The sequence below is a fragment of the Balaenoptera physalus genome (assembly GCF_965194825.1).
Source record: "Balaenoptera physalus genome assembly, chromosome: 8".
NCBI classification, from domain to species: Eukaryota; Metazoa; Chordata; class Mammalia; order Artiodactyla; family Balaenopteridae; genus Balaenoptera; species Balaenoptera physalus.
Window position 1 is genome coordinate 9,454,451 of NC_138887.1, and position 204,954 is coordinate 9,659,404.

Sequence of the window (204,954 nt, forward strand, 5' to 3'; positions counted from 1 at the left end):
CTCGGGCCAGGCCTTCCACCACCTCTGTCCTGGTTCCTCCTGGGAGGGATCCTAGGCTTTTTGGCCAGCGCTGGATGGGGCATTAGGGACATTTTGGTTCAAACCCCCACTGTGCAGTGGTCACAGAGGAAGTGTCACCCCCGAGGCGTGAGCTGGGCCCCCGCTCCTGGCCCCATTCCCAGCGTCACCCCGGAGATGGCCTGGCCCTGGCTGATGCTCTGCAGGTGGATGATGGAAGGAGGGGGGAAGGCCCCCAGCATTCGCCTGCTGAAACCCTATCAGCCCAGACATGGCAGAGGAGGACCCTGAGGGCCGGCTAACTCTGGACAGGGCCACCGGAGGTCACGGTGAAGCAATGGCGCAGCAGGGGTTTGGGGGAGGTCCCTCCTGCAGGGATGGGGAGCCTGCTCCTTGAGGGGCTGGGTAATCGGTAAGCTGCCCAGGTTATGACCTTGCAGGGACCGGGGTCAGGAGCGTTGTGTTACGGTTAGGGTTAGGGCAGTGTCCCCTGGTGGGCCTGGACTTGGGAAGACCGCCGAGCTGCAGCACGGGAAGTCTGAGGCCCCAAAGATGGTGTGCCTGGCCCACACAGCGTCTCACAGAGGGTTTGGGGTTAACAAGAGGCCAGGGAAGGGCTGCAGAGCGGAGACTTCAGGTGGGGAAGCTGCCAGCAGCCTCAATGACCACCTGTCAGGGCTGGGCCGGTGCGGAGGGCGCAGGGGCAGGAGACCACGGGCCAGGGTGCAGGGTGCTGGCAGAGGGCGAAGGATAGCAAAGGGAAGTGGAAGCAGGGGCAGGAAGGAGGGGAGAGGACGTGCCCTGCTGGGCCCTGTACATCCTGTGTGTCCTCAAGGTGAACAGCCCCATCCGTGTCTGGGAGCGCAGAGCACCAACACGGGCCACCCCTAGTCTCCCAGGTGCAAGGTTTGTGCCAACTCCTCGGGGAGCCCTTAACCCTTGGTCAAGGGGGAGGCAGGCGGTGTTTCTGGAGCATTCCACTGCAGTGTGTTGGACTGGACAGCATCAGCACATCCTGGGTACCCCCTCGGACTCTGTGGATCAGCACCTCCCGGCGCCAGTCCCAGGACGGCGCACCCGGTGTTTACGAGGGATGTAGACAGCGTGGCCTCTGGAACCCCCAACTTCCTGGCTTAGTGACCCATATAAAGCACAGAGATCTGGGGCGGGCAGGCCTGAGGAGGGACTCGGCAGGCCAGGTGGAGCCCACAGCACGCCCGCATACCCCAGGGCCTGGGGCCAGGGATGGGGGAGTGAGCGTCCAGTGAGTCCAGGTCTTGAAGGCCAGGGTCATGCCTTGGATTTCACCCCAAATTCCTGAGGATTCGAGCAGGGAGAAGCTTCTGATGTGTGCTGAAGAGGAGCAGGCTTGGGGAAGGGGAGTGGGTTAGGGGTGGGTGGCGGCCAGGCCCCTTAGAGCCCTCATCAGCTTCTGCATCTTACCTGCCTCCCTTCCTCCCTCCTTTACTACCCACCCCCACCCCCCAATCCTCCCTCCTTACTTCCCCGCCTGACCCACCTGGTCCCAGCTCACTTCACATGGTCCCAGGATCCTGGCCCATGGCCTGCTCCACCAGGAAACTTGAAACCCTGTGCTGGCGGAAGGTGCAGGCCTGGGCCCAGGTGTGCAGGGTGACAGGTCCTGAAAAGGCACCTGTTGACCCCTCCAGGGGCATCATAACCCCATGGATCCCCCTAGCTTGCCCCCCTCTCACCATCCCCTCCATGCCTGGAGGTGCACCTGCGGGTCTCCCCAAACTTGCCCCAGGCTGGAGGCCACCACTGGGAGGTGGAGGGTGCCTGGCTCCTTGTGCCTCAGCTTCCTCAGCTGCAGAATGACCCATGCTTGCGAAGGGCCTTTGGTGCCTGCAGCCCCTCTGGGATACCACCCCATGGGGGGTCAGCAGTGGGGCAGGGGAGGAGTACCGCCTGCCACCCCTGGCCTCCTGGAGCCAAGCCTCCTGCCCACCCTGCACCTGCAGATCCCCCCACTTCTCCTGGCCTTGGCTGGCCCCTCACGATTGCCTTCAGAGACCCTGACAAAGGTCACCACCCTGCCCTCCTTCAAGGAGCCCCAGCCCTGGGAGGACAGTCCCTGGCCAGGCCCCCTCTGCTCCCCTCTTAACTCTGTTCCATTTCTCTCCCCACCCCTCCCCCCTCTGCTCCTCTCCCCCCCTTCCTCCGTCCCACTCCCCCACCTCCAATTTTCTCTCCTCTCTCCCCTCTGCTTTCATCTCCCCTGTTCCCATCCCTCTTTCCCTCCTCCCTCTTTTCTCCTCCCCACTTCCTCAGGCCTCCCTCCCTCTCCTGACCTCAAGGTGGGAAGGTGACCTGGTAGCCAGGGCAGTCAGGAGGTCCACATCCTTTAACATGTTTATTGTGGTAAAATATGCATAACACAAAATTTACCATCTTAACGATTTTGAAGTGGCATTAAGTGCATTCACCTTGGTGTGCAACCATCACCACCGTCCATGTCCAGAACTTTTTCATCTTCCCAAAGTGAAACTTCATACCCATTAAAATATTTTTAAAGGACTTCCCTGGTGTTCTAGTGGTTAAGACTCCGCGCTTCCACTGCAGGGGGCGCGGGTTCGATCCCTGGTCGGGGAACTAAGATCCCCGATGCTGCATGGCGTGGCCAAAAAAAAAAATTTTTTTTTTTAAAGTTCATTGCCGGTATTGGAAATGAGAGAAGTCTCAGTTTCCTGGCTCTCCTGAAAGCTTGGGAGCCCAGGCAGATGGGATCCAGGCAATGGCTGTAGCAGGTGGGCAGTCAGATACTGCAACCCCAGCACTCTGCACTGCCCACCACGGGCTCCCTCTGCATCCAGGCATTGGAAGTGGGGGGCAGAAGAGTTTGTGTCAGAGTGCTGTAATGATGGAAGGACGTGACTAGCAGTTGCAGGTGGAGGGGACCGTGGGCCAAGGAATGCAGGTGGGGTCTACAAGCTGGAAAAGGCAAGGAAGAGGATTCTCTCCCAGAGCCTCCACAAGGACACAGTCTCGCCCCACGAGACCCATCTGGGGCTTCTGACTCCCAGGACTCTGAGAAAGTAACTGTGTTTTTTTAAGCTACTAAATTTGTGGTAATTTGTTAAAGCAGCAGTAGGAAATTAATACAGGCACTGTCAATATTTTGTACTTTAACCAGTTTAATAGGTGGGTGCTGGTATCTTATCGTGATTTAATTTGCATTTTTCCACTGGCTAACTATGGTAGACATCTTTTCATGTGCCTTTTGCCATCTATATATCTTTGGTGAAATGTCTGTCAAGTGTGTTTCTCATTTCCTAATTGGATTGATTGTTTTAACATTAAGATTTAAATTTCTAAAATATATTCTAGGTAAAAGTCCTTTGCTGGATATGTGATTTGCAAATATTTTCTCCCAGTCTGTGATTAATCTTTTTATCCTTTTACCATAGTCTTCCTCAGAGCAAAAGTTTTTAATGTTGATGAGGTTTAATTTATTAAAAATGTTTTTATGAATCATGCTTTTGGTATCAAGTCTAAAAAATCTTAATGTAGTCCTAGATCTCAAGGATTTTCTATTTTTTTTCTAGAAGTTTTATAATTTATGTTTTACATTTAAGTCCATGATCCATTTTGAGTTAGTTTTTGTATGAAGTGTGAGGTATAGGCTGAGGTTCTTATTTTTACCCCCTGGTGGCTCCAGCACCATTTATTGAAAGGGCTATCATTCCTCCATTGAATTGCTTCTGCTCCTTCATCAAAAATTAATTGGACGTATTTCAGTGGATCTATTCTGGGTTCTCAGTTCTATTCCATTGAGTTATGTGTCTACCCCTCCATCAATACCACACTGTCTTGAGTGCTGTAGCTATATGGTCACCTTTGACATTGTGAATCTTTTTCTCTTTTATACTTGTTTTGGTTATTCTAGGATCTTTCCCTTTTCATATAAATTTTAGAATAAGCCTGTCTAGACTACAAAAAATCTCATTGGGATTTTGGTAAGAATTGCACTAAACCTGTAAATCAATTTAAGAAGAATTGACATCTTTCCTATGTTGAATCTTCCAATCCATGAATGTGGTATGTCTTTCCAAGTATTTACATCGTTGATCTCTTCATCAGCATTTTGTAATTTTCTTCATATAGATTCTGCATGTGTTTTATTAGATTTGTACCTAAGTATTTTTTTTAACATCTTTATTGTAGAGTATAATTGCTTAACAGTGGTGTGTTAGTTTCTGCTGTATAACAAAGTGAATCAGCTATATGTATACATATATCCCCATATCCCCTCCCTCTTGCGTCTCCCTCCCACCCTCCCTATCCCACCCCTCTAGGTGGTCACAAAGCACCGAGCTGATCTCCCTGTGCTATGCACCTGCTTCTCACTAGCTATCTATTTTACATTTGGTAGTGTATATATGTCAATGACATATGTACTTAAGCACTTTGTATTCTTTAGGTCAGTTGTAAATGGTATTGCATCTTTTATTTTCCTCTCCTCTTGTTCGTTTTCAGTATATAGAAATGAAATTGGCTTTTTTTTTTAACATCTTTACTGGTGTATAATTGCTTTACAATGTTGTATTAGTTTCTGCTGTATAGCAAAGTGAATCAGCTATACGTATACATATATCCCCATATCCCCTCCCTCTTGTGTCTCCCTCCCACCCTCCCTATCCCACCCCTCTAGGTGGTCACAAAGCACTGAGCTGATCTCCCTGTGCTATGCAGCTGCTTCCCACTAGCTATTTATTTTACATTTGGTAGTGTATATATGTCCATGCCACTCTCTCACTTCATCCCAGCTTACTCTTCCCCATCCCTGTGTCCTCAAGTCCATTCTCTATGTCTGCGTCTTTATTCCTGTCCTGCTCCAGGGTTCTTCAGAACCATTTTTATTTTTAGATTCCATATATATGTGTTAGCATACGGTATTTGTCTTTCTCTACAACTCAATTTCTTTAATGGTTATGGGACTATTCAGGTTATTATTTCATCTTGTCTGAGTTTTGGTAGTTTGTAATTTTTGAGAAATTGGTCCATTTCTTCTAAGTTGTCAAATTTATGTGTATAAAAGTGTTCATAGCATCCTCTCATGATCCTTTTAATGGTTGTAGGATCTGTTATGATATCCCCTGTTTCATTTTCGATATTGGTAATGTGTGTCTTTTCTCTTTTTATCTTGTCAATCTTAGAGTTTTATTAATTTTATTGATTTTTTTTTTAAGAATCAGCTTTTTATTTCATTTATTTTCTCTGTAGTCTTTGTGTTTTTTATTTTGTTTATTTCTGCTCTTATCCTTTGTATTTTCTTCCCCTTCCTTTGGGTTTATTTTTCTCTTCTTTTTACTGGTTTCTTGAGGTAGGAGCTTAGGTAATTAATTTGCAGTTTTTCCTCTTTCCTCATGTACGCATAATGCTATAAATTTCCCTCTCAGCACTACTTTAGCTGCTTCCAACAACTTTTTTTTAAATTCAGTTTTCTATGTCTTACTTTTCTTTGAGACTTTCTCTTTCAGATATGTTGTTAAATTTCCAAGCAAGTGTTTGTAGAGTTTCCTACAAACTCTTGTCTTTCTACTGATTTCTACTTTAAATCCATTATTGTCAGAGGGCATACTCTGTGTGATTCAATTCCTTTAAATTTGTTAAAGTTTGTTTTATGACCCAGGATATGGTCTGTCTTGGTGGGTGTCAGTGGGCACTTGAAAAGAATGTGTATTCTGCTGTTGTTGGGTGTAAAGTGTGTTCTATAAGTATTAATTCCTGTTGGTTGATGGTGTTGTTCACTTCTTATATCCTTGTCCATTTGGTAGTTTTATCAATTGCTGAGAGTCCTCAACTTTATTTTTTTTTTTTTTCAGCTGTGCCATGTGGCTTGTGGGATCCTAGTTCCCCAACCAGGAATTGAATGTGTGCCCTTGGCAGTGAAAGTGTAGAGTCCTAACCACTGGACGGCCAGGGAATTCCCTGAGAGTCCCCAACTTTAATTCTGGATTTGTCAATTTCTCCTTTCAGCTCTACCAGTTTTGCTTCATGCATTTTGAAGCTCTGTTGTTTGATACATACACATTTAAGATTGCTATACCTATTTGGTAGATCTTTTTATCATTAGGTAAAGTCCATCTCTGTCCCTAGTAATTTTCTATGCTCTGAAGACTGCTTTATCTCAACTTAATATAGCCACGCCTGCTATATTAATATAAATAATAAAAATAATAAAAAGTATATGTTTTGATTAATGTTTACATGGTATACTTTTCCCATCCATTTATTTTCATTATATTTTGAACTGAGTTCCTTGTAGACAGTATGTAGTTGGGGGCATGTTTTTTTAATCCATTCTACCAATCTCTGTCTTTTAATTGGTGTATTTAGACCATATATAGTCAATTATTGGTATGTTAGGCTTTTATTTGTTATTTAAATTTTATGTTTTTTCCCTTTGTTTCTCATTCCTCTGTTTCTTTTTCCTTGGCTTTCTTTGGATTTCTTGAACCTCTTTTAATAATTCCACTCTGATTTATTTGTAACATTTTTTAGTATATTGCCTTGTATACTTTTATTTAGTGATTGCACTAGGTATTTCCATATACGTATATAACTGGTCACAGTCCATTGGTGTTGACATTTTATCACTTTGAGTGAGTGTAGACACTTTTGTTAATGGCTCTTTATCCTTCCAAATTTTAAAACACAACTGTCTTCAGTACTTCCTCTACGTTGAGGAACCACATTAGATGGTATTAGGATTTTTGCTTTAGCCATAAAATGTGATTAAAGAAATTCATGAAGTGAAGTAGTCTATTGTGTTCATCTTTATTTACTTTTTGGCCACACCACGTGGCTTGTAGGATCTTAGTTCCCTGACCAGGGATCTAACCTGGCCTCCGGCAGTGGAAGCACAGAGTCCTAACCACTGGACCACCAGGGAATTCCCTGTTTATATTTGTCCTTTCCATTGTTCTTTTCTTGAAGAAGTTTCCAGCCTTCTTTTGTTATTATTTTCTATTTGGAGAGCTTCCTTTAGCCATTCTTTAAAGATAGGTCTGATAGCAACAAATTCTCTTAGTTTTTCTTCATCTAGGAATATCTTTATTTCCCCTGCATTCCTGAAGGATAATTTCACTGGATTTTGCAATTGACTATTCCTTTCTTTGTGCACTTGAAAAATATTGTGCCACTCACCTCTGACCACCAGGGTTTCCAGTGAGAAATCTGCTATCATTTGAATGGTATTCCTCTATTATAAATATATCGTTTCTGTCTGGCTATTTTTAAGATTTTCTTCTTTGCTTTTAGCTTTCAGAAGTTTAATCATGATGTATCTTGGTGTGGGTCTCTTTAGGTTTTTCCTATTTAGGGTTTTCTCAGCTTCTTGAATCTGTACATTTATGTCTTTTGTAGGAATTGGGATTTTTTTGAAGACCTTATTTAATTACTTTTTCAGCCCCTCATTCTTTCTCCCTGCCTTCTGAGATGATATGAATGATATGATGTGAATGTTGGATCTTGTGTCATTGTCCCATAAATCTGTGAGGCTCTGTTCATTTTATTTTTCAGTCTGTTTTCCTCCTGTTGTTCAGAATGAGTAAATTCTATTGATCTTTCTTCAAGTTTACTGATTCTATATCCTCTGTCATCTCCAGTCTACTAGAGAGTTCATCCAGCAAAGTTTTTAATTTGGTTAGTATATTTTTCAGTTCTATAATTTTTTTGTTTTTTTTAAAATAAATTTATTTATTTTATTTGTTTATTTTTGCTGTGTTGGGTCTTCGTTGCCACGTGTGGGCTTTCTCTAGCTGCGGTGAATGGGGGCTACTCTTCGTTGCAGTGCGTGGGCTTCTCATTGTGGTGGCTTCTCTTGCTGCAGAGCATGGGCTCTAGGTGCGCGGGCTTCAGTAGTTTTGGCGCCTGGGCTCAGTAGTTGTGGCACGTGGGCCCTAGAGTGCAGACTCAGTAGTTGTGGCTCACGGGCTTAGTTGCTCCACGACATGTGGGATCTTCCTGGACCAGGGCTTGAACCCATGTCCCCTGCACTGGCAGGCGGATTCTTAACCACTGCGCCACCAGGGAAGTCCCCTATACTTTTTACTTTATAGAAAATATTTATTTTTTAAAAATTTATTTTATTTAAATTAAAAAAAAATTTCTCCAACCCCTAACCCCACCTCTGGCAACCACCAATCTGTTCTCTGTATCTATGAGCTTTTTTTTTTTTTTAAAGGTTCCACTTATAAGAGACATTATATGGTATTTGTCTTCCTCTGTCTGACTTATTTCACTTAGCATAATGCCCTTGAGGTCCATCCATGTTGTCACAAATGGCAAGATGTCATTCTTTTTTATGGCTGAATAATATTCCATTGTATGTGTATACCACAATTTCTTTATCCATTCATCCAGCAGTGGGCATTTAGGTTGTTTCCATGTCTTGGCTACTGTAAATAATGCTGCAATGAACATGAGGGAATATATATCTTTTTGTGTTAATGTTTTCATTTTCTTTGGATGAATACCTAGAAGTGGAATTGCTGGATCGTATGGTACTTCTATTTTTAATTTTTTGAGAAGTTTTCATACTGTTTTCAATAGTAGCTGTACCAATTTACATTCCTACCAACAGTGCACAAGAGTTCCCCTTTCTCCACATTCTTGCCAACACTTGTGTTTCTCCTCTTTTTGATAGTAGCCTTTCTAACAGGTGTGAGGTGATAGCTCATTATGGTTTTGACATACATTTCCCTGCTGATTAGTGATGTTGAGCACCTTTTCACATACCTATTGGCCATCTGTATGTCTCCTTTGAAAAATGTCTATTCAGATCTTCTGCCCATTTTTAAATCGAACTTTTAAATTTTTATTATTTATTTTTTTTTATTGCTATTGAGTTGTATGAGTTCTATATATATTTTGGATATTAACCCCTTATCAGACGTTTGACTTGCAGATATTTTCTGCCATTCAGTAGGTTGCCTTTTCATTTTGTTGATGGCTTCCTTTGCTTTGCAGAAGCTTTTTAGTTTGATGTAGTCCTGGTTCCAGTAAAAGACTGTGACTTAGGAAGATCCTAAACACCCCTCCTCCCACAGAAACACTGACTCTACAACTATATATGGAACAATTTCCCCTTAGAAAAACCTAAGGGCTGGCTGAGTGATAACTGTACTCAGCAAATGAGAAGAAAACCACATCGAAGTGCGTAGGAGTGGCTGGGAAGGAACTCAAAACCTGGAGCTTCTCTCTGATGAGAGGTGCCCACATCAGGCACTCCAGCTTTTAAGACATGCACTTGAAAGACGAGCCCCTAAAACATTTAACTTTGAAGACCAATGGGGCTCACATCCCTAGACCCACAAGACTGTAACAATATGAGTGGCGACTCTTATAAAGGGCTTGTGCACTTGGACCCACACACTCTAGGGCCCAGCTCACAGGCAACTGATCACACCTAGACTTCAAGTGAAGAAGGCTCATCTGCTTATATTAAAGCATTGGCCTGAGAGGCAGGCATCTAATTTAACACACACATCTTAAGAGCCTGCTAGAACACTTTCTGGGGATGGAGACTGGTGGCACTCTGTGCTTTCCCTTTGCCACTCTCCAGAGCACCAGTATGTCCTGGAAGGGAACTTCTACACACATCTGATTTTTGTGGCTGCTGCCGAGGGGATGCCTCTTGATCACCTGGCTCTGGAGGTCAGAAGAGCTTGTGTTCCTCGTCCCACAGGACTGTAGTAACTGGCGTCACCCAGAAAGGAGCTCATACCCTTGTCTGGTGCCCTGATTTTTGTGACTGCTTCCAGGAGACACATCTATTGATACATTGCCTGGCTTTGGCGGCCAGTGGGGCGTACACTCGTGGGTCTCACAGGACTGTAAGCAATGGAGAAGGAGTTCTTAAACAGCCATCCTCAGACATAGCAAGAAGTAACAGACCCAGGAGCTTTGTCTTTCTATGAAGAAGGCCTATTGGCTAATCATCATGACTGAGGCCTGAGGGGCAGGCTTCTAATTAGGTATGCATCTAGGGGCTAATTATAATCTTTTCTAGAGACCTCAGAGGGTGGATGTTATCTTTCTGCTTATCCTCTGCCATGCTACAGAGTGCCATGTCTTCTGGAGGGGATCTTTACCTGCATTGGTGCCCTGGTTTTTTGGTGTGGTGCCCATTTTTCGGCGGCTGCCACCCAGGAAACACCCCTTGATCACCTGGTTCTGAGGACCAGGAGGGCTTGCATTCCTGAGTCCCACAGGACTGTGGCAACTGGAGACACGGTTCTTGGCAGGCTGCCACCCCCGGGGCACAGTGGACTGAGGCATACCCTCCAGTCTTTCTGTGAAGAAGCTTTCTTCGCTTATCTTAGAGCATCAGCTTGAGGGGCAGACTTCAGGTTTGGCACACAGTTAGTGGCTTATAGAGCCACTCTCAAGGAGTGTAAGCTGTTGACACCATCTTGGCGCTCTCCATCTGCCTTGCTCCAGCTCACCGGTATCACCAAGAAAAGAGCTATGCTCATCAGGAGCCCTGATTTTTGTAACTGTGGCCCAGGGGGTAACTCCAGATCACCTGGCTCTGGTGGCTAGCAGGGCTTACACTTACAGTTCCACAGGACTGTGTATATTTGCATACTTTAAAAGCTGCTGCCTAAAGGTCTGACTTCCAGTCAGCATGAGCATGAATCTAGGTACTGAGATCCTCTTCTTTGGGACATTGACAGGTCTTGGCACATTCTTAACTACTGGGAGCTATTAAAAATAGAATAGGCTGTTTGGACAAGTACAATATTTGAGGGAAAATCAAGAGTTGGGGCAGGGTTGAACAAGTTTTATCTTCTAGACAAGGTTACTCCTTCAAGCCTGGGAGAGGTGGTGGTTTCATCTACTGGATAGAAACCTACACAAAGAGTCAAGCAAAATTAAGAAACAGAGGAATAGTTTCCAAATGAAAGAACAAAATAAAAACCCCAGAAAACTTTAATGAAATAGTTAAATGATACTTAATTATTTACCTGATAAATAATTATCCTGGTAAAGAGTTCAAAGTAATTGTCATAAAGATGCTCACTGAACTGGGGAGAAGAATGGATAGACACAGTGAGAATTTCAGCAGAGATGGAAAGTATAAGGAAGTACCAAGTAGAAGTAATGGAGCTGAAGAATACAATAACTGAACTGAAAAATACACCAGAGGGTTCAACAGCAGACTAGATGAAGCAGAAAAAACAATCAGTCAACTTGAGGACAGGGCAGTGGAACTCACCCAATTAGAGCAGGAAAAAGAAAAAAGAATGAAAAGAGTGAAGGTAGCTTGAGGGAATTATGGGACAACACCAGATGGACTAACATTCGTGTTATAGGAGTCCCAGAAGGTGAAGAGAGAGAGAAAGGGGCAGAAATCTTATTGAAAGAAATAATGACTGAAAAGTTCCCTAACTTGGGGAAGGAAACAAACATCTGGAGCCAGGAAGCCCAAAGACTACCAAAAGAGAGGAATCCAAAGAGACCCACACCAAGCACACTATAATTAAAGTGTCAAAAGTTAGAGAATTTTAAAAGCAGCAAGAGAAAAACAACTTGTCACATACAAGGGAACCCCCATAAAACCATCATTAGATTTTTTTTTTTTTTTTAGCATACACTTTGCAGGCCAGAAGGGAGTGGCATGATATATTCAAAGTGATGAAAGAACAAAAAAAACTTCCAACCAGGAATACTGTACCCAGCAAAGTTACCATTCAGAATTGAAGGAGAGATAAAAGAGTTTTATGGACAAGCAAAGCTAAAGGAATTCATCACCATTAAACTACCCTTATAAGAAATGTTAAAGAACCTTCTTTAAGCTGAAAGAAAGGCTGCTAAGTAGTAACAAGGACACATATGAAAGTATAAATCTCATTGGTAAAGGTAAATATACAGTAAAGGTAGTGGTTTGATTACTTATAAAGCTAGTATGATGATTAAAAGACAAAAGTAGTAATAATGAGTATAGTAATTAGCTAAGGGATACATGAGATTAAAATATGTAAAATGTGACATCAAAAACATTAAGCAGGGGGTGGAGAGGAGTAGAAATGTTGAGTTTTAGAATGGGCTCAAACATAAGTTATCAACTTAAAATAGACTGTTACAAGTTGTTATATGTAAGCCTCATATAACCAGAAAGCAGAAATCTACAGTAAATACACAAAAGATAAAGAGAGAGGAATATAAGCATACCACAAAAGAAATCAAGTCACAAAGGAAGAGGAAGAAGAAGAAGAAGGAAAAGAAGAGGAAAAAGAAGAAGGAAGGAAGAGACAGGAACTGTAAAAATAACCAGAAAACAATTAACAAAATGGCAATAAGCATATACCTATCAATAATTACCCTATATGTAAGTAGGCTAAATTCTCCAATCAAAAGATTTAGAGGGCTTCCCTGGTGGCGCAGTGGTTGAGAATCTGCCTGCCAATGCAGGGGACATGGGTTCGAGCCCTGGTCTGGGAAGATCCCACATGCCATGGAGCAACTGGGCCCGTGAGCCACAACTACTGAGCCTGCGCGTCTGGAGCCTGTGCTCCGCAACAAGAGAGGCTGCGATAGTGAGAGGCCCGCGCACCGCGATGAAGAGTGGCCCCCGCTTGCCACAACTAGAGAAAGCCCTCGCACAGAAACAAAGACCCAACACAGCCATAAATAAATAAATTTAAAAAAAAAAAAAAAAAAAAGATTTAGAGTGGCTTAATGGATTAAAAAAAACAAGACCCATCTATAGGCTACCTACAAGAGACTCACTTTAAATGTAAGGACACATCAGGCTGAAAGTGAAGAGATGAAAAAAGATATCCCATGCAAATGGAAACCAAAGGAAAGCTGGAATAGCTATACTTGTATCAGACAAAACAGAGAATAAAAGTCTGTAATGAGAGATAAAGAAGGGTGTTACATAATGAAAAAGGGGCCAATCCAACAAGGGGCTATAACATTTACATATGCACTGAATGTGGAAGCACCTAAATATGTAAAGTAAATATTAACAGGCCTAAAGGGGGGAATAGACAGCAACACAATAGTAGTAGGGGACTTTAATACCCAACTTACATCCAGACAAAATCAATAAAGAAACATTGGTCTCAAACAACATGTTAGAGCAGATGGACTTAACATATTTATAGAACAATCCATCCAAAAGCAACAGAATACACATTCTTCTTAGGTGCACATGGAACATTTTACAAGATAGCTTGTATGTTAGACTGCAAAACAAGACTTAATAAATTTAAGAAAATTGAAATCATATAAGCATCTTTTCTGACCACAATGGTATGAAACTAGAAATTAATTACATGAAGAAAACTGGAAAATTCATAAATATGTGGAGACTAAACAACATGCTACTGAACAACCAATGGGTTGAAGAAGAAATCAAAAAATACCTTGAGACAAATGAAAACAAAAATGTAACATACCAAAATTGATGGGATGCTGTAAAAACAGTTCTAAGAGGGAAGTGTTTTTTTAAAAAAATACGTTCAATTAAACAAATATTTATTAAGCACCTACTTTGTGCTAGGCACTGTGTTAGGCACCCTCACTGCATGCTGTCCACACAGCATGGTAATCTCAGAAATTAAAACCAAGAAAAGGAAAGTTGTCACAACCCTACAAACTGGGGGTGGGTGGAAGCAGGCGGAGTGCATATAGGCAATTCCCGTGCCAGAAAACACACCCACCAGAAACTTGTTTTCTTTCTCGGGACAAGTCTCTGCTAAGTGGTTGTTTTAAAGCATCTCTGTATATACTGAGAGGGAAGTTGCTGTCACCACACCCCCATACACTGAGGCCTGATGGACATTCAAATACTATGAATGCTACTCAAAAAAAGGAGGTGGAAAGGGTATTTATATTTGGATTAGAAAATACTCTTTCAGTTCATATGGTTGCAACAGCCCTTAAGAAAGATATAAACATCCCTGCCCTGACTGCATAAACGTTTAAGGTAGACCTAGTTCTGCATTCCTGAGTCAGAATTGTCCAGTTGTCTGCAAACTTGCAAGGCCAGAGAAGCGAGGGGAGATTGCTATTCTGGAGAGGAGAGAGTGGACGGCATCCCTGGTTTGGAAACACAACAACCTGCACCTGCATTTACAGAAGCAACGCGAATGGGAGGACATCCTAGTGCTACTCTGTCTCACGCACACACTGGGGACTCAGGAATGGCCCTAGTTGTTGGTGCCCAGCATGGAGAGGCCCCTGCGGAAGTCGTGCAGGTCGTCAGTCTTCCCATCCAGCACCTCCAAGAAGCTCTTCAGCTCCACCTTCAGGTGGCGCTATCAGTACTTACTCTTCTCAGTGTCTGTCTTCAGAGAACACACGTTGTCTTCTAGGTTCTGACTGTCTGCTGCCTCTAATTTCTCAGCGATGTATTCACACTCTGACCTGAGTTGTGGAATGATTTCACTTTGTTTTTGGAGGTCTTTCAACTTAGTCTCCTTTTCTCAGAGTTCTGATTCCAGCTCCTCAACTCTTCTCTTCAACTGGATAGTCTTCTCCTTCTCTCTGTTTATCTCACTGCATTGCTCTTCCAGCTCATCAAATCTTGTTCCAGAGCTGGTCGTTCTCATTGTGGCAGAGGGAGAACTGCCTCTTCCACTGCTCCACTCTGGCCGCTGGGTCCTGTAGTGCCGTGGTCAGCTGGGCGTTGCTAGGAGGGAAGTTTAGAGCAGTAAATGTCTATCTCAAGAAACAAAAAAAAGTCTCAAACAACCTAACTTTATACCTCAAGGAACAAGGAAAAGAAGAACAAAGACCAAAGTTTGTAGAAGGAAGGAAATAACAAAGAGTAGAAATAAGTGAAACAGAGACTAAAGAGACAACAGAAAAAAGATCGATGAAACTAAGATCTGGTTCTTTGAAAAGATAAAATTGATAAATCTTTAGCTAGACTTACCAAGATAAACGGAGAGAATACATAAAATAAATAAATAAAATCGGAAATGAAAGAGGAATGAACAATTATACACCAAAAAATTGGACAACCTAGAAAAAAGTGGATAAATTCCTGGCAACATACAACCTACCAAGACTTAATCATGATGAAATAGAAAATCTTAACAGACTGATTACTAGTAAGGAGATTGAATCCATAATCAAAAATGTCCTAACAAACAAAAGTCCAGAACCAGATGGCTTCACTGGTGAATTCTACCAAACATTCAAAGAAGAAATGATACCAATCCTCTTCAAACTCTTCCAAAAAACAGAAGAGCAGCGAACTCTTCCAAACTCATCTTATGAGGCTAGCAATATCCTGATACCAGAACCAGCTAGGGATGCCACAAGAAAAGAAAATTCCAGGCCAATATCCTTGATGAACATAGATGCAAAAATTCTTAACAAAATATTAACAAACTGAATTCAACAATCCATTAAAATGATCATACACCATGGTCAAGTGGGGTTTATTCCAGGGATGCAAAGATGGTTCCACATCTGCAAATCAGTCAATGTAACACATTAACAAAAGGAAGGATAAAAACCATGTGATCATCTCAATAGATTCAGAAAAAGCATTTAACAAGATTCAACATCCATTTATGATAAAAACTCAACAATTGTAGGTACAGTTTTTACCTTGTAGAAAATATTTTTCTTTATAGAGAAAATTTTTATAAAAAAACATAAAACTTCTTTGCTGAGACTTTCCATTTCTTCATTTTTTTCAAGACAGTTTGTAATTTCTTATTGAAGCATTTTTATGATGGCTGCTCCAAAATTCTTGCCCCATACTTCCAACTGCCAGTTGAGCTTGTCATTGCCCTCAGTTGGTTGTCTTTTCTCATTCAAATTGTGGTTTTCCTTGTTCTTGGTATGACAAGGATTTTCAACTGTATCCTGGATATTTTGGTTATTATGTTATGAGTCTTAATCTTATTTAACTCCTCTATTTTTGCAGGAAGTCACCCTTTTCAGGTTTAATGTATACTTTCAGGCCTCCTTTTATGGGTTAGGGTTCCAAGGTTTAGTTTTTGGAGTTCTTGCATGGTAGCGTGGCCTGTGAGACCAGCGTGCTTCCACTGGGCCTGGGGCTCTGCATGGCACTGGCTGGAGATGGGGAGACGCAGGGCTCCATGACGCTTTCTCCCTTAGGTGTTTGGTGGGGGAGCCCACAGCACCAGCTCTGTTGGGCCTCCCCTCTCCCATCCTTTGGTCCAAGGGCAGCCTTTCCTGTTGTCTGCCTGTTTTGTCGATGCCTAGTGGCGATTCAGATTGCAGGCCCCTGCGCCAGCCCTGGGTATGTGGGAGATAAAAAGCAACGCTGGGACATACAACATATTTTTCTCAAGTCCCATGGCCCCAGCCTGCCTGCCTTCTTTCCGGCTTTCAGGATCCTTTAATGGGTGTCTGCTGGATTATGTCCAGGGAGGAGGAGCTGGAAAAGGGAGTCCACGCCGTCCATCCTGTTCTGGAACTGGAAGTCCAGTTCCGGGGCGTTTTACCATCACAATATTTTCTCTCTAAAACGAGGAGCCATGATGGCTGCTAGATGACAGCCTGGCAGATGGCAACCCACGCAAATGGCACTGGGGCTTGAGGCTGCCGGAAGGTTCCCATCATTGTGAGGGGCGGAGAGAAGGCAGGCAGAGAGGAGCTGGGAGAGGGGTGCGAGGAGGTGGTCCAGAGCATCCTGCAGCTACCCAGCCTGCTGTGACCCCGGCCCCACAGACCCCCGTCTGATGGGGCACGAGGCACAACACAGTGTGGAAAGTGCAAATGATCTGGGATGCGGGGACAGAGGGATGAGGAAAAGGAAAAGGGAGACGGTGAGTGAGGACAGGAGGACAGGCTGCTTCGGGAGCCTCAGCATCCACCCAGCGTCTCCTCACGGACCTGGGGGCTGACATTCCTCGCGGGAGGCTCTCACGATCCCCATCCCCACCCCCAGGGCTCAGGGACCCCCGCAAGCAAGAAGGGAAGGCAGAGCCGGGCCTGGGGCCAGGAGGAGCGTCTGGGGATGCGGGGTCCCCAGGTGGTGCAGGAGGAGGGCACTTTTCTCAGCCGTTCCAGTCCCAGAGATAAAAATACCAGTTTGCAAAATCAGCTGCTAATCTTGTTGCTAGGTAGAGTTCAACCCCAGAATTGCCATTTTGTGCTAAGTTTGGCTGAACAGCTTTTCTTGGGAATTAGACTCAGACACAGGCCCAGGTCTTAGAGGGGGCACAAGGAGACAGGCGCTTTGCTCATAGCCTTGCGAGGGGACAGACCAACAGACAGGGTGTGTGTCACACCCAAACTGTGGAGGGACAGTGGCCCCGTGGAGGAGTCCCCACTCCACGGGGAGTCTGTGTGGAGGCAGCACACGGGGCTGGGGGCTCCCAGCGGGGAGGGGCTGGGGGCAGGGGATACTGCAGTGGGCACCCTTGGGCAGAGGTCCCAAGGCCAGAGGGACCAGGCAGACAGGTGACCTGGACACCGCTGAGGGAACCTTTTGTGGGAAAGGGCTTCTGCCAGTCACCATGGCCTCTGCGCAGGGCCTGACTCCCGAGCTGGTCAGGGTGGAGGGAAGGGGGCGGGGTGGGTGAGGTGCGGCCTAGAACCCAGCCCCTCCAGCTGAGGACGTGGGACCCGGGGACCAGAAGCCCTAGGGGACTGTGAGTCCTGGAGGGGCAGGGGAGAGGGTTAGGAGCCAGGAGAGGGGATGAGGCGGAGGTGCTCTGCACAGAAAGGCCTGGAACTGCCGACATGGCCACAGCAAAAGCAGGCATCTTAATGACTGTAATTAAAATGCCAAGGTGGGTCTGTAGCGGCCAGGTGGTTGCTGAATCCTGCTGAAGAGCTGCAAGTGCCTGACACCAGGGGCCGCGGGCCAGCCAGGCCTCTCAGGCCTCTGGGCCAGGAGGGGGAGGGCCATGCCCTCCTGGGAGCTTACACTCTGGTCCTTCTCCTTCCTGGCTTCATGGACCTCACGGGGACACTTGTAGGACCTTCTCAGGCTGCTTTGTTTGTCTGTTGGTTTGCTGGTTTTGGCCGCATTGCATGGCCTGGCCCCCAGCAGGGAAAGCACTGAATCCTAACCACTGGACCACCAGGGAGCTGCCTTCCCCCGCCTGCATTCGCACCCAGCTGCATTCTGCTTCCTGTGGGCCCCTGCTCTGCTGGGAGGCACGAAGTCAGAGAGGGCTCAGGGCCCCTGGGGCCTGGTGGGGAACCCGAGCTTCCCGGGCAGAGGCCCACTGGGGGCTACCCAGCGGTGGCACCAACCAGACTGGCTCCCGCCCTCTGCTCCCAGCCTAGAGCCTGGGTCATACGGAGGGGGCCGGGGGTGGCCCAGGGACCCATACATGGTCTGTCAGGCACAGTCCTCACCCTGTGTCTGCCGCCTTCTCCTTTCTGGCCCCGGTTGTCAACAGCCTCTGCCTAGGAAGGCCACTAAGGTTGCCTCTCCAGGGCCCCTGGGAGGATGCTGACACCCTGCCCCTCCAAGTGCAGGAAGGGCTCCCTAAAATGTGACACTGCAGAGGAGAAAGCATCCTGGGCCTGGGCAACGTGTTTGATTTAGAACACAGCCCTGGCAGTGCAAGAGTCTGGCCGGCAGCCACTGGAGGCCACAGGAGGGCAGCATGTTTGCTCTCCTAGAAGCAGGAGGCGTGGCTGCCAGGCCTGTCCCCCTCCTACGGGCCACCAGCTGTTCTTTTTGTTTGTTTGTTTTAACAACAGCTTTATTGAGGTATAATTCACATAGCATAAAATTCACCCTTTTAAAGTGTACAATTCAGTGGTTGTTAATGTATTCACAGAGTTAGGCAACAATCACCACTATCTAAATGTAGACTATTTTCATCACCCCAGAGGGAAACCTCATACCCATTAGCAGTCACTCCTAATCCCAACCCCCCCATCCCCAGGCCTAATCACCCACTAATCTGTATGAATTTGCCTGTTTCATAGGATGAAGTTGGACCCCTACCTCACACCATACACAAAAATTAACTCAAAATGGATTAACAACCCAAATATAAGAGCTAAAAGCATAATACTCTTAGAAGAAAACATAAATCTTCAGAACTTTGGATTTTATATTGGCTTCTTAAATATTACACCAAAAGCACCACCAACAAAAGAGAACTAGATAAAGTGGACTTTATTAAAATTAAAGATTTTTGTGCATCAAAAGACATTATCAAGAAAGTGAAAATATAACATACAGAGTAGAAGAAAATAAGGTTTTAATATCCAGACTGTAGAAAGAACTCCTACAATTCAACAACAAAAAGACAAATCAACTAAAATATGGGCAAAGGACTTCAATAGACATTTCTTCAAAATAAATATACAAATAATCAATAAGCAGATGAAAAGATCCTCCATGTCAATACTCAATAGGGAAGTGCAAAAACCACAATGAGATACACTTCACCCATACTAGGATGGTTATAATTTTTTTTAGAAAGGCAAATAATAAGTGTTGGTGAGCATGTGGAGAAATTAGAACACTTGCATATTCCTGGTGGGAATGTAAAATGGTGCAGGTTCTGTAGAAAACAATTTGGTGGTTCCTTCGAAACTTAAACATAGGATTACCATATGACCAAGCAATTCCACTCCTAGATATATGCCCAAATGAATTGAAAACAGGAACTCAAACAGATACTTGTGCACCATTGTTCACTGCAGCATACTCACAATAGCCAAAAGGTGGAAAGAACAGAAATGTCCATCCACTGATGACTGGATAAACAAAATGTAGTATATCCAAACAACGAAATAAAAATGAATGAATTTCTGATATAGCAGTTCGCCCTTATCCATGGTTTCACTTTCCAAGGTTTCAGTTACCCATGGTCAACTGTGATCCAAAAATATTAAATGGAAAAATTTTAGACAATTCATAAGTCTTAAATTTCTGCTATTCTGTGTAGTGTGATGAAATCTTATGCCATTCTGCCCGAGATCCCCAATCATTGACATTGTCTGCTCCTGACATTCAACCACTGACATCATCATGGCTTGCTGTTCCAGGATCACTCTAGTCAGATGATCCTCCATCTCACATATGGTCAGAAGGTCAATAGTAGCCTGATGCTACATCACAGTGCCTACTTCATTCACCTCATTTCATCTCATCATGTAGGCATTTTCTCATTTCACATCATCACAAGAAGAAGAGTTACTACAGTATGATAAAATATTTTGAGAGACCACAGTCACATAATTTTTATTACAGTATATTGTTATAATTATTTTATTATTGTTGTCAATCTCTTATTGTGCCTAATTTATAAATTAAACTTGATCATGGGTATGTCTGTATAGGAAAAAACACAATATACATAGTGTTCAGTACTATCTACAGTTTCGGGCATCCACTGGGGGGCTTGGAATGTTTCCCCTGTGGATAAGGAGGGACTACTGTACATGCTACACCACGAATGAAACTTGAAAACGCTATGCTATGGGAAATAAGCCAGATGAAAAAAATGACAAATTGTGTATGATTCCATTTATCTGAAATATCTAGAATAGGCAAATTCATAGAGATGGAAAGTAGATTACAGGTTACCAGCAGCTGGATGGTGGTGGGATGGGGAGTTACTGCTTAATGGCTACAGAGTTTCTGTTTGGAGTGATGAAAAAGTTTGGAAAGCGATAGTAGTGATGGTTGCACAACATTGTGAATGTACTTAAATATCACTGAACTGTACACTTAAAAATGGTTGAAACGGTAACTTTTATATTACAATAAAAACAACTTAAACTTTTTTCTATGTATTTCGGTTCCAGGGGATAGACAGATTGCCTGGACAAGTTAGTTTGCCTCTCTAAGCCTCAGTTTCCTCATCTGTAAAACGGGACCGGATGTAACACCTATCCTGTGAGGTTGCTGTAAAAATCAAATGACATGACACATGTAAGTACATAGCACCAAGTTTGGCACATGATAAGGGCTTCTTAGGGGGGAGCGGTCATCATTAGTTACCGTGTGTGTGTGTACACGAGAGAGAGACAGAGAGAGAGAGAGACAGAAAAACCTGTTCAGTTTCCAGTTTGATGCCATCCCTTCCTCGAGTTACTACTTCCAGCTATGGTGAAGGACTTGGCTGGACCACTGCCCTCGCTGAGAACAAGTAGAAAATCCAGATGAAAAAATTGGTTTGACAGCATCAGACAGCTGCAGACAACCATGAATTGAGGAACCAAGTTTCCAAAGAAAAGAGAATTGGAGAGATGTGAGCTCATATTCTGCACACCACTTACATCTCCAGGTGTGAACCAGTTCTTGGCTTAGAGTGGCTAGGAATCTTAGCATAGGGCTACTACTGCTGAGAGGCAAGGAAGCCGGCAGAGTTCTCAGCAAGTTCATGGAGAAACAGAGAAAATTTTAATTATAGTGCTGACAAAATAGCCAGCACTCAAGAGGCTGGAAGCCCCAAACTCAGATGTTGCCCCTGAAGCATTTGCCTATGTATTTAATACACATGATGAGAGACTAAGAAGCTAAGAGTGGAATTTTCAACAATCTAACGGTTATGAAGAAACAAAAATTGGAATTTAGGATCTGGGTTGGGGCCTGGGGAGGGCTCCACCCTAGGAATGGACATGAACCAAAGATAGAAGGAGGCATAAGGACTGAAATCCTACCTCCTGTTACTTTGGATTAAGATAGTCTGCCCACACTCTAGCTGCCTCCAGAGGATAAGATGAACACTATGGAGAAAGGTAAAAGAATCCAGAACCTCAATAAATTGTCATGGACTGTGTCCAACATTCAATTATAAATTATAGACACACCAAGAAAACCTCAGATGACTCAGATCTTGGAGTTATCAGACAGACTTTAAAATAACTTTTTAATATTTTAAAGAAAATAGATGATTAGATGAAGAATTTCACTAGAGGAAAACAAAACAAAAAAATATATATACATTTTAGAGCTGAAAACACAATAATTGATATTTACAATACAATCAGTGTGTTTATGATAGGACATGAGAGAATAGAGAATTAATGAAAGTTGACTGATAGGATTAGTAGAAGATAGGACAGTAGAAAATATCCAGGCTGATGCACAAAGATGTAAAAAAGATGGAAAATACAGAAAATGCTGCAAGAGATGTATGGAACCTGTTGAAAAGTTCTAAAATGTGTACACTGGGGTCTACCAGCATCATCAGCACTTACTGCAAAACTACAGTAATTACCCAGGGTGGCCTTAGTCAAAGATAGACAAATAGACCAATGGAACTGAACTGAGTCCAGAAACAGGCCCACACATGTATGACAACATTAACACTTGCTTATAAATTGGGGGAAGAAGAGTCTTTTCCAAAATTACTGCTGGGTGAATTGAATACACGTATGGAAGAAAATCTTGATGCTTACTTTATATTACACACACACAGAGACACACACAGACAGACACACATGTGCACATGCACATACACACTCTTAATTCATAAGGATTGTAGAACTAATTCAGAGGGAGAAACGGTAAAGTTGTAGAAAAAAGACATAGGAGAATATCTTTATGAACTTGGGGGTAGGCAATAACTTCTTAAATAGGATATAAAAAGCATAATGCCACGGAGGAAAAAATTGATACATTTAATCACATTGAAATTAAGAACTTATATTTATCAAAAGATACTATTAATAATGTGCGAGAAGGTGAAAAGCCAAGCCACAGAGTGGCAAAAGATACTTCCAATGCATATATCTGACAAAGGATTCTGATCCAGAATATTCAAGAATTTCTACAAATCACATGGTATTGAGGGGAAAAACCTGGACACAAATGAGAAAATGCTTCACAACTCCCAATTGTTGAAACCCCACAAACAGTCCATACTAATCTGTGTTGGCAAAGGTCGCCATAGCGGCTGCCACAGTGGGAGGGGGGGTCGTAACTGGGAGAGGATAGGAAGCATACAGCCATTGTTTTGTTTCCTAACCTGGGTGCTGGGTGAAGGTGGAAGTTTTTTGTGTGTACATACTTGTGATTTGTGCACTTTTCTGTATATATGTGATACCTCAATGAAAATAATTATTTAAAATAATTATCTTTCTTGAACTTTGACCCATTCTGTTGCCCTCTCTTCCTCCTTTTTACCCCAACGAAGATGCTTCTTATTTAAATGTTTTTTTAAAAAATAATCTCGAATTTACAGAAAAGTTGCAAAATAGTACAAAGAGCACCTATATGCTCTTCAACCAAATTCCCCAGTTGTTAACACTTCGCTACATTTGCCTTATAAATCTGTTTCTCTATGTATTTTTTCTGACTCACGTGATAATAAACCATAGACATGATTCTTCATTATCCCTCCATGCCCCTGTGCAAAACAAGAGTCCTCTCCTACATCAACCCAGTACAACTGTTGAAATCAGGAAATTATTCTTGCTCCAATATCACCATCTAATCCCATGCAAATGTTGCCTGTGGTCTTAATAATGTCCTTTATAGGCTCAGCGTTCAGCCCAGGACCCCATGTTGCATTTAGCTGTTGTGTGTGTTCAGTTTCTTTCTGCCTAGAGCAGTTCTCCAGTCTTTCCTTCCTTTTGGGCCTTGAAATTTTTGAAGAGTTCAGGTCTGCTGCTTTGTAGAATGTCTCGTTTGTTTTACTTCCCCTGTGTTCCTCATAAATGATGCAGAGGTAATGCTGCAATGTCAATTTGTCCCACTCTGGTGATGCTCACTTCTGTTGTGTGGGTAAGATTGTGTCTGCCAGGTTTCTCCACCTGTGCTCTTCATTCCTTCCTGCAGATCTGAGTTTCCATCTTGTGTCATTTACCTTAACTGTAGTGTGGGTCTTCTGTCAATGGACTCTCTTAGTTTTGTTTATGTGAATTTATTTCAACCTTTTTTTTTTAAAGGACATTTTTACTGGATAAGAATTTTGGGGGGTTGATAGCTTTCTTCTTACAGCACTTTGATGATGTCATTTCATTGTTGTCTGGCTTCCATTGTTTCTGGTGAGAAGTCTGTTATAATTCTTATAATCGTTCCCATGTAAGCAACGTGTCTTTTTTTCTCTGGCTGCTTTCAGAATTCTCTTTGGTTTTCAGAACTTTGTCTGTCTGAGTGTGGTTCTTATTATATTTATCCTGATTGGGGTTTGTTGAGATTATTGGGTATGTAAATTGATGTTTTTCATCAAATTTGGGAAGTTTTTGACCATTGCGTTTTCATTCATTCTGCCTCAATTTCACACTCTTTCCTTTGAGACTCCAATTATACATGTGTGAGATCATTTTATATTGTTCCACAAGTCTCTGAGGCACTATTCATTTTCCTTCAGCCTTTTTACTCTCTAATCCTCAGATCAGATCATTTCCATTGATCTATCTTTATACACATTTTACGTTTGGGGACTGAAATTTCCAATCCATTCACTGATCAAGACCATATCTTTCTTTAATTCTTTGAACACTGTTATAATAGCTGCCTTAAAGTCTCTAAGTTCAACATCTGGGTCATTTTGTGTTCAGTTTTTCAGTTTTTATAGATTGCTTTTTTCTTTCCTGGGGATCATATTTCCTGTTCCTTTGTATACACAGTGATTATTTTTTTAATTGACTATTGGACATTATGACTAATATGTTGTAAAACTCAACATTCTGTTAATTTGCTCTGAAGAATTTTGACTCCTGCTTTGTAGGCAGTTCAATCACTGGGTGATGACCTTGGTTTTGTGCTTTGTTGTTGCAGATCCTGGAAAATCCAAGGTGTTTCCCAAGGCCCTCTAATTTAGCATGACCCGATCCTGCCCAGCCTATATGCACAGGCTGGCTCTTGGCCAAGGACTTGCAGGTCCCCATGTAGAGTTCTGGGGACCCGCACACAGCTCCCTCTTCTCCGGCATCCTGTCCCACATACTCCCACTGCTTCTCTGCCCGATCTGGTCTTTACCTCAGCAGGTCCATGTGACCTCTGTGCTCCAGTGCTCTGTGCCACAGAGCTGAGTGATTGTAAGTTGTCCTTCTCTCAGGGATTCAAGTCTGGCCTGTCTGTCACCTATGGCCTGAAAACAGTTGTCTCATACATTTCATCCAGTTTTATGGTTATCTCTGGTGGAAATGTTAGTCTGGTCCCAGCTCATCCATAATGTCTAGACATGGAAGTCAGTCATGGATGTGCAGTTTCCACAGTGTGGACCCTAGCAGCTTCTCTTGGGAGTTGAGAGAAAGGGGAAGGTGAGGAAGGTTCAGGAGACCCTGGGTCCTAGGGTAGGACCAGGATCAACATGGCCCCCCTGCAGAACCCTGGGCAGAAAGCCCTGGGCACCAGCCACTTTGATAGAGACTCAGCCAGGTAGGAACAAGGGAGCTGCGGTGGTGTGAGGGGCAGCCTGCCTGGGGACCGACCGCAGTCGGGGATGCTTTGGAGCCTGTGCACACTGACTGCTACGAGGGTCCAGGCCCACCGGCCAGTCTGCCGAGACCCCAGCTGAGGTCCTGCCCTCCAGCTGTATGGAGAGGGTTTCTGTAGTCACCTTCCTGAGGGAGAAAGAGCCTCCTCCTCTTGTGACTGTCCTATATCAGAACCCTCAAACCCTAGTGGCCTGCCAGGCTTGGGGGGATACCGTGCAGGAGGGCCAGGGACCGGGGAAAGGGGCAGGAGGGCTGTAAGCTTCTGATCCACCAGGAAGGCCAGATGCAGGCAGCAGCTGGCAGAGGCCAAGGCACCCTGGGCTGGGGCCTGGGCAGGAGTGAGGCCACTACACTCTGCCGGCCTCCTGGCAGAGTCCACCCGCCCCCTCTTCCACCCACTGTCCTCAGGACCCCTGGGTGGAGGGAGCCCAGAAACCTGGGAGACCCCCATGTGATGACTGCCAGAGCAGGAGACCCTGCACACGGGGGTGGGGGGCACCTCAGAAGAGGGCCGGGGGGAGTCCTGGCAGGATGAGGGAACGTGGCCCTCCGGGGAGAGTTTAAAGCGTTACCTCCCCTCTGCTACCCGAGACCCACGTTTCCGGGGTGTGCGAGGAGGCAGCACGCTCAGAGGTAGGCGTTGCTTCCCTGGGGCTAAGCCCTGTGATCTTAAAGCTCTGTTTCCATCATTTGGACCCTTTTCGGGTGGCGCGGCACGACCGGCTGGGTCACCTGCCCCTACGCCTTGGGAGGGCTGGGCTGCCTGCCACCCTTACCGCTGCCGGCCCTACAGCTCAGAGCCCAGTGTCCTCATTCGCAAAGAGGTGACCACGTGCCCGCACACAGAGGGCCACGGCTACGCTAGCACTTGAGTTACTCTGGCTGTTGGCCGCCTGGCCGTGGCCTGACACCTCTGAGGGAGCGCATGCCTGCAGTGCCCCATAATTACGGTGGCTGTGTGCAAACTGCATTATATTTGGCTCCCCCCACGCACGAGGCTCTTGTCTCCACGGAGCTCTCCCTCCCCACGTGTCACGTGGCCCGGCATCTCCATCCCCTCCTCCGCGTATCTGCCAGGCCAGTCCCAGCAGGGGGTGATTTGGGTTGCTTCCAGTTTTCTGGGTTATAAATAGCACTGCTATGCATGTCTTTATTACAAATCCTTCTTTCCTCCGAAACCCTGAATAACCGGTGCCCAGCGAGAGCATCCATCCAAACCCTCCTTGCTTCCCGGCGCGTCCCACCTGCGCCGTGTAGACCCTCTCTATGGACGGTCGCCTGGCAAGTGGACAAAAGGGCACCAGGGGCAGGAATTCAGCCTCTTCCAGGTTCATGGGCATAAACAAACCAAACAAAAACTAAAGGAAGGAGCACCCAGTATTTCCTGATGTTTTAGTCCTTTAAATTTAGAATGAGCTCCTCGTGCACCTGGGCAGAGGCTGTCAGGTGCCCTGGGCCCTGGTCATTTCCTGGTCAGGGCTGTTGGCTTTGTTTGCTTACCTTTTTTTTTTTTTTTTCATATTCTCATTGACTTAAAAATAGTACAAATATAATAAGTGAAAACATTCTTATTGTGCAAAGTTCACCATAGTTTTTGCATTTCTTCTATGGTAGTTTACTTTTTTTTTGAGTCTCTATGAGTCATTTGTATTTGCCTAGAAAAGTTTCCATTTCAACTATGTTTTTCCATTTATTGGTGAAATTCTGTGCATAGTGTTCTTTCGTAATCTTTATCTCTTTATTTCATTTTTGTCCCCCATTTTTACCTTTTGGACTTGTTATTGACCAGACATCAAAAATTTGTCTATTTTATTATGAAAAATTTTTTCAAAGATCCAGCTTTGGGTATTACTGGTTAGTTTTACTCTTGGTTGTTTTTTATTTCATTAATTTCTGTTTGGCTTTATCAAACTCCTCCCTTTACCTTTCTTGAGGTTGTTATTCTTTTCCAGTGTCTTCGGCTGTAAATCTTAGTCTATTCTCAATCTCGCTTGTTTTCTAGTAAGTCAAGCTGGCTTATCTCCTCTGAACACTGCTTGGCTGCATCTCACAGCGTGTGAGGCATGGTGGTCACTTGTGTCCGTTTATAAGTTTCATTTTTGTAGTTTCTGTAGTTTACAATTTAAATTTCCTGCTGAGTGGATGTAATTGGCTTCCTGTAGTTATTTATTTTTAATGCTATTGCACTGTTGTCACTGATTCCTGCTTTTGTAGAATTTTTTGAGACCCTCCTTTGTCTGCTGATACTTGGCCAATCGCTGAGACTGCTCCATGTGACTAGAAGAACATGGATTCTCCACACGTGATACCAACATTTTGTGTAATGTTATGGTTACCAAAGAGGAAAGGGGGGAGAGATAAATTAGGAATTTGGGATTAACATAAACACACTATTGTATATATAACAGATAACCAACAAGGACCTATACTGTATAGCACAGAGAACTATGCTCAAGATTTTGTGATAAGCTATAAGGGAAAAAAATCTGAAAAATACATACATACACATACATATACATATATACATAATATATATCTGTGTGTATATATATATATATATATATATATATATATATATATATAAAACTGAATCACTTTGCTGTACACCTGAAACTAACACAATATTGTAAATCAACTATACTTCAATAAAAATAATCAATACTATTATAAAGCTAAAAAAAATTTAGGGGTAATTTACATACATAATGACATGTCACACATGTAAATTGCATTCACATAAAAATGCACTGATTTTAAGTGTACAGTTTGCTACTTTTTTGACAAATGTATACACTTGTCTAATCACAGAGAAATACAGACCATTTCTACCACCCCAGGAACTTCCCTCGGGCTGCTGGGAGTCAATCCCCACATTGCCTGAGCAGTGCAGCCGCTTTTCTGATTTTTATAACCATGAGTTAGTTCTAGAATTTTGTAGAAATCGTATCCTGCAGTATGTGTTCTCTGTGTCTGGCTTCTTTTGTTCAACTTTAGTTCCAAGAGATTCACCCATGTTGTCAAGGGTATCAGTAGTTCTTCTTATTTACATACACTGATTTGTTTACCTGCCCTCCTGTGTATGGACATTTATGTTGCTTCCAGTTTCAGCTACTATGAATAGAGCTGCTATGAACATTGCTGTACAAATTTCTGTTTTTTTCTTTTGACATACATTTTTTTTCTTTTGCGTAAATACCTACAAGCGGGATTAGTGGGTCATAGGGAAGGTATTTGTTTAGCTTTGTAAGAAACTGCCAAAGAGTTCTCCAAAGTGGCTGTCTCTAATTTCTGCACATTTTCTTTTATAGTGCTTTGCATCTGTTAACAATAGTAAATCCTAACAGCTATTAGGTATTAGCTCCTGTCACAAAGCAGAGACTCCCAATTGGGATCAGAATTAGATCCCCGAGCTGGTGTGTACTCAGGCCCCTGCTCTTTCTGTAGCAGTGGGCTCTGCAGACATTGGCTCCTTAGGACTGACACCTGGAGAATTGGTGGGCTATGCTCACGGGTAAGGTGGCAGAGACCACCGCTTGTCCCCCCTCTAAGATGCATTCTCCCCTCTTCTTCAGTGATGGAGCCCCACAGTTTAGCTGGGTCAAGACCTTTTCCCCAGCATCCTTTGCAGCTAAGTGAAGTCATGTGATAGATTCTGGCCAACGGGTCATCATGGGGAGGGTCATGTGGCCAAAGCTGACAAGGGCACTCTGTCCATCCTCCCTTTTGTTATGTGGCCACTAGGAACACGGATTTGATGGTTGGGTCTACATGTTGGGGTCCCAGGAAGAGGGCCTGCCCCTAGTGGTGGAGCAGAGCTGTAGGCAGCTGGGTCCCTGAAGGCTGCATGGAGCCGAGCAGCCATGACCGTGACCACCAGGGGTGCCACCTCTGGGTGCCTGGGGAGAAGGGAACAAACGTCTGTTTCAAGTCAGCCCCTAGCTGATGCACACAGGTCCTCTGCATTGGTGCTGGGGATCCCAGGCCTGTAGCCACTTCAGCATACCCTTCAAGCATGTGGGTGGAGGGCAAGCAGGTGAGCACAGGAGGGACCTGAGTGCAGGGTCTCCTGACTCATGCCAGGAGGCAGTTTCCATATGACAAGTCCCTGGTGTCCATGGCGAGGGAAACGAGCTGGGCATGGCTCCCAGGCCCCTCCTGGCCATTTGGGACCCTGGTGTCATGCTGCCTGCCCCTGCTGGCCTGAGCAGCCCTGGTTGATGGAGACACCTGTGTGAGCATGTGGGAGGGAACACCGGCCAGCCTGAGGCCTGGGAGTGGGCTCAGAAGGGGTCCCTGCACCCTGAGAGTGTGAATCTCCCAGACAGACCGTGCTGTCCACCTTGTGCGTGGATGCCTGGTGAGAAAGAAGGAGGTCTGGAGGGTTTGTGCCCTCATGTCCGTGGGCTGAGCCCTTGGACAGGCCAGGGGACGCTGCCCATGTCCTACTGGTTAGCTTTATTACTCTGCTTGTTAGTCATTCAGGTGGCTCAGACTCCCTTGGAGGACTCAGGTACCCAGCAGAATGTGCAGATGAAAAAATGGCAGATGTGGTGGTGCCTTTGCAGCCACTGTCTCCTCTGTCTTTTTCATTCCTTAAACACACCAGCTGGTTCTGGCCACAGGGCCGTTGCACGGCTGCTTTTTCCGCCTGAGATGCCCTTTCCCCCTATCCTAGTGTCTCTCTGCCATTCAGATCTCAGCTTAAATGATGTCATCTCCTCAGAGAGGACTTTCCTGGGCACCCACTCTGAAGTTGTCACCCTGTCACCCTCTTTGCTTTAAATCTGTGTAGAGCAAATATCACTACCCAATGTTTTCTTGTTTGTTTCTTGTTGGTATTGGGTGTAAGCCCTGTGAAGGTGGCAACCTTGCCCATCTTGTTCCCTGGTGTGACACAGTGCCTGGGCAGAGCTGGACACAGTTGGCACACACTAACTGCATGCACAAGGCCAGTAGTCACCCTTGAGCAGAGTGTAGTGATTAAAGGCACCGAGTATAAAGTCAGGCGACTTTGGAAACCAGTACTGATTTTTGCCATAGACTAGCTGTGTGATCTGAGCCCAATTACAGATCTGTGCCTTGGTTTCCTCGTTTGTAAAAGGAGGCTAATTGTAGTCCCTATCTTGCAAGGTTGTTATGAAGTTTATATGAAGTGGTGGGAGTTGGACCTTTAGAAGAGTTTCCATAGTGTAGTGGGTACATTGTAACTTGTAGCTATGGCCTTCATCATCATCATCACCACCACCATCACCACCATAATTAACCACTATCACCACCACCATCACCATCACCACCATCATCACCATCATCACTATCATTACCACCACCATCACCATCACCACCATCATCACCATCACCACCATCATTACCACCATCACCACCACCATCACCATCACTACCATCATTACCACTATCACCACCACCATCACCATCACCACCATCATCACCATCATCACTATCATTACCACCACCATCACCATCATTAACCACCACAATTACCACCATCACCACCATCATTACCACCATCACCACCATCACCACCATCACCATCATCACTATCATTACCACCACCATCACCACCATTACCACCATCACCATCATTACCACCACAATTACCACCATCACCACCACCATCACCATCATTACCATCATTACCACCATCACTACCATCATTACCACCATCATTCATCATCACCACTATCACCTCCATCACCATCACCACAATCACCACCATCATCACCTCATTATTATCACCATCACCGACATCACCACCATCACCACCACCACCATCACCACCATCATTCATCATCACTACTATTGCCTCCATCACGATCACCACCATCATCACCATCACTATCACCATCACCAACATCACCACCATCATTGTCACCATCGCCACCATCACTGCTACCATCACCATCCCCACCACTATCATCATTATCATCACCATCACCATCATCACCATCCCCACCACTACTACCATCATCTCCCCACATGCCTGCCATAGTGTCCTGCATGGGCTGCCATGTCAGGGCCAGGTGATTGGAGATTGATGAACTAGGGTCTTCCTGCTCTGGGGTACGGCACCCTGCTCTTCCAGGCAGATGGCTGGGACTGGGAGAGGTGGTGGCAGTGACATCCCTCCCATGACAGCAACCCCTGGAGGCAAGGGGGACAGGGGAGGCCGTGGCTTTCCTGGGAGAATGAGCCCCATGTGCAGCACTTTTGGCTGTGCAGATGTGATGTTTGCTGCCATGGTGACCGTCCTAACAATAACCTCCCAGAACTGATATTCCCCACACCCACCCCAGCTGCCACCTGGGAGAGAGAGCCCTCCTCACTGATGAAAACCAGCTAGAAAGGATAAGGTGGGAGGTGGAGATGATGTGGAGGTGCGGGTAGAAGAGGGCCCTTCCTGCAGGAGGGGTGAGAGGCCAAAGCCAGATGAGAGGGCTTCTGGGGTCTGGAACTCCAGAAAGCATCATAGCTGGTAGCCCTTCTCCCTTCCAGCTTTTCCACTCTTCTGGGAGGAACCCTCTGGGTCTGGAGGTGGGGAGTGGGTTGTCCTGTGAGTGGAGTTGAGGGACTGGGCTGTTTAGGCAGGGGCCCTCTGGGTCCCTTTGGTAGCTCAGTCATTCCTCACTGTGGTGCCCTGATCACCCTGCCCTCCCTCCTCTCCTCAGGGTCACACGGTGTCATGCCTTTAATGTTCCAGCCCAGAGGAGGGGCTGCCCTGTTGACCTCAGGAGCTAACAGGAGTAGAACGGCGGCCTCAGATCACACCCTTTCAGTGACCCTGACTTCTCATGTAAACTTGATCCTGGGCAGCCCCCCCACCCGGGGGAAGGGACCTCAAAACAGACACCCAGAGTGCTGCTGTGTCCCTGCCCAGGCCTGTAGGACGCCGTGCATGTGTGTGAGTGTGCAGTGAGTGTATATGTGTGTGTGTGTGTGTGAGTGTGCGAGTGTATGTTTGAGTGTGTGTGCATGTGTACGGTATATGAGTGTGGGTTGTGTATATGTGTGTATTGTGTGAGTGTGTATGTGTATGTGTGTGAGCGTGTATTTGTGTTTGTATGTGTGTGGTGTGAAAATAAAAGAGAAAAGAGGCTTAATGGGGCAGTAAGGTTTGAGTCCCAGCCACTTCTTGGCTGTGTGACATTGGGCAAGTTGCTTCACCTCTCTGTCTCTCTGCTGTCCCCCCTACTAACGTGGGGATCATAACAGTATATGTCTCCTAGGACTGCTTGAGAATTAAATGAGATAATACATGTAGAATGCATATAAGCAAGTCAGTGTCTGCTGTCACCGTGATTTTAATGCCACTGTGTCGTTGCGCGGACTCAACGCTGGAAGGAGCGTGTGTGACCCTGTCAGCGCACAGGGTCTGCTTGTAGCCTCGACAGAGCCTGGTTTACTGAGGGCTGCAATTTCGTTTTGTTTGTTTGCCAATTGTATTCTACTGTGTGGGACTGCCTCCTTCTCTTTCTGCTGCAGATGGCCCAGCATGTGTGGGGAGAGGCTCCTGTGGGGCAGAACACAACCGCAAGAGCAAGCCTCTTTTGGTCGGTGAGGGGCCTCCAGTCCTCCCCTGGCTGCCCCAGGAGAGGTGGGCGCCTGCCCATGAGGAGGCACCTGGGGTGCTCTGGTTCCAGCACTGAGCCCTGAAGGTGGTCTCCCCGTCTGCCCTGCCCTGCAGAGATCAAGGCCACATCCTCCACAGGGCCCCCTCTGCCCCCAGTCCGGGTCCGGCCTTTACCCCGAGTGTTCCTTGGCCTCCAGCTGTCTCTTGGGTGCAAGCTGGGTCTGCAGAACCACGCAGGACTGGGGACTGGTCACCACTGGTCTGCTCACCTGCCTGACAGCCATGTGTCAAAGGCATCCTGGTCGGGGGGGCCCTGGGTCCATCCCTACCGCCCACTCCTGTCTTGGAATCTCTGCATTAGATCTTTTCTCCAGGAAATATTTATTGTGGCTTCTGGGGCCAGCCCTGGGCTGGCCACCAAGGTGAGAGAGATGAGCAGGACGGGCCCAGACCCTCTGCCTGGGGAGCCCGTGGTACAGCAAGTGGCTCCTGTCAGGGCTGCCTGAACCACCCAAATCCGGAGCTGGCTGCTGGAAACTTCATTTCCTCAGGGCCTCCCCAGGACGGACCCCGGCCCCTTCCTCTCTGAGGAGCATGGGGGTGCTGAGCCCAGTGGGTTGTCTTCACTGGATTTGAAGTCCGGGTTCTAGATGGCAGCCTAGGTGTGGCCCTGGGAGAGGCTCTTCTGTGGGAAACGGGGTCGGCCCAGCCTCTCCTGCCCCTCCCCCCCGCTCGCTCCTCCTCCTCCTCTCCTGGGCCACTTTCAAGATGGACCCGCTTCTTCCAGGCCCGGGCTGGGAGCAGGCAGGTGGACTAGGCCTGGGAGAGGGAAAATGTGTGCCCCTACCTGGGCAGGGGGGCTGAGAGCTCTCAGGACCCCAAGATGCAGACGGAGCAGCCACTGTTTCCCTGATTCAAGGGCACGCTGCCCGAACTGGCAATGTCTGTTCCTGGGACCTCTGTTCCAGACACCCCAGTGTCGAGCGCTAGGAGGCGGGAGGGAGGGAGTGAGGGGCTAGGACCATGGGGGAGGGGGTAGCCTTCACCCTTTCATCTCCCACTCCCAGTGTCCCCAGTGTGCAGGCCTGGTCTGGGAGGCCCCTGGGCAGCTCTGCCAGGGGGCTGCACTGTGCGGTGTGTGGAGTGGTGGAGACCCGGGCAGGAGGGGTCCTGTAGCCTCTCCTCCTGGGGGTGTGAGGAATGAGTCTGTGGAGGGAGGGCTCCCCCCTCCCCCATGTGCACCTGAGGCCCCTCCTGAGGTCCAGGTCAAGGCTGGCCTTCAGGGGAGAGAGGGGGCTGGGTTCACTGTGTGCAGTCTCGTGTGTGTGTGTGTGTGTGTGTGTGTGTGTGTGGCGTGCAGGGAGTCGCCAGAAGGCATCGGAGAAGCAGGCTCAGGGAGCCAGCGGTTCCCTGTGTGCTTGGCCCCAGGCGCATGGCCGCGGGTGCTGGTGCCAGCGCAGCATGTGCAGGGCCAGGGCGCGGGTGCGAATGCTGGGAGCAGGAGCGGGTGCGAGAGCGTGTGCAGGGCGCGGGCGCCGCTGTAGGTGCAGGACTCAGGTGCGTGTGCGGGTGCGAGTGCAGAGCGAGATTGCGGGCGCGGGGAGCGTGCAGGGGGCGGCGGGCGGGGCGGGCGCGGCGGCGGCGCTGACAGCGTCGCCCGCGCTCCCCGCGCGTAGGTGTGCGGCGCGCTCCTGGCGGGCACGGAGCGCGCAGATCTCGCGTGCGCTCGCCGCCCGGCGCAGCCCAGCCCGGCCCCCGCTCGGCGCCGCGAGCCGAGGTGTCGCCCGCGCCCGCTCCCGTGTCGCCGCCGTGCCCGCGAGCGGGAGCCGGAGTCGCCGCCGCCCGAGCGCAGCAGAGCGCACGCCAAGCCCGTCCGTCGCCGCCATGGCCACCACGGTGACTTGCACCCGCTTCACCGACGAGTACCAGCTCTACGAGGATATTGGCAAGTAAGAGCCGCGGCGCGTGCGGGCCGGGCCGGGGACCCCGGAGGGCGCCGCGCTCCGAGGGTCGGGACCCTGGAGACACAGATCCTCTGCGCCGCCGGCTCCGGGTGCACTGCGGCCCCGCGCGACCCCGGCTCCTCCCGGCTCCGAGCCCGGAGCGCACGGCCCCGCGCGGCCCCGACCCCCGGGCCCCCGGGGCCCAGCCGCCGGACCTCGGCGCGCGCGGCCCTGCCGGGCCCTGTCCAGCGCGACCGCCCGGCCGGAGGCCCCGGCTCGAGGCGCGGGGCTCGGCGCAGCGGGGGCGGCAGCAGGTGTCCCCGGAGCGCCCGGCAGACGTGACGCATTTGGCGGCCGGAGGTCGGAGAGGAGCGGCGCGCGGGGGCGGCCGCGGGGCCTGGAGCGCGGGGGAGGGGGCGGACCTAGCCGGGAGGGTCGTCCCCGGCGCGAGCCGTGCTGTCCCCACCCCCAACAAGCGGCTGGGCGCGGGGGCGGCAGGACTTGCTCTGCGCCTGCTTCTCCGCGTGGCTCCATCCGCGCGGGGGGTGCCAGCTGCGCTCCGTGCCGCGTGGGAACAGCCTCTGCTGTGGGTGCCCAGGGGAATCGGGGTTCTGGAGGATTTTCCCCCAGATCCTTCTGGAAAGAGGAGTCTGGAGAGCTGGGGGCTGAGGTCAGGGAGCTTGGATCAGGTCACTGGGGTGAAGATGAGGGCGTGAGGTGGGAGCCTGTTGGGCTTCAGGGTCATGGAGGCAGGTGGGGGCTGGATTCTGGAGAGTTGTTTGCGGGGAGGTGATGGGAGGGACTTTGAAAGCTCGTTTCAGGTAGGGCCTCACCGGGGAACAGGTGGCTCCTGGGCTTTGCTCGCCAGCAGGAGCCGTGTAGGGCCCTAGACCTGCCTCTGCCGCCGGGCTCTACCCCGAAGCGGGTCGGCGGCTCCTCTCTGGCCTGCGGGTCTCCACTCTGTGCATCAGGGTGGCTGCACCTGGCATCTCCACGTCCGGCTCCAGAACTCCTGAAGCCCTGGCTCCAGCCCGGCGCGGCCAGAGCCCCGTTTTCGTCCATCCTCCTCCAGCCCACCCTCGTGGAAGGGGCGCTGGCGAGGTTTCCTCTTACTCATCCAGCGGCAGATCTTTTTTTTCCTTTTATTAAGAAACGTCTGTGGTGATACCTTGTGTTGGCGAGGGATGCTGATCACTGATAATTGTGGGCGCGAGCTGGGAGGAGTGCAGGGGGGGGTGTGAATTCCCCAGCTCTCCCTGCACGTGGGGGACGATGCCAGTTAGGCCTGGGGGGTGCTGAGGGAGTGGGGTGGAGTGGAGAAAGCCCATGGCAGGGTGCGGGCAAGGCTGGGCCCTGGGGACCCCAAAATTCCCTTCCCTCAGGTAGGGGCTGGTTGAGTGCCTGTCCCCAAGGCAGGGGGACCTGGAGAGCCGAGAAGGGGTCCAGCACACAAACTGTGTGCATCCCGGAGGCCCTGAGGAAGCTTCCGGGGTATGTCTGGGAGCAGGCCTGTGAGGACAGGCGACGGGCTGGTGGTCCTCAGGTGGGAGCAGGTGGTTGTCCGAGGCAGAGGGCAGCAGTGGGGGGAAGGTTACCCCGTTCTAGGGGACCTTCTTGTCGTTTCTCTGCTTGTGCCCAGGCCCTCCCACCAGGCGCCCTCTGGCCCTTTGGCAGAAATGCCTCTTCCTGTTCACCCCGTCTCCTCAACCTGAAGCTGGCTCTGCTGACATCTCCTTCGCTTTTCTGTGACTCTCCCTGGGCCAGCGGCCCTGTAGGGTGGTCAGACCAACCTCGGGCCTCCGGTTCCAGCAGCAGCAGCGACTGGTTATTCTTGTCGCTGCCGTCCACACCCACACTGGGGGATGGAGGTCCTTGGGGCTGCCCTCGGGGAGGCCGGGAGGGGTGGCGGACCCTGCAGTGGAGGCCAGGCTCCTCTCCAGTCGGCAGGAACGTGAGCAGCCGCGGGAAGGGAGCTGGGGGCCTGGAGGGGGAGTGGGTGAGGAAGCCTAGCTGTCGGGGGTCCCAGGGGCCTGGGAGAGGAGGGGAAGACACCCCACCAGCTGGGCCAGCCCAGCACCCCTTGGCGGGGCCCCCAGGCACCAGGCCCAGTGTGGGATGCCCAGGGGCCTGTCACAGCCCTGCTGGGGCGTCCCGGGGCGGGGGAGGAGGCTGGGCCAGTGCAGGGTGAGCTGCAGCGGGGCAGGTGGTCAGGAGGGAGGGTTAGGCACTCAGGCCAGCGTCTCTGCCCGGGGCTGAGGTCTGCAGTGGCCATGTCGGTGGTTGTTGACAGTGCCTGGCCGGCCTGAGGCACAGTTGGTGTTGCTTCCCGGCCCAGGTGGATGCGTCCAAGTTTATTTAAAGCTGCAGCCCCTGGCACCAGTCAGGCAACACTAAACTCCCTGCCCGGGAAGGGCCGGGCCACAGGCCCACAGCTGCTCTCATGACGTGGTCACCGGCCTGTCCCTTCCCTGCCCTGTCCCCTTCTCCACCTGTCCCACCCTCGCCACTGCTGCCTCTGTGTGGGATCGTTCCCTGGGGACCTGGGCATCGGGTCCGAGGGCCAGGAGGAGCTCTTTTCTGGGGCTCTGCCCTTCCTTGCCCGGCCAGGGCAGGGCTCCCCGACACCAGCCTGGAGGCCTAAGTCCTGGGTCAAGAGTCACCTTGAGCCCCAGACAGTCACAGGTCAGGGCGGTGAAGCCCTCGGCCCAACACGGACCGGCTAGCAACATGGTTTAAAATGTTTCCATATTGGATAGATTTTTTTTAATGGAAAAAAACTTCCAGGAGTAGTAAAACAAACACTTGTGTCTCTTCTACCGGGACTTGGAAACTGTTCCTCTTTTGTCATTTTGGCTTTAAGTCCTTTATTTTAAATTGTAAGAAAGTGTTACAAAGAAATGTTAAGGAACCATTGTCCTCCAAACCGACTGTCATGCATTTGGAATTTATCCTGCCAGACTCTTTTTGCCTCGTTTACGCACAGATAGAAGGATCGCCAACTAATACATAGGATTCTTTGGTGTGTTTTCTTTAAACTTTACATAAAAATTTGGGAACTTGCTTTTTCACCTAGCTTAGTCTTCTGGGCATCTGTGCATGGGGACACATTCTGACCTTTCGCTGCTGCTGGTGTGTAGTGACCGTAGTATCTGTAGTACGTCGTGCTCCCTTCCTCACGGCAGTCTCGGTGTTTCCAGCGTTTCTCTCTTCCACTCCTGCAGCGGGTTTGCTGGCGCGCAGGTGTGAGGGTTTCTCTAGGGTTTGTCCCTCCTGCTGGGGGTGCCAGCGGGGGTCCGGGTGTTCTCTGCGGCTCCCCTGGGCCCACTCCCTCCGGGCCCCCTCCCCGGGCTCGGTGCCAGCCTGATTTGTCTGGCTGTTTGTTGGGTAGGAAGCAGTCTTGCATTTTGTGTTCAGGCTCCCAAAGCTTCCACTCTGGGGAGTCATCCCCTTTAAAATATGAGTGGTTCCCCCTGGGGAGAAAGCAGCTCCCACACGGCTTTGGATATAATTCAGGGGTTCATGGACCTCCCTCCCCTTGGCGGAAGGTTGTAACAACCTCTGAGGGGCGCATCACTTCGAACATTTGATTTTATTTGATTCGAGTTGCCGGGGAATCCCCTCTCCCCTCTCCCCCCATTTTATAGGTATAGAACTGCAGCTCAGGAAGGGTGGGCAACTTGCCCTGGCAGCCGGGAAGGCCCCCACCTCCAGCCCAGGGCACCCCTGTCCCTCCCAGCTTCCCCCGAACCTCAGCTAGGCCCCGAGCTGACCTTGGCATGTCCTTGGCTCCATCCAGCGTGCCCCAGTCGGGGGAGAGCAGGTCCTGTCCCGGAGGGTGACCCCTCGCCGGGAGGATCGCCATTGGCCTTCCGTGCTTTCTCGGCGTCCTCTCAACTAGTGAGCGGCCTGCTAAGTAGTTAATAGATAAACTCAGGAAATTCAGAGCAAATCGACTGTGAGCCTCCTGAGCTCCGAAGCCTGGTTGCCAGGGAAGACAGGACTCAGGTGGGGGAGGAATCGCCGTGTTTGCTTTCTCCGCCCTCGGGCACATTGGGTGCTTCCTGCCCCAGGGCCTTTGCCAGTGCTGTTCCCTCCTCCTCTGATGGCCACACAGGTCATCCCCCTGGCTGCTCAGCGAGGTCCCCCTGCCCCCTTCCCGCCTCCTGCCCCACTCAACCTCTCCCCACTTCTGTCTTCCCCTGTCACTTGGCACCATCTGACACCAAGGTGGGGGGCAGGTCCTGCCCACAGTGGGGTCTCCTGCACGTGTGAGGAAGGGGTGAGTGAACCCGGTGGTCTCTGTCTGCTAGGCTGGCCCCCAGCGCTGGAGTCTGGATGCCTAATGTAGGGTATTTAGAGAAGAAGTCGCACATGTTGAGGCTGCTGTGAGATGCACATGAAGGTGAGGCTAGTTTAGTTACTATTGAACGGTATTTTTATACCATAACCTACTTTGCTGAGAGCTAAGAATATATCTTGCGCTTGCGACTTGCACTCTTTCTCTGCTGGTAACAGTTAAATGGTGCTTATTACATTAAGGTGCTTGATCTGTGAAATAGGTACCGTGATCACTCCCAGTTTGCAGAAGAGGTGCCTGAAGCTCAGAGAAGCTCCACACGGGGCCAGGGTTTGAATCCAGGCAGTTGACAGGTGGAATCCACCTTCTGCTTCTCTCAGAAGCTCATGACCCTACTCCATTCTGTGTTTTTAAAATGCTGTTATTCCACTGGCTGACTCATGGCCCGCTTGTGGTCTCCTCTGACCCTGGGCTCCTCAGGGCCTCACCTGTCCTTAGCAGGCTGCTCACCAAGCCTTCTTTGTGCTTTTCCAGCACAAAGGCACTACCCTACGGTTCCTTTTTGTAAAAACGTCATTTCCTTTGGTCATCCCTCTGTGACAACCAACACTGTCCCCATTTGAGGCCGGCAAGGCTTGAAATTTTATTTTATTGATTAAACAGACAACAAGGAGAGTATCTTATAAAGAAAAACCAATACATAAGTTTGTGCAGTAAATGTGACTTCTACCCTCAAGTTTCCTCATCCCCCAGAGGAACCTGGACTGTCTATTTTTTGTTTTTAATTTTATTTATTTTTGGCTATGTTGGGTCTTCGTTTCTGTGCGAGGGCTTTCTCTAGTTGCGGCAAGCGGGGGCCACTCTTCATCGCGGTGTGCGGGCTTCTCACTATCGCGGCCTCTCTTGTTGTGGAGCACAGGCTCCAGACGCGCAGGCTCAGTAATTGTGGCTCACGGGCCTAGTCGCTCCGCGGCATGTGGGATCTTCCCAGACCAGGGCTCGAACCCGTGTCCCCTGCATTGGCAGGCAGATTCTCAACCACTGCGCCACCAGGGAAGCCCCCTGGACTGTCAATTTTAATGTCAGTATAAGGATATATGTGTGTGTATATAGACGCAGGTATGTATACTGACACTTATACACGTCACATGTATGGTTTTAAAAACACGGATGCAGTCGCCATATTTGTGATTCTGCAGTTCGTTTGCCTCTAACACTTTTTCATGATGATCCCTCCATGTCAGAGGGACTTTCCTTACAGCTAAGGGCCTGCCAGTTCTCTTAGAAGCAGAGATGGGTGTATAGGTGGTGCCATATTTTTAAAAACAAACGTGGGGCCCCATGACAAGCACGGCAGAGGGAAGAGAGGATGCTGTGTTTGAAATTGGGGCTCCCAGGGTTATCAGGAACGCATGATCGTAGTGGATGAAGGGACACTTTTGTTCTTGGTGGGGCACAGGGGTCTTGTTCAAAAAGAAGCCAAGACCGTATTCCCCTCCTTTTTTTTTTTTTTAATTTGGGGGATCCCCCAAGAGCCTAGGGGAGAGAGATGCCATGTCGGATTTTCTTTCTTCTACTTAAAACGAAATTCTAGCAGAGCTGGTTCCCTTAGAGAGCCCATACTGAGCTGCCTGGAATTTACCAAGTGCTTTAATAAGAAAGACCAAGGGGGGGAAAAAAAAAGGGAAAAAAAAGAAAAAGAAAGACCAAGGGGAGGTGACATGAACGGCGTCTGCTCCTTGGAAACATCTTGTTCCTCCCACTGCTCTCTGTGGCCACCTGGTCCACGGCAAGAGACGTGGCCTTTCTGGAGATGTCAAATATATTTTCAAAATGTTTAATTCCCTCTCTCTCCCTCCCCTCAAAATGGAATCTGATTTGGTTATTTTTAAAGCATCTTTCACAGCTGCAAGTCACTTTGTTAGTGTAGAAACGTAAAAATGCATTATGTATAACTTGGTTTTCCAAAAATTATCATACTGGCATGTTACATAGAAATGTATATTTTATTCATATAAGGATCTGAATCTATTTAAAATCTATTTAAAATGAAGACATCCTAGTGGTGCTCCTAGGTGCCTAACTTTCTGGTGGCCTTTGTCTCCTACGTTAGAGGGTCACCAGCTCGTTCAGTGGCCGCAACTCCTGGTGGACATAGTTCTTTTAGCATTGACATAATGATCCTAAAATAACTGAAGTTATGATTCTTTGTTAAGCCAGATACAAGCATTTGTTGAATTCTGGAACAGATTGGCAATAGCCGGGCATAGATTTAGGAACATTTTTTTGGAGGACGCATAACCCACGCTGTTCTACGGGCCTAATTTGAGAACTACCACCTTTCCCCGCTTTATGAGCAGCCAGTGGGCACTGGGGGGAAGAGATGCTGTGACCGTTACCACGAAATGGGAAGCGTGTCCTGTCCTTGGATGTAACGCCCACCATGGCGTCGGGCACATCCAAGTCGGTGCCCGTTTTCAGCGAGGAGCCGAGGGGCAGCCCCTGCCTTCCTGTCACTCAGCCCACGCTGAATTTCAGGGCTTAGAAGCATGCCCAGTGCACAGTAGGCGCCCAACAGAGTGGCTTCGTGTCACCCTCTAAAAGATGGGAGCCTTGTAGGTGGCTGGGGGCAGAAGGTGCTGGTGGTCTTGGAGGTCCTCAGATGCGCGGCCTGAGTGGCCATCTGTCTTGTCACCTGACGAAGGGTGGCATGACTTAGGTGCTGGCCACGGAGCTTGATGCCAAGGGGTCTGCAGCGTTCTGCCCGTCTCTTAATAAAGTTCTTCACGTGGCTTTTGTTCTTGTACATTGAGGTGCAGCCTGATTTTCGAAGCCGTTGTTTCTATCCAGGCCGTCTGTTAAGGGCTTTCTGGGTGAAGAAGTCCGGTCTAGTTAGGAGCTGCACCTGCTGAAGAAGGCGATCAGGGCAGTGGGTCCCAGCCCCCGGCTGCACCTGGCAGGCCCCACCTCAGACCAGCTGTATCAGACACGAGGAGGACGGTGGTGATCCAGTGGGCAGCGCAGACACAGATCCTGCAGGGGCCTCTGCACCCCAGGCCAGGCCCCCATGCCTGCTCCCTCTCTGGGCTCTGTGAGAGCCTCACCTGACCACGCGTTTGGAATTTGCCTTCCTTTTTCTGAACACTCAACGAAATTACCCCCTGACCCTATCCAAGTCACCTGGAGCAGGCCTGTCCAGAAGAAACAAAACTTAAGCCACAAAGGTCAGGCACAAGTGCAATTCAAACTTTTCTAGTACTTACAAAAAACTAAACAAAGAAACGGGTGAAAAGAACTTTAATAGTATATGTATTTAAGTCAGTTTATCCAAAATATTATTTCAACATGTAATCAGTACAAAAATTATTGTTCAGCTATTTTATATTTTAAAAAGTGTTATGTTTTTGAAATCTGTTGTGTGTTTTACACATACGGCACATCTCAGTGTGGACCAGCCACGTTTCAAGTTCTTAGGGCTGCGTGTAGGCAGTGGTCACTGTATTGGACAGCGCACAACTAGAGTTTCAAGGTCATTTCTATCATTATTATTACTATTTGCAACTTTTCTGGTTTCTTTTGCTCTTCGCACATTCAGCAAGTCTGCCTGCACACTGATCATTTGCCAGGCATTTTCTGGGTGCTTAGGAAACAGTTAGTGAACAAAATCGAGGGTGCCTGCCCTCATGGAGCTTATACTGGTGGCAGAGGCAGGTAATAAACATTAAACAAATTATATGATCAGGTTCTTAGGTGATTAATACTTCTGCTCTGGGAATAGTTAAGGAAACTCAGGAGTGCCAGTTAGGAAGGTTGTAGTTATAAAAAAGGTGGTCAGGCCAAGGAAAAGGAGAGAAGCCTCAAATTGCTAAAATCAGGAATGAAAGAGGGGACATTACAACTAATCTTATAGAAATAAAAGACGATAAGGGAATTCTATGAACAATTGTGTGCCAAGTTAGAGATGACCTAGATGAAACAGACCAATTCTTAGAAAGACACAAACGACTGAAATTGACTCAAGAAGAAATAGAAAATCTGAATAGACTTATAACAACTAAAGAGATTAATTAATAAATTAAAAGTTTTAAAATGTCCTACAAAGAAAAGTCCCTCAGGCCCAGATAACTTCACTGGTAAAGTCTATCAAACATTTAAAGAAGAATTAATACCATTCCTTCAAAAACTTTTCCAAAAAATAGAAGAGGAGGGAATTCTTCCCAACTCATTCTGTGAAGCCAAGAACTACCCTGATACCAAAACCAGACAAGGACATCTTAAGAAAACTACAGACCAATATTCCTTATGAATATAGATGCAACATCCTCAACAAAATGCTAGCAAAACAAAACTAGCAGCATATAAAAAGGGTTCATTATGAGCGCGTAAGATTTATCCCAGGAATAAAAAGTTGTTTCAAGACACAAAATTCAATCAACGTGATATGCCATACTAACAGAATAAACAAAGAAACTATATGATCATTTCAATAGATGCAGACAAAGCATTTGACAAAATCTAATACTCTTTGCTGCTAGAAACACTCAACAGACTAGGATTAGAAAGGAACTTCCTCAACTTGATAAAGTGCCTCTATGAAAACCCCACAGCTAACATATTTAATGGTGAAAAACTGAATGCTTTCTCCCTAAGACCAGGAACAATCAAGTATGTCAGCTCTCTCCACTTCTATTCAACATTGTACAGGAGGTTCTAGCCAGGACACTTAGGCAAAAAAAAAGAAAGAAAAGGCACCCAGATAAGAGAGGAATAGGTAAAACTACCTCTATTTACAGATATCATGATCTTGTATAGAGAATATCCCAAGGAATCCCTGAAAAAACTACTAGAACTAAAAAATGAATTTAGCAAAATTGCAAGATACAAGATCAAGATACAGAAATCCATTATATTTCATTACAGTAGCAATGTTCAATCCCAAAATAAAGTTAGGAAAAGCAATTTCGTACAATAGTCTAAAAGAATAAAATACATAGTAAGAAATTAACAAAAGGTAATACAAGAGCTGAATGTTGAAAACTACAAACTACTGTTGAAAAAAATTAAAGAAGATCTAGATAAATGGAAAGACATTTTATGTTCATGGATCTGAAGACTTAATATTGTTAAAATGGCAGTACACTCCAAGTTGATCTACAAGTTCAGTGTAATACCTATCAAAATTTCAGCTGCCTTTATTTATTTATTTATTTAGGCTGCACTGGGTCTTAGTTGTGGCATGCGGGATCTTTTAGTTGCAGCATGTGGACTTCTTAGTTGCCACATGCGGGCATCTAGTTCCTTGACCAGGGATCGAACCCGGGCCCCCTGCATTGGGAGTGTGGAGTCTTACGGACTGGACTACCAGGGAAGTCCCTCAGCTGCCTTTAAAAAAAATAAGTAAAAATAAAATTCATATGGAACTGCAAGGGACCCAGAAGAGCCAGATGATCTTGAAAAAGAACAAAGTTGGAGGACTCACACTTCCCAATTTCAAAACTAACTATACAGGTACAGCAGTCAAGACAGAGTGGGTATTGTCTGGTATAAAGGTGGACATAGTGTGGCAAGAGGAGAAACACATAGATCAGTGGAATAGGATTGAGAGTCTAGAATAAACCCATACATCAATAGTCTGTGTTGATTTTTTGAAAAGGATGGCAAGACAATTCAATGGGGAAAGAATAAGGGTCCGTTCAACCAATGGACAATTGCATATCTGCATGCAAAAGAATGAAGTTGGAACCCTACCTAACACCAGATACAGAAGTAGATGTACTAGTGGACAGTAAGCACACAAGATGCTCAACATCATTATCTCAAAATGGCTCATAGACCTAATTATAGGAGCTAAAACCATAAAATTCTTAGAAGAAAACTTAGGAAGCTATCTTTGTGACCTTGGGTTTGGCAACGGTTTCTTAGGTACAACACCATAAAGCACAAGCAACAAAAGAAAAGTAAATAAATTGGACTTAATTAACATTAAAAACTTTTGTGTTTTAATGGACACCATCAGGAAGGTGAAAAGACAACCCACGGAATGGGAGAAAATATTTGCAAAGCATATATCTGATAAGGCACTTATATTTAGAATATTTTAAGAACTCACTGCCTAACAGTAAAAAGACAAATGGCCCAATTCAAAAATGGGCAAAGGACCTGAATAGACATTTCTCCAATAAAGATATACGAATGGACGATAAGTACACGAAAAGATGCTCAACATCTTTGGAAAATGCAAATCAAAATCGCAATGACATCCCACCTCACTTCCACTAGAATGGGTAGAATCAAAAAGACAGAAAATGCCAAGGATCGGTGAGGATGTGGAGTTGGAACCCTCATGCACTGCTGGTGGGAATGTAAAATGGTGCAGCTGTTACGGAAAACAAGTTGACAGTTCCTCAAAATGTTCCCTTCCTAGGTATGTACCCAAGAGATATGAAAACAAATATCCAAAGAAGACATACAGATGGCCAATAGGCACATGAAAAGATGCTCAACATCGCTAATTATTAGAGAAACGCAAACCAAAACTACAATGAGGTATCACCTCACACCGGTCAGAATGGCCATCATCAAAAAGTCTATAAACAATAAATGCTGGAGGGGGTGTAGAGAAAAGGGAACCCTCCTACACTGTTGGTGGGAATGTAAATGGATACAGCCACTGTAGAGAACAGTATGGAGGTTCCTTAAAAAACTAAAAATAGAGCTACCATATGATCCAGCAATCCCACTCCAGGGCATATACCCGGAAAAGATGAAAACTCTAATTTGAAAAGATACATGCACCCCAGTGTTCATAGCAGCATTTACAATAGCCAAGACATGGAAACAACCTAAATGTCCATCAACAGATGAATGGATAAAGAAGATGTGGCACATATATATACAATGGAATACTGCTCAGCCATAAGAAAGAATGAAATAATGCCATTTGCAGCAACATGGATGGACCTAGAGATTGTCATACTGAGTGAAGTCAGTCAGACAGAGAAAGACAAATATCATATGGTATTACGTATGTGGAATATGTGGAATCTTAAAAAATGATACAAATGAACTTATTTATAAAACAGAAGGAAAATTAACAGACACAGAAAACAAACTTATGGTTACCTAAGGAGAAAGGAGTGGGGGAGGGATAAGTTAGGAGTTTGGGATTGACAGATACACACTACTATATATAAGATAGGTAAACAACAAGGACCTACTGTATAGCACAGGGAACTATATTCAATACCTTGTGGAAAAAAACCCTCATATATCCACACAGAAACTTGTTCATAGCAGCATTATCCACAATAGCCAAAAGGTAGAAACAACCGAAATGTCCATCAACTGATGAACGGATAAAGAAAATGTGTTATATCCACACACTGGAGTATTATTCGTGCATAAAAAGAAATGGAGTACATTATGGCTTGTGGTGCCTGAGGGCAGGGTCCAAAGCGCCGAGGCCAAGCCGCAGTGAGCCATCCCCCGTGTTCCTTAGCCCCAGCCTTCGCTCCGTCTCACACTGGGGCACCTGTCACTGTGCCCAGAAGCCGCTGAGAGCCGCCTGGGAGCCGGAGGCTGGAGACTGGCGTGGGACAGACAGCAGGGGGTGAGAGGCCGGGAGGGGACACCCGCAAACCTCTCCTCTTACTCCCCCAAGTCCTGGTGTTTCATTTACCATGGTCTGGACTGGCTTTGGGTCCAGAGTGGTCTCAGAGTGGACACAAGGCCATGGCAGGACACAAGAGGCCGCATCCCCAGCCTGCCCCCAGCCCAGATCGTGCGCCTGGACACAGTTCCGGAAGGCACCATCCTCGCGCCCCTCTCCTGGCCCTGACTGGGGGAGGGGTTTGTGCCAGGATGGGTGCTGGAGGGTGAGGCCCCTCTGGGAGCAGGAGTGGTGGGTCCCAGCGGGTGTGGTGACGGGCGTGCGTGGCAGAAGGGGACAGGCTATCAGCGCGATTGGCAGTGACGGGAAGGGCTGGAGTGTGGGTGGAGACCAAACCCCGAACCCCGGGCTCCGTGATTCTGGGACGTCTGGTCTCCTCCTTCCCGGGCCCGCACACCTCCGTCACCGCCTCGGCTGGGTGTTCGCCCTTCTTTCTCCCTTCCTCCCCGCACCTCTCCTTACCTCCTCTTCTCCTTAGGCCCCTTCCCCAGGCTCCCGTGTCTCCCACTCTTTCTGTCCCCTGGGGCACCCTCTGGGCTGGGCTGTGACCCCCGCTGGCCTCGTCCCCAGCTCCCTGGCCGAGGCAGATCCAGGAACCCGTGAGCCCCTAGGAGCAGGGCCTGGCCAGGAACCCAGCAGACAAGTGCCACACGGGGTGAGGGCCCTCCAGCCCCTTGTGAAGACCGGTGTTGGGGAGGACACCACCTCAATGCAAGCTTAATGCCTCAAGCTCGGGGTCCCACTTCTAGGGACCAGTAGGTGCCTTGGCTTCCGAGCTCTGCCCCTGGCGTTGCCCCACATGCCAGGGCTCCACTTGCTTCTGTCCTCAGTGACCCCCTCGGGACTGTCCCATCCAAGACTCCTGGGCCGGAGCCTGGGCGCTGAAGCCAGGGCTCCGGTGTCCCCGTCGTTCCAGCGTGGGCTGGGCCCTGGCGTCTCCTCGTCTGTGCTCTTTCCTTCCTCAAGGGTCTGTGGCCCCTCAAGTCTGGGGGGGGTGCCTCAGAGCAGCAGTGAGACTTCTGGGGCGCAGAGCGTGGTCCCTGAAAGGCGGTGCTTTTCACGATTCAGGCCTGAGAGTGGGCGCGTTCGTATCCCTCCATTTTTATTTTCTGATCCGTGAACAAATGCTCGTCTTGACCGCTTGCCTGCGGGGCAGGCTGCCGAGGATGGCCTGTCCTGGGGGAGTTTAACCTCTCTTTTCCACTTCAAGCTTAGACTTTTCTTTCCTTCCTCCTTCAGCTGTGCCCAGGCTCTTCCTGGTGTGGTGACCGACGGGCCTTCCCCCCATTTGGCTGGCGGGACCCCGTGGAGCAGAGGCTGGGGGGCTGGCTTGGTCCCTCCGTTCCCCTTCTCCTCTCCTTTCTCCCCTCACTTAAAGGATGCTTCGGGGTCTCTCCTGATGCTGTCTTGGGGACGCCTTCTCCTACCTCCCCATCCTCAGGCTCCTCCGCGCTGAAATGCAGGTGATTCCTCCCTCTGGATCGAGCTGTCGTCTGAGCTCCGCTCCCCTCTGCTTTCCCACGACCTGTGTCCCTCTGCCCCGAGGGACGGTTGGCGCTGGCACTGGGTGGGGGGCCAGGGCTCGGCTTTGCTGGGGACTTCTGTGCTCTCACCTCTCAGGGTGCGTGGGGTCTTCAGCCTCGGTCCCCACTGGGGCGCAGTCTGCGTGGACCCCCCTGCACCCGCTGCACCCAAATCAGCCTGGGGCTCCTGGACGAGTGGACACTGAGGCCTGGGCTCTGTGCGGCAGAGGCAGCAAGGTGGGTCCTTCCCAGCAGGAGGGGACAGTCGAGAGTGTGCCGAGACGGGGAGGCTGGGTCGGTGCTGCACCCCTGGGCAGGGTCTAGGGAGGGTCACCTCTTAGAGCCTCAGTCTCCTCATCTGTGAAAGGGGTGTGTCATCATGAGGTTAGTCACGCACGCAGTGCAGGGAGCCGGCCACGTGGCCACCCTTCCCAGGGCAGGGCAGGGAGGGCAGAGCCCGTGCACTGCTGCCCTGCGTCCCACCCCAGGGCCAGAGGCCTCTGACACTTCAGCTTTCCCTGCACTGTCTCTGGGGCCTGGGGCTGGGAGGTGGGGGGAGGAGGGGCCAGGGTGACCATTAAGGAGGACACAGCTCAGAACCGAAGAGGGGGCCCTCCAGGACGCCCAGTGCAGTGTGGTTGGCACTGTGGTCCGGCCACTTTTCTGTGCCCAAACCAAGGAGGGCGGGGTGGGGTGAGGAGGGCACCCATGGGTGAGGCAGTCGTCTCCTGTGGGTGGTCTCTGCCGCGGCCTGACCCGCAGAGCAGTGACCCTGCCTGTGCCTGGGCCCTGACTGGGCCCGTCACAGCTGCTCGTCCCTTTCAGCTCATGGCGTTCTGTCTGGGATTGTTATGCTTTTTTTTCTCTAAATTTTTCTTGTTTGTCAGCAGAGGTTAAGGTTTGATTTGTCATGTGGTTCCAAAGGCGCTCTTTTTAAAAACCTGATTTTAATTTTAATTTTTTAATTAATTAATTTATTTTGGCTGTGTTGGGTCTTCGTTTCTGTGCGAGGGCTTTCTCCAGCTGCGGCGAGCGGGGGCCACTCTTCATCGCGGTGCGCGGGCCTCTTACTATTGCGGCCTCTCTTGTTGCGGAGCACAGGCTCCAGACGGGCAGGCTCAGTAGTTGTGGCTCATGGGCCCAGTTGCTCCGCGGCATGTGGGATCTTCCCAGACCAGGACTCGAACCCGTGTCCCCTGCATTGGCAGGCGGATTCTCAACCACTGCACCACCAGGGAAGCCTAAAAACCTGATTTTAAAGTCAGCATGACAAGTTACCAATTTCTTCCATTTTTTTCTTAATGATTTCTTAGAGATACGGCTGCATATCCTACCAGGAGATTTTTGTTTTTTGTGGTAAAATATATATAACATGAAACTTACCATCTTAACCATTTTAAAGTGCGCAGTTCAGTGGCATTAAGTACATTCACGTTGTTGTGTTATTATCACCACCATCCATCTCCAGAATGTTTTCATCCTGCAAAACTGAAACTCTGTCCCCATTAAACACTGACTCCCCATCCCCTCCCCCCAGCCCCTGGCACCTGCCATCCTACCTTCTGTCTCTGAAGTTGGCTACTCTGAGTACCTCATGTAAGTGGAAGCATACAGCGGTTGTCCCTTTGTGTCCGGCTTATTTCACTGAGCATAATGTCCTGAAGTTTTATCCATATTGTAGCATGTGTCAGAATTTCCTTCTTTTTTAAGGCTGAATAATATTTCATTGTGTGGGTGGACCACATTTTGCTTATCCCATTCACCTGTCAATGGACTTTGGCTCTTGTGGTTATTTTCTTTATTTTAAAAATTTTATTTATTGTTTTGTTAAAGACTTTTTTTTTTAAATTTATTTATTTATTCATTTATTTAATTTTTGGCTGCATTGGGTCTTCGCTGCTGCACGCGGGCTTTCTCTAGCTGCAGTGAGCGGGGGCCACTCTTTGTTTCGGGGCTCAGGCTTCTCATTGTGGTGGCTTCTCCCGTTGCAGAGCACAGGCTCTAGGCACGCGGGCTTCAGTAGTTGTGGCACATGGGCTTCAGTGGTTGTGGCTCGCGGGCTCTAGAGCGCAGGCTCAGTAGCTGTGGCGCACGGGCCCAGTCGCTCCGCGGCATGTGGGATCCTCCTGGACCAGGGCTCGAACCCGTGTCCCCTGCATTGGCAGGCGGACTCTCAACCACTGCGCCACCAGGGAAGCCCCTAAAGACTTTTTTGATGTCGACGATTTTTAAAGTCTTTATTGAATTTGTTACCATATTGCTTCTGTTTTACGTTTTGGTTTTTTGGCCGTGAGGCATGTAGGATCTTAGCTTCCCAACCAGGGATCGAACCCGCACCCCCTGCATTGGAAGGCAAAGTCTTAACCACTGGACCGCCAGGGCAGTCCCTCTTGTGGCTGTTTTAAAGAACGGAATACATGGTCTCCTCCCACTGGCCACAGCTTCTCAACACTGGGCTGTGTGGCCTTGGGCCACCATGTAACCTCTCTGGTTTCAGTTTCCCCCTCTATAAACCAGGAGGGTTGGTCAAATGACTTTGTGGGGTCCCTCATGTCTCCACAAATTGGCTCTGTGGAAACCCCACTTCCTTCCTCTGAGACTTGCCACAAAGCTCACCTGTCAGACGCTTGGGGGTCCATAGGCCCATCACACAGGTATCTGCATTCCCGGAGAATAAAACTTAAGGGGGATGGAGTCGAATTGACCTGAAACGCAAAACAAAAACAAACCCCTAGAGCTTTAATGGATACACACCTTGCAGGAAAAAAGAATCAAATGGCCACGAAGCCCATTGTCCTAAGCTCCAGATGCCCTCGGGTCTGGGCCACTGCGGGTGGCGCGTCGCGGTCTCTGTTTGGAGCACCTGTCCCGGCAGGCGGTGCTGCTGTCACGCCGCCCACATGCCCTGCCTCCTGCCAGGGCCGCCGAACTTTCCGGTCGGTGTCCCTCCTCCCCCGTCTGTCCTCCGTGAGCTGCGCGACCTCAGCAGTGATGTCAGGCCCCCGGGGGGTTGACTCAGTGCTGTCCCTGTCGGTGACCGCCTGGCACCGTGACGAGGGGGATGGATGCGGCTTTGGAGAGCTGCCTCTGAAGGTGGCTCCGCGGGCCCCTCGCTCACAGACCCGGGCTGGGAGGACCGTCCCCGGCCGCTGCGGCTGGGTGTGCATCAGCTGTCCTGTGACCCGAATCGGCCCTCGGGTCCATCCACGGTCGCACTGGGAGGGCAGCCACTGGGCTGCTTTCCGGGGCGCACTGGCCCTTCCAGCTGTGCTGGGTGCATCCCAGATGTGGAGACTGGAGCTGGGCTCCGTCCCCATCCAGGGTGGCCCCTGAGTGTGAAGGTGGCAGATGGGGGTACAGCTGGGGCGGGCCCTGGGCTCAGGTTCTGGGGGGCCATGTTAAGAGCACGGTGACCTGGAAGCGATGTCAGCGTCCCCAGATCAGGACAGTCACCCTGAGCCCGAGGTTGGGCGAATGGGCTGACCTGGACCCCAGCATCCGGCCCCAGCTCAGCAAGTGCGAGCTGCTCCTTGTCGGAACCTCCTGTACCAGCTCCTTCGGTGCCTCTGCTGGGCCCTCCTGGGCCCTCCTGGCCTGGCCGTCAGTGGCGGGCAGCTGACCATGGACAGATTCCCGGGGGGGGGGCATGTGTCCTTGGCCTCTGGCCTTGGGGGGTTCTCTCTGACATTCCCAACTGCAGTTTTCCTTTTGGAACAGAAATCTCAGGGTTCACATGCACGACTTCTCAACATCCCCCAGCACCCCTGTGGAGAGGCGTGAGGTCTCTGCATCTCTGGGGTGAGGTGGGCGGGCAGGCAGCTCCCAGAGTCCCCCAGCTGAGCACCTCCATCACCACACTGTTCTGTCATCTTTATAATCGAGGTGAATTCGCTTCCTTCCCATAACATGTTCATGCTTGTGAAAATATCAAAGTGTTTGCAGTCATTTGCTGGTGAAATGGCTTGGTGCTCTCTGTCCAAGTGTCAGTAGAAGGGAGGCCCATGATGTGACACCCCGCCTTTGTCCAGAGCACCCCAGATGGCTGGAGCAAGGATGGTTGTGGGTATCCAGGACGGTCCAGGGCCCTCTCTCTGAGCTGGCTCTTCACGATGGAAAACAGAGGAAAAGTCAATAACGGTTCTGGCAACCTCTGTGGTCCCTGGTCTCTGATAATTCAGGGTGAGTTGATTTTTGCCTGGTGGGCACTCGAGGGGGACGTGCAGGCACCCCAGGCGGGGCACGGGGCCAGGGGTGAGGAGAGGAGGGCAAGAGATCCAGGACGAGGGCCCCGAGTGGGGTGCCACCTGCACACAGGGTAGTGGGAACCCCGGGCCCCTCCAGGCCTGGTGAGACCTTCCTGTCCATCCCAACGTCGTCCCCGGCCCCCAGATCATTGCCAGCTTCCCTTGACAAGCTGGAATCCCGTGCTGTCAGGATTCTGGGGGCAAACAGGAGCAGACACAAGCGCTGCTCTTGAAGGCTCCAAGTTTATCTTAGGGGCCAAACAAAAACATGCCTTGCTCCCTCTCTCCTGAGCATGTAACACACAGGGCCACAGGGGCTGCAGGTGGTGAAAGGGTGGGGGTTGCCTTCACATATAAAGAGCTCCTACAGGTCAATAAGAAAAGAGCCAAAATTCCAAGTGAAATACGGATGGAGGGTGTAAGCAGGCAGTTCACAGAAAACGAAATGGAAGTTCTTTCACCCCGTGAAAACATGAAGAATAGAAATTAAACCAGAGCCAGTGCTCGCTTGTTCCTGAGTTCACCTCAGGCTTCAGACATGAGACGGTTCTTCCAGGTGGCCCATGGGCTGATGAGGCTACCTCGATCAGTCTCCGGGCTCAGCTGTCCTGAAGCTGATGAACAGAGGCCCTGGGTGTGGGTGGGCCGGGGAAGGGCTGAGGCCCCACAGCGTAGGCAGGAGAGGAATTCCAGAGATGCGGGCGCCTCATCCCCCAGCCCAGGCTGAGCTGTCCAGCTGCGGGAGGCCCTGCTCACCCCCCTCCTCCTGCTCCTTCTCCGGTTGTCCTCCCAGCAAGTGCCCCGCCCCAGGGGCCAAGCGGGGCCATAGCGCCCCTGTTAGCTGCCCCCCAGCCTCTGCAGAGGCCACCGCAGGCCGCACCGCCGGGTCTGACCCGCAGGCCGTGCCCTGGCCTGGTGGGAGGGAGGGGCACCGGGCACCGAGGGGTCCAGGGTGGTGCTGGGGCTTTCCTGCCCTCCTGTCCCACCTCTGTCCTTATTTTGGCCTTTGCTTAATGCAAACCCAGTACTCGGGTCATCTCCGTGACTTCTGGGGGGGCAGGGCCCAGTGTCGTTGCTACTGAAGAGTGTACTGGAGAGAAGGGTGGCGAAGGAGAGAGACAGACACCCACACGGCACGGGGGAGGGAGGGGTGGGCGAGAGTGAGGAGCACACAGACGTGAGCCTGGTCCCACGGGAGGCCCAGGAATGGCGTGTGCCCACGGAGGCTGCACGCGGCAGGCTGGATTTGAGGCGAGTGCTCAGCGGAGACCAGCTCTTGCCCAGGGGCCCTCTCTCTCTTGTCCCCTGGGACAGCCTGGACCACCCGCCCCCAGCAAGCCTCTGGCCTGGCCAGGATCTCATCCACCCCACCCCTCCTCCACACTGCACCCCATCCACAGAGCGGGGGGGAGTGGTGGCGTTCCCCGTCGTGGTCCCCTTTCTAGAGGCGCCTGATAAACATTAACAACTGGGCTGGTGGGCTGGGGGGACCCTGACCCATAGTGCTTGCCCATCCCTGTGGTGTAAATACCCCCGTCATGTCGAACGTCAAGCTACCAGCATGACGTCAACCACAACGTTTGGTTTTCTGTAGCCAGTAAGAGCCAGCCTGCGAGCCAGACCCGGAAGGAGCCCTGGCAGCTGAGCCCCTGCTCAGACCGCAAGCCCCCAGCCCCTCCTTTCCATGCTGGGGTGGCACTGCTAGACTTCTGCTTGGCTCAGCTTCTCAGACTCAGCTGCTCCTGCTCCGCCCCCACTGGAATATTCCATCTATTCCCGCTCAACCCCCTATTCTTTCTGAGCCAACAGAGGGCACCTGATAGGCGAATGTGCAGGAAGGGTGCAGAGGGGTGTCTGCGTTTAGGTCTTGGCTCTGCCACCCACAGTGCCGTGAGCTCAGCAAGGCATTTGGTGCCCTCACCCTTCCTATCTACCACAGGGGTCCTGAGAGCCCAGGGGCAGACACTTTGGAAGCTGTAGAGGGTGGTCCCCGGTGCTATCAGATCTGGAGAGTCTGTGACACCCCCAGCATCCTCCTCACCCTGTGCACATCCTTGGTCGCGCTGGGGTGTCAAGGTTTCAATGTGACTCAGATATACCGGAATTTTCCTTATGCTTTTCTTTCTTTCTTTTTTTTTTTTTTTTTTTGGCTGCGTTGGGTCTTAGTTGCGGCATGCGGGATCTTTTGTTGTTGCGGGCTTCTCTCTAGTTGTGGCTCGCGGGCTCTAGAGTGCGTGGGCTCAGTAGTTGTGGCGCGCGGGCTTAGTTGCCCCGCAGCATGTGGGATCTTAGTGCCCCTGACCACCCGCGTCCCCTGCATTGGAAGGCGGATTCTTAACCACTGGACCACCAGAGAAGTCCCTCCTTATGCTTTTCTGCATGTGGTTAAAAAATCCCCCAACTCCCACCCCTGTCTTAAAAAGATGCTTTGTTTTCTCTTTATACTTAAAAAAAAACCTAATGGACTTTATTTTTTAGAGCAGTTTTATGTTTACAGAAATATTGGATGGAAAGTAGAGAGTTTCCATATTTACCTCACAGCCAGGCCCCAGTTCCCTTTCCTGTAACCATCTCACTTGCATTCAGACGTGATACACTTGTTACAATTGATGACCAACATTCCTACATTAATATTAACTGAAGCCCATAGTTTCCATAGGGTTCACTCTGTGTTGCACAGTTCTACATGATTGACAAAGGTATAATGTCATGCATCCATCATTACAGTATTTCAGATCCTCTGTGCGCCTCTATTCATCCCCTCCCATCCTCCAGAGCCCCAGACAACCACTTTTTACTGTTTCTATAATTTTGCCTTTTCCCGAATGTCATGTAGTTGTGAATCATACAGTGTGTAGCCTTTTCAGATTGGCTTCTTTCACTTAGTACCATGCATTTAAGTTCCCTTCATGTCTTTTTGTGACTTGATAGCTCATTTCTTTTTAGTGCTGAATAATATTCCCTTGTCTGGAGTTTGCACAGCTTATTTATCCATTCAGTCTACTGAAGGATGTCTTGGTTGCTTTTAAGTTCTGGCGATTATGAATACACCTACTCTAACCATTTGTGTGCAAGCTTTTGTATGGACATAAGTTTTCAACTCCGTTGGGTAAATACCAGGGAGCATGATGGCTGGATCATATGGTAAGAGTATGTTTAGTTTTGTTAGAAACTGCCAAACTGTCTCCCAAAGCAGCTGCACCATGTTGCATTCCCACCAGCAGTGAGTGAGAGTTCCCGTTGCTCCACATCCTCACCAGCACGTGGTGGTGTCTGTGTTCTGGATTTTGTCCATTCTAATAGGTTTGCGGTGGTATCTCGTTGTTTTAATTTGGATTTGATGACATATGATAAGGAGCATCTTGTCATATGATTATTTGCCATCTGTATACCTTCCGTGGTGAGGTGTCTGTTAAGGTCTTTGGCCTATTTTTAATCAGGTTGTTTGGTTGTGCTTTTTATTATTGTTGCATTTTAAGAGTTCTTTGTATATTTTGGATACAAGTCCTTAATCAGATATGTGTTTTGCAAATATTTTCTCCCATCTGTGGCCTGTCTTCTCATTTGCTTACCCCATCTTTCACAGAGCAGAAGTTTTTTATTATAATGAAGCCCAGCTTATCGATTCTTTCTTTCATGGATCATGCTTTTGGTGTTGTATCTGAAAAAGTCATTGCCAAACCCAAGGTCACCTAAATTTTCTCCTGTGATACCTTCTAGGACTTTTATAGTTTTGCATCTTACATTTAGGTCTATGATCCATTCTGAGTTAATTTTTGTGAAAGGTGTAAGGTCTGTGTCTAGATTCATTTTTTGGCATCTGCATGTCCAGTAGTTCCAGTACTGTCTTAGACTGTTCAGGCTGCTATAGCCAAAATACCATAAACTGGGTGGCTTATAAACAACAAATATTTATTTCTCACAGTTCTAGGAACTTCAAGTCCAAGATCATGGCTCTGGCAGATTCAGGGTCTGGTGAAGCCTGCTTCCTAGATGGTCATCTTTCCCCTGTGTCCTCACATGGCAGAAGGGATGGAAAGATTTATCTGGGGTCTTTTTTATAAAGCATTAGTCTTGTTAATGAGGGCTCTGCTCTCATGACCTAATCACCTCCCAAAGCCCTCACCTCTTAATACTGTCCAATTGGGGTTAGGATTTCAACATATGAATTTGGTGGTGGGGGGCCGGGGGTGGGCATGGACACAAACGTTCAGTCCATAGCAAGCACCATTTTTTGAAAAGACAATCTTTTCTTCCTTGAATTGCCTTTACTCCTTTGTCAAAAATTGGTTGACTATTTGTGTGGGCCTATTTCTGGGCTGTCTATTCTGTTCCATTGATCTATTGTCTATTCTTTTACCAAACCACACCGTCTTGATTACCGTAGCTTTACAGTCTTGAAGTCGGGTCGTGTCAATCCTCTAACTCTGTTCTTCTCAACAATATTGTGTTGGCCATTATGGGTCTTTTGCCTCTCTGTCTGCTACACTTGATCTTAGCCAAAAGGCCGAGAAGCAATTTTTGCCTCTCCGTATAAACTTTAGAATCAGTTTGTCGATAGCCGTAAAATATCTTGTTGGGATTCTGATTTGGATTACATTGAATGTATAGATCAACTTGGAAAGAACAGATATTGTGACAATATCGAGTCTTCCTATTCATGCGTGGGATATCTCTCCATTTATTTAGTTCTTCTTTGATTTAATTCATCAGTATAGACCTTGTACATATTTTGTTGATTTATACCTAAGTATTTCATTTTTTGGCGCTAATGTAAATAGTATTTTCAAATTCCTTCAAATACTTTCAAATTCCACTCGCTCATTGCTGATATATAGAAAAGAAATTGACTTTTGTGTATTAATCTTGTATCCTTCAACCTTGCTATAATCATTTATTAGTTCCAGGAGTTCTTTGGTCAATTCTTTGGGGATTTTCTACATAGATAATCATATCATCTGGGAAGAAAGACAGTTTTATATTTTCCTTTCCAGTCTGTATACCTTTTATTTCCTTTTCTTGTCTTACTGCATTAGCTGAGACTTCCAGTATGATGTTGAAAAAGAATGGTGAGAAGGGACATTCTTGCCTTGTTTCTGAACTTAGAGGAAAAGCACCTACTTTCTCACCAAAAATATGATGTTAGTTGTAGGTTTTTGGGAAATGCTTGCTGCGGACTGAATTGTGTGCCCCCCCAAATTCATAGGTTGAAGCCCTACCCCCCCCATGTGACTGTATTTAGAGATTGGTTATTTAGGAGGTAATTAAGGTTAAAAGAGGACATAACAGTGGGGCTCTGATCTGATAGGATTAGTGTCCTTATAGGAAGAGACACCAGACACTTTGCTCTTTCTCCATACGTACGCACTGAGGAAAAGCCAGGTTAGCGCACAGCAAGATGGTGGCCACCTACAAGTCAAGAGAAGAGAGCTCACATAAGAAACCAAACCCTGCCGGACCTTGATCTTGGACTTCCAACCTCCAGAACTATGAGAAAATAAATAAATTTCTCTTGTTTAAGCCACCCGGTCTATAATATTTTGTTATCAGCCTGAGTTGACTAATACAATGCTCTTTATCAAGTTGAGAAAGTTCCCCTCTGTTCCTAGTTTGCTGAGAGTTTTTATTATGAATGGGTGTTGGATTTTGTCAAATGCTTTTTCTGCATCTATTAATATGATCATGTGATTTTCTTTTTAAGTCAGTTGATGTGATACATTACATTAATTGGTTTTCAAATGTTGAACCAGCCAGGCTTGCACAACTGGGATAAATCCTACTTGGTCATGGCGTATAATTCTATTTATACATTGGTGGATTCAATTTGCTAATATTTTGTTGAGGGTTTTTGCATCTATGTTCGTGAGAAATATTGATCTGTAATTTTCTTGTAATGTTATTATTGATTCAACTTCTTTAATAGGTATAGGTCTATTCAAATTGTCTATTTCTTTTATTTTTTTTTTTACTTTTTAAAATTGAGGTACAGTTAATTTCCAATATTATATTAGTTCTAGGTGTATAATATAGTGATTCAGAATTTTTACAGATTATACTCCATTTAAAGTTCTTATAAAATATTGGCTGTATTCCCTGTGCTGTACAATATATCCTTGTAACTTATCCATTTTATAAACAGTAGTTTGTTATCCCCTACCCTTATCTTGCCCCTCCCCCTTCCTTCTCCCCACTGGTAACCACTAGCTTGTTCTCTATATCTGTGAATCTGTGTTTTGTTATATTCATTTGTTTGTTTTATTTTTTAGATTCCACACATAAATGATATAATACAGTATTTGTTGTTCTGGTCTATTTCTTCTTGTGAGAGTTTTGGCAAATTGTGTCTTTCAAGGAATTGGTCCATTTCATCTAGGTTTCATCAAGTTTGTGGACATAGAGTTGTTCATAGTATTTCTTAATTATCCTTTTAATTTCCAAGGGATCAGTAGTGATGGCCCCTCTTTCATTTCTGATGTTTGTGTCCTCTCTCTTGGTATCTTAGCCTGGCTAAAGGCTTGTCAACTTTATGGATCTTTTCAAAGAACAGCTTTTGGTTTCATTGATTTTTCTCTGTTGATTTCCTGTTTTCAATGTCATTTATTTCTGCTCTAACTTTTATTATGTCTTTTCTTCTAGTTACTTTGAACTTAATTTGCTCTTCTTATTTCTAGTCGCCTAAGGTGGAAACTTAGATTATTGATTTTAAAATCTTCTTTCCTAATATATGCATTCAATGGTATAATTTTTTTCTAAGCACTTTTTTTTACTGCATTCCACAATTTTGATAAGCTTTATTTTCGTTTTCATTTTGTTAAAATGTTTAAAATTTTCTTTTGAGGTTTCTTCTTCTTTTTTATTTTACTGTGTAATTTATTCCATAGTTTTTATTTTTAAATGTTTGTAAATTGTAAAATATTACACGTAGAAGATTTTCCATTTAAAAAATAATGTGAAACACCCCTGCACCTAAAAACCCAGGACAAGAAGGTAAACTTGACCCACTGACCTTTTCCCTGATTCATATCCCTCTATCATTAACCTCCTTACCCAAGAGGTGATGCTGTTGAGATTTCTTCTTTGACTCTTGCGTTATTTGGAAGTATGTTGTTTAATCCCCATGTATTTTGGGGTTTTCCAGCTATCTGTTCGTTTTCCATTTCCAATTTAATTCCATTGTGATCTGAGAGCATACTTTGTATTATTTCTTTTCTTATAAATTTGTTAAGGGTGTTTTATGGCCCAGAATGTGCTCTATCTTAGTGAAAGTTCACGTGAGCTTGAGAAGAATGTGTGTTCTGCTGTTGTTGGATGAAGTCATCTCTAGATGTTAATTACATCCAGTTGATAGATGGTGCTTTTCAGTTCTACTGTGTCCTTCCCAAATTTCTGCCTGCTGGGTCTGTGCATTTCTGATAGAGGTGTGCTGGAGTTTCCAAGCGTACTAGTGGATTCACCTACTTTTCCTTACAGGTCTTTCAGTTTTGCCTCATGTAGTTTGTCATTCTGCTGCTGGGGGTATACATGCTAAGGATTGTTATGTCTTAGAGAAATGACCCCCTTATCATGATGTGAAATCCCTCTTTGTCCCTGGTAACTTTCCTTGCTCAAGTCTGCTCTGTCTGAGATCAATATGGTATATCTTTCTCCATCCTTTGACTTTTTTTTCATTGTGGTAAAATATACATAACATAAAATTTACCATTTTAACCATTGTTAAATGTAGAGTTTAGTGCCATCAAGTATATTCACAGTGTTGTGTAACTGTCACCACTCCCCATTTTCAGAACTTTTTCATCACCCCAAACAATAACTCTGTACCCACTCAGTAATCCCAGTGAGTCCCACTTCCTTCACATCCCACTGTGTCCCCTGGGCTGGTGCCCACCCTCTTGTTCCTGTTGGCTTTGCTGCCTTGAGCCCTCCAGGAAGCTTCTCAAGGATGTCTGTACCCGGTGGAACGGGGACTCAGGCGACCCCGCTATGGCGGGGAGGGGTGGTGGATCTGGGCGGTACTGAGGGTGACCGTGTGGGGTGTGAGGCCCGAGAGGTTTAAGAGCAACACGGTGTCATGGACAAGCGTCAGAGTCGGGCTATTCTCATCTGTGTAGGACGCACAAACTTGACGTGACTGTATAAAGTAACAATGATGACGTGAACGCATGAGAAATGTGAAAGGATTACCCTTTGTGGTCGTTGATATCTAAATCTCATTAGGATGTAGGGTGCCTTTTGTCATAAGCCTTACGTGGTCAGGACACGGCTCCCCACTCTGCTCACGGAGCGTTCCACCTGCTCCCAGCATTGTCAGAAATGGAAGAAAACGTGCTCTCTGAGCTGACGTTCTTGGCTCTTCCAGATGAAGCCCTGCTCCCCAGGGTGTCTGGGAGGAGGGCAGTGGGGGGACCTTGATGCCCGCGTGGTTGGGGAGGGGGCTTCCGATGGGAGGAGCGGCCGCCATGGCCTGGGTGCCCTGTTCCAAGGGGCAGGCAGGGAGAAGAGGGGGCCACGCTGGGGTTTCCTCCGTCTGAGATGCACCCACAGACTCCGTGGGCAGCGCTGCTGTTCTTGTGTTTGGGGGGGTGTCCTCAGGTGGCATTTCCGTCCCACGTTGGCCATTTGTTTCTTTGTTGGTGGATGCACTCGGAGTTGAGCCCTTAGACTAGAAGCCCTCCCTGCCCCCGGCTCTTGGCCCAGTTGAGACTTGTTTGGGTAAAGATTTCTCTGGTCTTGAGGGCACGGGGAGGGGGAAGGGTAAGCTGGGACAAAGTGAGAGAGTGGCATGGACATATAGGCACTACCAAATGTAAAATAGGTAGCTAGTGGGAAGCAGCTGCATAGCACAGGGAGATCAGCTCGGTGCTTTGTGACCACCTAGAGGGGTGGGATAGGGAGGGTGGAAGGGAGATGCAAGAGGGAGGAGATATGGGGATGTATGTATATGTATAGCTGATTCACTTTGTTATACAGCAGAAACTAACACACCACTGTAAAGCAATTATACTCCAATAGAGATGTTAAAAAAAATAAAAGTAAAACAATGAAGACCAAAAAAAAAAAAAAAAGAGATTTCTCTGGTCAAAGAAGTCAGGGAAAGCCTGTACCTCATACTCACTGGTTGGAAATTCACAGTACAGATGACCATGTTAAAGGCCCTGGGAAGTCCTGCAGTAAAAAAGGAAGGAAAGAAGGAGGGAAGGAAGGAAGGAAGGAAAACATTTTAACTTACTGGTTTCTAAACTTTTTTGCCCACAGAACCCCCTTTGTACCTAACATCTGTGAACATCCTGTGGAGCTAATATTTGATGATGGTCATTTGGGAAATGTTTGGTCCACACAGTGGCAAACTCCATAAGGCAGAGTTGGGGGTCAGCATGTGCTATGGGTTGAATTGTGTCTCCTCAAAATTCAGATGTTGACTCCTAACCCCCATACCTCAGAATGCGACCTCATCTGGAAATAAGGTTGCGTAGATGTAATTAGTTAAGGTGGAGGGTGGGCCCTCATCCAGTTAAGACTGTGTCCTTATGAAAAGGGGAAATTTGGGCAGAGACACACAGGGAGAATGCCATGTGAACATGAAGGCAGATCTGGGGGTGATGCTTCTACAAGCCAAGGAGCCCCAGGGATCACCAGCAAAACCCCAGAAGCTGGAGAGAGGCCTGGGACAGTGTCTCCCTCACAGCCTCAGAAGGAACCGACCCTGCCAGCACGTTGGTCTTGGACTTCTGGCCTCCAGAACTGTGGGACGATCTCTGTTGTTTCAGCTGCTCAGCCCATGTACTGTGTTGTGGTGGCCCCAGTACCCTAGCACAGCATGGATGACTTATGACTTGAATTTATGGCCCAGGCTCAGAGGTCGGGGCCGGGGAGCTGCCAGGATTCCAAGGAAGGACCTTGGAAAGGCCAGGGTCGGACTTTGGGGAAGTGGCAAGAGCTGGCGTTTTCATCGCTGGTGTGGTTGTAAATCACCCAGCGATTGTGCCTTTGGAAATAAACTCTACAGAAATAACCGAGATGTTTACGGCAGGCATTTACAAGCAGGGAAATTGGAAATACCCCAAATGCCTGCCAATCAAGGAAGCACTCGGCTACCCATGGAAGGAACGTTCTCTACAGTGAAGATGACAAGTATGCGATCTAGGTCAGAGAGTGGGAATTGCGTGTGAAGTGATGTTAAATATAAGAGGCCAAACACAAAGCAGGAACTCACGCACTGATAAAAGGCATGCCAGGATGCTGCAGAGACCACAGGGATTAAATGTTGTCCAGTGTCGGTCTCTAGTCTGTCTACTTCAGGCCCTGTTCTGGAACCCAGGACGTTCTGGGTCCTGGGCAGGAGTGGGACGCGGTCCCCTGAGCTCTGTGTGCCGTCCTGTTGGTGGATGCTGGGCATCCCTCATGGGCCTGCGCTCTGGACATCGCTCTTGTACTGGGACCTCATGCTCCTGCCCAGCGTGGCACGTGCTTGCCCAGATCCCCAGCACACTCCCCTCACCGGCTCTAACCCCGAGGCCGGGGAGCCTGGGGAGGGTCCCATGCCCTCCTGGTGTCCCCGGACGGCGTCCACCAGTGAAGCAGTATGTAGCTGCCAGATCGTGCCGTGGAAGAGTCGTTCACAGGGTGGGAAAGTAGTGAGAGGGAAAAGCAGAATGGAAACGGCAAGAGGCTCCTGAGTGTTGAAGAGGAAAGCCTTCCTGTGGTGTAGACCTCACTGGAGACACATCAGAACATCGTGGGACGCCAGCAACGGGTTACAGAGATGGAGGCGGTTTCTACTCGCTCTATTGAAACCACTTGTTTACTCCATTTTCTGCTGCGAGCAGGGATTCTGTTTTTAAAATTGTTATTATAAGCAAGAAAAAAAAACCCCACAACAACCTCATGTAGAAGTTCCTATTTTCTACCAAATTGCTTAGGTCCAGATTAAAAATATAAAGGCACCTCCCCCATCATTTTAATCGAAGGTAGAAAAAAAATTTTTGCTAACACACAAATAAGCAGCAGCTTGATTTAGTTTAAATCCACAAATCCAAGCAAGCGAAGGGCCTGGTGTGGTGAGCGAGCGTGTCTGCTGGGCTGTCCTCCCCGCTACCCCGCTACCCGCCCCCGAGCGCTGGCCCAGACCCTCCTCAGCCGAGCCCACTTGGGGCGGCCCAGGCTGGGCAGAATGGAGGTACACGGCCTCAGGCTGGTTCAGAACATCCATGTGTTAATTAACGCGGTAAATAAAACTGTCGGACCAGCCAAGTGCCTCTGCTGCCTGCTCCGCCAGTTCCAGAAAGATCTTCTTGTGTGGATCTGCCTGGGGAGTCGGGGGCCAGGAGGGCTGTTTTCACTGAGCGGGCACCCCTGCGCTCAACCTGTGTGGGAGCCTTTACAAAACAGATGAACGAGGCTTTGGTCCTTTTCTTTCCCTCAGGACTCCTGGCTGCTTTTGGCTCTAAAGGTTAAGAAGGCCGTGGACGGGTCTGAGCCGCGGGCCCTTGGCTCTGGGGCCGTGGACGGGTCTGAGCCGCGGGCCCTTGGCTCTGGCTGGCTGTCAGGAATTCCCGCTCCCGAGCATCTGAGTTAGCAGAGTGTGGACGGGATCTCCCGGGTTGTTTGGCCACCGGGTGTGTCTGCCGCTGGGCTGTGCAAACAGCTCGCAGCCCTGGTGGCAGGCAGGCAGGTGCCTGCGAGGCCGGGACTGGGAGGAGAGAGCCCGAGTCGGGTGCAGGGCTGGAGCCAGGGATGGGGGCGGTGGAGAGGAGCTGCCACGTCCCTGGAATGTCTACTGGGAGGGATGCACTGCAAGCGCGGAGCGGCCGCTGAGAAGCAGAGGTAGGGGCTCCCCGGGTTACACGATTCTGACGCCCGCTCCGTGCCAGGACCTCTGCACGTGCTGCGTGTGACGCTCATGCGGAAGCCCTGCAGCCCCAGGACCAGGATGCAGGGTCCCGAGAACAGCATCCACGGTCAGCGCTTCCGTGTTCTATTCTGCAGTCCCCACCACGGGGACAGGGCGAGACCGGAACCTCCCGCCCCATCAGCCTCTCCCACCAACGCCAGCTCGGCTCAGCGGGCAGCGGGCAGAGGGCAGGCTGGGCAGCTGGGCTCGGCCAACAGAGCAGGGAGGGGACAGGTCCCCAAAGCAGGCGTAGTGGGGGCCTCCGTGCGGGCTGCAGGTAATCAATGTCAGGGGCAAGTTCCAGGTGGCAGCGGGTGGGCGGGTGGGTGGGCACGGGGGCAGCTCAGAGGCATGGCCCCAGGTTGGACGGGGAGCAAAGAGAGAGTAAAGGGGACGGGGAGCCACTGGCTGGCTCACTGCGTCTGCCCGGTGTGCAGGGGCCAGTCACCCCTTTCGCTGGCGAGAGACTGACCCTCGAGTGCCACCGTGGGTCCACGCGGCCACAGCAGTGCTGGGCGCCCACCTGCAGCAGACCAGACCCCAGGCAGCTCTGGAGTTAACTTCCCCCTCTCTCTGGCCGGCCTCTCTGGTGTTGTGGTCCCACAGTAGACAGGAGAGAGCTTTCTGATCCGCCAGCCAGCAAGGACTGAAAGAGTATTTTCTTCCTTTCATTAGCTTTACCTGATTTTTAAAAGCCCCATGACATGCTTGGTGCCCGGGAGCCTCCTCCTCTGAACACGTTATTCAGACCACTCTAAACTCGAGTGCAGCAGGATGTGCCACACCGGGCATCGTGCGGCGACCTCGAGGTTCAGGGGGTCCCCCCACCAGGCCCACCCTCTTCCCCACTCTCCTCCCTGACCTTCACCCGCACCCAGACCCCCACTTCCTGGCCTCTCCCCCGCCAGCTGCGCTGGGTGGCCTTGCTCCAGGTGGCCTTCCTGACCCTGCAGCCGGCCACCACCCGCCACGCCGTTCGTGGACGGTCGGAGTGCCGGGCAGCGCAGGCAGGGCCCACCTGGATGCAGTCCACTGTCGGCCCTGTCTGTGCTTCTGCATCTTCATCGCAGCCTATCTGTGGGTACGGTGGGGAGCCTCCTGCTTTGATCGGGGGCCCCATGGCCTCCGCTCCATAGGAGACATCCCCCCACCTACAGACGCTCCCACCCTTCCACAGATGTCCCCCACTCATCCAGGGAAGCCTCGGGAGGTGACCCTCTCCTGCTGGCCTGCGGTCCACAGTCTGCCCCATCCCGGGCTCTCCCTGTCCTTCCAGAAGGCTGCCCCTTCTTGTCCCGCTGGCCTGACACGTGCTGAGGTCCAGCATCTCCACTCTCCACAGTTGACTGGTGGTGCTTGTAGGTCAGTCCTTACTCTCTTATCACAGTCTGGACACTGTGCCTGACCCCAGCATCCCTGATTGCATGTGGCGAGCCACAGCGTAGGGCCAGAAACGGACAGATGAATAATTATAATAAAGTGGGCAAAGTGAGCCGAGACACGTGCAGCGTCTGGCGTCCAGAGGAGACCAAGCTGACTTCCTGTGGGAGCTGGGAAAGATTTCTGAGAGGAGGTATTGAATTGAGTCTTGAAGGATGCGAAGGAGTTTGCCTGGTGGCCGTGGGGATGCGCTTAGGATACAGACCTGGGCCCTTTGTCTGTGTTGTTGTCTCAGTGACTGTAAGTTTCCGGGGGGCAGATGCTGTGAGTTCTGAGGGAAGGTGGTCACAGTGGCCTCACTGTTGTCTGTGATGTTCAAGGTGTCGGGGGCCCCCAGCCCATGGCCCGCACGGCACGTGCTTTTCGGCACGCTGGCACTTCTGGGGGGCTTCCCTGTGATCGGCCTCGACTATCTAGCAGAGTGGCCAGGAAGGGGGCGGATGCCGGGGGTGGGGGTGGGAGGAGACTGGGGGATGGTAGTGACCGAGAGGCTGGCTTCAAGGATGGAAGAGGGGAGCCGAGGGGCTGCCCGAGGGGCAGTGGTCATCGGGGGCCGAGCCTCTTCCCTGCACTCTCCCTCCGGGTAGTTAAGTCACGGAGAGCCCTCTAACTCGTGAGCTTCCCCAGGCGCCTGGCCAAGCTTTCCTGGCGACTTCCACGTGTCTGCAGCTGGGAGACTGAGCTCTGAGGGCTCCCCAGGGGCCCGGCTGCTCCTGCCTGCTTCCGGCCCAGCCTCACCCCAGGCCGGCCCAGGTTCCCCCTCATAGCTGACGGGCATTGGAGTGCAGGTGCCCCGTGGCAGACCAGGGTGGGCTGGCCGGGCCCGGGGGTCGGGCAGCTCTTTCTAGAACTTCTCTTCAGGCCGGGCAGCAGGGGCAGGAGAAGCCCTACCCCAGAGGGACTTCCAGAGGTGCCCTCCCCCGCACCCGGCAGGCAGGACTCCGGGAGAGGAAGGCCTGCGTCCAAGAGCAGGCCCTGTGCCAGCCTGAGTGCTACCTACGAGCGCCATTGTTGAGCGCTTGCTGGACGCCGGGGGCTGTGCCTGCCGCCTTGCTGGTTTCCTCCAGCGTCTGGCTCCTGCCCGCTTGGCGCTGCCCTCATCACCAACCCAGAGCCTTCTGCGGAGGAGAGAGCAGGGTCGGAACTGCAAGATGTGGGGCAGTGGGGCAGCCTGTCCAGGGTCGTCCATCTGGCTGTCGGCTCTCGTTCACTTTATTTACGCGCATCCTGCCGTGCGCCAGGGAGGATTCCCGGCTCCCTGTCGCTTAGGCCTGTACTTACCCTGGCGGGACAGCAGCCGGTGGACAGGCTGTGTGGGTCCCTTCCCCCCTCCAGGGACGAGCTCACCTTAGGGCCCCTTGGTGCCTCGCCTGGCGCCCACCATGCTGGAAGCAGCCCTCTGGCTGTTTGGAACTTCCAGCATCGTGGGGTCGGATTCTGGCATAGGAAGCTCTATCCCAAGGAGGCTTGTGAGCCAGAGCTTGGTTGTCCGTGCCCTTTGGGGGCCAGAGCTCGAAGGGTGGCGGCTCAGCCCTGTACGTGTGATACCCTCCGCCCTCCTGGGCAGGAAGCGGATTCGAAGACCAGGGGTGGGCTGGGCTGGGCTGGTGAGGATGAGGCCAGTGCAGCCTCGGGCGGACAGCCACGTGGGAGCCTTGCTGAGCCCTCGCAGTGGCTCTGAGAGCCTTTCCTGCTCCTTAGATGGATGGGGAAACTGAGGCTCATAGGGTGCAACCCGGTGCGGAGCAGGATTTGAACCCAGACCTGCTCGAAGCCTGTGGCCTTTCCCCCTCACCACACTCTCTCCCAAGCTAGTCTCACCGGTCCAAAAAAAAAAAAAAAAAAAAAAAAAAAAGTCATCCTTTCTTTACTTTTTTTTCTTAAAATAAAAAAATAATAATATTTTGAGAACGTAACCCATGCACATAGTGAGAAAATCACACAGGACAGAGGATGTAGAGTGAATTGTGTGCCCCCCGCCTGACCCCTGGCTCCCCGTCCCGCAGAGGCAGCCGCTGCCCAGTTCCCTGGCTGATTTTGGAAAAGCAAAGATATAGCTCTGAGCACAGCTAGGGATCATAAAGACCTGGGTTGTTAAGAAAATGTTCAAATAGATTTAGTGTAATTTTTATTTTTTTCCAAGGAAGTGAATAGTCTGTCTTAATGAAGTTTTAATCTCAAACAGGATTAGAGCAAAAAAGCGTTCTTTGTTTAAGACGCTGCTTTCCTGTGGCCCAGAGTCCGGGTTCGGGCAGCTGGTGGGCTTCTCAGGCTGCGTGGGAGGCAGGGCTCTGGGGTGGCGGTATGAAGGGGGTCGGGGGGAGGCTGTGCCTGCAGGGCCTCTGGGGAGGGAAGGCGGGGGAGGGGCGTGCGGTCGGGGTGTCCCCAGCCCCCCTGGCCCCATGCGCTCAGCCTCCTGTGGCCTTTGTGCCCACCTCTCCCTGGCGGCCTCCGGTCTGGACCCTTCCCAAGACATTTCCCGTTCCGGCTGTGTCTCATACGTGCTGTGTCTAATGTTCTTCGAAGATGATCTCAAATCAAATTAAACCGACGGTGGTGACAAGTTGAATACCGTGGAGGACCTTCTGATGGGCCCCAGGCTCCCTCCGGCCTGTGCCCCATGCCTGCCCTGGACTCACATGGGCCTGTTCTCTGGGCTCTGGCTTGCCGTGCTGCCTCCTACAAACCTTCCTCCTCTCAAGGGTCACTGTTTCGGGGCCACATGCAGGATGTCTCGATGGCCTTGGCGGTGGTCACCCACTCTCCTGGGTTCCCTTCTCTTGGCTCTCCAGGCTGGTCCCCTCTCCTCTCAGAAGCACTAATGCTGTGGGCGTGTAAATGTCTCCTCTGCTATGGGACTCTGCAACCTCTGCTGTAACTTGGGGCAGTGTTGGTGGAGGATCTGGGGGAGGGGGCCTTTGCCTCCAGCTTTGCAGCTTAATTATGCGATGCTTCTCCCTCCCTCCAGAACCTTCACCGAGTCCCCGCAGGCTGCACCAACCTATTCCGCTGTCTGGAGCCGGGCCAGGGTTCACTGCTCTGGGGGGACTCGCTGGGTCTCATAGGCCTGGGCATAGAGCGAGGGAGGACGCTTGCCCAGAGGCCCTCGGTCCAGCTGGCGCATGAGGATGCCCAGGCGGGGGGTCTCGCAGGAGCTGGGTGTGCCGGTCGGCTGGGCTCTGCCAGCTGCCGGGAAAGGGGCCCCTGCCGGGCTGGCACTGGACGGGGTGGGCTGGGAGTCGTTTGGGGGAGGGGCGCCCCTTCCTCGCACAGAGGCTGGGCCTCATGACCGGGTGCTGGGTGTTCACCGGGGGATTAATGGGCTCCCTGCCTCTGTTTCCCATTTCTCCCCCAGGGGGGCTTTCTCTGTGGTCCGACGCTGTGTCAAGCTCTGCACCGGCCATGAGTATGCAGCCAAGATCATCAACACCAAGAAGCTATCCGCCAGAGGTAGGGAATGGCTGTGCTGGCTGGCGTGGGCCGGGGGCCGGGGCTGGAGCCCATGCTGAGGGATAGGGCTCGGCCTGTGGCTCACAGCGGGGCACAGATGGAGCGGGATTCGTGGCCGCAGTGGGACGTGAACGGTGCCCGTGGCCGAATGGGGCCGGGAGGGAGAGGCACCCGCACACCCTCACATCTGGAATTGCACAGTCGCTCTGGTTTGGGGGCTCGCGGAGCCCCTGCCTCACCTCCCCAGGGCTGGACGGGGAGAGGTGTGCGGCCAGGTGGCTGAAGTGATCAGGTAAGGTCGTCTGCCCAAGAACTGTGGGCCAGAGGGGGACTCGGTGACCTGAAGACTTTGGGTGACAGGGCAATGCTTGAGGGGCGGCATGAACGGCACGTTTCCTAACTCAGCCCCCGCCGGTCTTCCGGACTCAGGGATGCACGTGGGGGCTCATCTGCCTAGGCTGGGGAGGGCTCGGGGGTCTGCAGGGGTGGGCGTGGTGCTGGCCCCGGGGCATGTGGCCTCACCCCATCCCGCACCGTCCAGAGCCCTTGCTGGGGGACAGCCCGTTCTGGGCAGACGGACAGACCCCTGCCCTCGTGGGATCCAGTGGAGTTCCACGTGGTGGGGATGAGGCGGGACATCGGGGCAGGGGATGACATGGGGCGACAAGGCCAAGGTGGAGGGTGCCGCTCTGAGCAGGTGATGTCAGAGCACAGAACCGAGGGGACAGGGGGCCGGGGGCCAGGCAGGGGGTCTGGTGGGGCCTCCAGCGTGGGTGTGGAGGCGTGGGCCGTCCCAGTGAGGTAGCAGCACCACTGCCGCCCCCTGTGCTGGGGGGAGCCCACGGATCTCCAGCCCCCAGCTCAGAAACGAGGGGCTGGGTGACCCCCTTGGCAGAGGGAGCTAAGCTAAGCCCCTGGCCTGATGGTCTCCCACCTCCAGGCACACCCATGACCCCACTTAGCATCCAGACACAAATGTGAGCCAACAGAGAGGCTCTTTCTCTGCAAAGAGGCCCTGACCGTAGGCAGTCCTGGCCCGAATCCCTCCCCGAGGCTGGTGCTGAGAACGCCTCCGTCTGTAGGGTCTGCAGTTTCCAGCCCGGCGGCCTGTGTGGGCAGGCGGCTGAGCCCGCTGTGCGGTTCGCTGAGCTGCGTGTAGGTGTTGTTTGGGCGCCTGCTGTGTACCAGGCCTTCGGGGCTGAGTGTTTCCAGGGGCGGGCGCTGCTGTCCCAGCCTAGCCGAGGGGCTGGTTGTGCTCGGGTGATGAGGATGACACAGGGCCCCACAGAGACAAGAGTCTGCGAGCCAGACAGCCCTGGGGCGTGTGTGTTGGGAAAGCTCAGATCCCGCAGCTAAACTGTGATCATAATAATAATGCACAAGCTAATATTTACCGAGCGTTTGCTGTACGCATGGTGCCGCCAGATGCAGGACAGCTTCTGTGTTCCCTGACACTGGATGGGCGGCACTGGTGAGCCACCAGTGTCATGTTTTCGGGGGGATGTGTCCGCATATGTGGAGTTTCTAAAGCAGGAGGAACATTCCGCTTCATTCCATAGGCTGGTGCCAGGCCACAGGAGGAGAGAGAGCCCACCTTCAGAGGTCCCGTGGACTAATGAGGGACACCCTCACTCACCCACCAGCTTTACCTAGCCTCTCCCAGTCAGTGCCCAGCACTGAGGACGGGGTGATGAGCGAACACACCCAAACAAGCCACTACAGCCCCATTCGAGGGGTGGGAGCACAGGGGACAGAACAGGGAGGTTGGATGGGTCTTGAAGGATGAATAGGAGTTTGTGAAACTCAGGCAGAAAACCACCTGGGTATGTTTCCATGAAATCACGCAGCTCCTTTCAAGGAACCTCACGCTCCCCTGTTTCTACCCTCAAAGTGTTCTATAAATCGGGAGGATCAAGGGCAGTGGAAGTCTGAAATGCCCTGCGTGCTCCACAATTACCACCTGCTCTTTCTTCCGCCGCTGCAGTAGCAGGCCTGCTGCCCACTTCCTGAGAGCCAGCCTGCTTTCTGCCATTGAGTCCCGGAGGCTGGGCCCCCGGAGACCCCTGCTAAGGGCGCCTCCGCGGAGCTGTGCAGACCTGAGGCTCCGTCAGCCCTGCGCCTGGCCTCCGTCTCCTTCCTGGCTGGGCGCAGCCTGGGTGGGATGGTGGCAGGCGGCGCCGCCAGCCAGGACTGGTCTGGAATCGAAGCAGCCAGCCCTTGTCTGTTGTCACCTTCCCTTGGGACCACTTTCCGGGCCAGGGAAGCCAGGACACCCCCTGCTTTGCCTCTACTCTTGGGCCCCTGCATTGCCCAGGTCTGTGGACGTCTTGGGCATCTTTTCCCCCTGTTTACCTCATTATTATGGAAAATTTCAAACATCCCCAAATATAGAAAAAATGATAGAAGGAGCCCCCAGCTTCGACACAACAGTTTTCATCTCCCAGGCAATTTTGTTTTCAACTGTAACCCTCTGCATCTCCCACCCCTGCCCATATATCTTGCAGCAGATCCCAGACCGGCCGCCATTTCACCCATAGTGTTCAGCATGTTTCTGTAACGGAAAAGGATTCGGAAAACAACTGGCCACCTCCCTATACAGGGACCCAGGGATCTTCTGATCCTCTCCAGCCCCTTTTGGGGCTTTCCGAGCTGAGTGGGCAGCGGAAGGGGTGAGGGGAGAGGGTCTTGGGCCCCCGACGCTCATCTTTACGCTGAGTGTGGGCCAGCAATGGGGCAACCAGGCTGCTGGGTTTGGTCTCGTCGCCACACGGCCCTGACCACCTCGCTGTATGACCCTGGCCGTGTTACTTAGCCACCCTGTACCTTAGTTTCCCCAGCCGTAAAATTGGGATAAATCTGCTACCTCCCTCAGAGGGGCATTGTGAGGGTGAGAGAAGAACTAAGGTGCTTGGAAGGAGCAGGCTGAGTGTGGTGCTGCCAGGGCACCCGCTGCCTTCTTCCCCATTTCTTGCCAGACTATCCTGCCCAGCCTGCAGGCTCCAGGACTCCTCCTCCAGGAAGCCTCCCTGGGTCCTCCCATACAGCTTGGAAACCCCCAGGTCCCGAAGCAGTCACCTTAGGCATTTCGTCATTGATCACTTGCTCCTTGAGGGCAAATGCAGTGGGTTCATCTCGGCGCCTTCCCAGCTCCCAGCCCAGAGCCTGGGAAAACACACGTAGGAACATCCCACCCTCTCCTTACCACCCTTTGGGGGCTGGCTCCATAAAACCCAAAGTTCTTATCTGGCCTGACACTCAGCCTTCGGCCCTGTCTTCTCCTTCCCTCCCAGCAGCTCTGCTCAGGCACTTGGTCTTTTCTGGTTCTGTACACCCCAGGGCCTTTGCACCTGCCTTCTCTCTGGAAATGCTTAACTCCTGTTGATGACACTTCCTCAGAGGGGTTTCCCCTGAGCCTCCAGTGGGAATCTGGGACCTAAGCACCCTGTTTTTATTTTATGGCTGTCTCTCCCACGAGACTGCCAGGACTTCATCTGTTTCATTCACCACTGTGTCTTCCACACCCTGCTCAGGCCCTGACAGGTGGTGAGCTCTCCATGTTTTTGAATGAATGAATGAATGTTTTGAGTGAATGGATTTTGAATGAGCAGATGGGTAGTCTGTGCTGGAGTGAGGTTAGTCTCCCAGGTGTGAAGTTGGGATAGGGACTGGGTCGAGTGAGGTCTAGAAGAGGGTTTGCTGCAGGGTCGGGTTTGCAGGGGAGGCCCCTGGTCACTGAGCACCTGAGCATTTGGGAGGTCCAAGTTCAGGAGAAGTTCCGTGGTGAAGCCTGAGGGTGGTCGGGAAGCAGGGAGGGGAGGCCTGGAGCCCACCGCTCCTCCCTGAATCCTGGTGATCACCGTGCAGCCTGCACCTGTGTTCTGCAGGGTCAGACATGCTCCCAGCAGAGAGTCCTGATGCCAGACCGGTTCCCTTCCCGGAAAGGCCATTTCAGAGATGCTTGCCCCACCTGTTGTGCTGGAAGGTGCGGGTGGAGGGGAGCGGCCCATGGCTGGGGAGGAGGATGCCAGGCAAGTGCCCTAGAAAGAGGGAGAGTGAGGAAGTGGAGACTGGACCCAGAGGCCAGAGGGGAGGCCCCACTTGTGCCGGCTTCATATTCAGTGCAGTGTGGAGTGGGCTCGCTCAGCCCTGCGGGGAGGGTGTCCACTCCTGGGCTGAGGAGACAGGCTTAGTCCTTCAAGGCCTCCAATGGTAGAGCAGCAGGAGGAGGATGCTGGTGCTGGACGCAGAAAAACTGTCCCACCCGGTAACTGGCAGTTCCTGGGGCCACGAGGACACTGCAGATTATACCCAGCTTGTGCCAATGGCAGTAAGAGTTAGATTTTTTAAGTTTAATACTTAATTAAATAGAGGATTGTGAGGCATTCAGAGTCTGTGAATGTACTGAATAATGAGAAATTATTAAACTACTGTTAACAAAATCAGTTAGAGGAAAATTAATTGACGGGGTGGGGGGATAAGGAGACCATCAGGCGTATGAGTCTTAAAAAGATTTCCTGTTGTTCCTGCGTCCCCCTCCCCCTCCCCTCGCTCACTGTCCGCACTAAGTGGCTGTTTTTGGGGCTGGTTCGTTGGCCGTTCTTGGGGCTGGTTCGTTGGCCTTTGGAGGGAGCCCCATGCACTGAGCTCCATTAGCACTTACTGGCCCCCAGCGTCCAGGGAGCAGGTGTTCCAGAAATGACCCCGGTCTGCGGCTGAACTCGGGGGAAGGACCCTGCACAGGAACGAGGGCTTCGGCATTTATGGTGTCCTGACCCTCAGCAGCAGTTTTCACGAGGTCGGTGGTGGGTGCCCCATTCCACAGACGAGGAAACCAAATCCCACAGAAGCAGAGACTTGCTCAGGATCCCACAGCCGTAATGAGCAGAGCCTGGGACACAGGCGGCTCTAGATTTCACCCAGCTGCGGAGGACCCAGGGTGGATCAGGTGTGGGGCTGACCTCACAGGTAGAGCTGACCTCACAGGTGTGGGGCTGACCTCACAGGTAGAGCTGACCTCACAGGTGGGGGGCTGACCTCACAGGTAGGGGCCTGATCTCACAGGTGGGGGTCTGATTTCAAAGGTGGGGGGCTGACCTCACAGGTATGGGGCTGATCTCACAGGTAGGGGGCTGATCTCAAAGGTGGGGGGCTGACCTCACAGGTGGGAGGCTGACCTCACAGGTATGGGGCTGACCTCACAGGTAGGGGGCTGATCTCAAAGGTGGGGGGCTGACCTCACAGGTGGGAGGCTGACCTAACAGGTGGGGCTGACCTCATAGGTGAGAGGCTGACCTCAGGTAGGGGCCTGATCTCACAGGTGGGGGTCTGATTTCAAAGGTGGGGGGCTGACCTCACAGGTAGGGGCCTGATCTCACAGGTGGGGGTCTGATTTCAAAGGCAGGGGGCTGACCTCACAGGTGGGGGGGCTGACCTCACAGGTGGGAGGCTGATTTCATAGGTGGGGCTCACGGCACGGGTGAGGGGCTCAGCGCACAGGTGAGGAGACAGGCCACCGACGATGAGATCTGGGGCTCACTTCTGAGCCTCCTCCCGCCCCCAGGCTGATGCCCAGTTTACCCCCAGCTACCTTCGCCTGGGGCCACCCCCTCCGCAGGGCCTGTGTGGCCCCTTCTGCCTTGGGAGGCACCCCTGCCGGAGCTGGGACAGGGAGGAGCTGTCTGGCCTCTAGGGGCCCTGGGGCTGAGCCTGCACCCCGGCCAAACCCGCCCGGAACCCTTCGCCCAGCAGGAACCGGGGGCTCTCCTGCTGCAGCCGGCGCTGCCGCTTTCCTGTCGGCCCCCCGCGACCCACAAACGCGAAGACGACCGAGTCAGAGGATAACGGGCGCCGGGGAATCCGCGGAACCGGGTTACCGGAGGACGCGGCGCCGCATTGCAGGGTCGGCTGAGCATGCGCCTCGGGCGCTGGGCTCCCCTCCCCTATCCCCCCTCGGGCACCCCTCCCCAACCTGGGCACCCCTCCCGCCTATTCTGCGGCCCCGCCCCTGCCCCTCCCTGGCAGCTCCCAGCGCCCCAGGGGCGGAGTCAGGGCCTCGCTGTATAATGTCCCAATTTTAGATAAACAATATTTTTTTTAGAATAAGTATGTCCCAAACCCCCAGCCAGCTTTTGGTCGACGCTGCTCTCGAATCGGGGCTCCAGGGGACCCTGGGCAGTGGGAGGGGTCTTCCTAGGGACCCAGAGGGTGGGTGGAGTAGGAGAGTCCCTTCCTTTGCCCCGGGATCAGTCTTTAACTGGACACACCCATCCCTCCCGGGTTCTGTTGCCAGGACTTGGGTTTTTGCGGAGTTGGGGGCACCACCTGTAGGTGGGGAGGGAGTAAGAAGAAAAGTTGGGGGCTCTTGTGGGCGAGGGGGACCCCCCCCCCAGTCCCATGCCAGGGGGAGGATGGGGGAGCAATGAGGGAACCGGCTGCGGTGGCCAGATTTAGAAGTAATTTGAATTTCAGATAGGCCGTGACAAATATTTGAAAACAAATATGTCCCAAACTGCATGGGACATACTTGTATTAGAAAATTATTTGTTTATCTGAATTTGGGACATACTTACATTAAAAAAAACTTGTTGCTTACCTGAAATTCAGATTTAACTGGTCATTTTGTGTTTTATCAGGCAATGCCAAACAGAGTCGTTGAGAGAAGAGGTCTTTGTCATTAATTCATTAATCAAATAGGCTAAGTCAAAACTTCCCCAAACTGGGGTGAAGGCAGGAGAGGAGAAGAAAAGGGGTGGAGGCCAGGCTGTGTGGGCAGGGGTCCTGGTGGACACCCCCGCCGTGTGCTTGGTGGCCTCACCTGTGAGGAGGAGAGTGTGGCAGCTCCGTGGCCCTGTTCACTGGTGCTGGGGTGTGTCTGTTTCTGGGGCACGGCTGCCTCTGTGAACCCTGAGTCCCACGGGCTTGGGGGGCCTGAGACCGGTGCTCCGTGAACTCAGGCCACAGCAGTGCCCACCCCATTGAGCTGTAGAGGGTCAAGAGGGGGTGGGGAGGTGGCAGCGCCTAAAAGGTGGACTGGTCCAGGGTTACTGGGAGGAAATCTCCACGAACTCCTGGGCCCTCGTGGGGTTGTTTTATCAGCCATTCCTGTCATTCCCCAGATCTGGAGGGGTCCTTACCGGCAGCCCTGTGCACCCCACATGCACCAAGGGCCCCCCTGGAGGTGAGCGTAGGGTCAGAGGGGCAGCCGCAGGTTTGAGGACCGCAGCCTCCTGGCCCCCGCCCTCTTGCTCAGCACGGCAGCCCCCGGCTCCCAGCAGGCTGGCTCTCTGTCTCCGCACAGCCTGTCTCCCAGCTCCGGGGTGGGTGGGGCGGGGCGGGGTGCAGGGGCCTCTTGGTCTCCCTCCCTTGCGAACAGTAGGTCCCTAATGAACATGATGAAGGGGTGGGGGGAGCAGAGCGCTTTCAACTCAAGAACTGAGCTGGAGGAGGGGACCGTTGGGAGGCAGTGGTCTGGGCCACCAGTAACTGCAGATGGCAGGAGGAGGCTGGTGGGAGGGAGGCGTCCCAGAGGCCTTGCTGAGTCTGAGTAGGACCCTGACAGAATAAGCCCTGCACCCTCTGGGGGCCATGCCCTAGCCTGGAAAGCACGCCGCACTGTGGCAGTGTCACGGGTGCTATCTTGGGGTGGGCTGTGATGAGACCCTACCCCCGGCGTAGGACCTATTGCACTGGGGCTGGGGAAGGAAGCAGGAAAGGAGGAGGCCACTGGTGGGCTCCTGCTGTCACCATGCCCTACTGCACTGGAGGGTGATGCTGTCCCATTTTACAGTTGACGAAACTGAAGACTCGAGAGGATAGTCATTTTTATTCACATCACCTCCTTTTTGCCTATTAGTCAGTGTGGGAGCCCGCCCTAGGGTCGTGGGCATGACCAAACACAGGATGGGGACCCCGGACAGCTGAGATGGACAGCAGTCTGTATCACACAGGCTCAGAGCCCGGGGAGGGCACTGCACGTCACGCAGGCCACTTCGGGTGCCCTCGGGGCAAAGTGAGCAGCGGACTGAGGGAGGCAGGCTTCGTGGTGACCAGAGAGTGGAGTGCCCCTGGCTCCCCCGGCGGGATGTGGTTGCTTGTTTGAATAATTCCTTGCTGGCAGGGGACCGAGGCCACCACTTGGGGATAGGTCTGCTCTGCTCCTGGTCTGCCTGGGAGGAGGGCCACTTGGCTGGGTGAGCGGGCTGGGGAGCCTACAGCTAGGCCATTCGGGCCCTCCCGGTTTCACCGGACATCAGGGCAGCACATCACACGGGGCCTCAGTTTCAGGCCTTACATCATGAAATGCCACATCTGTTTCGAAGCTGAGCTGTGCCCCGTGTTGGGTGATGATGGCTCTGAGCCTGAAAAGGACGACTCTTCCCATGGAGGAGCAGCTGAAAGGCCACAGGGACCGCAGAGTGAGGGCTCTGGGGACCACGTGGCCAGCTGGCAGCCCAGAGGCCTCAGCGCTGTGGTGTGGGGAGCGGCAGGTCGCTGGCCCAGCTCCCATGCACCTGGCGGCTTGTCGTGCCCCTCGAGAGCCCTTTCTTTGTCCCACCGAGGCAGTGGCAGCTGCAGGACCCACACAGGTGCCCTCCCTGGGCTGTGTGGCCGCCGGGTGACGTTGGTGTGATCATTGCTGGTTGCGTGCCGCCTTTTAAAAAACAAAACACATACAAGAAGCTACCATGGGAGCCGCTCTTTTCATAGTCATGGCTTTGCCAGTGCCCTCCAGGGGCTGAAGCGTGACTAGAGCTTCCTGGGGACCCCAGTGCTGGATGCAGAGCAGGATGGGATGCCCCCAGGGCCCTAGATGCTCCCTGGGTGAGCAGGCTGGGGTCAAGCATGTTAGCCCGTTGAAGGCTTGAGAAGCCCCAGGAGAGAGACCGTAGGATGGCTGAGGCCTCCACGCCAGCCCCCCTGGCTGGTGGCCCAGCTCCGATGCCCTACCCCACGGCCTTCCTGTGCCCCGTCCTCCATCTGGAAGTTGGAGGCGATGTTAATAACAGCCCTACTTTGCGGGGAGCCCTGGGCAGGTTCTGGGGCCTGTGAAGAGCCCAAGAGCAAGCAGCAGAGGCTAATCCGAGGCGACCCGCAGACGCTCTCGTGCTGTGGAGCAGGGGAACGACCAGCATCTCAGGGCAACGCTCCCCCGTGACCTTCCTCCAGCTCCTGAACCGGCTTGCACCCCTTGACAGTGACCGGATGGTCAGGCCCTGCTGCAGGACCCTGCACTGCCCCTGGGGTGTCGCTCCCACATGTGCCAGCCCCGTGAGCCCTGTCAGGAGGCGAGAGCCACCGAGACCCCGGCTTGGTGACATCCTTCCCGTAAGTCCTGTCTTCCCCTGCAGTCTGTCCGTTCTGCACCCAGAAAGGGGATGAAGCTGAGGTCGGAGCCTCCAGGGTCAGCAGGTGCTGGTGCTTACACTTGAACTGGCCTCTGTCTGCCCTGGTCCACCCACCCCCAGTCCTGCTCACCCCCTTCCTGGGACCCTGAGGGCAGGACTGTAGGCGGTAGGGCGAGGTGCGCAGGCTGGAGGGTGCCGTGGGTTCTGTTGTGGACTCCGCTGGGTGCTGTGAATGTCCAGGATGTTCTATCAGAGTCTGACTCGGCAGCTTGGAACCACAAGAGCCTCCGGCCCGTGTTCCCGTGCTCTGTTCCTCTGGACTCTGAAAACTTTGGGACACGTTGAGTTAAGGAGTTGATGCTGGACGGTGAATAGCATGAGCCCACATGAAGTGGGATGTGGATATCCGTGAGCCTCCGAAGATTCTAGAAAGCTCTCTGTGCCATCCGATGGCGTAGGCGGTGGAGACGGGTGGGAAGGAGAGGAGGGAACCCCGAATGACGCATCCCGGGGCCCAGTGGCGTGGGTCACCTGGGGACAACGGGTCCTTGCCCTGGTCCAACGCAGCCGCGGACCCCCACCTCCCTTTGGAAGAATAGAAGCCCCTGGAGAGGAGACAACTGCTGGGGTCCTGAGTGTCGTGTTGGACGGAGGCTGGAGGAGGGAAGCAAGAAAAGCAGCAAGGATGACAGGCCAGGTGCCCAGCTCTGTGGGCAGGCAGCGGGGAGGGGCCGGCAGCTGGGGTTTCCTCTCTTCCGTGGCCTCTCCCTGGGAACACCCCCCAACCCTTTTCACACACGGGAAACAGACTCAGAGAACAAGGCTTGGTCCCGTTCAGGGCCCTGTGTCCAGTGTCCCTGTGGCCACCGAGCCCGGCCTATGGGCGAGCCTGCCACGCCCCAGCTTGACGATGTTGGTTTGGGTTCACTGCTGGTTCAGCCTGGATGGAACGGGAGCCTGGGCAGCCCCCCACCCTGTGGAGGCAACAGCTGGACAACCAGATGGGACGTGGGAGCTGCCCCCGGCCCTGCAGGCTACGTCTGTCCTCGGACCTCCTGAGGTGGGCAGCGTGGGCATCTGATTGCCCCCCCCCGGGGGAGGGGCGGCACTGTCTCTGCTGGTGCAGGACCCCTGGCTTTGGTCACACCCACCCGGGTGAGGACAGGCGAGGCAGCCAAGGGCAGGGGCTGCTGCCTGAACTCCCCGCGGCCGCCGTCCTCCAGCCGCACCCGCACCCGCACGCTGCATGTTCAGGCAGGTGATTCTGTAGACATGTCACCCTCGGGGGCCTGGCCACACGCACACTCCCACACCCCACAGTCTGAGGGCCGGCCGGCCCTGTCCACCCCTTCCCTGTGGGCATCCTTCTCCCCTGGGGCCTTGGCCACAAGGGAATGGATGGTGACCCCGCGGCGGGGGCCTGACCCCAACCTGACGCTCAGATCCCTGCTGACTCGGTGTCCAGGAGCTGCTGAGTTTGGCGGAGTGTCCTGGGCAGCAGCCACGGTGGCCCACGATCTCCAGCCGGTTCCCTGACATGTCCCAGCCTCCCATGTCCCAGGCCAGGACCCCAGCAGAGCCCTCTGCCATCCCCTCGTCCCCAGCTCTCCCTGGCCAGGTCGTCCTCCAGCCAATGTGGGCAGGGGGGGAACTGCAGAAGCCCGCGGAGACCCTTGTGCAGGTGGGGTCTCCCCAGTGAACACAGCCCGCCCGGCCCCAGGGGCTAGGGGGGTCCAGTAGGCATCGGGGAGGAGAGAGTGTCCCTGAACCCCTCCACGTGCCAGGCGGTGTGGGCTTTCCACGCGGGGTTTCATGTTTGGTCCAGCCTGAACTGTCCTTACTGCTGACTTCCCGGGACGTGGCCGCACTTGTCCTAGGCCGAGCCCCGGGGAGAGGGAGGCAGCCCCTCCTCACGGCCGGGCCTCCTGTCTTCCCCCCGCCGCCCCGTCCTTCCTGTTGCCCGTGCCCGGCGCCTCGCGGGTGTCCTTCTGCCGGTGACAGCACTGCTGCTGCTCCTGGCAGCGGGCGAGGGGCCAGGCGCCCACCCACGTCCCTCCTGTTGCCCTTCTGCTGGCTCCTCTCACCCCCCAACCGCCCCGCTCTGCTGTGAGTCACCCACAGCCGGGCAGCAGGTGGCGGCTGGGAAGGCGGCCGTCACTGGGGGGCTGTGAGGGAGGCCACCAGCCTCGGGTCCAGTCCTGGCCTCAGGACTCTGAGCTCCTCTGGGTGCCTGTTTCTCGACCGTGTGCCCCACCCTGCAGGGTGCAGCAGGGCCCGCGATCGTCCTCTCCCACCTCCAAGGGCTGCATCTCCCCCCCTGCCCTCAGCAGCTACCTCTTCATTCTTGACTCAGCTCGGGCTGCCCCCACCTGGGGGTCCCTGCCTGGGGGACCCTGCCTGGGAGGACCCGCCCTGTTGATGAGTTAGTTCGGGGCGGGGAAGAGCTGGTTTGAGTCTCTCTGTGCCGTTCCACAGGGAGTTATTGAAGTCAAAGTTAATGCTTACAGTGAGTGGACAGCGCCCCCCTGTGGTCACGTTTGGCAGCACCTGTCTCTTCCTGCCCCTTGGGGTCCCCTGACCCATTCCCTTCGCGGTGGTGGGTGCCAGCCACGGCACAGTGACAGCCCCAAGAGGGCCCCTCCCCGCCTCCTAGGGGTTCCTGGGGGCCCCTGGGGTCTGGGAACTGCCATCCTGTGTGGGGTGTGCACCCAGCGTGAGGCGTGCAGGGCTGCACGGGGTCACCTCCCTTCCCGGGTCACCCGGCGCCACCCCTCGGGGACCCCCAGAGTGCAGGGTAGGCCTGCACAGAGATCAAGGCAGAATCAACCAGAAGCTTCCAGGTCCCGCGTTGCTGGGGCACGGGCTACAGAGCTGAGGGTATGGAGCCTCAGGGGCTGTGACAGGAGCTCAGGCAGGTGACAGCTGGTGATGGCAGGTCCAGTGTAGCTGGTGTCTTTGAGTAAAGTGCTTTTTGTTTTGTTTGATAAGCGCTTTTATAGAGTATAAGTGAATGCTGTGTTTTATCGGTGGGGTGTTTCTCTGCTAGGAGAAATAAATAGCTTGTTTCTGCCTCTGCCGACCCCTTCGCGGGAGCAGGTGTAAGTGTCGCGTGCACGTCAGGTTGCCCCAGACGCAACAAGACAGTCACTTTTTGGCTACAGGCCCGCAGGCACTTAGGCTGGTCTCCATGTGGGGTGCGGATCCGTAAGGCCCCCGAGCATTTAAGAGATGGCTGAACTCAGGAGTTCCCTAGAGCTTCACATCAGAGGGGGTGTGAGAACCGAGTCTGTGCCCCCATGAATGGCAAGCTCCTCCAAAACCCCACTCCGGTGTCCCCCGTTGAGTCTCCTTCAGGCAGCACCATCCCCCGCACCCCGCGTCTGCTGTCCTCAGGGCTCATGGCACTGCTGCACCTGCTCCTTGGGACCCAGGACCGGTGTCCCCTGGGTCCCCAGGACACGGTCAGTGCTGGCCTTGGGTCCGTGGCGGGGAGGAGGGCGGAGAGGTCTCGCCGTGACAGGGTGGGGTTCTGGAGGCTGGCGGGGAGTTTAGCTTGTGCCCTCATTCCCTGGCTCCCCGTTTTTCCATGTCCTATTTCAGAGGTCACCCTCAGACCCCAGAGGCAGGGCACGTGAGGGGTGATGCAGGGACCGACCCTGGAAAGGGGGCCCAACGCCCTCTGGGGACAGGATGTGTGGCGGTGTCAGTGGGGTGGATTCTCGGGGCTCACTTGTCCTTGCTTTCAAACCTGCACAGGCATGGCACACATTCCGAGACACGTACCAATGCTCCATAACAAAACGCCAGCCGACGTGGTAGCAGGGCCACGAGCAGCAGGTGCCTGGGCCTCAGGGCAACTCCGGGCACCCGGACCCTCAGGGCACCAGGCCACAGCCCTGGGAGGGCCCTTTCGAGCCTCTTGGCTGGGCTCAAGGCACCGTGGCCTCCACAGCCCTGGCAGGTGCCTGGTTGGCCCCTCCTGGGGTCACCCGCTGCCTGCGCATCACTGCAGTGGGCACGGCAGGGTCTGGCTGCTCAGGAAGACTCTTGGGACCTCCCTCAGGAGGGGGTACCGGGCTGGGGTGCCCGGGGTACTGATGGGTCCTGGGTGGGATGGGCAGCCTTTTGACTGCGTTCTCTCCACGGGCCTGCTTGGTGGTCACTGCCGTGGTCTTCCGAGTCCAGGCAGGTCCCTGGGGCCAGGGCCCCGGGAAGGAGGGAGACTGGCAGGGATGAGCGGGTGCGGCAGTTCTGAGAGGTCACAGAGCTTGCTCAGGGCTGCTGGCCGGTCCCACGTGCTGCTGCCCGCCGGGGGACGCGGTGGGGTGGAGGTGTCCTCCCAGGTTCCCACTGGTGGTGTAGAGCCAAGACACACTTCTTGCCAACCGGACTGGGTTAAATTAAACCCACCATGTCTATGGTGGGTTTTATGATGTTCCTTTGGACATTCAGAGATGATGCCTCAACTTTGTAGAAAGAAAATCATAGGATGCGGGCAGAGTTAGGATGCTGGGTTCTTCCTCACATGGCCACGTGCCGGGCCCGAGATGGGCCTCCTGGGCCGGAGAAGGGCAGCCTCCTCCTCCAGCCCCTTCTTGTGGCTTCTGGTTCCCACCTGAGGTCATGGAATATCAGCTTAGATTTTTAATTCCAGGGCAAATGTTACCATAGCGGGTTTTATGACACACCCTCATCATATTTACCCAGTGGCTTTGTGCTCTCTGGAGACAGGAACAAACTTCTAAAAAAAAAACCAATATTTTTCCTTATGATAAAAGTAACACAAGATTGTTGTCCAAGTTGGGGAAAAAATATAAAGAATAAAAGTTACCCGTAATTCTGCCACCCAGAGTGAAGCAATTACTATCTTGATGTGATGTACACACTTGGACTCTTACCAGCTTGGACCACGTGTTGTGATGCAGAGTTTCAGAGCTGCTCTCTGGCTGAGTACTGCTGGGCCCAATACGGAAAGGGGACAGCCGGGAGCGTCAGTGACCTGCGTGGCCACGGGGTGGACACCAGCACCTGGGCTGGGCAGCCTGGTGTCTCTTCTTTTTTTTTTTTTTAACATCTTTATTGGGGTGTAATTGCTTTGCAATGTTGTGTTAGTTTCTGGTGTATAACAAAGTGAATCAGCTATACATATATCCCCATATCTCTTCCATCTTGAGTCTCCCTCCCTCCCACCCTCCCTATCCCACCCCTCTAGGTGGTCACAAAGCACCGAGCTGATCTCCCTGTGCTATGCGGCTGCTTCCCACTAGCTATCTATTTTACATTTGGTAATGTATATATGTCAATGCTGCTCTCTCAATTCATCCCAGCTTACCCTTCCCCCTCCCCGTGTCCTCAAGTCCATTCTCTACGTCTGCGTCTTTATTCCTGTCCTGCCCCTAGGTTCTTCAGAACCATTTTTATTTTTAGATTCCATATATATGTGTTAGCATACAGTATTTGTTTTTCTCTTTCTGACTTACTTCACTCTGTATGACAGACTCTAGGTCCATCCACCTCACTACAAATAGTTCAATTTCATTTTTTTTATGGCTGAGTAATGGTGTCTCTTCTTGACCCCAAACAAATAATTTATCCCCCCAAACATGCCTCGGAGTAGGTCCAGATTTTTTGGATGAGGCTCTCTGTCCTTGGTGACAAGATTCAGTAAAAAGATATAGTTGTTTGTTATCTGCTTCCCAAAGATGGAGTCCCACATGGATTTTTCTCCTGGTTTTTATTTATGACTGCAATCAGGCAGTTTTTCCAGAGAAAACTACCCCTGCTTCCACCGCCTTATAGCCTCCTGTCTCTCTCTGACCTCAGCCTTGCTCTGGCCCCATCCACATGAGGGTAAGCTGCTCAGGTACCATCCACATCAGGAGGAATCCTCTCTGACATTATGGGGACAGGAACAAAATTGGAATGTAGACTGTGGGTTAGATTGAGTATCGTATCTGCACTGGATTTAGTGAGTGGGGTAACTGCCCCGAGATTATGTAAGAGAACGTCCTTGTGCTTACGAAACACACCGAGTGTTACCTGGTAAAAGGACACTAAATGCGGGGCTTACTTTCACATGCTTCAGAGGAGGTAAGTGTATGTATAGGAAGGACAGAGATTATACAGAAGTGCGGTCCAATAGTACTTTGTACTATTCTTGCAACTTTAAGTTTGAAAAATGTTCAGAATAATAAATGTAAAAAAAAAAAACACTATGAAAGAACAAAACAACCCACGAACCCACCACCGTGCCCATCCAGCCCTCCTAATTCCACCCTGCGAGCGAGCTGCGGTCCTGGATGTTGCGAGAACCGTTCCCCTGCTTTCCTCTAGAGTGGGCCTCACGTATATGGAAAACCATCCGCCCCCCACCTGGTTATGCTTAGTGTGGCCTGTTTTTGAGCTTCATGCAGACGGAAAAGTGAAAGCCACCCCGCTTGTGTTCTTTCGCGGCCACTTTCCACTTATCCCTCCTAATGGTGACTCTTGGGCTGCATCTCGCCTGCTGATGCTGTAGCTGCCCCGCCCACCCTTCCCTCCCCACCCCCCACCCCCGGCAGGATGGGCCACAAGAGTGCTTGCTGCGTTGGGTGTGGAGGTGAAGGTGCGAGGGTCTGTCCCGAACGCCCAGCCCCTGCCCTGCGGTTCTGCCAGAGCCCTCCCAGGGCCAAGGGGCCTGGCGAGACAGATGGGAGCCGGGTGGGCAGCTCAGGAAGGCGTTAGTATCTCCGGGAGGCTTGAGTGCCCATCCTGAGAGGAGGGAGAGCCAGCTGGTGTTCCCAGAGAGATTCCTGTCTACAGGCATGACTTTCCCGTTCAGGAGAGGCACACGTGTGTTTACAGGTATGTCCGTGTTCAGGACTGTCCTGATTCTCCCAGCCTCTGTCACATGGCCCAGGGAGAGCTGACCACACGCTAGCCAGCGGGCTCCCTTCCTGCAGGAGGACCTGTCGGTGGCTGGGTCCTTTTCCCCCAGGCAGAGGCAGGGATGGGCTGGCAGGTCTGGGGAGGCCTACCGAGTGGCTTTACTGCTTCTGAGGACATTTTGTAATTAGCACATTAATTGTGTCCCGCTAGTCAGGGCTGTCAGGAGTTCCCTGGTGAATCAGGCGGTCCTGTGGTCTTGTCTGGTGTATTAATGTCCTCCCCAGGCCCCTGCAGTGAAGGGCTCAGTGCAAGCAGGGGCGGGGGGTGGTCCCAGGCCCCGGGCACCCCCTCCCCAGCCACTTCCCGCCCTGGAGCAGCTGCCATCCTGAATCCCCACCTTTCTTCACCGTCCGGCCACCCGTGTGCCCAGCGCCGTGCGTGTTGGCCTCCATGTGAAGGAAGCGCGGTTTGGGTCTTCCTCTGTGAGCGGCTTTTTCCACGCGGCCTCACGTTGGGAGGTTGGGGTGATGTGCACACGTTGATGGGTGTATTCTTTTGTGTGATTTATTTCTGCCTTCTCCGCTCAGTGGAAATGTGTTTTTTTCAGTTTTTTACTGTGACAATCTCCATCAGCTTTTAAAATCCTCCTGGCACCTCTGTTTGAAAGATAAAATTTCTGGCTGATAAGTCGCTCGGTCCTTGGGGGGGGCTGGCCTCTGGAACTGAGGTCCTGTGCCTCTTGGGGCTGGGAGGAGGGACACAGGGCTGGAGGGAGGAAGGGCAGTTTCGGGATACCTGGGGTGACTTCTCTCTGAGGCTTTGACTCTTCTTCCTGCTGACGTTGCAATAAACACCAGAGCCCGGCAAAATTCAGGCGTGTGTTTTGTAGGTTTGTGCGTAGGGGTAGGGGTCAGGTCGAGCATCCTTTGCTGGGCTGTCCAGCCAGAGGCCGGCCCAGGCCCATGCTGACCCGCACGCTGGTTGGACGCCCCCAGCGGGCCGACAGCACTGCTCTGCCAGCCCCTCAACCGCCTCTGAAGAACAAATTAGGCCTCAGCAGAAAGCTCTGCAGAGTCTGGAATTAGGCCAAATTAGTGAAGGATTAAATTGGTGCTGTCCGTTCTGTTGCTGATAGATGGCATCTTCTCTTCCTGAATCACCTGGGGAAACTTTGGGCCCCGAGTGAGCCCCACTCCCGTCTCCCGTGGACCTCTCATTCCAGGCACTGGGCAGCCTCTTCCAGCCCAATGCTGCCAGCCAGGGGTCGGGATGGGGGTGGGGGGCACAACGTGACGTGTCCCCTGGGCAGGCAGAGGTCACCTGGGTGGACACTGAGGGAGGTGGTGGGCAAGTCCTCCTGGCCGTGAGTCTCGTGGTTGGCAGTCTGTCCAGCATGCAGTCGAGGGGCACGGGGTGTCACTGGCTGCAGGGCCACGAGGTGATGCCGTGTCCCTTTTTGTCCCCAGATCACCAGAAGCTGGAGAGAGAGGCTCGAATCTGCCGTCTTCTGAAGCATTCCAACATCGGTGAGTAGCCCTCGGGGTAGGGGTCCCAGCTCTCCCGTACAGCCAGCAGGGGGACCCCAAAGGCGTCCCTTTCCTTCTCCATTGAAGTATCCCACCCTCAGGCCCCTGGAAACATCTCCTCCTCCTGACCCGGAGGGATTCCTGCAGGGACTTTGGGGCAACCCTCTGGGGGAGGTCAAGGCCGGGCTCCTCCTGGACGGGTCCCTGCCCACCACTCTATAAGTCTGATCCATGATTCTGGTGAAAGCACACAGGGGCCTCACGTTCCGTGGCTTCAGAAAAGCCACAAGATGGCCTGATTACAGAGAAAAAAGTTTGGAAACCGAAGACCACACCAGGCACAGCCCCAGGCCTGAGGTCTGAGGTCTGATTCTGGAGAACCTCTGCCGTCCCCCCAGCCCGGGGCCCCTGGAACTGCCATCTGGGTCGGGGATCAGCTGCCCCTTGGGGGCACGTGGAGCCCCAGGAGCCCGGGTTTTGGCCTCAGGGAGTGTGGGTGCCCTGCCCACGGTAGGTCGCTTCCTTCTGAAACCCCAGACTGAGTAGAGATTCAGTCCAGACGCAATCGTAGGAGCTGCTGGGACCCCAGACCCCGGAAGCTGGTGCAGATCTCCCGGGGCCTGTCAGCCTCCGCCTGCCCCGCTCAGCCGTGAGCGGCCCCTGTCCGCGCAGCACAGCTGCCTGTCTTTTCCACCTCTGGTCCCTTTAGGGACCCCTGAGGAGCCCAGGACCCAGCCCTTGACCACACCGGGAAGCAGCCGGGTGGCACGGGGGGAGAGTGGGCCCGCGTTCTCAGAGGCCCCCAGGGAGCTCGTCAGGGTGGATTCCCGGGCCCTCTTGCCCGCGTTCTGACTCAGTTGTGCCGGGATGACGCCCAGGACTCTGTCTAAAAGGGACGCCAGGCTGTGCTCAGGAGCCCCGTCCGTGCCGCTCCCCGACCAGGGCCTCGGCCGCGGGACCAGGAGGGCCGCAGGGGAGCTCGGGGTCCTCGGAGCTGGTTGTGGGAGCTGCTGCCTCCGTGGCTGTGGCCCCTCCAGGCCGCTGGCTCTTGTGCAGCTGGCCCAGCCTGGGCGCGAGGTGCAGGGGAAGGCAGATCTCCCGTTCCTAGGCGGGCCCCTCGGTGTCGGCCCCAGGGCTGCTGCCGCCCTCGTGCCTGGGCCCATACTCTTTCTAATCACGGACTCTCAAGGCTGAGACTGGTGGAATCACGGCGTGCAGATTCCTGACCTGCCCCCGGGAAAGCCTGGCTCGGAGGCCCAGAGCGGGCCCAGGAATCGGAATCTGAGCCAGCCTGGTGGGTGATTCTGAGGTGGGTGTCCACAGGGACCCCAGCCCCCTCTTCACTGGGCTGGGGCACGTTTGGCAAAAGGCGGGCTCCAGTCCGACCTCACCCCTGGGCTGTTGCCCCTCTGCCCGTCCAGGTCCAGACGCCCGAGGACCCTCTCTCCTGGTGCTCCTGGCTGATGCCACCTCACCGCCAGCTGTACCCACACCCCTTCCCATGCCAGCTCCCTCCCCTGTGTCCGCTGAGCGCCGATCAAGTGTGGGTCCCCCATTTTGAGTGATTTTCAGGGATCCCCTTATTAGGGAGAAGACCCAGGTGTTCTTGGGTTGGTGTTTGGGGACAATTCTTCAACAAGAAGCCTCCCTGCCCTACCTGCATACCCCGTGTGGTTCTGGGTGGGTTCTGAGTGGTCCCTGAAATCCGCGTAGGGGGTTTATTCTAGAACACAGGGGAGGCAAAGCTGAGACTGTGGGGTTCAGCTGAACATTCTCTGTAGACTCAGGAGGGGCTCTCTGAGGAGTGAGTAGAGGGGGAGACTTTTGGGGGAGGTGAGGGGAGCCCCTTGCTCCGTGGCCTGTGTCTACCCAGCCCCATCTCTGAACAGAAGTGCTCCCAGCCCCGCACCCCCGGGAGAGGAAGCAGGACCACGTTCAGATAGAGGCGGGGGAGGGGCTCTGGGAGGGGCTCCCCTTCCTGTCCTGGCTCACTCGGGAAGCAGTTGTGCTCAGGACGTGGGCAGGGGACGAGCCCCAGTTTGCCCGTCTGGAAGGTGGAGATGCTGCCGCCTTCCTCACAGGGACCCCCCTGCGAAGAGCCGAGAGGGTTCCCCTGGGGAGCCGGGCGGGAGCTGTGAAAGCCCCCCTTTCCGAGGCAGTGTGCTGAGGTTCAGAGCTCAGAGACCTGGATTCGGGCCCCGCCTCTCCCCTCAAAAGCCACAGCAGCCACTGAACTTCCCTGAGGCACAGTCTCCTTGTTTGTGGACTAGGCGTGCTTCACAAGTGTGTCAGTCGTCCAGGCTTGGCAACTAATTACCCCAAAACTCAACCAACAAGCGTTGATTTTCTCTGTTTCTGTGGGTTCAAGAGCAGTTCAGCTGGGTGAATGGGGGGGGGGCTGCCACATAATTTGTGGGATCGGTGCACAATGAAAATGTGGGGACTTTTCTCAAAAATTATTATGAATTTCAAAACAGCAACAGCAGGGCAGGGCCCTCTGGAGCCTGGGGCCTGGGGCAGCTACACAGGTGGCCTGGCCATGAGCTGGCCCTGCCCAGGGCTCCAGAGACAGAGAGAGACAGAGACAGACCGAAAGAAAAAGAGAGACAGAGAGAGGCAGAGACAGAGACAGACAGACAGAGACAGAGAGACAGACAGAGATGGAGAGGGAAGGAGAACAAGGAACACAGTGCTTTTTCTTCCCCAAATTGTGGTAAAATATACATAACAATATTTATCAGTTTAACTATTTTTAAGTGTACAGTTCAGTGACATTAAGTACATTCACAATGTTATGTAACCATCGCCCTCACCTGTACTCAAAACTTTTTCATCACCCCCAGGGGAAACTCTGCATCCATTAAACACTAACCACTCCCCCCCCCCGCCCCCAGCGCCTGACACCCACCATTCTACTTTCTGTCTCTATGAATTTGACACCCTGGGAACCTCATTGATATCGGGACCATACAGTATTTGTCTTTTGGGAACGGGCTTATTTCACTGAGCCTAATGTCCTCAAGGTTCATCCGTGTTGTAGCAGGTGTCAGAATTTCCTTCCTTTTTAAGGCTGAATAATATTCCACTGTGTGTATATTCCACATTGTGTGTATCTCTTCATCCATCAGTGGAACTTGGCCTGTTAGCTATCGTGACTAATGCCGCCATGAACATGGGTGTCCAAGTCTCTGCTTTCAGTCCTTTGGGGGTATACCTCGCAGTGGATTCTTGGACCATATGGTGGTTCTCTGTTTAATTTTTGAAGTTATGATCCAGTCCAGGAGGGGTCACGCTGTCACCCTGCCTTATTCTGTTTGTTTGAAGGCCACACACGAGAGTGAAGGAGCCAAGCTCCCCTCTTAAAGGGGGCCCATCAGAGGGTGTGAATGTTTCTCACGATTAGCACGATGGCACATGCTGGCTGCTGGCTGCCGGCTGGGCTGTAGCATTAGGAGCTGGTGCCCGGAGTCAGGCCCCCGGGGGGAAGCTCCCCTCCCAGGGGCTTTAGTTTCTGTTCAGAGACCAGGGGGCACCTGGGCAGAGGAGACAGGTGTGGGCCGGCCTTGGCAGTGCCCTGTGTGGTCCCGTCCCGGGAAGCAGGCCCGGGCGTCTGGGGACGGGCATGACCTGCAAGGGCCCTGCTGTGGGCCATGCCCTCCCCACACACGTCTGTGCTGTACTCGACTGTCCATGAGGTTGGCTCCCTCCACCTGGGGTCTCAGGAATCCCCTCGTCAGCGCATACTTACGGACACCTACCCCGTGCCAGCGGGAGACTCGGCTGAGGGCAAGGTTACCTCCACCCTCACCTCACTGGTGGGCTGTAGCCGCCTCAAGAGGTTGCTGCTCAGCACGTGAGGGTGTCCCAAACTTCCCACACTGCCCCCAGGGACTGTGGGTGACAGAGATTGAGCAGAGCCCGTGGCAGGCAGAATCTTCCACAGCCTTGTTAGAATGGGCCCCATCGGGCGGTGAGCAGAGCCCATCGGCCTTGACTCAGCAGGCAGCCCTCAGCCTTCCTCCAGCCTCCTCTCTTCCTCCCTCCGGCCTTCCCTCAGCCTCCCATCACCCCTCAGCCTCCCCCAGCCTCCCTCCAGCCTTCCCTCAGCCTCCCTCAGCCTCTCTCCAGCCTCCCCTCAGCCTCTCTCCAGCCTCCCTCAGCCTCCTTCCAGCCTCCCCTCAGCCTCTCTCCAGCCTCCCTTTAGCCTCCCCTCAGCCTCCCTCAGCCTCCCTCCAGCCTCCCCTCAGCCTCTCTCCAGCCTCCCTTTAGCCTCCCCTCAGCCTCCCTCAGCCTCCTTCCAGCCTCCCCTCAGCCTCTCTCCAGCCTCCCCTCAGCCTCTCTCCAGCCTCCCTTTAGCCTCCCCTCAGCCTCCCTTTAGCCTCTCTCCAGCTTCCCCCCAGCTTCCCCTCAGCCCCCCATCAGCCTCCTCTCTGCACGCTGACCCTCTCTCTCCTGGGCCTGGCTCATTGATGGCAAATTCCCACCTCCTGGTTTCTGGGGCTGGAACTGCCTTCCCTTGCAGGATGGTCCACCCAGGAGCTGGGCAGGTGGGCACCATGGGGGACAATGGCCCTGTAGGGATTTCCTGCCGAGATGAGGAGGTCAGTGCAGGAGGGGAAGGTGAAAGGTTTCCAGTCTCCAAACGCTCAGGGCCCATGCTGTCATTCCCCAGCTCTCCCTTCCCAAAGCCCATCATATGATGGGTCACAGGGCCCTGCCCTCCCTCACAGCACAAGGGTCCAGGGAGGGGTTCAGGCGCAGCTTTGGAGGGGCAGAAGGACCCCCACCGAGAGCCCCCTGGCCTGGGACTCGGGGTCCTGTCCCTGGAGGAGCTGTGGCCCCAGCAGCAGGAGGCGCGTCCCTGGGCTCCCCCCACCCCCTTGTCCCCCTAACCCAGTGCTCCCAGGCCAGACTCTTTCAGGTATTACTGGGACTTTATCTGCCGCCTCTGTATGCCACCCACAGTGTTATTTACTTACTGTTTTTACTTAAAAAGATTCTATGACAATTCCTTTCTTGACTTAGTCCTGCCTGTGAAATCACGGGTCTGATGTGCTAGGTAGGTTTTCTTCCAAACCATTAAAGTAATACATAACTATTTTTTAAATGTTAAAACTATTTAACTAAAAAGAGTGTCTACGCCTACGTGGCCTTGACTCCCATGCAGAACCCCCAGTGTCTTCCAGGGCGAGGCCGAGGGCCCTGCCAGCAGGACCTGGGAGCCTGAGCCCCTCTCACCTGCTCGGGGGGCGAGGCCTGCGGGCAGCGTGGCCTCTGCCAGGAGGAAGGCCCAGCAGCACCCCAGACTTATGGACCCCTGAGGCTCCCCTGGGGAAGGGGGCTCCCCTGCATGGGAGGAGAGAAAGGCCCCCCGGGGGGGTCCCTCTGGGGCGCTGTCTGCAGGGCTGGCGGGGTGGTGGAGGGTGGACCCCTCCCCTCCGTGCCGCCCCTCCACCCCGGGCCTTTCTTTGCTTGGAGTTCCAGGGGAGGCTGCTCGGAGGGGCCGATGTGCTGGGCCCCCCGCAGAAAGGAGTCAGCAGGGGGAGAGCTTTTGGTCCCTCAGGGATTTTGCAGGAGGGGCCTCGAGGAGGTCGCAGTGAGCCGGGGGTCTGCTGTGTGTTAGGGAGATGCAGACCCGCCCGGGTGGAGTCGGGGTCCGGGCGGACCTGGGTGGGGTGAGGCTGGACGCCAGGCCCGTGAGCAGAGATCACAGCGAGCAATGGGAGGGGGAGATGGTGAGAGAAGCAGACGTGTGAGACGAGGCGCCCCCGGAGCCACCCATGCCGCTTCTCCTTGGCGACCAGATGCCCTGACTGCTTGCGGCAGGGGCCTGCCCCCCGGGCGCCAGGCCGTGGCCCGAGGTCAGGGGCCATTGCAGCCAGATTGGGGTTCCTGGTGTGAGGACAGTGCTGGCCGGGCCCTTGGGAAGCCCGGAGCTGGGAGAGGGAGGATGCTGGCAGCCAAGCTGGGAGCTAGGGCAGCTTCGAGGGCGTGAGGAAGGGGCTGTGGGCCCCGGGAGAAGCTCTGCTCTTCACCCCTTTGGTGCTGGTGGCCCCATCCCTCGTGGTGGGGGGGAGTGAGGCCTAAGGAGCAGAGGGGCAGAGCGGGCCAAGGCTGGTGGAGCAGCAGCTCTGTGGGGGCTCCGAGCCCCCGTCCACACTGCTGCTTTGGCCTTGTGCGAGCTGTGTGACCCTCAGCCAGTAACTTACCCTCTCTGTGCACCAGCTTCCGCACCTGTAACCTCTCGGGATGAGCACACTGCGGGCTCCTGACACAGAAGGCAGGATCCGTCACGTGGGGGGCAGTGTCCAAATGAGCCGTTACTAGAAATACCTGCTGTTTAGTGCCGGGCGCGTCTCCACCTCAAGGAAAAGGAGGCACTGGGCTTGTGTTCTTTGTGCTCACATCCACTTCACTGTTCACTCATTCATTCATTCCCTCATTCATTCGTTCATCAACTCCTAATCAGCACGACCCTGGCCGGGCCCTTGTTCCAGGCTCAGGGAGATGAAGAAAACGGACTAAAGCAGAGAGGGCGTGTGTGGCGTGGCGCCATCCTACCGACCATGCCGGTTCTGGAATGGGAGCTCAGGGTCTGACCTTTGGAAGTGATGCCGCACTGGGCCCTGGGCAGGTGGTCCTCTGCCCGGGGGTCCCTGCCCCCTCAGCCTGGCCCGAGAGGTTGGCGATGGCGCCCTCCGCACTCCTCTCCCATGAAGTCCCTGGACGGCTCCTTTCCAGACCTGGTGGTGTGGGCCTTCGTCCCTGCACCCCTAGCCCCACCCCTGCTGCGTTTGGGAGCAGGGGACCCGGCGGGGGCTGAGAGGGGTCAGGGTCTCCCTCGGGCAGAGGAAAGGAAAGGAAAGGCCACACCCCTGAGGCCCTTGGATGCTGGCCTGGGGCGGGCCGGCCTGCAGGGCCCACGGCTCACCCCTCGGGCTCTGCCTGCAGCACCCACCCGGGCCCTCCCCAGCCTGTGCTGTGGGAAGCCCCAGGCCCTTGGGGGGGGCCCTCCTTGGGGCGCTTGTGCTACTGGCCATGGGACTGGACTGGTCGGAGGTGGGCTGGGCGGCGTGGGTAGGCCCCGGGCTGCTGCCCACGCTCACGGCCTCTCCCGTCCCCACAGTGCGTCTCCACGACAGCATCTCCGAGGAAGGCTTCCACTACCTGGTCTTCGATCTGTAAGTGCCGGAGCCCAGGGACTTGTGCTCTCATCTGCTCCCAGCGTTGGGCCGGGCTGGGACCCTTGGTCTCCCCAGCCCCTGCGGGCAGTCCTCCGACTCCCGGTAGCCTCGCCCCCAGCCGCGTGGGCCAGCCTCCCTCGGCTCTGCTCTTAGCTGGTTGGCTTTGCGCTGGCGCACAGCACGGAGTCCCAGGGGGATGGGACTGCCCAGCTGGTCCCCTCCCCCCCACAGAACACCTGCTGGAGGCTGGGGCGGAGGGGAGGGAGGGAGGGGAGGAGCCCCGGAGGAACGGGCCCTCGGTGTTCCTTCCCCTTCCTTCCCCTGGCTGGGGCCCACCGGCTGGCGTGAGCATTCGCGTGTGTGCATGTGTGTGTAAGAGTGCCTCTGGGTTTATGATTGCGTGGATGCGTTTATGTTATGTTGATGAATGGGCATGTGTGTGTGTGATTTGTGGGGGCGTGTACGTGTGTACACACGTGCACGTGATTTGTGGAAGGGTGTGCACAAGACTGCCTGTGTGTTATGAGTGCGTGTGTGTGTTTATGAGCGTGCATGTGTGGGTTTCAGTGTGTGCACGTATGTGAGCGTGATTGTATGAACACGTGTATGTGTGTGGTTTGTGTGCATGGGTGTATGTGTGGTGTGTGTATGTGTGTGAACATGTGTATGAGTTGGGGGTGTGGACATGTACGTGTGTGTGCATGTCCATGAGTGCATGTGTGCACACACATGTGGCTTGTGGGTGTGCATGTGCACCCATATGTGCGTGTCTGTGTACACGTGCACATGATTTATGAGGTGTACGCATGCATGTGTGTACACATGTACATATGAGACTTGGAGTGGATACACGTGGGCATGTGTGTGCATGTGTGTGCACACATGCATGCGGGTGTGGTGCTAAGTGAGAGTGTCTGGGGCCTCTGCTGCCTCTCACTTCCTGCTGGATTTAGAAGCGGTGATCTCATCCCCTCACTTCCCGACAGCTCCGGCTGAGTGGTGCTATATTTAGCTGTCCGTGAGTCAGCACAGCTCGGGACCCTGGGGTGGGCAGGGGTTGTAGCTTCGGGGTGGCTCTGTGTGCCCTCCATGAAGCCCAGCCTGGGGGCTGTGGCCATGGGGGCAGGACGTGTCTCCATGGGAAGCTCCTCCCTCAAACGACAAAAGCCTCGGCCTCTATGGCCAGGAGAGGCCTGCAGGGGCTGGGCCACCTCTTGGTCCCGGGTGTCCCACAAGACGCCACTTCAAGTCACCAGCCAGGTGACCAGGGCTGACCTGTGACACAGCTACCGCTGCTGGGCTGAGGCTGTGCCCTGAAACGTCTGGCCCCTGGCCCCTGTGGAGGTGTCAGGCTTGCTGTCACCCCCGTGGGCCCCCAGACCCACCCAGTTCCACCAGCCTCTTTTCCAGGAAATATAGAGGCCCCTGGGCTGGAGGGTGGTCATGTCCAGGCCCCTGGTGGCCGACAGGTGGGTGGGTATGTGTGATTCAGGAGTGGACAAGGTGGGAGAGAATGGTGTGCGCGCGTGTGTGTGTACGTGTGTGCACACTTGTGCATGTAAGTGCATGCACGTGTGTGAGAGGGTCTTGAATCCGCTGCCCCCCACAACAGGCAGGTGTGGGGAGAGGCTCTGCGCGGGGCTGGCGAGAGGAAACTGGCTGGGGTTTTTGGAGAGGGTGGCGAGGAGGGAGGACCTGGGCCTTGCACATCCTCCCCCCAAACCTCTGTGGCCCCCAGGCCTGTTGAAACTCCCGCTCTGCAGCATGCAGGACAGCCCTAGGCCTCAGGCAGCTGTTTGCAGGGGGCAGGGAAGGCCTGCGCAGGGGGCTGCTGAGGGAGGGGGAGGAGTGGAGGCGTGGAGAGGCCCCCACCCTGCGCACAGCCCTCCTGTGCCACTCTGCATCCCCTCTGCGGCTCTGTAGCCCCAGAATTGGGGAGACGTTTCTGGCCTCGGTTGGCATCACCTTCAGGAAGCCCCAGGCCCTTTGGCAGTTTGGGGGCTCTGTGGATTTGGAGATTGCCAGGTTTCCCCACTCCCCATGCCTCAGAATGTCACGTGGCCTTGGGGACCAGGCCTGGGAACAGAGGAGAGGGCTCTCCCAGGGGCTGTGGCTGCAGCCCAGAACTAGCCATGCTGTCTGGCCGGAGCCTGAGGAAAGGGAGGACATTGGCCTCCAGACCAGGCCCTTCCCGGCCAGCTCGAGACGCCAGCCCCCTGCAACCAACTCCCTGACCTACAGCTCTGGACCACAAGGCCCCAGATGCACAGACTGGAGCCTCCTGTGGATGCAAGGACCCAGAGGGCCTGTCCCCGGCCCCAGGTGGAGCCTCCTGGGGGGCTCCCTGTGCCCCTGCTACAGCCCCGAGCAATACCTGTGCCCTTTCCCCCTCTGCCGTATGCTTGGACGCAGGGTCTGCAGAGCCTGACCTGTGAGCTGTGTGTGCAGAGGGAGGAACAGTGAGTCCTGCTCGCTTGGGCTGGACGTAGAGCCCCATCCTGCTCCACACACACACGTGTGCACGCGGACACATGAGGCTCTGCTCCCTCGGGCGGTCACCTGCTCTAGCCTGAGCCGCCTCAGGTGGCAGAGTGGGACCCTAAAAGCTCTCCCAAGTCCCAGGCTTGTTGGGAGTCTGACAGGATCTGAGGGCCAGCATCTAGCCTTGAGTGGGAGCATGCCAACACCCAACGCATCCTCGTTTTTGTGTTTCTCTAACACTAAGAGAGAGCCCGCCCACGCCAGGGCCACTGTTCAGCAGGGCCCATGCCCGTGGTCGCTGAGTGCTGGGCACAAAATGAAGCCAACCCAAGCCCCAACTCCGAGAGCTAATGGGAACTGAGATGCAAACGGAGAGATCATAGTGCATGAGGCCAGCGCAGCTGCAGGTGGAAGGAGGGTGTGGCTGCGGAGGGAGTGTCCCTCGGTGTCCCCACAGGACACAGGAGGGAGACTCTGGACCACACAGGGGTACAGAAGCCCTAGATGGAGACTTCCGGTGGACTCAGAGCTTGCCGGGTGGAGTGAAGGGCTTGGGTGGACCCAGGGATGTCTCCTCCCTGCTCCCCGTGCATCCATCCCTCACCCCTGCTTTTCACCTTGTTGTCCACGCCCACGTTTCCCAGCCCAGGGGATCTAGTCATTTTGGCAAGCGACACGTGGCAAGAGGGTGTGTGGACAGAGGTCCCACTCTCCTTCTGGAAATGGGGCTTTGAACACCTCGTGACCTTGCCCACCAGGGAGGCCAGATCCAGGCGCCGTCTCTTCTGGCCCCTCTGCTCTGTGTGTGGGCCGCATCTCTGGCCTTGCGGGGTTTGACAAGGGAAAACCAGATTTTCTCAGGCCTGGAATTAGTCGCAGGGCCTGGGTAACAGTGAAGAGGCCTGACTCAAATTCCTGGGCTGCCTGAGCCCAAACTCTGGGAAAGTCCCTGAGATCATCGAAACTCAGTTTTCTGAGTTTAAGAGTACCAGTGTCATGGAGGGGGCGTGAAGGCTAAAATGCGAAGTACCGCCCTATGTGAGTAAGCACTCGGTAAGCTGTCAGTCCCGGGTGATGCTGGAGACGGGGCGGAGGTGGTGGTGGTGATGGTGAGGATGGTGGTATTGATGGCTGTGGAGGTGAAGACGGTGGTGCTGGCGGCGGTGATGACGAGCAGGAGGTGGTGGAGACGGTGACGGTGGAGGTGGTGATGGCGGTGACAGGGCGACCTCTGTGTGCTTTTCCCACAGGGTCACTGGTGGGGAGCTCTTTGAGGACATCGTGGCGAGAGAGTACTACAGTGAGGCCGACGCCAGGTGGGTGCAGAGCCCTCACACCGTCCTGGCCCCTCTTCTCCTGCCTGGCCTCCCCTCTCTAAGCCTGGCTCCTGCCCCTCTGGCCCACATCTGCTCTCATGCACGTTGTCCCTGACGTGGCCCGGGCCGATGGTCAGCTGGGCAGAAGTGTCAGGCTGCCCGCCTGGCGGACGCCCTGGCCAGCCCTGCTGGGAGCCCTCTGGGCAGGTCCAAGGAGCGGGGCGGGCGGCTCGTGTGTCCTGAGTCGGGGAGGGCCCAGGCCTGCCCCGTCTCCCCCGGGATGGGTGGGAACTGGCCACAGAGGGGCCCCCCTTGGGGTGGCCGGTGGGGGGAGAGCAGACAGCGTGGTGGTGGGCGTCCTCCTGCCCTTCCCTTGGACTTGGTCAGCCCTCATGGTGGTCGAAGGGGACCGACCTTCTCAGAGATACCGTCTGCAGTGCGTCTGCTGGGAGATAGCAGGGCCCTTCCCCCAAGAAGGGTAGGCCCCCCGTGACCTGCTCTGGCCCGTGCTGTTGGCCAGATGCCACCCCGACCCGTGACAGGGATGTCACTACTGACAGTGCGTCTCAGCTTGGAGATGGCTGCGGGCCACCAATCCCGGCCCACCCAGCCTGGCCCGCCCGGCTCCCAAGGAGACACGCGTTTAAAAGAAAAAGAAAAAAGGCCGACAGTGGCCCTCTCTAGGCGGTGGAGTTACGGATGCTTTTTAATTTTTTAATCTTCTTCGTCTATTTTAAAATTTTTCTTTAATGAATATGTATTCCTTTTCTAATCAAGAAAATGAACGTTATTTTAAAAAGTAGCTTTTTGTGACTTGCTTCTGCACCCCCAGGCAACCTTGCCTGTCGGTGACAGCCTGGGTCCCCATGAGAATATGTGAGTGGGTCCCTGGTGTCACCCGGGCGCCCACAGAGCTGGGCAGCAGGAGGCTGGGGGCCTGGCGGGCGCTGGGGTGGGGCGTTGGAGCCGGGGTGAGCTGGGGCGTCACCCGAGGGTGCACAGGCACTGGCTGCTTTTCTGAGGCTCCTTGAGGAAGGGCTTTCATTTTGCACAGCAGCCTGGGAACGACCTGTTCCCTTCGAGAGCAGGAAGACTCCGTTTTTATTTCCTACTTACAAGAAAAGTAGAAAGTAGAGCAGAGGCACCTCCTCCTGCTCTGAGATGCTCGGGCGAGAATGTCCCAAGTATGCATGCCTGCCTGCTGGGTGGAGCCAGAGCCCCAGACCCGGGCCATCCTGACATCTGTCAGGGCAGGACAGGAGAGGAGGTCCCCAGCGGCTGCCCCCAGGTCGGGCCCCAGGGCCCGCAGCCAGGGCAGCGCCGGGACCAGGAGGGCTGCCTTCCAGCGGTACCGGGGCGCCACGGGGGGGGCGCGCTTGCCTTCACTGTCCTCTTCCCAACCCCCCCACCCCCCCACCCCACCTGGAGCATCCTGCCAGGGCTCCTTGGTTCTCAGCACCCACCGCTGGGCACGGCCCAGGGCCTGGCAGCCTCCTGTGCTCTGTGGTTGGTGGTCTCGCTGGAGGGGGACGTGGCCCACAGCAGAGCCCCGCTCTTGGCTGGGAGCCCCCAGTGCCTGCCCCTTCCCCATGTGCCCGACGGCCACACTCCCTCCCCTGCCACGTCCCCCACGCATGCCCCGGCCCCCCAACACCTGTGTCCTCGGAGCTCCTCTCTTGCCCACTCTCACCTCCTACCTGCCTCCAACCTCGTCTTCTCCGATGCCCACGTCTGCCCCCGCCCCCCCTCCCAATTCTGTGGCTCCCTCCTGCCTGCCCGGATGGCCGGCATCCTGACCTTGCTGCCTGGGCCTCCCTTGGGGAGGCTCTCCTGGCGTTTGGGGCCCCACCCACAAATGCCTAGTTTCCTCTCATAGACTCCACCTTGCTCATAGCCAGACTGCCACGGGAGCGAGAGGGAACGAGGGACACTCTCGGGGATCCCTTCCAGCTGGCCTCACTCATTAAACCCGCACCTCAGGCTGCCCTTTTTCCCGGGAGTCCTGGACCCTGGAAGCGTGCTTTTGACCTTTGTGTTGGTGCTTAGCCTTCGGGCAGGAGGGCGTTGTGGACGCCCACGTGGGTGGGTCTCCCACGGGCATCGTCAGGAGCTGTGGCAGATGGGGTGAAGGCTTTCTCCCGCCCTGGGAGGGTGTGCCCCCAGGACCCCCAGTGAAAGGGGCCTGGGCTCTGCTGAGGCTGGAGCCCTAGACGCCCGGCTGTGGTGTTGGGCACCTTCCTGGCCAGGGTGTAGGCCCGGCCCCCGCCAAGTGCGTCAGCCACCCTTCCAGCGGCCTGCCCCGGGGCCGTGCTGCTCAAAGCGGAGCGAGTGATGAATTTCCAACGTGTCACATCTCTAGAGGAAGAGGAAGCAAGGCAGGAGTTGCTTTTCTGAACCTTTTTCTAACCAAGAAGGCTGGAGATTGCTCTGAGGAAGAAGTGGGATCTTTATTTTGGAGTTCGTGGGGAAAAGGAGGGGTCTTTTTCAAACCTGGGAAAGCAAAGTTCAGAATATTTAGAGCCCATTTTTAAAAACCCTGAAAAGCAATATGGCTCATGAGGGATGCTTATGGGGGCCCATGAGAAGGCTGGCTGTCCCAGGGAGGGGGGAGGGGGAGGGGAGGGGGAGGAGGGGGGAGGGGAGGGGGAGGGGGAGGAGGGGGGAGGGGAGGGGGAGGGGGAGGAGGGGGAGGAGCACATCTGAGGTGACAGCCGAGCCCAGAACCCTGAGAATAACGTCCAGGACCCGGCCAGCGTCTGGAATGCCGCTTGGGAACAATTCTGACCACAAAAGTGACTTTCTAAGTTGTTCAGAATATGAAAAAAGGCCCCACGAGGAAGATGGTATGATGTAAATGGCAGGCAGAAGGGAGGCAGGACCTCATGACTGGCCAGGCAGCCTCACGTCCTCCAAGGCCGTGGTCTCAGCCGGGAGACCAGGGCGAGAGCGGGGTGAGGAGGGCCCCGGGAGCGGTCCCCAGAGGTCCCTGGAGGGTGGGCTAGCTGGAATGGGCCGCTCTCCAGGCAGGTGCGTGTCCCGTCCACCTGCAGGCCGCAGAGGCCACACCTCTCCATCAGGGCGGCCACGAAGCGCCCTGAGCAGGGCCTGCGGGATGGGCGGACAGGGGCTGCATCGAAGCTGTAGGGCTGGACTTCAGCCAACGGGCTGAGTTCTGTGACGCTCGGGGAGAGACGCTGGCTCAGCAGGAGCAGTCACCCCATCTCTGGCGCTGGTTTGGGGCCCTGCATCCCCAAGAGGAGGCGCGGGGGAGGGCAGAGGGCACAGCCCACCCCCATCTGAGCCGACGTATCAATCGGTGCTGCGGCCGATGGATCCCTGGGTCCAAGAGACGTTTGGGGAACACGTTCCTACAAGGCTGGGCCTGAGGACACAATCGAGAGGAAAGAACCGACATGGCCCTGTGGTCATGGAGGCCACAGTCCGGAGCAGAGACGGACGCTGCCCAGACGCCCACACAGAGCGCAGGGCCGCCGCGTGACTGCAGTGGGGACGACGTGGGTGCCTCACGCTCGCTCAACACGGAGGAGAGTCCAGAGAGCGTCCTGGGGTTGAGAGCGGAGGCAAGCTCACAAGGGTGGAGGAAGAAGAGGGGCTCGACCCAAAGCTCAAGACTTGCAGGGGTCTCAGCAGGCCTGAGCTTGGAGCCAGATCATTCCAGGGCTTTCGGGGAGTGGCCAATGGCCCAGGAGATGCCAGCCTGTGGGCTGTGAGGGCTGCTGATGCGCTGGAGGGAGGGCCGGGGTACCACGGGGATGGCAGGGCACACGGCACATGGCTGGGACGCGTGTCCCCCAGGACAGAACCAGGGTCTGGCTGCAGCGGCACAGGCGGGGGCTGGTCTGCCCCAGGGTGTCCGAGCGCCTGTATGGGGTCAGGTGCTGCGGCGTGCGGGTGGTCCAGGGGCTCGAGGCTGAGCTCCATGCGGATGCAGTGATGCCCCCAGCATGCCTCCCCAGGGCTCTGGGTTTGCCAGGGAGCCGCAGATTCCCGGAGACTGGGAAAGCCAGCGTACCCTGCCCCGGGCCCTGGCTCAGTGGCCTCAGCTACAAGTGCTGGGCCTTTATCTGGCCTCTGTCTCCACCCAGCGGCCTGTCCTGACCTTAGAAGAGCTTCCCTGACCTCACGGCTGAGCTCTGCCCACAAGGAGGGAAGCCCCTGTGTGGGTCAGCCTGGGCGGCGGGAGGGGTGCTGAGCCCGTGTCTGCAGTCACGGGAGGGCTGGTGGTGGCTGGGTGTGGAGCTGGGGATGCAAGGATGAGGGTGAGGACCACAAAGGATTGTTCCTGGCAGATGAGGACGTTGTGGGAGGGGCAGGAGTGGGGAGGGAGGCACTGGGAGCAGGTCAGGCAGGAGAGCTCAGGGCGTGGGGTGGGGGTGGGCTTTCCAGCCCCTAGAGGCACCTAAGGGCAGGGGGTGCTGGGGGACTGTCACCCACAGGTTTGGGCCCGGCCTCTCTTGACCGCTGCAAGCTTCAGGAATCCATCATCAGGATTCTGAGGTCTAGGTTTCTGCAGGGAGGAAACTCAGGTTTACTTTTCTATGCAGCAGGTGGTCTCCAGATGTGGCCAGAGGTATTTGAGGAAGAGGCCTGGTCCCCTATCCCTTCTCTGAGTTTGCTGTTAGGAAAACGAAGCCCACCCCTCCAGCTGACCTTCAGTCACCCCACAGGGTCCAGCCATGGCAGGAAGGGTCCTGAGGGAATCTGCCTGTGCATCCCTCGTCCCCACCCAGAGGGGCTGTGGCTGAGACCCCAGGGGGTGAGCTCTAGGGAGCCTGTGGCCCTCCTGTCTCCCGTGGTTGGTAACGCTGCAGGGCTGCTGTGGGAGCCCAGGGTCTGTGCCTGGCTTTGGGGGCAGCTGGAAACTTTCCAGTCCCCTGGGGCCACCTGGGGGAGGCAGGCTCAGGCCACAGGGGCTGGGGGCATCTAGGTCTGATGTTCAGGGCACGTTGCTGAAGCACAGGTGTTGGAGGCGCCTGAGGAGAGCTGGGTCTCTCCCTCCAGCCAGTAATACCCTGGAGGGCTTGGGACTTCTCCCGGATCTGGAAGGAAGCCCCTGGCTTGGGGCCCTGGGCTGTGCCAGGCTGCCTCTTCGCCAGGAGCGCATCCGGGACCCCAGGGCTGCTATGTAGCTGAGCTGTCTAGCACGGCAGCCAGCAGCCAGTGTGGAGGTTCAAGTTTATTCAAGTGAAATGACTCCTGCTCTAGCACATGAATGACTGGAGGCTGCAGCATTAGCGCTGCGCCAGAACAGAGGGGGGCCCTAGTGGCCAGGGCGTCACCCCACACTGTGGCACTGGCCTGCCCTCTCACCTCTGCCCTTTCCTTGCCTGGGTTCCCCCATCTCCAGCCTGCCTTGCAGGGTGTGGGCTCAGGCCGGGCCTCCCTCCTGCAGGGCGCCCAGCTCAGGTCCAGGCTTGGCCAGCATGAGCCTGGGGAAGAGTGCCCTGGGGCCAGGCATGTCTCCTCTGAGCAGCACTTCCAAGGGCCTGGCCAGAGGGGAAGGCAGGGTGGGGGGCGCAGGGGGCCTGGCTGCACCTTGGTTCCCTGCTTCCCGTGGCCCCCTGCCAGGCTGGGGACCCCACCCCAGTGCCACACAGCACCCTGCTCCTGCACCCCCGCCTACTCTTCGGGGGCCACCCGCACTAATGCGCCTGCTGTTTGCTGCAGTCACTGCATCCAGCAGATCCTGGAGGCGGTTCTGCATTGCCACCAAATGGGGGTTGTCCACAGGGACCTCAAGGTGAGTCCCCCACCGCGCTCTGTGCCAGGTGTTTGTTGTCTGTAACTGCATGTTGTGTTTAACAGGAGGCTCTGGGCTGGGGCAGTGCAAGCGCCAGGAGACACTGTGTGCGTGGGACGTGTGCACGTGCGTGTGCATGTGTGTCTGCGTGTGAAGGTGCATGCATGTGAGTGTGTGTGCGTGTGCACCAGCACGTGTATGAGCACGTGTGTGTGCATGTGTGTTTGTGTGTGAAGGTGCGTGCATGTGAGAATGTGGGTCTGTGTGCACATGTGTATGTGTGTGTGCCTGTGTGGGCACAGGTGTATGTGTGCTCACATGCACATGTGTGTATATGTGTGTGGGAGCATTGTGTGCGCATGCATGTGCGTTCATGCATGTGTGAGAGAATATGTGTATGTGTGCACATGTGTGTGCGTGGTGTTTGTGTGTGTGCATGCATGTATTTGCACACGTCCCTCCCAGCACCTCTAGGCTCCAGGGCTGAGAGGGGACAGTTGTAAAAAATCAGCCTATTAACACATGTCCACGTGGGGTCTCGCTTTCTGGGCTCCGGTTGAGATTCGGACCTGGCAGGTGGGACACAGGTGATGCCCGTGTAGGTGGGGCTGATGCCTCGGGAAAAGGGGGTGAGGGACCAGCCTGGGTGGTCTCTGCAAACTTCCAGCCCTTTCTTCTGGTCTCTGTGGCCCTTGGCTCAGCTCTGGGCAAAGTGACCATAGAGCATTTAAAACAAGGTTTGTCACCCACAGGGCTCAGTGCGGTGGGAGGGTCTTCAGGAGGAGCTACACCCCATCCTCCTCCCTCCCTCCTTCTCCCCCTCCCTCCTTTCCCCCTCCCTCCCCCTCCGCCCTCCTCCTCCTCTCAATTTCTCCTCCTTTCTTTGCTTTTAGCTTCTTCAAGTCTGGGTTTGGGTCAGTTTCTTCTGTTGGGGGGTGGGGGGACCCCTGGGCCTGTCATCCCTGCTAAGAGACCTGCTGGTGGCGTTTGAGACCAGCCTTCCCATGGGTGCTCAGGCTGAATGGGGTCACGCCCTTTCCTGGGCCACCGAGGGGTGTGTGTCTGTGAGCTGATCTTTGTGGGGCTGCTTTTGGAATGTTGTCCTGCCAGGAGCAGGCCCAGGACCCTCTCCTGTGCCCTTCCTGTGTTCCCGCTCCCTCTCTGCATGTGCCGTGTGGTCCCCTGTCCTTTCACATGCCCACCCAGGCCCGCCGTGTCTGCCTGTCCTGTGGGTCCCCCTCTGTCGCTGTGTCTTGTCTGAATTGGCCTCATTTGGGGGCCTCTGGGAGGAGGGGCCACAGGGGAGTGGACGCGCATACCCCCTTGACTATGGGCCTCGTGATGCATAAGTAACTTTGAGGCCAAAGCACGCAAGTGGAGATGAATGCCCCCCCCAGCCCAGGTGTGCCCTGGGGGCAAACAGAATCCTTGCTGAAAAGAAGAAGAGGGGGCAGGAGTCTGCCAGGTGTCGGGGGAGCAGAGTGTCCCTCCTCCTCTAGAGAGGCCCCCACCGTCTTGACTGAGACAGCCCCCCAGAAGCGGTGCTGTGGTGGGTGTCCTCTCAGCCCAGACGTGGAGGGCGGAGAGAGCAGAGGGGGTTGGTGCCATCTCAGGGTGCTGCGAGGGAGCCAGGGAGGAGCCCGGGGGCAGGGCATCACTACTCGGGCCCCGCTGGGTCCCCTGCCTCTCCCCACCGCCCAGCCCTGGGCCTTCTCGTCCAGTTCTTCCCAGGGACCAAGTTCACTTAGCTCCTTCTTCCTGGGGAGGAGTGCTGGTTTGTTTCCTCGGGGTGGGAGTATCTGACCTGTAGAAGTCAGGTCAAGCCCACAGCTGCAGTCCCTGACCCCTACGATTTCAGACTTCTTTTTTTCATTTAATATTTTAAAAATTGAAATATAGTTGATTTACAATGTTGTGTTTATTTCAGACTTCTTGATGTGGGGTGTGTGGAGAGGTTGGGGTCCCCTTGCCCCACGCACATTTGCAAAATCAAGGTGTTCAGAGGTGGGCTTTCCTGGTGGTCCAGTGGTTAAGACTCCGTGCTTCTAATGCAGGGGGCACGGGTTCGATCCCTGGTTGGGGAAGTTCCACATGGCGTGTGCTGTGGCCAAAAAAGTTGATGGGACGTGCATTAAGAAATAAACTTTAAAAAAGAAAGAAAAGGGGAGTATTTAAAAAAAAAAGACCAATAATCAAAAAATAAAATGTTCAGAGGCCTCCAGGCCGTGCTGGGCAGACAGGGCTGAGTGTCCCCAGCACGCATCACCTGGAGGGACAGCGCCTCGTCCAGCCAGCTGTGTGGGCCTGGAGGAACTGGTTTCTGCCGTGTGGGGCTGGCGTACTTCATCTCTTCCACGTGTTTCGTCCTAACACCCCAGGTGTACAAGCGGTGTTAACTCAGTTCGGTTGGTGGTGTTTGTCTTTCTTGGTGGCAGCAAAGTGGCAGTGTGGTCTCAGCGGGCCTTCCCGTCGGGAGGGTGGCCTGGCGAGGGGGGCCGAGGGCCCAGAGAGGCCCCTGGCAGTCAGGGATGAGGAAGTCCAGCGGCTTTGAGCTCTGAGCGCTGACTGCTGGGAGGTGGTGAGGCTGGTGGGATAGGCTGGGATGGGAGGGGCCCAGCGCGCAGGACACAGTGGACAGGGACCCCCTCGGGCCTTCGGGGCCAAGTGTCCCCAGTCACGGGGCAGCAGCCTTGGCGCTCCAGTGGGACAGGGATGAATGTCCTTCCAGCTTGAGCAAGGGCGCTGCTCCCCGACTCAGGGAGGTCTGCATGGGACCTTTTCCACCTGTGGGCACTGGATGGGCAGCGGTCAAGGCAGGCCCCCTCTGCCCAGCATGGGGCCGGTGGGACTTGGTGGGCAGATGTCCTGCACTGCCCGGCTCTCGGGGGCCCTCGGTTGTTCCTTCTTGCCCTTTGAGGGTTGCCGTCCTGCAGGAAGTGCCTGAGCACTCCAGCAGGCATGTTGTCTGTGCAGCCAGTTGTGGTGAAGGGAGGGAAGCCCCTCTGCCGGTGGAGGTCCCGGGCCCCTGCACAGCCTGCCAGGGCCTGTAGGGTGTGCTCAGTTTTGGTCCCAGCGCCCTGAGTTCACAAGCTTGCGCTTTGAGAGCCAGCTTCCCTCAGCTCTGGGGCGCCTGTCCCTGCCCCCGGGGAGTGGGGGGGCAGGGACAGACTGTGGGGTGCAGGCCCGGGGGGCCCAGAGCTCTGGGATACGCCCAAGCCAAGGGTGTCAGCTGTGCTGGGGGGACACCCACGTGGTGGCGGGTCAGACCTGTGCGCCCCTGTCTGCAAAGCACTATTTTGTCCCCCCTCCCTCCCGTGACACCCCTGGGTGTAAACCACACGCTCTCGGGCCGGTCACCTTCCCCGCAGCCCGAGAACCTGCTCCTGGCCAGCAAGTGCAAAGGGGCCGCAGTGAAGCTGGCAGACTTCGGCCTGGCTATCGAGGTGCAGGGGGACCAGCAGGCGTGGTTTGGTGAGTAGCCGGCTGGCCGGCCGGGGGCCAGGCTGGGGGCGTCAGCTGCCCCCGCGGCCGCTCACATGGCCCTTTCCCCTCCCGCTAGGGTTCGCTGGCACGCCAGGCTACCTGTCCCCAGAGGTGCTGCGCAAGGAGGCGTACGGCAAGCCGGTGGACATCTGGGCGTGCGGTGAGGCTGGTGTGCAGGGCGGGGTAGGGCCGCAGGGCCACCGTGAGGGACCCGCCGCTGGGCTGGCTCACGGGGCTACCCCCCGCTAGGAGCGCCCTCTCCACCCAGACTGGAGTCGCTAATGCGATCCTGGCTGTTGCTGAGAAGCCCACCACCCCAGCGCCTGCCCTGCGCTCCGCAGAGCGGTCTGGAGAAGGAGCGACAGGTGCCCGGGTGGTGGATGGATGCAGGAGGTCTGGGGGCCGTGCACACCACCCTGGCGGGGCCCGTCCTCTGCGCAGCGGAGGGGGCCGGCCTCGGGCCTCTCCTGTGACGTAGGGTGAGGGTAGAGCAGAGGTGAAAGAGATGTTCATGCCATTCCGCCGTCAGGGTCTCCAAACAGTGACACTTGCTGACACTGGCTGTGGGGACTGGGGGGTGTCCCACTGGACCTTGAGGGTCCTGGTATCCTCATGGGGCTTGCTGGCTTCGGGCAGTGACCCCCACCCTAGCTGATGCTGGGAAACTGGCTGAGGGTCCCCTAGCTGTCAGGCGGCAGAGCCGGGCATCTGACCCCCATGCCGGGGGTCACACAGCTGACCCCACGCAGCAGCGCCCCACTGGCTCGTGGCCGCGCTGTGGGCTCCGTGGGCCGGGGCTGAGCCGCCGGGCGCAGGCGGCGCGGGCGGCAGTGCGAGGCCCTGCGCTTGCGGTTCTCCGCAGGGGTGATCCTGTACATCTTGCTCGTGGGCTACCCACCCTTCTGGGACGAGGACCAGCACAAGCTGTACCAGCAGATCAAGGCCGGGGCCTACGACGTGAGTGCCGGGACCCCCCCCCGACCCCTCCCCGTCTGGGGGAGGCAGGCTGGCAGAGGCAGGGAGCAGGGTGATGCCGCCTGTTTCCAGATGAGGGCCCCCCGGAGAATCCTGTCTTCTGCCTGGGAAGGGGGCTTTAGTCTCCCTTGTGCGTGGCTTCCTTTCCTAGTTCCCGTCCCCGGAGTGGGACACGGTCACTCCTGAAGCCAAGAACCTCATCAACCAGATGCTGACCATCAACCCTGCCAAGCGCATCGCGGCGCACGAGGCGCTGAAGCACCCGTGGGTCTGCGTAAGTCGCCCCAGCCTCGGACCGCCCCCCGGCGCGTCGACCCTGGCGCGCGCTCCTCGCATCCAGTGGGTCCCCTGGTTTCCCGGGGGCTGCGTGGCCTGTGGCTTTAAGGCTGGCGGGTTTAAAGACCTTAGTCCCTGGGAGACTAAGGAGCTCCGTGGGAAGAGGAGGCCCAGTCCAGGGCGTGAGGGGATAGAGTAGCGCGGCGGGTGAGGGACAGGTGGGGGGGCGGACGGGCCATGAGGGGTGACGGGCTGGGGGGTTAGGCAGGCAGCGGGGACAGGTGGCCTCCGGCTGCAGTGGGCGGCTGGCAGCTCCTGGCACAAGGGCCCTGGGGGTGCTGCTGCCCTGAGCCCTTGCCCCGAGCCCCCTCTTTTGAGCCCCGCCTTGGGGACAGAGCTGATGCCCCTCGGGGCTCCTTGCAGCGTGTGACCCCCTCCTCCTGCCCCCCTCCCCACAGCAACGCTCCACTGTGGCCTCCATGATGCACAGGCAGGAGACCGTGGAGTGCCTGAAAAAGTTCAATGCCCGGCGGAAGCTCAAGGTGAGACGCCGACCCCAGCGAGCGGCCAGGGTGCCACGCCAGGCACGCATGCTCACCCACCCAGAGGAGCCGAGGGCCCTGCCCTGGGAGCAGCTGGAGGGGCTCGGGCAGGCCTGTGGGGGTCCCAGTCACCTAGGACGGGCTGCTCATCAGCGCCGTCCCAGACTAGCCCCCCCGTGGCAACAACACCAGAGGTGCCCAGACGTGGGCCTGGCCCCCAGGTGCACAGCTGGTCCCTCCTCAGCCGCCCGCGCCGCCCATGAGGCATTCCTGGGGCTCCCTGGGGGGAAAGGCGCCCTGTGGTTGGTCATGCTCTCTGAGCGGGAGCCGGCTGAGAAGCTTCTGACCTGGGGCAAGTTTGCTCAGGAGATCAGCCGAGCTCTGCTGCTTGGGTGGGCAGGAGGAGGTCGGGAGGGAGGGAGGGGGGCGCCCTCCCTACAGGCTGCTCTGTATTGGGAGTGAGTGTCCAGGCCTGGCGGCTGGCGTGCACGTGCCTGTCAGGGAGAGGAGGCGCCGTGGGGAGAGGCAGGCCCCCAGCTGCAGCCCCGGGGGGTCTTGAAGCCTTTAGGAGCTGGGCTCAGTGGGCAGTTTAGGGCCTGGGGTGCGTCCCTGTTTTAATGCTGGACGTGGGTGGCATGTCTGGGTGCAGCTGCCTCTCTGCGAGGCCGTGACTCGAGGTCCGGGCGGGGGTCTCCGCCTGGCCTCAGCTGTGTATCTCTCCCCAGGGCGCGATCCTCACCACCATGCTGGCCACGCGGAATTTCTCAGGTGAGTACAGCCTTCTCCAGGAGGAGCAGGCCTACGGCGGGAAGGCTGGGGAACGACTCGCCACCAGCTGCCTGCCGTGTCCTCACCCCACTGTCCCCTCCTCTGCTGCTGGCCCGGCCCGACCTTCCTCCCTCTGAGACCCTCGGGCCACAGAGGAGGCCTGGGCTCCGGCCGGGCCCCGCGAGGGCACGTCCCTGCGTGTTGGGTCTGTGTCTGAGCCGCCCGCCGGCCGGGCCGCAGCTCCGTGTGTCTGTCCAGGCGTTGGTCGGCACCTCTGTGGCCTCGTTGTTGTCCTGAATCCTCGGAGCACCTGTTCTGTGTGTGGCTTAGGGGGCGGCTAGAGGAGGCTCCGCATACTCGGGCTGGCGGCCGCCCACCCGGGCACCGAGGGTGGGCAGGGCTGGGGGCGTGCGGCCGCTCCGGGGGGCTGTCGGCGACCCTGAGGCCATGGGCCCAGGCGGGCCCAGCGGGGACGGCGTCACCCGAGCGGGGCGGCTGCCCCCTGGCGCTCCTGTGGCTTGTCTGTGGCCTGCGATGCTGGTGCGGGAGCGTCTGTGGTCCGTCCTCGTTGTCCGTCTACATCAGCACGCGCCCCATCCTGTTACTTCTGCTGTGATGCTGTGCTGCCGGGCCGGGGGGGCATGCTGTCACACCAATACTAACAGGACGTGTTCTGTCCGCACGCCCAGCCAGGCGCCCGGAAGGCCCCGCTGGGGTTTTCCAAGGAGAAAGGAGGCAAATGCTTTTCCAGTGTCAATCGGTCTCCATCTTGTTTTCACGCTCTTGTGAAAGGGATTCTGGAACCATCCGTCACCTAAACTTTGACTCTAATCTTCTTCTGCTTCCTTTGTCTCTTCTCTTCCCTCACCTCGCCCACCCCTCGTCTGTGTCCGCCCCTCCCCTCGTCTCTAACCCGGCGCTAACAGTGGGCAGACAGACCACCGCTCCAGCCACAATGTCCACCGCGGCCTCCGGCACCACCATGGGGCTGGTGGAACAAGGTAGATGTCCCGCCTGTCGGCATGCAGGTCCCCTCGCTGCACGCAGCCGCCGGCTGGGCCTTGAGAGCCTCCCCAGAGGCCCCGGGAGCCCCTGCTCCCGCCCTGGACACACCCACAGAGCCCCCGTGGGCAGGGAGGCAGTCCCAACTGTCCCAGCGGCCTCAGACCCCACCTGTTTCAGGAGGGGCCAGGCTGGCTGACCCCCGAGCCGAGTTGCCCTCCATGCCTTTGACTGAATTCCCCAGTCCTGGTCCCTGAGTCTGGGGGTCAGGAGACCCCTCTGGTCAGAGCCCTTTGCTGTCTCAGGCTCACTCCCCACTTGTCCATCGTGACCCCCGCTCAGAATGACCTTGACACCAACCCCAGGAAGCCTCGGGGCTGCTGCTGGGAGTTTGAATCCCGAGTGGGGGCCCTGGGGAGAAGGGCGTGGGCAGAGACCCTGCCCCGTGAGAGCCCACTTGCCACCCCGTCCACCCCCGACCTGGCCCGCACACGCTCCCAGGGCCCTGCCCTGCGCTCCCAGCCGCTCGCACGGAGCCGGTGGTCTGTGTTGAGTCCCAAACACGCACGTCTGCCCCGTGAGCCCCAAGACGGGGCCCTCGGCCACCCAGAGAATGACTCTGAAGGCCTCCTCTTGGTTTCTTTCTACGAGGCCCCCATTACCTCATCCCCAACCTGTGAGGGGAGAGGCTCATTCTGCTAACCTGTGCCCCAGTCTTTGAGGGGCAGACCTCCCAGGAGGCCCAGGCCAGCTTCCCGCTCATCCAGCCGTGACCTTGGCCGGACCACATGAGGCTAGTGGACCCCAAGACTTCCTAGTGGGCCCATGGCCCCAGCCCGAGCTGAGGATGGCACAGGTGCAGGGCGGGCAGAGCCAGCTGCAGCTGAGGGGCCTAGAAGAAGCCCAGCATTTCCTGCCGGTGCCTCGAATGTCGGCCGGGACAGGGCAGACGCCCAGCCCCTCCCAAGCCCGGGCCCTTTCTTTACTGCACATCCAGCCCAGCTCTTACCCCATGACCCCGCAGGGTGCGCAGGCCCGCCTGCCCACCCAGAGGACCCCGGCCGCTGCCTCCTGGGGCTTTCAGGGCAGGGCTGTCCTCAGCAGGAGGGCCTGTGCTCCTCCCGTGAGCCCGGTGACAGGTCCAGCAGGCAGGCCCCCGGGGGTCGTCCTGAGTCAGCTTCATTTTCTGGGCCTTTCCGGAGCACCTGAGAGGGAGGGAGGGGCAGAGGGACACAGGACAGTGAGACTAGGGGCTCCTGGTGAAGCCGGGGGCAGGGGGGCGGTGAGCGAGGCAGGCGCCCACCTGCAATGCCCGCTGCCTGCAAGGGGATGTGGAGCGTCCGTGCATGAGGCCGCGAGCATGTGCGGATCTGCCCCCGGCGCCCAGGGCCACTCTGTCCTGGGGGTGGTCCGTGCATGTGGACGGAGCCCAGCATGGCTGTCCCTGAGTGACGAGCTAGGGGACGAGGTAGAGGCTGGGCCCTGTGGCCTGAGCCCCCCATCCCTGCTAGGTCAGCCCATCTCAGCCAGTGCGTTGGACCCAGCAGACACGGCAGGCAGGGGGCTCAGTCCCAAGGCCGTCGCTTCTCTGTGGATGACGGCCTCTGGGGTGACATAGTGCCCTCGGCCAGCGAAAGACCGGGTGGCTTTGTAGATCTCTTGCAGTTCATCAAGGCGGCCTGGTCAGTCCCACTTGGCCTTCACCAAGAGGAGACTCAGGCAAACTTCTGGGGTGGCAGTGATGGCCTGGCCCCAAGGACCCGGGCCGGGGTGGGACAGAGGGTCTCTGCTTGTCTCCGGGGGTCTAGGGCGCCTGGTTGGTCCACCTTGGCTCCTGCTGTGTAGTAATGAATTCGATTTGAATTCGACTTGAGAAAACACAAAGGAAACTCCCTATGCCTTTGACCGCTAGTGTAGACGGGAGTCAACAGGATTCTGGAGTTATTCTCAGACAGAGATGTGAATTTCCAGGAAACACGGCGGCCAGGAGCTGCACTCAGGAAGACGGCAGCTGTGTGTCCAGACACGCTGCACCCAGACACGCAGGTGTAGGTTACAGGGGTTCCCAAGGAGGAGTGTTTGGGAATCGATTACAAGGACAGGTGTCTGCTGCAGGGCATCCTGGAGCCTGGGCCGTGGTGGCCGACTGAGTCCCCGGAGGGGTGGCTTGTTAGGGAGCGGAATTGGTACCGTCCCGTGTAGCACGGTCTGGAATGTGGGTTTTGATAGAATCAGGGACTGAAGGGAACCCTCTTGAGACCCAGGACTGTCCCAGGGTCTGACCCAGGGGCCCCCCATTTCCTGCCCAAGGGGGAGACCAGGCAGAGCTGACTCTGCCCCCGCCAGGGCACTGGGCTGGCCCGGGCCGGACTTCTCAGACCAGCACTGGCGTGCACTGGCTCTAACTCAGCCGGCCGGGAATGCCGCTGGCCAAGGCTGTGTGGCACTGGGAGGTGACTCTCCCCAAACTGCCCACCTTAAATTGGGGGCTGGGGGTCAGCTTCCTCGCCTGCTCAGCTCTCGCGACGAGTGCCTTCAAGACGGGCTGGACCCCACTTTCCTCCAGCTGTGTCCGGCCAGCTGGTCGGCCAGCATAGACAGGGTCCCTGGGCTCTGTGGGCACAGCACGACCCCCACTTCGGGGTCAGCAGGGAGGCTAGGGCCATGCTGGTCAGGAGTGAGGCTGCAGGCCCTGGAGGCCCGGGAGTTCCCATGTCTGCAGGGCTGGATTTTTCCTCTGTGGTGAGTTACAGGGAGGCGGACGTAGCTGCCACCAGGGAGCTTTTCACAGTCCCCGCAGTGGGAAGTGTGTTGTGGCCCTGAGCAGGCGGCATTTCTGGTCCTGGATGCCCGCGGAGCAGGGCTGCCAGGGCATCAGGGTGTGATCCTGAGTCCGGCCTCGCCAGGTGAGGCCTCGCCCTTGGGAGGATGAACTGGGGGACGAGGAAAGGGATGACCTGTGGTCCCTTCACTCGCTGGGGTACTGTGATGCTTCTCACGGGGTGAAGCCCACCGGGCGACAGGGTTGGGCCAGGAGTCAGGCTTCTCGTTAAACTTTGGCCCATGGATCCTGGGAGGGAAACTTGAGGGAATTGACGGGTCCGCTGGGGAGGAAGGCTGGGAACGGAAGCTGCGCCCAGTGTAGCAGGTCTCCGATGACCCCACGGGGCCCTCTGGCTGGGGGCAGCCACCTGTGTGCCAAAGCAAAGCCCGGAGGTCGGCGGTGGCCACCTGAACAGGGAAAGGCAATCAGCAGGGGGTGGCCCAGCGACCTGGGACTGGCCTGGTCACTGCACTGGGGACCTTGATCAGTGGTTCTCGAACTGAAGCAGCGTCAGGATCCCCCAGAGCAGATGAACAGTTAAACTGTTGCTGAGCCCACCCCCGAGTTTCTGCCTCGGGAGGTCTGGGGCGGCCCAGGCGATGCGATGCGATGCGGATGTTGCTGGTGGGGGTGGGGGTGGGGTCCAGGGGGACCGCACTTTGAGAATCGCTGCAGCTCTCTGGGTCTTTCTGATGTGCCCGCCGAGTCAACGGTCTCCAGGGATGTTCCCAGCAGGAAAGGTCCCCGCGCAGGCCTGCTGGGGGCCACCCTCCTCCTCCCTCTGGGCAGGCGGCCTCCCCTTCAGTGCTGGCCAGCCAGAGCTTTTGGAGCCGGCGGTGGGGACTGTGCCACCTTCCTTCCAGGGCAAGGGACCCCACCCTCAGGCATCCGACCCCAGGGCTGCTTCTCTAACCCGCACCGGCTGTCCTGGGGCACCGCTTGGCGTGAGCGTGGGCAGGGAGGGTGAGGCAGGAGCTGCTGAGTCCCGGGCTGCAGACTTGCACTCCCTGCCTGAACGTCCACAAATCTTGTTTTCTCTTTCTCTTCCTTTCTTCCTCACTCCCTCTCCTCCCCTCCTCACCTTTCCTTTTCCGTAAGGTAAGCTGACTTCCTTTTTTCTCTTTTTTTTTTTTTCAAGTTCTGTAATTAAAACTAACCACTGCAGAGGGTGCAGGTGCTGGGGGGCTAAGGGCCTGTGGGCTGTGGCAGGTCAGGGCCTCTGAAGCTGGCGCACAGAGAGGCAGAAGCAGAGCCGGGCCGCCCCCGACCTCCTCCCCGGGGGCGCGGGGAAGGCTGGGGTGAGATGGGCCATCTGCTGGGCCAGAGCGTCTGAGGGGTGGTGGGAACGTGGGATGCAGGCGGCTCTTTGGACCCTCACCCAGGTGTGTCATCCTGTTGATGTCACTCAGAGCTTAAGGTCCTTGGTAGGTGGGCACAGAGGCCCTAGTTGGCCCAGTCAGCGCTGCCAGAGCAAGGCCGAGCAGTGGCCCCAAGGCTCGGGCTGCGGGGTGGTTTAAGAGGGAGAGTGAGGCTGCCCCTCGGGGGCTCTGAGCTGAGAGGTGTGGCCTGAGGCCTGGCCGTGGGAGCAGAGCTCCGCGTCCGGTCTGCCAAGGGAGGGGGGCCAGGAGGCTGAGAGCAGGCACCTGGGGTTGGGACGAGCCCCTCCCTTTGTGGGTGGCCAGCTGCAGCCCACCCACCCCTGCCTGAGAACATGGGGGTGCCTACCGCTCCAATCTGCTGTCCTGCCCTGTGTTCCCATCTCGGGTGAGGGGCAGCGCCCTGCCTTCCTTTTCGGGGAACTCGCATGCTGCCCTCCCGGAAGCTGCTGGTCACAGGTGGGAGGAGAAACCTTGGTGTCCTCCAAGGTCATGGCAGATGGCCGGGGGAAGGCCCTGTCCCGGGGACGAGGGTCCTCGGGCAGCGCTGGCCAGGCCTTCCCCAGGGCGGCCCTGCTCGGCATAGGACACGGGCCCACTCTGTCCCCAGCTGGGCGCAGAAGCTACCTCTGCCTTGGGACCTTGGGTCCTGGGGAGCCCAGGCTCCTCGCAGGTCCCCGAGGCTGCCTCACGCCGAAGGGGTGGGCTGCAGTGGGACCCGGGCCCCTCACTCATCATGTCTGTTTCCTCCAATGCAGCAGCCAAGAGTTTACTCAACAAGAAAGCAGACGGAGTCAAGGTGAGGCGCTGCCTTGGCCCTTGGGGGTCTGGGTCCCCCCCTCCCCCGTCTCAAGCCTACAGCTTTGCCCAATCCCCGAAGCTCCCTCTGGGCCTCCTCCCCTCCCAAGGAAGGGGTGTGACCCCCTCATTCTCTCCCTAATGGCTTCTCTTCCTCTCTCTGCAGCCCCAGACGAACAGCACCAAAAACAGTGCAGCTGCCACCAGCCCCAAGGGGACGCTTCCTCCAGCTGCCCTGGTACTGAACCCCTCAGCCCCCCGCTTCTCGGCCCTCCTGTACCCCGGCTGTGTGGTGGCCACCTGTCGGGAGGCCTGGAGTAAAGCTGGGGTCTGGCTGCCAGCCTGTCTCTGACAGACGACACTTAGCCCTTCCGGCCCCACTGCCGCTCGGGTGTGGGAGTGAGGGTGGACCCCAGTTCAGGCCGTGCCGGAGAGCCCCTCTGGGGGCAGCGGACAGGCCCCTGCTGACTTGTGGGTCAGCAGTGAGAGCCCGTCAGGGAGCCGGTGAGGCTGAGAGCCAGGATCCAGGGCAGCGACCTTGCTCGGCTCCTCTGCTCGCAACAGGCTGACCCAGAGATCGGCCCGGGCAGGCTCTGCAGGGGGAGTGGCCCGGGGGTCGGGGGTGAGGACAGGCTAGGCGGTGGGGACTCCCCGCCAACCCCTCTCCCGGGTGCTGCAGGGGTGCGCTGTCTGGGAGGTGGGGGCCTTTGGTTTCTCCCCAGGAAGAATGGGTGGGCCTGACCTTAGCTTCAGAGCCTGGTGATCTGGAGGGAGACAGAGACCCCTTGGTGGTTTCCCTGGTGACGGCCCAGCAGCAGCTGTCGGGTCTAGGGCAGCAGCAGCCGTGGCGTTTCCCATCGGAGTCTGTGTCCTGCAGGCCCCGAGGCAGGTGGGGGGAGATACACTTCTATGGCTGTGCTGGCCTGTGGCTGCCCGGAGGGTTCAGGGGTTCCTGCTGGGGAGGGCTGGGCGGACGTGAGGTCAGAGGGACCCGCCAGCGCCAGCCCTCACCTGGAGGGTCCTGTCCAGGGGATGGAGCTGGTGGTTCAGGGTTGTGGCCAGCGGGTACCGGCCCTCCTGCCCAGTATGCTGTGCGCCTGTGGTGTCTCGTACAGAGCAGGCCATCCCGAGGGGCTGGGGTTTGCTGGTCCACAGGTTCTGAGTTTGCTGAAAGCACACTTGGTGTCCCCGCAGGCCCCAGGCCGCGCTTCTGGGAGTGAGCCCTGGAGCGCCCGTGGGGAGGCTGGGTTTGCTGAATGGCCATCCAGCGAGTGGGAGGGCGGCCTTGGCCCAGGAGGGGAGGGTCCCACGTGCCGGCCTCGCAGCCAGCCCCGTCTCGGACCCCATCCATCCCATGTGCCACCACACCCCCATGACATCTTCAAATCTGTGCCCCGCCCATGCCGAGGCAGAGGGTCTGGCGGCAAAGAGAGAGGCAGGGCGCCTGAGGCAGGGCACCCAGCGTGTGGCTTCTCGCCACGGCCCTCAGGCGCACGCTCTCCATCGCCCTCCCTCCCGTCGCAGGCGTCCGCGAGGTCTGGGCAGGTCTGCTTGTTCCATCCACATCGTCCCAGGTTTCTCTCCAGCTGCTCTGCTCCCCGCTGGCCATCTGCCGCCGTCCTGCTGCGCTGCCACCCTCTCCTCTCCTCTCCTCTGGGGGGCCTCCGCTCTCCTCCTCTTCTCACTTCCCTCTTTCCTTCCTCTGTGCTTCCTTCTTCTGTAGGAACCTCAAAGCACCGTCATTCATAACCCAGTGGACGGGATCAAGGTACTGCGCGTTCCTCACCGCCCTCTTGGGAGCGTCTGCTCAGGCAGTAGGCAGACCCCCTGGCCCTGGGGAAGCTCTGGGATGTTGACCCCGGGGAAGCATTTGTGCCAAGACAACTGTGCAAGGGACCCCTCCCAAGGCAGGACAGAGCCCCCCCAAGTCCGCGGGCTGCTCCCTTTTGGGGAAAGGCCCCAGGTGCTGCCCTTTTTGGAGGCATGGTTGTACCAAGTCCACGGTGGACACAGGAGCCTGGGCCTCCTCATGTCCTGAGCAGGGTCCACTTCTCAGACCCTCTCCCTCCTGCCTTGGCGATGGCCAGGCCCAGCCTAGCCAGGAGCAGCCGAATGCAGGGCCCATTTCAGAGGCTCAGGGTGCCAGGAAGAGCCTGGGTGCCCTCCGTGATGCGTGGCCAGGGCTGCGTGCTCCAGGGGAGAAGGGCTGGCGTGAGCTGCCCGGCGTGCCCCCGAGTGTGGGGCAGGGAGGAGGGAGCATAGACTCCCCCCGACCTCACCCGTTGCTCCTCACCTCTGCCCGCTGCGCCCGGTGCTTCCCACTGAGCTGACCCCTCCTCCCGCTCCTCCTCTCTGCTCTGGCATCAGCTCCCATCCCATCGGCATCTTCACCCCGGGGCCAGGGAAGGGGCTGGCTCTCTGGGGTGGGGGGAGGGATGGGTGGGCGGCCACGCTATTTCCAGAACCAGACTTCTACCCGGGCCTGGGATCCTCAAAGGGTCCCCACACACCCCAGCCATGGGCCAGGACCAGGGGGCCTTGGGCAATTGGCTCTGGGCCGACCCCCAGGCTCAAGGTGCTAGGAAGAGCCTGGGTGTCCTCTGTGACTCGGGGCCAGGGATGGGTATTCCTAGGACGCTGTGTCTGGAGTGAGGCTTCTGGGGCTGTGGTGTGAGCCCTGATCCTACAACCTGTAGACACCCCCATTCCTGGCCCAGGGCCCAAAGCAGTGTGTCCTGTGAGGGGGCTGGAGGGGGCGGGGGGTCCCTTGGGGACCCTGTTAAGATGTTCCTTCTGAGGAGCAAGCAGGCCTTCTGGGGACTCGGTGACAGGTGGCTGGCACCTGGTTTTGTATCTGAAGGGGGCAGTAAGCCAAGAGTGAGGTAGGAGGTGCTGGGGCCACCTCTCTGCCCTTAAGGCCACCTGAGCGGTAAGGCCAGGCCTGGCTGGATGGTCCAGGCCTGGGGAGGAGGTGTGGTTACTGCTGCAGTCTGTCACAGGTGGGAGGCCAGGCTTCCTGAGCACCTACTGGAAGCTTCCGCCCTGTCTGCCAAAACGCACGGGCTGTGGATGATTTTGTGCTTCGCCCGGAGTCTTGGAACTCCAAAAAGCTTGTTTTTCTCTCCTGTTAATGATCATCTGAGCACACGGACTCTTTCCACTGGGTGTGCCTTGTGGGGAGAAGGGGAAGTTGGGGTCCTCAGCTGTTGGGGACATGGCGACCCAGCCTGGGGACAGGTGACCCCTGGGGCTGGTGTGAAGCTCCAGCGCTGCCTGTGGGTTTCTGGGGTTCAGGCCACGTCCTGACCCGTTGTCTCCCCGTGTCTCCCCAGGAGTCATCTGACAGCACCCACACCACCATAGAGGACGAAGACACAAAAGGTACCCCAGCTCCCCGCCTGCGGGGGCAGCGGGGCGGGCCACTGGTGGGTGGGGAGCTGGGATGGAGAAAGGCCGAGGCCTGTGATGCGGGCGTGTCCCCCAGGGCTGACCCTGCTCAGGGCTGCAGTCCCACCGGAGCCTGGGGACAGACCGGCGCCGGGCAGTCTCCGGCATAGCATCCAAGCAGAGCCTGACGGGCCCGGGCGCCCTGAGCAGCGAGGAAGCCGCTGCCCTGGGTGGGCCGGTTCTCTGCACGGGCCCCCAGATTGCTCTGGGGGCTGTGCACCCAGTTCCCACGGTTGAATTTGCTGTTTCTTCTCTCAAAGGTCCTTAAACCTGTGCCTGCCCGGCTGGCAGTTGATTCGTGGACGGGCAGCAAGGGGCGTTTCCTGGGCTCGTTGTGGGATTGGGGGGTGGGCTGCAGAGACTCGAGCTCCAACCCACTCTCAGGGCTCCCAGGCCGAGCTGGGCCATGCTCTGTCTGTGCCCCACAAGGGCCCCAGGGTGCCGGGCGCCATGTGCTCACCCAGGGCCCCCTCTTCCACCCTCGGCTTTCTCAGCTGCCCCCAGGGAGGGGATCTGGTCCCCACTCCACTCAGGCCAGGCCGCCCGTCCCCACGTGGAGGGCCCGCCTGACCCTCTCGGCCACACGCTTGTGTAGATGAGCGCTGGGTGCCCTCAGGGCTGCCCCTGGGCTGGGCAGTGGCCACTCTGCCAGTTTAGGGGGATGCAGTGACCCTGTCCTGAGCATCCTCCCTGCCCCAGAGTGGAAGCGAGCATAAGGCTTTGGCCTCTGGACGCAGGGAGGGTGGACGTTCATGTGTTTTCTCCAGACTACAGGCCCCGAACCATCAGCGTGGGGCATGGAGGTCATCCAGACCTCTCCCAGGCCCTGTCCTTGCGGTTCTGTCCCTGCCTCAGCAGGCTGGGGGCCTGAGGCGGCCCGAGCCTGCGGGAGCATAGGGGAGAGGGCCAGCCCGGCCAGCCTCGTCCCAACCCTTTGTCTGGCTGGGAGAGGGTGGGCAGATGCCTGAGGGGCCTCGTGGGGCAGGGCAGGGCAGGGACAGGGGCCCCGGGGGCCTCTCACCTCAGCTGTGTCATCCGTCAGATGCGGAGAAGCCTCAGTGGGCCCAGGTCTGGCCTCTGCTAGCCTTGGCACACAACCTTCCCACCTGGAGCCCGGCCTTCGAAGGCCCCATGTCCAGCCCTGCACGTGGTCCTGTGTCTGCCTCACATACCTGCTGTGATCGCACAGCCCTGGGCACGCGGGGGTGATGGCGCTCCAGGAGCCCTGGACCCCACCGCGTGGCTCTCCAGCTTAGCCCCTCTGGTCCTTCTCCTGCACTCCCCCTCCTCTCCTGCGTGTCCTCACCTGCGTGTTCACGTCTCGTCTGTCTGCTCAGCCCCCAGGGTCCCTGACATCTTGAGCTCCGTGAGGAGGGGCTCGGGGACCCCAGAAGGCGAGGGCCCCCCGCCCTGCCCGCCTCCGGCTCCCATAAGCCCCCTGCCCACCCCATGTAAGTAGCCGGGCCCCTGCTGCTGCGGGGGTCTCCCTGAAGGGCCTGCAGCTCCTCTGAAGGGGCGCTCGAGAGCCAAGGGCCGGCCGAGCTTGGGCACCAGCCTGCCCCCGACAGCCCCCCTCTGAGGCTCCCCAGGGTCTCTGCCCCTCAAGCCCCGCTCCGTGAGGGCCTTCCCCACTGGCCTGGGGGGCCGCCCGGTCCACCATCCTGCTTGGGTGTCAGGGCCAGGGCTCCTTGATGCTGAGACAGGCCCCAGTGCGGGAGAGAGCAGAGGCCCTGCCTCCCCTCCCCCAGCCTCGCCCGGCAACCTCCTCATATGTCTGCCTCCTGTCCCCCCAGCCCCCAGAATCTGTGACATCCTGAGCTCCGTGAGGAGGGGCTCGGGGACCCCGGAAGCCGAGGGCCCCCTGCCCACCCCATGTAAGTAGTGCCCCAGGCCTGCTGCTTCTGCTGCCCAGCGGCTCCTGTGTCCTGCCGTGCACGGCCTCAGCTGCTCCCAGGCCGGGCTGCAGAGGCCTGGCTAACTGGCTGGCCGTCGGGGGGCACACGCGCTAACTCCCCCCCACCCCGCTTCCTCGACCCTCACCTCCCACACTGCTCCCCGCACTGCTGTCCGGGGCCCCAGGCCTCTCCCCCAGAGGGTCTCCCAGGCCCCTCCCCCAGAGGGTCTCCCAGGCCCAGGGCAGACGGCAGGGCGCCTCTGAGGCCGCCCACCCACGTGCCCTGCCCCTCGGGCCCTGGGCCATGCCCTTGCCAGTCACACGGACTCCGTGTGGGCCCCGGGGAGCCCAGGCACAAGGAGCTGTTATAGAAATCCTCTCAAGCACAGGCCTGGGGTTTAAGGGGAGAAGAAAGGGCCCGGCCTCCCTGCAGAACTGGGTTCTCCGCAGAGGGCCGGACGTCCTGCTCATCCTCCACTCGCTCGTCCCTTCCTCACCTGTCGGGCGCCGGCTGAGGGCCTGTCCTGCACTGGGCTGCCTCCTCTGTCCCCTCCTGGGCCAGGCTGCCCTTCAATGAGGGCACCCTCCGCCCGCAGCAGCTTTCCACGCGCCCCCACCGACCTGGTCAGGCAGGTGCAGCTGCCTGAACGTTCCTGAAGCTTTCCCCTGTGCCCCACACCCTTCTCTGTCCCCTTCCATCCCCCCATGTCCCCCCGTGTCCCCCTCCATCCCCCATGTCCCCTCGTGTCCCCCTCCATCCCCCATGTCCCCCCATGTCCCCTCGTGACCCCCCCGTCCCCCCCACTCTCTCTGGCTTTGGCTCATCCGCTCATAGGTTTTGTCTTCTGTGTGTTCCCCGCCTGCCTCGTGTTTCTCGTGTTCACTTCTCGTCTGCCCCAGCCCTCAGGATCTCTGACATCCTGAACACGGTGAGGAGGGGTTCGGGGACCCCAGAAGCCCAGGGCCCCCCACCCTGCCCGCCTCCGGCTCTCCCAGGCTCCCCACCCACCCTGTGTAAGTAGCACCTTGAGTGGCCCTGCTGGCTGCTCCTGGGGGCTCACAGGGGTGTGGAGACCCCTGGCTGCGGTGCGCCGCCCCCTGGCTCTGGGAAGGGGCCGGCTCGCGGGTAGGGGGACGTGGGGTGCAGGGAATTCCACATGGAGCTGCCGTTTGGCTAAAGACATGCACGTGTGGGGAGAACCAGGAAGCAGGTTCCCATGATCTACAGCCACACGCTCCCAGGGTCTGCAGTCTGTGGGTTTCTTCCGCAGCGAGGATGGGACGGTGCCGGCCGGGGTGGTGCCTGGGGTTACGCCCCCGCTGGTGATGCTAGGGGCGGGGGCCGGCCGGGCAGGCGCTGGGCTGGGCCACCTCCCCAGGCAGGGAGGAGCCGCCGCAGCCCGTCTGCCGCCTGCCCGCCCGCCCGCCAGTATCGCTTACAGGGATGGGTGACACCCCAGGGCGGCAGCCATCCCCACCTCCGGGGAGACACCGGGCTCTCAGGAGAGGCCGCGGGGCCGGGGGCCGGGCATGGCGGGGGAGAGGCTGGGTGAGTGCCGGGCCGGAAGGGTGCTGACCCCCGCCCACCTGCTGCAGGCCAGCCCCAGGGGCTGGGCCGAGAGGAGGGAGAGAGGGAGGGAGGCCCTGCGAGCAGTCGGGGAGGCTCGGAGGCCTGAATACTGTGGCCTAAATCCGGGCTTGGCTGAGGGGAGTGGAGGCGAGTGTCCTAGGTGAGGGAGCAGGGTCTTGCGGGTGGGCGCACAGCGGAGCCCGTGGGAGTGGGCAGATCCCCTTCCCCATTTGTGCGGCGTCTTATCCGAGTTCAGAGGCCTCCACCTCCCCATCTCTGGGATCCTTGCGGCCCCTCCTTTCACAGATGAGAACGCTGAGGGGAGGAGATGCGGAGGGTTGTGCCCAAGGGGGCCACGTGCAGCGTGACCTCGGCCCGGGGCTGTGACCCACCCTAGGAATGTGCGCAGGCCAGGTGGGGACCTCTGAGGACAGGGCATGCCACGGGTGCTGTCCTGAGCTTGACTCCAGGAGGTGCGGCCACAGAAGCTGCTGTGACCAGCACTGAATGGAGGGGGCCTAGGGGCCTGGACTCGGCAGGTGTGGCCGGGCCTGCAGGGTGCAAGGGAGGGGCAGACGCAAAGCCCTGGGGGGCACCGAGGGCAGGGGGGCCCCCCATCAGTCTCCCTCAGGGAGAGGGGTCCTCGTGCCTGGATGGGCACCCTCGTCTCACCCGGAGTTCCCAGCATCCCAGCTCCATAGGCCTGTGTGAGGGTCCTCGGGTGAAGGAACGTGGGTCGGGCCGGCCCGGAGAAGGGACTTCTGAGGGGCCGTTGCGGGGTGATATCTGGCGTTCAGTGGGCTGAGTGGGTGAGTGCCAGAGCCGGGGTGCCCCCGCTCCAGCTCTGGGACCGGGGATCGGCCCCTCCCAGCACCGAGGCCCGGGCTGCAGAGGGCCATCCCTGGGCTGGGTCGTGAGTAGCCTCCTTTCCCGGGAACGTCCCCGCCAGCTGTCTCAGCGTGTAAATGGGGTCGGTGCCCACCGGCCGGGGCCGTGTTCTCCATGATCGGGGATTACGCACAATCCAGGCTGATCCTGTGCAGCTGCCTCCCTGGGGTGGCTGGGGGCATCCTGGTGCCCCTGCAGCTGCTGAGGGACAGGGCTTGGGGTCAACCTGGGGTCACTGGGGTCCGCCTGGACCTTTGCCGGTGGCCGGGCCTCCCTGGCCTGTTAGCTCACCCCAGGAGAGCTGGATGGGACATGGGGGCTGCACTTCAAGCCAGACCTCAGCTCCGTCGCCAGAGCTGCCTGGTGGGGAAGACTTGTCCTCAATAACAAGCGTCACCCCTGCCCCCAGGAGTCCCTTTGCACAGCATGCCACTGGGGGAGGAAGGATTGCTCTGAAGCGTGGGGTTAGACGTGGGCGGCAGCCTCTCCGAGGGTCAGGAGCGTCCAGCCCACTCCTGGGCTGTGACTGGGCTCGTGTGGCCTCAGCTTTCCCATCTGCAGAATGGACGTGGTGGCTGTTTCCTAAACTTCAGACTTTGCAATGTGTGCTGTGACCCTAGGTTTCTATTTACGTAATTCTTTCTCTTTATACTGACTCCATTTTTAATTACGCTTTGTTTAAAAACGCTCAATATTACTTCATTAAGTGGAAGATTCGGCTCACCACAGTGCAGTAGGTGACTGTAAAATCAGAGCGCACGGGAAACAAAACAGAAAAAGAGTCACTCAATTCCAGCTGCAAGGCTGTTGGCTGAGGGCTCACGTGGGGCGGGGGTGGCTCACGACGTCTGTGAAGAAGGGGGGTTGACAAGTGTCGGGGTGTGCAGACGTCCCCTTGGCAAGATCAGCAGGATGGCCCGGAGCTGACGGAGTAAATCGCAGGTGGGAGGTGGGGGCTCCTGAGCAGGGGCTGGACCTGGTGCCACAGGCGGGAGGCGGCGAGGTCCCGGGTGACGGGCAGCCCTGGGCAGGGACGGAAGTGGCAGGGACTGGTTGCTGCCCTCGGACGAGCCCAGGCCCGGCCCTCTGGGCAGGGTCTGGTGGGGGAGCCAGGCTGCACTGGGGGGCGATCAGAGCCTGAAGCTCGAGGCCACTTCTGCAGAGGTGACAGGTGAACTGGGGATGGGGGTGGATGAGGTCCCAGAGGAGAGAGGGTTGCCCAGAATTGGGAAACGCCCAGGCAGAAGGCGGAGAGGTGGGCAGGCTGCGGGGGAAGCACTGAGAGGGGAGACGCAGTGTGATGGGATGGGCGAGGGAGGGAGCGGTGTGTGGGTGAAGGTGTGAAATATCCAGAGGGTGAGGACAGAGGCCGGCCTGCACGTGTCTGTGTTGGGACAGAGCTCTGCAGGTGGACGTGGGGCATCAGGGCAGCTGGGCTCACAGCCCGCCTCCTGGAGGCCAGCTTCCAGGGCTGACCAGACAAGGTGGGGCTCGGGTTCTGCAGGGACAGCCTTAAGCCCAAACCCTGCTATAGTCCAGACATGGAGTTCGGTGAGGATCAGAAACAGGACACCAGCAGAAGCGCCGCCAGGTCCAGAGGGAGGGTGTCTTTTAGATAGGGGAAGCCCACGCGTGCTTGTGGGTTGGTGTGCCCACACATACACGCACTGCAAACACACACACGCATGCCCATGTGCCCTCACTCACCTGCGCACGTATGCACGAAGGTGCGCACGCACACACACACACACACATATGCTCATGCATGCACTCAACCATGACACCCTTGGGTGTCACGGAGCTCACCCTGCAGCCACTGTCCAGAGCCGGTGCGGCACGGCCCAGGCTCCCAGCTCAGACACGGGCACGCCTGGGCTCGCACGCAGCAGGCAGCATCTTCTACCGTGGACTCTGTCCACTTGCTAGCCGGGTGCCTGGGAAAGTGAGCACCCAGAAAGCCGAAGGCGCTGATGGGAGGGCCGTGGGCACATGCTTCAGAATGCTAACTGCGCCCTTGTGGAGCTGGCAGCCCGCGCTCTGGGAATGTAGCCTGCAGATCAACTCACGCGTGTACTGGTCCCGGCTGCTCTGGCAGCTGAAGACTGGAGACCTACAGATGCCCATCACTAGGCCTGGTTGAGTGGGGATGCCCATCCCACAGGAGTGGCCGTGCAGAGAGTCTGTGGTCCCGATGTGCTGCTGGGAGCAGGGGGGACACGAGTACCCGTGCTGGGAGTGCGCAGACATGTGCAGCTGGTGTGGCCGTGACTGGGGAGGGAACTGTGGGACAGAGCTCCTGGGATCGTGCTTTCAGTGGCCTTCTTGGGTCTGAGTTTTATCACTGGCACGTTATCACTGCTTTAAGAAATCGCCACGTGTGGATGCGTTTATGCCTGTGTGCACGCTCGTGTGTGTTTCCTGTGTGCCTTTGGGTGTTTCTACATCTGCACAGAAGTGGTTAAGCACCTCACTCAGGACGGTACTTCTCTGGGGAGAGTGAGTGAAGAACAAGATTCAGGGGAACAGAGACATCTGCATCTTTATCTGGAAGGTTTTATTTCTTGAAATCTATAGCAAGTATGCAAATGGTTCAGATTTGAATCAGCAGGCTGTGGGCTGTATTATTCTTTCTGCTTCTTCCATGTGTTTAAAATGTTTTGCCTGAAAATAAATGGTAGTTAAAGAGATAAAGGGGCCCCCAGGTGAGCACCTGGGGGACTGGGTCTGTCTAGGACCAGAGGTCAAGTGGGCAGGAACCCGGAGAAGGCTGCCGGCCCAGGGCCTCAGGTGGAGGGTGCAGGATGGAAAGGTGATGCCGGAGGACTGGCCTAGGGGCCCAGGACCGCAAACAGGTGGGGGCTGGAAGAGGCAGAAGGCCAGGCGGCAGCCTGCGGCCTTCCAGGGAGAGAGGGCCGTGAGGCCTGCACTCTGCCTTCCCCTGGGCCCGGCTCCCTGGCCTTTGCACTGAGGCCCGGCCCTGCAGTCTTCAATCCCCTGCCTGCTTTGTGAGCCCGCCCTGAGCAGACAGCCGCCTCCCCAAGAAGGACTATGAGAGCAATGTCCGTGGCGGGGGGCGGGCAGGAGCTGGGAAGGCTGGTCACAGTGTTGCAGCTGCCGAGGGCCCAGGGGATACAGCCGGAGGGACTGGGGCATGGCAGGCTTGGCTTCCCCTTCCTGCCTCTTCCAGACCTTTTGTACTCTGGATGGAGTATTTCCGTCTTTCAGGGATGTTGTATTTAAGACAAATAAGACAGAAGCTTGTTGGACTTGGAAATGGGGACCCCGTTGGTGGCCCTGAAGGGAACAGTCTGAGCCGGGCAGCCTCGGGGTCCCTCCTGGAGGGGGAGGGGCGGGGGCGCTCTGCGCGGGACCCCCCGGGGCTGCAGGGGGGCGGCGCGCGGGTCACTGGGCGGCTGTCCCCCACAGCGCGGAAGCAGGAGATCATCAAGATCACGGAGCAGCTCATCGAGGCCGTCAACAACGGTGACTTTGAGGCCTATGCGTGAGTCAGGGCTCCTGGGCCCATCCTGGGGCCGCGGGGTGGGAGGGGGTGGACGGAAGGGGCGGGTTCTGAGGGGCCCCTCCTCACCTGGGTCTGCCCCCCAGGAAAATCTGTGACCCAGGCCTGACCTCGTTTGAGCCCGAAGCCCTGGGCAACCTGGTTGAAGGGATGGACTTCCACAGATTCTACTTCGAGAACTGTGAGTGCGGGGCGGCGGCAGGAAGAGGGCGGCACCCCCGGGGAGCCCACGGGCCCCCAGCCAGGCGCCCAGGGAAGCCCTGTCCCGTCCTCGCCCCACCGGGAGGGGGAGGGGTGGCCGGGCGGGCGGAGCGGCGCCGGGGGCGTGGTGCCAAGCCCCTGCCCGCCCACAGTGCTCGCCAAGAACAGCAAGCCAATCCACACAACGATCCTGAACCCGCACGTGCACGTCATCGGCGAGGACGCTGCGTGCATCGCCTACATCCGCCTCACGCAGTACATTGACGGGCAGGGCCGGCCCCGCACCAGCCAGTCCGAGGAGACCCGCGTGTGGCACCGCCGCGACGGCAAGTGGCAGAACGTGCACTTCCACTGCTCGGGGGCGCCCGTGGCCCCGCTGCAGTGAAGGTGAGCGCCCTCGGGGGAGGCGGGGCTGCGGAGAACGGTGGCGAGGCGAGCGAGCGTGGTGTTAGGGGGCGGGGGCGCCGGGTCAGGGCTTCCAGGCTCCTCTCCGGGCGGCCCCGCAGGCGCCCACCTTGCAGACACCAAACCCGAGTCAGACGGAGAGCGGCCGCCCGACGCTGACCTGCCCGCCCTCGGCCCGCCCCGTTTCAGAGCTGCTGCGGCTGCTTTCACGGGACAGACTCGGTGTTTGGAGCCCAGCTGCCCTCGGGCGCACGGCCTGCCTGTCGCATGTTTGTGTCTGCCTCGTTCCTCCCCTGGTGCCTGTGTCTGCAGAAAACCAAGACCAGATGTGATTTCTTTTTAAAAACAAGACGACAGCCGCACACACAAAATTGATGTCGGATGAAACGGAAAAAAAAACGAAACAAGGGAAAAAGCTGTAAAAACCCCTGGCGCTTGTGGGGCTTCGAACCTTCCGGCCGCTCCCCGCCCAAGCTCCACGTGTCCGTCTGCTCCTGGCCTCCTCCAGGGACCGGCCGGGGCAGTGAACTTGTCCGCAGGGGCCTGCCACCCAAGGAACGGTGTTTGCTAGGTGGCGCCCACCCCCACGCGTCTGCATCCTCCCTGCCGCGCATGGCTCCTTGTCAGGAGTGTCAGGTGGCGTCTGGGGAGGGGCTGGGGGGCTGAGCATGGCTGTTCTCCCTCCTGCTTCCCTTCCCTCCTCTCCTCCCGGAGAAGGCGCAGGTGCGAGCTCCCGGTGTCCCTGGCATGGGTGAGCAGTGCAGAGGCTGGGCCAGCCCCTCTGGGAGGATGCGAGCCCTCGGAGAAGGCCCCGCGGGCCCAGGGCTCCAGCTCTGGCCCTGTCGGGGCCAGGGAGGTGCACTGGGTCGGGCAGGGGGTGCAGGGGGGTCACCCCTTATTTTCAGACCTCACGCCTGGCAAGAGACATGCCGAGAGGACGCTGCTGGCTGCGGCCCAGCGTGCAGGGGACCCCGGGGCTGGCCTCCCTTCTGTTCAGGCACCGCTCCCTCTTTGCCCCCCTCCCCCTCCCCCCGTGTGGGAGTGGGGCAGGAAGGAGAGAGGGGCCAGAGGCGGGTGGGTGCCTTCGGCTCCCAGGCCGAGGCAGAGTCCAAGCAGGTGTTTGCTGAAGGAAGCTGCGCTTTCGGAGTCTGGGCCCAGGGCAGCAGGGAGCAGAGGGCCTCACGGGGCTGCGTGTGACAGGGACCCCCGGGGTTGGGAGAAGGCGGGCTGGGCTCACCTGGGGTCCCCCTGCGTGCTGGCGGGCACTGTGGCGAGCCTCCGGGATGGGCCATGTGGCCAGGGGGCGGCAGAGAGAGCCAAGGGCCGTCGTCTGGGTGTGCGAGTGGGTCTGAGCTGGCCCGCTGGGCCGTGGTTGGGGGGTGCAGGGGCCGTGATCGCAGGTGCAGGACCCCCTGCCCCAGTACCTGCCCTCTTCAACTCATGTTGTTTTCAACACGGATTTTCTTTATCTTCCCCCGCAATCAAGCCAAGGGAGGGGCCCGGAGTGGGGAACAGGACACAGGATGCTGGTCTCCAAGGGGACTGTCCATCGACAGACACTCAGAGTGGATGCTCACCTGCCCGTCCACGGCTGTGCTCAGGACAGCTGTCCCCACCCATGGACGCGGGGTGAACATCCGCCAGGCTCCCTGGGCCTCGGGCAGCGGCAGGGCCCGCCGTGGACAGTGTGTGGCCCGGCCACCCTTGCCTCCTGGGGCCTCCTCCCCTCCTCTCCCCCTTCTCTCCACGGAGCTGCCTGTCTGGGATAATTTGGGGATTTTTTTTTCTGGGGGATAGTTCTTTTGCATGACCCCTCATGAGCAAGCCACACCCGCTCTTCTAGCTAGATGTCCGCGGTGTGGCAGCGTCGGCCAGCCCGCCCTGCAGAGGGTCGGCTGCCTGCGGTGCTGGCCGGCCTTTCCTCTTCTCTCTTTTTGCTGAGTTTCATTGTCTTTTCTTTCTGAGCCTTGTAAGTGTACAAAATTATTATTTTGTTCTGTCTCGGGAAACTGCAAATAAAAGGAAAACAGGACAAACTGCTTCAAGTGCATCCGCGTGCTCTATGCCAGGACCCTGCCGACCCCTCACCTCACGGCAGGTCCCTTCGCCGTGTGGGCCCCGGGCTGGCCAGGCTGCAGAAACCCTAGGCCAGACGTCTGTTCCCGAGCCCGTCTCGGTGGACGGCACGCCCAGGTGGGGCCTCTCCGTGCCGCTGCAGGTCAAGCTCTGCCAGCTGTCCCCACCCCAACCTCTGGTTCCACTGAGGCCGCTGTCGGCCCTGGACAGACCCCTGAGTCCCCACGCCCCCAACCTCTCCCATCACCCTAGTGGTCTCTGAAGATGAGGCCGGGAGAGCAGATCTATGTGGGAAGAGCCGCAGGACCAAGGCCTGCTGCCCCGTCCGGTCTCTCCCTCCACCCATCCGTTCTTCGTGCGCGTTGATTGGAACAGGCGGTGCCCGAGGCCAACCCCGGCTGCTCTTGTGGGCCCTCACGCTGAGTTGTGTAGACAGCATGTAGACGGCACACAGGCCAGTGTGGATGTCAGACACTGACGTCAGAAGCAGAAGAGCAGTGGCTGCTGAGGTGCAAAGAGGACAGAGCAGGCGATGACAACGGGGGCCCGGAGAGGCTCTGCGAGGAGGCCCGAACAGCAGGAGCCCAGAGGAGAGACCAGGGGGACAGAAGGATGCCAGGTACAGAGGCTCCCAGATGGTCCCAGACTGAGGGGAGGGAGGGAGGGGGGGAGGGAGGGAGAGAGGGAGGGCCCAGGGTCGGCACAGCCAGGCGGTCCCCACCAGGCCTTCCCTCTGCAGCTCAGCCCCAGCATGGAGGGACGCGTCACCTGGCTGCCCATGGCACCCCTACAGCAGGGGACACAAAAGCCTGCTGGGCCTCCCTCGGGAACACTCACCCTCAGCCTGCGCGGCTGAGTGAGCGCTGGCCACGTGGCTGCCTGGCCTGTCTGATCACCTGACCACAGAGCCGCATGGCAGCCCGGCCCCGCGGCTGTCTGACCGCGTGGCCGCATGACCACAATGCTGCATGGACACGTGGATGCATGGTCGCCTGCCCCTCCGGACATCTGCCCTCGTGGCCGCACACACTCAGGCCCCGCCGGGCGAGGGCTGCTGGGGCCTGCCTGTGCTCTGCTGTCCCTCCCGCAGGCCTCTTGGCCCACCTCGCTCCCAGGCAGACCCTGGGCAGCCCTGCTGGTACCCCAGAGGCACCCTCCTGTGGAGATGGGCAGCCTCGCCTCCACGCCTGGTCCCCAGGCCCTGCTGCCTGTCTGTACTTTACGCCTCGAGCTTACTCAGCACAGAAATACGGGCTTCAAAACAATCTGATACACCAAACGCACCCACCCAGGGGGTCCAAGTGACTTCTGATGAGACGGCTGCCGCTTCGGGCCAGCTCAGTCCTGTCCACTGGGACAGAACAGGTCTCCTCCTCCAGCCTCGGCATCTGGTTGCAGGCACCTTCAGATGGGCCAGGAGGCCCTCGATGCCAGCTTGTCGGCCCCGTGGGCAGTACCCGGCAGGGGCCCTCAGGTGTGCAGGCAGGAGGGAGGGCTGCACAGGGAGCACCTCGGAGGATCCGAGAGCCGGGCACAGAGAATCTAGGACAGAGCCCGCGAGTGGAGTCTGTCCCCGCCGCCGCAGTATCTAGGGCTCCACTCACCTATCAGCTGTAATCCGAGGAGCCTTTCCAGGCCAGGCCTCCCTCCGGGCACCCGCCACCGCCTCCCCCTACCCCGCCCACTGCGGATTCTGAACCCTGAGGCGTGCCGGGACTCCAAAACCCAGAGCAGGGCCGGCAGGACGGGCAGAGGGAGGTCAATGAGAGGGCCTTTCACTTGTCATTTTAAAAAGCACCTGCTTTGGGCAAAGCCCCCTGGGCCACGGGTAAATCCCCTGCCCTGGCGGGTCCTCTGAGCAGGAAATGCCCACGCTGCTCCCTATTCCGATGGTCAGAAGTAAGGCTGAAAACAGGCCCCCGGCCAGCGAAGAGACAGACTGAGAAATGTTTGCAGACCGTCTGATGACCAGCTGCCGAGGACATTCCCTAAACTAGGACGAGAGTCCCAGGCCTGCAAGGATGCGGGGAGCACAGGGAGCTCCCACACCCCAGCAAAGACACCCCGCTCTGGAGGAGTTCCCGTCTGCGTGGCGCCGGCTCTGTGGCTGAGGCAGCCTCCCAGGCAGGTTTCCCAGGTGTAGCGAGGACCAGGTCACAGGGTTCAGAGCAGGGCTTCTCTCTGCTCTGCGGCTCCGTCACCCACTTCCTGCTAGAAAAGTCTGAGGGGAGATGACCGCTTGGGCCTAGCGGGGAGGGGAGCAGGGGATGGTGGGTTAAGGGAGATGCTGTCTCCCCCGACAGGAACTGCCCCAGGAGAGGGGGGACCCCAAGCTCTGCAGGCGCACAGCACGGAGGGGCAGGGCTCCCGCGGAAAGGGGTCCCTGGGTCTCCAACAAAGCACAGGACTATTTTGGAATTTCAAAAGTCAACTTTATCCAGATAGGAACCTTTCAAACAGAACACAGAGAAAAAGTTAGGCGGCAGTTACTAAAATACACTTTGCCAAACGACCTAACATTAGAATACAAGAGGAGCTGGGGAAATGCCGGATGCGGGGTCTCGGCCAGCCCCACCCCCAGTTCCTCCCCAGTATCCTCCGAAGTGGGAGGAGAGTCAGTCAGACAAAGCTCCATCGATCCTAAGGGGACGTCACGGCCGCCTCAGACGCCAGCGAGCAGGCTGGGTGTGCGCCTCTCAGGGGCACCCGCGGCAGCAGGACTCACGCGGGCAGGCTGCTTGTAGGCCAAAGTCCTCTGGCCAACGTAACGCCCGGAGAAACAGGGCAGCTGGCAGGTAAATCTCTTCAGCTGGGGTCCTCGGAAGCCACGCGGATCCCACCTTCTGGCCCAAGTGAGGGAACTCGTGGCCGCTGGCACTTCCTGTCGGGGCAGTGGGACCTCCCAGTTAGGGCAAGAACAGAGTGCGCAGGGAAGGACACCCAGGAACGAGACCACACTGGTTGACACCACCTCAGCAGGGGCTTCCACGGAAACTGAGTCCTGCAGGGGCATCCCGAGTTTGTGTCCTCAAGAAGAACAGCAGGGCCCCAGGAGGCAGTCTGGAACATGGCAGTAGGGCCCGAGGGACCAAAGAGGCTGAGAAGGGCCCAGAGCCCCCCGGGCCACTGCCTGGGCTGCTCTGCGTGTCTGTTTCTAGGGTTGGGCCTCAGAGCCATGGGCCTCGTGCTGCTGGGGGCTGGGGTGGGGGGAGGGTGCGGGCTCAGCAGTGCTTCTGCAGGGGGCTGGGCTGGAGTGTGGAAGGCTCAGACCGTAAGTGGGGTGCTGGGAGCCCCCGGGCTGGCTGGCACCTTCTCTTGGTGCCTGGTAGTGGTGGCCACAGTAAAGGTCACTTGCTAAGACATGTTTAAGTCCCAGGTGATTGTCAGGACAGTCTTGTCACCAGAAAGGCAAGTGAAACCTGTTCATGAGAGCCTACAGCACACCCTGCTATGATCCAGATGTTCAAAGCCAAACCGCAAGTCGGGGCAGGCGCCCCTCCCCCACTTCCAAGGCATCTCTGTGGAACTCGCTGGACGGGCACTGCAGAAAGTCAACCGCAGCAGGAGCGCAAACAAGGTCTCAGAACTTGTGAAGCCCAGTGGCTGTGTCCTCCCGACGTGGACGCACTGGCCCGAGCCCCCATCGGTGCCCCCCACGCCCACTGTGGCCCGCAGTGGCTGTCCCGCCCCAGCCCTGTGGTCAGGGCACCCCACTCACAGGAGTGTTAACACAGCTAGCGCACAGATAAAACCCAAAGGTGTACTGAAGATCAACAAAGAGCTGGCTCTGACCCCACCGTGGGCCTTGCACACGTCCTTCCCAGGGGGTTAGAAACGAGCCCTGCAGCATCTACAGGAGTCACTGAGCTTTATGGTTTCATTCGGCCCCAAAATACACGTTTAGGGGGCCTCAAATTACTAGACATGTGAATCTGAATGTTCCCCACCCCCAGGTCCCTTCCACCCTTTGGTTCCTCCCACGAGCTCCAAAGCCAAAGTTGAGTCTGTCCCACTCGGGTCGTGCCACGGCGGGTCTGCTCCCTGGGGGCTGCAGTTCCGATGTGAGTAACGGTGGCGTTCCAGCGCAGGGGCCTCTGCCGGCTGCTGTCACATGATTGCACAGCACGAGTTTTGCTTCCGGGCCTGGAAAGAGACAAAGAAGAGCTGAAGAGGTGGACCTCGGCGCACGTAGCACTGGGAGGTCCGCGGGGATCGGGCGGCTTTACCGGGGGCTCCGGGAATCGCAAGGAGAGAGAGAGAGAACCGGCCCGTCCGCGACGCCTGGAGCGAAGCTGTCCAGGAGCAGTTCATACCCCTGAAGTTATTTTGTCCGCCTTCCGTTAACGCTATCAGTAAGGAAGTAAACTTCCTGTTGTTAAGCCAAGTACAAAGAACAGGAACGTAAGTCGGGTCGGCTGAGTCTCTTCCTCTGCTCCGGCCCCATCTCCCCGTAAAGCTATCTGAACCCACAGGGGTGTTTCTTACTGAGGATGTCTTCAGAGAACAGAGAGGTTCACACTTGGTGTGTGGGGCCTCCGTTACCTTCCCTCTCACCTCCTGTTCGCAGGTGCCCCCTAGCCCCACTGGCTTCGCCCTCCAAGGCACACGTGAGCAAACGTGTGTGTGTGTGGATGGAGCAAGTAAACGCAGCGCCCCCGCTGTTCAAACTGAAATCCTTCGGCTGAAGGGAAGCTAACTAGGAACGTAAGAAACTCTCTGGGAAGGCGGTGCACTGCTGCTCCTCGGCAGACAGCAGGGATGCGGGGCCCACCCTTCCGGCCTCCCGGGGGAGGGGCCCGGAGGCAGGGCGGGGCAAGGCCCCTGCGCGCCCGGGCTCCCACAGCGCCCCAGTGAACCTGCGGCTACTGACCGGCCACGTGACTGACCGTTCCAAGGAAGACTTGCTTAGTGGTGAGCACGCGGCCACTGCTCTCGGGAAGGGGTGCCCGGGAGCAGCCGGGCCGTACTCACCGTTTTATAGAAGGCTTTAGACTGTATTCCCAGCACTTCGGATTTGGACACCAGGTCATCGAGCTTCTCGCCTCGCTCTAACAAAGACTCCATGGTGTTGTGCTGGACAAGAAGAAAAACAGAAAAGGACACTTTGCTCTGTTCACGAAGTGAGTAGACGCCAGCCCCCCCGTGAAGCTCAGTCACAGGAAAGCACTTCCTTTGGGCCCCTCCCCATAACTGGGACACCGCATCAAGACACAGTGTCCCAGACCTGTGGAGGCAACAGGACCTAGTGACCTTCCTGGAGAATCTAGAAGGTTCTAACTGGGACATAAAGCACTTCCCCCAAATCCTCCGCAGCACAGGCTCAGACAGCCACAGTCCAGGAGGGATCACCTACGCCTGTATTTATACACACACATTCCTACTGCACAAAACGCTTCCTGTTCCCCCAGGGGACATCACTGTCAATTCTGTGAGAGCACCTCTGCACTTAGGCAGTGCAGACAGACCCTTTCTGAATGGGTGAAGGGACGGAGGCCCTCAGAAGAGCCCCCAGCCCCGCTGCGAGGACCATCAGGAAGTGGCCGACTCACTCCCACCCCAGACGGCCATTGCTAGGGCAGCTGCAAGGCCCTCAGAGGCCTCTTCAGAGCAAGTGGCACGAACCTAGCTTTGCACATGTGAAACGGCACAGAATGAGGAGTGAGCAAAAATGTCCTTTATCTCTACACACAGCTGAGCAACTCAGATTTCCACCATAAAAAGTTAACTGGCTCAAGACATGAATGGGATAAAAGGTAGCATAACCAGTAATCCAGATTTTATCACTGCAGCCAGAATGGGCTGGGTGTCCAGGACCCATCTGCTCTGTGCAGTGGAGAGAGAAGGAAAGACAGAGAGCATGTGTCCCCCGGCTCTGTGGTGCTCACATGCGCAGGTTCTGAAGCAGCAGAAGGCAGAGACAGGGCTCGGTTAGGAAACGTGGAGAAACATGTCACGAAAGACAGAAAAGTGCCGGAAAACTGTCACATCTAACTTTCATTCCAAAGTCCCAAAACGTTACCCAAGGCGTGGTTTAGCAGACCTAGGCTTGGAGCCCCTGGGATGCTCTTTATAGAACACAGCCTCCTGGGCCCTGCCCCAGACCTGAGTCCAACCCCAGGAGACGCAGACGTGCATGAAAGCTGAGCCAGCGTTGGTAGGAGTTTTATATTTGGGGTAGTATTTGTCTCGGCACCTTTTCTGGGTTTTATTTTAATTTTGGGGGGCTGTGCTGCGCAGCTTGCGGGATCTTAGTTTCCTGACCAGGGATCGAACCTGTGCCCCCGCAGTGGAAGTGCGGAGCCCTAACCACTGGACGGCCAGGGAAGTCCCCTTTCCTGGGTTTTATATCCATCTACTTAGGCGTCCATTAATTGTCGGGCACCGGCTAAGCCCTCGCCCTAAGCCTAAGCCGGGCGTTGTCCTGTGAGCAGGGGCATAAAGATCAGGATAAGCTCCCAGTCCTGGGAGCTCGCACACGAGTCAGGCTTCATGTAAACGTGCAGTGACAATGCAGCGACATTCGGAAAGGGCCCATACAGCCTCCGAGTACCCTGGTGGCCTGAGTGCGGGGCGCCTGTGCAGGAGGCAGGCAGGAAAGGGAGGGAGGGCCCAGGGTACGAGACCACGTCAGGGAGCCTGCACTTTATCCTGGAGCTGACTTGGGAGCTGCTGAAGGACTTCAGGCAGAAGAGTGACAGATCAACAGCTACTGTCTAGTGGACAGACTGGAGGGAGGTGGGAAGCCAGGGGTCCAGTCAGAGGCAGAGGCCCCAGGAATCAAAGCCAGTGCTGCTCGAGGGCCAAAGGTAGCTCAGAGTTTTAAAAAAAAGTTGAAGCAGCAATTACAAACCAGGAGATTTCAGCTAAAAATGCAGGGTTCCCGCTCTTCTAAAACAGGCCTGATTCTGACAACTCTGGGCCTGTATTTAGTCAGAGCGGGTGAGCCTCAGTCTGCGCCGAGACCCAGACCCTGAAAGGGAGGCGCCTGCCGGGCAGTGGCTCAAGCTAAGGCAGGCACCGCAGAGGCAGGACCACAGAACTCAGACCCGCCGAACCCAGTAACCACCCAGACAGGGAGTGGGGATGGGAATATGCTGGGTCCCTCAAACAACGGGTGCCGTTAACCAAGACGGGGCGCAGGAGGGATCCTGCTGGGGTTGTCTGAGTGAGTCTGGCTTTGAGGCCTCCGATGCACGGGGACAGGTGGGCAAACACCACTTTCAGAAAAGCGCTTCGACTATAACTAAAACAAGCGTCGGCTGCACGGGCCTGACTACTGGCAAATCTTTCTGCCCCTCAGTTTGGGGACTTGCTCTCCTACTTACTTACTTACCAGGATGATTTTTGTCTCATCTAGTTCAGCCTGCACTTTAGTCATGGGGTCAGCTTCTCGGGGGTTCTAGGAAAGAACCAACAATAAAAACGATGTCAGGACTGGAGTGGCCGCCTGGAAACAGGGCTCAAAACCAAGTGAGCTGGACACACTTCCAGAAGTGAAAAACCACAGGCTGTTTAACCACATGATGGAGAAGCAAAAGCCTGCCTAGGAGCTCGGGTCCAGGGCTTAATGTGGGTCCCTGCGTTTTTCAAAAGGACAGCAACATCCACATCGCCCAGAGCCCCAGCCACCAGGGCCGCCGGCTCTTCTGTTTCATGCAGCTTTGGGCCACACAGTCTTTACACCCTACCTGGTATCTACTGAGGTGACCGTCCAGGCCTGCGTACTGGATGGTATCGGGGGATCCAACTGGCCAGTCTATCCTGTCGACCTGCCTGGAGAATTCGTCCAGTACCTGCAGGACAGAGGAGCTCAGCAACACGCCCTCCCCTCTGCTGCGCTCATCCGAAAGAGAGGGCCCAGGCAGGAGGGTAGAGGAGGATGGCTAACGGCAAGGGGAAAATCTAAGCTCAAGTTCCTCCTTCCTCAGTATTCTGGGAATTAAAAACCAAGGATGCCTAGCCTGATATGAACCTCATCTGGTGAATGATAAAAGTATTAGAATTTCAAACTACAGATTTCCACTTTTATCAGGTTATGAATTTCCAGAACAAAGGACATTGGCCCTCTAATTTTCCAAAACAATTCTTCAGAAAGGTAATTAGGTCCTTTGAGTTTAAGCAGCCACCAGATTTCATGTGCTTATAAGTGTATGAGTGTTTTGGGGGATGTGAGGCCAGGGCCTTTGAGGAGTTTATCATTAGCACCACACAAACACACTGAAGAATGAGGCGGCGCTAGCCCCACAGCGGGAGAGAAGCTGCTGTAACTGCACGATGGGCCAGCAGGGGGACTCCTCGAGCAGAGGCACAGAGGTGGGGAGGGGCCCGGTGTGTGCTGGATGGGCCTGTCGGAGTGGAAGAGGGGAGGAGGGGAGGAGGGGAGATGGGGAGGAGGGGAGGAGGGGAGGAGGGGAGAGCATGCAGTCTAGCGTGGCTCAGAAAGAAATGAAAGTCATGACTTTGAGGGCAGAGGCAGGAAGAGAGCCAGCAAGAGGAGTGACGGGGGCAAAAGCACAGCCAGAGCTGACCCGAGGGCCCCCTCCCGGAAGGAGAGATGCTGTGACTCTGTGGCCAACAAGAAGAGTCAAGGCAGCACCAGGGACACTAGTAGGGTGAGAAGCAGAAATCGGCAGGGGCAGGGGGTAGGGTGGGGTGGGACGGACGGGACTGGGAAGGCTCCCAGACTCTCTCTTGGTTTAGGGTGAGGAGAAAAGCTGAGAACAGGTTGATTTTGGACACACTATTTCGCCCCTTCCGCCTTGGGCCCTGTCGTCACTCCCGGCCCCAGTCCACACTCGTCTGTCCAAGTACAGTCCAGCCGAGCTGCAGACACACCTTCTCCAGCAAGGTAAACGCCACCCGGGATGGGTATTCATTGTCAGCAATGACCACTCCCGCCAGACTGTCGTTTCTCACGTAGACATGGCACAGATATTCTAGGGAGACAAGAGGCCAGACACACAGAGGGTGACGTGAGGGCTTTAGACTTTCTCACCACCAAAACCAGTCAGAGTGTTACAGTGCTAGGCTCCTGCCTCCTGGGCCAACGAAGCGGCTCTGCGTGAGGTTTATGGTGAGGCCCTGCACATAGGACAGCACGTGTAGTTCTGACGGCAGCGCGGCCCAACACCTGCTGCAGGGCGAGTGAATGCCCCAAGGCCCAGCGTGCAAAGCCAGGGTCGAAAGGAGCACCAGTGGTGCAGAAACATCCCAGGTAACAGGGCCCCAGGTGCATGTCCAAGTCACATCCTTGAGCTCTAGGTCAGGCTTGCCTGTATCTTGGGAGGCTGCAGCCCTCTGAGGCTGGGCTCTGCTCCGCTCCCAAGCTGATGGAACCCTGGCCAAGCCAAGCAGCCTCCACTTTCTTAGAAATCACCTGTCAGGGCCTCAGCCTTCCTCATTACAGCAACCTAGCCTGCTCCACTCTGTGGTGGGCCTTGGCGGGGACGGGGCAGGACGGGAGGAGGAGACAAAGCCCATCCAGAAAAAAATTAGCCACGACTGGCTGGTGTCTCAAGCATGTGCTGCAGTCATCAAATTATCAAAAGGTAGTCTATACAAGGGCTTCTGCAAAATAGTCACAATCCCTGAAATTAATTTTTGTCACTTTAAAAGGATTCAGAGATGACACAGCTCACCAAATGCCTCTAAAATAAGTGCCTCTAAAATAAATGCCTAAAAATTTTTACAGGAAACCTGAATCATGAAGAAGAAAAAACTAAGGTCAAGAGGAAAAAATGAGTTTCCAGATTCCTGGGCAAAAATCTAAGCAGCACAGAATACAGTATTACCTCCACAGGGCTGGGTGGAAATCCTTTCCCGAGATGTCTACAACTCCCGAGGGGAAAGAGGACACAGCAGGAAGGCCGCTTACTGCTCCGAGAGGCGGACCCTAATCTTAAGCGAGCCCAAGCATTTGGGGGTGATTTTAACCAGGCAACTTCGACACCAACAGTGGGCACAGAATCTTGCGTAACAGGAAAACGAGGAGGAGGGAAGAGAACAGCTAGCAGAGGAGCGGGGCCCTGGCAGCCCTCTCCATCACGCGGCAACCGCTCCTGCTGGTGGAGCTCCGAGCTGCCCGAGGTGGGGCGGCCAGGCCAGCACACACTCACAAGGCAGCAGGTCCTCTTACCTTGTTCCTTGACAGAAGCTCTGCTGCCTTTCGAGGAGCGCTCCACAATCAGCTGACTTGTGAAGGTCATGAATTCCTGAACGCTAAGAAACACAACACATATTACCTGTTCCTGTCACCTTGTCCCCAACACAGTGGAAAGGGACCTCTGAGCGTATACACTAAGGAGACGCTGTTTCTTGGTTTCATTCCTTTCCCTCCCAACCTTAGGAAGAAATAATAAACACCCTGTCAATGATCACAAATACAGGTAATTAGAAATCACCAAGACCATTCAAACCACATCTGCTTGCTACCTAGCTCGCTCAAACAAACCACTTCCAGACTTCTGGGGAACTTTCTACAGGTTATCCTTAATTTAACATTTTGGTCAGTGTATGATTTGGGGCACAATGGAGAAGCAAAAGCCAGCTCCTGTTTTCAAGGCTCCACTAACTTCTGAGAAGCGGGGACAAGTAAAATCTGTGACAGAAGCACGTTAAGTGGCAAAAACTGTTCGGCGGATGCACAGTCAGTTATGGCAGCTGCCACTGGCTGAACCATGCAATGCGACACATGTCCGCAGTGACTGCTGGCTCTGAGAGAACACGGCCTCCGGTCTGCTGGGGCAAATCCACCGTACGAGCCCGGGGCACTCTGGAAGGAATGCCAGGGCAAGAGCTCAGCCAAGACGAGGAAACAGAAAATGGCTTGCACAGAGGCTGAGAGGGAGGAGGAGGTTCACGGGCCCAACAGAGACATGCGGCCGGCATGGAAGGGTCCCAGGTGACAACGGTCCAGCTGGAGGAAGCGGAATTAACAAGAAGCCTCCAACTGGGAATGCCATGTAAAGGGCCGTCAGCACAGGGCCTTGACTTGTGGAATCCACAGTTAGCCCCAGCAGATGTGGATACTTCTGAAACTGCACGGACAGCCACACAGAGGAGTGAGGACTCCCGACTCGGGAGTGGACTTCCCTGGCTGGGATCCCAGCTCCACCACTTATGAGACGTGTGACCTCCGGGGCAAGGTACTTACTGCACCAGGCTTCATCTGTAAATCGAGATTTGCTGTGATGATTAGATGAGCACTTAGCACGATGTCTGGCGCACAGTATTACTTGTTATTATTATCTTGAGAGGGTGACAGGATCAAAATGATCCCTTAGAAAAAAGTCTGAAAATAAGGAAGTCCTTGCAGTAAAGCGACAGAGCTTAGAGTAGGACTATAATTAGACAAATGAAGAACTGCATTCATTGTGAGAGTCTGCATACAAGGGCCAGAAAAGCTGGAAAACCCTATGAAGGTTGGAGGCTTGGGTTCTGATAATCATGAGGCAGGCAGGATGTAAGAGAAGAGGACTTATGAGAAAAACAATGAGCTCGGCTGAACTACGTGTTGTTTTAAGAGGCACTGGTAGAGATGTCCCGACAGTATCGCAGTTGTGTTAATCATCTGAAACTGGCCTGGGTATCGCAAACCAGTGAGGTGAAAGTCCTACAGTGAAATCTCTGAGGATATTCAGTATACATGGGGAGGGGAAAAAGAAAAAGTGAAAGAATCAGAATCAGCCAAGTTAGCTCCCAAAGTTCGATCACAGAAAAGAAGCAACACAGAACAGAGACTAGAGGTCATGATAAAGAAAGCTAAGAAGTACCAAGAAGGACCCAGAAAGAAGCAGAAAGTTTCGACAAAATAACAAGAGGAATTGTTTGAGATCCTGCCAGTAAGCCACTCTCATCAAGAACAAAACAGCCGCACTGAAGCAGCTGAAAACAGAAAACAGAATCCAGACTGCAGATTCCCCCAGACCCGGAGACTGGATGACCACAGACCCAGACTCTGTAGGGTCCTTCTCCTTTGGTGCCTGAGTCACCCCCATCCCTCCCACGAACAGGCTGGAAGTGTCTGTGGTAATTCTAATACACACGTGATTGTATTAAAGTGCCTCACGAATGTTCAAAAGCTTGTAAGCCCTACAAATCCCAGGCTTCCTTCCAAATCTTCACCGTAGAACCCTTCTGTACCACGAAAGCCCAACCATAAAGAGCGTACGATTTGCACTGGAGTCCTGGCTGGTTTGGTATCCATCTCTTGGGACCTCAGTGACTTCACCCATAAGATGGGACAGTATACCAATATCTCTCATACGGAATTGCTGGAAAGCCCCACCAGATAATACAAACGTGGCTCTTAAGGTGTGGCACGTAAGCTTCCTAGGTCAGCATCACTAAGTGGGCGTTGCTGGTTTAAAATATAGATCGCTGGGCCTCCACTGGACCCAGGAATCTGAGTGAACCTGGGGAATCTGCACTTTTTCAAAGCCCCCTAATAATTTTTATACGACAGAAATTTGGAAAAACCCTGATTACAGCATTACATTCTACGGTGGGATAAGGCTTTTTGCGATCGAAAAAAACATGATTCTTCAGAGGCACAGTCCGCAGGCCGAGGAAGAGGCCCCCGCCGGCTCCACTGCGGGAGGCCGAGCCCCGGCCCTCCCCCGATTCCGGGGCCGTCTCCAACCCCGACCCCGGGCCTCCCCGCCCGGGCGCCGCCCGCCTGGGCCCGCCTACCTGGACCTCTGGAAGAAGCTGAATGAGGACACGTCGTACGCGGCTTTGAGCAGCACCGCCTTGGCATCGCCTTTGTACAGGACGCTGAGGCTGTACAGCCTCATGGCGCCGCGCCCTCGGGCCGGCTACCCGCCTGGCCGCGGGACCGGCTCGCACGGAGCAGCGCGGCGCCGCCCCTCGAGACCACCACCTGCTGCGGACGGGTCGACCGCCGGCTTCCTCCGCCTGGCTCTGGGTCCACTTCCGGCTCCGGTCATGGGCCGCCGCCCGAGGCCTAACGAAGGGTTTTCGTGCCCCGGATGCAGAAAGGAGCAGCCGGAAGCACGGGGGAGGGGGCGGGGCAGAGTGCTGCGCGTGCGCTTGAGGTCGGTCCCCGCCCCCCGGGCTTTCGTAGGCCGGCGGCTCATTGCTCGTAAGTGTTTAGCCTTCCCCTGCTGTCCTTCTCTCTGCGAGAGCCTGTCCTTTTCTCCCTGGCCGTCCTGAGTTCTCCCAGGGTCCCCTCGCTTCCTCCCGGTCCGTTCTGAGTCCTGTAGGGTCGCCTGTGTCCCCCGGCGCTGTCCTCCCTCCGAACGGTGAGACCCAGAGTCCCCCCCACACGCCAGGGCTTTGTAAACCCCACACGAGGGACTTTGATTTATGGGCGAACTGCTGTCCCTGGAAAGTGTTTTGTGAATCATATCTCCTTTCTGAGTGAAGGGCAGGGACCTGCCGGGAAGTGAAGGCATGCCTCTCATTTTCAGATGATTGAGTCCTCTCTTGCCATTCCCGCGCCTTCCTCCTGCCTGCCTGGGAGCAAGTCCCTGGTCACACAGGTCCCTTCAGCACAAGCCCGCAGGGGTGAGGGCTCCTGGGCCTGCCCACGACCTGGGAAACCAGATGTCTAACCACTGATTTGGGAGCCAAACTGCTGACCTCACAGAGTAGCAGAGCCACTTCACCTCAAAAGGGGCAGAAATTCATCTCCAAACTGAGGGAGCAGCTTGGCTTACCGTGACTTGGAAAACCTCATTTTGCTTGAGATGTTGGAATAATGCTTTTTCAATGGATGGGGATGAATGAGGCTCAGTTCCCTAAGGGTAGTACATCTTTCATGCTTCTTGTCTGTTAAATGGTATGTTATCCGAAAGCATCTTGCAGGACAGAGGTGAAAGGACCTTGGTGTTTGGAAGTTGGCAGAAAGGTTACACAACTATCATGCTACAAGCAGCCAGATCTGAAATGATGGGAAAGAGATGGTAATATTTGAAAAACTAACAGCATCACTCTAAACATTACCCTAAATCAGGGTGTCTCAACCTTGTCACTATTGCTGTTTCGGATTGGATAATTCTTTGTTGTTGGCGGCTGTCCGTGCATTGCAGGCAACATCTCAGGCCTTTTACCCACTAGATGCTGGTGGCACCCCACCGGCCATTTGGCAACCAAAAATGTCTCTGGTGGGACTTCCCTGGCTGTGCAGTGGTTAAGACTCTGAGCTTCCACTTCAGGGGGCACGGGTTCGATCCCTGGTCGGGAACTAAGATCCTGCATCCGTGTGGCCAAAAATAAACAAACAAATAAATAAAAATAAAAATACAAAAATGTCTCTGGACATTGCCAAATGCACCCTGGGGAGCAGTGGCTTAGAGAACCATTGCTCTAAATACTCCTGTGGCTGAAGGAAGTTCCCACCACCTGCTTTCACTCAGCACCTTCCTCACCGACCCTCTTCCCTGGCTATTTCCAAGTGCAGAGGGTGGAGAGAGCTTTCCCACATCCCCTCCAGTTTGGTACTAAACGTTAAGAACAGACTTTGGCCAACGCCAGGCCAGTGTCACGGGATGGTGGAGAGCTGTTAGTGCAGCCCCATCCTGACTGCGCTGACATAGATGACCTCTAGGGGGCGGTTGAGAGCCATTTCTGAAGACAGTTCTCAAAGTCCCTTTTCCTTTGCCACTAAAAGTCTTACAAAAGGAGGAATCAGGAGGACAGTGTTGGGTTGGAATAGATTTAAATGTATTCACGTGACACATAATAGTAATTGTCTTGAAGTTTCCCTTACACCAAGCACTTTTCCATATGCGTCCTCATTTAATCCTCACAAAAACAGAGGAAAATATTATTACCACCTTACAGACGTAGAAACTGAGCTTCAGGTTAAGGAAATTGCTCCTGAGAGGCACACGTCAACACCAAAACACGTCACAAACTTTCACAGCTCTAGCAGCGCCCTCCCTCCTCTCTGGCCTTGCTTGTCCTCCATCACCCCAGAAAGCCTCGCTTGGCCTCTGTGGTTACCAACTCCCCAAGCTCATCCATCTTACTGAGTAGCAAGGCCCACCTTCCACTCCAACACCCCAGCTGTCACCCAACTTGGATTCAGTCCCAGCACTTCCACAAACCACAAAACCACAAAAGTGAACAAACCATTAACTCCTCTGAGTCTCTTTCTCTGTTTCATCTGTAAAACTGGAAGAATACCCTTTCCCTAAGCATGTTGCCGGGAATGATAAGACATTATGTTCCAAGCCCTAGTCATAGTGGATGTTTAACAGCAGTGATGATTACGTGTACTGTTATCATTCATGACAAAAAAGAGGCGAGGTCGTGGTGGGTTACAGGTGTCCGGCTGGCTGTGGGAAGTGGAGATGTGATGGTAGGCTGAAGTCTGAGGAAGGTCTATAGATTGCAGGTTAGTATTGTATCTGTTTTAACTTATTGATTTTGCTCATGGTGTTGTGGTTATGTAAGTGAATTCTTTGTGTTTAGGAAATACACCCAAGTACTCGGGGGTAAAAGGACATCCTGTCTGAAACATGCTCTTAAAGGGTTCAGATCTATAATACATATGGAGGGTAAAGCAAATGTGGTAAATTTAAAGAGTCAGGACGAAGGGTATCCAAGAGCTTCCCTGTACTGTTCTTGCAGCTGTCCTGTAAGTCTGCAATTATGGGGATAGAAAAGATTGTAGGGCAGGGCGCTGACATCATGCATGCAGCACCCACACTTGTGGAGATGGCACATTTCTCTGGAGTCCTGGCCCCCCCCCAACCTCGTCAGCTGGGCCCTGCAGACAGAACTGGCACAAGGCTGCCCGTGACAAGTGGCTGAGGCTCTCTAAGTTCGCCCCCACTGGGCAAGGCAGGCAGCCACCCACCTTCGAGGCTTTGCTCAGCTCCCAGAAGGCGCTCAATGTAGCTGCACAGTGGAACCCTCTAGGGAGCTGGATAAAAGCTGGCTGAGGGGCATACTCCAGGAGGCCCAGCCCAGGGGGGAAACCAGCCATTCAGTGGCCTCGGTCCCCGTACCCCCTTGTCCGGCCAGTCAAGGCCAGGGCAGCAGGGCTGTTTTCACTCTAAGCCTAACACCAGCCTCCGCAGCCTACCCAGGAAAGGGGCCCTGAAAGGGGCCACCAATGTGGTCAGGCCTCCAAAGGAGTTCAGACCATGTCACCTTAAATATGTTGCTTTGACATACTGATTATTTTGAACCAACCCTCATTTTCCTTAGTCACTTCTCCGCAGTTTACTCTCCCGACCCCCAACCCCGCTGTCCTGTCAATTCTTCACAAATTTATTGTTTTTTTATAAAAGTATAAAAGCTTTTTGTCTGGTCACTTCTTTGGATCTTCATTCTCTCGTGAAGGCGCCTCTGTACAGGTAAAAATTTAAGTAAAACCTGTATGCTTTTCTCCTGTTAATGTCAGTTTAGTTTCTAGGCCCAGCTGGAGAGCCAAAGAGGGCAGAGGAGAATTATTCCTCCCCTATACCTTCTTAGTAGTTCACCAAGTCTAAGGAGCATGGACTTGATGCCATCAACTGGGGTCTACTAGCAGACCCAGCCCCCAGGAAGGCTGCTCGCTACCACCGCTGCTTACCCACGTGTCCTGTGCTCCCACTCGGTTCTCTAGGCCACAGGGAAGACAGGCACAGACATGGCTCTGCCACCAGCAGAGAGGGACCGGAAGATGACAGAGCAGGAGAGGACCGGGTATACTGTAAGGTTTACCTGGAGGCACTGGGCAGGAAGAGATCACAGCCAAGGAAGACAGGAGGCAGCTGGGAGCTCCCTGAAATAGAGGGACAGGCACCCTCAGAACTGTCTGTCCTTCAGGGGCTTCCCAGGAGCTGTATTTGTACCACCAGGCACCCCTCCCCTGCTCCGGATCTAGGGATGGATGTGTAGCCCACTCTGGATACATGGTCACTTAGGCAGGTGACTTGACCTGAGGCACCCTTACTCCTGTGGTGCTGCCCTGAACAGAAGGTGGGAGAAAGTCTGCAGAATAGGAAGGGGGTAAGTGGGGCAGGCAGAGGCCCTGGGAGAGGGGCAGAGCCGGCCACCATGAAAGAGGAGTCTGGGCCTCACAGCAGCCTGGTCCCCAGGACCTCTGCGAGCAGAAAGCAGGACGGGAGTCATCATAAAGGAAAAGTCACGACTAAGAATCTGAAAGTGCAAGCGATAGAGCCCCCTCCCCAGCCCATTCCAGCCCCACAATCCCTGTTCCCACATGCGTGCCAGGAAGTCTGAGCCAATCAACATAGTCCCATCCCTATTGCCTCAGAGACTGGTCTACAGATGGGCACCTGACCCACATCTCAGCCAATCAATGCAGACCTTCTCCCCACACCGGCAGAGTAGGCCATCCAATTAGAGCAAAGCCCAGGACTTCGTGTTTGACACTTGGGAGAAGCAATGGGATTTGCCCAGATTAAAAAGGTCAGCGAACCCCGAACAGTATCGGTGCAAACTTCTGTTTAAACATAGAAGATGAAATACATATGTTTATATGAACTCCACTAGAATGACACAAAGAGGGCAGGAGGAGAACGGCAAAAAGTAAGAGGCTAACGAGGGTAGGCAGGTGTAAATTGGGGAGAGGAGGCGGGGTGATGGGGGCTTAGCAGAGTGAGGGGCTGAAGCACAAGGTCCCGGAGCTGCAGGGGCGGGGTGGGGGAGGTGTGGGGAGGAAGCAAGGGGAGCCCTGAAGAGGCTCCCTCCCTCCTGCACCATAGATACTTCCCCCAGGAATGTACCATCCTCTGCCTCACCCCAGGGAGGAAGATGCAGGACTTTCCTATGGAGACTTGAATGTTCAGAGATTCTGCCACTTTGAGGCCCCCGTAAAATCACCTATTGTTTCAAGTAGTCTCTGTTGGGTAAATGTCTCCTGTGAGGTCACCCCCAAGGCTCTGACCTGTGTGCAGTGTGGCTGCCCTTGGATCAGGTGACATTCCAGTCATCTGTGGCCAGGGAGGCCACAGGGCTGTGCAGCAGGACCTGGGACTTCTGCATGAGGACTGCCTTGGCCCCTGTCCTTGGGGGATGGTGAGCCTTTGCAGCCCAATCCTTCAACATCCCCAGTCTCAATGAACTCATTTGAAAGTGGTAAAAATAATACCAGCCCTGCCTACTGCCCCAAGACTGTCTGATCAAATGACAGAATGAATACAAAAGTACTTTGTGAATCATAAATGTTTTAATCTGTATAATTATAATGACAATTTCTCCTCCATATAAATATATTTCCTTTCTTTAGGAATAAATCTAATAAGAAATATATACGACCTATAAGAGAAAAAAATGACGCTCACCTGAAGGGCATAAAAGAAGACCTGAACAAGCAGGGCAACTGGCTACATTTCTGAATGAGAAGACTTGGCATTATAAAGATGTCTGTTGTCTAAAATGGATCCCCAAATCCACAAATTCAATGCCTTTCCAATGAAATTATCAACAGCATTATTTTAGTGCAATGGGAAGAGTAGATTCTAAGATTTATATGAAAGATAAAAGCCTTATGGTAAAGAAAATTTTGTAGGAAAATAAAAGGAAGGGATCCCTTCTCACCAGATATCAAAAACTGAAAAGTGCCAACTGAAAGAATGCAGTATCTACAGGAATGGACAGAGAGACATCCAGCTCATAGACAGAGCTGAGGCCAAGGCAGGCAGAGTACCAACAGCCACTTTTACATTCAGATAGTGTGTTGCTGACAGAGGCAGCAAAATAAAAAGAAAGAAAAGAAAGAGAGAAAGAGAAAAAGAAAGAAGGAAAGAAAGAAGGAAGGAAAGAAGGAAGGAAGGAAGGAAAGAAGGAGGAAAGAAGGAAAGAAAGAAAAAGCACCCAAATGTGCCACTTCCCATCTTTGTCCCATGCACCAGAAAGGATGACACCCAACCAAAGAGAGCTGGATGCCTGCACCTCAAGTCACCGCAAGGCATCACCTCTGGCTGGGAGCCCGTTCTAGATGGCAGCTGCACCCCGGGGGCAGGGACAGAAAGCCCCACACCTGGGAACCAGGGATGCGGGGAAACCCTCCTGACGCCTCCTGGGCAGATGTGGAAGAGAGCGTGCGGTGGCTTCAGAGCAGCTCCTCGCAAGTCCAGCCTCAGTTCCTGGAGCATCACGAAGTGTTCTGACAGGCTCAGGTTAGCTGTGGTCCCAGACTTGGCCTGGTGGCCTTCGAGGACACCTGCAAGGTGACCAGAGCAGAGCCGTTCCCTCACAACAGAGAAATACAATAATGGAGCATAAACTGTGGTGCAGTTGTCAATACAAATCAGTGGGGAAAAGATAGCCAACAAACGTTAGACTCCTACCTCATACTCTACACAAGCAAATTCCAGAGGGGCCAAAGTGCTGAACATTTTTAATATATTGGAAAAATATTACAAGGAAATGTGGGAGAACATTTTTCTAATTTTGGGTGGGAAATCCTTTTCTTTTTTTAAAAAATTATTTTATTTATTTATTTATTTTTGGCTGCGTTGGGTCTTCGTTGCTGCGCGCGGGCTTTCTCTAGTTGCGGCGAGTGGGGGCTACTCTTCGTTGCGGTGCGCGGGCTTCTCATTGCGGTGACTTCTCTTGTTGCGGAGCACGGGCTGTAGGCACGCGGCCTTCAGTAGTTGTGGCGTGTGGGCTCAGTAGTTATGGCGCACGGGCTTAGTTGCTCCGCGGCCTGTGGGATCCTCCAGGACTAGGGCTCGAACCCGTGTCCCCTGCATTGGCAGGCAGACTCCCAACCACTGTGCCACCAGGGAAGCTCCCAGAAATGCTTTTCTTAACAAGACACGAGCTTCAAAAAAAGAAAGCAAGACAAATTCATAAAAAAGAAATACTTCTGTGTGTTAAAAGACACCATTGATCAAGCCATATGTTTAGCAGTAGGTAATACAGCATATTCAACAAGAAAAGGATTAATAGATATTATGGATGGAATATAAAAATAGTTTATACAAATTGAAAAGTAGAAGACAATTGAATAACAAAACAGTTAAGTAATATAAACAAATCATCCTTAGAAAAAGGAATACAAATAACCATAAACATATGAAAAGGTGTCCAGCACTTTGCAATTCAAATGACGATGAGATGACAGATAAGCAAAAGTTATAAAGATTCATCATCTCAAGGACTGGCCAGCATGGTGTCAAACTCCTAATGATGCTGGAAGGATTAATTGGTGAAGCCATTTGAAGGGGCCAATGTAGTCCTGTCTGCACAATCATAAAATGTGCCCAGCATTGGACCTAGCAATTCAGCCTCTAGGAAGCATCCAGAAGAAACACATGCACGTGTTGACCCTGGTAAAAGGCCAAGATTGATAACAGGGGAAAACGGAAACTGCCCAGATGACCATCAATACGAAATTGGTTTAAAAATATTTCAGCGTATCCATTTGGAGAGGTCTCACTGGCCACTCCTTCTCCCTCCCTCGGCTGGATCCCAGCAGAGCTCATATTTCCAGATGGTAGTCAGGGAAGGCAGTGACCAAAGCCTGAGGGTGGCCTGGGCACGAATAGCAATGCCACTGGCTCAGCCACCTGCTCCCTCTCCTCTGGTTGCCAGACTCAAGGGGGCCTCTCCTCCTTAGGACATGAATTTGGAAGACCCTGTGACCCTGCCCTGGGAACTGGAAGTGGCAAAATGGCAAAGCCTGCGGTGATAAGGCGATTGGGCTGTCACTATGGTGATGGGGATGGAGGCCTTTTGCCATCAGCCCCAGTTTTCTGCATGGCAGCTCTAATGACAGGATGGTCAGCCCTGCAGAGGCTGGAGGGTGTGAGCGCAGAGGCCTGTTCCTGGTTGCCATGGCAGCGTGGGCCCTCGCAGGAGCGCAGAAAGCCCTGGCAGGAGAATTCCCCACTCCACACCTGGTCAGAGCAGGAAGTGTTGGGCCGTGACTGAGCCTCAGGGAAGCAGGTTGGGGTGTGAGAAAAGAACAGTCGCCCACAGCTTAATTACTCAAAAGCTGTCCCCCAGCCACAGGAGGAAGGAGGACCTTTTCTGCTGAGTCTGTCTAGAGAATACCACGCCATCACAGCTCAGCACAGCCCGGAGAGAAAGCTGACCAGTGCTGACCAGCTCTGGAGCCCGGCAATGGCCCTGCCTCGACCATACCTGGCCTGACAAGGCCTCAGTGGGGAAGGGTCCCGACTGGGACCCAGAAGAGAAGGCTGGCAGGCTTGCTGGAGAACAATGAAAAGGAGGAAACTCTGTGATTGAACCTCAAGCCAGAAGCCAGCCAGAAGGTGGACCATATTCTACCAGACACTCGGGCCAGCCGTGACCCTTGGTTGGGAGAAGCCTGGGGATATTTCTGCCTTGGAAGCCCGTTGGGGGACACTGAGGGGTTCCAGCTCCCCCGGGCGGGCTGCGGTACAAATGCTGGATGACAGAGCCAGGATGGAGATCGCCAAGAAGGAAAAGGTAGCTCTCTGCTGCATTCGGTTTTCTAGAAGCGCTTCTTACTCGTTCCTGTATTCAGTGGTTTGTTTAACTTGACCAAGTGTTTGTACCTCAGTATCTGATTGTATGTGCAGGTGCTTTAGGGACGACCTGCTGGGAGTGAATTATGAGGCATTGACTTTGGTAATGATTTTATTTTATTTTTATTTTTTAACATCTTTATTGGAGTATAATTGCTTTGCAATGGTGTGTTAGTTTCTGCTTTATAGCAAAGTGAATCAGTTATACATATACGTATGTCCCCATATCTCTTCCCTCTTGCATTTCCCTCCCTCCCACCCTCCCTATCCCACCCCTCTAGGTGGTCACAAAGCACCGAGCTGATCTCCCTGTGCTATGTGGCTGCTTCCCACTAGCTATCTATTTTACGTTTGGTAGTGTATATATGTCAATGCTGCTCTCTCACTTTGTCCCAGCTTACCCTTCCCCCTCCCCATACCCTCAAGTCCATTCTCTAGTAGGTCTGTGTCTTTATTCCCGTCTTGCCACTAGGTTCTTCGTGACCTTTTTTTTTTTTTCTTTAGACTCCATATATATGTGTTAGCATACTATATTTGTTTTTCTCTTTCTGGCTTACTTCACTCTGTATGACAGACTCTAGGTCCATCCACTTCACTACAAATAACTCAATTTCATTTCTTTTTATGACTGAGTAATATTCCATTGTATATATGTGCCACATCTTCTTTATCCATTCATCTGTCGATGGACACTTAGGTTGCTTCCATGTCCTGGCTATTGTAAATAGAGCTGCAATGAACATTTTGGTACATGACTCTTTTTGAATTATGGTTTTCTCAGGGTATATGCCCAGTAGTGGGATTGCTGGGTCGTATGGTAGTTCTATTTTTAGTTTTTTAAGGAACCTCCATACTGTTCTCCATAGTGGCTGTATCCATTTACATTCCCACCAACAGTGCAAGAGTGTTCCCTTTTCTCCACACCCTCTCCAGCATTTATTGTTTGTAGATTTTTTGATGATGGCCATTCTGACGGTGTGAGATGATATCTCATTGTAGTTTTGATTTGCATTTCTCTAATGATTAATGATGTTGAGCATCTTTCATGTGTTTGTTGGCAATCTGTATATCTTCTTTGGAGAAATGTCTATTTAGGTCTTCTGCCCATTTTTGGATTAGGTTGTTTGTGTTTTTGATATTGAGCTGTGTGAGCTGCTTGTAAATTTTGGAGATGAATCCTTTGTCAGTTGCTTCGTTTGCAAATATTTTCTCCCATTCTGAGGGTTGTCTTTTGGTCTTGTTTATGGTTTCCTTTGCTGTGCAAAAGCTTTTAAGTTTCATTAGGTCCTATTTGTTTATTTTTGTTTTTATTTCCATTTCTCTAGGAGGTGGGTCAAAAAGGATCTTGCTGTGATGTATGTCATAGAGTGTTCTGCCTATGTTTTCCTCTAAGACTTTGATAGTGTCTGGCCTTACATTTAGGTCTCTAATCCATGTTGAGTTTATTGTTGTGTATGGTGTTAGGAAGTGTTCTCATTTCATTCCTTTACATGTAGCTGTCCAGCTGAGGCACTGACTTTGTTGGGCAGACCAGGTCCTCTCCCTGCTGCTCCAGACTCCGGCCCTGTGACCTGGAAGTCACAGGCTGCCAGGAGGCCCGGGAGGTGACCTCTGTTGGGTAGAGGGTCTGGGGAGTTTAGAGCCCCAGCTGGGGGGCCTGGGGCCTGGGATCTTGGTGGCAGAACCAACTGCCCAGGCATGAGGCAAGACTCAACAGACACCATGAAAGGTCTCAGATGCCTGCGCTTCCCTGCAGGAATCTCTTCCTAAGAAGCCTCAGGGCCGTTGCTCCTGGTGAGGAGTGGAGAGCAGTTACTTTTTCCAAAGCAAAGAAAACTCCAGACATCCTCTGAGCCAGCCCTGTGTGCGAGCGGAGCCAGGGCTGGTGCCAGGGCAGAGGGAAGAGCCTGCCTGCTCCCCCGAGCCGGGCGGGGCGGGGGAGACAGAGGAGAGGGCCCATATCCAGTCCCCTTGGCATGGTTTCCTCCTCACGTGTCTTTTCTTCTCCTTCTTCTGTGAAATGACGAGGTCAGCATAAACACTGGGCTCGTTCTGCTCCTGGCAGAGCTAATGATGTTGGGAGAAAAACAACCAGCCTGGGTCAGGGTGCCCGCAGCTGCAGGCAGCAGGAAGCCCGCGTCTGCTGGTTCCTGGGGCGATGGCCGGAGTTTGGATGAGAAATCCTGCGCGAAGGGGCCGTGGAGGCCAGCTGGGGAGAAGGGAGGCGGGGTCTTTGGCACAAGCAGAGAGCTGGCGTGGCGACAGTGAGAGGTGGGGCCTGTGGCTCGCCGTGGGGAGCTGGTGTGGGGAGCCCACCACGTCAGACTGGGGCTGGCCCACGCCCCCTTCTCGTTTGTCCCAGGGACACAATGCTCCACGCGGTAAACCATTTCTGTTCCACACGTGCGGCGTGCTGGCCCCAGTTCAGCAGCCAGGCTGGTTCCAGATTGCTGGTGGGGGAGGGGGGGTGTTTGACTGACAGCCTTGTCAGGGCAGAGAGGAGAGGGAGGCACCGCCTCTGGCACATGCCTTAGGGGGTACCAAAACCGTCAGTCATCAAGATAAATAATATTCTAATTCAAATTCTAAAGAATCAAAATCAATGCAAAAAATTACGATGAGCAAAATGCCAAATTTCTAAAGAAAGAGGGCCTGAGTATTACTGATTTTTTGCGCTTGTCTTAGGCCTGTGCCGGTTGCCCTTAGAGTGCCAGTTAGCAAGGTGCCAGGGCCAGACAAGGGAGGCGTGGGGCTGCGATGTCCACACTCCTCCCATCTGTCCTAGCTGCCCAGAGGACCCACCTCTTGTCTGGGGGCTGGGGGAGCGGGGCGGGGGCGCTTCAGCTTGGTTTCAGGGCCATCCTAAGGATCTGAGGTTTTGCTGCCAGGCCCACCCAGGTCCAGCCCTGCATCCCCGGGAAGTGATACACCCACCCCAAGCCAGCATGTAGCCTGGAGTGGTCAGCTGGGGCTGTATCCACTGCAGGCTCCCAGGAGGAGAGCCTTCAGGTTGCTTTGGAGGGAACTGAAGTGCTGCTGGTTTTGCTCGCTCTTTTTTTTTTTTTTTTTTTTAATTAATTAATTAATTAATTTTTGGCTGTGTCGGGTCTTCGCTGCCGCGCGCAGGCTTTCTCTAGTTGCAGCGAGCCGGGGGCCACTCTTCGATGCGGTGCGCGGGCTTCTCATTGTGGTGCCTTCTCTTTGTTGCAGAGCACGGGCTCTAGGCACACGGGCTTCAGTAGTTGTGGCACATGGGCTCAGTAGTTGTGGCTCGCAGGCTCTAGAGCGCAGGCTCAGTAGTTGTGGCACACGGGCTTAGTTACTCCACAACATGTGGGATCTTCCCGGACCAGGGCTCGAACCTGTGTCCCCTGCATTGGCAGACGGGTGCTTAACCACTGCGCCACCAGGGTAGTCCTGGTTTTGCCCTTTCTGTTTCCCTGGTTCATCTTGCCTCTGTGACCTGTCGGATCACCTGTGGTCATCCCCCTATAATCTGCAAGAGTGTGTGGCCTCAGTACCGTTTTTTCAGTGGCTTCCCCGTGGGGATGGCAGTTTCTTACATGGTTTTTCTAGAGCTCCTTGGGGGAGGCCCGCTCCTACTGATGCTGCTTCCCCTCCCCTCCAGACTGTGGCTGTGGAACCCCACCACTGAGTCATTCCCTTGGCATGGAAATCTCTCTTTTTTTCCCCATAGTTTCATCATCTGTAAATGGGTTAAAAATGTCATCTTTTTCTTTAAAAAAATTTTTTTAATGAAGTATAGTTAATTTTCAATGTTTCAGGTATACAGCAAAGTGATTCAGATACATATATCTTTTTTAGATTCTTTTCCATTATCGGTTATTACAACATATGAAATATAGTTCCCTGTGCTATACAGTAGGTCCTTGTTGTTTATCTATTTTATATATAGCAGTGTGTATCTGTTAATCCCAAATTCCTAATTTATCCCTCCCTCCCTTTTCCCCTTTGGTAACCATAAGTTTGTTTTTTATGCCTGTGAGTCTATTTCTGTTTTGTAAATAAGTTCATTTGTACCATTTTTTTTTGGATTCCACATATAAGTGATATCATAAGATATTTGTTTTTCTCTGTCTGACTTACTTCACTTAGTATGATAATCTCTAGGTCCATCCATGTTGCTGCAAATGGCATTATTTCGTTCTTTTTTGTGGCTGAGTAATATTCCAGTGTATATATGTACCATGTCTTCTTTATCCGGTCATCTGTCAGTGGACATTTACGTTGCTATGGAGTTCTATCTCTTGATGGCACAACTTCTAGGAGACCTGAAATTGGGTCCTGGGCTCAGGGGTCTGCCGAGCTGTGTGCGGCAGGGGTGTGTTGGAAGGTCAGCAGGCGTCTACAGGCATTCACAGGACATAAGGCCGAGGTCCTGGCCTATTCTTCCTGGAAGTTCCTGGTCTATTCTTCCCCCTCCCTCATTTGCGCCCTTCTGCTGGTGGGCGGGAGTGATGGGGGCTCCAGAGCCCGTACAGTTTGCTTTATGTGGTGGGTTTGGGGAGCACTTTTCAGGAGGAAAGCTGGGAAGGTAACACTCCAGGTGTCTTAGTCTGCCTGGCTGCCATAACAAAATACTGTGGACTGGGTGACTTAACCAGCAGACATTGCTTCCTCACAGTTCTGGACACTGGAAGTCTGAGATCAGGGTGACATCATGGTCGGATTCTGGGGAGGGCTCCCTTCCTGGCTTGCAGACGGCTGCCTTCCTGCTGTGTCTTCACATAGTTGCCGGGGGGAGGGAGAGCATTCTGATCTCTTCCTCTTGTGGGGGCTCTACCCTCATGCCCTCATCTAACCCTAATCACTTCCCAAAGGCCCCACCTCCTGACACCATACACTGGGGGTTAGGGCTTCGACATATGAATTTGGGGGAACACAATTCAGTCTATAGCATGAGGGGTGGGGGTGAGAGCCATAGGGGGCACTGACCTCCCTCCATTCAGCCCCCCTTGGCTGCCCTGGGCACTTTGCTGCTGAAGGAGAAGGCTCAGAGATGGAGTGAGTCTGCATCACTTGGCAGGCATGCTTATCCAGGTTCCCTGGCAGGACTTGTCCCAGCGGATCTGGGGCCCCAGCAGGAGAGATGCCCCTCCCCCAAGCCCCTTGGAGACCTTGCTACTGCCAGATGCTCAGGAGGACGCAAAGCTCCAGGTGGCCCCCAAGCAGGTGTTCTGGGAAAGGGGCCTACGCAGGGAGGAGCAGATGGCCCCACTGACAGAGCGGTGATAAGACCCTGAGTGTGCGGGGAACCAGGCTCCCTGTGGCTGGTGTGGGTTCAGCAGCAGGGGCTGGGGCCGTGCCTGCCTGCCGTGGGCCCCTCTCGGCCGGGAGCCGCTGGCTCTGAGCAGTGAGAGACGTTGTCGCTGCGGTCCCGTGACGGGGCTGGGCTGGGAGGCCGTGGAGCAGAGACTGCCCCAGGAGAGCTGAGCAAGCGGCCTGCGTCCCAGGCCTCAGGGTCCAGGCGCCTCAGGAAGAGCATTGAAGTCCCCAGCATGACCGTGCTCCGGAGAGGCGTCATCGTCTGGGGCTTCTCGGGTCAGGAGCAGGCCAAGGGGACCCGGCAGTGAGACGCAGTGCAGACCCAGCCAGGCCCACGCCTGCTCCTGCAGCAGCAGGACCGGAGGGTGGGAGCGGGGGAGAGGCACAGAGTGCTCTCGGCCGCCTCCCCGATTTCTGCAGAGCTGCCCTCCAGCCACCTGAGGCAAGAGAGGTGAGAGCTGCATTCAAGGGAGGCCCTCCAGGGAAGGTTCTAGGGCCCCCACTGTGGGCTGCGCTGCAGCCTTTGGGGACAGCCCAGGCGTGTTCCCCATGTCCCCCCATCCCTGCGACAGAGGGTCAGGCCTAGCCTGGCCCGGCCCCTCCGCCTTCATCTCACTTCCCTTCTCGTGGGCGGACGCTGATCTTCAGGAGGATGCGGCTCTTCTCTCTCTTTGTGTCTCTGTCTCTCTCCTTCTCCTGTCTCTCTGTCTCAGTCTCTGCGTCTCTCTGTGTGTGTCTCTATCTCCCTATCTCTCTCTCTTTGTCTATTTCTGCCTCTTTTTCTTTCCCTCTCTTTCTGTGTCTCTCTAGGTCTGTCTCTCTGTCTCTTCATCTCTGTGTGTGTCTCTTGCTGTCACTGTGTCTCTGTGTGTGTGTCTCACGCTGTTTCTCTGTGTCTCTGTCCCTCTCTCTGCCTCGGGCTGGGTGCACATTGAGAAGAGGCCCCCTCGTCCCCCCCCAAGCCTGCTGCCTCCCACATCACCCCCTCAGGGCTGGGTCTGCCCCCTGCCCAGGTTCCTCCCAGACTGGAGTCCCCTCGGGCCCCTCCTCTGCACCCCTGCTCTGCTCAGCACAGGACTCCCTGCTGGGCCCACGCCCTCCTCTCCCAGGCCACTTCCCTCCTCAGCCTCCAGGGGCCTCCCGGGAAGCTTCTTGGCGTCCACCAAGGCCCCTGGTCGTCTGACCACCACCATCTCCTCTCTTGCGCCATGTATTCTATTCCTTTATTTCTGAATGAGCAGCCGTTTCCTGGTGACCAGTTTGTGTACAGGCCATCGAGCTGTTTAGAGAAGCCAGCTTTATGGGACTAAGTTCCAGCAAGTACATGTGCCTGATGAGGGTCCATTTCTGTTTGTTTACTTCTGCTCCAAGGAATCCCTCACTGCAGCCACTCACGTTTCAGATACGGCTGTGGTGCCAGCTCCTGCCTCCCCTTTCTCAGTGAAGCCAGTTGTCAAGTTTCATAAAAAGCACCATGGGGGTTTTGACTTGGGGAGAGATGAACCTTCCACCCCAGAATATGGACCACTTCCCCCTGATTCAGATGGTCTTTTGTTTGTCTTTTTTGCTTTTCGGACAGCTGTTCACATTTTCTCCCTTTGGGTCTTGGGCTCTCCTCTCCACGAGACTTGAGCTCCTGGCCCAGACCTCTCCCTGACCCCTGAGAAAGCCAGTCTGGCTCACCCTCCTCCGGCCATTGACACCAGAAGGTCCCGTCCTGAGGGCTGAGGCGGGCCAGGGTGCTTGGGCTCTGAGCCTCCCGCAGGCTCCCCTATCATGTGAAGAGCAGGTGCGAGGATGGGAAGGGAACGGTGATCAAGAGCAGGGCAGCTCCCGGACGCCGAGCTGGGTGCCGGGGGTCCCACCAGCTGCTGGAACCAGCGGGAATTGCCAGGTGCTGACAGCCCAGCCATGTGCTAGACCGAAGGGAGGTGATTGGGAGGGGCACTGGGGGAGCGGGGCTGCAGAGGCCACGAAGGCCAGAGTGTGTACCCAGAACAAGAGCGGTCCTGTGGGGTAAGGGGGACAAAGGGCCAGGTGTGCGGGCAGACCATGCCAGAGAACCCACCCTTCCGGGTGGGCGGCCGGCTCCCCCTGGGCCCTGATGCCTCAGGACCCCCTGCAGTCATCCTGCCCTGTTCTTGATCACCGCCCCCTTCCCATCCCCGCACTTGATCTTCACATGTCTCGCTCAATCCATATCTGCTCTGCCCCCCTCGGCTGCCCCCCACCAGGCCGCACCTGCCCAGCTGGCGGCAGTGGGCAGGTCTTCCAAGTCTCCCCCCCTGGTGCTGGACCCAAGCAGGAGTCTCACCGAGGGAAGAGCCCCAGTGATGGGCCCTTGCTCCCAAGTCCCCGCCTGCCAGGTCTGCCCGCTGCTCAACCACTGGCTGTTCTCGGCGATGGTTCTCGGAGGCTGTCCTGCCCCTGATTTCACAGAGGAGGGCTCTGCAGGCAGAGAAGCCCCGTGAGTTGCTGAAGTCACACAGGGTGAGTGATGGAGACTTGGGTTCAGTGAGAGCATTTGTTCTTAGGCAGTGGCTTCGTGAGCCCAGAGGTGGCCCCTGGAGAGGGCAGAGCCTGCATGGGCTCTGGAGCCAGCTCCCTCGAGGCCTGCTGAGAGCTGGGCAGCTCTGGGCCTCACCTGCCTGGTCTGCAAAATGGGGCAATAGCAGCGTGTGCCACCTAGGCTGGGTGTGGAGACTTCTGTGAGGTGTGGCTGGAGGTCGATCAGATGGGGACGTGGGGACCAGGAACTTCTGAGAGGCCCCAGGGCTCTGGCCACCGCTGCTTACCGTTCCGGGGTTGACACTGCCTACACTGTCTCCTTTGCTCCCGCCCCTCCAAGGCGTCCTAGCATAGTGTGCTTCGGGAAGCACATTCAGGACCACGGCCTTATGTCCTGTGAATGCCTGTAGACGCCTGCTGACCTTCCAACACACCCCTGCCACACACAGCTCGGCAGACCCCTGAGCGCTGGGCAGGCCCCTGGGTGTTGAGTGGTGAGCCAGCTCGGCACGGGCTGTGGTCCTCCACGCTGGGCACCCTGGGCTTGCCCATCCGTCGGGGGCCCACTGTGCTGGCCACCCTGCCCAGGCAGGAGACCTGTTTGATCTCGGAGAGACGGCAGTGAGCGTTGGCTTGAAGCGAGATCTAGTTCCCTGCCCAGGAATTGAACCTGGGCAGCCTGGATCAAAACCAGGAATCCTAGCTGCTAGACCACCAGGGGCTAGAGGCTAGAAACAAAATTCCCCTGGTCCTTGCCCCCAGTGAAAAATGCATTTCTCAAGGAGGCAAAAACTGTAAAAACAGGTACAAGTTGACTATTAGAGACACAGTACAACAAGTGGGAGAGCACACAGAGAAACCGTTTGTTTAGTTAAGACAGAAGTAAGGCAGAGATGCACACCCGGAGAGCAAGGGTGTGGGCGTCCTCCCTAATGAGGAGGAGAGCGGTAAAGAAGCGGTTAAAGCATTCATATACGGCAGTTCTGGGTCTTTGTTTACCTTTGGCCAATTATCTGGTTTCTTTTTCTGCACCTGACCTGCCCTAGGACCTCCCCAACATGCGTGCGCAATTTTCTTTCATGATGGATTCCAGCCCAGAGGCCTATGGGGGCCTTGGCATCACATATTATGGGGTAGCGCCCCCTCCTTTTTGACCCCCAAGGAGACTTTCTGCGCATGTGTAGTGTCTTCCTTGCCCCAAGGATGGGAAATATGTGACCTCTTGATCTTTTCCTCAAACAGGGTTTAGCCCCTCTCTGTTCCTGCCATGACTGTTATCTTAAAGTGTCTTCGGGAGGCAAAGCCTGGCTATTTACCTTGTTTCTGTTGTTATTTCTATTTTGAAGTGCAAACAGGAGGCTGGTTGTAAATGTCCGGGCTGAAGCCCATCTTTTTCTCACCCCAAGCAATGTAAACAAGAGGCCAGTTGTAAATGCCTGGTCTGGAGCCCATCTATCTTGTCCCTCACAGGGCATCAGCAACAGACCTGGGTGGAGTACTTCAGGCCTGTAAGGACCCAGCAGATCCATCCTTTGCCCCCAGGGGAGGTGAGCGGCAGGAGGAGATAAAGACCCTCCCTCGTTAGCACTCCCCAGAGAGAGCAGAACTGGTCTGGGCACCCAGATGGGAAGGAGGCCAGCTCCACCTCCAAGGACTGCCCTCTGCTCCCAGCCTGTGCCTGGCTGGGCTGCAGGCTCAACCCCGCTCTTCCCCTTTCCAGCAGGGTGGCCTTCGGCGACGTTGAAATCCCTCCAGACCTCAGTTTCCCCTCCTGTACAGCGCCCCGCTGGGCTGCTGTGTGGGTGTGAGCCCCTGAGTGTGCGCCTCTCGCAGGCATGATTAGGACGGGGCCCTTATGCTAGGTAACCGAGCGCCGACCTTTCCAGAACAACACTTCCACCGTGAGTAGAAGCGCAGAGAAGTCCCACAAGTAGACAGATGGGAGGAGGAACGCGATGCGCCCCCTTCCAGAAGATACAGAGTCCTCGCCCTGCGTCCTCCGTCCCTCCGATCTCTGCTTCCGTCATTGTCATTGCATCTTCTTCTCTGACCTTCCTGCCTCCCCCTTCCCTCTTCTAAGGATGCTTATGATGTCATTGGGTCCACGGGATAATCCCGGACCATCTCCCTGTCTCAGAGTTCTTAACAGCTGCCACGTCCCTTTTGCCATGTAAGGCCATGTTTCACAGACTCCAAGGACTAGGAATTCTTGGGGACGGTGGCTTTGCCTCCCTGGCCACCCTCCTCCCACCTCAGTGACGGGCACAGCCCTGCCTGCCTGCCTCACCCTTTGGCTCACTGGCTTTGAGGACTTTTTCTTTTCAGCTGTAGATATCCGCCCCCCAACACCCGCCCAACCACACACATGCTTTTAATCAAATTCTGACACTTTTAGGACTCCCCTGGCGGCCCAGTGGTTAAGACTCCGTGCTTCCACTGCGGCGGGCACGGATTAGATCCCTGGTCGGGGAACTAAGATCCTGCATGCCGTGGGGCACAGCCAAAAAAAAAATTCTGACACTTTTAATCAAAATCTTATAAAACAAACCACACAGAGCTATTCCCCCTCCTGGGCAGCCCTAAGGAGGGCAAAAGAGGAGGCTGCCCAAGCCCAGACCCGTGCAAGGTCACAGCCTGCGTTTTCCCTACGTTCAGGAATTGGTACCAGACTCCTGCGTGGCCCAGTGGAGGGCAGGAGAGGCCAGGCTAGGGGAGGGGCTGAGGGCCCATAAACAGCAGAAGGAAGGGACTGAGAACCAGGGCAGGTGGCTCCTGGGCATCTTAGGGAGTTTGGGATGAGGTGCACGGCACGCCCTTCCTTTTCAATCCGTTCCAGGTGGGTCGGCCAGGAAGGCCAGCGAGAAGGGATGCTGCACAGGGGCCTGAGGGGGAAGCCAGCCCAGATGGGATGTGCCCATGAGGGTTTCGAGGCAGGAGGAACACTCAGGACGGGACACGTTGGGTCACGAGGCCCTGCAGCACAGGAGAAAACCACTTTCCTAGGGGAGGGGCAAGGACTTGACGCTTCTGGTCCGTGAGGATGAAGGGACAGCACCGCCAGGAACAGCCAGGAGTCCCCCGCCTTTCCCCTTGTCCACAGCCAAGTGCTCTGCTTGTGTCTGATGGGTGACCCTCAAGGTGTCAGCCTTCCCTCCAATGCAGGCACATACCCCCGCACATCACCGTCCAGGGGAAACGCAGCATTTTCTAGTAGGCACGTTACAGAAGTAAAAAGAAATAGATTAATTTTCATGATGCTTTATGTAACCCACTATAAACAGAATATTATTGGGACTTCCCTGGCGGTCCAGTGGTTAGGACTCTGTACTTCCACTGCTGAGGGCCCAGGTTCCATCCCTGGTTGGGGAACTAAGATCCTGCAAGCTGCGCAGCGCGGCCGGAAAAAAAAAAATTATCATTGAAATGTGTAATCTACATAAAAACTGTTAATGAAATATTTCACATGCTATGGTTCATATTGCTTTCCAAAGCCATGTGTATTTTCCACGTACAGCATCTCCCAATGTGGACTTGCCACATTTCAGGTGCCCAAGAGCCACATGTAGCCAGTGGCTACCACCCTCGATAGCACAGGTCACAGCCACTCTGACAGGTGGTCACCCAGGGAATCGTCAGGAATCTCTGGCCATAAGCAACGCAAACTCAATGGAACCAGAGGAAGCAAAGAGGGGCTGGACTGGCCTGATGGGCCAAGCTCCATGTGCTGAGATGAGGGCAGCTTTGGGGAGCAGGATCTGAGACTCAAAGGCGGCCAGGGTCCCTCTGTCCACCTCTATCTGGGGCTGGCGTCACTCTCCCCACCTGACGATGGGGACCTGGTCATAGGAGCTCCAGGCTCACAGCCTTACAGCCTTATAACCAGAGAGAAAGCAGAGCTCTTCCCTGTGAGTTCCTGCTAGACACGATTCCCAGGAAGGTCTCCTCGGGGCTCTGTTGGGACCACGAACCCACTGGAGATCCACAGGGTGGGCGCAATCTGACCGGCCCAGCCTGAGGCGCTGGCTGCCCGAGACACTAGAATCAGCAGCCTTTAGGAGTCAGAGGGCTGGTGTAGGGACACAGGACAAGGGCCCTGTTCTGGGCACACCCGGCCTGACCCCCATCCATGCCTGTCCTAACAGCAGCGTGGCCCCCACACAGCCCAGCTCCACTCACCAAGACACTCACAGGCCTGCGCTCGGCTCTGTCTTGCAGAGCCCATCCTTGCCGTGTGCCCCTTGGCCAGCTGGCCCCAGCAGCCCTTCTGCCCTCCCATCCTCACCCCCACGCCTGGCTCCGCTGACCGTCCCACTCCAGGTCCTCGCCTTGCAAGCCCACTTTTCCCACTGCTTCCAGAGTGAGCCATCTAAGCGCAATTCCAGGCGTGCCTTCCCTGCACAGAACCTCCCATGGCCTCAGCACAGAGCCAGACCCTGACCGTCAGAGGGCAGCCCAGATTATAGCCTCAAGGCCTGAAATCTGCTGCCACACTCCAGCCACCCCAGACCCAGTGCCCTTCACTGTACCCAGTCGAGCTCCTTGGCCTTGGCTGTTGTTCTCTGCCTGCCTGGCTACTGGCACAAGGAGCATGGGTGAGCAGGTCACAATTATAGCTTTAAATTTAGTGGGACTCTTCTTGTACCTCTACTGGAAGCAGCCCTCCTCTGAGAACCAGGACCTCTAGGCCCACAGAACCTAAGGTTGTGGGTACAGAAAGAACAAATTCCCCAAATGGGTCAGGAGGAGCAATGAAGAGCCTTTGGTTCCCAGACCCGTGTATTTTACCTTCTAAGGACACAGCATCACCCAGTGGCCATTAAAGAGGACATTGCACCCTGGAGGACACCCGCCCCTTCTATAGGGGAGCATCTTCAAGCTGACAGCTCAGTTGTACCTTCAGGAGGCTGTTTGACCACTGTACAAGGGGGGCAGCTTCTAGGTGGGAGGGCTAGTGGATCCTGTGGACCGTGGGCTAACTGCCAAGGCCTCCTTTGCCATGAAGCGGGTCCTTCGTCTGCGATCATGTTGTGGAGGATCTCACATCAGTAGATCAGACATTCTGTGGTTCCTCGGTTGGTGGAACTGGCTGAAACACTGAACATAGGAAAGGCAGATGCGTGCCTGGAATATCAGATGAACTGTTGCCCCTTCCAGAGAGGGAAGGGTCCAGGGTAGTCAACCTGTCACCGAGTCGTGGCTGGTTGGTCTCCTGGAGGAACAGTGTCACACCAGGCGTTTAGGGTCGGTCTCTGATACTGGCAGGTCACACATTTGACAGCAGCAAAAGCTAGGTCAGCCTTGGCAAAAGGGAGCCTATGCTTCCGGGTGTAGACGCAGCTTCCACCTCCGCCACCACTGTTATTGGTTTGTGAGGGCATCGTGTAAACACTGAGCTGACGTAAGGAGCTGCTGGTCAGTCCTCCATGTGTTTATTTAGTGCCTCTCCTCTAGCAGATGGTTTCTCACAGGCAGTAACTCCTCGAACTTGTTCCCACGCACCTGGATCTATCTATACGCCTCCTCCCCACACCTCTCCTGTCCCCAGTCCTCTTAATCTCTCTCCTTCCAGCTAAGCTATCCACCCCTGTCCATGGTCTCTGGGTACCTTGAGCTTTGGGCCACTTCTCTCTCCTCACAAAGTGCGTCACTGGGTGCCCTGCCCCACACTCTGGCTCTTGAGAGGATTTCTCCTCACCGCTGCCTTCTGGGGCCACCCCTGAGTGGGACTGCGGTGCAGCAGAAGTCCACTCCCAGCTTGTACCAACCGGCCAAGCTGACCTGTCCGTGGACCAGGCGTGGGTGGGTTTTTGCCCTCCTCCGCAGCCAGGCAAAGGGAAGGCCATCTGTGTGAGCTGAGAGAGGGGCACGGGGGCATCGGTGCAGGAGTGGTAGGTGACAGGTGGGTCTGGGCCAGCTGTTCCTGCAGCTGGACCTGCTTGAGCCTGATTGCAGATGCCCCACTTCCATCTTACGGTGGATGGCTGCGGGGCCTGCCCGATCTGATGACTTAGCAGCTCTGACAGCATTCAGCTCATGACGGGCAGTTCTGGCCACATGGTCACTCGATGTCCCATGGTCAGATGCTCTGTCTCTACCTATGCCCAGTGACAGGCCAGGAGCTGCCTTTCGAGTGGTGTTTGGTTCTCTGCTGCAGTTGGCAGGACCTTGGTCCAGAGCCCGGGGTCTGGTCTGTGACCCTTCTCTGGGGGGTTATCACACTTCACATAGTGTAACACCTCAAGTATCAGGGCTGCCAGGTCACATGGCCTCAGAGTCAGGGCTGATTGTGGCCGACTAGCTGCAGAGCCCTTTCTTTCTCTGTCTTCACTTAAACTATCAGCCTTCTGTTTCATCCGGTAAATAGGTTGGAACAGTATTGCCAAGGGCAGAATATGCTGCTTCCAAAATCTGAAGAGGCCTATCAAGCACTGTGCACCTTTCTTAGCAATAAGAGAAAAAGGTACAATCATTTGTTACTCACTTGAAAGCGGTTGTCCTTGGCATGTCCAGACCACTGGGCCCCTACACATTTCACTGATGTGGCAGGCCCCTGAGTCTTTTCCTGGTGTACCTCGCCAGGACATCCATGGTACTTGCCCCTTTTGCTCGGTGGGTCCAACTAGCATGGTGTCATCAATATGGTGAGTCAATATAATGTTCTGTGGTCTGTGTAGACCAGATGGTTTAGGTCTCTTGGGACTGTACTGTGACAGAGGGCAGGAGAATTCACATCATTTGGAGCAAGACTGTGACTGAATACTGTTATCCATCTCATGTGGGTGCAGACTGCTTCTGCTCTTCCTTCCTGAAGGGAATTGTAAAACAATGAATGTCTTCGCTCAGGCTGCCATAACAAAATACCATAGCTTCAGTATGGGTGGCTTCAGTAGCAGACATCGATTTCTCGCAGTTCCGGAGGCTGGAAGTCTGAGATTAGGGTACCAGCAGGGTTGGGTTCTGGTGAGAGCCCTCTTCGTGGCTTGCAAATACCCACCTTCTCACTGTGTCCTCACATGATGGAGAGAGCTCGAGCTGCCATCTCTTCCTCTTCTTGTAAGGACACTAATCTCATCATGGCGGCCCCACCCTCATGACCTCATCTAAACCTAATTACCTCCCAAAGGCCCCACCTCTAAAAACCATCACACTGGGGGTTAGGGCTTTAACGTATGAACTCTGGGGGGACTTTCAGTCCATAACAATAAATTTGCCAGACTAATAGCTGCCTACTATGTACCTACTATAAACTGTGTTAATCTGTTTTAGAAGAGATACTATATCCAGCACTTGAGCTGCAATTGTATAACTGAATTTGTGGTCGTCAGTCCACTGCCATCCATCCTGACCCATTCAGTTTTCAGGGATCAGACTGGAGAATTTAATGATCATATGATGTGACCCACACCCTGCGCCCTTTGAGTCATTAAGAATGGCAATCATTTCTGCCGTTTCCCCAGGATTTGACACTTTTCTTTTGGCTGGGGTGTGTGTGTGTGGGGGGGGGCAATCTCAAGGGCTTGCACTTGGCCTTTCCTATTACAAATGTTCTCGTTCTATGGATCAAGGAACCACTGTGAGGGCTCTTCCAGTAGCTAAGTAAATCCATTCCAATTATATGTTCAGGATTCACTGAGTGAATCCATGGAACTAGTAGATCCCACATAAGGCAGACCAGGGCCAGAACCCTATTTATCCCCTCACCCCAGTATGCCCCTGTGCTAACAGGGGAGCCATGATCATACATTGGGACCCTAGATATCAATGTCAATTGCCATGAAATAGGCATTGAAATATCTGAATATTATGTGTATTCAGGCAAATAGCCACATATCCCTATTATATATACTTGCTGTGGTGTTTCAGGGTCCTTCCTTCCTCATGGAGACTCAGTCCCTCTTTCAGTCAGTGGGTTCTGGACCTGAGAACAGGTTCGGGTCTGGAAACGACGCCTTTCCATCTTAACTTCCCACTGGGGTGGCTGACCTCAGCCTTCTGCTCACCCTTTCTTGGCCCAAAGGATACAGCGCTCTCTCAGCTTTCTCCTTAGATCCCTGTAGGCCAGCCCCCTCTGGTTGTCAGTCTTGCTGCTCAGTACGGTCATTATTCCTGCTCTGCTCCTGGTCTCTGCCATTAAGGGATCGGGCATCCCCACTGCTACTAAGGAGTGTAGTTGTGAAACAACGTCTCCCCCCATCAGCCCTGGTCTACAGAGGACAGCCCCCTCTGAGCCTTTCCGTTGATGTCCCCTCATCAGCATGTCCCCTGCAGCCTTGGAAAACAGAGTGTCCCTCTACTTTTCCAAGGAGTATGGCCACCTTGTGTGTTTTCCAGTCTTACAGAGCAGATCAACATTATTATACCCATTTCTCTTATCCTTTTGATCACTTCCTCCATGGTCTGCCATATAAACTCAAGAACCTCTGCCTCCTTTATTTATTTATTTATTTTTAAAGCTTTTTTTTTTTTTTTTTTTTTAGTTTATTTTTGGCTGTGTTGGGTCTTTGTTGCTGCGCGCGGGCTCTCTCTAGTTGAGGGGAGCAGGGGCTACTCTTCGTTGCGGTGTGCGGGCTTCTCATTGTGGTGGCTTCTCTTGTTGTGGAGCATGGGCTCTAGGCACACGGGCTTCAGTAGTTGTGGCTTGTGGGCTCAGTAGTTGTGGCTTGCGGGCTCAGTAGTTGTGGCGCAGGGGCTTAGTTGCTCCGCGGCATGTGGGATCTTCCCGGACCAGGGCTTGAACCCGTGTCCCCTGCATTGGCAGGTGGATTCTTAACCACTGCACCACCAGGGAAGCCCTATGCCTCCTTTTTTAAAATTGAAACATAGTTGATTTACAATGTTGTGTTAATCTCTGCTGTACAGCAGAGTGATCCAGTTATACATATATATATATATATATATTTTAAAATATTCTTTTCCATTGTGGATTATCATAGAATATTGAATATAGTTCCCTGTGCTATATAGTGAGACTACATCCTTTAATGTGGGTCATTGCTTTTTTAAAGCTTTGAGAGCCACCCCAGCAATGTAATGGAACCCTCTCTTGGGACCCTTGCCAGGGTGTTAAATCCAGCATCACCGGTGAATGCTCCCTTGTCAGCAAAGTCGCCCTTCTCCTTAGAGTCTTCCTGCCTTGGTCCAGTATGTGAAGGTCAAGTCTCCCACTTCCTGCCAGAACATGTTAGCAGAGCCTGCAGAAACCTCAGCATATCATTCTTTTCCTCCCTCAGCAAGTCCAAGCCTTCCCCAACTGGCCATTTTGAGATTTGACCTTAGTACATATGGCCAGGGGGAGAGGCAGAGGCGGGTCCTGAGAAGGACATACATCGTCCCTTTGAGACTTCTGCATTGTTGTCAAGGGAAACAAGGCCTCCTTCTCACAACAAGGCTACTCTGTAAGCCCAGAGCAGAGGCTGCATGGGAATCTGGGAATTCAAAATTCTCAGGCTCATCTACACATACTCGGAAAGCCAATCACGTGCCTCTCTTTCCAACTCCTCCTTCAGTGATGCCGTGTTGGCAGCTTGAAATCGGCCGTGGAGGGAGGGCTTACACCATGAAAATCAGAAAATGCTACCAGGAGCTTCCCTGGTGGCGCAGTGGTTAAGAATCCGCCTGCTAATGCAGGGGACACGGGCTCGAGTCCTGGTCTGGGAAGATCCCACATGCCACAGAGCAACTAAGCCCGCGAGCCACAACTACTGAGCCCACATGCCACAACTACTGAAGCCCACATGCCTAGAGCCCATGCTCTGCAACTGCAACAAGAGAAGCCACTGCAATGAGAAGCCTGCACACTGCCACGAAGAGTAGCCCCCGCTCACCGCAACTAGAGAAAGCCCGCGCTCAGCAACGAAGACCCAATGCAGCCAAAAATAAATAAATAAAATAAATAAATTTTTTTAAAAAAGAAAGAAAATGCTACCAATCAGGACCTCCATCATCCCTGAGAGCCAGTTGTTAACCATTGGCCAGCACACCACTGCCCACACTCCTCCCTCATGGGGCAAGCTTGCCCTCTCTGAAGTTCAAATACTGCTCCCTTACAATTAAGTCCTGCATCTGGTCTCCAACTCTGTTGGCCTTTGGGTGCAGGAGACAAATACTGCCCAGGAGACCCTCCTCCTCCCCCACTTTGCTTTAAATCAAGAGATCCGAGCCTGGCATTTTCTCTTTTCAGTGCATTGTGACACTTATCCACAGCCACTCAATTGCACAGTCCTTAGGCTGATGTCCCCCCGCCCAGAGCCCTCGGCGCCAGACATCACACGGGCGGTGCCTTCCCTTCCATCAGCACTCTGCCCTCACTGTGGGAATCAGTGGAAGTCTGCCACCAGTACTGCTTCTGCCACCAGTGACCCTCCTGTCCTCTCGTCAATCCCGCGGCAAGCAATCCAATTCCAGAGCCCCACCTCATGTCTAAGACCAGCCTGGCACCAACTTAGGTCCTAGGAGGAGGGTCCCAGAAGGTCTGTGATGAGGCTTCCGGTGCCGGTCACTTGTGAGAGAGTGTGCTCAGGTGAGACCAGGTGCATGGGTGTTGGGGTAAGACAGGGGTGGAGGCAGACTCGGATTCAGCAGAAGTCAAGCCCCAGCCTGATCCCACGGGGAGCTCTGGAGCATGAATGGCGTCGTGAGTCATCCCTCCTGAGGCCGGGCAGCCTCTGCGCTCCTGTACTGGGCAGTCATTGGCTGCGGGTCCCAGTGGGAGGGCCAGGGCTGCCAGATTCAGCAAATAAAAATTCAGAATGCCCAGTTACATTTGAATTTCAGATAAACAACAAATAAATTTTTAATATATGTTCCCAATATTGCATGACACATTGTATTTTCTCTGCCAATCCCGGAGGCACATAACCTTCCAGATATTTCTGGGTGGGGTGACTTCGTAGACTGAAGACAAGTCTTAGGAGAAGGGTCCAGCTGTCAGCTGCTGGCAGCCAATCGGAGCAGCTGGGGAGCAGTTGCAGTGCCCAGCAAAGGGAATCGCGGCAGGTACCAACACCATCTATAACGTGATAGGTTATGCCGTGAACAGGACCACTGTGTACTCCATACAAATACAGCCACCGTTGAGTTCTTTAAGAGTTCAATGATTAGGTAGTTGATGTTTTGAATGCTTTATAGTATGCAAAAATTGTTGGTGGATTGCTATATATAAAGAGAGTTTTAGTGATATTTGGAGAATGAGATGGAGTGTTTGGATGGCATCATTTATTTTTCATTTAAAACAAGGAATGTAGGCTCTTGCCGTTGGAAATTAGTTCACCAACATGTTTTCAAAGTGGCTGCAAAGTCATGAGTGTAGTTCAGCCACCTGGGGAATCCACGTGGGGAGCAGCAGACCTAGCTTGACCAGTGGCACCATTAGCCATGGAGTAAGTCAGAGGGTAGAACAGGGCGTTTCCCTCCATCCTTTCAGACACAGCCCCAACTCTGTCTGCAGGTGGTGGGGCCAGAGCGATGGGGGGAGCATGTAGCAGAGCCCCTCATGCCGTTGTCACATGGCCACGGCCAGAACCACAGCCTCCGGGAGGTGGCCCAGAAGGGTCAGGGGATCAGGTTCCAGGGAGGCTGGGGTGCCTCTGTTCAATTCCTCCACTCAGGTCTTTTCCCCTGGAGAGCCAGTTGTTAACCATTTTCCAGCAGAGCGCTGGTTTCCATCACCTTGAAGGGAGTAAAGTCCAGCTTCTGCCCCACCTCCTGGGGGCTTTCCTGAGCCACCCTGTTGAGGGTAATTACCTGTGGGTGTCCCGCCGTCCCTTGCTTCCCCCTCTCTAGGCTTTCTCTCATGCAGCAGAGCCGAATGACTTGTTAGTCCCCACCGTGGCGGTGCGGGTCCATTAGGCTGTACCAGATACCCAACTATCACTGAGTTCTCTGATAGGGCTCATAATCTCACACCATAAATAGGCCAGAAGTGGTTCTCAGCCCAGTACAGTGACACCCTGATGTCAGGCTCTGGGTCAGCTGTGCTGGCTGTCTTCGCCTCCCCCTCATGGCTGCAAGGTGCAGCCACAGCACAAGGGATACCAACAGACCCAGTGATGCTCCAAATGCAAGAGGGGTGGGCCTTCTGCTGCCCCATCTTCCCCAGGTGCCTCCCTCCTGGCAGCTCCAGAAGGGGTGGGCTTTAGGCCAGACGGGGCCATCGCCTAGTGCTGGGCGTGTCGCCACCTGATCCCCAAACAAAACGGAGGGTCCGTGAGCAAGAAAGAAGGGGAACCAGCGGTGGGGGGCAAGAAACAGTGTCTGCCCTCACCCCTAGGAGCAGGCATGAATCCCATGTCTGAGGTCAGGTAGGTAGCAAGTGTCCACCAGCTCCCATCTCCTGCTCCAAGTGCCACGAGGGAGCTGGAACTATGACTTCCAGGGTCCTGGCTCCTCGGGGTGGAGAGACCCGCTGCAGAGGGAGGCTTGAGGAAGGCAGCAGCTCTCTGCATGGGCGCCTGTGTCTTTCCACCTCTAATGTGGATCCCTGACTCTCTTCAACTTCAGTTGCTACTCTTCTTTTTTAAATGACGATATAAAACGCATACAATAAAATTCACCTTTTTAAGTCTACAGTCTGATGAGTTTTGTCAAATGTGTATGGTTATGTAACTGCCATCACTGTCAAGATACAGAATCTTCCCAGCACCCAACAGATTCCCTCCATCCCGCCTTTTTTTCTTTTAAATTAATTTTTATTGGAGTATAGCTGCTTTACTATGTTGTATTAGTTTCTGCTGTACAGCAAAGTGAATCAGCTACGCCTATACATAGATCCCCTCTTTTTTGGATTTGCTTCCCATTTAGGTCACCAAAGAGCACTGAGTAGAGTTCCCTGTGCTATACCGTAAGTTCTCATTAGTTATCTATTTTATACATAGTAGTGCATATATGTCAATCCCAAACTCCCAGTTCATCCCACCCTCCCTTCCCCCATTGGTATCCCTACATTTGTTCTCTAAGCCTGTGTCTGTATTTCTGCTTTGCATATAAGTTCATCAGTACCATTTTTCTAGATTCCACACATAAGCATTAATATACGATATTTGTTTTTCTCTTTCTTACTTCACTCTGTATGACAATCTCTAGGTCCATCCACATCTCTGCAAATGGCACAATTTCGTTCCTTTTTATAGCTGAGTAATATTCCATCGTATATATGTACGGCATCTTCTTTATCCATTCATCTGTCGATGGACATTTAGGTTGCTTCCATGTCTTGGCTATTGTAAATAGTGCTGCAATGAACATTGGGGTGTATGTGTCTTTTTGAATTATGGTTTCCTCCGGGTATATGCCCAGTAGTGGGATTGCTGGATCATATGGTAGCTCTATTTTGAGTTTTTTAAGGAACTCCATACTGTTCTCCATAGTGGCTGTATCAATTTACATTCCCACCAACAGAGTAGGAGGGTTCCCTGTTCTCCACACCCTCTCTAGCATTTATTGGTTGTAGATTTTTTGATGGTGGCCATGCATCCAGCCTCTTGGTGTCAATCACCTCCTCCACCCCCAGACCCTGGAAACCACTGGTCTGTTTGCTGTCCCTTTGGTTTTGCCTTTTCTATATAAGTGGGATCATTGAGAATACAGTGTTTTGCGTCTGTCTTCTTTGACTTTGCATCATGCTGTGCACGTATCAGCACTCTGCCAGTCCTTCTTACCTCTTCGCAGCCTAGCCGTGGTCCCCTGCAGGGATGTGCTATGTGTCCATTTATTCATTCACTAGCTAATAGGCATTTGGGGGGTTTCCAGGTTTGGCTACAATGAATGAAGCTGCTGTGAATATTCAATTACGAGCTTTTGTGTAGACTTGCGTCTTCATTTGGGGGGATAAATATCTAGGAGTGGTGCCAGGTGGTGTCAGGTGGCAAGTGTATGTTTAACCTTAGAAGAAACCACCAAACTGTTTTCCAAAGTGGGCTGTACCATTTTCATTCCTAATATTTGAGGAATCCAGTAACTTCATGTCCTCCCCAGCACTTGCTTTTGGCCATCTTTTAACTTTTAGTCATTCCGGTGGGTATACAGTGGCAGAACATTGTGGTGTTAATTGGCATTTCACTGGTTGACTAATGAGGTATATATTTTCATATGCTTATTGGGCATTCTTTGTGAGGTTTTAAAAATTGGGTTATTGGACTTCCTTGGCGGTCCAGTGGTTAAGACTTCGACTTCCAATGCAGGGGGTGCGGGTTCGATCCCTGGTCGGGGAGCTAAGATCCCACATGCCTCGGGGCCAAATAACCAAAACATAAAACAGAAGCAATATTGTAACAAATTCAATAAAGACTTAAAAAAAAATGGTCCACATCAAAAAATGTTAAAAAAAAATTGGGTTATAGTCTTCTTATTGAGTTGTAAGAGTTCTTTATATGTTCTGGACACAAGGCCTTTTATCAGACATGGTTTTGCCAAGCGGTGAGAGTAAAGCTACAGGGATCCTATTAGGAACGTGGTAACATGTTTCTATGAACAGGGTTCACAGCCTTCTGTTCCCACTGCTGAACCCCCGGGCAACAGCCCTCACCCATCACTGCAGACTTCCTGTGAGGATACCCCAAGCTCGTCTGGGGCTGGATAGCTCAGTGACTAAGAGTCACTGGAGACAGAATGCCTGAGTTTGAACCTCATATTTGCAGGGTGATAAGGGTAGGTAACTTACCTTTCTGTGTCTTGAAGACTGTACCTGGCACAGCACATAAACAGCCATTATTGTTGTTGTTGTTTGTTGTTATTTTCCCAGCCCCATCCATCCCACCTCTGCCACCTCATCTCCCTTCCCCCTGTCCCCCTGCTGTCATAAACCATCCGGCCTTCCACTGTCTGCAGGACTCAGTTGAACACACATCCCCGACTTTTGGGCTCCTCATGTACTGTCCCTGCCTGTCAAATAAGTCTTATCTTCTTATCATCTCATTAAATAAGCATTTGTTAAGACTTGTTATGGGCCAGGCCTTGCACTGGACATTTCCATAGCCGTATGAAAACAACAGCAGCAACCACAAACAAACAAAAAAAAACCTAGCAAGACCTGGTATTCTTTTTTTTTTTTTTTTATAACAAGCACTTTGTTTATTTATTTATTTATTTATTTTTGGCTGTGTTGGGTCTTTGTTGCTGTGCGAGGGCTTTCTCTAGTTGTGGCAAGCGGGGGCCACTCTTCATCGCGGTGTGCGGGCCTCTCACTATCACGGCCTCTCTTGTTGCGGAGCACAGGCTCCAGATGCGCAGGCTCAGTAGTTGTGGCTCACGGGCCTAGTTGCTCCGCGGCATGTGGGATCTTCCCAGACCAGGGCTCGAACCCGTGTCCCCTGCATTGTCAGGCAGATTCTCAACCACTGCACCACCAGGGCAGCCCTAAGACCTGGTATTCTTGTTAAGGGAAGTTTTTTGACATCTATTAACATTTCTTCTATTTTTCTCCATCTGGTCAGGTTTTTCTTATCTTCCTGAGTCAATTTTGATAATCCATATTATTTGGAAAATCATCCCTTTTCTCTAGATTTTAAAAATTTATTGAAGCAAGTCTTACACATAACTTTCATAAGACATTTCAAGCTCCTCTTTATCTGTGGTTATGTCTCTTTCTTATCCCTGAAGTTATTTATTGGTGTCTTCTTTTATCCTTGATTAGATGACCAAGTGTTTGCTATTTTATTGGTCTTTTTAAAGATCTGGGTTTGGGATTTCGTAATCAAGTTTACTATTGTTTTTGTTTGCATGCTTTCTGTACAATTTGTTTCTGCTTTTATCATTACTGATTCCTTTATTCTTAGGTTTACTTTATCTTCTCTGTGTTGGGGATTTTAAGACCTTGAGAGGAATGCTTTGCTCATTGATTTTCCATTTATTTTTTTGTGAGTGCATTTAAGGGCATGAATGTTCCTTTGAGTATTGCTTTGGCTACTACCCATACTTTTTTTTTTTTGGCTACACTGGGTCTTCATTGTTGGGTCTTAGTTACTGCATGTGGGCTTTGTGTAGTTGCGGCGAGTGCGGGCTACTCTTTGTTGCGGTGCGCGGGCTTCTCATTGTGGTGGCTTCTCTTGTTACGGAGCACAGGCTCTAGGCACGCGGGCTTCAGTAGTTGTGGCTTGCGGGCTCTAGAGTACAGGCTTAGTAGGTGTGGCACACGGGCTTAGTTGCTCCGTGGCATGTGGGATCGTCCCAGACCAGGGCTCAAACATGTGTCCCCTGCATTGGCAGGCAGATTCTCAACCACTGCGCCACCAGGGAAGTCCCTACCCATAATTTTTATTTTCGGTACACTCATGGTTATGCATTTCAAAGGGATCTGTAACCCACCTCAGATTACCTCTTTAGCCCAAATGCCATTTGCAACTATCTAATTTCCTGGGTGTGCCCTCTGTGGGTGTTGGTTCAAGCCACTATAAGTATCTGTGTTTCTCCAAATGCCTCTGACTTTGTCCTGTTGGCCCCTCTATCTGGAATGTTCTTCTCTGCTGGCCGCTTCCCACTCATGCATTAAGGGCAGCAGGAAGCAGTACTGAGAAATCCTATTCTCCAGAAAACCCCATCAGCCTCTTCCATGTTCCCCCAAGACTCTGTAGCTCTGCCAGTATCAGTTTGTATTTGTTATTTGCTTGTTCCTTCTGCTAGATTGTAAGCTCCTTGAGAACTAAAAACTAGTCATTTTCATAACCTCAGACTAAGCACAAGTTAGGTGCTTAATAATGTTAAATAAATGAGTGATTCAGTCCCCTCCCAAGCTCTATTTTTGCTCATTGGTGCTATCATTCTGAGTATGAATTAGGGCAAGCTTAATTGCTGTAACCAACACCAAAACAGGAAATGGGTCTACAGAGCAGAATTGTATTTCTGGCTCATATGATAGTCAATGCAAGTGTGAGCTGGCTGAGAGGTTGTCCTCTACATGGTAATCTAAGAATCCAGGCATCTTACATTTGTCTCCACTGCCTCCTAAAGCTTCCTCATCATCAGCGTGATGAAGCCCGCAGAAAGGTAAGAAAGAATCTAGAAAAGCCACTCTCTGTTTGAAAGCCTGGACCAGGAAATGGTAGGCTCGCACAAGGTGGTACATCTCAGAGCAAGAGAGGCTGAGAATACAGAATGGCTGGCCAGCCATGCACGTGGAGTTGTTATCACAGTGGACAAAGAGGACATGGATTTTGGCCCACAGCTGGTAATCTCTGCCACAGTGCATGGGTACCCTTCTTCTTACACTTAGAATCCACATTCATCCCTCCCCAAAGGTGATGAGCCAAGATCCCACACAGTCCTTGTATCCAGGGGGAGATGCAGGCAAGTAATGCTGAGCACGGTCCCATCGTCTGGGAAGGAAAGACGAGTCACCATCCATCCTTCCTCCCTCCAGGACCAGGGGAGTGGGCAGAGTGTCCACAATCAAAATTCCTATTGGGAAAGGGGAAGAATGGAAAACAGAGAAGTCACATCCATAGTGATGATGAAATCTCACCAGGCAGGGTCGGGGAAGACCTTGCCCTGGTGGGGACATGTTCTTCCGTAGGACTCCAGTTCTGCCCTCTGGGGGAGACTCTGCAGCCCCAGGGCCCACCCTTTGGGAGATTCTTCTTTGACCACTATCCTCTATGATGTAATACCCTTTCACAGCCTACTTCTTTCTGATAAAGTTTGGGGGTCCAAGGATTATCTTGTGGCTTGAGCAATCAAAAGCTTTTTCAAGCCAAGTTCATGGGGGGTTTAGCAATACAATTCCTCAAAAACTTAGGGCATCGCATCTATTTGCTCATAGACAAATGGTGGCAGTAACTACAACCAAAATCTCTCTCCTCGACATGGTTTTTATATTGTCTTTCTTCTTAGTCCCTATTCCCCTCTTAGTGGCATCCAAAACAACAGATCACAGTGAGAATTAATCTTTGTCACAGGGCTGAGTCCTTTTGTTTACAGAAATGACTGAACGGGCCTTCTCAAAGCCTTCTTCAGGCTTATGTCCAGTTTGGGGGGAATCCAGAAGTAGACTTCCCTCATCCTATTCATAAGCTATATCACATCCATATAGTGTGCAAGGCACTGCTGGCAAACATTGTTGAAAGAATGAATGAATGTGCAAGGGTGATTGAGTGGTGATTCCATTTGGGGCGGTAAAAAACTTGCTTTTACCATAAAAATAAACAGCTTGTTAGTATTCTTTCTTTTATTATTGTGGCAAAACATGTAAAACATTAAATTAGCCATTTTAACCACTTTTGAAGTGTACAATTCAGTGGCATTAATTACATTCACAGTATTGTGCAACTATCATCACTTTTTCCAAAACCTTTTCATCATCCCAGTCAGAAAACTCAGTAACTCCCCATTCCTCCCCACCATTCCCTAGGTAGCTACTATTCTACTTTCTGTCTCTATGAATTTTCCTATTTTGATATTTTATGTAAACAGAATCATACAATATTTGTCATTTTGTGTCTGGCTTATTTCACTTAGCGTAATGTTTTCAACATCCATCCATGTTGTAGTGTGTCAGAACTTCATTCCTTTTTATGGCTGAATAATATCCCATTATATTTAATAATACTTTTCTTTTATCCATTCATCTGTTAATGGAAAGTTAGATTGTTCCTACCTTTGGCTATTGTGAATAATGCTACTATGAAGATTAGCATACAAATATATTTTTTAGTCCCTATTTTTAACTCTTCGGGGAATATACTTTAAATACTTTTGGAAATTGTTAAGCCATTATTTCTTCAAATACTTTTTCTGCCTCCTTCCATCTCTTTTCTCCTCTTGGAACTCCTACAATACTTATGTTGGAATGCTTTATGGTGTCCCACAGGTCTCTCAGGTTCTGCTTATTTTACTTCATTCTTTTTTTCTTTCTGCTAGGCAGATTGGATAAGTTCAACTGCCTTATCTTCTTGTTCACTGACTCTTTGTTCTGCCTGCTCAAAACTACTGTTGAAGCCCTCTAGCATTTTCTTTTTTTTTTTTCATTTTAGCTATTGTACTTCTCAGCTCCAGAGTTTCTATTTGGTTCCTTTCTATAATTTAAATTCTAGGGAATTGTCATTCCCTGTTTTTTCATACATTGTTCCTCTAATTTTCTTTAGTTCTTTATCCATGGTTTCCTTTAGCTCATTGAGCATGTTTAACTTAACTTTTTTGACAGGTAATTCCAACATTGATTTAATGTGTTTGACTAGTAATTCCAATGTTCAGGTTTTCTCAGGGATAGTTTCTATTGATTTTTTTTTTCCTGTGAATGAGCCATATTTTCCTGTTTCTTTGGATGCTTTCTAATTTTTTGTTGAGTACTATATTGTGGTAACTCTGGAAGTCAGATTCTCCCTCTCTGTAAAGATTGGTTTTGTTGCTTGTTGAGGACTGCAGTTGTTCATTTGTATAGTGACTTATCCAAACTATTTTTTTTTTTTTTTTGCAAAATCTGTATTTCTTGTTGTATATGTTCACTGAGGTTTCTGTTCTGATTTCTCTGCAGTCAGCCTGTGACCTGACAGAGAAATCCTTAAATGTCTGGATCCAAAAAACAAAACAAAACAAAAAAATTCAAACTGTTATGTATGTCTCTTTAACTCTTCTGCTAAATGCCACCAGGGAGGCTGCTGCAGCCTGAGGAGGATGAAACAAAGGCAAGCTCTGTCCTGAGCCCTCAGGGAACCACCAGATCAACCAAAATACACAGCCCAAGGTCCTGACTGCCCAGGGAACATGGGTGCCTTTCCCATGGCCGTGGTGGGGACTGGGGGTGGTAGCTGGTTTGTGTCCACTGCTCACTTACAAGCCATCAGCAAACTCTCCTTTCATCAGGCACTCCCCTGGTTGCTATAAGTGTCCAATCAGGTTTATTTTGATCATTTTTTTCTAGTGTAGTGTTTGTTTTGGTGGAGGGACTCATCTCTGGGGCTTCCTACTCCACCATTTTCTGTGATGGCATCTTCTTTTCAGACAATAAGCTTCATTGACTTACTGTGGGAGTGGCATCCAAGAGGCTGTGGCACCTGTCTGTCTCCTTAGAACACCAGAATAATCAGCAGGCATGGGGGTGGGAGTTTGGATTAGGACCTGCTATAGATCTAGAGCTTTGGACGGCCTGTATTCTAAACTCTGACCCAGGGGCTAAAGCATCCTTTGGTAGTAAAAATAGCTACAAATTATTGAACAACTTGTATTGCCAAGAGTCTTATCTACATTATCCCATTGAATCTCCTCAATAGCCCTGTGAGGTAGGTAAGTCGTTACCTCCACTTTACTGATGAGGAAGCTGAGGCCCAGAAATTAAGGGACTTGCCCAAGTCCTACGGCCAGTGAACTGCAGTTTTCAGACTCAGGCTGGTGACCTCATGCTCCTGTGTCACCCCAGCGTTATCCTGCCTTCCTTGGATGATCCCACAGCCTGCCTCCCCCTCCCCAACCAATGTGCAGGACACTCCCTGTTCCTCACCCACCCTCTTCCCCTACCCCTCCCATGGCCACAGCCTTTAGGTGTCCCCCTGAAACCTGACCCCAGGCCTCCAGGCCCACCTACTGTCAGAGGCAAGCACCATGCAATGCAGACCTTGGCGGCTGCTGCTGTTCCCAGCCCCACCAGCTGAAGCTGAGGTCTCTGAACATCTCCAGCATGGAAGCAGCTCCAGAGGCTATTTCCTGACCCTCAGCATGTGCTTGGCCCTGAAGGAGCCCTCCTCCTCTAGTCAGGAAGACTAATCTTCTAGTACACCTGGAGTCAGGCTGAGCTGTGGGCAAATCCTGGCTAAGTCACTGATGGCTGTGGTATCTTGGAACTCCCTTAACTCGCATGGGCCTCAGTTTCCCCACATTTAAAATGACTGCCCTGGGCTTGCAGGCCAGTTGTGATCCACATAGGCATTTAGCACAGCAGCCAGCATGTGGAAGCCACTGGGTACTCACTAGCTGTGGTTATCATGACCCCAGCCCACTCTGCTGTCTCTTAGTTCCTCTCCCCCTTGCCTGTATCCCTGACATGACCACATTGCCTGACACCCTCTCACCACCGGGCCCCTGGCCTGCCCTTACACAAGGGCACAGCCAGTCTCCAGTCAACCCTGCTGTAGGCAAACACATGCAACACCATGCTGACCTCCAGGCCCCATTGCATCAGGTCAGGGAGTGCCCACACTGTTGCCCAGCTGGTGCTGAGGGCCGTCAGGCCATTGGGGAGGGGCTGGCATGCTGGGCTCTCCAGCTGCCAGCCCCACTTTCTTTCCCAGTGGAATATGGGGGCCGGCAATTTGACACATTTAACTCTGAGCCTGCATCCTTCAGAGTCTGGGCATCAGAGCCTCTGTGCAAAAATAGCAGGTAAGGCCCAACCTTTTTATTTTTTAGCTTGATTTTAAAATAGTACTCCATTAATACACATTCATTGCAGAAAAACTTAGGACATACAGATAAGCAAAGAGGAAAATTAAGTCACTCATATTTCCATCATCAAGATAACTACTATTACCATTTTTCTATATTTCCTCCCATGTGTATATTACATATAATATACATATACATGACAAAAAGGGATCATGCTATATATTATAACTGTTTTTCCTCTCTATTAGTCTTCTATTGCTATGTAAAAAACTACCTCGAAATTTAGTGGCTTGAAAAAACATACCTTTATTATCTCACACTGTTTCTGTGGGTCAGGAATCCAGGAGTGGCTCAGCTAGGGTGTTCTGGCTCAGTGTCTCTCCTGAGGTTTTAGTCAAAATGTTGCCTGGGGTGGCATCATCTGAAGGCTCGACGGTGGCTGTTGGATCTGCTCCCAAGGTGGCTCGCTCACCTGCCTGGCAAGTTGAAGATGCCCATTGTCAGGAGGTCTCAGTTTTTCTCAGTGGACCTCCCAATAGAACCTGAATGTCCTCATGATCTGGTGCTGGCTTCCCCCAGAGTAAAGAATCCAATAGAGAGAAAAGCGGAAGCCTCAATGTCTTTGATGGCCTAGCCTCACAAGTCACACTCCGTCATTTCTGCAATAGCTTATTAGTTACATAGGCTAGACCTATTCAGCATGCGTGGAGCCTACCCGGGGGCTTGAATGCAAGACATGGGGCTCATTGGAGGCCCTCTTGGAGGGTAGCCACCACATTCTCTTTAGACAGGATGTCGTGAACATCTTTCCATGCCATTAGAGGCAGATCAATCTTACCATTTTAAATGACTGCATATAAATGTAGCATAATTTATTTAGACAGTTTCCTAAGGTTGGGTGTGAGGATTATGTCCCATTTTTGGATCCTAGAAAGAGTAACCTGGAATATCCATCTCCGAATTTGTCAGATTATTTCCTAGAGATAAATGACAAAGAAAATTAAATCATGCCTGTCAGTCAGCTCCTTGAGCAACCAAGATGAGGGTACCAACTGGGACATGGAGAAAGTTCCCTCTGGTCTTGCTCTCAGATGCCCCACATCTCTCTCTCCCTGTTAAGTTGGGAGCTCACTATCTGCTGAGACATCCTAGCCCATTCTTGTGCAGTTCTGGGTTTTTGGGGGGGAAAGTCTAAGCAGAAACCACGTTCATCCAGCCTCCTCAGGACAACCCTTGAGATATTGAAGACTCTAATTATGTTCTGGGTATCCCTATGGAGCCATTGTCTCTGAGGCCCTCCCTCTCCTGGCCCCTCTTCTCTGGACAGGTCTATCCCTTGCTACAGGGATCCTTGACTCCAGCCCAGTGTTGACCCTCTGGTGTCACTCCCTCGCCTAAAGAGGAAACGGTGAGACAAGGCACACCTCTTGTGGTGGGAGCACAGGAGAGCTGGCATGAGGCATGAGAGTCTGGCTCCGGAGGACTAACTAGTATGGGGAAGTGGGGCTGTTGGACGCCTTCCTTCCTGCCCTCACAGGTGCTGGGGAATGCAAGGAGGCGGCCCCAGGAAAGGGCTCTGGGGAGGGGTGCTTGCTGGTCAAAGTGCAAGCCAGAGAGGACACTGGAAGTCCAGCAAACAAGAAAGGGGCCCACTGATCTGTGCCCAGCCCTGTCCTCTCCCACTTCCCAGAGGACAGAGCTGGAGGATTCTGATCGTCTTCTCAGGTGCCATGTGCCTGGACCAAGAGAAGAGCAGCTGCTTCTTGGCCTGGCTGGTCCAGAAGGCCCCCAACTCCAAACCCAGGGGTGAGCCCTGCCCACCCTGTGCAAACAGAGGCTCAGAGCCAGGGGCTGGTGGGACAGTGACCTGTCACATGTGGGTTTGGTGAAGCCCTTTTGGTTCTATTTTGGGAAGGGGATCAATCATGTCAAGGTCTTCCTCAGGGATGGCCACACTGGCCATTGGCAGGAGAGCCTGGCATTCCGTCAAGCTACCACTCCCCAACCCCACCCACTCCTGAGCTCTTGCTAATTTTAGCAGGGCTTGGCAGCTTCTGGCAGGTCCAGGCAGGACAAGTTCACTCCCAGGCAGGGAACTGGGAGTGGGGAAGGGGAATGGTTCTCAAAGCGAGCTCTGGCCTGGATTTTGCAGACCCAAAACCCAAGGATAACCTTCCCTGCCTTTTGAGGCAGGTTTTGACCATTTACAGTTGAAGACCCCTGATGAAGACAAGCATTTTCTACTTGGTGGGGGCAGATGGCCCTGGGTGGGGGTGGGGCCAGTCATCAAGGTGGTGCCCCACCTCCATCTGCTCCCCCTCACTTCCCCTCCCCTCCCCCACCCCTCCCACTCCCCTCCCCCTCCCCACCTCCTGGCCCCACCCCCATCCCCCACCTACCACCAACCCTCACCCCCACCCTCCAGTCCCGCCTCTGCCCAGCGCCTGAGCCTGGCTCTCAATGACCCAACCGAGGTCTTTCGTGCAACCCCCAACCCTGCCCCGCCCACCCACCCCCACCACCCCCCCGCCCCCACCCCCGCAACCAATCCTGCAGCCTGATTGGCCACACGGCAGGGCTTTGAGGGCTCAGGAGAAGAGCAGCCCAGGAGGTCCCTGCCCTCCGCACCCCTGCTTCACGAGGAGTCTGCCTTGCTCAGGGCCTCGGGCCTGGCCTCCCAGCCACCAGCCTGTCTCTCCCCTCCCAAGTACAGGACAGGCCCCAGGAGAAAATTAGCCAGGGATCCCTGTGGTCCGAGACCAAGCCCAGCCCTTCATTCCTGCGTGGGGCCGGCCCCTCAGCAGCCCCGCCCTGTCTGCCCGGCCCTTTAATGTGCTTTCCTGACCTGAGCAGCATGATGACTGCCCACCCTGGCACATCCAAGGACCGGAGCGTGTATAGAATGGTTCTGCCCCCTCCGCAGAAACTCTGGGCAACGAATCCCCACCCCGGTGGGCTGAAGGCATGGGGCACCACCCCACAACCCTCCCCCCGTGGCTCTTGTCACCCCTCACTCCAGGCCGGCCTCCTCTGCCCTTTTGGCCCTGCCTGACCCGGTGGCGGTAGACAGTATTTCAACAGCCAGCTGCTGAATGCTCTCTGCAGAAGCCCTGGGCGGCCTGCGCAGGCAACTCCCGGGCTAGGCGGCCCTCACCTGCACGGGTGGGCCTCAGACTCCCGGCCTGCAGCCCAGCCCTGCGCCTCCGCAGACAGGAGTGTCTCCCCCTCCCCGCGAACCTACCTTTCGGCCCCTCAGAGAGATGGTGATGGAGGCCACAAGGAGCTGGGCCCAGACAGCTTTGAATCTGGTAAGGGTCACCCCAAAGCCAGGGTGAGTGGTCCCCGGGGCCACGGCTGGGGCAGGTTCTTCCTGTGTGGGTAGGGCAAGTGGTTTGGTGGAGTGGAGGTTAGGGGCAGCTCTGGACCCCTTGGAAGGAGGCACAGAGGTGCGGAGGCTACGAGGCAGCGGGTCCCCCCCATGCCCACTGTCCAGCCTCTCCAGGAGGGGTCTCCAGGGACAGTGTCTTCTAGGGGACTTGCTCCTGGAGCTGACAGTGCTAGGCTGTCCCCTGCGCTCTGGCCTCACTATTCAACTGCTACTTGGCGTCCATCTCCCCTTGGCTAACAGACGCGCCAACGTGCCTGCAGAGACCAGGCGGATTTCCCCAGCCCAACCCACCCCTTCTCAGTCTGCAGAACCTCCCCTCCTAGGACTCAGCCATCAGTATGAGGACAGTTCTTAAGGCCACGGGTCTGGACAAGGCCATGGGCTGTACAGGTTGGAAGCATAGTGGGAGGGGCCCAGCTGGTTGGGCAGGGATGACGGGGGCTGGTGGGGCTCAGCTGGGGACACCTGCCCCATTTATGCCACAGTCAGTGCTTTGGGACCCTGCCCCAAGGGCTCAGGAAAGATGGCAGGACATCCTGTGGGGCTTCTATTTGACAGATGAGGAGACAGGGAAAGGTTTGAGAGGACCTCCCACACCTGCACAGCAGTGGAAGGGCCCCAGAGGGCCAAGGCATGGGGCCCCTGGGCAAACGCTGGGTGCCCCGTGAGCTCCAGAACCCATCCCAGTGTCCTGGAGGGCAGTATGAGCCCTGCGTGGGTCCAGCTGCAGCCATTGGATGGCTGTGTACACACAGTGGGTGACCCTGGGCCAGTTGCCACATACTCCTGGGGAAGTGGGTCCCCAACCCGCCAGCTTCAGACCCTCCTGGAGAATCCCAGGAGAGCCAAGATGGGAGGACCCCAGAGAGCCAGAGGGCACTGGGCAGTCTGGCTCTTCTGCAAAGCCCCGGGCCGGGGCACCAGAAGCTGGAGTCCTGGGGGGCTGTGGCACTGTCAGATGGTGGCAGTGGCCCTGCCTGGAGAGTAAGAGAGTTGCTCCGGGAGGAGACCCCCTCCCACCGTGTTTGGGTGCAGCCGTGAGCCCTGATGCTGTGTCCTGTGACCTCCTGGTGAGCAGGCAGGGGTGCAGCTATGGGGGCAGGGCTGGGGGGACAGGCTCTGTCTGTGCTTTGTTCTTCTGTGACCTGGGGGGACAGATGGCTTCTTGGGGTTCCTCAAGCAGCACCCCGCAGTTCCTAGGATGCTCGGCAAGACCTTTAAGCCAGCTTGCACGGACACCCAGCCTGGGTTCCGGGAAGGGCTGGGCAGCCCAGCGGGGTAGGAAGGGGAGGTGGGCTCAGAGCCAGCGCCTGGGTTCAAAGCCAGCTCTGAGCTGTCTATATCTGTGGCCTTGGAAAGGAAGTGGAGATAATAAAATGCTTGGGTTCCAGGGGGATTAAGCGTAAGGGAGAACTGGGGATGCCCCAAGCGGGGCCTGGTGCATGGTGCCTGCTTCTGGGGATGTTCCCACGGGGTCTGTGAGGCAGACCTCTGCCCCGTGACTTGAACCCCACTGGCGTCCGCCTAGACACACAGCCTGGGGGGTGAGGTCGGAGTGCCTCCTCTCAGGGTTGCAGGCTAACTGTGGTGTCTGCAGGCCCCAATGCACCTGAGAAAGGGGATCGCACCCACCATGGAGGACGCGCCCCACTGCCACGGGGGAGGGTTTCTGGAGGCCTGTGTCAGCCTGTGGCCACCTGGAGTGTTGGACTGCAGCCACGGAACCTTCCAGCACCCTTCCCAAACTGTGCCCACATTGGCCTGGACACAGAGGGTGAAGCCACTGGGTCACGGCCCCTCATGAGTCCAGGCTCATGGCCACTGGTTGGGCTGCCGTGACGGAGAGGGGGGGATGGAGCCCTGCGGGGCCTGAGGGCTGGACCTCTGCAGGATCCGCATCGCTTTGTTAAGAGCCCGTGATGTCTTACAGTTCTGTTTTGGGAGAGATGCTGGGCAGCCTCCTGAGGACTTCTGACAGCGGCCCTTGAGTGCATGGCTTTGGGTGCTGGCCTCACTCTGTGCGCTGGCTGCATGTGGCTGCATCTAGAAGATGAGCGGGTGGTGGCCCCTCCCCCGCGCTGTGTCAAGGATGAAAGGCAGCTTGTGTAGTGCGCTCAGCTCAGAGCCTGGCATATTGGAAGGATTCAGCAAGTGTTAATGTTACTATTCCTCCCTGGCACATTTTACTTGAAAGCGTGTGAAAGAAACAGAGATGAGGCCAGGCTGTAGGCATGGGCCTCTGAGGACAGCCTGGATTGTTTCACAGAGCATGAGGGCCTCTCTGGGGGTATGTCCTGCCAGGACAGCCTTGGGGTGGGCTGCACCCTCACCCCATCTGGGGCTGTAGCTCACCCCAGAGCTACAGAATGGCTTAGCAAACACGGGTGTTTGATTCTGTGTGTCTTGTCGTAGACTTTGTCAGCCCTATCCCTTTGTGACCTTCCCTGGATTTAAATTCTAAGTGTGAGGTCTTGGTAAGAGAATTTGCTCCTAAGTAAGGATCTGTGTGCATTAGGAATGCTTTGGGCTGCAGGAAACTAAAAGCCTGACTGACTGTGGCCTTAAGTGATTAGTATCTATTCCCACAACCAGCACTTGGAGGTGCGTGGGTCCAGGGTTGGCTCAGCACATCAGTGATGTCATCAGGGCTGGGCTCACTCTGTCTCTCTTCTCTGCCATCTATAATATGCTAACAGCCTTTTCTCTTCAGCCTTGTTTCCTCGTGGTTCAGGATAGCTGCTGCAGTGCCGGTCAGCACACCCTTATACAGCTGTGTTCACAAAGTTAGAGGCGCACTGACCTTCCCAGAAGGCCCCCGTCCTGCTAAAATCAGGCTTCCCTTCACCTGACACTGGCCAGAACTGGGCCACATGCCCATCTCTAAACAGCCCAGTCATGGGCTGTCCCCTGGGCCTGGGAAGGGGCTGTCTTCCTTTGATGTGATAGCTCCCCAGGCCCCCACCAAAATGTGTGCTCTAAAAACTGAGGAAGAAGGGGCAAGCAGCTCTGTTGTCTCCTGATTGGAATTCAGAGCATCTCCACCCCCCGAGCTTACATGGAAAACTGCTAGCGAGAGAGTATGAGTTTTTTGAAGAGTGGACCCACGGCTTTTATTCGAGTATCCTCCCTTTCCTTTTTGGTCCAAATATATAGGGAATCGAAGTGGCCTTCTCTCCATGAACACGTGCTATTGTGCAAAGGGGAAAGGGCGGCCACACCAGTGTCCACACGCAGGGTCAGAGCAGGGTCGCTGCTTCCTGGGGACTAGTGGGCATGGGCACGGTGTTTAAGTCCAATATCATGCCACCATGAAGGGATGAGCAAGCGGCCACTCCCCCAGAGGGTGCGGGAGGAGAACCCAACCCAGGCCGTCCATACTCACGGGAATGGCGGTATTGAATCTGAGCTTTGTGTGCCAGCCTCCCTCCCGTCAATGTATAGGGACCTCTCCTCCCTCTGAGGGCCTCAGCGCCTTCCAGGCTATGGACTGCCATGCTTTAGTCCACCAGACACCTCTAACTAACTGGTTTCACCTCTAAGTAGCGTGTCTTGACCATCACTTACGAACATGTGTACACACTGGCCCACTAACTCCCTTAGCATAGATTCCTAGAGGTAGAATGACCGGATCTTTTAGACAGTAACGCCAGCTGCCCATCGCCCTCCAGACGGGCTCTTCCAGCCTGTGTCTCACTCACTCTCTTGGTTAGCGCCTCCCTCCTCCCCTGGCCTGGATCAGGGGTACAAAGGGAGGTGCCACGTCTGCCCTCTGCCCCTCACCCTCCAACACGCCCCAAGCTGCATTTGTTTGGAAACCGGTGTTGGAACTGTGCTGTCTTAATTTTTCAACTGGTTGTAACTGTGGTAGTTTGAAATGATGGGTCATCCTGGACCCAGGGTCAGGGGGCAAAAGGAGACCATCGGTGTGTGGGGGAAACACCCACTCTGTGGTCCCCCTTCCCCGTACTGCACAGCCCCTCCTCCGCCCAACTGTTCCCCATCTCCCTCCCTTTGCAGGTGGAACAGATCCTGGCGGAGTTCCAGCTGCAGGAGGAGGACCTGAAGAAGGTGATGAGGCGGATGCAGGAGGAGATGGACCGAGGCCTGAGGCTGGAGACCCACGAGGAGGCCAGTGTGAAGATGCTGCCCACCTACGTGCGCTCCACCCCGGAAGGCTCAGGTACCGCAGTCCGGGGCGGGGCGGGGATGGGGCTCACATGGGAGCCAGCAGGTCCTCATCCAGAGGCAGCTCTCCCCTGGCCCCAGCAGGGAGAAGTGCCCCAGCCCCTTCCTAACCGCCCTGACTGTCCCCAGCAGCCCCGAGTCAGCTCCCCAACATGCTGTGCCCCAGACACCAGCCAGTTCTCACCCTCTGCTCCGCTGGCCCAGCCCTGGGGCCGTCAGGCTCACTCTGGCCTCGGGACACTGGCTTTGTTCATCTCACAATGAGACACTGGTTTCCCACAGTCATTTGGGGGACTCCCAGCCCAATCCTGAGTCTGGGCCATTTTCCTCGGTCTTCAGGTGGGCCCTGGGCTGGGGGCGACTTCAGCCCAAGGCAGGGGATTCTTGCTGACTTCCCCACTTCACCTTTGACCCTTGCCACAGTTTATCCTGGGGTTCCCCAGATGTCTGGCATCAGGGGCCCCTTGTCCAGCTCTCTGGTCCCCCCACCATGCCTTCCCCTCCTCCTCTCCCAGTCTTGGGGGCTCCTGCCAGGCGGTGCCCATGAGACTGATGTGCTTCTCTCTGTGGCTGCAGAAGTCGGGGACTTCCTCTCCCTGGACCTGGGCGGCACCAACTTCAGGGTGATGCTTGTGAAGGTGGGGGAAGGGGAGGAGGGACAGTGGAGTGTGAAAACCAAGCACCAGATGTACTCCATCCCCGAGGACGCCATGACGGGCACTGCTGAGATGGTGAGCAGCTCGGGCTAGGGCTGGGGGGCCAGGGACCTCGGTCAGGACCACCCAGGATCTCGGAGCTTGGCTAGTCCTGGCGGGAGGGCCCAGCTGTCCACCAGGGGCGGGCGGAGCTGTGGGCCCAGCCTCAGGGGACCCTGCTGCAGGAGGAGGAGGGAGCTGAGAGGCTTAGGTGGACGGCCACTGGGTGTGGCCCCGGAAGGTCGCACCCCTGCCCAGTTTCCCAGAAGGATCTGGAACAAGGCAGGGCAGCCAAGAGAACACGCTGCTCCAACAGGCTCGCAGCCCATCATTCTATCTCCACCCCACGTGTCGCCCTCACCCTCCACCAGCATGGATGCCAAGTGGCATGACTGCAATGATAATATCTGACCACGGGGAGGACTCAGGAAGGACCACAGAAGTAGAATGAGCCCTGGGCGGAGGTGGGGAGCAGCCAGAGCCAATCCCCGCGAGGGGCAGGGTTTCAAGGTAGGAGGCCAGTGGCTGCCTGGTCCTCGCCACACCCCCGCGTGCCGTGGGTCTGGGCGTGGAGCAACGCTGGCGCCCATCAGGGAGCTTAGTCAATCAGCAGGGCACTCTGTAACGCCCAGGTCTGTGGATAGGCCAGTGTGAATGGGGCGGCAGCTGGTCCTCGCAGGGCCAGGGGTGGGGCGGCCAGAACACTTGGAGGCAACAAAGAATACTCTATGGAGTCAGAAATCGTAGTTATCGCCAGGGATGCGCCTCTGTCCAAAGCCTGAGACTGGAGTCCACTGGGTCCAGCTGGGAGGGCCAGGCTAACAGAGCACAGCTGGGCTAGGGACCAACCCCGTCGTCCTGGCGTTGCCCTGTCCCGAGGGCTGCTGCCAGGGGGACTCTGGCATGGGGCGGGGCTCAGGGCCTGAGTCCCGACAAGCAGCGGTGATGAGGAGGTGGGGACTGAGGGTAGGCCCGGAGGCCACGCTTCCCTGGGGCCCTATGGCTCAGCAAGGGCTGAGGAGCACCTTGGCAGGAGGCTCGCCTCTGCAGCTGATGGCCACCTCGGTGTGCATCTTCCAGCTCTTTGACTACATCTCTGAGTGCATCTCCGACTTCCTGGACAAGCATCAGATGAAGCACAAGAAGCTGCCCTTGGGCTTCACCTTCTCCTTTCCTGTGAGGCACGAAGACATCGACAAGGTGGGACCAGGTGTAGAGTGGGTGGGGGGAGGTGGACGGATGGATGGACAGACACCCCAGAGAAAGGCACCCATGAACTCTGCCCTGTGCTGCCTTCAAATGCAGCTCCCATTGTTGGGAAAGAGCCTTGGATTCAAACTGGCTCCATCTCTTACCTCTCGTGAGACTCTGGGAAATGATCGCATTAGCTGATTCTTAGTATTTGCCTCCCACAACCCTATGAGGCGTGCCTATCACCCCCACTACAGGTTAGGAAACTGAGGTGTAGCAACTTGCCCATGGTGGGAAGTGGCAGTGCTGCGGCTCAAACTCAGGCAAACAGGCTCCAACACACCTGTGTGTCATCTCTATGCTGTACTGCTGCCTGTGGCAGAGGTGGCAGTGTGCCGGGGCTGAGGGTCTACCCTGCCTTCCAGCTGGCAAGTTAGCCTGTCACAGTTACACACACACACACGTACATGTAAATTACACACACACACGCCAGTTATACATGCTCACATAGACATGTGTAAATTATACGTATGTATGCACATAAATTATACATGTGAATTGTACACATGTACACATAAATGTACACACTGCACATTTAAATTATACACATGCATGCACTCATGTCGATTATACATTCATATAAACACATAAATTGTACATGCATATTTTTATGCATACATAAATTATACATACATATATATACACAGGCCAGTTATATATTCATATATATCTACACATGCCAGTCATACATACATATATACATGTAAATCATACATATCAAGTATACATACATATAAACGTGTAAATTACACATGCATGTTTACACGTGTCAAGTATACGTGCTTGCATATATGCACATGTCAATCATACATATATTCACAGGTCAACGATACATACACACCTACACACATTGAATATACATACATATGTACATGTGTGTGTAAATGATCCAAACATACGCACAGTTATACATAACACACAGGCCCTCTGGGTCAGAGAGGAAGCCAGGTCAGTACTCCTGGCAGAAGCAGTAGCAGGAGCTGCATCTCACAGTGCTTTTCCAAGCCCCAGTCCCCGCTGGGCACTGAGGGCCAGGTGGGACCTTCGCACGCAGCGGGTGCGCACAGGAGAGGAGCCCCACTCTCATACTGGCTGCACCCCTCTGGACCTCATCGTCACTCTGGGATGGCGACTCTGGGCTTAACTACACAAGCATTCTTAAATCGGCTGGGACCCAGCCCTGCAGAAATATGAGATACTGGTAGAAAATTATCTCCATCACTTCTTGAACTTATATGGCTGCTTTGAGCCTCAGTTTCCTCAGCTTTAAAGTGGGTGCACAGGGACTTCCCTGGTGGTCCAGTGGCTAAGACTCTGCGCTCCCAGTGCAGGGGGCCCGGGTTCAATCCCTGGTCAGGGAACTAGATCCCACGTGCCACAACTAAGAGTTCGCATGCCGCAACGAAGATTCCGCGTGCTGCAACCAAGACCTGGTGCAGCCGGATAAATAAATAAAAATAAATTAATTAATTTAAAAGAAAGGGTAATTATAAAGTGGGTACACATCCCTGTGGTCCGAGTTAGCTCCCGTCCCTTCACGCCTGCCCCCAGCATCCAGCAGCCACCGAGGCCCTCCTCTCCCCCCAGGGCATCCTTCTCAACTGGACCAAGGGCTTCAAGGCCTCAGGAGCAGAAGGGAACAACATCGTGGGGCTCCTGCGAGATGCCATCAAACGGAGAGGGGTGAGTAGCACCTGCACCTGCCCCTGCCCTGGGCCCCCTCCCCCTCACCACCCCCTGCCGGGAAGCCAGGGAGGGCCTTCTGGGCATCCCCCCAGGAAGGGGTCTCTGTCTTCTGCGCCTGGCTGGACTGGCCTGGAGCAGGCTGAGACCCCCCCGCCGCCCAGCCCCATCACCACTGCCTCTGTGCCTCTTGGCAGGACTTTGAGATGGACGTGGTGGCGATGGTGAATGACACTGTGGCCACGATGATCTCCTGCTACTACGAAGACCGCCGGTGTGAGGTTGGCATGATTGTGGGTAAGGATGCGCTCCCTGCCTGACCCAGGGGCCTGGGCCACCACCAAAGATGGGGCCGAGGCTTCCCGTCTTCAGCAGGCTGCACATGGCTTCTGTGCCAGTCATGGACCCCAGAGGTGCTGGAGCCCAGGGTGGTCTTAGGGAGCAGCAGGGGTGTCCCGAAAGACAGTATACCAATGTATATTGGTATTGGGTGTACCAATAAACAGGTGCTGTTTATTGGTAGGAAGCATTTCAACACTCACAAGTCACTGCCTCAGATGGTGTACCAGCTGCACGTCTACCTGGCCCATCAGGATTTAATTAAATCACCTTATCTGGTAAGTTGACCGACCTGGACAGATTTGTCCAAGTGGAAGAGGATAAACCAGAGTGGTGTCATCCCTCCCTGGACAGTCTTACCACACCCCAGGGCAGCCGTCTGCCCTGCCCGAAGTGGAGGCAGGTACCAGGAAAGGAGGCAGCACTGGCCCCAGTGGCCCTTTCCCACCAACCGAGGGCCTTTCCCAGAAGTTCCCAAGGCTTTACAATGAGTGTTTACTGAGGAGTGTTTACTGGACATACAGGCGAGCGGGTATTTCCCTGGACTCTCTGGGCCCTGGTTCCCAGAAAGTCAGCATTAAATTTGTTTACTTCCACGGCCTCTTCAGGGCCAGCCCTGAGGGTTTCTGTGTTCTTAGGACCCATCTCCAATTGCATGAACATGTTCTAAGGGGCGGGCCTGCTCTCTGCCTCTCCTCTAGTTTCTCACATCTCCTCCTTCCATTCTCACCTTTCGGATGGAAAGTTCTTTTTTTTTTTTTTTTTAACATCTTTATTGGAGTATAATTGCTTTACAATGGTGTGTTAGTTTCTGCTTTATAACAAAGTGAATCAGTTATACATATACATATGTTCCCATATCTCTTCCCTCTTGCGTCTCCCTCCTTCCCACCCTCCCTATCCCACCCCTCTAGGTGGTCACAAAGCACCGAGCTGATCTCCCTGTGCTATGCAGCTGCTTCCCACTAGCTATCTATTTTACATTTGGTAGTGTCTATATGTCCATGCCACTCTCTCACTTTGTCACAGCTTACCCTTCCCCCTCCCCATATCCTCAAGTCCGTTCTCTAGTAAGTCTGCACCTTTATTCCTGTCTTGCCCCTAGGTTCTTCATCACCTTTTTTTTTTTTTTCTTAGATTCCATATATATGTGTTAGCATACTGTATTTGTTTTTCTCTTTCTGACTTACTTCACTCTGTATGACAGACTCTAGGTCCATCCACCTCACTACAAACAACTCAATTTCGTTTCTTTTTATGGCTGAGTAATATTCCATTGTATATATGTGCCACATCTTCTTTATCCATTCATCTGTTGATGGACACTTAGGTTGCTTCCATGTCCTGGCTATTGTAAATAGAGCTGCAATGAACATTTTGGTACATGACTCTTTTTGAATTATGGTTTTCTCAGGGTATATGCCCAGTAGTGGGATTGCTGGGTCGTATGGTAGTTCTATTTTTAGTTTTTTAAGGAACCTCCATACTGTTCTCCATAGTGGCTGTATCCATTTACATTCCCACCAACAGTGCAAGAGTGTTCCCTTTTCTCCACACCCTCTCCAGCATTTATTGTTTGTAGATTTTTTGATGATGGCCATTCTGACCGGTGTGAGATGATACCTCATTGTAGTTTTGATTTGCATTTCTCTAATGATTAATGATGTTGAGCATTCTTTCATGTGTTTGTTGGCAATCTGTATATCTTCTTTGGAGAAATGTCTATTTAGGTCTTCTGCCCATTTTTGGATTGGGTTGTTTGTTTTTTTGATATTGAGCTGCATGAGCTGCTTGTAAATTTTAGAGATTAATCCTTTGTCAGTTGCTTCATTTGCAAATATTTTCTCCCATTCTGAGGGTTGTCTTTTGGTCTTGTTTATGGTTTCCTTTGCTGTGCAAAAGCTTTTAAGTTTCATTAGGTCTCATTTGTTTATTTTTGTTTTTATTTCCATTTCTCTAGGAGGTGGGTCAAAAGGATCTTGCTGTGATTTATGTCATAGAGTGTTCTGCCTATGTTTTCCTCTAAGAGTTTGATAGGAAAGTTCTTTAAGTCCACACCTAAACAGGAGCTCCAGGGGCCCTGGCAGTGCTCCCCTGGCTCTCTCCGGTTCCCCAAGACACCACCACCTGGGCTCTACAGCCGCTTGCCTCGGGCTCGCCCCATCTGGAGCAGAGATGGCAGAGTGGCACGTGGTCGCATCTGCCCTGATGTGCTTAGAAACATGTTTATGATAATTACCAAGAGCTAAACATTGGGAGAAACCACATCAAAGTCTGGATTTCTTTGTTTTTTCCCCACAAAAACTTGGAAGGCCTGGCATCACTGGGCCCGAATTCCAGGCAGCTCCACTGCTGGTGTGAGGTTGGCATGACTGAGTTGCTGTCCCTGATGGCTTGAGGGGTGTGCAGTCACGTTCAGATTGAAGCTCTGCTGTCACCATTTTGAAACTCTCAGTTTATGAACAAAGGACCCCATGTTTTCACTTTGCATGGGACCCTACAAATTACAAATTCCTTAGCCAGGCCCGCCTGCAGTGGCCCGTGTGCTGCTCCCAAGGGCCCACACTGTGACGTACTCACCTCTGGGTGCCCGCCTCCTCCCCACAACAGATCCTGGGACAGAGAAGCTCAAACACATGCTTAGAAAGTGCCAGAACACAAGGGTGGCGCATAGACAAGACAAAATCATAACATCCCATACCCATCTCGAATTGGCAAAGCACTCTGACACATGTTCTTTCCCTCACTTCTCTCAACTACCCAGGTAATAGGAGGAGTAGGTGTTACCAACCCCTCTTGGGGAAGAGGAACTGCCCAGGGAGTTGGGCTTATCTACCTGAGGTCACACAGCAAACCCAGGTCTTCCAGCTCTTGGGAGAGCTGGTTTCCTTTGCTCCAGGGGATGTAGGGAGTGCTGGGGGTGGAGGGCTCAAGGAAGCTGGGAAGACAGGGCCACAAGGGGCTTCCTGCCGGGGGGATGCACCCAGCCGAATCTTCATTGCGGCCTGCATGACACCCATGCCTCCAGGGGACATCCCAGGAAGCGCAGCGCCAGGTGGGGCCTGACGCTGCGGCCTCTCGCAGGCACGGGCTGCAACGCCTGCTACATGGAGGAGATGCAGAACGTGGAGCTGGTGGAAGGGGACGAGGGCCGCATGTGTGTCAACACCGAGTGGGGTGCCTTCGGGGACTCGGGCGAGCTGGACGAGTTCCTGCTGGAGTACGACCGTGTGGTGGACGAGAACTCCCTGAACCCCGGCCAGCAGCTGTAAGGACCGCCCCTCCCCCTCCCCCCACGCCGGCCCCGCCCCGCTCTGGCGGCAGATGGGGCCTGCCCGCAGATAATGGGCTTGTTTTTAAACAGCTCTGGGGAAAAGCAAACTGACAATCCCTTCGTAAGCTGGCTCTTCTCTTCCTTCAGCTCGTACGCGTGTGCCCCTCTGTGAACCGGGAACAGTGAGAGATGCCAAGGATTAGTCTTTAAAAAGAGGGTCTATGGGGACTTACCTTGCGGCCCAGTGGTTAAGACTCCGCGCTTCTACTGCAGGGGGCGTGGGTTCCATCCCTGGTCGGATCCCACATGCCGCGCAGCGTGGCCAAACTAAGATTACAAAAAAAAAAAAAAAAGAGGGTCTGTGGATAGATGAGCGGGAACCTCCTCGCTTCCGACAGGTGACCCCTGGCACAGGAAGGCTCTGAGACGCCCCCCAGCAACGTTAACTGGGTTTAGCCCAGAGTTCCCCAAAGTACAGCTCTGAACACGTTCACAGAATGAATCATAGTATTTGGGGGGATGCTGCGGGTTCGCGGACAGCTGGAGAGCCAGAGCTTGTCCTGAGTCAGGGCTCTCCTTTATCAGCCGCCTTCTGCGGCGCACCAGGCACGTGCTAATTCTTTCATGAGCTTCCTCTCGGGCTCTCATAAGCCTCTACTAGGTCGGTAGTATTCAATGTACTACAAGATGAAAATACGGAGGTTTACAGACTCTAGCGCCACCGGGCCAACTCCGTGGATTCCAGGAGCGCAGGGACCTAGGAGCCCTAGCCAGTGAGCAGAGGCCCGCCCCAGGCTGGTCACTAGCCGCTCTAAGCCTGAGCTTCCCCAACTGACACTGGGTGATGAGAACAGCACTCGTCCCACAGCTGTGGGAAAACCCAAGTGGGCTCAGCGCAGGGTCCTTCCTGAGGATGGTCTCAGAGGGACTGAACCGAGGCCCCACAGTAGAGCGTTCTCCCAAGGCCCCAAAGCTCCTGTTGATAAATGCGGGAACGGGCATGAACCCGGTTTTGCCAAGGCGGGGGGTGGTCACAGCGTCCCACATGGCCTCCTCGTGGCCGTGACTGGGGGGGGGGGGGTGGCTGGCCTCTGCCTGCTCGTGGAGACCTCCCTGCTGGGGATGACCCGGCTGCTCTCTGTCCAGGTACGAGAAGCTCATCGGAGGCAAGTACATGGGCGAGCTGGTCCGGCTCGTGCTGCTGAAGCTTGTGGACGAGAACCTGCTCTTCCACGGGGAGGCCTCGGAGAAGCTACGCACGCGCGGCGCCTTCGAGACACGCTTCGTGTCGCAGGTGGAGAGGTGCGCGGGGGCGAGGGGTGGGGTACAGTTGTGGCGTGCGCGGGGAGGGGTCCTGGACCCGGACCCACGGGGCGTGGGGGCGAGGCCCGGGCGGGGCTCAGAGGGCAGGGGCGAGACCCTGGTGAGGTCAGGGGACCGGACTCAGGGGGCAGGAGCCCAGGACCGGATAAGATTCTGGGGTGGGGCAACGGCGGCGGGAGTAGCCTTCAGCCCCCAGGGGAACCCGCCGTCGGGCAGCTGACGGAGACCAGGCGTCCTCTCTGTGCTTCCCCACCCGCTGTGGACCTCGTCTCACTTCATCCACACAACAGCCCCGAGGCACGGCAGTGTCACCCACGTTAGGGCGGAAACCCTGGGTTTAGAGAGAGGAGTAATGACCAGATTACTGCTGGTCCCTGGCGGAGCCAGACCCGCTCCGCTCGGAAGCCCGAGCCCCAAAAGCACTTTGCGTGGGAGAGGTGGGCAGGGGGAGGAGAAGAGGCCGCCGCTGTGGGGATCGGGCTGGTCTGGGACCAAGCGACCCTCCCGCGACGCCCTCCTGTCCCCGCCCCGCAGTGACTCGGGCGACCGCAAGCAGATCTACAACATCCTGAGCACGCTGGGGCTGAGGCCGTCGGCCACCGACTGCGACATCGTGCGCCGCGCATGCGAGAGCGTGTCCACCCGCGCCGCGCGCATGTGCTCCGCGGGGCTGGCGGGCGTCATCAACCGCATGCGCGAGAGCCGCAGCGAGGACGTGATGCGCATCACCGTGGGCGTGGACGGCTCAGTGTACAAGCTGCACCCCAGGTGGGCCCGCTCGGCCGTCTGCACCTCCCCACCGGGTCCAGCCTCCCTCTTGTGAGTTCGCCTCCTAAGGGCAGAGCCCGGGCATCGGTCTCCATCTATGATATGCAGGCCGAAACGGATGCTCTCCGAGGTCCCAAGGATTCTTAATCTCCTCGCTCCCCCTAAGCCCACAGACTCAGGGGAAGGTTCCCCTTGGCTTACCCCCTGCCCTGCCTTCAGCGCGTTAACTAACCGCAGTCCCGCTTGCCCCCTGCTCAGCTTCAAGGAGCGGTTCCACGCCAGCGTGCGCAGGCTGACGCCCAGCTGTGAAATCACCTTCATCGAGTCGGAGGAGGGCAGCGGCCGGGGTGCCGCCTTGATCTCCGCGGTGGCCTGTAAGAAGGCCTGCATGCTGGGCCAGTGAGAATAAAGGCTGCAAGGCAAGGAGGAGACTGTGGCCGCTACTAGACCTGGGCTCCAGGGGACACACTCCCTACAGGTCCCCCCAACCTGGTCCAGTCAAGAGGCTTCTCCTTGTAAGGACCTTGGATGCCTCCCGTCCCCGCTGTCACCCCAGGAGATGGGGAGAGCTTCTCTGGGGATGCGGTGAGGCCCTGGGCAGGCCTCTTCTCTCAGGGTCAGTTGGTAGGATAGCCCCAGGGCCCTGACTGGGTTGGGGGCTGAGATGAACAGGAATGGAGAACCCCCAAAGTACCTCGCCTTTCTTGCTGCAATCAAGGGCCCAGAAGGGAGTTATTAACTCAGGATTTTGTTGCATTTCTGCACTGCTTGCCTCTTGGAGCTTTCAGCCTGGCTCAGCCCTGGCTCTGGGAAGGGGGTGCCCTCTGGACCCTACTATGGCCTGGTTTCCCTGGGAACCCAACCCACCTGGGGAGGCAGCCCTCATGACCTGGCCAGACCTAGACCTGGGTTCCATAGGGGGCCCCGGGGAGCTGCTGATCACCCAGGCCTGGGAAATGGAAGGGACCAGCTCCATGTTGGAGGCTGTGGGTACCCCGAGGCCTGGAGATGGCAGCCTTTTCCCTCCCATCCTGCCATCCCTGAGTGGTTTCTGGTTCTGGGATGGACCCTCACAGGAAGTGCAAGAGACAGAGTCCCCAAAGCCCCTGCCCAGAGGGGCCCGGGAAGAGGAGGAGTCCCCCTACCCACAGACGGGCCTGGGAGCATCTCCGGGATCGAGTCCTCGGCTCCCACGGCGCTGGGCACTCAGAAACCCCAGCAGCACTCAGCACACCCCCAAGGGACAACCCAGGCCTCTTTCTTCTCACCAGACCTCCATGTACCACACCAACCTCTCCATGCCCAACCTGGGACTGTGTGGGTTTTTTTAATTAAAAGTTTTAAAAGTTTAGAACATGACCTTGTCCACCGTTCTTTGATCTCTGTGTATAAGACTGTGGGACAATAAACATATAGACGTGCTCACATGTACACAGACACTCTGCAGGCCTAGGCGTGTTTTGGAATTTTCCATCCTCTCCACAGAGCTATGCCGGGGAGTGTGAAGAGTGACAGACCAGGCCTTAGGAACAGGAATGGGGTGGCGTGGCGGGGTGTGGTCAGAGGTCCTGGACTTGCCCAGGCCTCTGCCCACCAGCCTGTGGGATGCGGGGTGTGGTTCTGAGGTCTCCAAGAGCTCCAAGGCAGTGTCTGGGAAGGAGTGGGGTTGCTCTGGGAAGGGGGATGGCTGGTTCTTGGGACTGGTCCTGCTGCAGGTCGGTCTCAACAGGAGATCCCTTGGAGCCACTTGGGTTGTGACAGTGACTGCAGTGGGAGGCCAGGATTACAAGAAGTCACATGATTTCTGTGGTCCTTCCAATTTGGTCCTGAATGAAATGCCTATTTCAGGTTAGCCAAGCCTAAGGCCTAAGACCAGTTACTTATGAACACGTATTTGTAAGATTTTAACATACACGCACTTTTTTTTCAGGTTTTTGGATGTTATCATCTTTTTTTAATTTAATTTTTATTTTATATTGGACGATAGTTGATTTACAATGTTGTGTTAGTTTCAGGTGTACAGCAAAGTGATTCAGTTATACATATATATATATCCATTCTTTTTCAGATTCTTTTCCCATATAGGTTATTACAGAGTATTGAGTAGAGTTCCTTGTGCCATACAGTAGGTCCTTGTTGATTATCTATTTTGTATATAGTAGTGTGTATTCCACTCACTTTTCAATGAGAGAAACTATCCAGCAAATCTGCAATAACTGTGTTGTTTTTTTCAGAACTTAACCCAAAGTTGTGATTTTGAGTTGTCACATCCTCCTTGAGATGCTCTCTCGTTTTCTGGTATGCCTCATGTGGAATTACTTCTGATCTCTTTAGTTCTCTCGAGTCTAAATTATGCATCAGAAGTTTGTGTGAGCATCTGATGACTTCATTATCAGTAGTAATGTACTCGTGTTCCACCATTCAGCTACAGTGTTTGATCTCATTTTACCATAAATTATTTCCTAGTTGTCCTTCATGTTATGGTTCAGGGCATTGTATTGTTTTTTTTTACAATTCTCTATGGAGGTAGCTTGTATAGCCTATGAATTTCGTTTCAGGAGAGTAAAAGGGGTGTTATAAAATACTTACTTGCTATACAAAAGGGACGTTGGGGCTGTTGGATGAGAACCCTGCCCTCCCAGCTGGCCTCCCTGCATTCCTCACCCTGGTGGGCCATCTCCTGTTCCGGGTTCAGGGAGCCCCTGTCTGCCCCGGGCCCGCAAGGAGCCTCGAGGCTGCTGCGCTGGCACAGCGGACGGAGCCCGGGCCCCTCACTCTGCGGTTGAACCCCGCAAGAAGGGCTCGTGACCCACTTTCATGGGGATCCCAGGGGATGCTTGGGGTCCAGGCAGTGCTTCGTGCTCCAAAAGCATCACATGGAGGCTCTGTTTGGGGTCACAGCCAGCTCAGGGCTGCCTTCTGCCCCTCGGTCAGAGGGGCCAGAGGCCAGGGCCAAGCATCTTCACCAAAACCTCTGGGAATCCCCAGGGGTCTCAGGCCAGAGACCATCCTCAGAACCACCAACTGCCCTCCCAAGCCCAGTGGGGGCCCCGGGCCAGCCCCCCGCACCGCTGCTGTCCTCTTGGCCTGAGCGGGTTCTGGGCTGGAACTGCAGGAAGGACGGTCAGGTGGGGGTTACAGGGGCCCCCTCGTTCAGCATGAGAGTGGTGAGAGTTGCGACTCTGCTCTCAGGAGGCGTTTCACCCGCTGCTGTCAGGGTGGGTAGACACCCGGATGTCACAGGTTGGGGGGGCCTGAAGGTCGCCAGGAACGTGGCTGGAATCTGCTCGGGGGCCCTGTCCTCCCCCAGCCCAGGCAGAGGCTGCCAAGTTTGGGCCTATCCTCTCCTCCTGTCCTTATTTGGTGCGCTCCAGGTGATAAGGCTGAGACATAAAGGGGGCTGTGGGCCCCTCGCAGCAACTAGGCTGCTGCAGAGAGAGACGATGGTGAGTGCCAGGTGGGGGGGGCTGAAGGCCAGCGGCCCCCCAGGTGCTGTCCTTTGGGCTGGGGGAGCGGAGCCAGTGACTTCTGTGCCTGTGTTGGGCCCGGAGAGACGGTCTCCAGGGCCAGGAAGAGGACCCTGACCCGGGCTCTCCTGGGAACGCTCTGGGGAGGTCCGTGGCAGGGAGTCCTTGGGGAGCTGGGGAGAGGACCCCTCCGCACCCACTGTGTTGCAGGCCAGCAGGAAGGCGGGGACCCGGGGCAAGGCTGCGGCCACCAAGCAGGCCCAGCGAGGCTCTTCCAACGTCTTTTCCATGTTTGAGCAAGCCCAGATCCAGGAGTTCAAGGAAGTGAGTGCCCTACCCCCAACAGCCTGGGACCCGTCTGGACACTCTGCCCCCAGTACACCCCTCTTCTCTGTAGGTCAGTGGTCCTGGCCCCTGTCCTTGCTCCTCCCACCACCCAGGATGCCCCCACCTCCCGCCTCCCCTGGGTGGGGACTGTTCCCACCTGGAGACTGTGGCCCGCACCTCACAGGCCTTCAGCTGCATCGACCAGAATCGTGACGGCATCATCTGCAAGTCGGACCTTCGAGAGACCTACTCCCAGCTGGGTGAGGGCGCCCACCTCCCACCCGGCCCTGCCCTGCTCGCACCAGGGTCCCGGCTCAGAGCTGCTGGGCTGGGGGGAGCCCGCTGAGAGGGGATGGGCAGGCTCTCAACAGGCAGTGCCCGGCCTGTATTCTTCTCACCCTCCCCCCTCCTCTCACACCCCTCCCCCATCACACCCCCTCCCCCATCACACTTTCCTTCCGCTTCACCTCCCCCACCCAGAGCTGCCTCTCACTCTCTACCCTGGGAAGGAGGGAGGGGCAGCCCAGGCCCTACTCAGGGACACTCAAGGTCCCTGTGTCCATTTCACGTCCCGCCCCACCAGGGAAGGTGAATGTTCCAGAAGAGGAGCTAGATGCCATGCTGCAGGAAGGGAAGGGGCCCATCAACTTCACTGTCTTCCTCACACTATTTGGAGAGAAGCTCAACGGTGAGCCTGGGGCAGCTCTGGATCGCCCTGGCCAGGCAGCGAGCTTGAACCCCACCTGGACCCTGCCTGGACCTGGCCTGAATCCCACCCAGACCCCTCCCATGCCGTACCTGGCCCTGCCCACCCAGAGGCTGTAGGGCCCACCTCTGCATTCCAGACCCGTGAGCACTGATCAGCCCGAGTCTCGGGGTTGGGAAATACGCCCTCAGCTCCCAGTCCTGGTCTCCCTGCCAGGCTCACCCACCTCAGAAGGACAGCCGGTCCTGGCGCCTCTGAGCCCCGAGGGGCACTTCCTGTCGGAACAGCCTCTCGCTTCTCTGGGACTGGAGGACTCCCCCTGCACCCTGGGTTCCTCCCGGGTGGGACCGGGACGATGGCCGTGTGGCTGCTTAGCTGGCCCCCTCGGCCTCCCAGGGACAGACCCCGAGGAAGCCATCCTGAGCGCCTTCCGCCTGTTTGATCCCAGCGGCAAGGGCGTGGTGAACAGGGACGAGTAAGTGGGAGCAGCGGGGCGAGTGCCGGGGGGCACCGTGTTGGACGGAAGCAGGGAGGGCGGAGGGTCCCCTTGTGAGGGTGGCCACCTGTACCTTGGGGACCTCTCTGCTCTTGGGGGGGGGTGGCCACCTGGGCCAGGGGAGCCTCCATTTTCCCCTCCCGGATCGGCCGCCCCTGCCAGGCCCTCCCCACTGCTCCTCACCTCCTCCAGGTTCAAGCAGCTTCTCCTGACCCAGGCAGACAAGTTCTCTCTGGCCGAGGTGAAGACTCCGGCTCCTTCAACACCCCTCCAGGCCCCTTCGCAGGGCCCCCACCCCGCAGGGCCCTGGGGAGGTCTCGGTGACCCACTGCCCTCATGGGCTTAGAGCCCAGCTTTCCGGAGGAGGTGCCGTCTCTCTTGGGATCGGGAGGGTGAAGGACATGGAATCAGAAAGGGAGGAGGGTGCAGCCTGGGCGAGCTGTGTGTGCAGAGGCCTAGGCGTGGGAGTGCGGTGCACCTCAGGATCTGGAAGAGGTTTCCTACACTGGGAAGGGGGAGGGGGAGGGGAGGGGGGCTGGGCCCGTGGCCAGGGTGGGCCCTGTGACCCACGGCACCCTTCGCTCCTGCCCCAACCTCTGGCTGCAAAGGCTAAGGGGCAGCGTACAGCCCCAGGGGCGGGGCGAAGGGTCACAGGCCTCCCTCGGGTCACAGGCACCGGCCCCCAGGACGCCCTGGCTGGGCGGCGTCTGACCAGTGCCTTCCCAGGTGGAGCAGATGTTCGCCCTGACGCCTATGGACCTGGCCGGGAACATCGACTACAAGTCCCTGTGCTACATCATCACCCATGGGGACGAGAAGGAGGAGTGAGCCCGAGGCGCCAGCGGCTGGGACTCAGGGCCGGCCTGTGGGGACACCTCAATAAACGCTATTTCTGAATTAGACCCGCAGTGGTGGCCTGTCTCTGACAGATGGGGTGGGGCGCCACGGGGACCGCCGTAAGAACCAGCCCGGCCCTCACCGGCCCCCTCCGTTCACCCCACACCGTCCCGTGACATATGAACCGTGATGTGCCCGGCTTACAGATGAGGACGCTGAGGCCTGCAAGGGTGCCCAGGGCCACTCCTCTAGGAGAGGAAACCCAGAGCTTTATGCCCATCTCCACCAGGCCCGGATCGAGCCATGCGATGGGCCTCTGCCCAGCAAACATCTGCCAATGGCCCAGGGACTCTGCCCTCCTGGGACCCCATCTCTGCACACGGACTCAGGTGGGCCTCTCTGCACGCGCCTGTGATGTGCTGGGCCCTGTGTGAAAGGCATTGAGGGACCCATTTGAAAACACAGCAGGTGAGGTGCCTTGTCGCCAAAGGAGGGGCTGGAGTACACGCAGACTTCCAAAGGAAATACTCCGGAATTGGCCTCATGCCTCGGGGGGGGTGAAAGGACCAGGCTGCCAGAGAGAGGGAGAGGGTGTCTCTGGAGGGTATTGTCAGTGTCGCATTCCCCACCTCACCTACAGAAACCAGGAGCTGGGGGGCACCCAGCCTCATCCGGGGAATGGGAGGGGGAGCAGGGCAACCTCCAGAGCACCCACGGCAGGGAGGGGGAGGGAAGAGGCAGTGGGGAGAGCGAGCTTGAACCTGGGCAAGACCCAGAACACAGGAAATCCTTCTCTGGACAGGAACCGCGAACGCTGAGTAAGAGCTCTCTGCCTCCCCTCCTCCCCTCCCTCCAGGCCCTGCTGCAATCCCCCAGCTGGGGAGGTGGGAGGAGGTGAGGGAGAAAGGAGGAACTGACCACATTCCCTCCAGAAGGCAAGCAAGAGGAAAGGCATTTCACCCGAGAGGTGTTCAGTTTTGATGTTTACCTGGGACTTGGCAATTTTAATTACTACATTGAGCTTTGAGATTTAAAGTTGTCATGGCGCTTTCTATTACTTATTCGTGATCACAAACGTCATGGCACTGCCTGAGTTTTCATCCAGAGAGCAGGCAGCCTCCCCGACTCTGCCCCCTACCCCCCGCAGCATGCTTGCCGGGAAGATGGGTGAACAAGATCAAGCAGGTGTTGGGAATTCCCTGGCGGTCCAGTGTTTAGGACTTGGTGCTTTCACTGCTGGGGCCCGGGTTCAATCCTGGTCAGGGAACTAAGATCCTGCAAGCCTCACAGCACACCCACACACACTAACACAAAACAAAAACAAAGGTCAAGCATCAAGCAGGTGTTATGATTCTAGCTCATGAGTTCTGCTTGTTCAACAAACTGATTTCAAGAAGTAAGGGATGGGGCTTCTCTGGGGGCACAGTGGTTAAGAATCCACCTGCCAATGCAGGGGACACGGGTTCGAGCCCTGGTCCAGGAAGATCCCACATGCCACGGAGCAAGTAAGCCCATGCACCACAACTACTGAGCCTGAGCGCCACAGCTACTGAAGCCTGCACACCTAGAGCCCATGTTCCACAACAAGAGAGGCCACCACAATGAGAAGCCCGCACACCGCAAGGAAGAGTAGCCCCTGCTCGCCGCAACTCGAGAAAGCCCGCGCGCAGCAACAAAGACCCAATGCAGCCAAAAATAAATAATTAAAATAAAATAAACCATGATAACTGTAGAAAAATGACTGATAAAAAGCTCCAAATATTAAA

General features: G+C 54.7%; 4 protein-coding genes across 25 annotated transcripts; 3 read left to right on the top strand and 1 right to left on the bottom strand.

Annotated features, from left to right (window-relative positions):
* Positions 1 to 34,625: 34,625 nt before the first annotated feature.
* On the top strand, positions 34,626 to 129,876 carry CAMK2B (calcium/calmodulin dependent protein kinase II beta). Of its 16 annotated transcripts, XM_082472559.1 has the most exons (24): positions 34,628 to 34,884; positions 69,294 to 69,388; positions 87,066 to 87,125; positions 94,252 to 94,306; positions 98,041 to 98,106; positions 103,795 to 103,867; positions 107,236 to 107,338; positions 107,427 to 107,510; positions 108,213 to 108,307; positions 108,477 to 108,599; positions 109,060 to 109,143; positions 109,869 to 109,911; positions 110,838 to 110,912; positions 115,875 to 115,912; positions 116,078 to 116,149; positions 117,635 to 117,679; positions 119,244 to 119,292; positions 120,696 to 120,809; positions 121,152 to 121,232; positions 122,153 to 122,266; positions 127,137 to 127,212; positions 127,317 to 127,411; positions 127,584 to 127,818; positions 128,026 to 129,876. In XM_082472559.1, the coding sequence occupies exons 1-23, from the start codon at positions 34,820 to 34,822 to the stop codon at positions 127,814 to 127,816; spliced, it is 1,938 nt and encodes a 645-aa protein (XP_082328685.1). In that variant the 5' UTR covers positions 34,628 to 34,819; the 3' UTR covers positions 127,817 to 127,818; positions 128,026 to 129,876. The 16 variants fall into 16 exon arrangements, with proteins under 16 accessions (XP_082328693.1, XP_082328700.1, XP_082328698.1 ...); XM_082472567.1 differs by lacking the exon at positions 117,635 to 117,679 and having other exon boundaries at positions 34,626 to 34,884; XM_082472570.1 differs by lacking the exon at positions 122,153 to 122,266 and having other exon boundaries at positions 34,629 to 34,884.
* A 3,887-nt stretch (positions 129,877 to 133,763) lies between these two features.
* On the bottom strand, positions 133,764 to 142,854 carry YKT6 (YKT6 v-SNARE homolog). 3 transcript variants are annotated; one of them, XM_082472586.1, is made up of 8 exons: positions 142,603 to 142,851; positions 141,957 to 142,184; positions 140,048 to 140,130; positions 138,748 to 138,848; positions 137,601 to 137,795; positions 137,246 to 137,311; positions 134,884 to 134,985; positions 133,764 to 134,055 (listed from the first exon to the last, which is right to left on the bottom strand). In XM_082472586.1, exons 3-8 carry the CDS (start codon positions 140,115 to 140,117, stop codon positions 134,020 to 134,022), a joined length of 570 nt encoding a protein of 189 aa, XP_082328712.1. In that variant the 5' UTR covers positions 140,118 to 140,130; positions 141,957 to 142,184; positions 142,603 to 142,851; the 3' UTR covers positions 133,764 to 134,019. The 3 variants fall into 3 exon arrangements, with proteins under 3 accessions (XP_082328712.1, XP_082328710.1, XP_082328711.1); XM_082472584.1 differs by lacking the exon at positions 141,957 to 142,184 and having other exon boundaries at positions 142,603 to 142,854; XM_082472585.1 differs by lacking the exon at positions 141,957 to 142,184 and having other exon boundaries at positions 137,601 to 137,705; positions 142,603 to 142,849.
* A 93-nt stretch (positions 142,855 to 142,947) lies between these two features.
* GCK (glucokinase) lies at positions 142,948 to 198,709 on the top strand. 3 transcript variants are annotated; one of them, XM_082472575.1, is made up of 11 exons: positions 142,948 to 143,014; positions 148,121 to 151,293; positions 187,855 to 188,017; positions 188,599 to 188,753; positions 189,798 to 189,917; positions 191,556 to 191,651; positions 191,849 to 191,948; positions 195,075 to 195,258; positions 196,411 to 196,566; positions 197,122 to 197,406; positions 197,614 to 198,709. In XM_082472575.1, exons 2-11 carry the CDS (start codon positions 151,249 to 151,251, stop codon positions 197,756 to 197,758), a joined length of 1,449 nt encoding a protein of 482 aa, XP_082328701.1. In that variant the 5' UTR covers positions 142,948 to 143,014; positions 148,121 to 151,248; the 3' UTR covers positions 197,759 to 198,709. The 3 variants fall into 3 exon arrangements, with proteins under 3 accessions (XP_082328701.1, XP_082328702.1, XP_082328703.1); XM_082472576.1 differs by lacking the exon at positions 142,948 to 143,014 and having other exon boundaries at positions 146,938 to 151,293; positions 197,122 to 197,355; XM_082472577.1 differs by lacking the exons at positions 142,948 to 143,014; positions 148,121 to 151,293 and adding an exon at positions 166,275 to 169,665.
* Positions 198,710 to 198,806: 97 nt separating this feature from the next.
* Positions 198,807 to 203,251, top strand: MYL7 (myosin light chain 7). Of its 3 annotated transcripts, XM_082472579.1 has the most exons (7): positions 198,807 to 200,801; positions 201,033 to 201,146; positions 201,334 to 201,409; positions 201,733 to 201,837; positions 202,252 to 202,330; positions 202,544 to 202,592; positions 203,078 to 203,251. In XM_082472579.1, the coding sequence occupies exons 1-7, from the start codon at positions 200,232 to 200,234 to the stop codon at positions 203,177 to 203,179; spliced, it is 1,095 nt and encodes a 364-aa protein (XP_082328705.1). In that variant the 5' UTR covers positions 198,807 to 200,231; the 3' UTR covers positions 203,180 to 203,251. The 3 variants fall into 3 exon arrangements, with proteins under 3 accessions (XP_082328705.1, XP_082328706.1, XP_082328704.1); XM_082472580.1 differs by lacking the exon at positions 202,544 to 202,592; XM_082472578.1 differs by having other exon boundaries at positions 202,544 to 203,087.
* The last annotated feature ends 1,703 nt before the right edge of the window (positions 203,252 to 204,954 follow it).

What these genes read in the sequence shown, in the direction of transcription:
- GCK (XM_082472575.1), top strand. Translation starts at nt 151,249, where the DNA reads ATGCTGGATGACAGAGCCAGGATGGAGATCGCCAAGAAGGAAAAG. An exon ending in AGATCGCCAAGAAGGAAAAG is followed by an intron (nt 151,294 to 187,854) that starts GTAGCTCTCTGC and finishes CTCCCTTTGCAG; the next exon opens with GTGGAACAGATCCTGGCGGA. An exon ending in GGCACGAAGACATCGACAAG is followed by an intron (nt 189,918 to 191,555) that starts GTGGGACCAGGT and finishes CTCTCCCCCCAG; the next exon opens with GGCATCCTTCTCAACTGGAC.
- CAMK2B (XM_082472559.1), top strand. Translation starts at nt 34,820, where the DNA reads ATGGCCACCACGGTGACTTGCACCCGCTTCACCGACGAGTACCAGCTC. An exon ending in GGACCAGCAGGCGTGGTTTG is followed by an intron (nt 107,339 to 107,426) that starts GTGAGTAGCCGG and finishes CCCTCCCGCTAG; the next exon opens with GGTTCGCTGGCACGCCAGGC. An exon ending in TGAAGCACCCGTGGGTCTGC is followed by an intron (nt 108,600 to 109,059) that starts GTAAGTCGCCCC and finishes CCCTCCCCACAG; the next exon opens with CAACGCTCCACTGTGGCCTC.
- MYL7 (XM_082472578.1), top strand. Translation starts at nt 200,232, where the DNA reads ATGGAGGCTCTGTTTGGGGTCACAGCCAGCTCAGGGCTGCCTTCTGCC. An exon ending in AGATCCAGGAGTTCAAGGAA is followed by an intron (nt 201,147 to 201,333) that starts GTGAGTGCCCTA and finishes CGCACCTCACAG; the next exon opens with GCCTTCAGCTGCATCGACCA. An exon ending in GGCGTGGTGAACAGGGACGA is followed by an intron (nt 202,331 to 202,543) that starts GTAAGTGGGAGC and finishes CACCTCCTCCAG; the next exon opens with GTTCAAGCAGCTTCTCCTGA.
- YKT6 (XM_082472584.1), bottom strand. Translation starts at nt 142,706, where the DNA reads ATGAGGCTGTACAGCCTCAGCGTCCTGTACAAAGGCGATGCCAAGGCG. An exon ending in AGCTTCTTCCAGAGGTCCAG is followed by an intron (nt 140,131 to 142,602) that starts GTAGGCGGGCCC and finishes TGTGTTTCTTAG; the next exon opens with CGTTCAGGAATTCATGACCT. An exon ending in CGTTTACCTTGCTGGAGAAG is followed by an intron (nt 137,796 to 138,747) that starts GTGTGTCTGCAG and finishes CCTTGCCGTTAG; the next exon opens with CCATCCTCCTCTACCCTCCT.